The sequence below is a fragment of the Bufo gargarizans genome, chromosome 1, assembly GCF_014858855.1.
Source record: "Bufo gargarizans isolate SCDJY-AF-19 chromosome 1, ASM1485885v1, whole genome shotgun sequence".
NCBI classification, from domain to species: Eukaryota; Metazoa; Chordata; class Amphibia; order Anura; family Bufonidae; genus Bufo; species Bufo gargarizans.
This window is the reverse complement of record NC_058080.1, coordinates 3,377,113-3,665,470: the sequence shown is the minus strand read 5'-3', so window position 1 is coordinate 3,665,470 and position 288,358 is coordinate 3,377,113. Positions and strand designations below refer to the sequence as shown.

The 288,358-nt window shown below is 43.4% G+C and overlaps 2 protein-coding genes across 6 annotated transcripts; one reads left to right on the top strand and one right to left on the bottom strand.

The window, feature by feature from the left end:
• Window positions 1-12,318: 12,318 nt before the first annotated feature.
• On the bottom strand, window positions 12,319-57,021 carry NCAPG (non-SMC condensin I complex subunit G). The gene is made up of 21 exons (XM_044278904.1): window positions 56,866-57,021; window positions 54,920-55,120; window positions 47,693-47,921; window positions 41,889-42,034; window positions 41,701-41,785; window positions 41,427-41,619; window positions 37,563-37,712; window positions 37,277-37,417; window positions 35,217-35,340; window positions 33,992-34,081; window positions 31,607-31,786; window positions 31,419-31,529; window positions 28,704-28,823; window positions 25,965-26,225; window positions 23,692-23,873; window positions 21,402-21,576; window positions 21,135-21,296; window positions 19,824-19,950; window positions 14,047-14,115; window positions 13,887-13,956; window positions 12,319-12,625 (listed from the first exon to the last, which is right to left on the bottom strand). The coding sequence occupies exons 1-21, from the start codon at window positions 56,974-56,976 to the stop codon at window positions 12,505-12,507; spliced, it is 3,048 nt and encodes a 1,015-aa protein (XP_044134839.1). The 5' UTR covers window positions 56,977-57,021; the 3' UTR covers window positions 12,319-12,504.
• An 83,420-nt stretch (window positions 57,022-140,441) lies between these two features.
• FAM184B (family with sequence similarity 184 member B) lies at window positions 140,442-272,647 on the top strand. 5 transcript variants are annotated; one of them, XM_044294167.1, is made up of 15 exons: window positions 140,805-140,922; window positions 170,985-171,129; window positions 182,318-183,082; window positions 201,155-201,290; window positions 201,380-201,528; window positions 203,532-203,723; window positions 205,418-205,528; window positions 211,560-211,657; window positions 213,595-213,673; window positions 225,990-226,165; window positions 232,935-233,078; window positions 233,534-233,648; window positions 240,563-240,670; window positions 244,910-245,103; window positions 257,257-257,514. In XM_044294167.1, the coding sequence occupies exons 3-15, from the start codon at window positions 182,447-182,449 to the stop codon at window positions 257,381-257,383; spliced, it is 2,265 nt and encodes a 754-aa protein (XP_044150102.1). In that variant the 5' UTR covers window positions 140,805-140,922; window positions 170,985-171,129; window positions 182,318-182,446; the 3' UTR covers window positions 257,384-257,514. The 5 variants fall into 5 exon arrangements, with proteins under 5 accessions (XP_044150110.1, XP_044150085.1, XP_044150077.1 ...); XM_044294150.1 differs by lacking the exon at window positions 170,985-171,129 and having other exon boundaries at window positions 140,445-140,922; window positions 211,563-211,657; XM_044294142.1 differs by lacking the exon at window positions 170,985-171,129 and having other exon boundaries at window positions 140,445-140,922.
• The last annotated feature ends 15,711 nt before the right edge of the window (window positions 272,648-288,358 follow it).

Below are 288,358 nucleotides of genomic sequence, written 5' to 3'. Positions count from 1 at the left end.
TGACTCTTTGCATAAATGTCATGTAATTGTCGATAAAAGCCTTTGAAACGTATGAAGTGCGTGTAATTATATTTCACTACATCACAGAAACAACTGAAACAAAAGATCTAAAAGCAGTTTAGCAGCAAACTTTGTGAAAACTAATATTTGTGTCATTCTCAAAACTTTTGGCCACGACTGTACACTCTGGCTCCCACATATGGTCTGCCAAACAGGACTAATCCACCTGCCGCCTAAGGGAAAATCACTTAAGATTCCCCAGTCCAGGTCCTGTAGGTCTGCCGCCTCCTAAGGGGAGATCTCTGTAAAGATGCCCCAGTCCAGGTCCAGCAGATATTCACCATAGTCCCCCTGGGCTATTCCATCTGCCACCTCCTAAGGGGTGATCTGTAAAGATGCCCCAGTCTAGGTCCAGCAGTAATCATTTGTAGCCCCCACTTCAGCTACCGACGTTACTTCTTCGGAGCCCCACGTTGGGCACCAACTGTGGTTAATGGTTAAAAACTTCTGCAGCATCTTATCTCAAGGTAAGCATTCTTTCTGGTGTTTTGGGATGCGCTGCTAAATAACATAACTTTCTTGCACGTCAAACTCTAATAAGAGAGCGGCTACCTTGGCCTTATAGCTAGAACATTTGGTCTATACACAGAAACTCCCCACATACTTCCAGCTGGCTGAGTAATTTTCCACATATGCACTAGATGGAGGAAATGCTTATACAATATAGATTCTCATCCCTCACAATGCCAAATTCTCAATCTAACCCAGCCTTACTGTTAAAGAGGTATTTGGGTGGATATTACATACATCGCTACAAAACATACAAGAGAACACAGCACCACATACTTTTTACGTCCAGTGATATCTCCCCTGAAGTAGACGTTCTGTTTTCTCATCTTCTCCATTCGGAGATCAGACCGCCTTGATTATTTCTGTCGCTTCTTGTCTCTGCAGATTTTACCACAGAAACATCTTAGATTCTTCACTTTTCAATCATTCTGCCCGTCCTGATGCCCCAACATTGTCATCCTGCTACTACCCCAAATTCTGTGCCTGCTGTGCTCCCCAATGCCTCTGAATACAATACTGCAGAAACAACAGTGCCATACAGATAGTCCGCCCCATAGTAAGTGTGCCCTCAGACTGCCCTAAATAGTAATAGAAAGCCCATTAGTAATGCCCTCCATATTGTGCTCAATAATAATGCCCCCACAGCTCCCCTAGTAGAAATAAGGCCCCCTATAGTGACTCCAGTGTCTTCCGTAGTTATAATGCCCCCTGTAGTAGCCTGGGTATTTATAAAGCTCTGCTGCAGTGCCCCCTGTATTATAATGCCCCCTCTGTATCATTAGTATATATAATGGTCCCCTCTATATTAAAATATATAACTCCCTCCTCTATATTATTAGTAGAATAATTCCCCTTATGCTGTATTTATAATGCTCTCTCCACCCCCATAGTGCCCCAAGTACTTCCAGCGTTAGCATACATACATTTAAAAAAATACCCGCATTCTGCTCTCTGTCACCGCCTCTGTCCCGAGTTCCACAGTCTCAGCAAAACACTGTGCCGTGTCAGTCTTACCCGGTGTAGAAGGTCACAGTGATGTCATCGCAATCCCCTGCCCCACCCCTCCCCTGGCACTCCACTGGGTGTGCCATTTCATGGCTGAGTTGCTGGGGTTCGTAAACGTGTCTGCAGTGTCTGGGTTTGGGGTGGCCCCAACGCTACACTGGGTCCCCCGGACACTGTTGAGGTGTCACCACATGTTGCTGCTCTCCGGAAGGTATGGTAAGGCGTAGTGCACCACAATGGGAAATAATTCCATAGTCAGGGTCTGCAGTAAACTCAGGGTGCTTCTTTATCGGAGGAATTTAGGTACAAAACAATACAGGCGAGGAATTGGGCTGGCTTCTCCAGTTTCCACACAGAAGGAAGAAGGGTTTGATGCTGAGGAAAGGCTTGAGCTAGCTGTCCCTCTCTCTCTCTCAGAAGGCTGGCATCCTGGTCAAGGGTCCACGGTCTGTAGCTCAGTAGTCCAGGTGGCTCCTTGGGAGGCACATGAGTCTCCCCTCTAAGCACTTGTCCCTAACTGCAGCACCCTAGGGGCTCTGACTACTCTCCTTATATACAGTTTTTGTTAGACTAGAACCTTCTAGTGGGAGGGGTGGAGTGGAGAAACTCAGCACAAACAGATACATTGTTTTAGCTCCCGTCTGGTAAAGAGTTACATTAAAGCTTTAATGATACTTAATGGCAATGACACAGCAGGTTTTCCAGACAAAAACAAGTTTCCAGACATAACATAGCTAAAACCAGACATTTAAAAGGTCAGGCTGTCTGCTTTTGGTGGTAAACAAGTCTGTGTTTTTTCCTCCGAAACATAGTGGTAAACAAGTCAGTTTTTTTCCCCCTCCAAAACATGGTCTTCTTCATGGTCTCTCAGTATTCATTAACCCTTTTCACAGAGTCATGTAAATACAGACATAATGAACAGGATATATATATATATATATATATATATGTGAGAAAAAAGCTACTGGCAGCACCACCAAAACAAGAAAAGGAGGGTGCAGAGTCCAAGTATGGTAACCGGAGCTTACCCACTGTAGATAATGCAAATAAATCGGACTGCACTCCAGACGGTTCTTCAGTAAAACAGAAAGTTCTTTTTATTCACCCACATGGTGGCAATAAGCGACGTTTCGGCTCAACATGAGCCTTTCTCAAGCCAAGAAAGGCTTGAGAAAGGCTCATGTTGAGCCGAAACATCACTTATTGCCACCATATGGGTGAATAAAAAGAACTTTCTGTTTTACTGAAGAACCGTCTGGAGTGCAGTCCGATTTATTTGCATTATATATATATATATATATATATATATATATATATATATACAGGGAGTGCAGAATTATTAGGCAAGTTGTATTTTTGAGGATTAATTTTATTATTGAACAACAACCATGTTCTCAATGAACCCAAAAAACTCATTAATATCAAAGCTGAATATTTTTGGAAGTAGTTTTCAGTTTGTTTTTAGTTTTAGCTATTTTAGGGGGATATCTGTGTGTGCAGGTGACTATTACTGTGCATAATTATTAGGCAACTTAACAAAAAACAAATATATACCCATTTCAATTATTTATTTTTACCAGTGAAACCAATATAACATCTCAACATTCACAAATATACATTTCTGACATTCAAAAACAAAACAAAAACAAATCAGTGACCAATATAGCCACCTTTCTTTGCAAGGACACTCAAAAGCCAGCCATCCATGGATTCTGTCAGTGTTTTGATCTGTTCACCATCAACATTGCGTGCAGCAGCAACCACAGCCTCCCAGACACTGTTCAGAGAGGTGTACTGTTTTCCCTCCTTGTAAATCTCACATTTGATGATGGACCACAGGTTCTCAATGGGGTTCAGATCAAGTGAACAAGGAGGCCATGTCATTAGATTTTCTTCTTTTATACCCTTTCTTGCCAGCCACGCTGTGGAGTACTTGGACGCGTGTGATGGAGCATTGTCCTGCATGAAAATCATGTTTTTCTTGAAGGATGCAGACTTCTTCCTGTACCACTGCTTGAAGAAGGTGTCTTCCAGAAACTGGCAGTAGGACTGGGAGTTGAGCTTGACTCCATCCTCAACCCGAAAAGGCCCCACAAGCTCATCTTTGATGATACCAGCCCAAACCAGTACTCCACCTCCACCTTGCTGGCGTCTGAGTCGGACTGGAGCTCTCTGCCCTTTACCAATCCAGCCACGGGCCCATCCATCTGGCCCATCAAGACTCACTCTCATTTCATCAGTCCATAAAACCTTGAAAAATCAGTCTTGAGATATTTCTTGGCCCAGTCTTGACGTTTCAGCTTGTGTGTCTTGTTCAGTGGTGGTCGTCTTTCAGCCTTTCTTACCTTGGCCATGTCTCTGAGTATTGCACACCTTGTGCTTTTGGGCACTCCAGTGATGTTGCAGCTCTGAAATATGGCCAAACTGGTGGCAAGTGGCATCTTGGCAGCTGCACGCTTGACTTCTCAGTTCATGGGCAGTTATTTTGCACCTTGGTTTTTCCACACGCTTCTTGCGACCCTGTTGACTATTTTGAATGAAACGCTTGATTGTTCGATGATCACGCTTCAGAAGCTTTGCAATTTTAAGAGTGCTGCATCCCTCTGCAAGATATCTCACTATTTTTGCCTTTTCTGAGCCTGTCAAGTCCTTCTTTTGACCCATTTTGCCAAAGGAAAGGAAGTTGCCTAATAATTATGCACACCTGATATAGGGTGTTGATGTCATTAGACCACACCCCTTCTCATTACAGAGATGCACATCACCTAATATGCTTAATTGGTAGTAGGCTTTCGAGCCTATACAGCTTGGAGTAAGACAACATGCATAAAGAGGATGATGTGGTCAAAATACTCATTTGCCTAATAATTCTGCACTCCCTGTATATATATATATATATATATATATATATATATATATATATATATCTCTCACAACATATAAAATGCAGGTTACAAGAATACTTAGCTGGAATGTGAGGGGAATGGCGGATGCTACGAAGAGACACGGTCTGTTTCGTTACTTATCTAGATATCAGCCAGCAATAATATGCTTGCAAGAAACGCATATGACCAAACAATCTATACATGTTATACAAAAGCCGTGGGTGGGTTATTCGGTGCACTCCGTCTTCTCCTCGCATTCCAGGGGGTTAGTATCCTGGTCCATAAAAATATTATATTTGAATGCCTTAGGGTATGTGTGGATGAAGAGGGAAGGTTTATAGGAGTGCATTGTGTGGTCCAAGGGTTGAGAATGGTGTTGGCGACGATCTATATACCCCCACCATTTTCCTCAGTGCCTTTAAGAAAGCTTATGGAGTTTATGGCAGAGTTTTCTGAGCTTCCAATGCTAATAGTGGGAGATTTTAATAATGTGCTCGACAGCTCGCTTGATAGATGCCAGGTCACATCTAGTGATAGTAGTACGGGTGAAACTCCGAGACTACTGAGGGAAGTAGGACTGACGGACATATGGAGGGAGACCCACCTCTTAGACAGGAAGTACTCGTGTTGCTCCTCGACTTATGGCTCCATGTCGCGCATAGATTTGGGATTGGTGAATGCTCACATGTTTCCGCTTATACGGAACTCAGAGTATCTTGCCAGGACCTTATCAGACCACTCCATATTTAGTGTCGCCCTTGACATTTCTGAGACAGCCAGACCGGGGGTTAAATACTGGCGTTTGAACGCGTTCTGGCTAACACTGATGGGTGATACGTCTGATACGCTTCAATCCCTTAGGGAATATTTTTGCATAAATGAGGGGACTGCATCACCGATAGTTGTTTGGGAAGCGATAATTAAAACAGTCAGTCGGATTAAATCTAAATCTAGAGAGCTTGATTTACAGAAACATAATAATATGAAGCTAGCGGAGGAAGCCTTTGTACTGAACCCATCTAACCTAACAAGCAATGCTTTAAAGACTAGGCAGGAGGAGCTGAGATGTCACCTCTTGGAGGTAGCGGAGAGGAAACGGCTGTTTTACAAGCAACAGTTTTTTACAGAAGGGGAGAGTGTAGGTCATATGCTCTCAATTATAGCGAAAGCTCAGCAAGGTTCGCAATGTATTACTGGCCTGATAGATTCCAATGGTGTCTTGAGGCGTGATACTGAAAACATCTTAAATATACAGAATAATTTTTATTCCTCTCTGTATACTTCTAAAGTGTCATGTTCAGATGAGGAGATCGACGCCTTTTTGAATACATTGACTCTCCCTGAGCTGTCAAGGGAAGATAGTATGCGGTTAGAGGAGCCGATTGAGTTAGAAGAAATGAGGGCGGCACTAGGTGTTATGGCTAACGACAAGGCGCCAGGTTTAGATGGGCTTCCGGCGGAAGTATATAAGACCTTTGCGGAAGTGCTGCTCCTGGAACTTTTGAAGGAATTCAATTATTCTGGAGAGGGAGGGAAGGGGTGTTGCCTCTGTCTATGGAGGAGGCGCTCATTGTCGTCATTCCTAAGCCGGACAAGGATCACTCTCTCCCGGACTCGTATAGACCGATCTCTTTGCTCTCCACTGATGTTAAGTTGCTTGCGAAGGTATTGGCCACGCGTCTGTCTAAAGTGATTTTGTCTATCATACACTCTGATCAGACTGGCTTCATGCCTCAGAAATCTACGTCAATCAATGTAAGAAGAGTGTTTGCCAGTATTCAACTCCCAGCTGAAAATGTTGGAGATAGAGCTATCCTTTCTTTAGACGCGGCCAAGGCCTTTGACAGCATCGAGTGGCGATTCCTGTGGAGAGTTATGGCGCATATGGGATTTGGAGATGAGTACATATCCTGGGTCTGAGTGTTGTATTCTAGTCCCAAAGCATGTATTAGGGCGAATGGTGGGGTGTCCCCCCCCAAGTTCTGTCTGGGCCGGGGCACTAGACAGGGGTGCCCGTTGTCGCCTCTGTTATTTGCAGTTACGATTGAGCCGCTGGCTGCAGCGATTCGCCGGTCGTTAGACATTCGGGGGTTCCAATATGGAACAGTTAACAATAAAGTGGCAATGTATGCGGACGATACTTTGCTTTTTCTAGGGGACACTGGTCCATCCCTGGCAGCGGCTATGACAATTATTGACAGCTTCGGTGCCTTGTCGGGTTTGACTATAAATTTGGGTAAATCAGCAATTATGCTGCTTGATGGGCAAGTGCAGTCGCAGACAGTGCGAGAAAGACATATCCCATGCGTAGCAACCTTTAAGTACTTGGGTATTCATGTATCCCCTAGAATTCGGGACTTTGAGCGCCTTAACTTTGACCCGCTGGTTATTAAATTTAGGAATAAAGTCAAGGCATGGTGTAAACTGTACCTGTCAGTGGCGGGAAGAGCGAATCTTATTAAAATGGTGTTGATGCCCCAGCTACTCTATGTTTTACACAATTCCCCGGTCTGGCTGTCGAAGTCTAAATTTGATCAGATTAATGCTACTTTCAGGGAGCTCATATGGCGCAAGGGGCAACCGAGAATTAAACTTGAAACGCTGCAACTATCCTAAAACGGAAGGGGGCCTTGCAGTGCCGAACCCCTGGGTGTACTTCCTAGCTGCACAATGCCAACACTTTAAAGGGTGGATGGACCCGGAGTCGAGTGAGGTGACATGTCAGCCGTTTGCTCATTGCTTGTCGTCTAGTGACCTAATGTTGCTCCTGGAGACTAAGGGTGCCGGGAAAAGGGGTCCGATGGGGGATCTGGGATACTTGATGCAGTCCGCATGGAACAGGGTTAAGCAGCTAAGAGGTGTTGTCGGCAATACGGAATACACTCCACTGTGGGACAATCCCGTGCTGCCGGAGTTCCTCTCTTTGTCTGATTTTGGAGCAAGGAAAAGGAAGGGTATCCTGAGATTAGGCCACCTTCTGGAAGATAAAAATTTCATGTCCTTCGCCAGGCTGCAAGAAGTATATGAGTTACCTAGAACCCACTTCTATAAGTACCTTCAAGTGAGACACGCATACAACTCCACATTTAGGGGTCCGACTGTGGTGGCAGGGAGGGATATCGCATTGCACCAGATTCTGTCCAAAGGGGCGAAGAGAGGTATGATCTCCTGTATATACAAGCTGCTGCTCGATAAGTTTTTACTATTACATCCGCTGGCGGCTAGGGGTAAGTGGGAAAAAGATGTAGGCAAACTAACAGATGACCAATGGTCTGACATACTGGAGGCGATACCTCTCTCTTCCTTGAGTGAAGGACGTAAACTCTCGCAGCTGTTTATAGTCCACAGGGTCTACAAGACACAGTTTTTTTTGTTCCGCATAGGTTTTAGACCTACGGCTGAATGTCCAAGGTGCTCTGTAGAATCTGCGGACTTTATGCACATGATGTGGAAGTGCGAGAAGCTAGGGAGATACTGGGAAATGGTAACTCAGACGATACAGGACGTATATGAGGTACGGATACCGCCTGACCCTAGAGTGTGTGTGTTGGGTTATGTCTCTGAACTGACCACTAGTCAGGTACATAAAATAGCAATAGGTAGAGTGCTATATGTTGCTAAAAAAGTTAATTGCCTTGCATTGGATACAGACAGCGCCGCCCACCTTAGGCGAATTCTTAGGTACAGTTGATTCGATGTTAAGTTATGAGCGAGTGGTGTACCAGAAGCGTGGATGACCATCAAAATTTGGGAAACTATGGGAACCGTGGCTGTCGTTTCGACGTCTGAATAGAAATGTTTAGTATTGTTTCTTTGCAACTTTTGTGCTAAAGTGGGGTTGGAGGGGAAGGGTGGGGGGGACGGGTGGAAATTTGAGTGCTACTTACTGTTTGGTAACCTGTCTGCTGTCAGCCTTATGAAAGCCATGTCTGTGTATCATCTCTGCTTATGATCTGTACAACAGTGTATTTACATTGTAAACGCTCAATAAAAAAGATCTGATTAAAAAAAAAAAATAATAATCTGCCAAAAAAGTGAAATTTGGAAATTGTATCTATTTTCCATTAATTCTTGTGGAACACCTAAAGGGTTAACAAAGTTTGTAAAATCAGTTTTGAATACCTTGAGGGGTGTAGTTTATAGAATGGGGTCATTTTTGGGTGGTTTCTATTATGTAAGCCTCACAAAGTGACTTCAGACCTGAACTGGTCCCTAAAAATTGGGTTTCTGAAAAATTTCAAGATTTGCTTCTAAAACTTCTAAGCCTTGTAACATCCCCAAAAAGTAAAATATCATTCCCAAAATGATCCAAACATTAAGTAGACATATGGGGAATGTAAAGTAATAACTATTTTTGGAGTAGAAAAATTGAAACTTGGATTTTTTTTTTTTTTACAAATTTTTGGTAAATTTGGTGTTTTTTTTATAATTTTATTTTTACTTAATTTTACCAGTGTCATGAAGTACAATATGTGACGAAAAAACAATCTCAGAATTGCCTGGATAAGTCAACGCGTTTTAAAGTTATCAGCACTTAAAGTGACACTGGTCAGATTTGCAAAAAATGGCCAAGTCCTTAAGGTGAAATAGGTCCGAGTCCTTAAAGTGAACCTATAATGTGGATATTTGATAATGATTGTATATAATTAGTTAGATTAACTACTAAAAAGTACCTTAGATGTATTCACTTACTGGTGTGACAGATGGTGTTACCTCATACTATACACACAAAGATGCTGCATGCTAATGAGCTGTCTCGAGTCCAACGTGAGGTCATAGAGTCCAGCGTATATTTAATTCAGAGCTATAGCCACTCCCCTGCCCACCTGCTGCTGATTCATATGGAAACAAACTGTCATTCAGCAGCAGGTGGGCGGGGAGAGTCAGGAGCTCATAAATATTCATGACTCATCATTATCAGCTGGAGCTTTTCAATACAAGATGTTGGCAGATTGACTGGGTCAATTAAAGAAAGTGACCCAGCATTTTGCTACGCAAATCAGTCACTCTTTTGCTAAGCAAAACAGTTGCTCTTAGTTAGGACACCATAAAAACTGGAGACAGGTTCCCTTTAAGGGGTTAAAGGCCATGGACACAACAAGTTATTTTGTGGAGAAAATCATTTCTCCAATTGGTTGTGTTTATTTTTTGTTCTACAGCTGCATGTGCTTCCTATGCACAGCAGGCTGCTCTCAGTGAATTTACAGAGAATCCGTCATCTGTCTGTTTCGGTAACTCGTCCTGTCTCCACACGGGAGCGCACACTGTCTCTCCCCCCCCCCCCCCCCCCTTTTCTTCGGCAGTCCTCCCTTCAACAGGATACGGATGGAGTAGAGTTAACACTCCTGTTTTCTGAGATTTCCGATATACAGACGTGGACAAAATTGTTGGTACCCTTTGGTCAATGAAAGAAAAAGTCACAATGGTCACAGAAATAACTTTAATCTGACAAAAGTAATAATAAATTAAAATTCTATAAATGTTAACCAATGAAAGTCAGACATTGTTTTTCAACCATGCTTCAACAGAATTATGTAAAAAAATAAACTCATGAAACAGGCATGGACAAAAATGATGGTACCCCTAACTTAATATTTTGTTGCGCAACCTTTTGAGGCAATCACTGCAATCAAACGCTTCCTGTAACTGTCAATGAGACATCTGCACCTCTCAGCAGGTATTTTGGCCCACTCCTCATGAGCAAACTGCTCCAGTTGTGTCCGGTTTGAAGGGTGCCTTTTCCAGACTGCATGTTTCAGCTCCTTCCAAAGATGCTCAATAGGATTGAGGTCAGGGCTCATAGAAGGCCACTTTAGAATAGTCCAATTTTTTCCTCTTAGCCATTCTTGGGTGTTTTTAGCGGTGTGTTTTGGGTCATTGTCCTGTTGCAAGACCCATGACCTGCGACTGAGACCAAGCTTTCTGACACTGGCTAGTACATTTCTCTCTAGAATTCCTTGATAGTCTTGAGATTTCATTGTACCCTGCACAGATTCAAGACACCCTGTGCCAGACGCAGCAAAGCAGCCCCAGAACATAACAGAGCCTCCTCCATGTTTCACAGTAGGGACAGTGTTCTTTTCTTGATATGCTTCATTTTTTCGTCTGTGAACATACAGCTGATGTGCCTTGGCAAAAACTTCGATTTTTGTCTCATCTGTCCACAGGACATTCTCCCAGAAGCTTTGTGGCTTGTCAACATGTAGTTTGGCATATTCCAGTCTTGCTTTTTTATGATTCGTTTTCAACAATGGTGTCCTCCTTGGTCGTCTCCCATGTAGTCCACTTTGGCTCAAACAACGACGGATGGTGCGATCTGACACTGATGTTCCTTGAGCATGAAGTTCACCTTGAATCTCTTTAGAAGTCTTTCTAGGCTCTTTTGTTACCATTCGGATTATCCGTCTCTTAGATTTGTCATCAATTTTCCTCCTGCGGCCACGTCCAGGGAGGTTGGCTACAGTCCCATGGATCTTAAACTTATGAATAATATGTGCAACTGTACTCACAGGAACATCTAGTTGCTTGGAGATGGTCTTATAGCCTTTACCTTTAACATGCTTGTCTATAATTTTCTTTCTGATCTCTTGAGACAGCTCTTTCCTTTGCTTCCTCTGGTCCATGTCGAGTGTGGTACACACCATATCACCAAACAACACAGTGATTACCTGGAGCCATATATATAGGCCCAATGGCTGATTACAAGGTTGTAGACACCTGTGATGCTAATTAGTGGACACACCTTGAATTAACATGTCCCTTTGGTCACATTATGTTCTGTGTTTTCTAGGGGTACCATCATTTTTGTCCATGCCTGTTTCATGAGTTTATTTTTTTACATAATTCTGTTGAAGCATGGTTGAAAAACAATGTCTGACTTTCATTGGTTAACATTTATAGAATTTTAATTTATTATTACTTTTGTCAGATTAAAGTTATTTCTGTGACCATTGTGACTTTTTCTTTCATTGACCAAAGGGTACCAACAATTTTGTCCACGTCTGTATGTTATCTAATCTAAGCAAACACCTTCAATTGCTTTTCAATGGCGTTTCTCTCAAGATAACGCGATGAGTTAATAAATTTGAGTTAAAAGCTGGAGTGCTAACCCTGCTACATCTGTAGCTGAGTGGTGAAGAGTGTCAGCTTTAACACAGCTGACACGTTGCTTGAAATGGCTGACAATAAACCCCTCTATGCCGTGGTCCTTAAAGAGGACCTTTCACTACTGTACAAACTAAAAACTAACTAGATCAGTGGGCAGAGCGGCGCCCAGGGGTCCCCCTGCACTTACTAGTATGCCTGGGCGCCGCTCCGTTCGCCCGGTATAGGCTCCGGTGTCTGCGCTCCCTCTGACTGATTTTTTGTAGGAGGCGTGTCCCTTGCTGCACTGCTGGCCAATCGCAGCGCACAGCTCATAGCCAGGCTATGAGCTGTGCGCTGCGATTGGCCAGCAGTGCAGCAAGGGACACGCCTCCTACAAAAAAATCAGTCAGAGGGAGCGCAGACACCGGAGCCTATACCGGGCGAACAGAGCGGCGCCCAGACTTACTAGTAAGTGCAGGGGGACCCCTGGGCGCCGCTCTGCCCACTGATCTAGTTAGTTTTTAGTTTGTACAGTAGTGAAAGGTCCTCTTTAAGGACCGTGGTATGGAAGGGGCCAACTAGCAGGGTGCTGCTCTGGCAGCAGCCCGATGCTTGAAGGGTTACCAGAGGGCGGGAGCTGCCAACACCCCCCCTTCAGGATGGCAGGCGCAGCGGTCCTTGCTCCCACCCTCTCAAGGCTGCTAGACACAAAAATCATAGAAGAGCATTTCTGAGGGCGTGAGAAGCAAAGCTACCAATAAACAAAGTGCAATTTTATTATGTGCTGCATTACAGTAAGATAGTCAGGCTTTATTGATTTTGAATGCACAAAGGTGTCCATAGCCTTTAAGAAAACAGAAGACATCACTCACAGTTACATTGTGAACACATGTGGCTATTTTATTTTTCCCCTGGATACAATTTCCCTGTAGACTTACATGAATATTACAGCGATACATCATTTTGCCTCTTCATTGAGAAGCTTACAAAGATTCATTTTTGTTTTCTCCATAGCTATGCTTTTAGCTCTTCGTGATGGCCTTGTAGAAACTGTAACAGGCTCTGGCTCTTTATCCTCCCTGAAAAAGGTTCATATGGAAATGTTAAATCATAATACCGAGGATGTATACAAGAAAGGACGCTTATCCAGACAGCCGTTCATCCCTGATCAGACAAGTAATAAACACCTCTCTAACTGTAAGGGCTCAAACATGCAGCAACGGCTTACTGAGTACACAGCATTACACGGAAGGCTGAGATCAATAAACAGTAGCCATCTAAGGCCTCTTTCACACTTGCGTTGTCCGGATCTGTCGTGTACTCCATTGGCCAGAATTACACGCCGGATCCGGAAAAACGCAAGTGAACTGAAAGCATTTGAAGACGGATCTGTCTTCAAAATGCGTTCAGTGTTACTATGGCAGCCAGGACGCTATTAAAGTCCTGGTTGCCATAGTAGTAGTAGTGGGGAGCGGGGGAGCAGCATACTTACTGTCTGTGCGGCTCCCGGGGCGCTCCAGAATGACGTCGGAGCGCCCCATGCGCATGGATGACGTGATCCATGCGATCACGTCATCCATGCGCGTGGGGCGCCCTGACGTCACTCTGAAGCGCCCCGGGAGCTGCACGGACGGTAAGTATACTGCTCACCCGCTCCCCACTACACTTTACCATGGCAAACAGGACTTTAGCGTCCCAGCAGCCATGGTAACCATTCAGAAAAAGCTAAACGTCGGATCCGGTAATGCGCTAAAACGACGTTTAGCTTAAGGCCGGATCCTAATGCCTTTCAATGGGCATTAATTCCGGATCCGGCCTTGCGGCAAGTGTTCAGGATTTTTGGCCGGAGCAAAAAGCGCAGCATGCTGCGGTATTTTCTCCGGCCAAAAAACGTTCCGGTCCTGAACTGAAGACATCCTGAACTGATTTCTCTCTATTCAGAATGCATTAGGATAATCCTGATCAGGATTCTTCCGGCATAGAGCCCCAACGACGGAACTCTATGCCGGAACAGAACAACGCAAGTGTGAAAGAGCCCTAATACTAAGACTGGCACTGATCCTCCACGCAGAGCCATTCTTTCATTATAGTTTTGGGCCCAGTAGCAAAAGTATGTATTCCCAAACAATGCTCCACAAAAAAAAAAAAAAAAAAAAAGGGTCCCCAGATTTCTTGTAAATTATTAACGCCTACAAAAAATAGTTTACAAGATGTATAAGATATGCTAAGAAAGATATAAGGAAAAAACATTTGTTCAGAAGATTAGAGCAGAAAGAATTCCAGACATGAAATATGAAAAAATTAAAACAAGACTGTACATGAGACACCTGCTTCACATACCCTCCAGCCACGGGATCTGCAGATTTGCTGCTCTTCTTCCTAGTGCTTACAGAAGCTGCTTTTCTACGACCTGCAGAACATAAACATTTTGATGCAACCTGCACACTCAGGACTATTGTTCCAGGATCCTTACATTATAGAAGTAGACAACACATCCTACCTCTGGTAGCTTTCTCTTTCACAGCCTTTGGTTCCTCAAACACATCATCGTTTTTGTCATTCTGATTGCCTAAAAAGGGACACAACAAACCTTAAAGTGTTAAAATAAAAAACAAATTTAACTTCCCAAGTACTGGACTTCTAAAGCATTTCACACCCAGTTCCTTTTTCCAGTGAAAAGTGTATTCTGCCATACAGTATTATGAGGCACATCCTTTACAGCACAATGCTATTGTTCTGTTCCAGTATCTTGCATTGTGTATTGGTATGCTTCCCCCCCCCCCCCCCCCCCCGTTTTCAGGCTTCTAGTTGGTTTAGCCTAGCCACTCCCTGTTTTCCCAGTGATGCCTTGCTCAGAGTGCTCAGCTTTCTGAGTAGCAGCATCCATCTTCTGAGCTAGGAGTTATTGTTGGCATAATTCTTTTACCATCTGGATTACCCTGCAACATCTTGTAATACAATCTCCGGATAAAAAGGTTACTTGATTAACGCCTGGGTGTCTGATGCGTAAACTGTAGGTGGAGAAAGTCAAATTCAACAAATCACTCCCGTGCGCATAGAGGTTGCTCTACACAGGTGCGTGATTGTATATAGCAGACTTTTGAAACGCCACAGCTATTACCGTATGTCAGGCTTCCATGAGAACCAACCTACCCTTTTCCATATCGGTCATAGTTTTAAACAAACAACTTAGTTATATCACAGAATTAAATACCTGCATTTGCAAGTCTAAGAGGCATTCAATCTAAAACTAACATTTCTCCCATAGAGCAGGGGTCTCAAATATGTGAAGAAAATTTCACTGGTATAACTGATATATGGTATACGTTCCACCTATCAAAATCAAATCACTGTCGTTTGGAACGCTACATTTCTGTTAAAACTGTTACTTTATTAATCAGAAAAACAAAAGGGAAGGGGGACTAACCTATATTAAAATTCTAGGACACCATCCATTCAGTATAGGGTCGATATGAGGACCTATAAGCCGCATACACGGTAATTGCAGCTGCGGATGGGGTCACTAGAAATGCCGCAGGCTAGTGCTATACTGCAAGTGAAAGCAGAGGGCCATGGGGCCGTGCTATTTGATTCCACAGAAGTAAGCACTAAGGCGCGGTCAGTGTGCTCTGAATCACTACCAGCTCATGGATCCCTCGACTAAAGTTATGGATAGACTAATCCAGTGATAAACATCTGCCTGCAGAAGCCGATCTCAATTGAATCCATCCGTTCATGTGAAACAGATGTCTAAGAATCGGCCCTGCAGACACGAATCACTGGATCTAAGCTAAGCTGGGTGAAACAGACAGATCTGGATTGCTGTTGCTCATCTAACTGCAGAGGGCTGAGAACCACAGACCTCAACTGCAGTGTGAGCGCAAAGCAGATACATATGAACATTGATTTATCCCCACACCACACTCTACGCGTTTCGCCATAAGGCTCGTCAGGAGCGTGTATCTGTGGTTAGCAGGATAAATATTCAAAGCTGCTGAGCCTCCATTACAGAGGCTGCAGCTGTAAGTACGAGGTGGCCAAACGCGGCCGCTCAGGTGCACAGAATATGAGGAGAGTCCTCCTCCCCTCAACTGAGCCCCGCCTGCAGAACGGCCAATGAGGATGCAGGAGGCGCGGCATCGCCGCATCATCCATCCCGCCCCCATTGTGCCGCCCCCTCTATGAGACCGGCCCAGATGAATGTAATAACATTCTACATTAAAGTTAGAGTAAATATATACGGCGACTTACTACCCTGGCAACGTTTGTATAGCTCCGATCGGGACAGGGATCATGAAGTGGTATGAACTACATTGTATTTTATTTAATTTTATTTATTTTATTTAATTAATTGAGGACATCAATCGGTGGTGGTGGAGACAATACAGGAGGGTCAAGAAAGACCCAGCAGCATTTTTACTATATGGCAATACTGTGATCAGGCTGATTTCAAGGGGCAGTGTATGGTATGATGTGGTATAAGTATTTGTCCTTGAGCACAACTGTTTTATCTTTGATCATCGCATGTACCACCAGCTCAGGGGAGTGGCGATGGGGAGCCCCTGTGCCCCGACCTTCGCCAATCTCTACCTGGGCTGGTGGGAACGTGAAGTTGTGTTCGCGGATAATCAGAGATGGGCTGACCACATTAATTTGTGGTTACGCTTCATCGATGATGTATTGATTTTATGGTCTGGGAGTGTTGAGGACTTCAATCGGTTTGTTTCAGACCTGAACATAAACACTATGGGATTATTTTTTACATCAGAGATCCAGGAATCTCAAATCAACTTTCTGGATTTAACCATCTTCAGGGACAGGATGGGCAATATTGGCACACGGCTGTTCCGCAAGGAGACTGCAACAAACAGCCTCCTTAGTTGGGACAGTTGCCACCCCCTGCCCCTGAAGAGGGGAATTCCAAAAGGGCAATACCTTCGGGTAAGGCGTAACTGCTCCAGTATGTCGGATTTCAGAACGGCATCCAGTGATCTACGAACCAGATTTAGGAGTAGGGGGTACCCACAACATGTACTAACTAAAGCGTACCAGCATTCACTGGCACAAAACCGGGATGCCCTCCTTACCCCTAGGTCGGGATCGGCTGGAATGGACCAGTTGCGCATCATAGCCACATATGATGAAGCACACAACACAGTGCGTGACTTGCTGACGACCTACTGGGGTATTCTCAAATCAGACCCAGATATTGGGGATATGATAGGCGATGTACCTCTAATCACGTACAGACGTGGACGTAGTTTGAGAGATCGCTTGGTCCACAGCTTTTTTCAGGGCCCGACTACATCCACATGGCTGAGTACCAGCCTCAAAGGGACCTTCCGCTGTGGCAGCTGCGTGGCTTGCCCTGCAATCGAGACTGGCGCTACATTTATCTGTAGCGTCACCGAACAGAGATTTACTATCAGATCATTTGTCAATTGCAAAACAAGAGGCCTGGTATATTTGGCCACTTGTGTTTGCGGAAAGCAATATGTGGGTAAAACCACAAGAGAATTCCGTAGAAGAGTAGCAGAACATCTAAATGACATCCGCAAAGGGGCGGATACCCCGATTGCTAGACACATATCGACCATGCACAACGGTGATGTGGATGTCATCAAATTTCAGGCTGTGGAGGTGGTCAGAAGATCGCCAAGAGGAGGCGACTTTGATAGGCGGTTATTGCAAAAAGAGACACAGTGGATTTAGCGCCTATGTGCGCTCCAGCCCCAGGGACTAAATGAGTATAATTCCTTTGTGTGTTTTCTCTAGATCCCTGGAGCTGAGGTGCAACGGGGGAACATTAGGGGTGATGACATACTGCCCACGATCCGTGTGTCCCAGCGGCATGGACTACTAATGACTTTATGTCATTAGATCACCTAGGCAATTGAGGGGGCTAGGAGATACCAGGGGTGTGATAGTGTAATTATTGGTTGTGGATTACTTATACCACATCATACCATACACTGCCCCTTTAAATCAGCCTGATCACAGTATTGCCGTCTAGTAAAAATGCTGCTGGGTCTTTCCTGACCCTCCTGTATTGTCTCCACCACCACCGATTGATGTCCTCAATTAATTAAATAAAATAAATAAAATTAAATAAAATACAATGTAGTTCATACCACTTCATGATCCCTGTCCCGATCGGAGCTATACAAACGTTGCCAGGGTAGTAAGTCGCCGTATATATTTACTCTAACTTTAATGTAGAATGTTATTACATTCATCTGGGCCGGTCTCATAGAGGGGGCGGCACAATGGGGGCGGGATGGATGATGCGGCGATGCCGCGCCTCCTGCATCCTCATTGGCCGTTCTGCAGGCGGGGCTCAGTTGAGGGGAGGAGGACTCTCCTCATATTCTGTGCACCTGAGCGGCCGCGTTCGGCCACCTCGTACTTACAGCTGCAGCCTCTGTAATGGAGGCTCAGCAGCTTTGAATATTTATCCTGCGAACCACAGATACACGCTCCTGACGAGCCTTATGGCGAAACGCGTAGAGTGTGGTGTGGGGATAAAATCAATGTTCATATGTATCTGCTTTGCGCTCACACTGCAGTTGAGGTCTGTGGTTCTCAGCCCTCTGCAGTTAGATGAGCAACAGCAATCCAGATCTGTCTGTTTCACCCAGCTTAGCTTAGATCCAGTGATTCGTGTCTGCAGGGCCGATTCTTAGACATCCGTTTCACATGAACGGATGGATTCAATTGAGATCGGCTTCTGCAGGCAGATGTTTATCACTGGATTAGTCTATCCATAACTTTAGTCGAGGGATCCATGAGCTGGTAGTGATTCAGAGCACACTGACCGCGCCTTAGTGCTTACTTCTGTGGAATCAATAGCACGGCCCCATGGCCCTCTGCTTTCACTTGCAGTATAGCACTAGCCTGCGGCATTTCTAGTGACCCCATCCGCAGCTGCAATTACCGTGTATGCGGCTTATAGGTCCTCATATCGACCCTATACTGAATGGATGGTGTCCTAGAATTTTAATATAGGTTAGTCCCCCTTCCCTTTTGTTTTTCTGATTAATAAAGTAACAGTTTTAACAGAAATGTAGCGTTCCAAACGACAGTGATTTGGTCTCAAATATGTGGCCTCCAAGGCAGTTTTCTGCAACCTACAAAACCTCAAAGGGGCCCACTAATAACTAATCAGTGCTTCCACTGTGCAAGTGCTCATTAGCACTGGACAGAAGGCTCAGGAAGCAGTCCTCTTCAGCAGTGCCGCTGTACAGCTTCAGGGTGTAGTGCACATTAGCAGCAGCCAAGACAGTGCTGAGCTGCAGAAGATCAAGAGTGGTGGCATGAGTAAGGCGGTGTCCCCCCAAAACATGGCACGGACGGAGGAGGAAAGTCACCGTTCTCTAAATGCTATACTATGAATTATAGATTGAAGTCTGAGGAGAGAATAAAGATTTGACAGCACTTTAAAGTACCTCGTGGCCGTGAGTAATAAATTGGTGCTCACTTTGAAAAACAGAACTAACTTATTAATTGCTGGGCTGCGTTTATGATGTATTGTGTGACTAGGAGCTTGGTGAGGTTCCGCAGCAAACCGCTAACATTTTTCGTGTGTGGATATTGTTGATTTGGATTCCAAAGTGGTGGAGTCACCTGGAGGAGAGGCAAATTATTTTTTGTCTGCTCCAATGTCTGCATTTAGGGGAAGGAATGGTTGGGTGAGGGTTATAGGGGGCGGCAGTGGTCAGATTTGGGTATAAATTGAAGGTGTGATCTGAGGTCTGTACAAATTTGAAGTCTGATCTGGGGTTTAATCTGGGGGCTGAGGTCTGTATAAATCTAGAGGCTGATCTGGTTTCTGTATTCATTTTTGGGTCTCGGGTCTCATCTGGGGTCTGCATTACGAAGGTTTTTTTTCAGTCATGTGAAATTTATTTTTGAAATCTTATTAGAAAGCCACAAAAAAGAAGAAGTGATACCCCTCTCATCCCACTGCTCTCACCACTAGGGGAGCTCTTAGCATCATTCCCAGGCGTGGCTAGCTGAGGTAAAGCTCAGGGACAGTGACTGACATGTATTGTATCAAATCTGAAATGCACTTGGCATTCGAAGCGCAGCCATATGTTCAGCCAATTTTGAGACCCTTTCTATAGAGCATGGATCAGCAACCTTCGGCACTCCAGCAACCTTCGGCAAGAATTCATGCTGGGAGTTGTAGTTTCACAAAAGCTGGAGTGCCGGAGGTTGCCTACCCCTGATCTACGTATAGAGTATGAATGAGGACACGGACTTCATGTGGTACATTACCTTCCCTGCTCTCTTCTTCATTAGTAGCACTGGTTTCCTGAGACACTGCATCCACCTCCGTTGGATTCTTACCCAGCTGCATCTTCACTTTTTCTAATGCTCTCAAGCTAACTTTATCAGTAATATCCTAAAAAGTAGAACAAATTACAAAATTAAAGTCAACATTTGCTTCCCATGACAGACAAGAGACACCGAGGACAGATTTACACTGGTTGTGATCTACTGTATTTATCCTATGGCAATTTTCTTTTGAAAGTCAAATACACAAAACATTCATTCAGTTCTATGTTCCATACATTTAGCCATAATAATTTTATTTTGGCGGTCATAACATATCTGTGAATGGTAATTGACTGAAGACTATATCCCTTGTAGTTAGATGCCAGTCCATGAATGGAGAACCGGTCTTAGTAAAGAATGACCAGGAACAATTTCTACACTGAACCTTCTCTGCAGGAAACATTAGGAGACTGTATACATAGCAATTGTCCAATATGTTATTAACACAACGGAGTTTCATTCTTAGGGATATGAAAATAAACCAGAAAAGCACCATATTTCTCTAGGGTCTATCTTCAGGAGGCAGTAGTCTGAAGCATGGACTATAGATCGCAGTGTTAGGCCCCATTCACACGTCCGCAATTTCGTTCCGCAAGGAATTGCGAACCCATTCATTTCTATGGTGGCGCACAATGTGCGGCCCGGCTCCGGAAATGCGGACCCGCACTTCCGGGTCAGTATTTCCGTTCCCGAAATAAATAGTATGTCCTATTCTTGTCCGCTATTTGTGCCGGCGATATGTGGCCCGCAAAATGAGGAACGCACATTGCCGTGTCCGTGTTTTGCGGATCCGCAAAACACGTTACGGACGTGTGAATGGAGCCTTATCTTGCTGACTGGCTGGAATATTTTCTTAACTACTAAATCACTCCTACTGCTGGTGTGCCAATTCATTTCACACTATATCTGTACATGTTTTGAGAGGTGGATATTATGTTACTTGGCACCAATACTCCCCACCCCAAAGCAAAAAAAAAAAGAGTTCTAAAATTCTGGGTGCTTGCAGGCCCCACTGGAGCTGTATAAATGTGAATGCTGTGAGCTCCGACTAATGGCAGCTGCTGACAACTAAAACTTTCTTTTAACTGTGTGAAGGGATGCAAGGAGGTAAGAGAAACATGGATCTGCAAAGTACATGAAGATAAATTAGAAAATAAAAAGAGGATGTATTTATCAGATTCCCTTTAGGATGTAGTGAAACATTCCAGTTAGAAGTATATGGCGAACCTGTGCAAACCCCAACACCCTTACCTCCAGTGCGACATCTAGTATGGGAAGCAGGTCTTTTGCAAATTCTTTCGATAGTTCAAAAGAACACAATGATTTTGCATATATGCGAACATCTGGAGACGTAGGATCTTTTATTATTTCATTGCAAATTTTTAGAGCCAGGTTGTCATGAACAGTGGAGATCTGGAAGAGAGCAAGACAATGCAACCTCCATGACATGTAATAATCATCACACAATCCTAAAAGCCACAGATCAGAGAACCAGTGGAGCCAGGATTATACCATCACCTGAAAGTCCGGAGAATTCTTTGTTTGTTGCTTCAGACCGCTTGATCTTGTAAGGTCGACTAGGAGTTCCGCTACATTGGAAGCATCAATATCAGCCAGTGGGGAGGAGGCCGGAGCATTGAACATCGTCTGCAGGGTGGGAAGGAAAGCCTCCGCAAAGCACTCCTGATTTGTTCTATGGTAGGAAGGGCAGATACAATATACTGTCATGGCCTTGTGTATTATGGAGGCATTCAAGTGAAGAAATCATATAATGCTGCTTTGTGCAAGGTGAAATCTGCTGCAAATATGCATCAACTGCACGTAGCACACCTTTAGCCTCTTTCACACAAACAATACGCATTGTGTCAGAAAAAACAAAACAAAACTAATGGTTTTGTACAAACAAGTTTAATGTTTTTCAGATTTGTTCCATTTTTTTCTGCATGACTGCAATCAGTTTTTCATGCATTTTTTAAGCGCATGGAAAAAAAAAAAATCTAAATTATGAACTACATCTTCTAGCAACCATCAGTTAAAAACACACTGCATCTGGAACGCATGCTGATGCAATCCGTTTTTTACGCAAGCCCCATTCACTTCTGTGGAGACAGAGCTGCGTGAAAGACGCAGAATATACAACATGCTGTGTGAAAAACGGCCTTAAAGAGCATCTGTCAGCATGATCAACCCTATTAAACCAGGCATACAGCCTGCTAGAGTTGATTAAGCTGAGAAAAATTATAGCCCTGATTATGCATTTCCTATTCCAGATTCCCATTCCCGAGAAAAGCACATTTTTATTCATATGGAAGTGAGTTTACTGGAGCACCGAGGGGAAGGCCAGAGGCCTCAGAGCACCAGTTAGTAACACCCCTACAGCTTTAGTCCCTCCTCCTGGATTGACACGGCTAGACATCTTGTTCTTGGCACTTGCACACTGGATCTGCTGCTGCTCCCCAAGCAATGCCGATTCCAAGTGAGCAAGCGCCAAGCCTCATCTTTCTGTGCATGCGCCATGTCTCCTGGTCCTGGTACTTGCTCACCTGGAAACTTCTTTCCAGAGCAGCAACAGATACAGTGTGCAAGCATCGAGACCGGAAGGCACTGTGATGGAGCAAAAGTACAGGGCTAGACAAGACTGTTAGCCCCGTCAATGCAGGGGAAGGGGTGAGGAGCTACAGCTGTACAGGTGTAACCAACAGGTGCTCCATGGGCTCTAGCCGGGTCCTCTGTGCTCCAATAAGGACATTTATACATCAATAAAAACCATGCTTTTCTCAGGACTGGGAAACCAGAAATACTCAACCAGTGCATTGTTTCTGTCTGCTTGATTAATTCTGCCAGGCTTTATGCCTGGGTTAATATGGTTGATCATGCTGAAAGATGCTCTTTAAAAGGGATTGTGTCCCTGTTATTACTCCTGCTCTTACTTCCCCGATTTTGCTGGGGGAAGCCACCAGCAGTCAGGCATTTTCCCTGGAACAACTGCTGCAGGGAAAGGGGGGGGGGGGGGATGTAGTATTAAATGGCAATCATTTAGATGAATAGCAAACCAAATTAATATGGGGAATCGTTCGGCATGCGCTCAAGTTGTTTAGCACAAGATTGTTTAGTCAATTAAAGAAAGTCACCCAGCATTTTGCTAAGGGGATCTGTCACTAGTTTATGTTGCCTTTAGTTAGGACACCATAAAACTGGTGACTGATTCCCTCTAAAGACCATGTGGACAGTGGTTGCCTTCATGAGTTCATTAAAGGGGTTGTCCGGGTTCAGAGCTGAACCCGGACATACCCTTATTTTCACCCCGGCAGCCCCCCTGAGCCTAGCATCGGAGCATCTCATGCTCCGATGCGCTCCTGTGCTAGATCGCGCAGGGCACGGGCTCTTGTGTTTTCAATAACACACTGCCGGGCGGTAACTTCCGCCCAGCAGTGTGTTCGGTGACGTCACCGGCTCTGAGGGGCGGGCTTTAGCTCTGCCCTAGCCGTTTTACTGGCTAGGGCAGAGCCAAATCCCGCCCATCAGTGCCGGTGACGTCACCGGGGTTCCTGTCAGCCCCATAGAGAGCCCGGTACGTCACCGGAACTCAGAAAAATGCCTTTGCCCTGCGCGATTTAGCTCCGATGATCATGTCAGGGGGGCTGCCTGGGTGAAAATGGAGGGCTGTCCAGGTTCAGCTCTGAACCTGGACAACCCCTTTAAATGTGAACCCTTACAGATGTTCTTTATAAAACGGTTTCCTATTAACTGTGTGGCTTTCCTACAGGTAATTAGTGTAATAAACTAAAAAAAATAATAATAATCTCACCGACAAGAATAAGCAAAGATGGGAAAGAAAACCCCCAGACAGTGGCGCAGTTTTGTATCCTCTTCTGTCACTGGATTGTACCAAAGCAAAACTAAACGAGATAAGAGCTTGGAACTGATCAGTCTTCCAGAGAACATAAGCTTTGCCAAACCTTCTGCCATTTCAGTCCTTATTTCTGGAATCTTATATTAGAGAGAAAAAAAAAAAAAAGTTAAAGCCCAGGAATTATTTTTCTATGTGAGAACTGTATCTTACAGACATCACATATATGACCCAACTTCAGTGTCTGTAATTACTGCCAAAATAGTAAAGAGATACTAAAAGAAAGGTTAGGTTGTTGATTCCTATCAAACATCTCTCCTATAGAGTCTGCACATGCTGTGAGTAGAGGTTTCCACTCTGAGGCTATGTCCACACAGGACATAAAATACATCAGAAAAGTCGGCTGCGGATCTGCAGAAAAAACAAAAGCAACAAAAACCACTTGAATCACATGCAACGAACATTGGCTGTGCATGTCGCCCCCTCTCCATTGACCCACCTCGGGAACTCAATAACCGCTCTGAAAATCCTGCTTCCACCAATGTCACTTCATTTTTTGATCTATGGATAGGCTGTCACTTCCACTGTGGAGAGGGACAGAACTAATCCTCTCCCCATGGCATGCACAGATTAGATGAACTCAGAAGTTTGTGCATTCGCGAGGGAGAAGAATGGTTCTGGCCCTTTCCACAGTGGAAGTGATGCCTCATACATAGCCCAGGCCGAAAACCTGGTAAAGGAAATAACATCAGGGGAAGCAGAATTTTGAGAAGAGGAGCATCAAATGACCATGTTCCTGAGCAGCCAACCCATGTAACTTGGGACAGTAAGTTTATGACAAATTTTCTTCCACCGAAGAGTTATATGCAATTAAGGTGGGTTCGCAGGACCTGCTGGATTCTGGAAAACCCCATTAAAGAGCTCCTCTTTAAAACACAAAGATTTAAGACTATTAGCTTTAAAGGGGTTATCCAATCTTCTAAACTGCCCCCCCACACTGAATATACTAACCTGGCTCCCTGCCGCTTCTTGGATAAAAACCATCAAGTGTCGGGGGCGGGAACGAGCCTCTCTAGCATCACCCGTGATGCTAGGGAGGCTCGTCCCTGTCTGCCATTGGTTGCTTCCACCGCATGTTTTCATCCGCACACAGGGAGAAGCAGTGGGGTAAGAATATTCAGTGTGAGGGGCCCGACATATGGGGGGCAGTTTATAGGATTGGATAACCCCTTTAAGATGCTACCAATTGCAAAGGCAAAATCAGTATTTTTTTTTTAAATGTAGCTTTTTCCTGTCATGGCTCTTCAATATCGTGGTGCCATCTTGTGGATGGCTGCTCTAGGCTTTTCTTCAGAGCTTCCATCTCAGAGCTGGTTAAGCTGTTGCCTTCATGCCCAGAGCCACCTATGTCATTTTCACAGACACCCCAGGAGGAGATAATGTACTAAAGTGATATTTCAATAGTTGGTAATAAAAGGAGGGCACTATCATCAGCAGTGAGAAATAATGTAGGTGGAGAGGCTGGGCATGATGGGTACAGCCTGAGAGCATTCTCAGGGGCGATTATGGAGAAGAGTTTGCCTATTTGTATAATTGCCACATGGCATAAAAAGTATTAAAATAATGCTTTAGCTATAGATCCTCTGTAAATGCAGAGCCCACCAGAACATCTAATAATTCCAAATACAGGTGTCATAAAGGGTCCATACAGACAATTTTATGGTTAGTGTGCCTCAATAACCATCAATCCAGCTTGAAATCTCATATTAGGATGCACTGTTATACACCATCAGGCAGATGTCTTGTGTGAAAAGTGCCAATACTTTGGTCTTAGAGTTCAGGAACATAAAGGAGATGCAGCACTGGAACTGGCCATACACATTGGATAGATGTCAGATGATTGCTTGCCCGTTATTTCCTCTACCACCTCCATATACATGCATGCTCGGAATGTACATGTGTTTTGAATGGAGAGAAAGCCATTGCCAGACACCTCTGTCCCCTCCAGACACCTCTAGCAGTAGCTTATCTCTGTGAGAACATCAGGCATGGTGAAATCCAAAAGCAAGATTCTTATCTGCCCAGACATCTGCCATCTGAGAGCCAAGAGAACTCCATAAACCATAGCTGGTTGAGTGGCTTCTGTCAAAATCGTTGGTTTTGGCTAATTTTCGGTCAATTCTGCAAACTGAGAAAATCTGAGACTGTATGTCAAGGACATCTCTACATACCTCACTGTCCAGAAACTCTGAGAACAGTGTTAAAATGCCATTCACTGCTGACACTTCTTTTTCTGCTTCCACCTCCTCAGCTTTATTAGGGTCCGCTTCTTCAGTCTCTGCTGGTTCATTTATCTCTTCGGGATTATTCTGGGGATTTTCAGCTTCGTCCAACTTAGATGTTGTAAAAATGTCAAGCCCAAACAGTAGAAGAAGGTCAATGACTGCATTCAGAGCACTTGTCTTTACTTTGACCTCATCAAGTTGGGAAATCTGGAAGAGCACATAATAGGTCAGAATACACAGTGAATGTGTGGTTATACACAATCTACAACCACCCATCACACCATAAGAGTCTCTGGTACTAGAAAAAAATCAGAACATGCCGCACTGGTGCTGTTCTGAGAAGGGTGAACACGAGGTATAGGACATAGGGTAAGGCCATCTACTGTATAAAGGTTAGGGCCCGATTTTCAATATCGCATTAGAACATATCACTCCCACAACCTACAGCAGTTATGGAGGCTCAGTGGTTGGCATTGTTCACTGGGTATCAACCTGACCAAGGACAACATCCGCATGGATTATGTATGTTCTCCTCACTCTAAAAACATTCTGGATTGGAGAGTTGACTTTCAATGAAATAGGCCCTAGTGTGTGTCTGATATACGGAAGTTACGTTTTCAAGCCCAGCAGATTGTGAATTCTGACAATCTGTGTACATTACTGCAGAATATGCTGTTGCTACAAAATTTGTCCTTTTTACACACAGTTTAATGGTCCTTTAAACAGACAGAGGCAAACATGCTGCCCTAGAAGTCTAGGTATAGGGAAGAAAAAATGCGTTTAGAAGGAGAAAAAGGTATTTTGCTCTATTAAGATATATTACAAAAGTTTCTTATAGTCACCTGTACTATTGATTTATGCAAGTTTCTTTAACAGTAACCACTAAGTATCCAATATCTGATCAGTGGGAGGTCAAACTCATCTGTTTGAAGAAGCAATGGCCTCTTCATAGTATAACAAACGCAATACTGTATACAGCATAGAACCTGTGATGGATATTGAAGATTAATCCCATTTGCTAGAATGGGACCGAGCTGCAGAAACATCACATGATTGCAGATCTGTGCAGAAATGTACGCGACATCAAACCTGTAAAACAGCTGACCAATGCGGGTGCCAGGAGTCAGACCTCCATCGATCAGGTATTAATGACCTAATGAAAGACTATCAATATTTAAAAGGGGTTGTTCACCTTCTATATTGATGGCCTATCCTGGCAGGAGTGCAGCTATGTATTACAGATACACTGCAGCTGGTGATCATTTGGGGGCAGTGGCAATTCCAGCAAGTTCTCCTTGACTTAATAGTATGAGAAGGTGCTCCACTAGGTAATGCTCTAAACCAGTGATGGCGAACCTTTTAAAGGCCGAGTGCCCAAACTGCAACCCAAAACCCACTTATTTATTGCAAAGTGCCAACAAAGCAATTTAACCTGAATACTACAGTCCAATATAGTATATCCTCTATATACTTTATTATTTAGCTATAATAGCCTGCCTACAGTCAGTGCGCTGCCCGTGCTGTTTATAGTGCGCCTGCGCTGATGAATGGCAGAAAAAGTCTAAGGCATATTGTACACCATAGACTTTTTCCAGAGTGCGGGTGCCCATAGAGAGGGCTCCGAGTGCCGCCTCTGGCACCCGTGCCATAGGTTCGCCATCACTGCTCTAAACATACTATTACATCAAGATGCAGGTTGTGGTTAACCATTAGATACCCAGTAGTAATCTACAGCCATCATCGGTTTCTTGGAAAACAGGCAGTAGCAAATCTTTAAATATATCTAATAATTTGTACTGCAACAAAAACCTAATACCCAACACTTCAAGTGTACACTATTAGGAGATAACATTCTACTAACAAGGATGACAGACGTTTCTTCTGAAAAACATGGGAGAGAACTAACTGGAACTTTCTATTCTGTACAGTGTGCTGACACGCATGGCAAGCAGGACTGCTTCAATTTCGAGCCCCTCAGGGCACCTATACCTGTGGTATTCAGGAGGAGGACATATACTTGCCCACTATTAGTACAGACAAACTGTGTATTCAGTATTTGCTACCAGCATGAAAACACAGCAGATTGCTGCCAGCTGGTCTGACAGTTGTGGCTCGACACCATACGCTCTGGCGTCCCCTGCTTCCATCCCCGTACTGGCATTACTAGTGTTATCTCTTAAAGGGGTTGGCCCATCTCATATATTGGGGGCTTATCCTTGTGATATACCCCCAATGTCTGCGGGTCTCCCTCTCGAAGCGCAGAAAGTGAAGGTGGGTGCATGCGTGGTCGCCCTCCATTCATTTCTATGGAAAGTGCTGAAAATAGAGCGCTTCCCATTCATTTCATTGGGCGCACTGCTTGGCTATTTATGGCTCTGCTATGCAAATTAATGGAGGGCGGACATTCGTGCAAGGTGCATCCTCCTTCATTTTGTGGGCTCGGTTTTAGAGATAGGTGCAGGTCCCAGACATTGGGGGCATAGCCTAGCAATATGTCCCTAAAGATGGAGATGGGCCAACCTCTAACACTATGTTTGAAGTGTTTGGTACTACAGCACGGTTACTCGCAACTGCATCAATATCAGTATTCTCCCAGTCACACCCATGAAGAGATAGGTCCAATGTGTTTGATTAGTCAAGTTGTCACAACATGCAGCTTATATCCCAGCCCTTCATAGGTCTCACCTGTAACAGCAGAGCCATGTGTTGTTTAGCAAAATCTTTGTTCTGTAACGCACAGCATCCAATACACAAGACGGCCATGTTTCTCACAGAAGGATGAACATTGGTTATGCCTGGCAGGATCTGGGTCAAAGCAAAAAGCAAGTGAAACAAAGGAACACATCTAGACAAAACCATTATGGAAATTGCTTGTCTCATTGTTGCTGGAGATATGTATTTTAGTAGCTTATGTCTCTTATTCCCAGGCATGTCTTATTATCAGAGTTGGAGAGGAACACAAATGGCTTTACCGTGACCTTACATTTAAGCAGGTTAGGGGCAGATGGATGGTAACATGACGGCAAAATTAGACCGCATATGTCTGGGTCTGTAGTCTGTCACTATGGAGACAAATTGGTCTGCATAGGAACTATGTACATATTAAACAGGACCACCGGCAAATTGCTATACTGAAATGGTTGGAAAACCGTAAAAATGGTTGCAAAGGTGGTTCATCCCCCTTATGTAAATGGATATTCTGATTTCAGCAAAATAAGGCCATCGATTGTATCATGAAGAGAGATCAATGCACTTTCTTGATCAGCTCTTGGTTTTCAAGATCTTTGTTTGCAGTCATTCAATAGAAGACGTACATCGCGAATCTGCCCAGGTCTTGTGATGGACACAGAGGCGCTCCGTACAGCACAGTTATCAGAGAGGCGTTTAATGCAGAACAGAATGTAATTTCTATTGGCTGCTCTGCAGTGTATAGAGCAGGGATGGCCAACCTGCGGCTCTACAGCTGTTGCAAAACTACAACTCCCAGCATGCCCAGACTGCCTACTGCTATCAGCCTATAGCAGGGCATGGTGGGAATTTTGGTTTTACAACAGCTGGAGAGCTGCAGGTTGGGCATAGAGGAATAATAGAGGATCAGTAAGCAAAGAAATGTCTATGGGAGAGCGACCAAGTATGTGTGACCAGAAGCACTCATTAAGTGGACCTGCATATTGTTATGCACCAATGTTCCCCAACCTGTTACTCTTCAAATCAGATTTTGCAAACTTACAACTCCCATCATGCCCTGACAGTCGGCATCCATCAGGCAACAGCTGGAGAGCCACAGGTTGGCGATCACCGCTATACACTCTGAACACCTACAAGGAGCCACACTATGTAAGCAGATGTCATAACGCTTCTCTGGATCACTTATGTAACAATATTTTTTAGGATTAATACAATGAAGATGATCCTCTGCAAACTTCCTTGTGAGCGCTTTCCTCGCTATCAACAGCCTGAGTGAGCTGTGCACCTCCTGCTGCTGTCTCTAACACTCTCTCCACAGTTATTTTGCACATTACTGTTTCCCAGGGAGCTTTGCACTTTGGATTGCTGTGTTGAGACTCTTAAATGAGGCTCCACAGGGTTTTCTTTAGCTGGTCTCCCCAAGATCAGCCATTGTTTTGTTTAACACCGAGAAGGGAGAGCAGAAAGAGCTTGTGTTTGTCAGATTCTGCAGCACCAGCAGCTAGATGAAGGACTTCCATACACTAGGTCATAACTGTTTTACTTTTTGTTCATATAGCTATAAGAGGGTTTTATTTTTTTTTAGAGGACAAGTTGTAGTTTCTAAGGACACCCTTTAAAATTTCATACAATGTACTAGGAAGCTAAAAAAAAAAAAAAAAATGTAATGGGGTGGAATTGGAAAAAAACAAGTGTGCCAATGTTTTACTAGTTTTGTTTGTATAGTGTTCACTGTGTGGAAACAATGAAACGTTACAGTCAGTAGGAATTCAGCAACTGAATTGCATTACCATATTCTGACACTTGTTTTATTATTATTATTTATTATTTTTTTGCAGGGAGATGTCATTTTTAGCGATACCATTTTGGGGCATGTCTCGTTTTTGGTCACTTTATTCATTTTTGGGAGGCAAAGTAATCTATTAAGAAGTTCACTGTATGGGTTAAATATTTTCATATTTTAAAAGTTTGGGCATTTTCAGATGCAGCAATACCAATGAATTTTTTTTTTATTGCAGATTTCTATATAAAAAACAAGAAAATGGAATTAATCAGAATTTGTAATTCTTTTTTTCCACATATATTTTAAAAAATTTACTTTTTACTTTTAATAACTATTGTTGGACCCCTATGGGACTTGAACATGCACTCATTAGACTGCTTCTACCGTAGACTGCAATGCCTTACCATTACAGTCTATGAGAAAAAAAAAATATATATAATAATAATGATAAATAATAATAATAATAATAATAATAATAGTTCCCATTAAGCCGATGGGTTAAATATCCATGATTGGAGTCTGTTTCCAATCCCAGACACTGCTGGCAGCTCCTGAGTGGGCGCCATTTTTAATGGACCCAACAACCGCTGTACATGTATGGTGGATATCGGGAAGGAGGTTAATGAAAATTACTTGCTAAATTTATTTTTATATAGCAAGCAAATGAAAAGTAAAAAAAAAAAAAAAAAAAAATAAAAAAAAAATAAAAAAAAGAAGAAGAAGTGCACAGGTGTCCACTTAAATGCAAAGCTGTTGATATGTATGAGATAAAAGAAGCATTTAGGCCACTATTCATAGTGTAATGATCAATTATCAATCTAATCCTCTACATTGCATCTCTACTATAGTGATATCATACCTATGGAGAGATAATTATTTGTTACTGTACTTATCAAAGCCAATGACCCTGCCAGCGCCAAAACACTTACCAGCGACTGAATGATCTCATTCATTGTTCCTCCGAGTCCTTTACAGAGGGAGATGTGCTTTAGCAGTTCATTGCACATGATCAGGCACTTCAGAAGAGTTTCAGGGTCATTCTATAAGAGAAATAGCACCTAGTCTACAACTGGAGCTCAAATACACTGGCAAGGGGAAAAAGTGAATTGTCTCAAACCTTTTCCACACGGACTTCTTTAAGTTCTGGCTCCTCTGCCTCTTTAATCAGTTGGGCTTTTAATTTCTCCAGCTCTGCCACTTTCTCCTTTAATTCGGAGGCACGGCTGAAGTCTTGGGCATTTATGCAATCTTCTAAAGCTTGTTTGGTTTCGTTAAGCTGCACTTTTACATCTGCAATCTGCGTTATGGAACACACACACACACACACATTTAAAGGGAACCTGTCACCTGGATTTTGGGTATAGAGCTGAGGACATGGGTTGCTAGATGGCCGCTAGCACATCCGCAATACCCAGTCCCCATAGCTCTGTGTGCTTCTATTGTATAAATAAACCGATTTGATACATATACAAATTAACCTGATGAGTCCTGTCCCTGACTCATCTCACATACAGGACTCATCTCAGGTTAATTTGCATATGTATCAAATCGGTTTATTAACACAATAAAAGCACACAGAGCTATGGGGACTGGGTATTGCGGATGTGCTAGCGGCCATCTAGCAACCCATGTCCTCAGCTCTATACACAAAATCCTGGTGACAGGTTCCCTTTAACAATACTGTGAGATCTTGTCTGCGCTTGTGCTGGAGACCGATTTTGGTAAAAGTATTTTTCAGGGTATGTAATTGATTGCCTTTGTGTTGGCGTGTGATCTGTAGGGTCTGAACAAGTAGGCATTGCTGGAGCCCCTTCATTGCAGCAACCTACATGAAGCGATGTATAGCACTGCCGCAAGTGACACTGTATGCTGTCAGCACCCATTCCTGGCCTATAGAAAATGAATGGGTCCGCACCCGTTCCGCAATTTGCAGAACGGATGCGGACCCATTATTACGGACGTGTGAATGAAGCCTTATAGCCCAGAAATCCTATTTAAAGTACTGTAGATCCTCAGCTCAAAACACAAAAACGGTACGAGTTAGGAATGGTTAAAGGGGCTATCCACCCAATTACAAAATGATTGCCTATTCTAAGCATAGGCTATCACTATCTGATCGGCAGGGGATACACACCTTGCACCGAGGCCCATCCGTTGTTCTGCCGTAGATGAAACTGATTAGTTTAGAACAATGTATATAATCCTGCAATTTTCACACTGGCCACTAAAATATGTTAAAGGGAGTCTGTAACCTATTTTCAGCATTTTAGACCGCTCGTATCACAATTTAACACAACATAAAAATAATACCTGTATTGTGTCTTTCACATGTCCACAAATGGAAAAAAAAAAACACTTTATAACGATATGCAAATTAGGGCCTGCAACTGCCCAGACCCCTCTCAGAAGTGCCCAGATAACTGCCCTCCTCTGGTTTAGATCTCATGCGAGCGCCGGTCACGTGCATACGCAGTGCTCTGTCCACTATGGCCAGAGGCACTGATGTTAACAGTGCACATGCGCGGGCCCGGCGCTCGCATGAGATCTAAACCAGAGAAGGAGGATAAATAAAGAGGGGAGGGCGGTTATCTGGGCACTTCTAAGAGGGGTCTGGGCAGTTGCGGCCATAACGCTGGCCCTACGCACTTTCAGGCCCCAATTTGCATATCGTTAAAAAGTAGTTTTTTCGTTTGAGGACAGGTACAATGCAGGTACCAAAGTAGGTTACAGACTCCCTTTATAACTTTGTCTTGAGAGCAGCTGCATTGGCCACAGACACAAACAGGAGCTGACCCTTTTGACATCTAAGGGAGAGTTTTCTAGGCATGCTCTGTGACCTGTGCAGAGGTCAGGAGATAAGATGTGATACCACCTATTGTGAATGGTGGACCATGTTTTATCTATAGTGAGGTGCTACTTGTCATTGTAATCCTGCCTGTGGTGATAATGATAATGGCTACTGAAAAGTTACCTGTACACAACAGGAAATTATGACCTACTATTGTTCCTAGTGGCCAGTGTGAATATTGCAGGCCTAGATAGACAGATTTTATTTATTTATTTTTTTAAATATATAGAGGGTTTTTTTTGTTTAAATTTTCCATGTTGCAAACACCCAAAATTCAAAAAAAAAATTATATTTAACATAAAAATGTGATTTAAACAATAGGTAGTTTTCTGATTACACATTCCGTTTAACATATATTACAGGGTTAATTACATCTGACAAGTCAGCAAAATGTCTGGTTATCATCAGTGTAATGCCGGAAAGCGAGATCCTAACAAAGGTGGCTCTTGTTTGAGGGGGAAGATTAGCAGTACATGGGCTAAAGACTTTCTATGGCCGATTCAATTACTTAATTCAAGTGTACGGTGGGGGTCTCACCACCCCGTCCCAAACCAATCAACGCTTCTGATTATGTTTCAACAACAAAACAAAATCTCTGGAGACTGCGCCCAAAATCTTCTCTCTTCTCTTCTAATAACTGAAAACCCAACTTGCCTTTAATTGGAGTTTTCTAGATTCGGCAACATCTACTGGGTTATCCACTGTGACAATTGGCTCTCGGAGCTCAGAAATTATTTCTGCTACCTGTTAATCATCAAAATAAAATAAAAATGTTAGTGTAATAAAAAATAAATAACGGTGTAGTGACCCAATCTCACCATTCAAGATTAGATTGGTGAACAATAAATCGCATTCAGAAATCTACTCATGCATAGGGTCCTCAGCTAGGAATTTCAGCAATGATGCATAAAATGTAACATTTTCTTGCTGCATTGACCCAGAAAAATAAAGGAAACCTCTATAATTTTAGACAGGTAAAAGGGAAATACTGTAATGTACAATTCTAAATCTAGCAATTTTGTCATTAGACAGAAAGCAACAAGGAAGAAAAATACTCAATTCAAGTTATAATAATCATCATAAAAACAAAACTCTGGAAAGGAACACTACTCATGTCATATCCGAGAGCTCATGGCACGCAGGACAGAGGGCCTAAGGGTCTGATCACCGAGTCGTAGGCACTCCACGTGCCACTACATGGGCGCTCCATGAAGCATCACATCAGGACCTAGAAGCAATGCTTCCAGAGCAGATTATGAACCTTTTAGAGACCGACTGCCCAAAGTCTAATATAGTGCATCTTCCACGTACGTCATCATTTAGCTATAATAGCCTGCCTACATTCAATGCGCTGCCTGTGCCATCCATACCGCGCCCTGTGCTGATGAATGGCAGGAAATGTCTAAAGGCATATTGGTACCCCATAGACTTTCTCCAGGGTGCTGGTGCCCACATAGAGGGCTCTGAGTGCTGCCTCTGGCACCCGTGCCATAGGTTCACCACCACTGGTATAGAGGATAGTACCTTTTATCTGAAATACACCAGGACAAGTAATGGAGATAACCCCATGTGCCTCGGTCTATGGCAGCCATAAAACAGACTCATAACCACTCTACGCATGGGCCCTGAATAAGGGGGTGACTCCTGTGGACACTGGAATAAAAAGTGAAATATTGTGTGTCACACAAAGAGGTTATTTTCACCACTTTGGGAACAAAGACATGCCAATATGCAGAAACTGAAATATTTGGGCTAAAACCACTGGTTACAGATCAGATCATAACGAAAAAGTTAACAGATACACAAAACAGAAAACATACAAATCATGACTGATTTATACTCAAAAAGAACAGACCGCTATAAGCAATGTGCTACATACGGTTAGAATTCTGCGGTCATCGTCGTTCAGAATATTAAGTAAGATTTCCACCAGAGAAGATATGAAGGATGTCGGAACATTAGGCATGATGAGTATCTCCTGTAAGACGGCAAGAAGACGTTTCCTGTGGAGAGAGAAGTCATTCAGTGAATATATGTTCCAACATTCACCTTTCCATGAATCCTGCACGTGTCATGGTCGAGAAAGATGCTGCACAGTGCAATGGAGATCATCATTGCTCATCACCTATGAGGTATGGCGCCTGGCCTTCAGGTTCACGTGACCACTGCTAGACGCGTGGAGGCAACACACGAGACGAGTCCAGATTTACCAATGCTGCTGAACGTTTAGGCAGCGTAAAGATGTGCCAGATTTATCAGTGACTGATGCTGGATGATACATCTGATGCCCTTACTACGTTTATACCAGTTATTAGTTGACTTACTTTGTGCCAGGATTTAATGGGATATCTCACATCAGCAAACGGCATTTATCATGTAAGTTAAAAGCGGCTATTCAGTCCCTATAATCACCCCTAGAATGCCCGGGCCCCTTCGCTAGAGCATACTTACCTGCTCCCCGTCACCTGGTCATTGTCATGGCCTGCTATTGGCTGCTCCCGCCATCGTCGGATGTTTTGACCAGCGCGGCGGGGGAGATGCAGTGTTGGCTGTGCAGGGACGTGGGTGTAGGGGATCAGGTAAGTATGCTTTAGAGAAGGGCCCTGGGCATTCTGGGGGTCATTATAGGGATTGGATAACCCCTTTAATACAAGGCACTTACTAATGTATTGTGATTGTCCATATTCCCATCCTTTGCTGGCTTCATCCATTTTTCTAACACATTATACACTGCCCGTATCCAGGCTTTATGACCACTGTGTAATCCAGCATCAGTGGTCGTGCTTGCACACTATAGGAAAAAGTGGCGGCCTATGAGCGCTCTAAGGTCTCGTACACCAGAGAGGCTGGACCCTTTTTCTTACTGTGTGCAAGTACGGCCACCAATGCTGAATTGCAGGGTGGCTGTAACCTCTGGATACAAGCAGCATATAATGTGATGGGAAAAAGGATAAATCCAGCAAGGGAGGCAATATGGACAATCACAATACATTAGTAAGTGTCTTGTATTAACTTCCCCTACATGATAAATGCCATTTGCTGAAGTGAGACAAGCCCTTTAACTGAGAAATTTGGACACCCATTGTCACATCTTAAGCGACGCCTATTACCAACACATCACATCCCACTCCTGCTAGTCAGCAGCCCCTTGTCTGATGAGGTGAACAAAAAGGGTCTAAAACACTTACATAGGCCTCATGTACACGGCCAGGTCTGTATTGCGGCCGGCAAACAGCGGGTCCACGATATACAGGCACCGGCCGTGTGCACTCCGCATTCACTTAAACGGGTCTGCAATCTGGAAGGTCCGATGCCAAACGGAGGCACGGAACCACTACGGAGTGTTCCATGGGGTTTCTGTCCGTGCCTCCGCACCGCTAAAAAGTAGTGGTTACTACAGGCATCCTTCAATTTCCCCATGAACTAGTTTTGATGAATAGCCATTTTGTTTAGCCAATATATTGGAAATCTGCATATTTTGAAGGGTCTCCAATCATATAGAAACAGATTATAGTGCATGAGTGTGCTGCTCTTACCTATGCATCAGATTCCTGTACACAACGGGATGTAAATTGTGATTCTACACAGCCGGCTGCCCCACTGGAGACAGCGCAGTCTCCCAGGGCACAGATATGTGCGTCATAGATTGCGTACTGTCTGTGATGCCGTGTATTCAGAAAGACAGTAACTGTTCACGCTTCTGAACTAGAATAGCTTTCTATAATTATTAATATATTTCAAAAACAATATGTGCAGATTGTATATGAAGCTACACTTCTTGCAAGTTATTTTCAGCGAGACTTTATAGAATTGGCAGAACCTGTGAATAATGTACCTCATCTCGTATTGGACCCGCATACAGCCGCTCAGATCGTTTCAGCATGATGAACTTGTGGAAAGGTAAAGTGACATAACACCCAACGAGCTGCTGTGACCTACCTTCCTCCCTCCTCACTGGTGTCCAGGCAGCCTATTATATGAATCAGTTGCTGGCCTATGAAGGTTTTAGTCATCAGATCTTCAATTTTCGTCATGTCTGCCTTCTCTTCCTCGGTGAGAACAGGGAGCGTACGAAGATAACTGCAGTAAAACAGACAGACTGGAATAATCTACATCAGAACACGGTAAAACAAACACCTTTATATAAGTACTAATAGTATAGAAATAGAAGAACAATGTGGGTCAGGGTCACATGCACAATTCAGTCAGAAATACTGTACTTTACCTGAGCAAATACTCTATATAGACAGCGGGCTCTGGTAAAATCTTTTCTAACGCAGACTCCCCCTCATCGCCCTTTGACTTCAAGTATTCACAGAGTGCCTTCCAATACAACACATTTTCTGGACCCAAACTGTCCAAGGGGATCAGTTTCCTAGGGAAGAAAAACAAATCTTACAACCCTGCACAGATTTGCAAATGTACAGACCTGTGAAGATGCAACAGCAGAAAAAAAACACCTTCAGTCCTAGGTTCCGTTTTCCAGAATGTGATACCGCTATATAGTAATAAGCACACTAACCAGCTGACCCATTATTTTCTGGCACTTCAGTCTAATGACTTGGCTTCCATGATGAATCGGTATATAACCCAATAAAACCCCATTAAACAATATGGTCATTTCCCTCATTGTTGAAGCAGGCTTGACTTGGTTATCCAACTTTTAGATATTGATGATCTATTTTCTGGATTGATCACAGATATCAGATTGGCCGGGCCCCGATCAGCTGTTTGCAGCAGCAGTTGAAATCGGACACGCAACAATGGACGAAGCCAGAAGCAGAAGGCTCCGTCATTGTGCATGCTGGTGTACTGCAGCTCAGCTCCCACAACCGTTGTGTGTTTTGCAGCCTGCAAATTGCAGATGGCGTCCGTGTGCGTTCCGCAATTTGCAGATCGGCACGGACAGTCATCAATATAACTGCCTATTCTTGTCTGCAAAACAGACGAGAATAGGACAGGTTATATTTTTTGGGCGGTCCACGGAACGGAGCAATGGATGCAGACAGCACACGGAGTGCTGTCCGCTTCTTTTGCGGCTCCATTGAAGTGAATGGGTCCGCATCCAAGCCGCAAAAACTGCGGACCAAAACAACGGCAGTGTGCATGAGGTCTTAGGAGAATGGCAATGAAGCTGCAGTACGACGGCATGACCTCTACACAGTGGATGGAGCCTTCTACTTTTAGCTCCATCCACTGTTGTAAGCATCTTCTTGGTGGCGGACCTCCAATGCCAGGATGAATGGAGCGTCAGGTCAAGCATGTGCACTACTGCTCTATTCATCTTTATGGGACTATTGGAGGTACTCCGATATCTCCTAGAAAACAAACTGGAGCGATAGTGCACATGCTCAACCTGCCACTCTTCTTTCTGGATCACGGAATCTCCTTTCTCATGATCGGTGGGTGTCCCAGTGGTGCCTGGGCCTTCAATTACAGGGGAGAACTGGCCATGTACGATCACTCTCTATTAGTGCAAGTCTAGACAGCAGGTTGGTTGCAGAAATATCTGCGTTTGAAGGGAGGTAGTTCCTGCAGAACATACAAGAATGAAATGGTCATGTACTACCGTGTCCCATTCGCAATGACGCCCAGCCACTTGCTGTAAAGGGAACTGCACCACAGTTTACCGCCGGCCCACTGACGTCACGACTAGTATCAACTAGCGAGGGCGGGGCTAAGCTCAATTCAAGTGAACAGAGCTTAGCCCCGCCCACGCCAGTTGATACTAGTCGTGATGTCAGTGGGCCGGCGGTAAACAGTGAGAAGGCCGCAGCGCTGCTGGAGAGCCGCTGCCTTCTCAAACAGCTGGACGGGCGGGGGTCCCGAGTGTCGGACCCCCGCCGATCAGAGGATAGATCATAAGTTAAATGAAAGTGCAGAACCCCTTTAAACCTTAAATTGAAGGAGTTTTCTGAGATATTTTACCTGACCTATCCAGTATCTGATCAGTGGGGGGACACCTAAGACCCCCACCGATCAGCTGTTTGAGAAGGCATTTGTGGTAGCTGTGGTATCAAGCACAGCCGCTGTACAATATACTGCACTGGGTCTGGTGAGCTGAGAGAAGGCAGCGGGGGTACTGCAAGCGTCAGTGCCTTCTCAAAAAGCTGAACGGTTGGTGTCCCACCGATCAGATAGGTCCAACATATGGGACTCTGAAAAGGTCATAAGTTAAAATATTTCATTTCACACAAGTTTCATAACCCAATAGTACAGGCAACTAGGGTTGTTTCGGGTATCAAATTTTCAATACTTTTGGCCGGTATCGACCTCGATTTGACATTTTTGATACTAGAATCCGCTACTGCGCAGTCTAGTATCACAGCAGTATGGAGAGCGATGCTGTCAGCACGCTCCGTGTTCTCCTCAGCAGCACAGGGGAGAAGGAGTCACTCTCTCCCTCCCCTTTGCCGCCGCTGCCAGCAATGAGCGGAGAGAGAAAGGGGCGAAGGAGGGCGCACTGCACCACCAGTGAAAATTAACATTTAATACAGGAGGCTGGGTGCAGGCAGCAGAATCACATAGCCGTCACCCAGCCTCTATAAAAAGGAAGCTGCGATCAGCGGCAGTTAACCCCGGGGGTTAACTGCCGCTGATGGCAGCTTCCTGTCATAGAGGCTGGGTGACGGCTATGTGAGCCTGCTGCCCGCACCCAGCCTCCTGTATTAAATGTTAATTATCACTGGTGGTGCAGTGCACCCCGCCGCCTCCTCCCCAGTATTAAATCTTTGGTGGCGTAGTGCACCCCCCCTTCCCAATATTAAAAGCATTGGTGGCGCAGTGCGCCCCCCAGTATTGTAATCATTGGTGGCAGCGGCCACAGGGTCCCCCTCCTCCTCATTGGCGGCAGTGGCAGCTTCTGATCGGAGCCCCAGCAGTAAAATCCTAGGGCGCCGATCGGTTACCATGGCAGCCAGGACGCTACTAAAGCCCTGGCTGCCATAATAAGCTCCCTGCTGCCGTGTGTACTATGCACAGGGCAGCAGGGAGAGTGTGAAGTACTATTCACCCTAATAGAGCTCTATTGGGTTGAATAGGACAAAGGATTAAAAGATCTCAGGTTCTAGCCCCAAAAGGAAAAAAGTTAATAAACCGTATATATATATATATATATATATATATATATATATATATATATATATATATATATATATATATATATATATATATATATATATATAAAAAAAAAAACAAATATTAAGTATAAATCACCCCCTTTCCCAATTTTACATATAAAATATATAAAACAATAAACATATTATATATTACCACATCCGAAAAGTCCAAACTATTCAAATATAAAAAAAAAAAACTCCTCCTATGTGGTGAACGCCGTAACAGAAAAAAAAATAATGCATGATTTGACAGTCGCCCCCCAAAATAGGATAGGACAGTTAGATTATAGGCTGGACGTTCCATAAAATGCAGAACGCACGCGGCTTTTTTTTTTTTTTTCGCGTGGCATCCAGTATCACAATACTTTTTTATGGTATCAAGACCGAATCTAAATTTTGGTATCGAAACAACCCTACAGGCAACTATAAGAAACTTTGTTGTAATATATCTTAGAAGAGAAAAATGTCTTGATCTCCAGTTATAAGCACCTTCCCCCTCTTAATCATTCACTCTGAATTCCATTATAAATCCATCTTGAGAGAGCAAGACGGACTGTCAGGATCAGATTCTATTATCTCATAGAAGTCTATAGAGAGGGAAGGACCAGCGAGCAGCATAGTGGGCAGAGAGAAGCAGGTATGCTTCAGCAGCTAATATTAGACGTTATGCCTTACCCCAAGTGCTTTATTCACATCTATACTGCTCAGTAGTTAGGGACCAGAATATCCTGTTTCTATGTATACTCTATGGCCACCACCAGCTAGTCTCCACTACCAGCTCAAGTACAACTGAGTATTATTATTATAGCATGCAGAAGGGGAAAACAGCTAGAAAATTAGTCAAATCATATGATGGTCAGATATAGTGCTATCACTTTTGCATAAACACATGGCAGCTTATTCCGAAAAGTTATCTAAAACGACAAGTGCGCTTTAACCATGCAATTATGAAAAATACAACCATCTTTTACCTTTCATCAATGTTATTACACTTCTCCACAAGCTCACTGACAGAGGATAGGGCGAACATTACATTGAGGGCAGAAACAGCAACTTCGGGAGAGTTTTCCACATCCAGACGGTGCAGCAGCTCCAAGACATTCCCCTCGGTGTACTTCAGCCAGGACTGCAGGAGATTCTTCTGCATGATTTCTTTTACAGCCTCTGTAAAACACAAGTCTGTAATGTGCACATTCATACACAGAAAACGGACTACGTTCGCTCTACAACGTTCAGAACACCTACCTGATCGGTCGTTCAGCCCCAGCTGCAGGAGGTTAACCCTTTGTGAAATTTTCAGCGCTCTTATATGGACCTTTTCTGCTAAAACCTATGTAAGGGAGATCAGGAATACACGTGTTATTTGTAAAATGCTAATTGTACATGGCTTATTGTAGTGGCCTACATGCCAAACACTCGAACAACTCCAGTACCTGGTATGCAAGCTTCCTCACAAGCTCCTTCACATCCTTGATTCTCCCAACTATTTTTGGCAAAGTCCTGGCAGATGGAGCAATACAAGACAACACGGCTCTCCGCACTTCTGCGTTCAGATCGTTTTCCAACAAATGCATATAAACTATAAAAATAAAAAAAAGTAACGTTAAGGACCTAATATCAGTATGAACATGGACAAAGCGTACGACCATTACGCTCGCAGAACTGGCACAGTCTCTATCCACGTTACTGAGCAGACGAAGCCAAAGCCCAGTCCAAGATTAAAGGGGTACTCCCACCTTGGACATTGTGGCATATCCAAAGGATTTGGCATAAGTGTCTGATAAATGCAGGACCTACACCTATATGACGAATGGAGGTCTCAAAACCCAAATAGTGAGGCAGCAACCGTATCCAGGCAAATTAATAGCCAGCTGGTCACAAGTGCGTTGGCCTTTGCTTCTATGGACAACCCGCACCCGCCAGGACAACTGGGCCCTTTTCTCCACGTAGGTGTGGTTCCCAGAGGAAGGACCTGCATGCATCAGACATTTATGCCATATCCTGTGAATATTTTATAAAATAGACTAACTTGGAGTGAAACACTGGTCTTATTTTCTGATGGTATCCTTTCTAAAAGGCTCATTTTGTAGATGTGTGTAGGAGGGTCCAAGGAGCTCTCCTTGAGAACTGTGCATTTGAACATGGACTTTAATGAGGGTATGTCAGCTTTTTGATATTGATCCTGCAGATAGGAACCATGTTTACATAGACACACAGATGTAGTTCATCTAATTAAAACACTTTCTCATCCGTATCATTGGGGGACACAGGCTTGACCATGGGTATAGCTGCTGCCCATAAGGAGGCGACACCAAGCACAAAAGTGAGAGCTCCTCCCTCCAGCTATACCCTTCTTACAGTTTTAGCTTAGTGTTCGTAGGAGGCAGACCTCCCTGCTTTGTTTGCAGGTCTGCTGTTCTCTTAATTTTCTTCCTTTTTTTCCTTTCCTCTAGTGGGTTGCAGGCAGCCTTAACTACCTGCACCCCCACTCAGGAGAGGGAAGTCCAGGGGGTACCCAAGCCCGCTGCTGCTCCCCAAACTCCAGAAAACAAGGAGGACCAGGAGGTTCCTAAACCCTCTGCATCCCGCCAGCTTTCGGGTCACCATGTCCGCACCACTCCGGTGTAGAAGCCCTCCCCAAGGGGCTGCATACCGAAGGTGGTGACCCGGCTGGAGCCAGAAAACGCCGGACTGGTGAAAACGCCGGATTTCCCCAAAAGCCTTCCTGCCCCTTCTCAGGCAACTCCACCACCCTCCTGCAGTCTCCAACATTCTAGCGCTCTGCCGGGGCCGCCGGTAATCAAGGCCCCGGCTCCCCCTGCAGCTTAGCTCTTCTGGCTCCCACGGCAGATGGTAGCTCCCGGCCGGCTTCCCTATTCGGCAGGGGCAGTCGCGGCGCTGCCTCCAATTTAAGGGGGGGGGGAAATCGGGGAGGCCTCCTTGAACGACTGTGTTCCTCGTGTTCGCCAGAGGCCGACATTCTATCGATGGAGTAATCGCTCACTCCTCCGGTCCCCAGGCCCTGTGCAAAACTTGGACGCCAGCTGCCTTTCTCCGCTGGGTATAGTTTCTCTGTTCCCGGCCTGTTTGGCACTCCCCTCCCTGCATCGGCTTCCCAGCCTGAGGCTCTTCCGGTCGGTCCCGTCTATACGCGAGGCCCCGACTCTTCTGCCTACTAGACCACGTATTCCGGAGGGTTAAGGGGGCGGGACCTGTGCTTTCTGGGCACAAAATAAAACTTTCACGCCCAGGTCCCTGCTCTACCATCAGCCCTCTGAGCTCCGTCCCAACACTAGGCTTAACCCTGTCAAAGCTGGCGCATTGTGTAAATACATGGCAGCCTCATGTCCGAGGCACCGCCCTCATAGCTCTGCTTGGAGAAAGCAGATTAGTCCTTTATACACTGTAGGGGATTGGGACTGTATTTAATTTTAAACAATATTATTAACCCTTCGAGCTTCTGGTCCTCTGGGCCTAGTTCCTGACCGCCCTATACTTACCTAGCAGGGGAGATGTCATGATCACGAGCTGGTTCTCCCAGGGTGAGGGTCACCACTTACAATGGCTCAGTAGTTACACTACCACTGGTTTCGGATAAGTCCTATCACATTCCCTTCCTTCCTTAGGCAGAATATGTGCATTTACCAGGACCCAGTAAGTCCTTTAGCATTGCCCCTTCTTAGGGGAGTACTTGCACTACAGCTGGATACGGTACAGTTGTAGCGTCACCCTCCTTTCTAAGGCGGAGTATTGCACTACCACTGGGTCCTTTTCTTCCGGTAACATGGCCCTCCTTTCATAGTAGGTGTATTTGCACTTCCACTGGGTACTGTACATTCTGTAGCATTACCCTCCTGCCATAGAGTAATTGCACTACCACTGGTCCCTGTACAGACTGTGGCATTACCCTCCTTCCTTAGGCAGAGTAATGCACCTCCACCGGATGCCATAGGGCCTGTCGCATTACACCCTCCGCAGGCGGAGTAATTGTACGAATACTGGATTGTTTCGTTCATGTTGGACTCTCCCTCTTCTATAGGTGGAGTGCCTTGCACTGCATCTGCATACTTACATCCAGTAGCATTACCATCCTCCTCATGGCAGTAATTGCACCACCAGGGGACACTATACATCAGGTCAGACCCCCCCCCCCCCCCCTTCCACAGGAGGAGCATTTCCATTACCACTGAAACCTTCCATCCTATCGCATGACCCGTCTTTCCTAGATGGAGTATCTGATTGATCATTGACTACCAAGACTACTCTCGCTTCTTTCTTGTCGCATTGCACCCCGTTCCATGGGTGCTCTATGGCTAGACACTGTTCCTACAAATCGCCTTATCCCCAGTCATAGGTGGTCTTTTGGCACTACTACTGGATACTGGGACTACTTCACACGATTCCCTTCCTCAGGTAGTCATTGTATGGATTGCTGTCAGAAGCCTACGGGGCAGCCTATGTCTTTCCAAGGTTTTGTTCCATGACATGCCTTTCCTCGTGCTTCGAGTCCCTATGCAGAATTTTCTAATTTTGTTGGCTTTCATGGTCACGTTCTGCGTCCACATTCCTTCAGTAGGTGGAATGTCTGCGCTGGTTTACAGTTTTCACCATTTTCAGGAGGAGGAGTCTCTCCTCTGGTCCTACAGACCATGATTGCTGGTGTGGCCTCCCCTTATGAGACATTCTTGCGCCCACCATAGATTTTATGGCCATTCCGGTTTCTGTGTCTACTACTGTGGGACCCCTTTACAGGGGGAGTGTTTGCGTTCATACGTCAAGGGGCGACAGTCACTGAGTTCTTGCTCTCTTGACGCATTGGCGGGGGGCACTGCTCCTGTGGGCTATTCCACACCCCCTTCCTCCATGTGTGGTGTATAAAAGCAGTTCTCCCTAGTTGTGCGAGTGTCTACACTTCCTCCTCCCTCAGGTGACACTGTACTCATGTTCTCCCGTTACTGTGTACGGTGGATCCACCAGGCATTATCTGTCTGGTGTTCCGGATGAGATATCTGATAGGCACACTTATTCCTTATGGCGCTGGTCAACTGCACATACCTTGACATCCCACAAGTGGTGGGGTTGCTCATTTCTGGTGTGTATTAGTACGGTCTTCTGTCCCTAGTATTAAATACCGATTTCTATGGTGCAGGCTTAGCGGCTTGTTCCCTTCACAAGCATAGTATCGCCTCTACCTTCTGCTACGGTGACAGCAGGGCATTACATCCCTGCGGAGTTGTGTATGCCCTTATCCTGTGTCGGTATTCGCTTTGTCACAGGTTTTCTTCTGTAACTTGGTGGTGTTCGGCATCCACACTCCCTTCCTAGCGAGAGTGCCTGATGTCATGTTGTCAGCATCGGCATCGTTTCTACCTGTTCTCTTGCCCTAGATAGTTCTTCCTTTTATTATGAGTTTAGGGTCCTCCTTTCCATGCCTCTGCTTACCATTGTTCCTCAAGGAGAGAGACACTCTTATGCACCAAACTCAATGGCCAGGGTTTTGAAGAGAATGCTTTTTTTGATCCAGGAGGACACTGTTTTCCTGCCAAGGTTACTCCCCAATTTTTTTGTGGCTTTTGGGTCGGTTCCACTGCCATGTTCCTCAAGATCTTTTTCTTGTGGACCATTGTCATGCCTGACATCTGGATTCTCTAGACCTGACTTGCTCGTCATGGCCCTGCTAGAGTGTTCTTTTTTCTGGCAGCCTAATATGCAGTTGTTTTTTTTGTCTCTGGCACCCCTACTTCTTCCCTCACGGGGGGCAAGATATGTCACATCAGCAGTTCCCTGGCCTTGATATCCAAACCTCATTTTAAGTTCCTTTTCTTCCAATCAGCGTTTCTTTTTGCACCGCTCCTTTGCACTCTGCCTATTGCCAGTATTTGCTGCGTTAAAAGCTTCCATTTCCCCCCGAGGGCTTCGTTTGACCATTTGGAGGCATACCGCATGTGTGGCCAGGCCCCATCCTTTCGGGTTACTGCTCATTCTGCTCGGGCAGTAATGGCCTCTTGGGCAGTGCATCATGGGCCTTCGGCACTTCGGGTATGCAAGGCAGCTACCGGGTCGTCTTTGGACACTTTTTCAAAGTTTTACAGGGTACACACCTTTGCGTCGTCTGGCGCTTTTTCTGGGGTGTAGAGTTTTACAGATGGCGGTTCTCTCATTGACCGAAGGGTTTCTTTGTTTATGGCCCATCCTTGGGAATGCTCTGTAATGTCCCATGGTCAAGCCTGTGTCCCCCAATGATACGGATGAGAAAACTAGATTTTTGTACTTTTTGTACACGGCTCCCAGCCGTTCTCTCTTTTAATAGGCCTCTTAGGGCTTAGGTGGTTCTGGGTTTGTACATTGTTTGGTTCTCTTGCTTCTCCTACTGCTTTTACACTAACTGTTTTAGCTTTGTCCCTGTAGGAAGTGTATAGCTGAAGGGAGGAGCTCACACTTTTGATGCTTAGTGTCGCCTCCAAGTGGCAGCAGCTATAACCATGGTCAAGCCTGTGTCCCCCAATGAACGGAAGAGAAACAGATTTTACGGCAAGTACAAAAATCTATTTTTGTTCTTTTGTTGATGCGAGGCTTCATTTCTGAGTTAAAATGCTTTTCCAAATATGCAAATTTGGCTTTTGGTGCAACAACGGTGTCACCTTTGCCATCATTGCACTCAAGCGCCGCTCATGTCAGTTTCCAGTGCCTTCCTGGCTGCATTGACAGGGGCAGGCAGTGGCAAAGCAGCCATTGAGAGGCTGGCCACAGAAAGGACCAAAGCAATGATGATTGCACCAAAGCCTAATTTGCATATTAGGAAAAGGTATTATAAATGGGGAATGGAGCCTCGGACTAACAAAAGAAAAACTGTGTTTTAGTCAGCTATGTGTCTATATAAACAGCTGGACATGGGGGTCACTAATGACAGATTCCCTTTAACCTGGACTTTCAACGGGCACGCTCCAACAATTGTGTATGGCAAAAGACGCCACTCAGTTCACTCCCCTGCTAAAACATCATATCTGCTCTGAAAGGACCCTGCTTATCTTTGCAGGACTAGGACGACAATAGCCATTGACTGGTCAATGGCTATAACGGACCACAATCCGACTGGCATAATACAGTTTTGTGTAAGATAGCCAACTGGAAGAATGCCGCCACAATCCCTAAATAATTAACCCTTTAACCATAGGTTCACAGCAGACCATAGGAATTTTTTGTATTCCTTTGCAGAACAGGGTCATGTCATTCTTACCAGTGGTAACTGGGCAGCTCATATCACTTGGGTCCTGAAGCCTGGCCAAAGCCAGCACTGCCTGGATCCGAACATTGGGTACTCTGTCTGTTACGCGAATAAGCATGGCATCCTGTATCTTATCGAACAAATCGTCGTCAATCAAAGCGTTTTCAGGCAGGTTTACCAACAGCTTATAGATGAGCTGGCAGACTCTAAACCGCACTGCCATGCTGTTAACTGTATGAGACTGGAAAAAAAAATAAAAAGGAAAAATCAGAACAGTTAAGAAGTGATTAAAGGTAAAATATTGGGTCCAATATGAAGATAGGTCTAGAAATCTGCTGCTATTTTTCTTAGATCAGCAGCGCCATCTAGTGCTCATAGAGTTGTAAGAAAACTTCTATTCTTTTTCAGATACTGAAACCTAAAATACTTTTACACACACTTATCTTAGAACCGATTCTCAACTTCTCCCATATTAGAAAGATAAAACTCTCATTCTGTATAATAGAGAGGTCAGTTAAAGGGGTTGCTTCATGAAGACTGTCCTTGTAGAACAGGGTCACCACCTTGTGCTACTAAATTTCTCCTGAAGTTACTCTTGTAAAATCAGCTGTTTGTCAGCGACTGAAGCATTTTTGTAAAAGGTTGTCACTGTTGAGACCCCCCCCCTAAAAAAAAATAAAAAAAATAAAAGCCTCCATGTTAAAGTGGTTCTCCAGGAGCCAAGTATCGATGACTCATCCTTAGAATAGGTCATCAATATAGGATTGATGGAGGTCCACTCCCGGAACCCCATGATCAGTTTTTTGTAGGGGTGCACCGAAATTTCGGCGGCCGAAAATATCGGCCGAGAATGCACCTAATCTGTTTCTGCCGATATTTTTACATATCGGCCGGAAATAGCGGGGAGGAGCTGGGGGCCGGTGCGTTCACTGTGCTCCGGCCCCCAGCTCCAGTAGTTATAAAATGTTGTACAATTAATAAGCATTCTATTCATTTGGCCCCCCTCTGCAGTATTACATTCAATACAGCCACATCCTACTCACAGGGCTGTGCTGGCCGGCCGGGCAGACGAGCGGCAGCAGTCACGACTGACGTCACATGCCTGCGCCGCCTCCTTCATTCAGAAAGTAGGCCGGGCACATGACGTCAGTTGTGACGCTGCCGCTCCTCTGCCCGGCCGGCCAGCATTAAGATGACAGCCCTGTGAGTAGGATGTGGCTGTATTGAATGTAATACTGCAGAGGGGGCCTCATGAATAGAATGCTTATTAATTGTACAACATTTTATAACTACTGGAGCTGGGGGCCGGAGCACAGTGAACGCACCGGCCCCCAGCTCCTCCTCCCAGTCCCTCCCCGCTATTTTCTATTAATCTATTAATTGTACAATGGGGTCTGTGGATGGCACTGTTATGGGGTGGGTGGGGGTTTGTGGATGGCACTGTTATGGGGTGGGTGGGGGTCTGTGGATGGCACTGTTATGGGGTGGGTGGGGGTCTGTGGATGGCACTGTTATGGGGTGGGTGGGGGTCTGTGGATGGCACTGTTATGAGGTGGGTGGGGGTCTGTGGATGGCACTGTTATGAGGTGGGTGGGGGTCTGTGGATGGCACTGTTATGAGGTGGGTGGGGTCTGTGGATGGCACTGTTATGAGGTGGGGGGGTCTGTGGATGGCACTGTTATGGGTGGGTGGGGGTCTGTGGATGGCACTGTTATGGGGTGGGGGGGGGTCTGTGGATGGCACTGTTATGGGGTGGGTGGGGGTCTGTGGATGGCACTGTTATGGGGTGGGTGGGGGTCTGTGGATGGCACTGTTATGGGGTGGGTGGGGGTCTGTGGATGGCACTGTTATGAGGTGGGGGGGGTCTGTGGATGGCACTGTTATGGGGTGGGGGGTCTTTTAAAAGTATTTGGGCAAAAAGGCAGTTTCGGTTTCGGTCAAGGGGTATCCTGAATTTTCGGTTTCGGTTTCGGACCAGAATTTTCATTTCGGTGCACCCCTAGTTTTTTGTAGAGGTTGCAGCCTCTACCTAGGCCACTGACAACATTCATTAGTCATATGGCCCAGGTGCAGCTAAGTCCTATTTAAAGGGGTCGTCAGTTATTTTTTGTTCTTTGTATGTTTCTAACTAATCCAATGCAATTGGTTTACAATTGACTTACTTCATCAGCAGTGGCTCCTTTCTCAGATTTTCCTAAGGGTCACATAACCTGTGATGTCAGCCTCTCTCCCTACTCTGATGATGTCTGGTACACAAGCCTGAGGAGCAAGTCTGTGTCTGTGCACAAGACTTCCCTGTGCTGGCCACGCCCCCTGCCCTCACCCTGGATTCTTCAGGAAAGATTAACCCATTCTACCATCCGCAGCACAGACTCAGGGCTGGAGGCTTTGCCGAGTAGCTGCAGACAGTGAAGAGACGCAGGATCCTCATCTTGCAGACAGAGAGCTGACAGACTGGAGGAGTTTTGCACAGCATTGTACAACAGCAAGAAGGGGGAAGATCCTGTGTGTATCAGCATTGTCATTGTACAGCTGGGACTTCTAGTCCTACCCATACAAACTGCTGCAGAGTCACCCTTGGCTGCACTATCAAGCAAAGCCTCTATACAATGTATGGCGCTGTGCTTGGTATGCTGTTCTGATATTGATAAGACACACAAACTTCAAAATGGTATCAATTAAAAACTACCGATTGTCCCGCAAAAAAGTGAGCGCTCACACAGCTCTGTAGATATAGCTATAAAAAAAAAAAAAAAAAAATTATTGTGGGGGGAAGGGGGTCAGAATATGGTGACGTAAAAAAAATATATATATTTTTTTTACACTATTTAGACATTAAAAAACTATACATACCGTATTTTTCGCCCTATAAGACGCACCTAGGTTTTTGGGGAGGAAAATAAGAAAAAAAAAATTTTTAACCAAAAGGTGTGCTGTGTGTTTGGTGGGTTTGGAACTAATGGTGGTCTGTGGATGGCACTATTACTGGGGATCTGTGGATGACGGACACTGTTATGGGGGATCTGTGGATGACGGACACTGTTATGGGGGGATCTGTGGATGACGGACACTGTTATGGGGGGATCTGATCTGTGGATGACGGACACTGTTATGGGGGGGATCTGTGGATGACGGACACTGTTATGGGGGGATCTGTGGATGACGGACACTGTTATGGGGGGGATCTGTGGATGACGGACACTGTTATGGGGGGGATCTGTGGATGACGGACACTGTTATGGGGGGATCTGTGGATGACGGACACTGTTATGGGGGGATCTGTGGATGACGGACACTGTTATGGGGGGGATCTGTGGATGACGGACACTGTTATGGGGGGGATCTGTGGATGACGGACACTGTTATGGGGGGGGATCTGTGGATGACGGACACTGTTATGGGGGGGGATCTGTGGATGACGGACACTGTTATGGGGGGGATCTGTGGATGACGGACACTGTTATGGGGGGATCTGTGGATGACGGACACTGTTATGGGGGATCTGTGGATGACGGACACTGTTATGGGGGATCTGTGGATGACGGACACTGTTATGGGGGGATCTGTGGATGACGGACACTGTTATGGGGGGATCTGTGGATGACGGACACTGTTATGGGGGGGGATCTGTGGATGACGGACACTGTTATGGGGGGATCTGTGGATGACGGACACTGTTATGGGGGGATCTGTGGATGACGGACACTGTTATGGGGGGATCTGTGGATGACGGACACTGTTATGGGGGGATCTGTGGATGACGGACACTGTTATGGGGGGATCTGTGGATGACAGACACTGTTATGGGGGGATCTGTGGATGACAGACACTGTTATGGGGGGATCTGTGGATAACTGACACTGCTATGGGGGGGGATCTGTGGCTTGCACTGTTACAGGGGGGGGATCTGTGAATGGCACTGTTATGGCCTGGGGGGGTCTGTGCATGGCACTGTTATGGGCTGGGGGGGGGTCTGTGGGTGGCACTGTTATATATGTGCCATCCACAGACCCCCCAGCCCATAACAGTGCCATGCACAGACCCCCCCAGGCCATAACAGTGCCATTCACAGATGCCCCCCCCCCCCTGTAACAGTGCCATCCACAGATCGCAATCCGAACCGCCCCCCCTCCTCCCGCCCGCCCGCCGCACAAAATATAAGTTGTCATATTGAATTAATAGTTATTAAACATGCCCCCCAACTCCTATTACTACCTTTCATCCTAATCGCTGCTGTAGAAATCAGGCAGGCAGGACGGCCGGACGGCGCGTCTCACTGACGTCACTTGCCTGCGCCGCCTACTTAATTCATAAAGTAGGCGGCGCAGGCACGTGACACGAGTTACGCTGCCGCCCGCCCGCCTGGCCTGAATTCTACAGCAGCGATTAGGAGGTAAGGTAGTAATAGCAGTTAGGGGGCATGTTTAATAACTATTACTTCAATATGAGATCATATATTAGCATACCGGAGCGGCGGGGCGGTGCTATACTACACTGACTGCACCGCCCCGCCGCTATTGCCGGCCCCCAGCTCCTCCCAGTCCCTCCCCGAGTCCCCGCTCTGCTCATACATCGCTGCCAGCGATGTAAAAGTGGCAGCATTCGCCCCATAAGACGCAGGGGCATTTCTCCCCCATTTTGGGGGAAGAAAAAGTGCGTCTTATGGGGCGAAAAATACGGTATGTGGTATTGTTGTAATCGTACAGACTCAGAGAATGAAGGGCATGGGTCAGTTTTGCTGCAAACAGGACGCAAAACTGTGGAGGATTTGCGGTTTTTTCCAATTCCACCTCATTTGGGATTATTGTCCCGCTTCCTACTACATTATATGCCATAATAAATGGTGGCATTAAAAAGTACAACTTGTCCCGCAAAAAATAAGCCCTCATACAGCTATGTGGACGGAAAAAATTAAAATAAAGTATTGGCTTAAGGAAGATAGGGAAGAAAAATGAAAACGCAAATACGAAAACCTCCAGTATCCTAAGGGTTAATACCGGATGGTATCTCCTAATAATGGTGCATTCACACGACCGTAGTGTTTTGCAGTCCGCAAATTGCGTATCCGCAAAACACGGATACCGGCCGTGTGCGTTACGCAATTTACGGACTGCACATGGCCAGCGCCATATAGAGAATGCCTAAGCTTGTCCGCTTAGGACATGCTCTATCTTTTTTGCAGGGCCACGGAACGGAACAATGGATGCGGACAGCACATGGTCGTGTGCATGAGCCCCAACGCTGCAAGCAGTGTTTTTCTGTTCGCGATGTGGTGCGAAGCAAGACGGATCCGTCCTGACTCACAATGTAAGTTAATGGGGACTGATCCGATTTCTCCGACAATCGAAAACGTATCCATCTCTCATTGACTATCAATGGAGTACATGACGGATCTGTCTTGGCTATGATAAATATAATACAACCGGATCCGTTCATAACTGATGCAGACTGTTGTATTATCAGTAACGGAAGCGGCTTTTGCTGATCCCTGCCGGATCCAGCAAAAAAGCTAGTGTGAAAGTAGCCTTAGACATCCTCGAAGGAGGAGAGATCTGGTGATCTAATTGGCCAGGAGAGCTGCTAGATACCATGATGAGCATGTTGTGTAGTTCTGGCAGCAGGTGTGATATTTTTGTTAGCATGATTGACTTATGGTCTGGGAGATACCAATCTACCATAACTAGTATGTTACCAAATGTCTTATCTGAGCGCATATAATGCGGTGCAGTCTCTTCCTTCCCGTAGTAATTATAACCACAGAATTCATTACATGTGACTACCTACCCTATTCTTAAAGGGGGACACTGACGGCATTCCACTTAGATAAGTCATCAATGTTAGATAGGAGTAGGTCTCAAAAGGTGGGACACACACCTATCTAAAGAAAGGCGCACCTGGAGCGAAAGAGAGCACTGTGACACATGCATGGCATGCTCACCAGAATGAGAGTCCCGAAAATAGCTGAAGAGGGAGCTTTTCTATTTTTTAAAAGTCCTATAGCGGTGCATGCTCGTCTCAGAGATGCCGTTTTGGAGATAGGTCCCAGTGGTGGGACCCACATATCTGTCAGAGATGGCATTTCGTAGCAACATGCCATCAGTATCCCAGATGGGAATAACCCTTTAAGGGTGTGGACATTGCTATGCAACAGGTCATATCTGTGGCTGTGCAGCCAATGCAGTCATGCACTTCTAGCCAAAAAAGCTTCAATTCTAAGACCCAAGTAGAGGAACAAAGTGTTAGCAAGTAGCAAAGAAGGCCCTTGTCACGTGCCGGGGGTCCAAGGCAGACCTCCGGGACATCAGGGAACCGGTATACAGGTAAAACGGACCGGCAGCAACATATAGCAAGAACTGCATCAAGAGAAACAGATGTATGCACAGGCGCACTACACGGAACAGCGGGTGTGGACCCACTGCGCCACTGACTGACAATACTCTGGAGGGGTGTGACTAAGCAACACCTGGTATTCACTAGAGTCTCCGATGGGGAGGATAGACTTGCCAGGGGCTACTCCAGAGCGTAAACAGAGTCAGTGGCAGCTGGTCCAGACAGACCAGGAGGTACCCGAATTAGGTACCGACAGGAAGCATAAACATACGGGCACAGACAGACGTAAACAGGAGCAACGGACTATACGGAGAACCACAGATCAGAGATACAAAGCACAGAACAGGCCTAGAGCAGAGACAGAAGCAGTTACCTGCGCTGCAAGCAGTAGAGGCTAAGCGGCCCCCAGGCAGAGCATGGGCAATCCCCCTCCGGGGACCACAGGAACCCTCTCCCGAAGGCAGGACGGAACAGGCAGACATGAACAGAATTACAGAACAGAAGCCAAAGGCACTACAGGACAGACATGGGACAGGAAACATCGGAAGCCAGAGCACAACCAACCGGCACCACAGGGAAACAACCTCCCGTGACACCGCAGAGACGGGGAGAGCAAACATACACAGGCGGTTCACTGATACCGCAGCCAGCACGTAACCCCTAGCAACCAGCCTGCACAGGATTTTGGCCTGCAGCCAGTACGCAAGGGCGCATGCAGCCAGCCTACACGGAAAACGTCACCGTGGACCGCACTGCGACAGCCCTGATGTGCAATTATCTTGAAAAATAAGACAAATTCAGCCCAGAAATGCCCAGGTTGGGGTTTTTCAGCATTCTGTAGTAGCAGCACCCAGGAGAATCCCGATTTTCACTTGCCAAACCTGAAGGAACAGATGAGATGACATCTACCTGAAGGAGGAAGTTAAAGAGGAAATTCACAGGGGAGTTTTCTTCATCCATTTCGTCCTCTTCCTCACAGCTGTGGAACGAAGTCACAAACTTGGCCACAAAATCCATCACTCTTTCTACTGCAGGTTCCCTCCTGTAGACTATTAAAGGATACTTCAGGTAATGAATGAATTCCTCCAGGAAAATGGACTTATCTTCCATCTGAAACAAAAAGTCAGAATCCTTAAATCCTACTGAATAACAGCATCACAGAGTAAGGCCTCATGCACACGACCGTTGTGTGCATCCGTGTCCGCTGTTCCGTTTTCCGTGATTTTCTGCGGATCCATTGACTTTCAATGGGTCCGTTGAAAACTCGGAAAATGCACCGTTGGTCATCCGCGTCCGTGATCCGTGTTTCCTGTCCGTCAAAAAAATAGGACCTGTCCTATTTTTTTGACGGACAACGGTTCGCAGACCCATTCAAGTCAATGGGTCCGTGAAAAAACACGGATGCACACAAGCCTGTCGGATCAGTCCTTGCCAGGAGCAGCCGGCAATCCGTCCGGCCCCATCGAGTATAATGGGGTCCAGCCGCAACCAGGCAAATACGGCAAGTAGCGGCTGGACAAATGCAGACGTTTTCGTCTGGCTGCTCCTGGCGTGGTCGTGGGGTCTCACAGCTTCCTGCTCTGTGCTTTCCAAGGATTCACAGTGGATATAATGGATGTATTTTAGATAATGACTTTGGGTACAGTAGTGAGTATACTACAACGTCCCCGCGATCATACAGTCAGTTTGGGTCAGGGGGGCTACAGTTGGCCTGGGAGATGCAGCCGACACACGGACTGATCACGGTCATGTGAATCAGCCCTAAGGCTATGTCCACACGTGACAAATGCTGCAGATTTTCATATGGCAGCAGCGTACAGTACTGCAGCGGAGAAGATGAAGAACACGGCCAATCACATCAGGCGGTACATGAACCTTTCCTGCGGATTCTCAGACGACCCCTATATGACGTTATTTCACTGTATCCTGCATGAACATAACGCACTCTGGATACAAGAAGACATCTGGTTACTAAGGGTACTTTCACACTTGCGTTTTTCTTTTCCGGCATTGAGTTCCGTCCTAGGGGCTCAATACGGGAAAAGAACTGATCAGGCATATCCCAATGCATTCTGAATGGAGAGCGATCCGTTCAGGATGCATCAGGATGTCTTCAGTTCAGTCTTTTTGACTGATCAGGCAAAAGAGAAAATCATAGCATGCTACGGTTTTATCTCCGGCGAAAAAAACTGAAGACATGCCTGAATGTCGGATCCTGGATCCATCCTTCCGGTCTGCGCAGACCGAAAAAAAGGTGAAAAAAAAATAAGTGTCGGATCAGTCTTTCCGGATGACACCGGAAAGACGGATCCGGCATTTCAATGCATTTGTAAGACGGATCAGGATCCTGATCAGTCTTACAAATGCCATCAGTTGGCATACATTTTGACGGAACTGCCTGACGGATCACTCTGCCGCAAGTGTGAAAGTAGCCTAAGTGTGCGCTCGGCAGGTATTTTCCCTGCAATGACAGAAGCACAAGAAGACATAGCGGGTGTAAAGTAGACACCCATAACAACCAATCAGATTCCTCCTTTCATTCTGAACTGCTCCTTTCGAAAATGAAAGGTGGAATCTGATTGGTTGCTATGGGCAACTAAGCCAGTTCTACTTTCGACCAGTTTGATAAATGACCCCACTGGTCCAGTATCCTGAAGGGTAAGCTCTGTGGCCCAACCTACCAGGTGTGATTAGACTACAATGAAGCAGGACCTTGGGGCCCCTCAGACTTTAGGGCCCAAGTACAAATATAACTCCTGTCATTGTACATTCATTAGCGCTCTCATATATTAATATATACATCGGCTACACCGCAGGTCAGTGACAGCCCCCGATCCATCAGTAGATGCACCTACCTGGCCATAAGTGACTCTGAGGGCAGACACCAGCTTCGCTATATTCTGATGTGCCTTCTGCGCCAGATCAAAGGCTTCTTTTATCTGGAGCCCTTTCTTTTCCACCGTCATGTTAGTCGCCAGTGTATTACAGCCGCAGCCCTCCGTTACACCGGATCCCGCCAGCTTTCAAAACCCGCGCATGCGCACTAGCAAATGCTAGAGAGCGTCATGTGATCGATCAGCGGAAGTAACTCGCACACCAGGCAGAAGAGCACGCATGCGCAGTTAGACGAGCAGGCCGAACTGTTGTGGTTGTGTCTAAACTCCAGACACCAAACGGACCTGGTCCTTTTGCAGTATGGGAAATAGCCAGCTCTCTAGGAGCTGTCTAAACTCCATACACGGTACGGACCTTTTAGCCCCCTAGTGGACGGGTCCGGAACAGAGCTAGTGTTTAGCCAGCTCACATTGATTTGGCTAAACTCCATACACGGTGCGGACCTGGTCCTTACTAAGTATGGGGAATAGCCAACTCTATAGGAGCTGTCTAAACTCCATACACGGTGCGGACCTCTCAGCCCCCTGGTGGTCAGGTACAGAACTATGATGGGATTTAGCTGATTCACAGTGAATTGGCTAAACTCCATACTCCGTAAGGACCTTCTTAACCCTTTGTGGTATGTGATCCATTACAATAATTTTGCCAAATAAAGTTGAACAGATGAGTGGTAGAAAATCAGTTTTTTATTTTTAATTATAAGGCCTCCTGCAGAAGACTGGATGGTTTTGCGGTCCGTTTTAAACGGATCCGTTTTTAAATTTTTTTTGTTTCAGTACTGTCTCAGTTTCCGTTCCGTTTGGTTTCCGTTTTTTGAGGAACGGAAACAAGGCATATACAGTAATTACATTCTAAAATTCTGCTGGGCATAACATTTTCAATAGACGGTTCCGCAAAAAATGGAACAAATACGGAAAACATACGGATGCATTCTGTATCCGTTCATTTTACAGCCCCATTGACTTGAATGGAGCCATAGGATATGATTTGCAGGCAATAATATGACCTGTTTTATCTTTGAACTGAAATGAAAAACGGAAACTGAATGCATATGGAGTACATTCCGTTTTTTTGCGGACCCATTGAAATTAATGGTTCCATATATGGAATTGAAAAAGCTTTCTGCCAAACGGAAACAAAAAACATTTGTGTGCAGGAGGCCTGACTGTTTAATATCACCATAAAACATGAATCCATATCATGGACGCACTTCACCCCGAGTCCTGTGAGAACAGGGTGTGAGCTCAGATGATGCTGCAGAGGAGCCTCTAATCACTGAGAAATGTCCGCCTTCCAGTGTACGAGAAAACTAAAGTATCGGCTCAAATTCTCTATTTATCAAGAGTTATCTGTGAAATGTTCCCATCAAAGTCTACATTCAGATTGCAATGCTCTGGCGGTAACCTGGGATCTCACCATCATCATGGTCAAAGGAAAGCTCAGCATGTTTTCCCATCAGTTTTCCTTTAGGTGAGGTCCTCTTCAGACATGGGGTTTAGCCTGCTTACAGTGAACTGTCTATTTCCCATACACCAGACGGACCTTTTCTATGTGTTATATACAGAGAGGTTCTCCTGCTGGTGAGGTCCTCTTCAGGTATGGAGTTTAGCCTGCTAACAGTGTAATGTCTATTTCCCATACACCAGACGGACCTTTTCTATGTGTTATATACAGAGAGGTTCTCCTGCTGGTGAGGTCCTCTTCAGACATGGGGTTTAGCCTGCTTACAGTGAACTGTCTATTTCCCATACACCAGACGGACCTTTTCTATGTGTTATATACAGAGAGGTTCTCCTGCTGGTGAGGTCCTCTTCAGGTATGGAGTTTAGCCTGCTAACAGTGTAATGTCTATTTCCCATACACCAGACGGACCTTTTCTATGTGTTATATACAGAGAGGTTTTCCTGCTGGTGAGGTCCTCTTCAGACATGGAGTTTAGCCTGCTCACAGTGAACTGTCTATTTCCCATACACCAGACGGACCTTTTCTATGTGTTATATACAGAGAGGTCCTCCTGCTGGTGAGGTCCTCTTCAGGTATGGAGTTTAGCCTGCTCACAGTGAACTGTCTATTTCCCATACACCAGACGGACCTTTTCTATGTGTTATATACAGAGAGGTTCTCCTGCTGGTGAGGTCCTCTTCAGACATGGCGTTTAGCCTGCTCACAGAGAACTGTCTATTTCCCATACACCAGATAGACCTTTTCTATGTGTTACCTACAGAGAGGTCCTCCTGCTGGTGAGGTCCTCTTCAGGTATGGAGTTTAGCCTGCTAACAGTGTAATGTCTATTTCCCATACACCAGACGGACCTTTTCTATGTGTTATATACAGAGAGGTTCTCCTGCTGGTGAGGTCCTCTTCAGGTATGGAGTTTAGCCTGCTAACAGTGTAATGTCTATTTCCCATACACCAGACGGACCTTTTCTATGTGTTATATACAGAGAGGTTCTCCTGCTGGTGAGGTCCTCTTCAGACATGGAGTTTAGCCTGCTCACAGTGAACTGTCTATTTCCCATACACCAGACGGACCTTTTCTATGTGTTATATACAGAGAGGTTCTCCTGCTGGTGAGGTCCTCTTCAGACATGGAGTTTAGCCTGCTCACAGTGTAATGTCTATTTCCCATACACCAGACGGACCTTGTCTATGTGTTATATACAGAGAGGTTCTCCTGCTGGTGAGGTCCTCTTCAGGTATGGAGTTTAGCCTGCTAACAGTGTAATGTCTATTTCCCATACACCAGACAGACCTTTTCTATGTGTTATATACAGAGAGGTTCTCCTGCTGGTGAGGTCCTCTTCAGGTATGGAGTTTAGCCTGCTAACAGTGTAATGTCTATTTCCCATACACCAGACGGACCTTTTCTATGTGTTATATACAGAGAGGTTCTCCTGCTGGTGAGGTCCTCTTCAGACATGGCGTTTAGCCTGCTCACAGAGAACTGTCTATTTCCCATACACCAGATAGACCTTTTCTATGTGTTACCTACAGAGACATGGGTTTTAGCTGCCATTCAAACCGCTTCGGGTTCATGGTCTGACTGAAAATTGGAGTCTGGTAGAAAATGTCAGAATTCCAATATTGTCTAACGTTTGGCTTCTTTACTACGCCCATATGCAGCACGAGTCCCCAAAACTTCATCATCTCTGCTGCATCTACTGGGGTCCAACCTAGGGGTCTAGCGTATGGAGAACTCGGGTTCTGAGCAATGAATTGTTGGGCGTCTAAATTGGTTTCGGTCACCACTAGATTTACAAAATTTTCAGAGAAGATTTTGAAAAAATCTAGCTCAGCGAAGTCCGCACAATCTATCAGAATTCCTGAGTGGCCCACGAACTCCGGAATTTGGGGCTGATAATGGTCAGGGGGTGGGGTCCATGTGGGCTCACTCTGGGGGGCTGCCTCCGCTGCTACCCTGGGGCACCTTCTAAAGCAGGCATGCTCAACCTGCGGCCCTCCAGCTGTTGCAAAACTACAACTCCCAGCATGCCCAAACAGCCTACGTCAGGGCATTGTGGGAGTTGTAGTTTTACAACAGCTGGAGGGCCGCAGGTTGAGCATGCCTGGTCTAAAGGGTCCCTCATCAGCGGATGATGATGAGGGAGTAGAGGAAAGTGGCATCCTCTTCTTCCTCACTGGCAGACTCTGTATCGGAGGCAAGCATGGCGTATGCCCCTTCAGCTGAATATAGTCATTGGGATGAATGGGACATTTTTATTTTATTGAGGTGTGAAGCGTGTAAACCTTTATTTAGTGTGGGGAGTGTATGTAGTGTTTTCACACGTGAAGGGGCTTGTAATAAATTTGAAATTTAAATTTAGAAGAAAAGTTCTAAAAAAATAAAAACATTTTCAGCAAAAAAAAATAAAAAATTACTTGCAGCGCAAACTGAGCAGACGCGATCAGTAATGGACACTACTGATCGGTGCTCAGTGGTTGCAAAATGCACGTACACAGATGGTGCGTTCGTGCTGAAATCTAAACTGACTAACTGAAATTGAGAGAGATATCTATGTATCTATCTAACTAACTAACTTAAACTAACTACCACTAACTGCAGTTATTTTTTCACACACAAATGTGAAAAAGAAAAAAAACCTCAAATGTGCAAATGCTACTGAGCACACTACTGATTGTGCGCGCTGCAGAGCACCAAAGATCGTATAAAACGTTACTACATTGGCTAAAATTTTTACTTATATCTATATAGAAATATATAACTCTATATATATTTATATAAAGCCCTAACTACCAGTTCTTTTTTAACCCCCAAAAATTTTATATGAAAAAAATTTGCCAAAAAATCAGCACAAATAGTCCGCAGATGCTGATCAGGCAGGTACGCACTGAAAAGCACTTGGCGGTCACAGGTTGCACACAGAAAAAGTGATGCAGAGCTGGAAAATGGTTAAAAAAATAAATAAATGCACGGACCAAATGGTGTCCTTAAAAAAAGGATGGGGGGGGACTGCAAAAATTGTGCAGCTATTCCAGATGTTGTTGTTCTTTCTTCTTTTCAGGAGCAAAGGCGTTAAATTCGTAGTGGTGGTACAGCACAAGTCCCAGCAAGCCACAGCAGCACAGAACCTATCTGCAAGCAGTCACTAGCTAGAATGGCTGCATGCAGGGACGTTCTGCCTCTTCCTGTGCAGCTATAGCGCTGCCATTGGCTGGAGCGTTGTTTCAGCCAATCGCAGCGCTGGCATTGGACCCAAAACACTGGTGTTCCCTGCCTCACCTCGGAGGTGACCGGTGCTGACCAGTTCAGCACCGGCCACTGTCCTCTGACCTCCTCCCAGCAGCTGCTGACAGCTTCCTGTGCTGCGATGTGACGACACATTGATCATCCAATCGCAGCGCTTGGAGCTGCAGGGCATAGCTGCCGGCCGGTAAGAGCACCCATGGTGCAGCGATTCCACCCCGATCTTCCCCCAGACCTCATGAAGTACATGTACGTCATGGGTCCTTAAGGGGTTAAAACAGCACCCAGCAGCTATGGTGCTCACGAGCGGCCACCATATTTAAATACCCACCCACCGAGGTACAATCCTGATCAAAAGTTTAAGACAACTTGAAAAATGGCAAAAAATCATATTTTACATTGTTGGATCTTAACAAGGTTCCAAGTAGAGCTTCAATATGCAACAAGAAGAAATGGGAGTGAGACAAAAGATTTTTTAAGCATTCAATTAATTAAAAATAACGATTAAACTGAAACAGGCTGTCTTTCAGCTGATCCAAATTTTAGGACCACATGCCTTTAGGCCTCTTTCACACGGGCGTTGCGGGAACATGCGTGATTTTTCCACGCGAGTGCAAAACATTGTAATGCGTTTTGCACGCGCGTGAGAAAAATCTGCATGTTTGGTACCCAAACCCGAACTTCTTCACAGAAGTTCGGGTCTGGGATCGGTGTTCGGTAGATTGTATTATTTTCCCTTATAACATGGTTATAAGGGAAAATAATAGCATTCTTAATACAGAATGTATAGTACAATAGGGCTGGAGGGGTTACATTTATATATTTTTTTTAACTCACCTTAATCCACTTGATCGCGTAGCCCGGCTTCTCTTCCGTCTTCTTTTTTGCTGTGTGCAGGAAAAGGACCTGTGGTGACGTCACTGCGGTCATCACATGGTCCGTCACATGATCTTTTACCATGGTGATGGATAATGTGATGACCGGAGTGAAGTCACCACAGGTCCTTTTCCTGCACACAGCAAAGAAGAAGACAGAAGAGATGCCGGCTGCGCGATCAAGTGGATTAAGGTGAGTTAAATTATTATTATTTTTAACCCCTCCAGCGCTATTATACTATGCATTCTGTATTCAGAATACTATTATTTTCCCTTATAACCATGGTATAAGGGAAAATAATAATGATCGGGTCTCCATCCCGATCGTCTCCTAGCAACCGTGCGTGAAAATCGCACCGCATCCGCACTTGCTTGCGATTTTCACGCAGCCCCATTCACTTCTATGTGGAATGCGTTGCGTGGAAAACACACAATATAGAGCATGCTGCGATTTTCACGCAACACACAAGTGATGCGTGAAAATCACTGTTCGTGTGCACAGCCCCATAGAAATGAATGGGTCAGGATTCAGTGCATGAGGTGAACGTATTGCACCCGGGCGGAAATCTCACCCGTGTGAAAGGGGCCTTAAAAGGCCAAATCTGTGGATTCATTGTCATTGTCTGTCAGGTAGTCACACGTTGTGATGACAAAGGCAAAAAAAACTCTCCCTTTTTGAACGTGGTCGGGTTGCTGAACTGCATAAGCTGGGGGGGACACAGGTGGGACACAGTAAGACAGTCATTTGGAATTATAATTTTTTATGATCCTGAGGGTTATGGAACAAAAAAAGTCAAGTGTTAGACCCAAAAGCATTTCATCAGCACTGAGCCGGAGGATCCAATTGGCTGTCCGTCAAGACACTGGACGATCCTCGACCCAAATTAAGGCCCTTACTGGTGCTGACTGCAGCCCCATAACCATCAGACGGCATCTGAGACTGAAGGGCTTCAAAGACCTCGTCTCCTTGAACGCCACAGAACTGCTCGTTTGGACTTTGCAAGAGAGCACCAAACATGGAACATTCAAAAAGTGGAAGGAAGTTTTATTCTCTGATGAGAAAAAATTTAACCTAATGGTCCTGATGGTTTCCAAGGTTACTGGCATGACAAGCAGATCCCACCTGAGATGTTTTCTACGCGCCACAGTGGAGGGGGCGCCATAATGGTCTGGGGTGCTTTTTCCTTCAGTGGAACAATGGAGCTTCAGGAAGTGCAGGGGCGTCAAATGCAGGGCTGTGGAGTCGGAGGCAATTTTGGGTACCTGGAGTCGGAGTTGGCAAAAAATGAACCGACTCCGATCCCTACTAGATTTAAATTGGAATAAAAATAAAAAAAAGCAAGTTTAAATGTCCCAATTCACAAAAAGTTATAATTACCATATTTTTCACCCTATAAGACACACCTAGGTTTTTGAGGAGGAAAATAAGAAAAAAAATATTTTTAACCAAAAGGTGTGCTTTTGAACTAATGGTGGTCTGTGGGTGGCACTGTTATGGGGGCATCTGTGGGTGGCACTGTTATGGGGGATCATTGTGGGGGCATCTGTGGATGACACATATATAGCATCTTATCTTATGTGTCATCCACAGATCCCCCCCATAACAGTGTCCCTGTGTAGTGAATGGGGGCCGGAATCAGTTTCTGTAATGGCAGCGGGGCCCGGTGCCTGCTTCATTCATAAAGTGGGCAGAGCAGGCGCGTGACGTAGTGAGCTACGCTACGAGCGCCCGCCCGGCCTCCTGACTGCCAAGAAGTTTTTAAGATGATTGGAATACTTTAACAATACCCACAAGTTAGATATGATTACCGTATACTACAGTGAGCGGGGCCCGGTGTAGTAGAATACAGTGACTGCCCCGGGCCCCGCTGCCATTACAGAAACAGATGCCGGCCCCCAGCCCCTCCTCCCTCTCAGCCTATTCACCGGACGGTCGTAGCATTCGCCCCATAAGACGCACTGCTATTTTCCCCCCACTTTTGCGATAAATATGGTTCTTCTCTACTGTAAGAATAAAGGCCAATGCATGCAGTGCGTCACATTACCGCAAAACTTTTCATATGCTTCACTATATGGCAGGCAACGCACAGTTAAGGAGCGGCAATACTTATACTTTCCATTGTGTTGTGTTACGCTGTTACAGGGAACGCAACGCCCATGGTTAACCGAGCCTCTCACTGATAACTGATTAAGTAAATATGTTTTTTGCAGGACTAGAGACACTTGTATAAGTGGAGGGAATGGATGGTCAATAGTTCAAGACTGAAGCTGTAAACCATTTGAAAAACTGCCGTCATTCAGCTAAGGCTATAAAAACTTGTAAACTCGATTGTTAGCTTAAACATGACTATGGGATTCTACTGGGGAAATCATGTTTTACAATAAATGCCCCGTCCTGGATCCTCGCACTGCCCCATCTTCAGCAGAAGATCAGCACACAGCGGAGAAGGCAGCGGCTTCCTGGCCAGTAGTTCTGTGGTAATGACATTCGCATATTAAATACAAAGGAGTTGGAGTCGGAAGTACCAAAAACGGAGGAGTCGGACCATTTATCTACCGACTCCACAGCCCTGGTCAAACGGCCGCTGTCTATGTCCAGATGTTGCAGAGAGCATTCCTCATGACTGAGGGCCCTCGTCTGTGTGGTAACGACTGGGTTTTTCAACAGGACAACGCTACAGTACACAATGCCCGCAGGACAAGGGACTTCTTCCAGGAGAATAACATCACTCTTTTGGCCCATCCTGCGTGTTCCCCTGATGTAAATCCAATTGAGAACCTTTGGGGATGGATGGCAAGGGAAGTTTACAAAAATGGAGAACAGTTCCAGACAGTAGATGGCCTTCGTGCGGCCGTCTTCACCACTTGGAGAAATGTTCCCACTCACCTCATGGAAACGCTTGCATCAAGCATGCCGAAACAATAACGGTGGAGCTACTCATTACTGAGTTTATGTTTGGAAGTTGGATTTCTGTTTTGGGTTTTTTTTTTTTGGAGGTGTGGTCCTAAACTTTTGATCAGCTGAAAAACAGCCGGTTTCAGATTATTCGTTGTTTTCATTAAATTGAATGCTCAAAAAATATTTTGTCTCACTCCCATTTCTTCTTGTTGCATGTTGAAGCTCTACTTGGAACCTTGTTAAGATCCAGCCATGCTAAAAAGGATTTTTTGCCATTTTTCAAGTGGTCTCAAACTTTTGATCAGGACTGTATATTTACGTTGGGTGGTCAGAAAGGGGTTAAAGCATTGTACAGGGAGTCCCCCTTGTAGCAGTAAATGCTGTTCCTCACAGATCAGCAGGGCGGTGTAATGTGAGCGTCCGTTAGGCCATTGTCAGTGTCAAGCGCAGTGAGCGTTGGAGGCTTCATCCGAAGGCACTTTGTTTAAAACTTCGGATTAATACTGTACAGTGATTAGACTACGTACAGTCTTAGAATGTATGGGCTCCGAGGAGCCGAAGTCAGTTATTCATGAAGTTGCACGAGACTCCATTGAATAACTCAGGTAGTTGATTTTTTAAGTGGAAAAGCACTTGAAACCGAACTCTGCTTCGGTCCCGTCTAGAACCTCTGAACCGAAGCAGAGTTCTGTTTAAAGTTTTACGCTGGGTTCACACCTGAGCGTTTTACAGTGCGTTCAAACGCGCTGTAAAACGCTCAACACATGAAAACCAATGCTTCCCTATGGCCCTGGTTCACACTTGAGCGTTTTACAGCACGTTTGAACGCGCTGTAAAACTCCCTACGCTCAAAAAAGTTCTTGAGCTTCTTTGGGGCGTTTTGTCGCGCGTTTCTGTACATAGACTTTCGGGAACGCGCGACAATGGGCGTTCGCTTGTCTCTGTATGCGCGATTGCAAACGCCGGTACAATCGCGCATACAGAGCGCTCCTTTCAGAACGCTCAGGTGTGAACCCAGGGTCAAAGTGTTTTTCCACTTTAAAAATCCACTACTCGAGTTATTCAATGGGGTCTCGCGCAACTTTGTTAATAACTGACTTTGGCTCTTCGGAGCAGAGACGAATCACTGTACAGTATTACTCACAAGTTTTGAATGAAGCATCTGAAGCTTCACTCAACACTGACCATTACAGACGTCTGCACCCGTCTCTATGCACAGCTACAAGCGCCGAGAATACAGCAGAACTGCAATAAAAAAATAAAAATAGAGAAATGAACATAAATATATAGAATACCTTTTTTTGGGTTCAACAATAAGTTTTTATTAAACAGTAAAACCTGCAGCTTTCACTTCGACTTGTACAGTAGAAAATATACTGTTCTATTCAGTAAAACATGCGACATACAACGTGGCCCCCCAGATAGCAGCCCGCAAACAAAATCACACAGCGCCCCGCCCCCCCCGCATCCAATATTATACGGGGCCCCCCCCGCATCCAATATTATACGCACCCCCCCCCCCCGCATCCAATATTATACGGCCCCCCCGCATCAAATATTATTCCCCCCCCATCATACAATCCCGCACCGCAGCGCCCCCCCATCATACAATCCCGCACCGCAGCGCCCCCCCGCATCAAATATTACTCCCCCCATCATACAATCCCGCACCGCAGCGCCCCCCCATCATACAATCCCGCACCGCAGCGCCCCCCCATCATACAATCCCGCACCGCCCCCCCCAATCATACAATCCCGCACCCCCCCCCAATCATACAATCCCGCACCGCCCCCCCCAATCATACAATCCCGCACCGCCCCCCCCCAATCATACAATCCCGCACCGCCCCCCCCATCATACAATCCCGCACCGCCCCCCCCATCATACAATCCCGCACCGCCCCCCCCCCATCATACAATCCCGCACCGCCCCCCCCCCATCAGACAATCCCGCACCGCCCCCCCCATCATACAATCCCGCACCATAGTCCCCCCATCATACAATCCCGCACCATAGTCCCCCCATCATACAATCCCGCACCATAGTCCCCCCCCCATCATACAATCCCACACCATAGTCCCCCCCATCATACAATCCCACACCATAGTCCCCCCCATCATACAATCCCACACCATAGTCCCCCCCCATCATACAATCCCACACCATAGTCCCCCCCCATCATACAATCCCACACCATAGTCCCCCCCATCATACAATCCCACACCATAGTCCCCCCATCATACAATCCCACACCATAGTCCCCCCCCATCATACAATCCCACACCATAGTCCCCCCCATCATACAATCCCACACCATAGTCCCCCCCATCATACAATCCCACACCATAGTCCCCCCCATCATACAATCCCACACCATAGTCCCCCCCCATCATACAATCCCACACCATAGTCCCCCATCATACAATCCCACACCATAGTCCCCCCCATCATACAATCCCACACCATAGTCCCCCCCATCATACAATCCCACACCATAGTCCCCCCCATCATACAATCCCACACCATAGTCCCCCCATCATACAATCCCACACCATAGTCCCCCCCATCATACAATCCCACACCATAGTCCCCCCCATCATACAATCCCACACCATAGTCCCCCCCCATCATACAATCCCACACCATAGTCCCCCCCCATCATACAATCCCACACCATAGTACCACCCCCATCCCACATGGCAGCCCCTCCTCACACCTCCTAGAATTGTCAGCCCCCTCCACAGGCTTCACATGTACCTCTCAGGCAGACACTCTCCCCTGTCAGTGCTAAAGACGCTGGTGCGCAGAGCGAGAGCAGCCATGCCTGACCAAGTTCCTGCTGTAATATAACTTCTGAAGCGCGCGCTGGCTGCCGACCCACGTGACCTAGAAATGTCACGTGATAGTGTGACGTCAGAAGGTCCGTTTGGTGTCTGGAGTTTAGACACTACCGAACTGTTGTGTGTCTGCAAGTGTCTGCTGTGGTATTGCTGGGAAGGGATTGGCCGCTTTTCTGAATGGCAAATAGCAGGGGGCCAAAGCAACTGCACTGGCAGAGTGCCCGGTATACAGGGTCTGAAAGTCGGTGGCGTCCGTCAGGATATCACAGATATATTGTCAAATAGTTACATAGGCGGAAAAAAGAATGAGGCTACTTTCACGCTAGCGTTTCTATTTTCCGGTATTGAGATCTGTCATAGGGTCTCAATACCGGAAAAAAAAACGCTTCAGTTTTGTCCCCATTTATTGTCAATGGGGAAAAAAACGTAACCGAACAGAACGGAATGCTCCAAAATGCGTTCCGTTCTCATACCGGAGAGAAAACCGGGATGCAGAGCAAGACGGATCCGTCATGACCCACAATGCAAGTCCATGGGGGCGAATCACTTGCAGACGTTTGAATGGACCCTTAAGCGTATTTCTGGCACAGATTGTGGCACAAAAGTTATTTGCGCTGCAATCAGCGACTTTTCCCGCTCACGCCAGGTCTAAAAAAAGTGGGTGTGGTGTGAGCGGGCAGGCCCGTCTCATCCGTCATTTTCTACGCCTGTTTTAGGCATAGAAAATGGTCTAAATGTAAGACAGCAAGGAAGCGATCTTACATTTAGAGCTGGCGCTGGATGCGCCGAAGTTATAGAGAGGCCGGCGCCTATTCATAACTTCGGCGAATCCAGCCAGCGCAGGGGATTATTAGGACCAGTGTCTAAAACAGCGCTCTTAATATATGACCCCCTATATTGATATAGTGACCCGTAAATACTATACACAGTCATTTCTGCAAGATCTCACCATCAGGTCGCCAACCTTCCAGAAATTTCTGGACAGGTCGTAAAAATAAGCGATTTTTTTCCTGTGTCTGTGAAAAAAATATAGACGTTTGAGGCTGGTGGTACTTGACTAGATAATTTTGGTGGTAATTATCATCATGTGACAGTAAATGCTGGTAATGAGTTCTTATCAGTATATTGAGCTATAGACATGAATTGCCGTTATTATTCATTAACCCCTTCTTCATGTAAATTTACTTTGACGGTCGAGTATTTAAAAATGGTGCCCATTCACGAGCACAGCGGTTGCCATAGCCGCCAGGTTCCTGCAGCTTTAAACAGCAGGCACCCAGGACTAGGGTTGTCTCGATGCCAAAATTTTGATTCGGTTTCGATACGATAAAAATGTATTGTAATACTCGATACCACGCAAAAATAAAACCCCAAAAAGCCTTTTGATAATTTAAACGGGGGGAATGGGACACAGATTGGGGTTGTAAACGTGTGAGGTCAGCTGCTACATGATAATAACCCTATCAAGTATCCATATTCTTGCATAATGGGCAACATGGGGTTAATGCATGAGCTACATGAACAGTCACTTGAATTCAATCCATGTGCCTCATATTAATAAGGCTACTTTCACACTTGCGGTAGGTAGGTAGCCTTTTCCGGCAGGGGAACAGCCTGCGGGATCCGTGCTAATGCTAGCCCACTGTGCCGTCGGAAGTCCGCTCCAGACCCATTCACTTTAATGGGGGCGGGCTGGAGGTCCGGCCCCAGTAAAACAAACAGGCAGAGAGGCGGCCGGACAAAAACCGCAGCGTGCTCTCCCAGTCGTGCACCAGTTCCCCCTACTGAAGAGTCAGAGTGTGTGCGCAGCAGAAACTGTACTCCTGAGTGATACAAGGCTGATTTACCTCCCACAAAAAAAAATGGAATAAAAAGTGATCAAGAAGTTAGGCTAGTTTCACACTAGCGGAAGGGGAGTCCAGCAGCCTGTTGCGGCGGGTGAACAGCCTGTCGGATCCGTCCTGTCACTAGTTCACATGTGCTCCCGGACTGCCGCGCCGTCCCCATTGACTATAATGGGGGCGGAGTTCCGGCAGCAGAACGGCGAGAGGCAGCCGGACTAAAACTACGACATGCTGTACTTTTAGTCTAGCTGCCTCTCGCCGTGCGCTGCCGCCGGAACTCCGCCCCCGCCCCCATTATAGTCAATAGGGACAGAGCGGGATCCGACAGGCTGTTCATCTGCCGGAACAGCCTGCCGCTAGTGTGAAACTAGCCTTATACACACCCCAAAATGGTATCAATGAAGAGTACAGCTCACTCCGCAAAATATGAGCCCTCACACAGGTCCATACACAGAAAAATGAAAAAAAGGTATGGGGGTCAGAATATGGCGACGCAAAGAATATTTTTTTTTTTCCAAAGTTTTATTTTTGTAGTAGACTTTTTTCAGTATTGAAATGCAAAGAAAAACTATGTGATATGTGATATCATTGTAATCGTACTGACCCGGAGAATGAAAGTAACGGGTCAGTTTTACCGCATAAACACTGGAAAACACTGGAAAAACAAAACCCATAAAACTGGCAGAAGTATTTTTTATTTTTTTTTATAATTTCACCCCATTTGGATTTTTTTTCCTACCTCCCACTCCATTGTATGCAACCATAAAATGGTGCCATTACAGCATTAAGTACAGCATGTCCCACAAAAAAAAAAAAAAAAAAAAAAAAGTTATACAGCTATGTGAATGGAAAAATAAAAAAGTTATGGCTATGGAAAGACTGGGATTAAAAACAGAAAAAAGTCCAGTCTTGAAGGGGTTAAGGTTTTCCCATTTGTCCATAGAAAATGTTGGCTGCCCATGATTTTTGGATGTTGTCCAGAAAAAAGGAAGATTCTGGTTGGCAACCCTGCTCACCATAATTATATTGGTTATATTAACCTCTTAAAAGGTTTGTCCATCCTTTTCTAAGTGATGCTGTATCCTCAGGATAGGCCATCACTAGCTAGGTCTGACACCCTGCACCCCCGCTGATCAGCTGTATTATGTATCTCCATCACTGGAAGTTGGTGCCAAAACAACACTACACCAACAACATTGTATCGGTCAGCGCTCGTCAAGAGCCCCATCCACTGCGAGATTGATGGAGCGATGGAACTACACAAAACAGCTGATCTATGGGGTGCTAAACCCCCTCCAATCAGCAAATGATGGCCTAGCCCACGGATAGGCCATCAGTTAAGGCTACTTTCACACTTGCGTTTTGTGCGTATCCGTCATGGTATCCGTTTGCATACAGATTGCCGGAACCGGCAGGCAGTTCCGGCGAAGGAACTGCCTGCCGGAATCCAACAACGCAAATGTGAAAGTACCCTAAGTTTGAAGATTAAATAAAGTATGATATATTTTTTCTTAGTACTGAACAGACTTCTAATTTCTAACGGAAACTGCAGTTTAATGTGTCCAAATGTAAAATAATACACTTCGGAAGAAAGAGCCCTCTATCTGAACCTCTCTATCATATTGGCAGTTCTTTGTTAGCCAAGACTTTAGAAGAGAAGGATCTAAGGGTCCTGATATTAGACAGCTTCAAAATGAGAGCACAGTGTAGGCAGGCAGCTCGGAAAGCAAGTTGGATGCTTGGCTGTATAGCTAGAGGTATAACCAGTAGGAAAAGAGAAAGATTGTGAACTCGCTGTATAGAGCGCTAGTGAGACCACATCGGGAATACTGTGTCCAGTTCTGGAGACCTCACCTACAAAAAGATATAAGCAAAATGGAAAAGGTGCCAAGATGGGCTACAAAATAGTGAAGGGGTAGACTTAAAGAGGACCTGTCACCACTCCTGACATTTCTGTTGTAATAGTTTCATGCATTCCCCATGTAATAACAATTCTGGAACATCTATTCTTATGGCTCTATGCTGTGCCATACCTTTATTATTTCTACTAGAAGTTATGAATGAATTGCTAGCAGCCTGCAGTAAAAGTACAGAGGGGAGGTAACCAGTTGGGGGGCGTGTACCTGCACAGTCTGACAATGGCAGCACTGATTGGATAGAGTGAGTCTATGCAGGTACACCCCCAACTGGTTACCTCCCCTCTGTACCCTTACTGCAGACTGCTAGCAATTAATTCATAACTTCTAGTAGAAATAATAAAGTAATGGCACAACATAGAGCCATAAGAATAGAGGCTCCAGAATTATTACATGGGGAATGTATGAAGCTATTAAAACACACATGTCAGGAGGAGTGGTGAAAGGTCCTCTTTTACCTGTATAGCCTTGAGGAAAGATGGGAAACAGGGGGCCTGATAGAAACCTTTGTTATAGGCATGAATACGTTTCTGGAGGGAAGTACTTTTAATAACACAAGGACCAATGTCAGGGAATATTTTTACACCAAGAGGGTAGTTCAGGCTTGGAACAAACTCCCATCAGATGTGGTTGGGAAATCAATAGTAACTGAATTTACACATGACTGGGTTAAACACATCTGTCCTAAGATAAGTAATAATATAAGGTCAGACTAAATGGATCATGTGGTCTTTTACTGGTCTTCACTTTATTGCTGTCAGTCTTCTATATTTCTATCTCGTCGTGTAATTTTAATGCACAGTGAGCAAAACCCAAAGAACCACAGGGTAAGGGTCCATTTACAAGACCTTATTTCTGGGTGCTGACCCATTCATTCCAAAGTGGTCACAAAAGATGCGGACAGCACACTGTGTGCTGTGTGCGAACCCGTAGTTCCGTTCTGCTGCCCCACAAAAAAGCTAGAGCATGTCCTATTCTTGTCCACAATCAATCTGCATTTCTTAGGGTTGGCCGGGTGCCTTCCGCAAAATGCTGAACGCACATGGCCAGTACTCGTGTTTTGCGGATCCACAATTTGGGTTTTGCTCACTGCTCACTTTGGGTTTTTGTTCTTTGGGTTTTGCTCACTGTGCACTAAAATGACATGACTAAATTGAAACAGGTCATAGTGCACGTCTATGTGCACTACATCCTGCCGCTGTGTGGCTGGCATATTTGCTTTGTCTTTCTTTTGCTATTTATCTAAAAACTCACTGCACTTCATAAATCATTCATTCAGTGGCCACTTCTGTCTGAGAACATCCTGCTTGAAGCCTCGTAATGACGAGGTACTGTTGATCAGTTGTTAGGTGTTGTCTTGGTCTCATGATGTAAAACTGTAAACAGCATGATGAGAAGGATGATTTAAATACTAATTCTAATAGAACCAGGAAATTTATTGCGCGATTCATGGATCAAACACTTGTTGTGAATTTTGCCATTAAAGGGAACCTGACATCAACTTTATATTGCCCATACTAACTGCAGAATAAAGTAGAGACAGGTGAGTTGATTTCAGGGGTCTGTCATTTATAAGTTAAAAGTAAGTGGTTGCCGAGAACCAACATCACAGTCATTGTAGACTGGGCCTGGAAAAGAGTCCCGGCCACCTGAGAAGAGTCCTGGTTATTCATAAAGTCCTTCTCTTCCTGCCCACCTGCTGATGACTGACAGTCTTCTACCTAGTTTTCTCCCCTTCTCTCTAGTAGAGAACTGCTAATCATCAGCAGATGGGCGGGGAAAGCAGGGGATTATGAATAACCATGACTCTTTTCAGGTAGATTTGACTCTTTTCAAGGCCTGTGCTGCAATAATTATGATGGTGGTTCTCAGCAACCACTTACTTTTAGCTCATGAGTGACACACTGCTCAAATCAGCATTTTTGTCACTATTGTATGCTGCCCTCGGTGAGATCAGCATAAAGTTGATGACAGGTTCCCTTTAAGCTACTTGTTAAAGAACAGCAAGTTGTGCAAAATGTACTGAAACATTCAAAAGTTTAGATAAGGTCACATTAAGTTCACCGGTTTGAGTGCATTTTAGGTTCATCCTGAAATTTCACCCACAAGCCAAATATTCCTAACTTTTCGTGAGCAGTGTATGAACATGGGACCAACACAGATGTCTTCAGCTGCTCATATGCAACAGGTCAGCCAGTTTTATAGGTACAAATCTGCTGACAGATGCCCTTTAAAACATTTTTTTCTAGAGGTTTTATTAAAGCTGGTAGCAATATTTTAAAACAGATTTGAAGAACAGTTAAAAAATTTGAAATTTCAGGTGGTGAAGTCTGAATAGAATACAGTACATCTCTGCTACAGACCATCACTATACGTCAAAATACACACTTCAGCTGCTGCAGAACATCATAATTTGAGATGAGCGAAATTATGAAAGCTTTGATTTGGCTGCTTTGGCGAATTTCACAAATAAATTTGCTTTGTGATAAATTACTTCCATTCATCTCTTTGGTACTGACAAACAAAAAACGATTGCGCCACTCACCTACTGTACCTCCCATATAACTCTATGCACTCAGGGGCTCAGAGACCCCTGTTCTTGTGGCTGAACCCCCACCAATTGCACACTTATCATGACTCTGCAGAACAACCCTTTAAGAGTTCACCCAATTTTTGAGCCGCTATGCCTCGTACACATAGTGTCACGGATATAGTAGGGGAGAACACCAAATGACAACAATAAGAAAGGGTAAAGACACTAGGACTCACCGCTAGGCAAGGAAAAGGGTCACCCACCTATAAAACCCTGCACCTGGCCCTAACTCCTATCCGTATGGGAACCTCTCGATGGTAGAGATGCCCATACACAGAAACCTAGAAAACCCTGGTGACCCTCGTTCCTTCTCTGGTGAAGGAACCAGCGTCTCGCTGAGGCCTAGTAAACAACCGGAGGGGGGGGGGGGGGGGGGATACAAAACACAACAAGCGGAACACAACTTCTGAGGATGATGGATGCACAGGACTTCAACAAGAACCACACTCCAGCTCTTCCAAAGCCAAATGAAGCTATCCAGAGCAAGGAGTGATGGGTAAAATCAGACTAAATAGAGGGAGGTAAAGGTCACATTATCCACACCTGAACAGGAGGTGTGGACATACCAGCAACACACAGACAAAGTGAAACCAAAAGAGGCTGTGCAGACAGTCTTTCAGAACTTCTAACACCTGTGTGTCTAAACAATTTCAATGGAGGAGGCAGGATCACAGTAAAAAGGGGCATGACCTACAGCAGGTATATATGGTGGCTATATGTCTATGACAGCGTTGCCAACTGTCCCAAAATGTCTGCACAGTCTATAAAAATAGGCAACTTTTTTCCTGTGTCCGTGAAAAAAAATAGATGTGTCTGTGATCTTTTTTGAGGCTGGAGGTCCTTAATTAGATTTTTTTTGGAGGTACTTATCATCATTTAACAGCTCAGTTCTTATCAGTATATTGATCTATAGATATGTATTATTTAGAAACTTTATCATTCATTATGGTTTTCAAATTTGTCCGTAAAAAATGCTGCCTGTTTGTGATTTGGGGATAAGTTCTGGTTGGCAACCCTGGTCTATGATGACACCGCACAATGGATTTATCACTAGGGACAAAACCTACAGTAGTTTTATTTTGTCTGCCTCTCGGCATGTTTGCCGTGCTGTGGAAGTCTGCTCCGGCCCCAATGATTATAATGGGAGCTGGCCGGAGCAGACTTCCGGCGGCACGGTGCACTAGTGGCAGCATGGATCCGGCAGGCTGTTCCCCCTCCTGAACAGCCTGCTGGAGAAAGCTGCTGCTAGTGTAAATGTAGCCTAATATATTTTATTTAGGGAAAACGTTTATTTTTAGTAGAAAACTGGGGCTGAAATGTCCCTTAGCAGCGCTGTTTCAAATGAGGGACATCCATCTATTATCATAGGAGAGACGGGCGGGCCTCTGCCTGCCCTGCTCCCGCACAGCCTTCTGGAGAAATGAGCCTTATGTGTTTAAAGTAAATATACATCACCTTTTTTATAAAATATGATGAACTTGTACACTATGTGTATACTCATTGACCAACATGGCCGGCGCTGTCAGTGAACCTTTCCCCCTGCACTCCTGGCGCGCTGACTAATGAACCAGCTGGGAAGGATGCCTGACTGAGCGGTAAGTGCTCACTACAGGCAGTGCAGAGAGGCAGGGACAGGTATGTATACACACACTATATACTGTATACTGATTAACTATTCTCTGGATAAGTTATCAGTATCTGATCGGTGAGGATCAGCTGTTTGAGAAGGCAGCAGCTCTCGCAGTAGCGCCACAACCTTCTCGCAGCTTTCCCCAGGCTGGGTGACGATATGTTCATCAGTTACATGGCCTAGGCACAGCTCAACCCCATACAAGCACAACCACTACGAACTGTACCATGCTGTGCTTGGTGAGCATGGAAAAGGCCCCATTGAAGTGAATGTATTCATGACATCACTGGTCTGCAGGAAGCTGTGAGAAGGTCATGGCACTACTGCGAGAGCCGCTGCTTTCGCAAACAGCTGATCGGCGGGGGTCCCGGGTGACGGACCTCCACTGATCAGATACTGATGACCTATCTTGAGGAGATCAGTATTTAAAGCTCGGAGTACCCTTAAGAGCAGGGAGTAGGGGGTCCTTTCTGTAGTTTGTAACTTTTAAGGGCTGGGGGTTCCTTTCTGTAGATTGTAACCTCCTACAACCTTTCTGTAGGTTGTAATAGCAGGCGGAGGGGTTTCAGTTTTTTCTGTAAGCTTCTAGGAGCGCGGGAGTCCTTTATGTAGATTGTAAGCTCTACAGAGCTGGTGATGTCAGCAGCAGATGGACAGATGTGATCCAGGGTGATTTCCAATTGCCACATGTGGGATCAGGAAGGAATTCTGTTTTTCCCATTAGGCTCAGATCTCCAGGGTTTTTATTTGCCTTCCTCTGGATCTCTGGGTTGTGGTTCTTCTCTCACGACCTTAGAACGATGAGTGTTCTTTATGGACGGTCACATCGCCTGCTGGACCTGAGAAGAACCACAACTCCCATATTTTATTGTGATACAATAGAAGCCATTGTCTTTGTCTTCTCTGCTTATTCCTAATAAAAGGTGTAAAATCAATGGCTTCTGCCAACATCCGACATAGCTAACCCTTAGACATAAGTCTCTATTCACACTGCATCTTCAGCGGCTGCCCAGGCACATAGGATGCAGAAGAAAACATAGACAATGCAGTATACTGGATTGCTCAGTATGCAATAATGCATGCTGCTGTACTAATCCACACAACGAGAAATCGGAAACCTCAGGGAAATGACGGGGCCACCTGTTCTTGTGTCTATCGTTATAATGGGTGCTTATGTGTCATTGATCGTATGTGCCTGGAGCTTCATACATGTTCACACAGAACTAGAAATGTATTAGGCTGGCGTGTCTTACCTCAGCCTTAATTAAAAAAATACACCAGAGTAGGATGCGCTAAAATTGTTAAGATGCTCAAACCTCATTGTAATATCAGACATGGCAGGAGGTCCGTGCTAAATTTGTCAGCTGTGTAGGCCCCTTCGCCCTGCTACCCATGATACCGCCCACTTTTCAAGAACATGGTGTTAACAGTGGAAAGTTGGCTGTTTTTTCAGAAAACGGCTCTTTTGCCACAAGTGTCTCTGTTCTCCTAGCAACCAATCAGAGCACAGCTTTCATTTTTCCAGAACAGTATGTAAAATGAAAGCTGAGCACTGATTGGTTGCTATTGGCAACAGATGGTTTTCCTATAAGGCCACTTGCACATGACCGTATGTATTTTGCGGTCCGCAAAAAATTGATCCGCCAAAAATAAGGATGACATGCGTGTGCATTCTGTATTTTGCAGAACGGAACAGCTGGCACCAAATAGAACAGTACTATCCTTGTCTGTAATGCGGACAATAATAGGGCATGTTCTATTTTTTGGGCGGAACGGAAATACGAAAACGGAATGCACACGGAGTATCTTCAGTTAAATTGTCCATATACGGTCCGCAAAAAAAAACCTGAATGGAAATAGGCTGAAAATACGTTTATGTGCAGTTCTGATAAATAAGGCTTGATTATATAGATATAATAATGGAAATGGTTAATAAAGAAAAAACTGCTCTTCCTATCCAATAGAGCTTGAGGCACATGGAGGCAACTAGGAGCAGCAGACCATATGTGCGGCGTCTGCGCTCCTGAACATAGAAGCCCAATGGCTTAGGTAGGTTTAGCGTAGGACCCGCCTGACCCGAGACCACCTTGGCGTTCGGTAGGCGGGCTCAGATGTGTTTTGATCAAAATATATTGGCTAAGTGTCTCAGATTTTATCATATCAGCGTGAGAACTTTGTCCATATATAGTGCTTGCATCTACTTTACTAAGTGCATTATTATCTTATTTCTGTGATTTTCATTATTAGGGGAAAAGACCAGTTTGTGCTATGAATAATAAAAGTGATTGTGACAGAGGACAGAAAGATTAGAGAGGAATTTAGTCACTTTTATAGGGCACAGAACTGAAGGAAGTATAAATATGTATAATATGTAATAAAAGTCTAAGTATACTTATTGTACAATTATTACTTAATACAATAACTAGAAAAGCTACAATTTCTGGGGAAATTGAGTGAAGTGTTCTTGCCTCCACCAGTATTCTACAACTGGAGTATGCGGAGTAACTAGGTGGAGTGGCTTGAGTAACTGTTGTAACTTTATGTAGTGGGCAGAGTAACTGTGTGGAGTGTTTGGAGTGAGTAAAGATAGTAAACATTACACTAACCAATTGATTGATCAAATTTAAAAAGTGCACATGGCAAGCTTGATAGAGTGAGAAATGCATTTAAACTTTTATTTATTTATATAGCGCATTTAATTGCAATGTTGTTGCCCAAAGTGCTTCACAGTTACATTAAAACATACATTTATAAAAACATTAGCAGCCAATTTGTGTAGGTGGGCTTGAAAATGAGGGAGTGGTGGCAGTTTAGAAAACATGTCCTGATTTTTCAGCTCACACTCTAGCTTTTGTCAATCTGCTGGCTGCTCACACACCTGGGTTCCCATGGCAACTCACTCTACAGCAAGGGCAGAGAAGAGCGGTTAAAAACAAACTGCTCCAATTTGCTCACTTCACTGGCGGTTGCCATCTTCAAATGGTTGTAGTTTAAAAATGATAAATCCTACAGCAAAGAGCTTTATATTGTGAGAATTACAAGACCCAGACCTACATTTTGATAGTATGTCTCTGAAATATAAAAAATGAAGGCGCAGATTAGAAATTGCCCTTCAAATTTGAGGTGGCTAGAGTGGAGTTTCAATGAATGTCAATGGACGGAATGAGTTGCAAACAATCGGTCATATTGTAAAAACTATCAGGACTATGGCTTAGTCGTGGACATTTTTAGCAGCAGCAGGGATGGCTGAATGTTTTGATATAAGATTTGTCTAGGTGGGCTTGAAAATGAGGGAGTGGTGGCAGTTTAGAAATCATGTCCTGATTTTTAAGCTCACACTCTAGCTTTTGTCAGCTCCCACTTTAGTTTTGAACATTCCGCCATTCATTCCTATGGGACCAATTTTGCCACAAAAACGCAGATATTTCGTGAACCATTTGGCGAAAAGTTCCACAAAGTAATAGCACACCAATCGGGAACAATCCACATGTTTCGGCATATTACTGTCTATGTAGTGTAAACATTGTGGGAGGAGTTAGGGTGGTAAATTTGGCTATAATAATAAGAATATATATGTGAGATAACAGTAAGTGGTCTTGCCATGCAAGAACATTTAATTATATAATGTCATAATATCTGCCCAAAATAGAGCAAATGTAGGTGCTTTCTATCAAGAAGACAAAAGTAATAAAAATTATTAGATCTTTGCCAAAAGAAAAAGCAGTAGGTGTGGCTGGAAAACCTGCAGAGGTTTGTAAAAAATTTGAAAAATTCCTCCTGGGAGAAGGGTACATTGCCAAAATCTATGACAGAAGCACTTATTGTGTTATTATTACAAGAAGGTAAAGAATGTAGAATCGTATCGCCTAATATCCCTATTAAATACTGCTGTGGCAGCATCCACATAGTTACCATGGCAACCGGACAAATGGTATATCTGCATGAGTCAGATCGGGCTTAGTGTAAATGAATATACACTGCAGTAGACTATGCAGTCCATTCTAGAGCCATCAGACCCTCTGGATCTTCAAGAACCAAGTGGGTCTGGGTCAAAAAAATATTTTAAAAAAAAGAGTAAAAAAATATTTTCTTCTTATAGCCGCACATTTATAATTGATTAAAAAATTTAAAAATACACTACACATGTTTGGTATCGCCACATCCGTAGTGACTTGATCTATGAAAGGATCATGTTACTTTCCCCTCATAGTGAAAAAAAAATATGAAAAACTATGATGGAATTTAAATTTTGCCCAGCTCAAATTTTGCCCATTTAAAAAAATATTGAATAGTGATCAAAAAAGTCATATGTATTCCAAAATAGTACCAATCAAACTGTCACCTCACCCTGCAAAAAATGAGCTCCTACATGAAACAATCACCCAAAAAATGAAAAAAATATGGCTTTCAGAACATGGAGACACAAAAAAAATTAGGTATTGCTGCATCCATGACGATCTCCTTTATAAAAATATCACATGATCTACCCCCTGAGGTGAATGCTGTAAAAATTAAAAAACTTTGCCAAAACAACCACATTTTTGGTCTACTTGCCCAATAAAGTGTAATATTGAATAATCCCAAAATATAATGAAAATTTCAACTCTACCCTCCAAAAACGAGCCTCTACACAAGACGATTGGCAGAAAAATAGAAAAAATATGTCTTTCAGAAAATGGAAACATGATTTTTCTTTTCAAGAATACTTTTTTATGTAAAACTGAAACAAACAAACAGAAAAAGTAGACATATTTGATATTGTTACATTCAACTTGCTCTATAAAAATATCACATAATCTAACCTGTCAGATGAACATTGTAAAAAACAAAAACTGTGCCAGAAGAGACATTTTTGGTAACCTTGCCTAACAAAAAGTGTAATATAAAGCAATCAAAAATCTTATTTACCCCAAAATAGTATCAATACAACTGTCACCGTATCCCGTAGTTTCCAAAATGGGGTAACTTTTTGGTTGTTTCTATGGTAGGGTGCATCAGGGGGGCTTTAAATGGGACATGGTGTCTAAAAACCAGTCCAGCAAAATCTGCCCTCCAAAAACCATATGACGCTGCTTTCCTTCTGCACACTGCCATGTGCCCATACAGCAGTTTATGACCACATATGGGGTGTTTCTGTAAATTGCTGAATAAGGGTAGTACATTTTGAGTTTTGTTTGGCTCTTAACCCTTGATGTGTTAAAGGGAAAAATTGATTAAAATGGAAAATCTGCCAAAAAAGTGAAATTTAGAAATGTTATCTCCATTTTCCTTTCATTGTTGTGGAATACATAAAGGGTTAACAAAGTTAGAAAAATCAGTTTTGAATAACTTGAGGGGTGTAGTTTCTAAATTGGGGTCATTTATGGGTTGTTTCTACTATGTAAGCCCCACTAAGTGACTTCGTAATTGAACTGGTCCTTAAAGGGGTTTTCCCATCTCAGACAATGGTGGCATATCGCTAGGATATGCCTCAATTGTCTGATAGGTTCAGGTCCCACCGCGGGACCCGCACCTACAATGAGAACGGAGCTGGGAAATGAACTGAGGGGCGCACTGCGCATGCTCAGCCGCCCTCCATTTATTTCTATTGGGCCGTCGAAAATAACCGAGCGCTGGCTCGGCTATTGCTGTTTGCCCCATAGAAATGAATGGGAGCATGGGCCGCGCATGTGCGGTGCGCTCCCATTCACTTCTATGGGAGCAGCGCTTGGTGGTGGACGGACCCCGGGAAATCCGGGGTCCTCCAGTCACAGTGATCCCCGGTTCATTCTCATTGTAGTTGCGGGTCCCAGCGGTGGGACCTGCACCTATCAGACAATGAAGGCATATCCTAGCAATCTGCCCCCATTGTCTGAGATGGGAATATCCCTTTAAAAAATGGTTTTGAATTGCTTCTAAAAATCTAAGCCTTCTAACGTCCCAAAAAGAAAATTACATCTACAAAATAATACCAACATAAAGTAGACATGTGGGAAATGTAAAGTAATAACTATTTTATGATGTATCACTATCTGCCTTAAAAGCAGAGAAATTCCAATTTTGAAAACTACAAATGTTTCCAAATTGTCTGCAAATTTAGGATTTGTTTTATAAATAAAGGTGGTTTATATTGACTCAAATTTACCACTGTCATGAAGTACAATATGTCACGAGAAAGCAATCTCAGGATGGTTTGGATAAGTAAAAGTGTTGCAAAGTTATTACCACATAAAGTGACACATGTCAGATTTCCAAAAAATGGGCTGGTCCCTTAAAGGGGTTCTGCAGTTTGTTTAAGCTGATGAATCTATCCTCTGGATAGATCATCAGCATCTGATCGGCAGGGGTCTCACACCAGGGAGTGTTAAATGTGTCCAAGGGGCTGTACTGTCACGGAAGGTGTACAGGAAACAAGACAATGCAAAATGAATATATGACTCACTGCATCCAAAACTAAGGAACAAAAAGGGAGACCCCTGCATCAGACCTGGCTCTTTCCCTTACTGCTCAGCCTATGCGATAATCCCAATGGTGGATGATCACATATCCTCGTACCTCGACTATATAACACCTGAACGCCCTACAATAGTGAAGGGACACGACCACCGGCTCCCTACACTAGACACGGAGGGAGTCAGGGTCAACTGGGATCCAGCAAACAGAAAATGAATGTACAACACTTAACTTGTAGAAGAACTGGGAAATAGGATCAGCATGCACACACACTCCAGGAAGCTGTATAAACCGCACACTAATGCATTATGGGGAGGAATTTAAAGGGATGCAATCAGTCCAACTACATGACAGCTGAGAGAGGCTAACGAGATGAGGAACTGAAAACCAAAAACAAAGAAAACTCAAGGAGGAGGTTCTGAAAGGCATCTGTCAGAGCTTCTCAGCTGTCTGGTTGTGACAGTACCCCTCCCTCTACGAGTGGACTCCGGACACTCAGAGCCCACCTTCTCAGGATGGGACCTATGGAAAGCCCTGATGAGACGAGTGGCCTTAATGTCCGTCACTGGGACCCACATCCTCTCCTCAGGACCATAACCCCCCCAATGAACGAGGTACTGGAGAGAACAGCGGACAAGACGAGAATCCACAATCCTAGAGACCTGAAATTCAAGTTTCCCATCAACCATAATCGGAGGAGGAGGCAAAGGCGAGGGTACAATGGGTTGAACATAAGGTTTTAATAAGGACTTATGAAAAACATTATGGATCTTCCAAGTCTGAGGAAGATCAAGACGGTAGGCAACAGGATTGATGACAGACAGTTTTTTGTAAGGCCCAATAAACCTAGGACCCAACTTCCAGGAGGGAACCTTCAATTTGATATTCTTGGTAGACAACCACACCAGATCACCAACATTCAGGTCCGGACCAGGCACACGTCTCTTATCTGCCACACGCTTATATCTCTCACTCGTGCTCTTTAGATTATCCTGAATCTTTTGCCAAATAGATGACTAAGACGAGGAGAATCTGTCCTCATCAGGTAAACCAGAAGTCCCTCTCCCGAGAAAGTCCCAAACTGCGGATGAAACCCATATGCACCAAAAAATGGTGACTTATCAGAGGACTCCTGACGACGGTTATTTAAAGCAAACTCAGCAAGGGACAAAAAAGAACACCAATCCTCCTGATTCTCCGCCACAAAACAGCGCAGATATGTCTCCAGATTCTGATTGACGCGCTCTGTCTGGCCATTCGACTGCAGGTGGAAAGCAGAAGAGAATGACAACCAAACCCCCAAGCGAGAACAGAAAGCCTTCCAGAATCTGGAAACAAACTGCGTGCCCCTATCAGAGACTATGTCTGAAGGAATACCATGCAATTTGACAATGTGATTAATAAATGCCTGCGCCAGCGTCTTAGCATTGGGCAAACCAGGAAAAGGGATGAAATGCACCATTTTGCTAAAACGGTCCACCACCACCAGAATCACAGTCTTCCCCGAGGAACGAGGCAGGTCCGTTATGAAGTCCATGGACAGATGTGTCCAAGGACGGGAAGGAATGGGTAAGGGAAGGAGAGGACCTGATTGCCGTGAATGAGGGACTTTGGCACGAGCGCAAGTCTCGCAGGCTGCCACAAAACCCTCAACCGACTTACGAAGCGCAGGCCACCAGAATCTCCGAACGATGAGATCCACTGTGGCTCTTGCCCCCGGGTGCCCAGCAAGGACCGTATCGTGATGTTCCTTAAAAATCTTGTGTCTTAAAGCGAGAGGCACAAACAACCTCCCAGGAGGACAAAGATCAGGAGCCTCTGACTGGGCTGCCTGCACCTCTGCCTCCAATTCAGGAAAAAGAGGAGTGACCATCACACCTTCAGCCAAAATGGGACCCGGGTCTTCAAAATTCCCACCTCCCGGAAAACAATGTGACAGGGCATCTGCCTTCACATTCTTAACCCCAGGGCGGAACGTAACAACAAAATTAAACCTTGAAAAGAACAAAGACCCTCTGGCCTGTCTTGGGTTCAGACGCTTGGCTGACTCCAAGTAGGCCAGATTTTTATGGTCAGTAAACACGGTAATAGGGTGTCTGGCTCCCTCTAGCCAATGGCGCCATTCCTCAAAAGCCAACTTGATGGCAAACAATTCCCTATCTCCCACATCGTAATTTCTCTCTGCGGAGGAGAGTTTCTTCGAGAAAAAAGCACACGGTCGCCATTTGGCAGGAGAGGAACCCTGAGACAAGACTGCACCCACACCCACCTCAGAAGCATCAACCTCAACTATGAAGGGTAGAGAAATATCAGGTTGTACCAAGATGGGAGCGGAAGCAAAACTCTCCTTGATATTAGAAAAGGCCTTACGCGCCTCTACCGACCAGGAAGAAAAATCTACCCCCTTTCTGGTCATATCAGTGAGTGGTTTAACAATAGAGGAATAATTCAAAATAAACTTCCTGTAATAATTGGCAAAGCCTAAAAAACGCATCAGCGCCTTCTGATTCTCAGGAAGCTCCCACTCAAGCACAGCGCGGACCTTCTCGGGGTCCATGCGAAAACCAGAAGCAGAGAGAAGAAACCCCAGAAATTGAATTTCTGGAACCACAATCACACATTTTTCCAGTTTCGCGTATAATTTGTTCTCCCGCAGGATGAGCAAGACCTGACGTAAGTGTTCCTTATGAGTTTTGAAATCAGGAGAAAAAATCAAAATATCATCCAAATACACTAATACAAATTTTCCCATTAAATGATAAAATATGCTGTTCACGAAATGCAGAAAAACGGCTGGGGCATTCATCAAACCAAAAGGCATAACCAAATTCTCAAAATGGCCCTCAGGGGTATTGAAGGCCGTCTTCCATTCGTCTCCTTCTCTGACCCTGACCAGGTTGTATGCCCCTCTTAGATCTAACTTGGAAAAGACTTTAGCCCCAACAATCTGGTTAAACAGGTCCGGGATCAGAGGAAGCGGATAAGGGTCACGAATAGTTCAGCTCCCTGAAATCCAGACAAGGTCTTAAAGAACCATCTTTTTTCTTAACAAAGAAAAAACCAGCGGCAACAGGTGACTTCGAGGGTCGTATGTGTCCTTTTCTCAGACTCTCAGAGATATAAGCACGCATAGCGACCCTTTCAGGTTGGGAGAGGTTGTATAAATGAGATTTAGGCAGCTTGGCGCCTGGGATGAGATTAATAGGGCAAACGTACTCCCTGTGCGGGGGCAAATCCTGAACTCCACTCTCACAGAAGACATCCGAAAATTCAGAGAGAAAAGGTGGTACAGTCTTAGTAGAAACCTCAGAAACAGATGTCGTGAGGCAATTCTCTTCAAAAGTCACTCCAACCATTTATTTGCCTCGCTTGCCAATCAATGGTGGGGTTATGTTTAGTGAGCCAGGATAGCCCCAACACAAGAGGAGTAGGTAATCCGCTAAGGACGAAACATGACACATCCTCAACATGAGCATCACTCACAGTTAAACGAATATTGTGAACTATGCCCTTTAATGATTTCTGAGAAAGTGGAGCTGAATCAATAGCAAAAACAGGAATATCCTTTCCCAAAGTGCACACCTGGAAACCATGAGTTATCGCAAAATGATTATCTATGAGATTGACAGCTGCTCCACTATCTACAAAAATCTCACAAAAAATGTTCTTGCTCTCTAGCGCCACCCTGGCAGGCAGGACAAAACGGGAACTACAAGGAAAACCTTCAATTTCCGCCTCAACCCTGCCAATAGTAACAGATGGAACATTTTTAAAAGATTTTTTCCTTTTTGTTTCTTTATTACTCCCAGAAAACTGCCTGAATCTCCTAGAGGGACAAACATTTGCCAAATGATTTATACCTCCACAACAAAAACAAACCTTCCCATGCGGGCTGAATCTTCTATTGTCAGAGGCAATCAACCCCAGCTGCATGGGCTCCTGCTCAGAAGGGACTGACAGCGACTGAGACCCCTGCGCACAGAATGAGACCGCTGCACTGTCCTGAGATCTCTCCTCTCTCTCTAAGACGCCTGTCAATACGAACGGCCTGAGACATAGCAGAGACCAAGAAGATAGGCCTCTCATGAAAGGCAAATTCATCTTTCAATCCTTGACTTCGGAGTGCAGCATCATTCCAACCAGTATCAGCTGCCCATCTCCGAAATTCTGAGCAGTATATCTCTGCGGATTGTTTACCCTGGCATAACAGACGTAGTCTAGCCAAAGCAACACGATCCGGATCATCATATATCTGACCCAGGGCTAAAAAGAATTCATCCACTGAACGGAGGGGCCGTGCCCCCACTGTCAGCGAAAAGCTCACGACTGAGCATTACGCCTGAGCAGCGATATAATGATCCCCACCCTCCGTTCCTCATCACCAGAGGAATGGGGAAGAAGGCGAAAATGGAGTTTGCAAGCCCCTCTGAAACGCACAACATTCTCACTACCCCCGGAGAAGGTATCCGGGAGCGAGATCTTAGGCTTAGAACAAACTCCATGAACGCAAGCTGAACCGGTCACTAGAAACTGAGAAAGAGTCTTACAGAGATCAGCTACCTCCAATGAAAGACCCTGGAAGCGTTCAGTCAAAAGTGAAACCGGATCCATGCTTGAGACGGTTTTGGCGGTTTATAATGTCACGGAAGGTGTACAGGAAACAAGACAATGCAAAATGAATATATGACTCACTGGATCCAAAACTAAGGAACAAAAAGGGAGACCCCTGCATCAGACCTGGCTCTTTCCCTTACTGCTCAGCCTATGCGATAATCCCAATGGTGGATGATCGCATATCCTCGTACCTCGACTATATAACACCTGAACACCCTACAATAGTGAAGGGACACGACCACCGGCTCCCTACACTAGACACGGAGGGAGTCAGGGTCACCTGGGATCCAGCAAACAGATGAATGTACAAATAAATGTACAACACTTAACTTGTAGAAGAACTGGGAAATAGGATCAGCATGCACACACACTCCAGGAAGCTGTATAAACCGCACACTAATGCATTATGGGGAGGAATTTAAAGGGATGCAATCAGTCCAACTACATGACAGCTGAGAGAGGCTAACGAGATGAGGAACTGAAAACCAAAAGCAAAGAAAACTCAAGGAGGAGGTTCTGAAAGGCATCTGTCAGAGCTTCTCAGCTGTCTGGTTGTGACATGTACGTAACTTACTTGTGCCCAGCTGTGCCCGCCTGTGAAGGAGCCCAGCACCGCCTATGTCTCCTCCTTTCATCAACGACAGATAGCCGTAATCTCGCGATGCGCGAGCTCGCGCATGCGCAGTTCTTTCCCTGAGGCTGATGCCAGCACAGGGAAGGTACACTATACCGGCACTGCTCATACGCGAGCTCGCGCATCGCGAGATTACGGCTATCTATCGTTGATGAAAGGAGGAGACATAGGCGGTGCTGTGCTCCTTCACAGGCGGGCGTGGCTGGGCACGGCTGGGCACAAGTAAGGTTAGTACACCCCTTGTATTAACACAACCGTTTAGTCGGTCACACTATGATAATGTCTGAAATGCTAGACCCTTTAGATCCAAAGAATTATATTAACATTAGTGGGTAGCTTATTTAAGTTAAGACTTAACATTTAATATGATATTTGAAATAAAATTATAGGCCCTTAAGTATTAAACACAGAATTGTTGTAACCACTGGTCACACTATTCTCCTAATAGATGGCGGAGGTGGGAGAGGACCGTATATAGGGATAGCAATATGTTGACAGACAGGATGAGGGGTATTTAGATGGAAAGATACAATACTGGGACGAAGCCCTAAATAGCCCCTTCAATCTATTAGATTAAACCTGGCTGATACTCTAACCCTATTGTCACCCTCCCTAAATGTGGACTGCCCAGCTTTGCCCAAAAGACAGAATAACGGTCCTCTTGATATACGGCCAAAATGGATTACAAAGGGGACATAAGGACTGGTTTAATATGTGCAGTGAGTGGGGTCCATACTGGATGTCCTATAAATGTAGGGCACCCTTGACACAAAGCTCAAATTAATTCACGCACATATTAATCAATATAGGTATATATATCTCTGTGTATATGCTCTCGTCCTATTAAACAAAGTGGCGTGTACTGGATGACATAGATATACACATATATATACACCTTAAAAAAGTTTGAAGTGTCCCGACGCGTTTCCTCAATGATATCAGATTCATCAGGGGACAGAAAAGAAAAAAACAAAAACACCAAATTGCAGGAGTTCCTTTTTGTTCACGGTCTATATCTCCAGTCACAAGGGTGGAGTCACAAGGCATATATTATAATATGTGAAGGCACGTCAAAAAGAGCATAGTGTTAGCTCTAAAGAACATTAAAAGATTCAATTAGTCTTTTAATCACACAGTATGGGATGATGTCAAGTTAAACAATTACTTCAGTGTACATGACTAAATTGCGTCAAAGTTATTAATCATGTATCCATATCTCACAGTCCGGACCAATACCCGGATAAAATCCCCTATACTATATGCCCTAGTGAAACTCCAGTCCAGCGGCAATAGTGTTTCAACCAAGATTCAGGTCACAAAATGTATCACGAAAACTTTGTAGCAGACCTCCCAGTGCTAATAGTAACACTAGAGGTTAACGAGGTCTCTGCAATGTTATAAATTAGATGGTGCTGGATCCATTTAGTGTGCAGGTATCACAGCACTAGTAAACTTATCTGTCCAGTCCTGAATGTCGACTGATTCCAGACAGCGATGAGCGAGGATGTTCCCCGGCGTCCCGCGTGTGGCAGTGGCAATAGCGCCATATTCGCGGGTCATTTAAATAGCCGTGTGGTACCGCCCCCATCGCACACCCTCTCACCGGCACGCAGCGTCATCATCGCGTCACGTGTCAGCTGTCTCGACCTCTCGTCACGTGACCGATCTCCTTCCTGAGACGCACAGTGTAGAGGCTTGTTTACCGTTGCCAGGAGACCCTCAGAGCCTACGGTCCTCACAGAAGAGCCGTAGTCCGAAAGATTTAATCCACCCAGCAGCCAGCCGTGTCCACCTGGTGTGTGTCAAACGGCCAAGCGTTCTCTACTGCGCATATATGAGACGGATGGCTAGTGGTGCAGAGTAAAATCAATGGGCAAATTTGCAAATCCTCTGCTAGCACTAGAATTCAAAAAATGATCCAGTGGCCTGCCTGGTTCTGCAGTTATCCCACTGGAGAATTGAAGTTTATAAGACGATTCCCTAAGTGTAGCTGGTATCAGTATACAAAAGCTCAAATCGGCCTTTAAAATCATGCTCTTTATCAAGTGGCATCTTACAGAGATTTAGTATGGGGCAGTAGAATGTTTTGCTCCATAGCACTATAAATATTGTCTAGGGTGGTGACTGGGATCGGTCCCCAATTATGGGGGGGGGGGAACGAAGAATTTCTCAAGAGGCACTTTAGGACTCTATATAGCAGCTGAATGACAGTTGCTCATTTAGACCCGAAGGGGTCACAGTTTGGAGATGGAAGATCCACCATGTCTCTCTTTGCAAAATTCTCCGATCCCAGTCACCTCCCCTTTTTGGCCTTGCAATAGCCTCAATTCCCATAAATTTCAGGTCCGACGCATCTCCCCCATGCACCGAGTTGACATGTTTTGCCAGGGGCGTGTCTCTGTCATTCCTAACGTCACCCAGGTGCTCCCCCACCCGTCGTCGTAGTTCGCGGGTACTTTTCCCTATATATTCTAAACCGCATATACAGTTGACCCTGTATATAACTCCCTTCGTGCGGCAGTTGATGAACTGTCTAATTTGGTAGGTTTTACCCGTGACGTTGGCACAGAAAGACCGCCCCTGTGCAATGTGTCGACATGCCACACAGCCACTACAACGAAAACAACCGATCGGGCGTTGGAGCCATGTCCCTTTTTGGTCGCGTGTCTCGACGTAGTGGCTGTGTACCAGGCGGTCTTTTAGGCTCAGACCCCTACGGTAAGTGATCTGTACTCTTTCAGGCACCGCCTCCTTGATGTCTGGGTCAATGAGAAGGACATCCCAGTGTTTTTTTAGGATTTGTTTGACTTCTTCCGAGGCGTCATCAAATGTGCCTATAAGGCGTATCTGACCACTCTCAGTTTTTTTAGGTTTAGGATAAAGTAAATCATCCCTCTTACTTTCACATGCCCTCCTAAAGGCCGACCTCAAGACTGTATCAGGATAGCCCCTTTCCCGAAAGCGACCTCTCAAATCATCTGCCTGTTGTTTGAAGGCCTCCCAGGTGGAGCAGTTCCTCCTAATTCGCAAGTACTGCCCCACTGGGATACCCCTTTTTAGAGGGAAAGGATGGTGGCTCGTCCAGTGTAGAAGTGCATTCGTGGAAGTGGGCTTCCTGAAAATGTCCGTTTGTATCTCGTCGTTCTTACCCCTTGAGATTAGAATATCAAGGAAGGGCAAGTGGTTCTTTTCAAAAACTGAGGTGAATCTCATATTGATGCTATTGATATTCAATTCCTTAACGAAGTCATAAAAATCATTTTCTTCACCCTTCCACACAACAAAGACATCGTCAATAAATCTAGCCCATGTAACAATACATGGGACATGTCTACTGGGTACATCGCTGAAGACCAGTGTCCTCTCCCACCAGCCCAGGAACAAGTTGGCATACGACGGGGCACAAGAACTCCCCATCGCTGTGCCCCTGAGCTGGTGGTAGAGGACCCCGTCAAACAGGAAATAATTCCTTGTGAGGACAAAGTTAAGTAGATGCAAGGTAAAGACATTGTGGGGGTGGGAGAGGTTGGTGGGAGAGGACACTGGTCTTCAGCGATGTACCCAGTAGACATGTCCCATGTATTGTTACATGGGCTAGATTTATTGACGATGTCTTTGTTGTGTGGAAGGGTGAAGAAAATGATTTTTATGACTTCGTTAAGGAATTGAATATCAATAGCATCAATATGAGATTCACCTCAGTTTTTGAAAAGAACCACTTGCCCTTCCTTGATATTCTAATCTCAAGGGGTAAGAACGACGAGATACAAACGGACATTTTCAGGAAGCCCACTTCCACGAATGCACTTCTACACTGGACGAGCCACCATCCTTTCCCTCTAAAAAGGGGTATCCCAGTGGGGCAGTACTTGCGAATTAGGAGGAACTGCTCCACCTGGGAGGCCTTCAAACAACAGGCAGATGATTTGAGAGGTCGCTTTCGGGAAAGGGGCTATCCTGATACAGTCTTGAGGTCGGCCTTTAGGAGGGCATGTGAAAGTAAGAGGGATGATTTACTTTATCCTAAACCTAAAAAAACTGAGAGTGGTCAGATACGCCTTATAGGCACATTTGATGACGCCTCGGAAGAAGTCAAACAAATCCTAAAAAAACACTGGGATGTCCTTCTCATTGACCCAGACATCAAGGAGGCGGTGCCTGAAAGAGTACAGATCACTTACCGTAGGGGTCTGAGCCTAAAAGACCGCCTGGTACACAGCCACTACGTCGAGACACGCGACCAAAAAGGGACATGGCTCCAACGCCCGATCGGTTGTTTTCGTTGTAGTGGCTTTGTGGCATGTCGACACATTGCACAGGGGCGGTCTTTCTGTGCCAACGTCACGGGTAAAACCTACCAAATTAGACAGTTCATCAACTGCCGCACGAAGGGAGTTATATACAGGGTCAACTGTATATGCGGTTTAGAATATATAGGGAAAACTACCCGCGAACTACGACGACGGGTGGGGGAGCACCTGGGTGACGTTAGGAATGACAGAGACACGCCCCTGGCAAAACATGTCAACTCGGTGCATGGGGGAGATGCGTCGGACCTGAAATTTATGGGAATTGAGGCTATTGCAAGGCCAAAAAGGGGAGGTGACTGGGATCGGAGAATTTTGCAAAGAGAGACATGGTGGATCTTCCATCTCCAAACTGTGACCCCTTCGGGTCTAAATGAGCAACTGTCATTCAGCTGCTATATAGAGTCCTAAAGTGCCTCTTGAGAAATTCTTCTTTCCCCCCCCCCATAATTGGGGACCGATCCCAGTCACCACCCTAGACAATATTTATAGTGCTATAAAGCAAAACATTCTACTGCCCCATACTAAATCTCTGTAAGATGCCACTTGATAAAGAGCATGATTTTAAAGGCCGATTTGAGCTTTTGTATACTGATACCAGCTACACTTAGGGAATCGTCTTATAAACTCCAATTCTCCAGTGGGATAACTGCAGAACCAGGCAGGCCACTGGATCATTTTTTGAATTCTAGTGCTAGCAGAGGATTTGCAAATTTGCCCATTGACTTTACTCTGCACCACTAGCCATCCGTCTCATATATGCGCAGTAGAGAACGCTTGGCCGTTTGACACACACCAGGTGGACACGGCTGGCTGCTGGGTGGATTAAATCTTTCGGACTACGGCTCTTCTGTGAGGACCGTAGGCTCTGAGGGTCTCCTGGCAACGGTAAACAAGCCTCTACACTGTGCGTCTCAGGAAGGAGATCGGTCACGTGACGAGAGGTCGAGACAGCTGACACGTGACGCGATGATGACGCTGCGTGACGGTGAGAGGGTGTGCGATGGGGGCGGTACCACACGGCTATTTAAATGACCCGCGAATATGGCGCTATTGCCACTGCCACACGCGGGACGCCGGGGAACATCCTCGCTCATCGCTGTCTGGAATCAGTCGACATTCAGGACTGGACAGATAAGTTTACTAGTGCTGTGATACCTGCACACTAAATGGATCCAGCACCATCTAATTTATAACATTGCAGAGACCTCGTTAACCTCTAGTGTTACTATTAGCACTGGGAGGTCTGCTACAAAGTTTTCGTGATACATTTTGTGACCTGAATCTTGGTTGAAACACTATTGCCGCTGGACTGGAGTTTCACTAGGGCATATAGTGTATGGGATTTTTTCCGGGTATTGGTCCGGACTGTGAGATATGGATACATGATTAATAACTCTGACGCAATTTAGTCATGTACACTGAAGTAATTGTTTAACTTGACATCATCCCGTAATGTGTGATTAAAAGGCTAATTGAATCTTTTAATGTTCTTTAGAGCCAACACTATGCTCTTTTTGACGTGCCTTCACATATTATAATATATGCCTTGTGACTCCACCCTTGTGACTGGAGATATAGACCGTGAACAAAAAGGAACTCCTGCAATTTGGTGTTTTTGTTTTTTTCTTTTCTGTCCCCTGATGAATCTGATATCATTGAGGAAACGCGTCGGGACACTTCAAACTTTTTTAAGGTGTATATATATGTGTATATCTATGTCGTCCAGTACACGCCACTTTGTTTAATAGGACGAGAGCATATACACAGAGATATATATATACCTATATTGATTAATATGTGCGTGAATTAATTTGAGCTTTGTGTCAAGGGTGCCCTACATTTATAGGACATCCAGTATGGACCCCACTCACTGCACATATTAAACCAGTCCTTATGTCCCCTTTGTAATCCATTTTGGCCGTATATCAAGAGGACCGTTATTCTGTCTTTTGGGCAAAGCTGGGCAGTCCACATTTAGGGAGGGTGACAATAGGGTTAGAGTATCAGCCAGGTTTAATCTAATAGACTGAAGGGGCTATTTAGGGCTTCGTCCCAGTATTGTATCTTTCCATCGAAATACCCCTCATCCTGTCTGTCAACATATTGCTATCCCTATATACGGTCCTCTCCCACCTCCGCCATCTATTAGGAGAATAGTGTGACCAGTGGTTACAACAATTCTGTGTTTAATACTTAAGGGCCTATAATTTTATTTCAAATATCATATTAAATGTTAAGTCTTAACTTAAATAAGCTACCCACTAATGTTAATATAATTCTTTAGTACACCCCTTGGACACATTTAACACTCATTTACATATCTATAAAATCATTTTTTAAAGAAATTAAAACCACACAGCCCTATAGGACACATATATTGCAGACATGCTAGCAGCGATCTAGCCGTGCATGTCCGTATCTCTATAGCCCCAAACCTGGTGACAGAATCCCTTTAACGCTTGTATTTGACTGTCAGAAATGCAACATAAGCCCACAAATGTATTATCTTGCCCAAAATGGGTGTTTTTTTAATACCAGAATATAACAGCAGTATTTAACTATTGTATTTGACTGTCACAAATGCAGCAAAGGCCCCAGATGTAGGATCTTGCACAAAATGGGTGTTTTTTTGAAACCAGAATATAACTGCAGTATTTAAAGCTTATATTTGACTGTCAGGAATGCAACAAAGGACCCAAAATGTGTTATCTTGCAAAAAATTGGTGTTTTTTTAAACCCTGAATATAACTGCAGTATTTAGTACACCCCGAGGCCTTCTCACTGTTTACCGCAGTCCCAGTGATGTCATGACTGGTATCAATTGGCCTGGGTGGGGCTAAGCTCTATTCAAGTGAACAGAGCTTAGCCGCGCCCAGGTCAGTGATACTAGTCATGACATCACTGGGCCTGCGGTTGGTTGCTATGGGCAGCTAAGCCAGTTCTACATTACTCCAGTTCATATATATGTATATATATATAGAGAGAGAGAGAACAGACAGACATTCATATATATATATATATATATATATATACATATACAGTCAGGTCCATAAATAATGGGACATCGACACAATTCTAACATTTGTGGCTCTATACACCACCACAATGGATTTGAAATGAAACAAACAAGATGTGCTTTGAGGGTATTTATATCCAAATCAGGTGAATGGTGTAGAAATTAAAACAGTTTGCATATGTGCCTCCAACTTGTTAAGTATGGGACAGAATAATAATCATAAATCAAACTTTCACTTTTTAATACTTGGTTGCAAATCCTTTGCAGTCAATTATAGCCTGAAGTCTGGAACGCATAGACATCACCAGACGCTGGGTTTCATCCCTGGTGATGCTCTGCCAGGCCTCTACTGCAACTGTCTTCAGTTCCTGCTTGTTCTTGGGGCATTTTCCCTTCAGTTTTGTCTTCAGCAAGTGAAATGCATGCTCAATCGGATTCAGGTCAGGTGATTGACTTGGCCATTGCATAACATTCCACTTCTTTCCCTTAAAAAACTCTTTGGTTGCTTTTGCAGTATGCTTTGGGTCATTGTCCATCTGCACTGTGAAGTGCCATCCAATGAGTTCTGAAGCATTTGGCTGAATATGAGAAGATAATATTGCCCGAAACACTTCAGAATTCATCCTGCTGCTTTTGTCAGCAGTGACATCATCAATAAATACAAGAGAACCAGTTCAATTGGCAGCCATACATGCCCACGCCATGACACTACCACCACCATGCTTTACTAATGAGGTGGTATGCTAAGGATCATGAGCAGTTCCTTTCTCCATACTCTTCTCTTCCCATCACTATGGTATAAGTTGATCTTGGTCTCATCTGTCCATAGGATGTTGTTCCAGAACTGTGAAGGCTTTTTTAAAATCTGGCCTTCCTGTTTTTGAGGCTCACCGATGGTTTACATCTTGTGGTGAACCCTCTGTATTCACTGTGGTGAAGTATTCTCTTGTTGACTTTCACACACATACACCTACCTCCTGGAGAGTGTTCTTGATCTGGCCAATTTTTGTGAAGGGTGTTTTCTTCACCAGGGAAAGAATTCTTCGGTCATCCACCACAGTTATTTTCCATGGTCTTCCGGGTCTTTTGGTGTTGCTGAGCTCACCGATGCGTTCCTTCTTTTTAGGAATGTTCTAAAAAGTCGTTTTGGCCAAGCCTAATGTTTTTGCTATCTCTCTGATGGGTTTGTTTTGTTTTTTCAGCCTAATGATGGCTTGCTTCACTGATAGTGACAACTCTTTAGATCTCATCTTGAGAGTTGACAGCAACAGATTCCAAATGCAAATAGCACACATGAAATGAACTCTGGACCTTTTATCTGCTCATTGTAATTGGGATAATGAGGGAATAACACACACCTGGCCATGGAACAGCTGAGAAGCCAATTATCCCATTACTTTTGGTCCCTTAACAAGTGGGAGGCACATATGCAAACTGTTGTAATTCCTACACCGTTCACCTGATTTAGATGTAAATACCCTCAAATTAAAGCTGACAGTCTGCAGTTAAAGCACATCTTGTTTGTTTCATTTCAAATCCATTGTGGTGGTGTATTGAGCCAAAAATGTTAGAATTGTGTCGATGTCCCATTATTTATGGACTGTATATGTATATATATGTACCCTGTTTCCCCCGAAAATAAGACAGTGTCTTTTATTAATTTTTGCTCCAAAAGATGCGCTAGGTCTTATTTTCAGGGATGTCTTATTTTTCCATGACACAGGGGTATCAGAGGGGGGAATCAAAATGACACAGGAGGATCAGAAGGGGGAATCAAAATGGCACAGGAGAATCATAGGGGGATTACCATTTTAGTACCCCCTTCTGATCCTCCTGTGTCATTTTGATTCCCCCCTCTGATCCCCTGTGTCATTTTAAGTGATCCCCCTCCCCTGTGCCAGTGGACAGTGGATTATTTAGTCTCTCCCCCCTCCCACCTTCACCAGACATTCCCCGCCACTTTATCAGACATCCCCCCCCACCTCAGTCACCCCTGGGTGTCCATGCCGGCCAGATTCCACACAATGTGCCCGACTCCTGCCCCGCGCGACTCACTCACTGCCTAATTGTGAGTCAGCCATACTCCGTCAGGGCAGAGTGAGCAGCAGGTGGCAGCTTGTCCTGGCGGCGGCGCGGGCTCTCTGATTTAAAGAGACCTCGCACTGCCTGAACAGCTCTGGCTGCGCTGCGGCCAATCATTGAGCTGCGCCTGGCCGCTACGGTCCAGTGGAGTTAGGTGCCTTACGGTAGCTTTGGGGGCCTTATTATCAGGGAGGCCTTATGTTCAGGGGTGGCCTTATTATCGGGGGGGGGGGGGGTCTTATTTTCGGGGGATGCCTTATATTACAGCGAGAGGCAAAACTGGAAGTAGGTCTTATTTTCGGGGGATGTCTTATTTTCGGGGAAACACTGTACATACATATATATATATATTTATATGAATGTCTGTCTGTTCTTTATGCACGGCCAAACGACTGGACCAATCTACACCAAATTTGCACATAGGTGGCACAGCTCTCTAGAATGTACCATTCCTAAGATATCACCAAAAAATGCAAATACGGCACCATCACATTGCCTGCTTTAGCCATTAGAAGCCTGCAGGTCTTTCACTCATATCCCAACTACCATACACATGGTAACATGACCCTTATCAGCCAATAGAAGCCTTCAGTTTCGACATTTACGAAGTTTTACACCAGGTTTCCATAACAACCCAGCCATTTTTTTCCACTTCTGTAGGTCACCTTTAAAGGGGCAGGGCGTTGTGGATGACACTGTTAAGGGAGTGGAGTGCTGTGGAGGTCACAGTTAAGGGGGCAGGCTGCTGTGGAGGTCACAGTTAAGAGGATGGTCCGCTATAGAGGTCAGTGTTAAGGGACAGAGTGCTGTAGGTCTATGGAGGTCACTGTTAAAGGGGCCGGCACTGTGAACGTCACTATAAAGGGGCGGGCACTATCAAGATAACTGTTAAAGAGGCGGGCGCTGTGGAGGTCACTGTTAAAGAGGCGGGCGCTGTGGAGGTCACTGTTAAAGAGGCGGGCGCTGTGGAGGTCACTGTTAAAGAGGCAGGGTGCCATGGAGGTCACTGTTAAAGGGGTGGACACTGTGTAGGTCACTGTTAAGGCAGCAGGGTACTGTGAGGTCACTGTTAAGGCAGTGGGGTACTGTGGAGGTCACTGTTAAGGGGACAGGCCCCTGAGGAGGTCACTGTCAAGGGAGTAGGGTGCTGTGAAACTCACTGTTAAAGGGGTGGGCTGCTGTGAAGGTCAAAGCTAAGGGGATAAGCTGCTGTGGAGGTCCCATTTTAAAGTGGCGGGGCACTGTGGGGGGGGGGGGGCAGTTTTAAGGGGTGGGGAACTGTGGAGGTCCCTGTTAAAGGGCGGGGTGCTTCAGAGGTCACTGTTATGGGGAATACTGTCAATATCTTTTAACGACACACAGAAACATTAAATGAAATAGATGAAATATACCCATGCGAAGCTGGGTCCTTCTGCTAGTCTCTTATAGATATAGAAATTAATTTCTGTCTGTCTGTTGTCTGTCTGTTCTTTATGCATGGCCAAATGATTTGACCGATGTGCACCAAACTTGGCACATAGGTACATCAGGTGTCCAGGAAGGTTTTAGACCAGGTTGCACCATTCCTGAGATATACCCAAAAAATGCATTAGCCAATAGGAGCTCTCAGCTTCACTCACATTTTAACTGCCATTCACATAGTCAGATGACCCTTATTATCCAATAGAAACTCGCGGGCCCTTCAGTCTTGACATACACAGTTACACCAGGTTTCCATGACAACTCAGCCATTGTGGAGGTCACTGTTAAGGGGACGGCTTACTTTGAAGGTCCCTGTTAAAGAGAACCTGTCATCAACTTTATGCTGACCTCACTGAGGGCAGCTTAAATAGTGACAGAAATGTTAATTTCAGCGATGTGTCACTCATGAGCTAAAAGTAAGTGGTTGCTGAGAACCATCACCATAATCATTGTAGCACATGGCTTGAAAAGAGTCAAATCTACTTGAAAAGAGTTATGGTTATTCATAATCTCCTGCAATCTCTGCCCATCTGCTGATGATTGACAGTTCTCTTTTAGGCAGAAAACTAGGTAGAAGTCAGTCATCAGCAGGTGGCAGGGAGAGCAGTAATTTATGAATAACCATGACTCTTCTCAGGTGGCTGTGACTGCAATGATTGTGATTAGAGATGAGCGAATTTTTGTAAAAAATCGATTCGGCTAGTTCTCTGAATTTTATCAGAAAAATTTGCTTTGATCCAAATTTATTTGCAGTGAATCGCGTTAAAAACGGTTATTTCCAGACTTCAGAGAGCCTTTATAGGGGTGTAGAACACTGTGCCTTGCAGTAACACGCATAGGGAGTCTGCTGTGGTAGTGAAACAATACTGTTAGTCAGTATGACAAGCATATGACAGGTGTCGCTATTAGAATCACTGCATGCTTGACTTATTTGGGCAGTCCCGGGGTCAAAACTGACCAAATAACTCAAGTACGGTATCTTATAGGTAGATGTTAGCATCAAGAAGTGGTGCACTCCTTTTACACCCTCGTCAGATAATTCCACATAGATGTCTACAGAACCTGTTCTGATAAACACTTATAAAAGTAGAGCCCCCCCCCCCCCTTACAAAGTGGAGAGGGTGTCAGCAGTAAGTTTGTGTTGACCTCACTGATTATTTTGCCCTTCTTCTCATCCGTCAGAACAATAACCCCTCAAAAAACCTGTCTGTTGAGCATTTGCCTTCACTCGGTCAGCATTTGGTCAGTAATCCATCAGTATTGCTAATGCTGAAAAAACAGGAGTGGATCCAAAACAGAGATGACACGTGAACCGAATATTTGGAGGTCTTCTGTGTTTTCTACCCACTCCTGCTTTTGGCTACCAAATCATAAGCCAATTCTGATGGGACCATACAGGCCTTAAAGCAGCTACACAGACAGGATCCTTTGTGCGTCTCATTTTTCCTTCTGACAGATCAGAAGAAATGTCCAATAAATGATGATGTCAGCCAGGCCGAAAGCCAAAATAGTGGACCAGTCACGAAGTGGGGAAGGGTGAGAACAGCATGAGAAGTCCACAGAGTGGACCTATGACATAGTGGTGAGGTGGAAGCAGCATGAGGAGACCACAGAGTGGCACAGCAACAGAGTCTGGAGGTGGCAGCAGCATGAGTAGGCCACAGAGTGGCACAACAACAGAGTCTGTAGGGGCCAGCAGCATGAGTAGGCCACAGAGTTGCACAACAACAGAGTCTGGAGGTGACAGCAGCATGAGTAGGCCACAAAGTGGAACAATAACCGCGTATGGAGGTGGCAGCAGCATGTGGAAGCCACAGAATGGCACAACGACAGCGTCTGTAGGTGGCAGCAGCATGTGTAGGCCATAGAGTGGTGCAATGACAGATTCTGGAGGTGGCAGCAGCATGAGTAGGCCACAGAGTGGCACAATGACAAAGTCTGGAGGTGGCAGCAGCACAAGAAAGCCACAGAATGGCACAATGACAGAGTGTAGATTGACCAAGATATGTGGAAGCCACAGAATGGCACAACGACAGATGTAGGTGGCAGCAGCATGTGTAGGCCACAGAGTGGTGCAATGACAGATTCTGGAGGTGGCAGCAGCATGAGTAGGCCACAGAGTGGCACAATGACAAAGTCTGGAGGTGGCAGCAGCACAAGAAAGTAGATCGACCAAGATACTTCGGGGGGAACCTGCCTGGCATGAACAGGCCTCTAGTAGCTACAGACAATGATAGGACAAAGCGTAAATATAGCTTTGAGCCCGGAAAAGTCGCGAAGTGCATCAAGATATGTCACTAAAGGTTTTACCGCATATAACGCAGTGCTGACCACAGAATAAATTTTGTTTTTCGACCAAAATACTTCAATAAAGATTTTACCGCATATAACAGCACCGCTGAACGCTGATTACATTTTGTTTTACCACCGAAATACATCACAAAAGATTTTACCGCATATTACTACAGTGCTAAACGCTGAATAAGATTAGTTTTTCCACCAAAATACGTCACAAAAGATTTTACCACATATAACTGCACTGCTGAACGCTAATTACAATTTGTTTAACCACCGAAATACATCACAAAAGATTTTACCGCATATTACTACATCGCTGAACGCTAAATAAGATTTTGCTTAAAATTGCTTTTATTAGATTCTTTCGTCCCATCCAGGATAGGAAGGGGAGAGACCATGACTATTATTCGTTTGAACAATTGTGGGATAGGGGCGTAATTGAGGGAGTAGAATTCACTCCAAGTAGGGCTGAGCTTGAGTCCTAGGTACGTAATGTGCGAATTCGACCAATGGTATGGGTAATGCATCTGTAGGAGGTCTAATTCTTCTTTGCATATATTGCAGCCTAAGGCTTCCGATTTAGAGGCATTTATTTTGAAATTGGAGATGGTCCTGTAATCTCGGAGAAGGGACTGTAATGCGGAGAACACTGAGGATGGGTTAGTTATAATTAGTAAGATATCATCAGCGTAAGCAGCTGAGCTGTGTACAAATCTACCATCATCAAACCCAGCAATATCCGGGTGAGCTCTGATCAAGGCTAAATAGAATTGGCGATAGTGGGCATCCTTGACGGGTGCCATTTTTTATCTGGAAAGGGGCTGACAGGGATTGATTTATACGCAGTCTCGCCGTGGGACGTGTGTACATGATAAAAATGGCGTCTATAAAAGTTTGTGGGAAGCCAAAGTGAAGTAAAACCTGTTTGTCACGACTATGCTAGGAGTCAGGGTCAGAGTTAGGGACGCTGTAGGAGGTGACCTGCTCCCTAAATCTGTTGTCCTGGCCAAGCAGCTTCCACATACGTGTAACATCGCACGGCTGAGGGTTTTCCCCACTCACAGCTGTGACACTGTTTCATGTAGGTCCAGTCTACCCTGTCGAAGGCCTTTTCTGTATCTGTCCCTAACAATACCAACAGTAATTTGCTGCGTGACGCAATTTGTATCAAAGACAAGACCCTCATAGTGTTGTTCTTCCCCTCTCTGCCAGACAAAAAACCTACCTGTTCTGGAGAGATTAATCTAGGAATTAGAGGTTTAAGTCTGTCAGCGAGGAGACTAGCATATATCTTCAAATCCACATTTCATAATGAAATGGGTCTATAGCTGCCACATTGAGCCGGATCTTTACCCTCTTTATGAATGAGAGTGATATATGCCTCTAGTGATTGTTGTGATAACTCAGAGCCAGTCAGATAGGCATTATATGTGTCTGTCAATTGAGGGAGGAGAACCGATGAGAAAGTCTCATAGTATGAGCATAGAAGGCCTTCTGGACCAGGGGCTTTACTCTTGGGGCTTCTTCGCAGGGCAGACCGGACCTCATCTAATGAAAATGGCTTCAATAGGGAGGGATATGTGTCAGGGCGTAGTTTTGGGAGATTCGCACGCGTGAGAAAATCTGAGACCATCGAGAGATGTTCTGGTGAATCTGAATTTCGGTCAGAGTGATGTAATTGATATAGGCAAGAGTAAAAAATTATGAATTCATTTTCAATCTCTGCCGGGACTGATGTGGTGGTGCCCGAACTTGACCTTATCTCGGCGATGTGTGTTTGTTTGTTTTTTCTTTTAATGAGGGACATCATTAATTTTGAAGTCTTGTTGCCATGAGCATAAAATGAATGTTTGGTTGACATGAATATCTTAGCCGAGGATTTGTTTAAGATGTCTTTTAATTGAAGGCGGGCCTCAGTGAGTTGTTGGAGATGGGGTGCGATTAGTGATTTCTTGTGGAGCTTCTCCAGTCTTAAGATTTCCGCATGTAACAACTGTGTTTGTGAGTCCCTTTTGTTTTTTGTGATATGTGCCTGCCGATATAAATTCGCCCCTTATTGTGGCTTTATGAGCCTCCCACACTGTTGGGACGGAGATGCCCTTATTTACATTCTGTTGAAAGTACTGTTTCAAGCGGGTGGAGATTTTGTTATGTATGGTGGGAATAGACAGAATAGTCTCATTTAATCTCCATGGAGACTTAGTTGGGGCAGAATCTGATACCCGTAGGATCAATTCCAGCGGAAAGTGATCTGAGTGAATGCTAGGGCCAATTGTCACGGAGCGAATTTTGTGGAGCGAGGAGTGTTGTAGAAAGAAGTAATCAATCCTATGATAGGAGTTATGTGGGGCTGAGAATACTGTATAATCCTTCCCTGAGGGGTGTGCGAAACGCCAAGCGTCTCTCAGTGAGAGGAGTTGTAGCGATTCCTTAATGTGTCTGAGCGCTCTGTAGGAGAGAGCGGATTTTCCGGTAGAAGTGTCAAGGAGTGGATCTAAAGTCACATTAAAATCTCCCCCAACCACTAACTCACCCTTTGTAATACCATTCAGTAACGACATTGTGTTGCAGATCTAGGGGGTTTGTTGAGTATTGGGAGCATAGAAATTGGCTAGCGTGACTATTGTACCATTCAGTCTTCCCGTGAGGATCAGTATTCTGCCATCCATATCTTTCTGTACTGTATACAGTTGCAAGAAAAAGTATGTGAACCCTTTGGAATGATATGGATTTCTGCACAAATTGGTCATAAAATGCGATCTGATCTTCATCTAAGTCACAACAATAGACAATCACAGTCTGCTTAAACTAATAACACACAAAGAATTAAATGTTACCATGTTTTTATTGAACACACCATGTGAACATTCACAGTGCAGGTGGAAAAAGTATGTGAACTCTTGGATTTAATAACTGGTTGAACCTCCTTTGGCAGTAATAACTTTAACCAAACGTTTCCTGTAGTTGCAGATCAGACGTGCACAACGGTCAGGAGTAAAACCATTCCTCTTTACAGAACTGTTTCAGTTCAGCAATATTCTTGGGATGTCTGGTGTGAATCGCTTTCTTGAGGTCATGCCACAGCATCTCAATCGGGTTGAGGTCAGGACTCAGACTGGGCCACTCCAGAAGGCGTATTTTCTTCTGTTTAAGCCATTCTGTTATTGATTTACTTCTATGCTTTGGGTCGTTGTCCTGTTGCAACACTCATCTTCTGTTGAGCTTCAGCTGGTGGACAGATGGCCTCACGTTCTCCAGCAAAATGTCTTGATAAACTTGGGAATTCATTTTTCCTTCGATGATAGCAATCCGTCCAGGCCATGACACAGCAAAGCAGCCCCAAACCATGATGCCCTCACCACCATACTTCATAGTTGGGATGAGGTTTTGATGTTGGTGTGCTGTGCCTCTTTTTCTCCACACATAGTGTTGTGTGTTTCTTCTGAACAACTCAACTTTGGTTTCATCTGTCCACAGAATATTTTGTCAATACTGCTGTGGAACATCCAGGTGCTCTTGTGCAAACTGTAAACGTGCAGCAATGTTTTTTTTGGACAGCAGTGGCTTCCTCTGTGGTATCCTCCCATGAAATCCATTCTTGCTTAGTGTTTTACGTATTGTAGATTCGCTAACAGGGATGTTAGCATATGACAGATACTTTTGTAAGTCTTTAGTCTTCTTCTTCACCTCATTGAGCAGTCTGCGCTGTGCTCTTGCAGTCATCTTTACAGGACGGCCACTCCTAGGGAGAGTAGCAGCAGTGCTGAACTTTCTCCATTTATAGACAATTTGTCTTACCATGGACTGATGAACAGCAAGGCTTTTGGAGATACTTTTATAACCCTTTCCAGCTTTATGCAAGTCAACAATTATTAATCGTAGGTCTTCTGAGAGCTCTTTTGTGTGACGAATCATTCACATCAAGCAATGCTACTTGTGAAAAGCGAAATCTGAACTGGTGTGTGTTTTTTATAGGGCATGGCAGCTGTAACCTACACCACCAATCTCATCTCATTGATTGGACTCCAGTTGGCTGACACCTAACTCCAATTAGCTCTTGGAGATGTCCTTAGTCTAGAGGTTCACATACTTTTTCCACCTGCACTGTGAATGTTAACATGGTGTGTTCAATAAAAACATGGTAACATTTAATTCTTTGTGTGTTATCAGTTTCAGCAGACTGTGATTGTCTATTGTTGTGACTTAGATGAAGATCAGATCACATTTTATGACCAATTTGTGCCGAAATCCATATCATTCCAAAGGGTTCACATACTTTTTCTTGCAACTGTATATGAACGAGACATGTTTTGAAAAGGCAATGGCTACCCCTCTGGGGTTTTTAGTAGGAGTGTGTGAATGGTACCATTTATCATAGAAGTGATTACGTAGGGCCAGAGTTTTATCTGTGAGGAAATGGGTCTCTTGAAGGAAAATTATGTCCGAGTGCGCTTTTTTTAGTGTATGTAGTATTTGGCTGTGTTTGATTGCGGAATTAAGACCCCTAACATTAAAGGAAACAAAGTTTATGGTGGACATATTAGAGGAATAGAGGTAAGTGTCCAATCTATATGTACCATTGTATCTATTGTTGGGAATGAATGTAGTGAGCCCTGAAAGACTAAGTAAGCGAAAGAGGTGACGGGGTGGGGGGGGGGGGGGGGGATTTGTGAATAGATGTACAAAGTAAGATTATGCGAATGTAAGGACTGATGAAAACCACCAGTTAATAAACACATCATGATAAACAGTGTAACTAGCATAAACCGACAGCCTTAAGGGCCGTTTCTCAGCAAATTGTGGGGTGTAGGTGATGAGGAGAGCTGAAGAAATTTCAGTCTGCGTGTCAAACAAAGAGTAATGTAATCGCTGGAGTGGAAGAGATAAGACGGGAAGAGTCAGAATGCACGGCCGCTCCCCTAAGATCAGGGGGGGGGGAATTAAAATAAGGATGGAACTGTTAAATACGGAAGCAATGACACTCCATGCGTCACGATTCAACCCGCTATTATTCTAAGGAAATCACTATTGACTATAAGCAATACTAAACTCAAAACATCTTTACAGTTAGACATAGTGATCTCTGCAAAATCTTATATCACCCTATCTCTGTAATCTTCAAGTAGGATCTACATCAATTCTTCTAGGTGTCTTCTTCGGTTGTGGTTGTGCTTCTCGGAGCCGACTGTTTCCCAAGGTGTAGACGGTGGGATCGCCGGCAGTCACGCCAGATCTTGTATCGGGGACCAATCTGGGATATCTAAGTGCGAGATTTGGAGCGACTCTAAGATATCTGGTAGCTCAATATGGTCCCGTAAAACATATCTTTTCCCTTCTGAGGAGAAGGATAGACCGAACAGAATAGCCATTTGTATTGGATGTTTCTTTTCCTCAAAACCTCGGTCAGTGGCCTCAGAATATTTCTCTTGGATAAGGTGACTCTTGCTAAGTCCTGGAATATTGATATTGTCGAACCTTCTAGCTTGGCAGGAGGATTTGTGTGTGCAAGACGCAAGATGTCATCTCTCACCCTTGAATGGAAAAGTCAGCATATGACGTCTATGGGCGGCTCTTTTGGTGAGAGTTTAGTTCTTAGAGACCTGTGCGCTCTTTCGATCATCTCAAGATGGTAGTTTTCTCCTAATATTGCAGAGAAGATTTGTTTAGCTGTATCGGGAAGAGCCTCGGGGGTGATGGATTCTGGAATACCTTTGAGGCGCAGATTGTTACGTCTGGCTCGATTCTCGTGGTCCTCCATCCAGTTGACCATCTTGTTCATGTGAGTTTGGCATGAGGCAAAGGTGGAGGATGCGGCTTCTGTATATGAGACAAGCTGCGTCTGTACATTTTCAAGCTGTTCGACTCTACCTCCAATATTCCTCACATCTTGTTTGATGTCTTGTAGCTCCTTAATTACTGGTTCGAGTGCTTTGAAGAGGGCCTTGCCTAGAAAGCCCCTCGAGATTGGAAGACTACGTTCTTCCTCAGCGTCCTCCATCTCCGGGAGATCGTGAGGTAGAGATTCTTGTTCTATTTCTTCGGTCTGTGGAGATCTGTGTAGTTGATTCAATTTGACCGGTGCTACAGTTTATTTCTTCTGTACATAGGAGTCTAAAGAGCCTGCAGTACGTGTGGTAGATGAGAGCCTTGATTTTAACCATAGCTAGAGAGATAAAGTATTTTCCAGGCCCTTTTTTTGTATTCCTCCTTAAAGGTAGGAACAGATAAAAGAGTGAGGGTAGTGTAGTTGACCCCTCAGCTTGTGACCCTTGTCGGCTGGAATGGGTGTTTACAGCATCATTACGGCTCCTTTATTTCACACAGTGGAGACTGAAAAATTGGGTTGGTAACCCTGTGTATTTTGAGTGAGTCCTTGAGGGTCTGAGAGACGTCACTCAGATCAAAGAAGGATTTAAGGTGGTGCAGGACGATGTTCACCTACACCGGGTAGTGGTTATTTTATGACCGAGTCCAGAGGGTGTCCCAGGAGAACTCTAGAGAAATTGAGGGATATGCTTCAGGTGTATCGTTAGATGGTACTGCCCTTTGGGTTTGTATTGGGGGGTTCAGACCTGGGGTACGGAGGGTTTATGGCCCCCAATTGCCGTGTGGCCAGTCTGCAAGAGTAATAGGACTACAGGTGGGGGACAATCAGACCCGATGGAACCTCTATTTGCACTGCAGGTTCGCCCACCATGCAAAGCCGAGCAGGAGCGCTGGGTAGAATTACACGCGCCGGTGTGAGAGTATGCGCTGGACGTATTGCGAGGACCGATCGCTGAGCGCTGATATAGTCCAGGCTATGTCCTCGTGGTGCGGCGCCCATCTGCACAGCTCAGAGGTCAGAATTCAGGCAATGATGGGATCTGAGGCGCCCCCGAACCCTCCACCCGTTGCTCGTCTCACCACCCGCACCTTCACTTAAGAATGCAGTCGTAGCCCCACGCCCCACTACAGTCCCCAATAGGTGTCGGCACTTCACTCACCAAGTAACGGGTCTGTCTCCTGCAGCTCCGCATCTATAAAGAGTTGTCAGGGGTGACCTTTTAGGTAGCTTCTTGATGAAATGGGATGCCTCGTCCAGGTGTGTTGCCCCATACTTTGTTACTCGTGGCCCCGACAGGTGCGTATATATGGCCATGGGCAGGTGTCTGGGGTCTAATCCGGGGAGTCACAGGCTTCTTCTATGTTCTTTTGAAGTGCCGATTCCAGAGGTTTGTACGGTCTTTCTGAAGTATCTCTCGGGGGCCAGGAGGGGAGCGGGGCCTCGATCCTGTAGTCCGGGGTCTCCTTGTAGCTGGGGAGAATAGCCTCTGCACTTGATGAGCCGTGTCAGTTAAATAAGACCTTTCAAGGAGGTATTTGCCAGGTATAAGGCAGTTCTGGTTAACCACCGACGCTCCTGAGCGCAATGACCCGGGAAACAGCTCCTGGGCTGCGGCTGGATGTCAAAATAAAGTCCAATGCTTTGAACTATTCAGTAGGCTGCAATGTCCAGCCACCACAGAACCTAACAATGTTGATATCCACAGGTTCCGGGCAGTGTCCTGGATCTGTATTTGCAACTTTTAGGATAGTCAATCCAAATTTGGCTTAGTTATGCCGGGTTTTGATCAAGTTGCTCACAGAGCTTCTCCAAGCTGCTTCCACTCAGCTCTGCAGCTAGCTCCGCCCCCCCACTAAACGCTTTCAAAACAAATAACTGTTGAAGTGAACTGAGAATATGCTGCTACGAAGCAGGTGGTCTACCCCGGGCACGTTTGGCTCCAGACCTCCCACTGCTGCCACCCTGCTGACTCCCAGCCATACTTTTAACAAATATAACCGACGACGTGACCTGACCTGAACTGACTCTTCAGGGCTGGTTCGTTCCATCCTGAGGGGACACACCACCTTCTGAATTGGGTACAATAATCCTCCACAGGTAGATTGGTATTATTGGGCCTGTTAATCTGTAACGGTCACGTACACACACACACACACAGGGGGGAGGATAGTGACCACTGTGCTCCATCCTCACCCCTGGCCCTGCCTACTTTCCTCACAAGTCCTGATGACAGGGGACAACTGGATGGCAGTCCCTAACCTAGGATATGTGCGGGAAGGACAGACAAGACAAATAACGGATAGTGAACGGATCGTCAGGGAACAGGATCAGGTAAGTACACAGGTATCCAACAACTGCCAGGAACCTAAATTAACAGGCAACCTGTGGCCAGCAGGCTGCCTGTATTTATAGTGGGGAGTGAGGGTCATGTGACGTGGCCAGCGTCACATGACCGACAGACCGACCAATCGAGCACCAAATGATCAGCTCGGCGCTCAAGGCAGACCTATAATCAGGGAGCCTCCCAGCTAGCAAAGCCGCCCTGGTAACGAGGTCAAACACAGATCCTCGCTCCCGAAGCTAAGCAGCAGGTCTGCGACTGATGGGAGACCGAGTGCGCCTTTGGAACCCCGTTACAGCTTTCAGCAGAAATAAATGCATCAGGGAAGTGCGTATATATTTTTCTTTCTGTACTGAAATAGGCCACTAAACCATTTTGCCACAAATAGGTGCACCAGTGAAGTGCATATATTTTTTCTTTCTATAATGAAATAGGGCACTAAACCCTTTTGCCACAAATAAATGCACCAGTGAAGTGCATATATTTTTTCTTTCTATAATGAAATAGGCCACTAAACCCTTTTGCCACAAATAAGTGCACCAGTGAAGTGCGTATATTTTTTTCTTTCTGTACTCTTTCAACACATATAACCGCCAACGTGAACTGAAAATATATTTTTCTTTTTGTACTGAAATAGGCCAGTAAACTCTTTCACCAGAATTAACTGCAGAAATGCACTGAGAGAATATATTTTTCTTGTTGTACTGAAGCACGACCCTATATGTTTTGACCAGGTAAAACTTAAAGAGCGAAGTGCGTTTATATTTTTCTTGTAGTACTGATATATGCCCATATACGCTTTCACCAGAATAACTGCAACAGTGCAGTGCGTATATATTTTAATTTTTTTACTGAAAAATGCCCTTATATGCTTTCAACAGAAATAACTGCAACAGTGCAGTGCGTATATATTTTCCTTTTTTTACTTAAATAAACCACTATACGCATTTAACAGAAATAACTGCAGAAGTGAACTAAGAATATATTTTTCTTGTTGGACTGAAATAGGCTACTATACGCTTTGACCAGAAATAACTGCAACAGTGCAGTGCATATACTGCATATTTTTCTTTTGTTTACTGAAATACTCCCCTATATGCTTTCACCAGAAATAGCTGCAAAAGTGCAGTGTGTATATATTTTTCTTTTTTTACTGAAATACGCCCCTATATCCTTTCAACAGAAATAACTGTGATAGAGATGTGGTTATCATTTTTGATTAAGTAAGATGGCCCCCATATCCTCCAGCTCTCAGCTAACGCATTATTCACTTAAGTTCCAAGAGGACCCTCCTCCCTGATGTGTCATATATGATGTATGCTGTACTGCTGTTAGAGTGAAGGCATTACAATATGGCACTTGAACTTAGATATTTACATAGTTTGCATACCACAGTTAGTAAAACAATGCACAATGCGCAGATGCCAAGTGTTATCTCTTTTCTTATTATTGTATTCTTGCAAATACATGAGCCTCAGAGGGGATGACCCTTCTGATGTCCTTATAAACTGCTTCACTTCCTTGAATAAATGAGAAACTGCTTTGACCCTTGCCTGGTGTCAGTGTGGGTTCTTCCATGCATGTAAAACCATAGGATCAGAACAATTTGGAGCAGTAGAGCAAACGTAATTAGCTCCAATGTTCAGCAATTGGAGCCCGAACGTGGGGAGCAGGAGAAGCAGCGTCGTTAGCCAAAGATTGGGGTTCTCAGAGCACGGTGGATGTCACTTGAGGATGGGGACTGCAGCCCCAGAGACCAGGTTAGAAAATGTATTAATTTACCTGCCTCTTGTATCCTGTCGTGCTGTGGTGACCTGTTCTGCTCTTGAGGTTACATACGTAGTAGCAACTTTGGTTGATGTAAAATCCTAAGTTCCTAGAACCTTAGAGCAAGATTTTGAGTTTGCTCCTCTGTGGTTGTGGTTCATGTCAGACACCTTCACAGTTAATGGCTAAGCAGAGCAAGAGATTTCCCCTGGCAGGGGGGAGGAGCCACATTAGGGGCTACTAAATTATATGTCCTGTCCAGACAGAGGGAGTAGCCCCAGGGTGCTCCAGGACAGGGCTTGATTTAGGGGTTACTGATTTATCTGTCTTAGTGACGGAGGGTGTGACCATGGGTAGCCCCGGGTGGGACTAAAATCAAGGGCCACTAAATTATCTGTCTCAGTGATGGAGGGTGTGGCCCCGGGGAGTCCCAAGAGGACTATAAATTATCTGCCTGGAGTGGCGAAGGGTTAGTCCTGTACTGGCAGACCAGACGTGGTAGCCAGGGAAAAAAATAAATATTCTGCACAGAGGTGAGCTCTGCTTGGTGGTAAAAATGGGAAGGTGTCGGTTGTTTTTGTCTTGTTTGTGATTGAGTGGTTAAGGTGGTTAAGCTCATTGATTGTGTGTCTCCCCTGAGAGGAAGGACTGTTCAGAGTTGAGTCCGGTTGTGGTTCTCAGGGAGTGTCGTGTCTGTCTGTCTGTGTACCCTGGAAGGTGATGTGTCTCTGTTGCCTGGTGAATATATGGCCCTGCAGGTGGCTGGTGTGTATGAAGGGAGACAGTGGGGGCCGCAGCTGTGAGGGGGAGTGACATCACGATATTGCAATGCGTGATAGCGAGTACAATGTCTGCAATACTAACAAACTAACAATGCAATGTGTGTGAGGTACTGAGTGTGAGTGTACTTACACAGTTTGAAAAAGGCTATTGTGCCGAAACGTCACACAAAGTGTTACTTTGCCGCATTACAATAAATACTAAGAACGCCAAAGCAAATTTTGCTGGAGTTCGTTTTATCATATATACGGGGTGGGATCCCGACTCCACGCAGCACCACCTAGTGTGCCACACTGGTCTACTATATCATTAATTTTCCCTAACCGGTTTTGAGCACCTGGTCCAACATCATGGCAAGCGGAACCTTTTCATTTGCACAAGCTGAAATCACTTCCATGCTTTCCCAAGTCAACATCTCAGGAGATTTCCTGCAAACTTCTCCTTCAGAACTCAAATCAAGGGATCTTGAGAGAGAGTCCCGAAGGCTGATGAATTATGAGTTACATTGTGTCACATTGGCCGAATATCTGAAAGTTGAACGGATCCCCCGCGGCCTCAGAATTCGCACAAGGCCAACGTTCTTTAAGGACGATACAGAATTTTGCAAAAAATTCTAAATGATCCTGAACAAATGTTCATTTGACCTTATGGCACTTACATTGTCATACCTACAAAAAGCCATTAACCAAAACCCAGATGGAAGTAAAGACGATGGAAGAACAGCTCACAGCCATCTTACCACCTGAGGAACTTCGTCAACTACAAACAAGAATCGAATCCACACTCCAAAGTCACAGAAAAGAGATAGAGAAAACAAAACAGAATAAATTCCTCCGTGATACAGAGGACTACAGATTGAATAGAGTCTACAAATGGCCCGACTACAACCGTACATCCACCTACAGACCGAGATACCGCTGACAATCAAGGGACTCGTCTCATTCAAGTGCTAACAGTGACTCACAGATTCAACCACAGCACGAGGACCCATCACTACAAGATCTCAGGTATCGTCACTAGTTGTGAATATTTCCTCATCACACACTGGGACCAGCTGAGATGGCCCTTCTCGAAAAAGGCTTATCATACTGCCCGTCGGGCCAAGTGGACTCTTTCCAATTGCACCTAGACCTCTGCAGACTTTTTAGTAACATTCGTCTCAAAGCACACTTTGCAGAACAGGAAGGACCAACTCGGAGCATCTCCTGTTCTTCTAGCCCACAGGTTTCTATCAGCAGCCTGGGACTAAGGAACAAGAGCCATTACATGCCGCCCAAAAACAAACCTGCAATAGAAACTTTCATCTCACTTGTAAAAACAGATGTCACCCAATTTAAGAAAGATCTGTCTATAGGCAAATACAAATTTCAAAATAACCTAGATGCCACACAGCTACAGGCACTTACTTCCCTTCGCAAACAAAAAAACATTATCATAAAACCAGCTGACAAAGGGGGAGCAGTTGTCCTCCTTGATAAAACCCAATACAAGGCAGAAATTTATCGCCAATTACAGGATGAAACAATAAACAAAAAACTCAGTTTTGACCCCACACACATAATCAGAGAGAAAATCCAGAAGGTTATTACCTATTACCATGCATTGAACATCATTGACAGTGCTACCCTCACTTTTCTCACTAATAACAACCCAGTTATTCCGGTCCTTTATACTTTACCCAAAATTCACAAAAGCCTACACCATCCCCCTGGTTGTCCAATCGTTGCATCCACTAGTTCACTTCTGTCTCCATTATCCATCCTTCTGGAAAAGCCACTCACACCACTCATTAAAAAGACAAGATCATTTATTTTGGATACCTCTGAATTCCTGAGTTTCATTCACAATTTCCCACCAATACCACACAACAGTATTTTAGTTACATGGGACGTGGCTAGCCTTTATACCTCCATACAACACCACAAGGGACTTCAGGCAGTCTCCAATTGTCTCCAATCCAATTTTTCTAATCCCGACACTATATCCTTTTACATGGATGGCAGAGAGGCGGTGGTTACAGAGGCAGAGGACGGGCGACACGTGGATCAAGTTATCCAAATGCTTCCTCCTCCTCTTCGCCTTCATCGGGCTACCCCAACCCCAACAACACTCAGACACAACAGCAGCCCTCTTTTTTAGAGAAGAGTGTAATGCCCTATCAATTGCGAGATCGGGGTCGGACAGACAGGGGTCAGTAGCAGACCTCCAAATCATTAATTTATCAGCTAGGGGCCTCACTCTGGAAGAGGTGGGGGTCCTAAAGAGGGGTTTGTCCTTTGTACCTACCACCAATTTTAACCTCTTCTCGTGGACTAGGGACCTGCACCTCTTCTGCAGGAGGCTTAAATGGCATAAATTCTTTAAGGTTTCAAATAGGGAAACATGCAATAGACTTGGTCTGGACAAAGGTGACTTTGATGACCTTCAGACTCTGACTGATCTTAACAGAGATCATACCCGTACCACTGGTGCAGGACCCTTTACCACCTTGAAACCTAAAAGTAAAAGAATGCCTCCCCCTGCGAACTACGAGCACGTAGATATATTTCTACAGATGGTCACAAAAGATCTTGAACAGCTTGAAAATTGTGGTCCTAAATCCTTTAATCTCTCTCTGATCGAGATGCAGGCATTGAAATCGTTAGAACAGGATCATACCATTGTGATAAAGCCATCAGACAAGGGGGGCAACCTGGTTGTCCTCGATAATGATACCTATATGCACATGTGTACTGACCTCTTGAAGGATAGAGAGGGCTATATGATTTTGCCAACTAATCCCACTCAGTTCTATCTTACAGAATTAAAACAGATTTTACTAATTGGCCTGGAAGAAAAAGTAATCAGTGTACCTGAATATAAATTCCTACTGCCCACCAAACCCCTTATAGCGACCTTCTACGGACTCCCCAAGATTCACAAGGGGGTTACCCTGTTGAAGGGACACCCAATAGTATCGGGGGTTAATTAATTAACATAAAATTGTGGTGTGTACTTGGATAGGGTCTTGAGGGAGTTCGTTGTGTCCCTCCCTGCATATACGAGGGACACAATGGACTTCCTCAACAAAATAAACGCTCTCAATCTGGACCCTGAGTGTATTCTAGGGAGCATTGATGTTGAGTCCTTATATAGTTCGATCCCACATCAGCATGGCCTGAGAGCCATTGAATACTTTTTGTGTACTAGGGGGATCCAATTTAATGCACATAATAGATTCCTCATCAGGCTACTGGAATATACTCTCACCCACAACTTCTTCTTATTTAATTCAAAATTCTACCACCAGCTCAGGGGGACGGCGATGGGCAGTCCCTGTGCCCCAACCTATGCCAATCTCTTCCTGGGCTGGTGGGAGGATACACATGTCTTCCCTGATCACGTCGTCTGGTGGTCCAGTAACATTCAGTTCTGGACCCGCTTCATAGACGACGTGTTTGTGGTCTGGAAGGGAGAACCGACTGAGTTCAAGCGATTTGTATCTGACTTGAACAGAAACGAAGTTGGACTCCGGTTCACCTCCGAACACGATCTTTCTAGCATTACCTTCCTGGATGTGAAAGTAACGAAAATAGGTGATAGGCTATCAACAAACATATACAGGAAGACTACGGCTACTAACTCTCTCTTGCACTGGACCAGCTACCACCCCACCCCCCTCAAACGGGGTATTCCAAGAGGTCAATACCTCCGGGTAAGTAGGAACTGTTCTAGTGACGAGTCTTTCTTTAGAGAGTCTAGGGCTCTAAGGGACAGATTCACGGCTAGAGGCTATCCACAACCTGTCCTGAATGATGCCTTAAAGCATGCATTAACTAGGGACCGGAATGAACTACTAACGCCCAGAACCAGGATGACTCATGGCCCCCAACCGACCAGAATCATTTCCAACTTCGACGCTGCAAATCATGATGTGAAAAGTATCCTAGGCAAATACTGGCCCATCCTGAAGATGGACCCTGACCTCTCTGAGATTGTTACAGATTATCCAGCCGTCTCTTATAGAAGAGGTAGGAGTCTGAAGGATCGTCTGGTCTCGAGCCACTTCACACCACCGGCCAAGGCTGGCACCTGACTTGACCGGATGCCCACAGGCATCTTTAGGTGTGGTGGCCGCAAAGCCTGTGAGTTCGTGAACACAGCGAAAATAATCACAGGTTCGGCGACAGGACAAACATTCTTGGTTCGTGATTTTATAAATTGTAGATCCAAGGGGGTTATCTATTTGTGTCAGTGTGGATGTCCCTTGGACTACGCTGGAAAGACAATAAGGGAATTCAGAAGGAGAATTCTAGAGTATGTTAATGATATAAGGAATCAGGAGGTCACACCGGTGGCGGTACATGTTAATGACGTACATGGAGGTGACCCTAGGTCACTGAGCTTTACGGTACTTGAAATTGTAGCTCCATCTCCACGCGGGGGCGACTGGGACAGGAGGATCCTACAGAGAGAGAGCGAATGGATCCATAGACTCCGATCCCAATCTCCCCGAGGACTCAATGAAAGGTTAACTTTTTCATGTTTTCTGTGACTTATGTTGTCGTTCTTTGATTGGGTCACTTGTCTGTTTATTGATTTCTTTGGCCCTCTACTTATCTTGAATCCATCCGGATCTTGGTTACATCCTCTAAACCCCCTCTGTCCCCTCCCTGCATTAGCAATTTATGCTTTTATTTTAGTCTATCCCATCATTAATTATATATGGATGCAGTGGACACCATTATCTGCATGGTGACGTATAGTCGGGAAGTCTTGCCTTGTAGGACAAACTGTATCCATTCCATTCCATATATTGCATGATCCTTGGACACAGTGAGTTTCTCCCCCTGTTGGGGTACATAACTGTGGTGGCGGTGTTTCACCTATTAAGTCTTGGAGGTGTTCATATATCTGTGTGCATATGCATATGTGTATGTGTGTATATGTATATTTATATATACATATATGTGTACTCTTTTATCCTTGCAGATACCTACCTCTAAATCATCCTATACGAGACTTGGATCTACGAGCCAGTGAATACGATATTAATTCATCCTCTCTCCCCTCCTATGATCACCAACTGTTCCAATTTTTATATTTATTTTTGTTTGTGAATTGACACCACTAATAGTTGAACGGTCTTCAATATATGGATACCCTAATATATCTTGGGGCCTTCATCCGTTCCACTTCTCTCAATCTTTACTACTTTTCATCTAATAATACGATATATATAAAATTATTTACCCCCTGATGATCCCACATAGTGGGGGAAACGCGTTGGAGTTGTGCCAATCTATTTTGTTTACAATATCTGATAATATCAGAATAGGGTGTCATTTTAATAAGTCAGTCTTATGCACTCTGTTCCTCTTGGTAAATCTTACCACTAGGGTTGTATACAATGTGCATATTTTGTTGTGTGTTTGGTCCATTTTGTCTGGATGTGCATTGGTCCACCAACTGTTAACTACTAGCCTATACTTTATAGGGCAGCTTTCTCAACAACATCTAACTGGGACTTCAATTTACCATCCACTTTGACACTTCAGCCATCCAGTTTTTTGGACACGACAGTCATCATAACACCGACAGGCACATTGACCACTGACCTCTATAAAAAACCGACAGATCGCAATAATCTTTTACATAACACCAGTTTTCATTCTCTTAACACCAAAAAATCTCTCCCCAATTCACAATACTCCCGCCATAGACATATTGTGTCCAATAGTTTACAGCGTAAAATCCGACTTGGCGAAATGAGAGACAGATTCAGGGAACGGGGCTACCATGAGCATATCCTTGGGGACACGAGCCCCACAGCTCCATGGCCCAATAAGACTACCACTAAGACTACCCTATCCCGCATTCCATTTGTACATACATACCATCCAAGTATCAACAAGGTTCTGAACAGAATCCGCAACCATTGGCCCATATTACAGAAGGCATTTCCAAAGATACAAGAATTCACAAATCCTATTCTAGCATGCAATCGCAGACCCAAAAATCTTAGAGACTATCTGGTAAAAGCGCCCATTACTCAAGATACCGAAACAGAGATTCCTAGTCACACCCAAGTTTGGCACTTTTCCATGCCTCCACTGTTTTCAGTGTTCCAACATCCTCAAGGGCTCTTACTTCCACCACCCCCAGTTTGGTCATCAGTTTTCCATTAAAGATATCTTCACGTGCGATTCCTCATTTGTCATTTATCTGTTAAAATGTCCATGTGGCAAAATTTACATTGGGGGAACCACACAGAAAGCGAGAGACCGAGTATGCCAACACAAGTCATCCATCAGACGCCAGAATCTCTTACTTCCAGTCCCATTTCATTTTCACCAGGCAGGCCATAATATCTTGCAACTCAGATTCCAGGTTATTGAACATATCCCCTCACACAGACGCGGATATGACCGTATTGCACAACTCAAAAAAAGAGAATCCTTCTGGATACACACATTAGATTGTTTATAACCTAAAGGTTTGAACAGGGACTATGAAGTTCAGAGCTTCATTTAACTTTTTCCACCATACGCCTAGAGTGGTCCTCCTAGCCTCATACTATCACACATCTTCTTATATCCACCATCATTAATTTTTCCCCCCTCCCCCTTCCCCCTTCCCCCAGGACCCACACACCGATTATTTTACTGTTATGGGCCCCACATTCTCGTGGTTAGTATACCTGATCCCAATTACCACTATTACGTTAAGATATATACGCTTTCCCTATTGGCCTCTCTCAGTCGACTGTTCTTTAATTATTTACCCATTTACTTTATAGTTACCATAACAACATCATCCATTGGAGATCTGTATCCTTTTATAGTTGATCTTTGTAGTATTGATCCTTTTTATGATGATCCTTGCTGATCCCTCATAGCATACCCTCATAGGGTTTGTGATATAGCTAATCCCTATAAAGTTTATGATATATGTATAGATTGTTCCTTTCCCTTTACCCCCCCTCCCTCCGTTTGTCCCCTTTTTGACATCCATGATGCGTCGATATGGGTCCCACAACTCTTAGTGCTCAAATATCATCCATTTCCTGCTGGTGGAACACATATGGAACACACTTCCTGCCCGTGGAACAAAGATGAATGGCATCACACACACCAACGTCACTTCATGCTCTTGAACCGCATTTGGAACGCACCACTTCCGGTTTCGCGATACCGGAAGTGCCGCTCAATGGGCCTATATAAGCACTGCTTTAGCGGCAATATGGTGCGCTTATATCCATTACATGCACCTGCATGCTACACCTTTAATCAGCGCAGCACCATCTGGCTCCTTCTTTCAGAGCGGCATGTGGTAAGTGTTGCCCCCAGGTTTTACTTTGTTTCTTAGCACATGGATTGTGCTCTACCTTTTTGATGCTCCCTCTGCACCTTCCACTGATTGTATGTATATTTACATGGATATTCCGGACTCCCATGTCTAATGACATGTGCTAGGGGGCTGCTCCTGGACTTTCTCTCAATTTTTTTCATTTTTTCATCAATTTCCTTATTAATTCTTTCATTTTCTTCATTTTTGTGGACCTTTGTCTCATTATTTCATATCCGGCTGTATTATATGATAAAGAGTGCTATATCTGTGGCATATGACAATTCTCCTTAACTATGCTCCATAAGAAGTTGTTCTTCAGCCTACACCTGAACTTCTTAACAAGATCCTGAGAATCCTTTTCTTGATGTTCACCTTGTTTATATTTATAATTATGTATACTCACTGTCTGTAATCATGTCATGTTGTTGTTTTAATCATACAACTACTGATTGTAATTCTCTGTATTTTTCTGTACTTACACAGTTTGAAAAAGGCTATTGTGCCGAAACGTCACACAAAGTGTTACTTTGCCATATTACAATAAATACTAAGAACACCAAAGCAAATTTTGCTGGAGTTTGTTTTATCATCATCACGTACTGAGTGTGCATGTATGAAGCTCCAGAAAATGTTATTTGTTAATAAGTTCAAAGACTTGTGTGTGTTAATGTATGGGGAATGTTTCTTTATGTCCGTCTGTTTCTTTATGTCTGTTCTCCATTGAATGTTATGTCTGTGTGGACCAGGAATGTGACTTTGTGTGTTGCCAAATAGAAAACTGACTAGTAGAGGAAGGTCACACAGCCAAGTTTACTGTGAGAGAAATCACCTCTACTGATGTGATGATGAGGCCAAATTAAGAGTTAAATCGAGAAGAAAAAAAGAATTGTCAAAGAGCTATAGGGAGGTTTGTGCTCTGGCGTTAGGCCAAAAAGGAGTGAAGTATCACAAAGTTCCTCACAGTAGTGAATACAGGACATTCAGCCTTGAATTTAGAACATTCCATTCTTGATATTATGAAAAACAATGCAAGCACCAGCATGAAAATAATTAAATATAAGAAATTAGGCTGGACAAAAATGTATGATGAACAGATAAGTAATTATTTTTACATGCCGCTGATACTACCCTTCAAGATGGCGCTGAGAGACCCTACCACACCCCCAGTGGCCATCTTAGCTAAGGTAACTTCTTCACAAGCGGCCATTTTAACTAATCCAATTTCCGGCCTGGCTGCCATCTTAACTCATGTAACTTCCGGCCGGCCCAGCATCCATCTTAACTGAGGGAACTTCCTGCCCGGCAGCCATCTTAGTTACTGGTATTTTTCTCATACGGCTACAAGCACGAGAAAATACACATAGATCTAAGTAGCACTACATAGAGTACTGAACTCAGTAAGTGGAGGATACACATATACCTACAATTAGGTATTACTGGTAGTATTGTTTAATTGTTTAATTATATTAAATGCCTTAACTTCTATGTTTTTGTTTTCTTTACTAGGATTAAGTCAGCACTTACGGGCAACTTCATCTCGATTCATAGCAGTTTGTTGTGGTTGGTGCAGATGTTCAGGACTCCAGGTCAAGTGAGGTACTTGGCCCTGGGGGTCCTGCCCATCTGCTAAAATCACAGAAGGAGGGGATTGGGATGGAAATGGTCTCCAGACAGATTCTGTTCTTTCTGTCTTTCATATGATGTTGCTGAAGAATGCTGCTAACCTTGAGATAAGATGCTGCAGAAGTAGTAAGGAAGAAGGAATGAAGACAAGCAGTAAAGGACATCAGCAAGCTAACGAAAGGTGTAGACTTGCCCCCCGATGATAAACTGAGAGTAGTAGTGAAAAAAGCATGTAGGGAAATAAAGGGTGGCTGAAAGATGACAAGCTAACAGAACAGAAAGAAGTCTTCCTGTGAGTGGCAAGTGTATAGAGGAGGAGGTGTAGACAGACAGAGAAAGTCGGGTTATGAATGTTATCATGATAATGTTAAACCACCTCCCAAACAGAGAAAGGTAAAAGTAAGTCTACTACCCTATAATGGTCCTGGGGGATGGACCTGCAGAGTCTGTGGGACCTAGAACCCAGATTGGAGACAGTGTTGTGCTGTGTGTTGTACTCCTCGTCCACACCACATGAGAGGATTGTATTCTTTGTTGACCGTGCGCTGATCACACCCATGTTATTAGGGATGGCTGGGAAGGCAGTGAGGATGACACAAAGACAGGTAAGGGGGAAAAGTTAGACCAAGATTAGGTAACAGGCAATCCAGTATTGGCTGTGCCCTTAAACATTTTAGCAGATTCAAGTTCGGCCCCAATGATATCCCTCACTCTGGGTGATAAAGAAGTAGTCCCATTTTTTATTGATACTGGAGCAACCAAGACAGTTGTGCACAGCAAACATGTCCTCCCCTGACTTAATCTCCACGGACACCAGTCTATGGGTAGAAGTGGATGGGAAAGTAGTACACTCCCCTTTTAACAGAACCCATCTGTTTTAGATTTTCCTTTACCCAAGAAGTACTTTCCCGGTTGCTGGTCAGTGATAACGCCCCCTGTTGCTTTCTGGGTGCTGACTTGCTTGCAAGGAGGATGGTGCTGTGAAGCTTACAGGTGCCCTCAATGACCAGGAACTTTGTTTGTTGGCTGTGCCTTCTGTGACAGGGGTTAGAAGATCAGAGAGACTGACTGTACGTGAGGTTAACTGACAGTCTCTTGATTCTCAGTGTTGTTGTTTGGTAATGATCAAACCTTGTCAGGTGCAGTCATTACTGCTTCCCTATTTAGTTTGGTTTCACACTTCATACCATTCAGTTGATATTCTCTGCTTGTATTTGGAGGAGTTGGTGTGTGGACCTTGCTTGTGTTCCTTCTCATCCATTTTCTATAAGATAAGTTGTACTGCTCTTGTATTTGGTTGTTCCCTTGTGCTTGTTGTTACTAGGCCTCAGGGAGACTCTGGTTTGTTCACCTGGGAGGAACCAGTAGTCTCATTCCCTTTCACTACCTTTAGGGCATATCAGGGCTCCTAGGGTTTAGGTTCCGGCATATATATTTTCCCACCTTCTGGGTCTATACATACTGACAGGAGTCAGGGCCAGATCTAGGGGTTTCCTAGGAGGTGACCTTTCCCTTCTACCTAGCCTTGAGACCTAGTTCTTTGTCCTGTCCCTTCTGTTGTCTTTCTGGTGTCCCTCCTCTCCCCTTTATTCGTGACACCATGTTTGTGTCAGTTGTCCCCACAGAAAGAGAAGGAAGCCCTGCTTGCGGGACCCACGGATGTTGGCAATCTCCCAGTTCCTCCTGTGGAAGTGGAGATGAAACCTGGCGCCCCACTTCCCATGAAGATACAGTATCTCTTGAGTATGGCACAGTCAGAGGCCATATCTCAAACAGTCCGAGACTTTTTGAAAAAGTGGAGGTTATCAAGGAGATTGCATCCCCTTCTAACACTTTTTTTGTACCCTGTGAAAAAGAAAAGTGAGAAGGGCAAACCCACCCAGTACCAGATAGTACATGACCTACGTGCTGTCAATGAAGCCACAGTTTGTAACAGCCCCATTGTGCCCAGTACACACACCTTGTTGGCTCAGTTTCCCACTACCCCTACCCACTCCACTGTGATTGATTTGACAAATGTTTTATTTTCAGTACCACTACATCCAGACAGTTGGTAGTTGTTTGCCGTCACACATGAGGGTAAACAGGATACCTGGGTGGTACTGCTGCAGGGAGCCTAGAAACATGAATGCACTGAGGACATTTTTGGACCTTGTTCCTTATTACAGACCTTGGATATGCATGCAGCCTCTTTATGATTGTTTGTCTTTTAGTTCCGTCCACTTTATAAATGAAGTTGTAGATACCTTTATGCCCTAAACCTGGCAATTTTGTGCTCCCCTGCACTGTATAAGATTATTACATTTAGATTGTATTGTATAGAAGTAAATGGCCATGCCTCAGCTGTCCTCACCCAACTGCATGGCCAGCAACAACACCCTGTGGCATATTATTCAGCCAGACTTAACCCCATGGCCAGAGGTACCCATTACTGCATCAGAGCTGTAGCAGTTGTACAAGCTATGCTTGATAAAAGCTCTGAGATAGTCCTGAACCAAAAAAGTGACAGTGCTTGCTCCTCAGAATATTATGTCTATCCTCATGAAAGTACAACCCAAAAGTTTTTTTGTTGTCTGCCTTTTAAGAATGCAGTGTTCCATTTTGTTGCCTGACAATGGTACTGTCCAATATAATACTTTGCATCCAGCCACCCTGTTGCCTCTGGAGCAAGGGGGGAGGGAAGAATTAAGGCATTTTAAAAACTTTTCTTCCAGATCTAGAGGAAGAGGCTCATGACTGTTTGCAGATTATGTCACGAGAGACAGTGGGATTTGACCAGATAGAAAATCAGTCATTAGATAATCCAGATCATGTTCTCTTTGTGGATGGATCGAGTTATGCTCAGGATGGCAGGTACTACACAGGATGTGCAGTGGTGATTAAACATGACACTAAAAAGCAGGGTCCTAACCACCACACATGTCAGCCCAAGAAACAGAGCTAAGGGCTCTGGAGATGGCTTGCACATACGCAGAGGAAAAAATCTGCCAACATTTACACTGATTCCAGGTATAGCCCATAGTTATAGGCCCATTTGAAAATCAAAGACTTCCTGACCGTTTCAGGTAAACCCATCAAAATGGGGAAGCAGTGAGGTCTGTTAAGGAAGCCCTCATGTCGCCAACTTGAGTGGCAGTGATAAAACTAAAGGTTACTGTAAGCAGACCCCTGCTTAGTGGACACAGCTCCGGTCCCTGAAATAAATCCTCCTGTCTCACTGGAAGTTCTTAAGACCTTACAGAACCAGGCGAGGAAGGAGGAAAGGGACTAGTGGATGCAAAAAGGGGGGACTGCAAATGAGGAAGGCCTAAAACAGTTCCAAGGGAAACTCTGCCTTCCCAGGTCCATCTAATCCACGATGGCACAGGCAACCCATGGGGTGACACAACAGTCAAAAAATAAAACTTCTTTGTGTGATTTAGTACACAGCACATGGTATGTCCCAGGGTACAGAACTGTAGCAGCCAGATATACTCAAGGATGTATGATTTTTGCCCAGAACAACGTGAGATAAGGTACCCCAGAAACACATATCTTGCCCTTTGTATCTGTTTCAACGCTTGCAGACTACATCCAACTACCCAAGGTGGGTGTGTATGAATATGTATTGGTGTGTGATGACTTGTTTTCAGGATGGCCAAAAGCATACCCGGTAGCTAAGACCACAGCAAAGAAGATTATGGCTGAAGTTGTATGCAGGTATGGGGTACTTGAGACTATTAAAAGTGACAGAGGTGTTCACTTCACAGGTGAAGAGATGCAGGAGACGATGAAGGTTTTGGGTGTAGAACAGGCCTTACATGCTTTGTACCATCCACAAAGCAGTGGTAGGGTAGGAAAAAGGGAACTGAACGGAACACTAAAGTTAACAGAGTGCCTGCTGGTAGCTCTCTTTTCAGTAAGGTATACCCTTAACCGTAAGACTTTAGTCCTATAAGGTCCTTTTCAGCTCCTAGGACAGGATTGTATTTCCTACAACAGCTCCAGATGCAACATGGCTGTCTGACAGATTATGTGATTAGTTTGCACAAGCATTTGACTAAAATACATTCTCGAGTTTTTGCTTTACTTCCAGATCTTGATAAAGTACCAGAAACCCACCCACTTGTGTCTGGAGATTGGGTAGTGGCAAAAAGACGCTTTAGGAAAGTCCTCAAACCCTGTTATGATGGTCCATTCCAAGTGTTGTTGACTGCAAACACATCAGTGAAGCTCAAAGGAAAGCCTAATTGGATCTACGCCAGTCATTGCAAGAAAATGTTGAGTCTTGTGTGCTGTTGTTCCCCCTTGTGTGACTGCTGATTCTGACTCAAAGAATATGGATTTCAAATGAGATAGTAAAAATAGATTTCTGAGCTGTGAAAAAGTTGTGTAAAAAGAAGAACAAAACTGTTACAGCCCGATAGTTCCAGTCCAGTGACCCATGGATAGTATTGCCCAAAGATTCCCAGTATTAATAATTCACAATAATCGAGAAGCCACCACTCAACATCGCCCCCATATATTCTGCATTAGGGATAGGTGAGTCTCTGACTTCCCATTGTATAAGTCCATTACGAGGGAGTCTATCCAATAGGGATAGGTTGTCTCCAAAGTGGTGAAATAACCAATAGGTACAATGGGACAGATTGTAGAACCTACTTAGGGACAGCGTTAGGCCAATTGAAATGGCTTCAAAGGAGGGACTGATAGTGATGTGGTTGCCATTCTTGATTAGTGTTGAGCGCGAATATTCGAATTGCGAATCTTTTTCTCGAATATCGCAATTTCAAGATTTCGCGAATATTTAGAATATCGTTCTATATATTCGCGAAATCGAATATTCTTTCTTTTTTTTTTTTTACTGCTCCAGTCAGTGCCCGTTGCCGCTTCTGCCGACTTCCGTGCTCATGGAGCGTCCCCATCACCATGGGAACGTCTCCATATACTAGAATGTACTGTCGGATTTGAGAATTACGTTGAAATCGCAATTCGATTAATTCAAGTTATAATAATCGAATAGCGATTTCAACTTAACACTGCTATATTCCATATTCGTTCATTCTAGCCTAATATGTAATATAGCAGTGATAAGTTGTAATCGCAATCCGATTAATTCAAGTTTTAATAATCGAATTGCGATTTCAACTTAGCACTGCTATATTCCATATTAGGCTAGAATTAATGAATATGGAATATAGCAGTGTTTGTTAAGTTGAAATCGCAGTTCGATTAAGTCAAGTTATAATAATCGAATTGCGATTTCAACTTTTACGTATATCCTTAATATTTCTCTAACTTCGTCTTTTAGAATATTACGAATATTCTAAAAGACGAAGTTAGAGCAATATTAAGAATATACGTAAAAAGTTGAAATCGCAATTCAATTATTATAACTTGAATTAATCGTATTGCGATTTCAACTTAACACTGCTATATTCCATATTAGGCTAGAAATAACGAATATGGAATATAGCAGTGTTAAGTTGAAATCGCAATTCGATTAATTCAAGTTATAATAATCGAATTGCGATTTCAACTTTTTACGTATATTCTTAATGCTCTAACGTCGTCTTTTAGAATATTCGTAATATTCTAAAAGACGAAGTTAGAGCAATAAAACGAATATTCTAAAAGACGAAGTTAGAGCAATATTGAGAATATTCGTAAAATACACATATAGATTGTAATTTAGCTAATCTACTAATATAGTAATTTTTTTAATAGTGTACATATTTTACAAAACTTAAGTTCATAAGAGACAACACAAATTTGAGAAAAAAAAGGATTATAGCACTATATTAGCTAAATTACAATCTATATGTGTATTTTACGAAAATTCTTAATATTGCTCTAACTTCGTCTTTTAGAATATTACGAATATTCTAAAAGACGAAGTTAGAGCAATATTAAGAATATTCGTAAAATACACATATAGCCTAGACATAGTCAATTAGTCATAGGAACGTTGCCTAGGGAAAAAAAAGTAAAAAAAAATCGCAATACGCGATTAATTAAATCGCATATTAATCGCGATAATTGGAATAATTATGAATGTTCGATTTTGACTAATATAACACGAATATTCAATCGAATATTCGCGAAATATCGCAAAATCGAATATGGCACCTCCCGCTCATCACTATTCTTGATTAAGTAAGATGGCCCCCATATCCTCCAGCTCTCAGCTAACGCCTTATTCACTTAAGTTCCAAGAGGACCTTCCTCCCTGATGTGTCATATATGACGTATGCTGTACTGCTTTTAGAGTGAAGCCATTACAATATGGCGCTTGGACTTAGATGTTTACATAGTTTGCATACCAGAGTTAGTAAAACAATGCACAATGCGCAGATGCCAAGTGTTATCTCTTTTCTTATTATTGTATTCTCGCCAATGAAACAATGCCACGAGCCTCAGGGGGGATGACCCTTCTGATGTCCTTATAAACTGCTTCACTTCATTGAATAAATGAGAAACTGCTTTGACCCTTGCCTGGTGTCAGTGTGGGTTCTTCCATGCATTTAAAATCCTAGGATCAGAACAATTTGGAGCAGTAGAGCAAACGTAATTAGCCCTGATTGAGGGCATCTTCAACAACTGCAGAAGTGAACTGAGAATATATTTTTCTTGTTGGACTGAAATAGGCTACTATATGCTTTGACCAGAAATAACTGCAACAGTGCAGTGCATATATATTTTTATTTCTTTACTGAAATATGCCCCTATACGCTTTCACCAGAAATAACTGCAACAGTGCAGTGCGTATATATTTTTCTTTTTTTACTGTAATACGCCCCTATACGCTTCCAATAGAAATAACTGCAGAAGTGAACTGAGAATATATTTTTCAGACTGAAATAGGTCATTATATGCTTTGACCAGAACAAAACTTAAAGGGGTTGTCTCACCTCCAATTTGCCTCTGTCACCTCTTATTCCTCTTTACAGTGCTTCAAGTTCCATGCTCGTTTCTAGGGGTTACGTCCACCGATGTAATGTCATCAGCAGTGGCCGCACAGGCGCACAGAAACCCTATCGGCCGGCTGATCTGGTAACGGGTTTCACAGGAGCGAGCGCACACATATTATTGTGCATGTGCAGTCACTCCCTGTCCGGCCACCTCGTCTGAGCTTTATTACAAGCTCATAGGAATTACAAGGTGCGCGCACGCACAAGCAAGGGGCAGAATTGCATCCTACATGTCCTACTCAGTGTGCCTTCAGCTCTGCCCCCAAGCAAGCAGGGAACCGAGAGCCACGAGGGAGCCTGCAAATAAGGGGGTGAGACAACCCCTTTAAAGAGTGAGGTGCGTATATACTTTTTTGTAGTACTGAAATTATCCCCTATACGCTTTCACCAGAAATAACTGCAACAGTGCAGTGCATATGTATTTTCTTTTTTTTTACTGAAATACGCCCCTATACACTTTCAACAGAAATAACTTCAGAAGTGAACTGAGAATATATTTTTCTTTTTGTACTGAAATACGACCCTATACGCTTTGACCAGGAAAAACTTAAAGAGTGAAGTGCAGATATATTTTTTTTGTGGTACTGAAATACTACATGTGGTACTAAAATATGCCCCTATATGCTTTCACCAGAAATAACTGCAACAGTGCAGTGCTGAAATACGCCCCTATACGCTTTCAACAGAAATAACTGCAACAGTGCAGTGCGTATATATTTTAATTTTTTAGAGGTGAACTAAGAATATATTTTTCTTGTTGGACTGAAATAGGCTACTATACGCTTTGATCAGAAAAAAACTTAAAGAGTGAAGTGTGTATATATTTTTCATGTGGTACTAAAATACGCCCCTATATGCTTTCACCAGAAATAACTGCAACAGTGCAGTGCGTATATATTTTAATTTTTTTACTGAAATACTCCTTTATACGCTTTCACCAGAAATAACTGCTGCAGTGCGTATATATTTTTCTTGTAGTACTGATATAAGATACTAAAGATACTAAGATATGAGCCACTAAAGGCTTTTCAACATAGCACCTGCAGCCCAAATAGCTGGAATGACAGAGCTGTCTAATGGCTATTTGGATCCCCAAATAATCTTTCCCTGCACTTGTAAATCGCTTTCCTATCAATGTCCCTAGCGCCTTCTGACGTGTCTCCCTGCACTAAGATGCTGTGAAATGATTCCTCCCTATCCTTTCCCTGCACTTATAAATCATTTTTTCTGTCTTTTTTTCCCACAATCAGGTTTATCCAGTTGCTGTCCCTAGTGCCTTCACACGTCTGTCCCTGCACTCTGAACGCTGGAAAATGTCTGACTGTAAGAGGACCGCAGTACTTATAGGGCTATAACATCACAGGGCTGGCTGGCTGCTGATTGGCTGCATGCCGGCATGTCAATCTGGGTGATCCCGCCTTCCCAGAGTTCCTTGCTCCATGTCCTCAGTCCTCACACGTGTAGCCATCATTTTTGGAAAAATGCGATTCGTTACCACGAAGCGCGAGGAAATTCGCTCTCGTTGTCAGCTCCGATTCACTCATCTCTAATTGTGATGTTGGTTCTCGGCAACCACTTTTAACTTTTAAATGACAGACCGTGCTGAAATCAACTCACCTACATAGTAACATAGTATATAAGGCCGAAAAAAGACATTCGTCCATCCAGTTCGGCCTGTTATCCTGCAAGTTGATCCAGAGGAAGGCAAAAAAAAAAACTGTGAGGTAGAAGCCAATTTCCCCCACTTTAGGGGAAAAAAATTCCTTCCCGACTCCAATCAGGCAATCAGAATAACTCCCTGGATCAACGACCCCTCTCTAGTAGCTATAGCCTGTAATATTATTCATCCAAGCCCCTCTTGTATTCTTTTATTGTACTCACCTGTCTTTACTTTATGCTGCCGTTAGTATTGGCAGTATACAGTTGATGACAGGTTCCTTTTAAGGTGACAAGGTGCTGTAGATGTCATTGTTAAGGGGGTGAGCCTCTGTGGAGGTCACTGTTAAGTGGGCGGCATACTTTGGAGGTCACTGTTAAGGGGGCGAGGTGCTGTTGATTTCATTGTTAAGGGGACGGGTCTCTGTGGAATTCACTGTTAAGGGAGTCAGCTGCTGTGGAGGTCACTATTAAGGAGGAGGGGAGTTGTAGAGGTCACTGTTATGGGAAATACTGTGAATATCTTTTAACTTCACACAAACATTAAATGAAATTGTGGAAATGCACCCGTGCGAAGCCCCATCATCCTACTAGTCTCTTATACATATAAAAATAAATTTCTGTCTGTTGTCTGTCTGTCTGTGTTTTTATGCACGGCCAAATGACTGGACCGATCTGTACCAAATTTGGCACATAACGTAGGTACATCAGGTGTCGGGGAAGGTCTTAGACCGGGTCTCAGCTCTCTAGGACGTACCATTCCTGAGATAATTCCCAAAAAATGTATTAGCTAATAGGAGCTCGCAGCTTCACTCACATTCTAACTGCCATTCACACAGTCACATGACCGTTATTATCCAATAGAAACTCACAGGTCCTTCAGTCTTGACTAGGGTTGCCACCTTTACCAACAAAAAATACCGGCCAAGTTAAGCCACACCCCAAAGGGCATGTTGTTGTGGAGCATTGGCTTAAGACAGGGTGGTAAGTCGCTGTCATAATGTGGCTTCCAGTAATATTAATGCCTCCATTCGTACTCCCCAGTATTATTAATGCCTCCATTAGTGCCGCCCCCGAATTAATAATGCCACCATTAGTGCCCCCCAGTATTAATAATGCCCCCATTAGTGCCCTCATTAATAGTAATTCCTCTATTAATGCCCCCAGAATTAATAATGGATCCATTAGTGCCCCCAGTAATAGAAATGCCTCCATTAGTGCCCCCCAGAATTAATAATGCCCCCATAAGTGCCCCTAGTAATAGTAATGCCTCCATTAGTGCCCCACAGAAGTAATGGTGCCCCTGTTAGTGCCCCTAGTAATAGTAATGCCCCAATAGTGCCCCCTAGTAATGGTAATGCCCCCATTAGTGTCCCCCAGAAATAATAGAGCCCACATTAGTTCCCCCAGTAATAGTAATGCCCCCAATAGTGCACCCCAGAATTAATGATGCCACCCATTAGTACCCCCCAGTAAGAGTTATGCCCCTTTTGAACTCACCTCCATTTGCTCGTACCTCTTTGAACACTTACTGCTCACTGAAAGTTAAGGACAGGACCTGCGCTCCAGCGTGATTACATCTCGCAGGTCCTGTCCTGAGCTTCCAGTCAGTAGCTAGTCTTCACTGGGGAGGTAAAGGCTGTACTAATGAGTGCTCCATTAGTAACAGTCCGTATAGAGAAATACCCGGAATATTAGAAAAATATTACCGGCACCTGCAGGGGCACTAAAATACCGGCTTGGCCAGTAAGATACCGGCCACGTGGCAACCCTCGTCTTGACATACACAATTAGACCAGGTTTCCATTTTTCTTTGCTGTTAGAGGTCACTGCTAAGGGGCAAAGTGCTGTGGATGTCACATTTTAAAGGGGACAGGGTGCTGTAGAGGTCTTAAATTAAGGGGGCGTGGTACAGTGGGGGAGGTCACTCTTAAGGGGGAGGGGCCCTGTTCAGGTCAATGTTAAGGGGGTGGGCCACTGTGGAGGTCACTGTTAAGGGGTGGACCTCTGTGGGGGAGTCAGTGTTAAGGGGCGAGCTACTATGCTCAGTGTTAAGGGGGTGGGGCCCTGTGTTGGTAACTGTTAGGGGTAGATCGCTGTGGAGGGTCACTGTAAAGGGTGCGGGCCACTGTGGAGGTCAATGTTAAGGGGGTGGGGTGCTGTGGACATCAATGTTAAAGGGGCGAGATGCTGTGGAAGTCACTGTTAAGGGGTGAGGTGCTGTGGAGGTCATTGTTAAGAGGGCAGACCTCTGTGGAGGTCACTTTTCAGGGGGTTGGCTGCTGTAAAGGTCAGAGTTAAGGGGGGTGGGCTGCTGTGGAGGTCAATGTTAAGGGGCAGGGTGCTGTGGATAGTCAGTGTTAGGGGACAGGCTGCTGTGGAGAACACTGTTATGGGGCAGGGGACTGTGGAGGTCACTGTTATGAGGGACACTGTGGATATCTTTTAACAACACACGCAAACATTAAATTAAATAGTACAAATATACCCATGCGAAACCGGGTCATCCTGCTTGTGTGTGTATATATATATATATATATATATATATAAAATAAAAACTGAACTCTGGAATCCGCACTGCCGTGAAAGGAAGGAGAAAATACTGCACTGATTCACACGCAGTAAGAGTGTGTGGCTGCTTGGTCAACGGAGGGATAATTGCCAAACCCCCCTTCTATTATACTTCAAGTCAGAAAAAGGTAAGTGGTTAGACCCACGCTGATTGTGCAGTATTATGTGATGTAGCCTATATATATAAGTAAATCCCCTCTTTAAAGGGAACCTGTCACCTGGATTTTGGGTATGGAGCTGAGGACATGGGTTGCTAGATGGCCGCTAACACATCTGCATTACTCATAGCGCTGTGTGCTTTTATGGTGTAAAAAAACCGATTTGATACATATGCAAATTAACCTGAGACGAGTCCTGTTCTGGACTCATCTCAGGGACAGGACTCGTCTCAGGTAAATTTGCATATGTATCAAATCGTTTTTTTACACAATAAAAGCACACAGAGCTATGGGGACTGGGTAATGCAGATGTGCTAGCGGCCATCTAGCAACCCATGTCCTTAGCTCCATACCCAAAATCCTGGTGACAGGTCCCCTTTAAGAGCCGGTTGCAGTTATTATTAACTTAATGCAGTTGCTAAACAAGTTTGGAGCGCTCCTACCACGGATGTATACTACATGCCTGTCTCTGTTGCAGGCAGTATTTCTCTTGGATAAGGATGGTGGCGCTGTTTGACTTAGAAGTGCGTGAGTCTTCAGCGTCCACTACCAGCGCGCGTGGTCCCGGCCGGTGACACTCGCCTGCGAGGGAAGCCGCGCTAGTAATCCGATGGAAAAAAGTATTTTGTGTGACATCCCACTGGATACGGATGCCTGCTTGGACCAAAACACCAACGCATTTCGAAACTGCCGAGTTCCTTCCGAAACGCGTCAGTTTTTTGGTCCAAGCAGGCATCCATCAACCGGGACCACCCGTGCTGGTAGTGGAAGCTGAAGACTCACGCACTCCTAAGTCAAACAGCACCACCATCCTTATCCAAGAGGAATACCGCCCGCAACAGAGACAGGCAAGTAGTATACCTCCGTGGTAGGAGCGCTCCAAACTTGTTTAGCAACTGCATTAAGTTAATAAAAACTGCAACCAGCTCTTAAAGAGGGGATTTACTTATATATATAGGCTACATAACATAATACTGCACAATCAGCGCGGGTCTAACCACTTACCTTTTTCTGACTTCATATATATATATATATATATATACAGTTGTGTTCAAAATAATAACAGTGTGTTTAAAAAAGTGAATAAAGCTCAAAATCCTTCTAATAGCTTTTATTTCCATACACACAAATGCATTGGGAACACTACATATTCTATTCCAAATCAAAACATGTAGAAAAATATATCAAATTTGTGTTGTTCCTCTAAAAAAAAATGTAAGAAAAGTGAATATTAGACTGTTCAAAAAAATAGCTGTGTTTGTATTCTTCTTTACAAACTCAAACATTCACTATATAAACTGAAAAATGTTTGAAGATTTTGCTTTCCTTTGTATCACTTAACTAATATTTAGTTGTATAACCGCTGTTCCGGAGAACTGCTGTACATCTGTGTTGCATGGAATCAACCAATTTCTTGATCTCATCCCACAAGTTTTCTATTGGATTAAGGTCCAGGATTGGGCTGACCACTCCATAACGTCAATCTTGTTGGTCGGGAACCAAGTTGTTGCACGTTTACTGGTGTGTTTGGGGTCGTTGTCTTGTTGGAACACCCATTTCAAGGGCATTTTCTCTTCAGTATAAGGCAGCATGACCTCTTCAAGTATTCTGATGTATTGAAACTGATCCACGATCCCTGGTATGCGATAAATAGGCCCAACACCTTAGTAAGAGAAACATCCCCATATCATGATGCTTGCACCACCATGCTTCACTGTCTTCACAGTGCACTGTGGCTTGAATTCAGTGTTTGGGGGTCGTCTGACAAACTGTCCCCGGCCACTAGACCCAAAAAGAAGAATCTTACTTTCATCAGTCCACAGAATGTCTTTTTTTCAACTGTGGGACTTTGCGGGAGCTTCTTGCAGATAGCTTGGCTTCAAATAGACGTCTTCTAAGGCTTCATGCACACGACTGTGCCGTTTTTTGCGGTCCACAAACTGCGGATCCGCAAAAAACAGAAGCCGCCCGTGTGCCTTCCGCAATTTTCGGAACGGAACGGGGGCCCAGTGTAGAAATGCCTATTCTTGTCTGCAAAACGGACAAGAATAGGACATATTAAAAAAAAATTCCGGGGCCACGGAACGGAGCAACGGATGAGGACCCAAACACCGGCCGTGTGCATGAGGCCTAATTGTAACAGTACTCACAGGTAACTTCAGACCTCATTTGATCTTCCCGGAGCTGATTTGTTGGCTGAGTTCTTGCCATTTTGGCTATTCTTCTATCCATTTGAATAGTAGTTTTTTGCTTTCTTCCACGTCTATCAGGTTTTGGTTGCCATTTTAAAGCATTTGCGATCATTTTAGCTGAGCAGCCTATCATTTTCTGCACTTCTTTATATGTTTTCCCCCTGTCCAATCAACTTTTTAATCAAGGTATGCTTTTCTTCTGAACAATGTCTGGAACGACCCATTTTCTGCAGAATTTCAGAGAGAAACGCACTGTAACCAGCATGTACAACATTTGTTGCCTTCCTTCCTTAAATAAGGGCAATAATTGCCACCTGTTTTCCATAGAATGAATGACCTCACTCATTGAACTCACACTGCTATTATTTTGAACATGCCCCTTTCAATAAGTGATTGAATTACAGAGAATCAGCAGCATGCATGTCATGACTGTTGGGTCTGTTGGGTTTCTATTACTCTTCTACACCTGCTAGTAAATTATTTGCCATGTAGAAATATCATTTCTACCAAAAACAGTGATTGATCAGGTTAGTGATGTCCGACTGCTATTATTTTGAACACATAGAAACATAGAATGTGTCGGCAGATAAGAACCATTTGGCCCATCTATATATAAATGTTCTAAAACCATATTAAAGAATATATTCAGGACCCTTAACCATTAACTACAACAGAGAATCGCCACAACATGCGCTTCTCCATCTGGAGGTCTCAGCTTGTCCATGAATTATACAGACATGTTAATTTAAATGAGTGTGTAATTCTTCATTTCCCCTTTGGTGATGCTGTAGAGAATCTGGACATTAACTGATGGGTTCTCTGACAGATTACAGCTAATAGCTGCAGGTCCGAGCAGTGGCACTCCATTTAATCAGCTTATTGCAGAGGGACCATTCTTCACTTGCATTAGGATAAGCTGCAATGATATAAATAGCCCAGGACAAGACTGATGCTGTTTCTGGAAAAATTAAATAGTGTAGTTCCTTTTCTGGTTCTGGAAAACCCCTATCTAAACTGGGTTGGGACCCAATGGGGCAGCCACCATGATAGGGGACACTAATAGTCTAGTGGAGAAGATGAATAGCTAAATAAACCTTGCTAGCTTTTACTTGTCCTTATGAATATAAGGACTTACTGGAGCTATCTCTATATTGAACCACTCTAGTTCTCGGCTAGCACTGGAGCTGGTCATACTGATATTAACAAAACGGCTCGATCAGTTGTAATTGACCCATTTTGTTGCTTGGGTATCTGACACCAGTGTATGCTGGCCTCAGGTATGATGTAATACTGATGGCAGATTCCGTTTAAGTAATGAGATGAGGCAGAAGTTGATAATAAGGTAACCATGTGAGAGACCATATAAAGTCATTTATGCTGAAGACTTAGCAGCAACGGGACGTTCCTACTAATTGTGAATTAATGTTCCCACCACATGGGCAAAACAGCTTAGGTCGGTAGATGGATATATCTTGGAGAGTTGTGATGGAACCATATACCAGTTGAATGTTAATTTATATCCCACTTCTATCAAAGATATGTTGATGGATAGTTTGGATGTCAGATATGCCATGTCCTGCCATAGTCTAAGTCCCATGCCTATCTTTGATTCCCATCTAGTAATATACAGTAGCTTACCAGAAAGGGTGACAAGTTATGTATGTAAATAGGATATCTTTCTTAAGTGAAAGACAGTTGTGTAGTGTTGAGATATAATTGAAGTTGAGAAGTGTTGGATCTAGTTGTACCTACAGTAAATTGCTTGTAGACCGGCAGAGAATGGGAGAATGTAATCCAGAAGTAATATTTGGATTGCGACAGACAGGATTGTCGCAAGACGAGTATGAAGTGATTTAACTTGGTATTTTCCCACAAGCGCATTTCACTAAATCACCACTTAGTATAGGATGGGCAACAATAGGAGAGTCTAGCTATAAAAGAGTTTAGTGCTGGATTGAATACAATGTGGTACTCACTGTACTCTGAGTAGTAAAACTGAGAATACATATCTGTGGTAATCTGACTGCTTTATAATAGTGGATCAAGTTAGAAACCCCCAGAACTCCAGCCATCCCAGGAGTAAAAAGTGTTCATTTTTGAATATGAGGACTTCTGTTACCCCATATAACCTTCACTCCGTAGGATTTTAACTTGTAACATTGTGATACCCTTTTTTGGCACCTTAATTGGCAGAGTACAAAATAAATATAGCAATTTGGGCAACATTTTGAGGATATTTGGCCAAACCATGACAGATGGTAGTGGACCAAACAGGGACATCAGACTCTAATAGTTTAAGTAACAGTGGAAGCTGTGAGTCTGATACCCACATATGTGAGTTTTGGGGTTGCTCACTGGAAATGAAAGTTTAGTTTAAAGGAGTTGTCCCATTATAAGGACTTGTCACTAGGGATAAGGGAAGCCAAACCTTGGAGGTTCAGGTTACGCGTTCGGGCAGTGGAGGAATCCTGTAACCATGTGGTCCAATACCTTTAGTTTTCAGTGTCAAGTTCCGTTACCGGGTTCATCTGTGTTGTCCATGCTCCTGGCCAGTATCCAGGTTGTTAGTCCTGCCTGAGTCTGCTCACTACCTTGCCTGCAAGCTTAACCTTTGTCTTTATGTTTCTATATAGCCAGGAGTTACAAAAAAAGTACCTGTTTACACATACCTGCGGTATTGGTGAATTTTCTGCATCCTGACCCTCCAGTGCTTGCATTGGAGTCCCAGACCACAGTTAGTCAGCTGCCAACCATACCGGGACTATCCCGGGAGTAGCAGCTTGGTGAAGCCCAAATACCTGTCCTTTTCCCAGAACATCCAAAGCCTGTGAGCCGAACTTACTGTATTTTGCACTTTTCCATTGTAACTGGAGCATCCAAAGGAGCCTGCAGCTCTGCTATGCTCAAGACACCCCTGGATCACGTGAACGCCAGGTCCAAAAGAGGAAGCGGCATAGCTGTTTTATTCACTACATAGAGTTAATTGAGCACAGTGTACCAAGGAAAGGAAAAGGCAGAAGGGGGAGCAGGAGCTTTAATCCTGCACCATACAGGTTAAAGGTCAACAGCAAGCACTGTGCATGTAGGGTGCTTGGTTGCTATCAGGTTAATGGAATGTATTAATCTGAAGTGGATGTTTTTTTGGTGTTTTTTGTCTTTGTGATATGCTTAAACTACTTTTATTTATTGCGCGTATCAAATGGGCACCTCCATGCTTGGTAAGCTGTGAGGAGGCCACATTTCCCACCAGACCTCCAGTGAGCCCCGTGGATTATTTATACAGCTGATCGGCAGGGGTGCTGAGAGTGGGACCCCATCCTGAGCATAGGTCATCAATCTGTAAGTCCTGGAGAACCCCTTTAAAGAGCAGCCCTTGTCCAATTTTTAATTGTGGCTGTTTGGGAGACGACCTGCTTCCATTGGACACGTGCAGTGCTTGTTACAATTCTCATAGGGATCGCCTTGTATTCCCCAAGAAACAGAATTGGATGTTTTTCTAGAACTCTGAGTTGTTCTTCTGGCATTCTTCTTTCTGAATAGATTCCAACTGGATGTTACCATTCCTCTTGTCACAGATGTGTTTGATACGGTCAACACTGAGGCCCAGATTTACTAATGCTAAAGATGGCATAATGTAAGCTTAGACCAGCTGCTTAGGTGTGCACCAGATTTATCACAGGGGCTCAGGCTAGATGATAATCTAGTGCAGGAACAGACACTTTTCTCTGACTCTATACCAACTATTGGTTGACTTACTTTGATAGAATTGTGCTGAAGTAAGGGAGCATTGTAGGCCCCACCCATTTCATGTGAAGATCCACCCACTACCCACTAAGTCCCACCCCTTCACACATGTTGGGAGGGGGAGAGTAGAAACTCTAGATGCACCAACTGAGCCAATTTGCGCCATTTTGCTATGGGTAGTTTATCAGTATAAAAGTCTTGAAAAACCCCTTTTAAGGCAGCCTATGAAAAAAATTTAGATTGAGGAATTATTTCAGCAAGTTATCCATTGCCCTTCAAAGATAAAAACACACACGACACCACATAGGCATCATCAATATGTCAAATGAGATCCGCACAATGATAAATTCAAAAAAAAAAAGAGGGGGAGCACTGCTGAAGCACTTGCTAAGTTCATTATAGAAAATTGGCAACACGTTCCGACGTGGAATCACATCTTTGGCCATTTGTCATTTTTTTCTACTAAATGCTCCTTTACCTGTTCGATTTTTTAATTTTGACTCTGTTATTAACCTTCATAGTGATGGTAAAATGAACATTTCATTGAAACCAGTCTTTTAGAATTTCCATTTTAAAGAGGTTTTCCGAGACTTTGACATTGATGGCCTATCCTCAGGATAGGTCATCACCAGTATCAGATTGGTGAGGGTCTGACTCCAGGGACTCAGCTCATTTCCATTCAAGTTAAGGGGACTAAGCTGCAATACCAAGCACAGCCTCTATACCATGTACCTCGCGGTGCTGGGTAAGCTGTGAGGAGGCTGTGGCACTCACAGAATTGCCGTGGCCTCCTCGGTGGTGGGCCAATACCTGAGGATAGGTCATCAATATCAGAATTCTGGAAAGCTCTTTGGTTATGCCATGACTGATGTAAAAAATTGAATCAGACATCATATAGTACATGGCAATAACTTAACAAAATCTAGAACTGTACAGCATATGGGTCTAGAGATCTCCACATTCACTGCTTCAATTTGTCTGCTAGATTATCTACAGCCTGGCAGCTAAGGGGGTGTGTCCTTTATGCTGCAGCTCTCTCCATATAACTGCCACAGCTTCTAACATAACATATAGCTGGGGACAGTTGAAGATTTAAAAGGGTTTTCTGAAATTTTACTACTGATGACCTATCCTCTGGATAGGTCATCAATACCTGATTGGTAGCGGCTATGATTGGTGTCATGCTCAGCCCCATTCACTTCTATAGGGCTGAGCTGCGCCTAGGCCACGTGACCTACGAACATGTCATCACTGGCCTAGGAAAAGCTGAGAGAAGGCAGCGGCGCTGCGGCGAGCACTGCTGCCCTCTCGAACAGCTGATCAGCGGGGATCCCAGGTGTTGGACCCCCACCAATCAGATACCGATGATCTTTCCAGAGGATAACCTCTTTAGAGAGGACCTGTCTCCTGACATGTCGTTTTTATTACTTGCATTGCCCATCTAATAACAATTTTATTCTTATGATTCTTTGTTGTGCCATTCCTCTATTATTCCAGCTACAGGTTTAAAATAAATTGCCAGCAGTCTGCAGTGAAGGCACTGCTGAGTGTTACCAATTTCTGGCGTGTCTCACTCTGTCCAATCAGTGGCAGACTGTGCAGGGACACACCCCCAACTGGTAACACCCATCTGTACCTTTACTGCATACTGCTGGCAATTCATTCATGAACTCCTGGTAGAAATAATAAAGGAATGTCACAACTTACAGTCATGAGAATAGGTGCTCCAGAATTGTTATTACATGGGGAATGTAAGTAGTTAATAAAACAGACATGTCAGGAGTGGTGACAGGTCCTCTTTAAACTGAGCATGTGCTTCCATCTCAGTAAGCAGGACAGAGAAATTAGAAAAAGAGCAAACAGCAGGTGGCGCTATACAGACACACTTTATTGAATAGCTCACTGGCTATATAAAATTTTTAATTACATGCAATTACAAAAGTATTCGGATCCAGGTGCAAAATTGTACAATATTCTTTGTAACACAACCCCTTTAAGTGTATCTTTGTGGAATGGAAAAAAAATGTTGCGCACACACATCCTGAGCTGCGGATATTCACAATAGATTTTAAAATGAAAAATTTCTGTGCAATAAAAATGATGAAGACACAAGTAAGGCCGGGTTCACATCTCTGTTTATTTTTCCATTCTTCTGATCCTGCAGAAGAGCAGAAAAAAAAAAAAAAAAAAAAAAGGATCCTGTATTTTAAGCATCCGTTATGCTCATTTGTTATCCGTTTCAGCCATTTCCGTCTGAGACCCATTATTTTAGACAGAAAAAAATGCAAATATATAAAAAATATATTAAACCACAAAAAGGAGTGTCCTGAGATAAAATCAAAGCCATTATTTGTATAAAACAGGCTTGGCAATCATGGAAAGAGCCTTATAAAAACAGCCCTTGTGTTGTGTCACTCAATCCGTCAAAGGAAGGCGAAAGAGTCGTAGACGCTGAATGCGGTGATTATGCTATATGTGTTTTGGGTGTAGATATTCCTGTGTCTAGCCCTGTACTGGCTTCTGTCTGCTGGTCTCCTGAAATGCATGCTAAAAAGAATTCCTGGCATCTCCCTGTCAGCTTTTAGTCCAATAAGGAAGCCACAGATATACAGCACATGCTGCAGCTTCTGGAGCCTGGCTGCTTTCTGAAGGATCAGGACATCTGCAGTTACAGGAGAAGCGTGCTGGGGGCCTTGGCCGTCTCCTCTCTGCAGCCGCTCTGACTCTATACAAAACCCTCTTCAATGCGTGCCTAGTCCGAAAAGCCACTTGCTGATCTTGGTTAAAAAGAGGCAAGAACAGAAGAATGGCCTCGGGAAAAAATCAGCACGGCATGTATAATGGATCCAAAGCAAGCCTGCTGCTATCACAGGAATACACTCATGAACTGCATGTGAAGATGTGTAAGAAAATCGCTCAACTAACTAAGGTAAGATAACGAGCATCCCATCCGTCATGCCACCTAACGTGACAGAAATCCATTCAGGAGGTACGATATGCCGGCACGGCGTATTTCATGCTTGCGTTTATGATGATCGTTACTTACTATGCTTTACGGATACCCTTGACTACTTTGTCTGATGTCTGTGCATCCAGAAGAAAGAGGTGTAAATCTTTAAGCTACATCTTTTTAGAACGGTAATTTATATCGTACTGGTACTCCGCCAATGCAACTTCTTTTAACACTGGTTTGTCATTTGTCAGGTTCGGATGCACATTTTTTATTTATTTTTTAAAAGAGGTGCTAAAGGTGCCCATACCTTGGATGTAAATTTTTAGAGGTAAAAACTCACTCAGTTCTCCTGTTTTATCCATATTTAAAATGGTGCAGTGGCAGTGCAGTAGAATATACCGTAGGTAATAAAGTAATAGGCTGGCAATCATTATATTACATTTCTTTCATGGAGAACATGTATGCGTGTGTTATAGGATAGGGGATTCGAAAACATTGTGTGTTCAATATACATTGAAAGAAAGCAGAATGCCTAACGACATATAGTACTGTAGTTATATGTTTTATGTATTTTATCATTGAATGGTAATCCGATTGTGACACTAGATCCGGCGCCGAACATCTCTCGTCATTTCTCAATTGATTTAAAATCTACAGGAGATTTTTGTATTTCATAATGTTGAGCAGCATTCAATCATGATAATATATATAGGACAGTAAATAGATTGCCTTCATTATCTATAGTGATTGCACGCTCACACTTGCTGGTCGCTAACTTGTGGTCATAGATGGCGGTCGTATAGATGGCAGCTACAATAAGGCAGCATGGTGGTGGTGTTTGAAGGTTGTTTCTGTATATCTGAATGTGTAAGAAGACATTTCTAAGGTATGTATGTCATGGAGTGTGGGAGGAAACCGGAGTACCCGGAGGAAACCCACGCAAACACGGGGAGAACATACAAACTCCATGGGGCATTTATCTAAAACTGGAATCACCCAAATATTCTACAGGTTTGAGGGTCCAAGTAGAAGATGTAAAAACGCATCCATTAAGCACATTTGTGCTTAAGCTATAAAACTTTACTTGGCCTTTTCTCAGTCTGCAAAGAATTTTACTTTATAGATCAATAGTTTGTGCTCTAGAGCTTTACTTCTTTCTGCAAATGAGCCAAGCCATTTTGGATGCTACGAAGGGCAGTCAGACGCCCACCTACACCCTGGATGCTAGGGTTGTAAATTCCCCCTCTTAAAGTGGTTATCCGTTCACATTGAAGATGATACGGACATTCAGCTGTTCATTATGGGTTCTGGCATCCCTAACCCTCAACGTTCAGCTGTTATCAGCGTGGAAGCTCCACCTGGACAAATGTACAGTAGTATTACATGGCAGCTATGTAGAACATGGAAGGGCCTGGTCAGATTGGTATGGAGGGGCTGTACAGTGATCGCAGGGTCAATTAATCCTTGGAAATGGAAGCATTCTTGCTTATGTTCTCACTCTTATGTACAGCCAGCCTTACTGAAGATAGATTTCGGTCTACACTCTTGTGTTTTTGAGCAATATGGCATTGTTTAAAGGGAATTCAAGATTGATGATCTATCCTCATGATAGGTCATCAATATCTGATTGGTGTGGGTGCAGCACCCCACCAATCCTCCCTTTAGAGAGCGCTCAGCCTCCTCACAGTAGACCAAGCACAGCGCAGTACCTTGGGTAGTGGCTGTGCTTGGTATTGGAGTGGCAGAAAGTCCGTGTAACAATGAAACTGAGGTCACAGGTTAAGAAAGAGACCACAGGGCTCACCCAAGCACCACAACCCTTTCTAACATTTGGCTGGTGGAGTTGCTGGGATTCAGACCCGCACCAATGTGATTATTTATGACCTATTCTTAAAAGGGTTGTGTATTAATGGGGGGAGAGGTGTTTGCAACCCCCTCCACTTGGCTGGACCTGTAAAGGAAAGATTAGTTGCTTGTTTCCTGGCGCCAGCTGCTCACCCCTTTACCCTCCAGGCCTGCACTGTTTCACTGGGGTCCCTTGTTGTCAACATCTGGTTTGACATTGCCGTAGCCAGTCACTGGCCATGGTGGAGACTAAATCCCTTTACATCAGAAGACTATTTGTCATGATATAAGTAGCCGGTCACTGTCACAGCCAGTGATTGACTGTGGAGATGTAAAACCGGATGTTTACCGCAAGGGAGCCCAGTGGGGTATCGCAGGTCTGGAGCAGAAGGAGTGGGGAGCCGGTGTTGGGAAACAGGTAAGTAATCTTTCCTTTACAGGTCCAATAAAGTGTGTGTGTGAAAGGTGAGAGGTGAGGGGTTGCCGAAACCCCCCTTTATTTTTGCACAACCACTTTAAGTCCCAGACAACCCCTTTAAAAAGATGTAGTTTACATAAATTAATTTAGTAATTTACAATTTAATTACTGATTGTTCTAGTTCAGCTAAATATGGGTACAATACTCCCATCTGGATGTAAGGAATCTTGCTAGAACTGACTGCGTGCCAAGCAGTGGCGACTCTAGGAACAATATATAGGGGGGGCACAAAGATACCACAGTCAAAAATGGGGGGGCACAAACAAAATAAGTATATATCAATAAGATTACAAAATACGAGTGAATTGCGATATGCAGGGATACAGTTATAATAAAGCAATTTACTTACAAAAGAAGCTACTCAGTCGTCTGCTGTGCCGTCCTCTGCTTGCATCCACGTATTCTTTCCCCTTCTTTCTGTCTCTCGTCAGTGCACAGGCACACTGTTATGGGGGATCTGTGGAAGACACACTGTTATGGGGGCATCTGTGGATGACACATTATGCCTCTCATTAGCCCTCATTATGCCTCTCATATCAGCCCCCATATCAGCCCTTATGCCTCATTAGCTCCCATATCAGCCCTTATGCCTCATTAGCCCCCATATCAGCCCTTATGCCTCATTAGCCCCCATTATGCCTCTTATTAGCCCCATTATGCCTCTTATTAGCCCCCATATGCCTCCAATTAGCCCCCATATGCCTCCTATTAGCCCCCATATGCCTCCTATTAGCCCCCATATGCCTCCTATTAGCCCCCATATGCCTATTAGCCCCCATATGCCTATTAGCCCCCATATGCCCCCATATGCCTCCAATTAGCCCCCATATGCCTCCAATTAGCCCCCATATGCCTCCTATTAGCCCCCATATGCCTCCTATTAGCCCCTATATGCCTCCTATTAGCCCCCATATGCCTCCTATTAGCCCCCATATGCCTCCTATTAGCCCCCATATGCCTCCTATTAGCCCCCATATGCCTCCTATTTGCCCCCATATGCCTCCTATTAGCCCCCATATGCCTCCTATTAGCCCCCATATGCCTCCTATTAGCCCCCATATGCCTCCTATTAGCCCCCATATGCCTCCTATTAGCCCCCATATGCCTCCTATTAGCCCCCATATGCCTCCTATCAGCCCCCATATGCCTCCTATTACCCCATATGCCTCCTATTAGCCCCATATGCCCCCATTTGCCTCCAATTAGCCCCCATATGCCTCCAATTAGCCCCCATATGCCTCCTATTAGCCCCCATATGCCTCCTATCAGCCCCCATATGCCTCCTATTACCCCATATGCCTCCTATTAGCCCCATATGCCCCCATTTGCCTCCAATTAGCCCCCATATGCCTCCAATTAGCCCCCATATGCCTCCTATTAGCCCCCATATGCCTCCTATTAGCCCCCATATGCCTCCTATCAGCCCCCATATGCCTCCTATCAGCCCCCATATGCCTCCTATTACCCCATATGCCTCCTATTAGCCCCATATGCCCCCATATGCCTCCAATTAGCCCCCATATGCCTCCTATTAGCCCCCATATGCCTCCTATTAGCCCCCATATGCCTCCTATTAGCCCCCATATGCCTCCTATCAGCCCCCATATGCCTCCTATCAGCCCCCATATGCCTCCTATTAGCCCCCATATGCCCCCATTTGCCTCCAATTAGCCCCCATATGCCTCCAATTAGCCCCCATATGCCTCCTATTAGCCCCCATATGCCCCCATATGCCTCCAATTAGCCCCCATATGCCTCCAATTAGCCCCATATGCCTCCAATTAGCCCCATATGCCTCCAATTAGCCCCCATATGCCTCCAATTAGCCCCCATATGCCTCCTATTAGCCCCATATGCCTCCAATTAGCCCCCATATGCCTCCTATTAGCCCCCATATGCCTCCTATCAGCCCCCATATGCCTCCTATTAGCCCCATATGCCTCCTATTAGTCCCAAATATGCCTCCAATTAGCCCCAAATATGCCTCCAATTAGCCCAAAATATGCCTCCAATTAGCCCCCATATATGCCTCCAATTAGCCCCCAAATAGCCCCCATATGCCTCCTATTAGCCCCCAAATATGCCTCCAAATGCCCCATATGGCTCCAATTAGCCCTTATATGCCTCCTATTAGCCCCCATAATGCCCCCAGCAGCCACATTTTTTATAAAATAAAAAATAAAAACACTTACCTCTCCTGCTCCTGGACGGACGCCGCCTGCCATTTTCTCCTCAGTCGACTGTGCTCTAAACTGGCGCGCACAGCGTGAGGTCACAGAGCGCCCTCACGCTGTGCGCAGCCCTGCACAGCCGACAGCCGAGGACCAGGAAGTGGTGAGTACAGAGCGTTCACCACTTCCTGGTCCTTCGGTACTAATGAGCGCTTCCATAATGGAAGCGCTCATTAGTATTCACTCGGGGGAATCAGCGGGGGGGCACCTGGGGGGGCAAGGGACAACATAGGGGGGGCAATTGCCCCCCCTCGCCCCCCTCTAGCGACGCCACTAGTGCCAAGACTGCACCAGAATTTTGGCAAAAAAAAATCTGGCACAAAGTAAGTCAACTAATTTATCATCCAACATCAGGTTTGAAATTTACACTGTCTAAGACTGGTTTAGTAAATCTGACCCCAATTTTTTTTATAAGGTTTAATTGGCTTGCAGAAGTCAATTGAAAATGATAACCAATAACTTGTCTGACCTGAGAAAAACCATAGCAGGAAAAAAATATAAACTATATAAAAACCGCATTATGGAATGCCGAAATGCGAGGTGTCAATGAGAAAAAGGCTCACTTTAATGATAGGACATCTTCTTCCAAAGAGGAAAACCCCTGCAGAAAAAGCACAGTTAGTGATGTAAACGTATGTATACCTCTACTGTATTAGGCTAAATTCACACAACAGTGAAAACTGGCCGTGTGACGCGGATGTTTTCATAGCTGATTAAAGTCTATTTGGCTAGTCACATGGCAATTTTTTAACAGCCAGTAAATAGCGGCCATGAAAAAAATAGGAAATGTCCTATTTTTTGCCATTTTTACAACCAGACGGACCCCATATAGATCAATGGCCCCATTTTTAATGGCCATATAGACAGTAGTGCAGCCGTCTAACGGACATTTAAAATGGCTACAAGGGTCTTTCAGGAGTTAAAATAAAACTTGCTCCTCGAACCTTTGCTATTCACTGAATGCAGCAGGGTCTATGAAGCTGGGAACGTCAGGTCCTGCTGCATCCATTGAATAGTGAGGGTTTTTTTTATCACTGGCAGGGGTGGGAGGAATGAGGGGGCATTATATATGGGGGCACAACTGGGGCTAATATCTATACTAGGGCCCAACTTGGGTACCATTATAACTACTAGGAGGCAACAAGGGGGTCTATAACAGAAGGCACAACTGGGGGGGGGGGGCCATGATAACTACAGGGGCACAAAGGGCTGCATTATTTATATTGGGATCTCTATGGAGGGGGCCTAATATATTATTATTATTTGACTTAATGGGGTATGTCTATCCTCCCTGTACACCAGAAAACTGGCATCAGAAAGTTGCAAATTTTGGTGCACACCCTGCTTACTTGAAATTTTACAACTTTTTGAGGGTTTTCAGCCCTTCTTGCCACTTTTCCAAAAAGTAGGTAGAGTGGGAAGCAGGACTGGGCATATTTATCATAATCTAGGCCAGGAAACTGGCACAGATTATACCTGAAATCTACACTAACTCCCCTGCATAGATGTGCCACAACTATTAAGAGGCATGTGGCGCATAATAATTGTGACACATCTTAAGCTGAGGGGAAAAGGTAAGACCCATGTGTAAAACACCAGCCTTAATAAATGTTCCTCAATGTGAGCAAAGTCTAAAATGTAATAATGTGTTTTGGCTATAGCAGTGAATGGGAAATACACACACAGGGTAGCACAGTAAGCTTCCCTTTTTCTGGCGACTCTAAAGTTATGGAAATAACATAGTTTGTTGTTTTATGCTGTTTGCCTAACTCCCATTCACTGCTATGACAGCGGTGGAAACAGCAGAGCGCAGACCTCTTAGCCATTTTTCGTAACTTCACCTACTCCTGGTTGGTACTTACTCATCTCGGCCATGAAAGAATGAGAGTAAGGGAATCTTGTCTGAATGTAATATTATCTTCTCCGCTATGCTGGTGGGGATAGCCACTGGAGTACTCGCTCTTTTTGCTGCTCCATGCTTCAGGTAACTCGTGGCCTTCCCCACCCATTCCTCCTGGTGCACGATCCTGTAGGGCATTTCATGCTCCTCCCGGCTCTTAAATAGCCAGTATGTGTATGGGCTAATCTGTCCCCGGCAATGACCACCACCCCTGGGGGATATAGGGAGCCTTCCCCTATGGGAAGGTGCCTAAGCTGTAGGATCCTAGCTTGTCTATTTTTGCCTTTTTACTGTATGGACCTTGTGCCCCCTGCCCTGATCTACTGCCTGTTTACTAATTTGCATAAGCACTTGACCTCGGCGTTTACCCTCTGACCACGCTTCTTCCTTTGGTCCCATGCATCGGTGTTTCTTGACCTGCCTGGATCAGCAGCCTCTGAATAGAGACTACTCCTAGAGGTAGTGGCTTAGTGGCCCTGCATGGGTCCAGAAGTCCATATTCCTGTATATGGGTGAAGGGCAAAACCAGGAGTCCACCTTCACAGGGCCCTCAGAAGTAGCCCCAAGTCTAATTAATTCAGTGGCACATTACCCGTCACTTTAGATTTCTATTCACATTTGTTTGCACCGTGATGGAAAACTACCTCAGTCCAAAATGAATCCCAGTAGACAGGCTGCTCATTTATAGTGTGAGACTATTTCAATGTCACCTGTGAATTGGAAAAGATCTGTAAAATGCAGACATATTCCCAAATTGTCAGTGTAATGTATATGGAATACTGATGTGAAGATTTTATATGTCATTGTATTGAAAATGAACTTGATTGCAAAACACTGTTTTGACAGAACTATGAATTTATCTCTAAAGATGGAACTGCACAGAATGACAAACAGCTGAGTCACAATGAGCAATTATCCTATTATTCCTCCTCGATGGACAGAGCCCCTTCATGTATTTTTTATATTTCAAATTACTGCAGGATGAGATGGAAAAGAAAACATTTTTCCATCCAGGATAAATATCTGTTTTTACAAATCTAAATTTTAATTGAACCAGGACCCCCATGGTTTTACTGAACAATATTTCACTCACTATAAAACACTATGACTACTTACAAAGGTTGTCATCTTTGGACAATGTCTTTATAAAAGAAGTGCTGATCACTGGCGATCACCAGAGATCCTTTGTAAGTTGTATTGAAAGTAAACATTAATTTCCCCTGCGGTGCCACCACAGGTGAAATAAATCATTACATGGGTCCCAATGAAATCAGTGAGCTCTTGGACATGTAGGGCCTTCCAGACCCATTCAAAGAGCTAGTTATAACTACAGAGGCTGGCAGTGTGAGGTGTCGGACACTCACTGATTGGCTATTGATGACCTATCCTGAGAGAAAGTCATCAATATTAGGAGCCTGGAAAATCCCTTTAAATAAGTGTGTTACACTGGTGACCTGTGTCCGCCACTGCTCCACTATCTCGGGCAGGTGTTGCTCCACTCACCCTGTATATATTGGGGCTAGCATTCAGTGAAATTTCAAGGTTAACCTTCCCTCTTGCTTTCTGTTCAGCTGCTGACTATGGTGCTGATCAACCCTCCTATTTATTCCACCCCTTTGCCTGAGTTTAGGTATTCTAGTGTTTGCTAGTCCTAGTGAAGGTGTGCTTTTCTGTATGTCTACCTGTGTAGGAACTCTGCCTGTTTACCGACTCTGAACCTCTGCTGCCTCCTCTGACTTCGGATTTGTTTTACGGATAAGCACTTACTCTGCCTGCCCTGATCTTGTCCTGGTCTACTGACTATGAGTAATGTCTGCTCCTTTGTTGCTTCACACCAGTGTCCCTGACTGCCATGTGTCAGATGTTAACTACACCGGTACTATTCCAGGTGGTAGCACCCTGGTTGGTTTTCTGCAGTGAAGTCCAGATCCCTGTATAGGGGTTAAATGGTGAGTACCAGGGGACCACCAGAAGAATGCCCTTAGGTTTAGCCCAAAGCCAAACTGGTTAGTTGGCACAGCGGTTCCATGCCCACTGCCCATTACATAGTGTTTATGAGCTGTCAGGTGTTTAGAGATAAGACCACAGATCCAGCTGTCAGAGCAGCTCCTTGAATTCAGTGTGAAGCAGAGAGCCAGTAAAACTCTTTTAAATTGTTTTTGAGATGGTATAATACCCCAGTTTTCCTGAAAAAAGCTAACATCTCCCCCGATGAGTGCTGGAGATGGGAAATTATAATGGAACTTATGTACACTTATGGTTGGAATGCCCACTCGTATAATCCATTTTGGCAGACGCTTAAGAACACAAAACAATTTGTAACAGGGAACACATCAAACCATTTTACTCTGCTTCCCTGCTAAAAGTTGTCTCCTCACTTGACTTACACCAGATGCCAAGCTGTTAATCCCTCAAGACTGGAGGAACATATCCTCCAATGATTGCTCAATGGTTGACAAACGTAGATCAACTCTTTCGCCTGGAGGAGCTTTATGGATGGGAAAGAAGCTCTAGATGGAAGTTCCTGAAAACATGGGGGTCCCTGGATAGCTTACAACAAGAATTAGTTGCTGTGCTCGCTCATCCACTCTCATAGGCAATTTCCAATTCTTGTACTACGTCTCTCTCTACTTTTCTGTATCTTCCTTGGACAGCTCTACCTGAAACCAGCATTAGTTTTTGCCTTTATGTTTTATCTTTCTTTGTGTATCCTTGGATAATGTTGAGATATGGGATTATACTATTAATACCACTGTCATTGCAACATACTGAATAAATACAATGGTGATGTGACTCTGTTTTTTTGCCTACATCACTCATTGTTTTCTTTATTTGTACTGTTTTTTCACTTGTTAAAACCTTAATAAAAATAGATTTCACTAAAAAAAATGCCCCCAAAGGTGTCTATAGCTTTCAAGACGTCAGTAGCAAGATACAAGCGGTAGTACTGACAAAACAATCTGTATTCTGTGTCAGTATTTTAATATGCCCATGGAGGCATAAGCCTGACCTGTACTCATTGCCTAATTTTGCAGCAGGGGATTCCATAAGATACCAGGTATTGGGTTCTGAGTGTGATTTTTATCCTCTGCAATCCCTTTTCCTGCTCATCTGGCTTTATGTAAATCTATGTAACTACATACAAATGCTGAGGTGTGGATTAATCCTACCATACAAACTATTTCCAGTGGCAGGCCTCCAATGGAGGCAGATCAATGCTGAGACCAGTCTGCCTGGAGGCAAACCAGTGCTGACAAGTTATCACCCTCTGAGGCCATGACTACCTGTGGTTTATGTATATACCATGTTTATATCCCCAGTATTCATACTCAAGCACTTGAAAATGCAGATTTGTGAATTATTTTTTTGTGCCGCCGGTCCTTTCTCCATTACATACTGCTCCAGTTATGTTCACTTGTTATCCTTCTGATCAAAGAACACATATATCATTGAATGTAACTCTCTGCTTTCTGGAATTATTATAACCCAGCACAGTTACACACAGAATTAAATCATCGAAAATTTAGAGGACAGTGTCGTCTGCTTTAATTCTGCATTTCTGAAAGCACTGCATTCATAATTACTCAATATACTCTGTCTCGTAGAATTAATGTCCCCGTTTTAGCCGATTGTCTGTCCCTTTTGAAATATGAGGTGTTCTACGCGTATACAAAGACACAGGAAGGACACTGACGGTACAACATTATCTGTTCTCTCTGCAAAGCCTGATAATAAAAAACATCCTTAATATAACAGAATTACCTCTTGAAAGCTTTCAGGCACGGAATCACATATTGATTTTCATTCAGTACACAATAATCTGCCTTTAAGGTAAGGACATTATAATATACAGTGCCCTTGTACTTGGCATTAGTTATAACATCGCAGATGTGGAAGATCTTCCCCGATGTTTTATATGTTATGAACCAGCATTTAGTGATGACTCACCCTACAGTGGTTTCTATGTTGAAGTAAGTAGCTTCTATGCTAACCCGCACAATTGCCAGAGGTAATTTTGACCCTTCCTGTGCTGTACATGACCATGCAGCCCTAGTGTTAAAGCAGTTCTCTCATATTAATATGCTGACAAAATTAAAGGGGTTTTCTGGGACTTAGAAATTGATGGACTAACCTAAAAATAGATCATCAGTAGAGATAAGCGAATTTCGTAAAATGTCGATTCGGCTGATTCGCCGAATTTCACAAAAAAATTCGCTTTGTGACGAATTACTTTGTCACAAAGTGCATATTTTTGTAAGTAGCGGGTGCAATGACAGTGAGCTGCGATAGCGCCGCCTCTGTCATTGTACTCCTTAGATGCCGCGTTCATGCATGATCGCGGCATCTGAGTGTAAAATTAACAATAAAAAAAAATGTAATCAAACTTACTGCCTCCATTTGCTCGCGACGGGCCAGCTGCTGCCATCTTGCTTGAAGATCTCGGCCTGATCGATTTAACCTAAAATAGTATTTTAAAAAATTCACACTTACCTCCTCCATTTGCTCGCGACTGGCTGCCAGCCTCCTTCGGCCAAAATCCTGTGCGGCGCGAGATTATGTCATCATGCCTGCTGGCGGGTGACGTATGACATCATCACGCCGGCCAGCAGCGGGATGATGTAATCTCTCGCCGCATAGATTTTCAGCTGAGATCTTCAAGCAAGATGGAGGCTTGCAAATGTCGCGAGCAAATGGAGGAGGTAAGTGTGATTTCTTTTATTTTTTTATACTATTTCAGGTTAAATAGATCAGGTTTCAGGTTAAATTTATCCTGAAATTCGGATTGAATTCCACTTCGTGGGATTTGATTCGCTAATCTCTAATCATCAGCATTAGATCGGTGGGGGTCTGACATCAGCCCTGGAAACTATTTTGTGGATAGAAGGTTTTGTCCACTGTGTAGTTTTAGGCACCAGTGTACTGCAGTTCAGTTCCCATTCACCTAAAAGGGGTTGTCCCATGAAAAATATTCTACAGTTTTTAAACCAGCACCTGGATCTGAATAGTTTTGCAATTGCATGTAATTAAAAATTTACCATAGCCACTGAGTTATTCAATGAAATATATCTGTATAGCGCCACCTGCTGTTTGTTCTTTTTCTTATTTCTTTGTCTGGCTCACTGAGATGGCCGCACATGCTCAGATTTATCCTTCAACTGCCTCCTGAGCTAATGATAGGCAGAGCTGAGACACGCCCCCTGAACTGCAGCAGAAAAGACACTCCCCTTGAGCTGTCAGCTTGATAAAAATCTAGCGGAGCAATGAATGTTCAGATCTCTGGATCCATGTGAGGTACAGGGCTGGTTCTAGCTTTGTTAGACAGATATTGTCGAGTACAATATGATGTCTGATTTCCATTGTTTACATTAGTCATGGGATAACCCCTTTAAATGGGAGCTGAGTTGTAGTTCCAGAAATGGCCACTACACAGTGTAAGGAGTCATCTGCTCTATGCACTGTATAGATTACAACTAATTGGTCGGGGGTGTCAGGTGTTGGACCTCCCCTCACTCTGAAATTGATGACCTATTCTGAGGATAGGTCATCAATTTCTAAGTCCCCTAAATAGGTTGTCTGGATCCTTACACTGCTGTCGGCCCATACTGTACGTCTATGTGCCTTTATTTTTATAGAAATTTTTTGAAGTTTTTTCCCCCCACAGATTTCCTATCACTGGGTGACCTATTCAGAGATAGCTGATTTGGTGAGAATGAGAGGGGATCGAGGTTGGAGGAAAATAGTAGTTAACAGTGCAGAACAGGTGAAGGGTTAATTTTTCAGTAGAGGGATAATAACAGCATGTTTAAAAGAGGAGGGAAGGAGACCAGAAGAAACGAGAGGTTATTTTCTAGAAAAAATAATTTGAGAATTTACTTTTTTGTGTATAACTGAATTGTTCTCCTTGCTGTCTGTGATATGGTAGGTTGCCCTCGCCGATTTATTTTTTACAATGCTCCTGACATACACTGGCTTATCCGCAGTTTTATGTAGCCCTGGAGTATTCATTAACAATAACAGTAAATATGTGACAGTGTATCTGCATGAAATCTTGGTTTTAGAAATGAGCCTAGAGGATGAAGCTGCTCCAAGGCAGTTTTGCTGGTAAGCTTTGTATAATGATATGAACATGTATATATTGTACCGCACCTCTCACTGACTACAATGTCATTATTTTAAATTGTCCTTAGATGCAAATGATTTTTAATTGGTGTATATATAAATTCAAGCTGGTTTACATATGAATGAGTACAGCATATAGAAAAATGCAGACAGAGACCAATTTTAACACAAGTGTTTGCTCTGTGTCGCATCCATATTTATACAGTCTGCATTGTGGAGCCAATGGGGCTTGTCGCATAATCTTTAAACATATGCACATATAAAAAAAATCTGTGTACACTACTGCTATCCATATTTCAGTCACATACTTACCATTGAAGTCTGCAGAGAATGTTAAAATAGGGATGACTCTGTCTTGTATTACAAATCCTATGTGGACAAACTTAAAGGGAGTCTGTCACCACATTTTGACTTTATAGACCGCTTACATAGCGCTGTAGCATAACTGTAGATGATTCAAATGGTACCTTTGTTGTGTTCTTGTGAAGTTCACCCAAGGCTAAAATTGACTTTTATTCGTATGTAAATGAGGGCTCACAAGTGCCCAGGGTTGGTGTTCACTTCGTTGGAGCCCAGGCTGCTCTGCCTCTTTTGCTCATATCCCCGCCTCTGCCCACCCTTCTCTTCCGTTGCGTCCTCCTTCTCTCCCAGCGAGATCCCGCGCCTGCGCTCTACAGCAGCTAGGCTTTCCTCCTCTTCTCCTGCGCACCTATGGTCCGCTTCCTTGCCGCTGGTTTTGCGCTGTTGGCCGGCGCATGCGCAGTAGCTACAGTGATGCTGTACCCAGAATGATCTCGCTGGGAGAGAAGGAGGACGCAACGGAAGAGAAGGGCGAGCAGAGGCAGAGGCGGGGATATGAGCAAAAGAGGCAGAGCAGCCTGGGCTCCAACAAAGTAAACACCGACCCTGGGCACTTGTGAGCCCTCATTTACATACGAATAAAAGTCAATTTTAGCCTTGGGTGAACTTCACAAGAACACAACAAAGGTACCATTTGAATCATCTACAGTTATGCTACAGCGCTATGTAAGCGGTCTATAATGTCAAAATGTGGTGACAGACTCCCTTTAACCACCTCCGGACCGCTGTACGCACGGATGCGTCCGGAAGGTGGTTGATCTATTCCTCCTGGACGCATCCGTGCGTCATCTCGCGAGACGGAAGGTAAGTGAGTGGATCTCCAGCCTGCCAGCGGCGATCGCTCGCTGGCAGGCTGGAGATGTGATTTTTTTTAACCCCTAACAGGTATATTAGACGCTGTTTTGATAACAGCGTCTAATATACCTGCTACCTGGTCCTCTGGTGGTCCCTTTTGTTTGGATCGACCACCAGAGGACACAGGCAGCTCTGTAAAGTAGCACCAAACACCACTACACCCCCCCTGTCACTTATTAACCCTTTATGAACCACTGATCACCCCTGATCACCCCATATAGATTCCCTGATCACCCCCCTGTCATTGATTACCCCCCTGTCATTGATCACCCCCCTGTAAGGCTCCATTCAGAGGTCTGTATGATTTTTACGGATCCACTGATACATGGATCGGATCCGCAAAACACATGCGGACGTCTGAATGGAGCCTTACAGGGGGGTGATCAATGACAGAGGGGTGATCACCCATATACACTCCCTGTTCACCCCCTGTAAGGCTCCATTCAGACGTCCGTATGATTTTTACGGATCCACTGATACATGGATCGGATCCGCAAAACACATGCGGACGTCTGAATGGAGCCTTACAGGGGGGTGATCAATGACAAGGGGGTGATCACGCATATAGACTTCCTGATCACTTCCCTGTCATTGATCACCCCCCTGTCATTGATCACCCCCCTGTAAGGCTCCATTCAGACGTCCGTATGATCTTTACGGATCCACTGATACATGGATCGGATCCGCAAAACACATGCGGACCTCTGAATGGAGCCTTACAGGGGGGTGATCAATGACAGAGGGGTGATCACCCATATAGACTCCCTGATCACCTCCGTCATTGATCACCCCCCTGTAAGGCTCCATTCAGACGTCCGTATGATTTTTACGGATCCACTGATACATAGATCGGATCCGCAAAACACCAAATGCCAACTTTGTATAAAAAAATTGGAAAAGTTGTCTTTTGCCAAGATATTTCTCTCACCCAGCATGGGTATATGTAAAATGACACCCCAAAACACATTCCCCAACTTCTCCTGAGTACGGCGATACCAGATGTGTGACACTTTTTTGCCGCCTAGGTGGGCAAAGGGGCACATATTCCAAAGAGCACCTTTCGGATTTCGCAGGCCATTTTTTACACATTTTGATTGCAAAGTACTTCTCACACATATGGGCCCCTAAATTGCCAGGGCAGTATAACTACGCCACAAGTGACCCCATTTTGGAAAGAAGACACCCCAAGGTATTCCGTGAGGGGCATGGCGAGTTCCTAGAATTTTTTATTTTTTGTCGCAAGTTAGTGGAATATGAGACTTTGTAAGAAAAAAAAAAAATCATCATTTTCCGCTAACTTGTGACAAAAAATAAAAAGTTCTATGAACTCACTATGCCCATCAGCGAATACCTTAGGGTGTCTACTTTCCGAAATGGGGTCATTTGTGGGGTGTTTGTACTGTCTGGGCATTGTAGAACCTCAGGAAACATGACAGGTGCTCAGAAAGTCAAAGCTGCTTCAAAAAGCGGAAATTCACATTTTTGTACCATAGTTTGTAAACGCTATAACTTTCACCCAAACCATTTATTTTTTTTGCCCAAACATTTTTTTTTATCAAAGACATGTAGAACAATAAATTTAGTGAAAAATTTATATATGGATGTCGTTTTTTTTGCAAAATTTTACAGCTGAAAGTGAAAAATGTCATTTAAAAAAAAAAAAACGTTACATTTCGATTAATAACAAAAAAAGTAAAAATGTCAGCAGCAATAAAATACCACCAAATGAAAGCTCTATTAGTGAGAAGAAAAGGAGGTAAAATTCATTTGGGTGGTAAGTTGCATGACCGAGCAATAAACGGTGAAAGTAGTGTAGTGCAGAAGTGTAAAAAGTGGCCTGGTCATTAAGGGGGTTTTAGCTAGCGGGGTTAAAGTGGTTAAAGGGGGACTCCCATCTGAGACGATGGAGGCATATCGCTAGGATATGTCCCCATTGTCTGATAGGTGTGGGTCCCAGAGGTGAACGGAGCCCTGAAAGAGGTGGAGGGTGAACTGTGCATGCGCAGCCGCCCTCCATTCATTTCTATGAGGTCACCGAAAATAACTGAGCACCGACCCGCACCTATATCAAGAACGAAGTGGGAAAAGTGGTGGCTGGAGGACCCCGGGTTTCCCTGGGTCCAGCCACTACCAAGCTCTCTCCCCATAGAAGTGAATGTGCAGCCTCCGCTCCCATTCACTTCTATGGACCCGACAGAAATAACCAGGTCGGTGCTCAGTTATTTTCGGTGACCTCATAGAAATAAATGGAGAGTGGCTGCGCATGCACAGTTCACCTTCCACCTCTTTCAGGGCTCCGTTCACCTCTGGGATCCACATCTATCAGACAATGGGGGCATATGCTACTGATTTGCCTCCATTGTCTAAGATGGGAAACCTCCTTTAAAGGTTATGTGCACTGATTATCAAACATGTTTTTATTACTGCAGAGTCTGTCAGCAGTTTTAACTATGCTAAACTGCTGGCTGCTCTAGCTAGGTGCTGGGGAGAACAGAACAAGCATACATTATCATAAATAGTGTGAATATAAACTTTTATCCCGCCAGATTCTGCTCCAGATTCACTCTATTGTCTGCATTGAGTTGCTTTACAAACCCTCCCATTTGCTTTGAGTGACAGCTGTAGCATCCAAACAGGAGACCACTACCACTGTGACGCAGAGCGGAGGGGGCTGTGAAACCGTTCAATTCAGAGAGCGACTCACAATGAAGCCCTGCCTCCTAGGTAATTGTAGGAGCAGTGCCAGGCAACATAAAAGTTCAAATTCACACTACCCTTGATAATAAACTTCCACCTTGCATAGTCAAAACTGCTGACAGATTCCCTTAAAAAATAAAAAAGACACAGCTCAAAAAAATTCTTAATTTTTCTCCAGTTTGTGCACACAAATCTTATCGAGATCTGAGTGGTTCCACGGTAACAGACTACAGACAAACACTATGTAGTCTGATTCTGTAGTGATATTCTATTCCATCTATCTCCTTAGTTCTGTTCACATCTTGTTTTTGCTGTATGTTTAAAGTATATGTTAAGATGGAAATAAAAAAAAAAAAACAATTTAGTTTTTTGTTTCTTTGTTTTAACATATACATTTGGTGGATGTTTCAATATATTAATGTCTCCTTTTAAAAAAAAAATATATACATTTTTGTGAAACTTTTTGAAGATTTGAAGGTGTCCTAAAAAAAGGATACGTTTTAACAAATGGAAACATTGTCTCACGTTTCAATTCAATTCCTCTCATTGACTGCAATGTAAAGAAAAGTATATGCTTCTCTAGGTTTTTGGTAGGACAGAAAGTGGGGTATGCTATTCTGTCCTTCAAAAAAACCTTCAGAAACAAACATTGACAAAGTATGCCCTTTTGAACTAGTTTGCCCAACTATAGTTCATGAAGACGTTGAACTATAGGTTTTTACTGTTTACAAATAGTATACGCTTGACGTACGGCGAAAATGAGATGTGGACAGCCCTTTAGCTACCTACTGAATTTATGCTAGTAACAAGTAGGGGACCTATGAAGGACAGTGTGACTACAGAATCAGACTACACAGGGATTGTTTGTAGTCTGTTATCATGGTGACACATACTGTAGGTCTGCACATGAATCAGGGACACAAATACAGATGCAGAAAGAAAACTACAAATAAGACTTGAAGCGAAGCAGGATATAATGGTGTCCACAAAGCCATAATAGCTACAATGTACCCTAATATTTCCGCTTGGAGATGCAAACAATGGAATGAATAGAACGAAATCTAAATTGCTGGAAACAATTTCTTAAGAAAGAATGCTAAGCATGTTTTAATGATAGATGCGGTTGAAGCAAAGTGTCTTTTATATTCTGGTATGCGCAATATAATTTAAAGGTGTATTGTTGATTTATTTCAAGCTGTGAATGCAGAAATGTACAGCCCTTTGAAGTACAGCCTTGACTTTAATTTATATCCTTTTATAAAGCAATTACGGAAACACATGGGTCTGAATTTCTTGTATTTTACAGAAAGTTGCATATTTTTGCAGAAATCCAAACCATGTAAAAAAGGATTTTTGTTTCTTAATATGTCCTGTTTTTCTTCATATATATCAGTTGGAACAAAATGTCCAACTTAAGGGCTGGGGGCTCATTTTTTCATCTGTTATTTTTCTTATGCAGAAACCGGGAGTGGATCTGAAACACAGAAAAATATAATGGAAACCTTAAAGGGGTTGGCCCGGGTTCCTAAATTGATGACCTATCATCAGGATAGGTCATCAACATCAGAAAGGCGGGCATCCCTCCCATGAGTCATTGGCTCACAAGCAACTTAAGCAGGGAGGAATCATGACTTTAGATGGAAAAAATGCCGAATATTCTAAAAAACGAATATAGCATATTCATTTTTGACCCACACCTGTATTGATTGCATATAACGCAATCATTACCTTGCTGATTTTTTTTTAGCAAAAAAATGTAGAATATAATGAATATTCAAATTTGCGAATATTCAACTAATATTCTACAAAATATTGGGGGGCATTCCTAGTGCCCCCCATAATGTACCAGTATAATATGTCCCTATATAGTGCCCCAGTAGATGCCCTCAGTGTCCCCCATAATTTGCAAGTATAAAATACCCCTTCTTAGTGCTCCACGTAGATGACCCCATAGAACTCCTCTTTTCCCCATAGTACCCACCATAATGTGTCCCAGTATAAAATACCCCTATACAGAGCCCCCCTATAAAATACCCCTTCTTTTTGGCCTCAGTAGATGCCCCCATAGTGCCCCCCAATAATGTGCCAGTAAAAAGTGCCCCCAATAATGTGCCAGTAAGAAATGCCCCCATATATGCCCCCATATATGCCCCCCAATCTGTGCCCTGCTGCCGCCCCTCCTTGTCACCAGGGTCGCTCACCTCGTATTTGGCGGTGCGGCCCTGGTCGTAATAAATGCATTGTCATGCTATAATGGTGTCTTCTGAAGTGACAAGTGTATTATGATGTCATAATTAATGATGATGTCAATGGTATTTTATGAGGACATTTTTAAAGAATTGTTCTGTCATGGTGCCATGTGATGTCATAAAGCATTATGATGTCATAATTGTGTTCTTTTGATTTTATAATAAAAATTGTAATGTCATAAAAATGTCATGTCATAATGCATTGTATTGTCAGAATGGTGTTTTATGATATAGTAATGCAATGTAGGATATCATGATTATTATGTGATAACGTATCATATCATAATGATATCATAATCATAATCATTATCATAATGAATGTAAAGTGATGTCATATTGATGTATGATGTCATAATTCATTATAGTGTCATTATTATGTGCTTTGCTGTTATAATTATTGCATTATGATGTCATACTGGTGTCCTATGCTGTCATAATTAATTCATTGTGATGGTGTATTATGATCTCATAATTATATCTTACTATAACTCATATCAGGAAAAAAAAAAAAAGACTACAGTTGTCACAGCCGAGACAAAATTGGCACCAATAAGTGTACCAGTTCATACAGACTGGCAGAATTGTCATATATATGGTGTAGTGATAAGTCTGCTATGTATAAGTAAGGCAAGTCAAAAGGACTAAATCCAACCCATTTCAGAGAAAACTAGAATTGATCTTTCAGAAACTCAGAAATGCTCAATTCATGCTTCATCCTACGTATCAAATAATATAAGCGTAATGGACAGTACAAGGAAGTCTGTGTTAACTAGGTAATAATAAAAAGCTGACCTTTCCGAAATACCAAAGATGGAAGGTGATAACTAGGGATGAGTGAACTTCTGTTTTAAAATTCGGCGTACAAGGTTCAGGTTATCTAAGAATTCCGTTATGGATTCCGCTACCATGGACCATAAAACTTATGTACTACTTATGTACTTTGGATGTAACAACATGAAGTGCAGCCATGTTAACTAACTTCCTAGAGACCAACAGTCATTATATTGTCAGGCCCACTATAAACCAGTGGAGAACCTCCAACAAGCACTCTGGAATACCCAGCCCCATGTATTACATAGCCAGCCATTAATTTCAATGTTTGCATGTAACACCATATTTCTTCTGCAATGGACACCTCAGAGAAGATGTAAAGCGGGCCACACCTTCCACTAGCAAAATCAGATGCTCACCTAGGGTCTCAGGAACAAGAGTGATAATATAAATGTCACAGCAACATATACTGAATGGATCGCCCCTCATGTGATAACTCACTTATGGACCGTGATAGCAGAATCCATAACGGAATTCTTAGATAATCCAAACCTTGTGCACCGTACTTGAAAACACTAGTTCGCTCAACCCTAGTGATAACTAGTGTTCAGCAAATCGAGGCCAAATGAATTGACATTGATCCGAATTTCAAGAAAAATTTGATTTGCTGCAAAGCCAAATTTCCTCGCACTTTGTGGTAACTAATCTATTTTTCCTGAAATGATGCTAAAAAATAATACATAATCACCTCATCCATTTGCACGTGAAGAGGCCGTTGCGGCCATTTTGATCGCAGAAACTGTGATGAATCTCACGCTGGGTGACATATGATGTCACCACGCCCAGCCAGCGTAATGACGTCATCACGTCACTGCACGAGATTTTGCAAGATGGCCATGATGGTCTCTACGTGAGCAAATGGCTAAGTTGAGTATTTATTTATTTTTTAACCCTGATTAACCCCTGAAAGGCCAAAATTATAGCCACAGATGCTGTGATCAGCGATGAATGTGGCATCTGAGGGGTTCAATGATAGGGGGGGTGGTGGTGTAATCTCCATTCCTCGTCATTGTGCCCGCTACATACAGAGGAATGTGCTTTGTGACAAAGTAATTTGTCTCAAATCAAATTTCTTTATGAAAAATTTTACCAAATTCCACAACTTTGCTCCTCTCTAGTGATAACCATAGAATCACCTTTTAATTGGCGTTAGAGTGATTGTTTTTATGAGAAAGAACATTAAACATCCCATCACCAAACAAACTTTTGGTCGCTTGTCTAATTAGTGGTAGGTTTCTTCAGGTCGATGACTCGCTGAACAAATGTTCCTACAAACATTCTTTCCCATTTATCGCGCCATGTAAAAGGTCCTTATTTTAGTCTTAGAAAGACAGAAAATAGGTTCCTAACCCTCCATATTTTATCATTTTCCTTATTTATTTACATGAGTTATCACATGAGGGGTGATCCATTTAGTATATGTTGCTGTGACATTTATATTATCACTCTTGTTCCTGAGACCCTAGGTGAGCATCTGATTTTGCTAGTGGAAGGTGTGGCCCGCTTTACATCTTCTCTGATGTGTCCATTGCAGAAGAAATATGGTGTTACATGCAAACATTGAAATTAATGGCTGGCTATGTAATACATGGGGCTGGGTATTCCAGAGTGCTTGTTGGAGGTTCTCCACTGGTTTATAGTGGGCCTGACAATATAATGACTGTTGGTCTCTAGAAAGTTAGTTAACATGGCTGCACTTCATGTTGTTACATCCAAAGTACATAAGTAGTACATTTCATAGTAGAACTTCCCTTAGGCATGAAAATCTCCTTCCTCAATGTCTAAACTTGCAAGGTTCAACATCATGAGCCAAATTCTATTTAAAATCTCTATGGTGTATTAGGAGAGCAGCTGTTAGCAGCATTCAGGCAGCCAAAAAACACACATAACTCAGTTGGAAACTTACTGGAAGATTATCCTGCAAACAATAACTAGCTACTAAGTTATGACATGTCTAAGGCAAATACTCAAGAAAGTCCCTGCTTCAATGAATAATGCTGACATGGCCCAGTATGTGAAAGTGTAGATTCAATTTTAACCATTATTTAGTATACAGGATTTTTACAGCAAAAGTCAATTAATCTGGCAATTCAAAAAGCATTTTGTGTTATCGGGACATCTTAAAGGGGTTGTATCATCTAGGATATTAATGGCATGTCCATAGCATATACCATAAATGTCCAGTAGATGCGACTTCCACCTTTGGGATCCACTGCTACTGTATGTCCAGAATGGGGTCCCGTTGCACCCCACTGGGAGTGGAGAGGTGGCAATGCATGAGCATCTCTCCAATTATGTCAATAAGACTTCCAAAAATAGCCGATTCATGCATACTCAAGACCATCTCTCCGTTTCTGAACATTCTTCAGGTGAGAGCAAGTCCCAGAGGTGGGATCCACACTTGTCAGACAATTATAGCATATCCTGTGTACAATCCATGGATAATCCAGCTAGCATTTTAATGGAAGAAGTAAGAGAGATTGTTGACGGAGGTCTCAAAAATGGAGTGATTAGTAAGACTGAGGCTGACTTTATGGTACTGGAATTCCCCACCAGGGCTACGTTTTATACATTACTGAAGATACATGAAGGTTTCAATCCTATGACAGGTAAGCCGATTGTATCAGGTGTAGGAAGTTTAATCTAAAATATAGGAATTTACATTGATTCAGTACTCAGATCTTTTGTTTCGCCACTTCCCTCAGACACAAAAGATACCTCAGACCTGCTATCCCGCATTGAGGGTATTTAATTGAATGATCAAATGTTTCTAGCATCCATAGATGTAGAATCACCATATACATCTATAGATCATAACCTGGGACTCCAAGCAGTTGCATACTTTCTATGGGCATACGACTTAAGGCTCATAATGATTTAATCTTGCAGCTGCTATTTCCCATCTTTTCCTATTTCATCTTGCAGCTGCTATTTTTGACAACCAATATTTCCACCAGCTCAGGGGTGTGATCATGGGAAGTCCATGCACACCAATTTACGGAAATCTATTCCTGGGCTGGTGGGAAACTTCATTTATATTCTCAGAAAGGATGAGCGGATGGTGGGATAAAATACACCTCTGGCTCAGTAACATTAATTATATATTCCTAGTGTGGGGCAGGCCAAGAGGATGAGCTCCATGAGTTTATACAGGAGATCAATGGGAATGAACTGGGTGTGAGATTTATCTCTGAGATACATAAACAAAAAATAGCATTTCTTGATGTGCTACTACAAACGGGTGAGAATGGCCTGATGTGCTACAACGGAAATGTTCAGGAAGGGGACGGCCACAAATAGTTTGCTCAAATGGAAGAGCGCCCACCCATACAGACTGAAAAAGGGCATCCCCAAAGGGCAATATCTGAGAATTAGGTCAAATTGCTCAGATTTTAAAAACTTATAGTAACCAGGCAAAAGACCTTTACATTCAGTTTTGGGATAGAGGATACCCAGACAGGGTACTAAGGGATGTGTTTATTATAGCGACAGAAACCTAAAGAAGACCCCAGCAAAAAAGAGAAGATAAAGAAGGGAGACCCTGTAAGAATTATTGGCACATTTGATACTGCACATCAGAAAGTCTGACAAGTACTAGAAAAACACTGGGGTATCCTATACGGACTGCCACCTAAGGAAAAGTGGGTGAAAGACCCATGATAACATTCAGAAGGAGCCCTAACTTGAAAGACCTTTTAATTGGGAGTCACTTCATCCCCATACCTAAGAAAGAGTCCTGGTTAGGATGACAACCTCTAGACTTGGCACCTTTAGATGCGGTATGTGTGTAGCCTGCAGCCAAGTCACCCAGTCTAAACAATTTAGTAGTAGCACCACAGAAGATGTTTTCACAATCAGAGAATTCATCACTTGTAAATTAGAGGGAGTCATATACTTGCTATATTTGATCCAAGAAAGTGATTGATGTTATAATAATGGATACTCATTATTATTCACAATGTTTTTGAGTCTTTATTAAAAAGTATTTTTACTAAAAATGTAAAAATGGTATTGGTGTAGTAAATCAGAAGTTAGAGTGATTACCAACATGTGGCTGCTATGGGTAAGTTACATAGATACAACATTTTTCTGTTCTGTTTTGGCAGCCATATCTGCAAAAGTGACTACATGAAGTTCTGACATATTGTTTATCACTTATGAATTATCATATCAGAAACAGATGGGTAACCCATTATCAATTCACTTCACAATGATCAATATTGTGGTAGTACCTGTTGTCACTTTTCAAAAAAAAATAGCAGTATCTCCGTAAGCAAAGGAAATACAATTACCAAACACTTGGCCATCACCGCAAAGATTAAAGAGGACCTTTCACCTAAAAAAAAAATGTAAACTAAGACCATAGCTTTACTTACATGCCCCCATGAAGTGTTGATCGTTTTTTCTTTTTTCAAACTGTGCCCCCGTTTGTCCGCTATGCCCCCCCGGAATAATTCCCGCCGTCTATGCTAATGAGCCAGCCTCAAATGGGCTGGCTTTAAAAGTTCTCCTCGGCGTGCCTTCTCTCTTCTCCCTGGCACGGAGCGTATCCAATCAGCGCGCTCCGCTCTTAGCCGGATAGACGAAATCGCTCCAGTTCTCTGAAGTCTCGCGAGAACTGGAGCGTCTTCTCCCTGGCTAAGAGCAGAGCGCGCTGATTGGATGCGCTCCGTGCCAGGGAGAAGAGAGAAGGCACGCCGAGGAGAACTTTTAAAGCCAGCCCATTTGAGGCTGGCTCATTAGCATAGACGGCGGGAATTATTCCGGGGGGGGCATAGCGGACAAACGGGGGCACAGTTTGAAAAAAGAAAAAACGATCAACACTTCATGGGGGCATGTAAGTAAAGCTATGGTCTTAGTTTACATTTTTTTTTTAGGTGAAAGGTCCTCTTTAAGTGTACCTTTTGGGGGCAATTTTTTTTATCATGGCACTTTCCTCATTTTGGGATAGAAATTGTTTTCTCTTTTGATCTTTATAAAAAAAATGACCATAGTTTTTCCTCTACAGCTTTTACTCCCAGTGGATTTGCAGACTATTGCTTTCTGCTTCACAGTGAATCCATCAGAGAGCAGATCTGATGGCTGGATCTGTAGCCCTTATCTCTAAACTCATGACAGCTCTTACAGGGCTTGTTCTGCCATTCATATATTGATACAGATACAGTCCTGATCAAAAGTTTAAGACCACTTGAAAAATGGCAAAAAATTCTATTTAGCATGGCTGAATCTTAACAAGGTTCCAAGTAGAGCTTCAACATGCAACAAGAAGAAATGGGAGGGAGACAAAACATTTTTTGAGCATTTAATTTAATTTAATGAAAACAACGAATAAACTGAAACAGGCTGTTTTTCAGCTGATCAAAAGTTTAGGACCACACCTCCCCCAAAAAAACTAAACCACCCCAAAACAGAAATCAAACTTCCAAACATGAACTCAGTAATGAGTAGCTCTGCCGTTATTGTTTATCACTTCAAAAATTTGTTTCGGCATGCTTGATGCAAGCGTTTCCATGAGGTGAGTGGGAACATTTCTCCAAGTGGTGAAGACGGCCGCACGAAGGCCATCTACTGTCTGGAACTGTTGTCCATTTTTGTAAACTTTCCTTGCCATCCATCCCTAAAGGTTCTCAATTTGATTTAGATCAGGGGAACACGCAGGATGGGCCAAAAGAGTGATGTTATTCTCCTGGAAGAAGTCCCTTGTCCTGCGGGCATTGTGTACTATAGCGTTGTCCTGTTGAAAAACTTAGTCGTTACCACACGGACGAGGGCCCTCAGTCATGAGGAATGCTCTCTGCAACATCTGGACATAGCCAGTGGCCGTTTGATGCCCCTGCACTTCCTGAAGCTCCATTGTTCCACTGAAGGAAAAAGCACCCCAGACCATTATGGCACCCTCTCCACTGTGGCACGTAGAAAACATCTCAGGTGGGATCTGCTTGTCATGCCAGTAACGTTGGAAACCATCAGGACCATCAAGGTAAAAAATTTTCTCATCAGAGAATAAAACTTTCTTCCACCTTTGAATGTCCCATGTTTGGTGCTCTCTTGCAAAGTCCAAACAAGCAGCTCTGTGGCGTTCAAGGAGACGAGGTCTTTGAAGAGTTTTTTTCTTTTTGAAGCCCTTCAGTCTCAGATGCCATCTGATGGTTATGGGGCTGCAGTCAGCACCAGTAAGGGCCTTAATTTGGGTCGAGGATCGTCCAGTGTCTTGACGGACAGCCAATTGGATCCTCTGGCTCAGTGTCAATGAAATTTTTTTGGGTCTTCCACTTGGCTTTTTTGTTCCATAACCCTCAGGATCATTTAAGAATTTAAGAAATTCCAAATGACTGTCTTACTGCGTCCCACCTCAGCAGCGATGGCGCTCTGTGAGAGACCCTGCTTATGCAGTTCAACAACCTGACCACGTTCAAAAAGGGAGAGTTTTTTTGCCTTTGCCATCACAACGTGTGACTACCTGATAGAAAATGACAATGAATCCACATCTTTGCACAGATTTGGCCTTTTAAAGGCATGTGGTCCTATACTTTTCATCAGCTGAAAAACAGCCTGTTTCAATTTATTTGTTGTTTTCATTAAATTGAATGCTCAAAAAATGTTTTGTCTCACTCCCATTTCTTCTTGTTGCATGTTGAAGCTCTACTTGAAACCTTGTTAAAATCTAGCCATGCTAAATATGATTTTTTGCCATTTTTCAAGTGGTCTTAAACTTTTGATCAGGACTGTATTTTAAGATCATGATGTGGGGAAAAAACACTGGCCTGGACACTCACAAGAATAATACTAAAGTTCTTCTTCTTTATTGAGTTTTTCTTTTTTGTCAATAAAATAATATGTTTCGTGGGTACTCAAGCCCCCTCCATCAGGTTAAAAAGACTCAATGCTTAGTGTTGCACATATTACATGTATTTATAGTCAGAGATCAGCATAAAAACCTGCCAAAAAGGAGCATCTGTGGACAGCCCAGGGGGAGGGGTGCTGCCACAAGTGCTCTCTGATTTACATATACTTTATTTTGGCACAAAACTGTAGTCAGACCCAAGGCCATTATTTAGGCTCGTATCGAGCCATTATTCCGCCAAATTGCGGTCAAAAACAAGCATTTATATCATCATAAAACTCACAGAACTAATTTATTGGGAACAGGTCACGTGATCGCATTAACTGCGGCCACATGTTGCATTTTCATTGTGCTCAGACGCTAGGCAGACTACTGAGTGCAGCCGGCCTGTGTCTGCTGGGTTCCGTGCCACGTGTTTGCATGGAGGACACAGATCACAAAAGTACTATACCTATTTAATAAATAACAGACCACACCTTTGATTTAGGAAAAAATAGTCCGCGTTGCCCCATATGTGCAATTATCCCATGCAGATGCATATGCAGCCCATGTTCTAGGAGCCAAAGAGTTACATATGCTATGCATAATTAATCCAGCAGCAGGTCCCATAAATGTGGAGAACAAGACCTGCCGACTTAATCTGCTGCAGGGGCTAATTCCCGAAACCTCCTCCACTGAAATCGAAATAGAGAATCAGCTATATCATTCGATTTACCCTCAATGTATTTTGCCTTTAACCAGATATTAAATTACAAACAACATCTCACACTTTGATGACAACGTATTTATAGCAAATACCACCCCTTTTCTATCTGAAAACAGAAGGATCCTTTTATTCCTAAAAAAGGAACCCCAAACCACCATAGCAACCAGAACAGGAAACAACTCTAACAACACAATATTAACCGTAATTCTTCTTTCAACCCAAAACGACGGCCAATTCTCCACACACCACTTATTATTCTAAAACGCACCAAACCCACAACTGCCTGCTGTGTCAGTATACAACTTAAGCGCATCCGAATCTTGAAACTCTTCCTGTCAACCATTAAATTTAGAAAAGAACTCGAACCACATACCCATATCACCTTTCAGAGGTCTAGTTAACCTGATATGTGCCCTAGCCGACTTCAATCCCCTTGTAGCAAAATACAATCTCTTGCAGAATACACGACCCATTGGTATAATTCTGCATGCAAAATTTAGCGATCCTAGTAAGGATTGCAATTCTTTCAAAGTAGATTTGTCCTTCGCTAATAAAGACACCAAACTAAATCTTAGTGATTCTACCTTAGTCTCTAATAAGCAAAATTCCATCTTATAACTATTTATAACTATACCTAAAAACTCCAAAGATGAACGAGGAAAAATCGTTTTTTCAACCGCAATAGGGATACCAAAAACAGAAGACATATTAAGAAAACACTCTAACAATTCTGAACACAACTTAGAACCTACAAAACCTATAAACAAGAAATCATCTAAATAGTGCAACACTCCGCCTCCCGGAACCGATACCTGCACAACCCAATGAAGGATAGATGAAAAGGATTCAAAATACGAGCAAGATTTAGCAAAACCCATAGGTAAACATTTGTCAAAATAAAATTTATAATCAAAGACAAAACCTAAAGAATTAAATCCACAAGGCCTAACAGGCAAGAGCCTGAATGCTGCTTTAATGTCGGCCTTAGCCAATAAAGCACCCTGACCATAATGTCTCAACAAATCCACTGCCTGATCAAAAGATGCATATTACCACTGACGCTTCTTCTTTGCTAATTTCATTATTAAGTGAATTGTCCATTGGGTAGGATAAATTATGAATTAACCTGTATTTACCTGGTTCCTTCTTAGGAACAATACCCAGCGGAGATACATGAAAATTCTTGAACGGTGGACACTCAAAAGGACCTGCAGCTCTATCGTTAACCACTTCTTTATTAATTTTGTCCCGCACAATATTAGGAAACAAAGAAACCGATTTTAAATTTTGAACTAACAAACACCCTTTCTTTTTAAATTCTGGAACAAAAAACCCTTCTGAAAATCCCTGAAAAAGTAAACTAGCTTTCACCTGATCTGGATAAACTTTTAACCAAGGTAGCATTCTTTCCAACTTCATTGGCGTCAATGCTTTTGGAAAGCTGCTCCTTGGTTGACAGAAAATTCCCACTACGTTTAAAGCACTTTGACACAGGATGGGTACCTCCACAAAAAGAACATTCGTGTCTATAACGACAGTTTGCTAACCATTTACATGTATTTTTATTAAACGCAAAGCAAACTCCCTTCCTCAAATTTTGAGATGAGGGAGCTTCCTTCAGCGGAATAGATCTTTGCTGGGGTATTAAGTTAATCCATAATCCAATGTCTTTGGAACCCCATTTCAAAGAACGGTGAATGGCCAATTTTTGTCTAAACATCTCGTTGTAATTGAACCAGGCCATTCCCCCAGAATTCCGATATGCTTCCATTATTATATCTACATGCTGAAAAAGACCACAGCATTTACCTGGAAACTTCTACCCTAAAACTGCATATATACAAAATGCCTGCAGCCAATTGGTAAAGGACCGCAGCTGACTGTGTTTTCTAAATTCCTCCGATTTTTTATCTTTTTTTGTCAGAGCTAACTATATGATCCTTACTAGACGGCAATAATGACATTAAATCGATATATTCCAGGCGCCAAATGCGCTCTGTAATGTTTAGGGGTAAATGAAAGCCTAGAGGAGAAACCTTGCAAGGCAACGTCTCTTTTGCACAAGCCTTAGATACTCCTAAACCCCTATCCAGATTTGGAGCATTAACCGACTGAACCATAGCCACTGTCTTTTTCATCCACACACCAGATGGCGAATTAATATTCAAAAATTCAAAAAGAGAACATAAACCTGAAACAAAATTCTTATTAGACAGTAAATCAGACAAAGACTGTACATTCAGATTCTCACCACTAGGTGGAACCTCCTGCCCAGGAACCAAGGACTGAGGAAACGTCAGCTTCATCTTTCCAGGAAAGCCGCCACTGACTACAGGAACACTTGCTGCTGCTGACGTAGAAGGATCTTCCTTGCTTCCTGCAAGTAAGCTGTAAATCCATTGAATATCTTGCTCTGCTGGTGCCGCTTTCTCTTGTTCACACGAAGATGCTGCTGTTTCACCACGCCTGGCCACTGCTACATGATGCCTTATATAACTGGGTAAGTATCACATGCTGGCCGCCGAGTACTACTTCCGGTGCTTGCTGATGAAGTTCGGCCTCTCTCTTGACTGCTCCTGGAACGAGACTTCCTGCTGCCAGTCCCTGAAGGCGGAGAATATGCGTGCTTTGCCGTCTAGCTCTTTTGCTGGGCAGCGCGACAAACTCTGCCTTCTTCTGCCGATCCCTCTCCGGCACCGCCTCCGGATCTTCATCGCCGGGTAAGCGCCACTCCCCTTCTTCCACCGCTGCTGCCGCTGAGTTTTCAGGCTGGGCAAGGCATCACCTCAGTCACTCTTCCCCACCGGTAGATTCCGCCTTCACGATGAGCTGGCGTAGAAGCTCCTCGATCTTCTGCTCAGGTCCTGGTCTTCTGAACACTGCCACTGACAGACGGCGATCTCTCTTCTTTTAAATCTGCAGGTTTCCCGCCGAACAAGACTTCTGCCAATCCATCGCTGTCAATCTTCCCGCACCCGGACAGCTGACCAATAAACAGCTGACTCCTTTGACAGCTGTCACTGGACAGAAGATGTCACCAACCAGCTGGAACCAGATTTGATACCAAGTAAGCCTGAAATATAAAAAAGGGTGAAGGGAAGGGGAGACCCACCACACAACTACCACCAGCCAATACAATAAAACCAGCAATAAAATTAAAGTGATCGTGCCCCCATGTGTCCCCCAAGCTATCCGCTCTGGGGGGCCCTCTCATTAGCAGCGATAACATGGTGCATATCCATGGTGTTTAGACGCTGGTTACCACACTAAGTGTATGTGCCGTGTTTCCGCGCCATGTGACCTGCATACCACGTGACTGCCATGTAATGCGGTCACGTGATTGCAAATGGCGTGGGTTCACGGCTTGGTTGCAGAGAGGACTCGCTGCGAGCGAACTATAAAGGAATTGATGTTTGTGTTTTAAAGATATAAATGCTTCCATTCGAATAAATGCTATTACAGTCCCATATTAAAGGTCTAATGCCATTCAATTAGATGGGATATCTGCACAGGGTGACCTTATTTGGTAGTATACATGTAATGGTTAAATAATAATATAAGAACAAGGATAACGGTATATATAAACTTGGAAGACTCAAATATGGGCATAAACAACACAGAACTTTATCCACTCGCAGGCGTGTCTACTTCTCTTTCTTTTTTTTTAGCCCTTCCCCTGCTGATAAACCCTACTGCAATATATCCAATCATGAAAGGCACCAATATCATGACCATTACAAAATACTTCCAACCACTGGGATGGAAACCAGTAAAAAGAAAAAATACAGAAGAGGCAGTAGAGGTGGTCGAAACAAAACCAAAAAGAAAACAATAGAGACAAACAGGATGAATAAACCTCATAGTTCAGGTATCTTCAACCTATCCTCCCACTAACTTACTAGGAACGAAATGTATTTTCTCAAAAAAGGCCTATTGTTCTGTCCAACATCTAAAATCAATGAGTTTGATCTTTTTTGGATCTAAATAAATTCATAAAAAAGTTAACTATAAAAAGACACTTCAAGATCATAGAACAGTCCGAGAAATATACACATAATATGGCCTTAAACCACCTTCCAACTTTTACCTCATACACCATAAAGGGAGCTTCATCGATACATTGTACTCCATCGTATCAGATGAATTACAGAAAATAAACACTGAACCTACTACAAAACATAACCTAAAACCTTATGAAAAGTCAGCTTTAAAACATCTCCAAGAAAACATAGTCATCCGAAACGCAAATAAGGGGGGTGGTATTGTTATACAAAATAAAGAAGATTATGTAAAAGAGGCGTTAAGAATTTTACCAGATACAGATTATTATATTTCTCTCAAAGATGACCCCTCCAAACAAGGCTTAGAGGAGTTCCAGCTACTGATGAAGTCAGCGGATCAATTCCTGGACCAAAAAGAAATGGAATATATAATGGTTGCAGATTCTACTCTGGCCACCTTTTACCACCTTCCAAAGATCAATAATAATCTGGAAAATCCACCAGGAAGGCCCATCATATCAGGAGTATGTTCTTTGACTCGTAATCTATCACATTACATAGATTTATTTCTACAGAAACATGTAGTGAACCTAAAATCATAAATCAAAGATTCTACCTCCTTGATAAAATAACTAAAAAATATAAAATGGGATGACTCGTACAACTGGTTTACCCTGGATGTATCATCTCTTTACTCTAACATTCCACATGAATAAGGAGTGAAATGTGTATCAGATTATTTAAGTCAAGACCAGTCCACAACAAAAAAAGTTTATCATTGAGGGCATCAATTTTATTCTAACATACAATGCGTTCCACTTCCAGGATCAGGTATACAAACAGATACGGGGTACTGCAATGGGCACGCGATTCGCGCCAAGTTTTGCCAACCTGTTTATAGGTGCTTTCGAGGAGACACACATCTACCAAATCAACTACTGGTCTGACAACATCATTTTCTTTAAACGATACATAGACGACCTCACCTTTAGCTGGAAAGGGGAAATTACAAGTATGGAACAATTCATTGCACATTTGAACAGCAATCAATGGGGAGTGTCCTTTTACAGGGACTCACCACAACATCAGAACTGAATACCTAGACCAGGCATCCTCAAACTGCAGCCCTCCAGCTGTTGCAAAACTACAACTCCCAGCAGCCTACAGGTATCAGCCTACAGCAAGGCATTGTGGAAGTTGTAATTTTACAACAGCTGGAGGGCCGCAGTTTGAGGATGCCTGACCTAGACCTTGAGATATTTAAACAGGACAAAGAAATAATGACTCAAACTTTCTTCAAAAAAGTCAATAGCAATAGCTATCTTGTCTTCAAAAGCACCCATTTAAAAAAATGGAAGAATAACATTCCATTCAATCAATTCCAAAGAATCATACGAAACTGTACTCTAGAAGAAGATTTTGAACACCAGAGCGAAATCCTTTCAGCAAGATTCATGGAAAAGGGATATCCCAATCAGATTGTGAACAGGGCGAAAAAACGAGCATCAGAACTGACACAAGCGGAATGCCTACTACCAAAATTTTTAGCCAAGAAAAACAAGAAACCACTTATCATATGAACTTTATTACCAACTACAATCAAAACCACAATCGGATTAAATTTATCCTAACCAAAAATTGGTATCTCCTGAGAAAAGATCCAGTTCTGAAACTGATTATTCCAAGAGCACCTAGCCTTACGTACAGAAGGGCCCGCACTTTGAAAGCTGGAAGCAAAAAATGCGTCCAAACTAGATGCCTATGTTGCAATACAATTTGCCAGGAAACTCTCCTTAAGAATAAGAGAGATGGCGAATATTTCCAAATACCGGGCGCCCTAGATTGTAATTCTACGCTTGCAATCTATATCCTAGAGTGCCCATGCGGGCTACAATATGTGGGACGCACAATACAAACCCTGGGGAATAGACTAAATAAACACAGGTCTAATGTAAAAAAACTATTTCAGAAACATAGCGTATCTAACCACTTTCCATGAGGGATCTTTTTCCGGTTTCAAAATCACCCCCATAGAACAAATACCTATTCATCAATGCAAGAATCCACAATGCATAAAAAGGCGTGAAATGCACTGGATATATAAACTTAATACACTGAATCCATTTGGCCTAAATGAGGCCTTCAAAATTAATCTCTGATAAATTCCTACTATCAATCTCTCACTAATACCTATGATTAACCTCATTGTATCTTAAACACAGAACATCACCGACATGCTAAAAATAAATAGCTTTTCGTCACTAGTATTCAGATTATCCCCAGTACACATGAAACACAGAACAACACCTACATTAACAAAGGTAAAAGCCACAACATATCCCCCCCCCCCCCTTTTATCCTGTGGTGATGATGTGGTTAGAAAAAATAATCTCTCTCTCTCTCTATAAATATACTTTTTAATATGTACCCTTATACTTGTTCTTTTATTATTATTATTTAATCATCACATGTATACTAACAAATAAGGTCATCCTGTGCAGACATCCCATCTTGAAGTGTCTTTTTATAGTTAACCTTTTTATGAATTTATTTAGATCCAAAAAAAAGATCAAACTCGTTGATTTTAGATGTTGAACGGAACGATAGGCCTTTTTTGAGAAGAGAAATTTCGTTCCTAGTAAGTTAGTGGGAGGATAGGTTGAAGATACCTGAACTATGAGGTTTATGAGAATCCATCCTGTTTGTTTTGTTTTTGTTTTGACCACCTCTACTGCCTCTTCTGTATTTTTTCTTTTTACCGGTTTCCGTCCCAGTGGTTGGAAGTAGTTTGTAATGGTCATGGTATTGGGGCCGTCCATGATTGGATATATTGCAGTGGGGTTTATCAGTGGGGGGAGGGCTAAAAAAGAAAGAGAGGTAGACGCGGCTGCGAGTGGATAAAGTTCTGTGTTGTTTATGCCCATATTTGAGTCTTCCAAGTTTATATATACCCTTATCCTTGTTCTTATATTATTATTTAACCATTACATGTATACTAACAAATAAGGTCACCCTGTGCAGACATCCCATCTAATTGAATGGCATTAGACCTTTAATATGGGACATTAATAGCATTTATTCAAATGGAAGCATTTATTTGAATAGAAGCAATATATCTTTAAAACACAAACATCAATTCCTTATAGTTCGCTCACAGCGAGTCCTCTCTGTATCCTAAATTGCTAAGCATCCAAGGCATGAACCCACACCATCTGCAATCACGTGACCGCATTACATGGCGGTCGAGTGGTATGCGGGTCACATAATGCGGCACATACAGGCCGGCCACACATAGTGCGGTAACTAGCGCACCACGTGATCGCTGCTAATGTGGCACGGGCACCCGGCAGACACAGGCCGGCTGCACTCAGTACTCTGCCTAGCGTCTGAGCACCATGGAAACGCACCATGTGGCCATAGTTAATGCGATCACGTGACCCGCTGCCAAAAAATTAGTTCTGTGAGTTTTATGATGATATAAATGCTTGTTTTTCACTGCAATTTGTACGTACGAGCCTAAACAATGCCTTCGGGTCTGACTACAGTTTTGTGACAAAATAAAGTACAGTATATGCAAATCAGAGAGCACTTGTGGCAGCACCCCTCCCCCTGGGAGGTCCACAGATGCTCCTTTTTGGCAGGTTTTTATGCTTATTTCTGACTATAAATAAGTGTAATATGTGCAACACTAAGCATTGAGTCTTTTTAACCTGATGGAGGGGGCTTGAGTACCCCCGAAACGTATTGTTTTATTGACAAAAAAGAAAAACTTTTTGCACCACATCGTGATCCTGATATATCTCTACTACATTGCCTTTGCGGAAGAATGGGCATCTCCTCCAGAAGCTTTGGATACTACGGCAGCATAAACCGACAAGTGGACACACGAGTTCTACAAACCTACAGTAGAGTTGCGCCTATCGATAGCACAACCCTTTAAGGTGAGCCTCTATTTTTTCGTTCTATCAACCAGTCTGACTAAACAGGAACATACTACCCTATGGCGAGCTTTCTTTGTGCTATTCTAGCTACTATACGCCTGTACGCGTATATTTATATTGATGACTTATCTTCAGGATAGGTAATCAATATCTGATCGGTGGGGGTCCAACACCCGGCACCCCTGCTGATCAGCTGTTTGAAAAATGAAATGGCGTTCCATGTGAGCGCTGCTTCCTGTTCATTACAGTGGAAGATTCGGCGGTGCAGTGTAATGACAAGTGAATGGAGCGAGTACGTGTAATTATACTACGCTGCCGCTCCTCAGGAGACAATACATAGTGTAACGAAGATGAATCAGCTTTTGCAAGGAGCGCTGCCCCTTCTTCAAACAGCTGATCTGTGGGGGAGCCTGATGTCAGACCCCTGCCAATCAGATATTGACGACCTACCCTGACGATAGGTCATCAATAGATATGGTAGGGCAACATCTTTAATCACTCATCATAACCAAACTTATCAAACAGCAAAGAATTTAGCTATAATGAGTATTTATGACCTGTTAGGAAACTACAGATAAAGGATAAAGATTGAGCCATCAGAGCAGCTCTCTGACGGATTGACAATAACGCTGAAAGCAACAGTCTGCAGATACACTGAAAGTGAAAGCTGGAAAAACTGTTGAATATTTTTTTTAAGGACATTTTAAGAAATTATTTTACCCAAAATTAATAGAAGGCAAAAATAAAAAAATATTGACCCCAAAGGTGTCCTTAGCTTTAGTTTGGTTTACTGTACTCTATATGGCAATTTTTACACTTTAGATAGATGCCCACATTTTATATGAAAAATGAACTGATCAGTTATTTGAAATGGGGCAGTTTTGCACTAATGCAGGACTAATGCATGCCCCCATTGTTTCAGTTACAGGTTGTATATATTGTATACACTGTATGCATGGTGAAATCTGCTAGGCAGCTATTAGCTGGAAGGATTCACATGATTAAACAGACTACAAATAAAAGACCAGACAAGCCGTCTCCTGTGAAATAAATACATGTTCTAACTTTATACCCAGAATGTACACACAAACGTTATGTGCCAGGGATTTCAATATATTTAGAAGACAGAATGTAATGTCAGCACAGTGCAATTGAAGCTTTCCACAAATTAGTGCAGCCACAGAGAATTTCAATAGCACTTTTTGGCAACTTGGCCACTATTAATTTTTGTAAAATGTCTATAGCTGGCATAAAGGGGTGTAACAGCCATTAAAAAGGACTTGTCTCATGGCAAAAACACTGTTCATATGCAGTATTATTACATATGGACAAAACATGGGGGTCCTCCATCTTATGGCTTCCTTATAGACAACCCCTTTAACAGTTATCATCTGTCCATTGGATTGGTGCTGCCCACAGAGTTGTCTAGAACAGCAGGGCACATGCTTGGCAACCACACCTTAGAACAGCTCCGCCCTAAAAATGTGTTGGATTGAAGTGATTGAGGACTGGAGTATAATTGTCACGGTCTCTAACGTGACAGGTGTCAGAAGATCTAAAAGACTGGCTGCACGTGATGTGATCTGACAGCCTCTTTTAGTTTCACTTATTTTCAGTGTTGTTGTTGGCAATTACCACACCTCTTGTCTCAGGTGTAGCTTAGTGGTCATTACAACTCCTCTATTTAGTCTGGCTTCACCCATCATGCTATGCGATTGATAGCTTCAGTTTGGTATTGGAAGTGCTGGTGTGTTGTCCTCTTCTGAGTTCCTGCTCGTCCATTTACTGCAGAAGTTAAGTGTTACTTCCCTTTCATATTTTGTTGTTTTCCCTCTGTCTTTTGTTACTAGGCCTCAGGGAGACGCTGGTTCTTTCATATTGGAAGGAACAGGCCTCTCAAGCCCAGACAGTACTCCATGGCAATTCAGGGTTTCCAGGGTCTTAGGTTCCAGTGTATGAACATTCCTACCCTCAAGGTCCGTTCATACGGATAGGAGTCAGGGCTAGGATGAGGGTTTCCATAGGTGGTGTCCATTTCCCTTTACCTAGCTTTGAGGCCTAGTTCCTATTTCCTTCCCTCCTTTTGTCAGTGTGGTGTTCCCTCCCACATCACTACGTGACAATAATGGCTTTGGATAGCGGGAATGCTCTTTAAAGAGATCTTAGCTGCTGACTTTGTAAACACAGGGATCCTCTAATACAGTGTTTCTCAACACCAGTCCTCAGGACCCACCTACCAGTCATGTGTTCAGGATTTCCTTAGTATTGAGCAGTTTAGTGTCCTTGCATCAGGACTTATCACAGGTATTCTTTCTGTGGGATACTCTCAAATCATGACCAGTAGGTGGGTCCTGAGGACCGGAATTGAGAAACACTGCTCTAATACAATGAATGTAATGCAGTGATCCTTTAAAGGGGTTGTCCTGCTTCAGAGCTGAACCCAGACATATCCCCATTTTCACCCAGGCAGCCCCCCTGACTTGAGCATCGGGCAAAGACATTTTCTGGAGTTCATCAGAGCCCATCAGAGCTGGTGACATTACCAAACACACTGCTGGGCGGAAGCCTCCGCCTGGCACTGTGTTATTGTAAATAAAAGAGCCCTTGCCCTGCACTAGGAGAGTATTGGAGCATGAAATGCTCCGATGCTTTTGTCAGGGGGGCTGCCTGGGTGAAATTATGGGTATGTCCGGGTTCAGCTCTTAACCCAGACAACCCCATTTAAGGCACTGCTGTAGTATGGCAGTGATTGAAAAGTCCTTGGTAGGTCTCTGTTCACACCCTGTTTAGGGCGTACTCTTTGTATGTAAAAAAAAAAAAAAAAGTCAACCTGGCAAAAATGTGCAAAAAAAGACTCAAAGTATGTCACTTTCCTGGTTCTATGTTCAGACTTTGCACATGGGTGATTGCAATCCATTTACAAAATTATTTTAGTGAAGGTGCAAGAACAGATAGAGTTGGGGCAGAAAAGGCAAAAAAAAAAAAAAGTATGGCCACTGGCCAGGAATAATTTTTGCATATTTGGTAGGCAATATTAAATGCCCGGACAACCCCTTTAACAGAATTAGAGGTTTGTATGTTATAAGGATGAGCCCACAATAGCATATTTATTTACATTGGGAGGGGAAGGACTTAAAGGATATGCATACATTTATAATCTTTATTTTACTGCACTAATAAAGGAAAAAATCCAGTTTAATCCAGTATGTATACAGTTCCTATGCAGACCCATGTCTCTCTATTGTTGCTTTCTGCACGCAAACCCATTGCACAGTGAGTACTGTCCAGTACGATGTTGTGATCTTCTTGACACAAACGTATTAAAAGGCTGACAACATCTTTGACATATCATATGTCTGAGTCCATAAACATGGCTTGTACTGAATACATTCCTAGATGAATGCTAAAAGGAGATTACGTGAAATGTGATGTAACTGGAGATGTTCTGCTTTATACAAAGCCAGCATTCGACAGTCAGTGCTAAGGCACCGAGACACAAGCTACTTAGTCTGGCTATTTATCTCATGGATGTGTTTTTCCAAGACAAACAATATACAAGACATTCAAATAGCCACATGGACCTAGGGTCCTTTTACAGGGACAGAATGCTGCACTGATATAAAAATAGTTGGCTGCTGCAAAAACAAATACGGTACTTCTCAGAATATATGTGATAAAAAAATGTTAAATGGTAATTGTCACCAATCTTCAAGCCGCATGTTATAGAGCAGAAGGATCTGAGCAGATTGATATATAGTTTTATGGGAAATATTTTGGTAACTTGAAAGAAAAGGAGTGGATCCAGCAAATAAAATCATATCTTCTTTATTGACATCATGGTGTGAATCTTTTAATGTGAACAGTAATCAATAAAGAAGATATGATTTTACTCGCTGGATCCACCTCCACACATATTTCTTCCAAATTTCTCCAGAGTCTTAGGTTCCAGTGTATGAACATTCCTACCCTCAAGGTCCGTTCATACGAATAGGAGTCAGGGCTAGGATGAGGGCTAGCTGGACATCCACCACATGTGAAATATTTTAGTAAACTTTGTAATGTATTCATTGGACAGTGGATGTGGACCCACTGTGCCAACTAACCGGTTTGACTTTGGGCTAGCTCTGAGGACGTTATCCTGGCAGTCCCCTAATATTTACCCTTTATCCCTGATACAAGGATCTGACCTTCACTGCAGGAGAGCCACCAAACTGCTACCTCTTGAAATAGTCACGGTGTGTTTGGCTGCTGAGCCATGGGGTTCAGAGATGCCTATACGGGGCACTGAGAAAAAGGCAGCCAGTAACAGGCTGATCTCAGGGCTGATAGAGTTCATGCAAATCCGTGAAACAGTCCAAAGGTCCGTCAGCACAGGATGAGTTCAGTGAACAGGCACATGTTATGTGACAGGGGGTCTGAATCCAGGAAACAGGAAAAAGTCAGTACACAGACAAATAGATTATAGCTCTTTACAAGCTTTAGCAAGTTGTAGAGACCTATCAAGATCTGTAGAGACCAATTGCTCAGGCTAGGAATTGAGGTCAGTAGCACAGCTTTATAGGAGAGTTGTTTACCTCATATGTCAAGCAGCTGAACACAGGATCAGAAAGGGAATTAACTCCAGCAGTGCTGCAGGGAAAGCCTCTGTAATACACACACAGGGAAAGGCCTTGCAGCCAAGCTGCAGCCTGCAATGTGGGACACAGGAGTCTGGCTTCTGGGCAGAAGCTAGATGAGTGATGCGGCGCCCGTGACCACCGTGGATAGTGAGATGGTGGTGGGCATGGAGTGCCACCATAACAATTAGAAGTCATCTGGGTGGTAGTACTGAATGATTGACAGCCTTTCCTGTATGCTAAGTCATGCAGCATTAGCTGTCAGTCACTGAATGGCACCGCCGACATTTCTCCTAAGCATAAAAAGATCAGAGGTTTAAATAAATTAATTACAGGTTTTTCAGAATTTTTTCCTACAAAACTATATATCAATCTGCTCAGCTCATCTTTCTCTGTAACAGATTGTACTACGTTTTAATAGTAAAAGATTCCCTTTAAACAAAACCTTTTTACTGAGCTATTGTGCAAATAGGCCAGTCTCCTCTGGAGCTAGCACATGCACAGTTTCATATTTGTGATGTCCCATTTATGTACTTTATGGTGGAAGCTTAGCTTAGACTGAAATTTCTTGTAAGTTATCATGATATTTTGTGGTTGAATCTAAAGAAGCAAAGTTAAATTTGAATAATTATGCCATAGTTTATAATGCAATAATGCTATGATTTAAAACTATAGTATAATTGATCAAATTTAAAGGGGTACATTGGGCAAACAAAAAAAAAACATTTTCAGCTAACCTGTACAGAGAAGACAATTTGATCAGCACTTACTCCTCCATCACTCAGCCGATTCTGAAATCCCTCTGGGATCACTTGACCACCCGACTGGCTGCGGCTCTTCCTTTGTTACCAGATGTACTTATTTTTCTTCCTGCTCTGCTGACGAACAGGAAGAAAGAAGAGCACATCCGGTCACTGCATCAGAAGAATAGCCCGCAGCCAGTCTGGTGGTCACGTGATCCCAGGCAGGTAAATATCATTTTGTTTGTAAAGGTCATATAAAAAATGCTCCTGTTTCTAGATTTTACTGTTACATTCTGCAGAGTGTAAGAGAGACACACAGAGAGGCTGCCGTTATCTCTAGAAATGTCCTCTATGCTGCTCCTTCTGATAGTGTGAGAGAGAGATAGGGGCGCAAAATCTCCTTTTGTCTGTGTGTTGTGTATTGGAGATATCATAGCAGCTTTTCTCCTGCTCTCTCCATCCTCTCTCACCCTTCCATAGACCTCTATGGGCAGCAACTGTAACCTGATCACTTAATGTAAATTCTGTGTGAGTGATCAGTGCAGGAGGCAAAGGTCGGGGATGGAGTAGGGTCAGATAAGTGATAAAAGAGCAACAAGATATATGACTAAGTTTCGTATCTTCACTTGTCTTGATGTATGAAAAGTTGTTTATAACTGGAGGTACTCTTTAATTGGGGACAACTCCTTTTATAGGAATTGGGAAAACACATAGGATATATTGTTCATAAATGCATATGGAATTTTTGGTCTAGCCAGTAAGGCAGCAATTACAACTAAGTCTCAGTAGTGAGAAGGAAGGGGAGGCCTAGGCCACCATACCACACAAGAAAAGTCACTCGAGAAAGAGAAGAGTAGGATATAGCTTGGATGTTATAGTGAGTGCAGAATCATGTATTAAAGCCTATTAATGTTATTGAATTAATTTATTTTATGTCTTGTATTCTTATTGTAGGTAATTTATTCTTTGAATCTCAAGATTGATGAATATGAAGTAAATATACTTACTCTAAAAGAAGCCCATCAAAATGAAGTTGACCTAATTTCGCATGACACAAAAGAAAAAGTTCTCCAATACGAGAACATGTTAGAGGAGGAGAAGAACCTAAGACTGCAGATACAGAATCTTGAGGAGGCTCTGGAGAAAAATAATGTGATAAAAGAACAAAGTTTAGCCGATTTTGCCACTTACAAAAAACAGTCAGAAGAAAGGGAACTAAAGACTCAGTGTGAGCAAGCTGAAAGGATAGCTTCCTTGTCGAAAGAAATGCTCTCTATGAAGACTGATTATGAAAACCGTCTGCAGCAACTCACAGAGGAGGCCGATGCTCTAAGAAAAGAATGCTCCTCGAGTGACCAGGAGAAGTCTGTTGAAAAACTAAATGAGAAACTTAAAAAAGAAATCCAGGTGTTAGGCAAAGAAGTAGAAAATCTGAAAACACAGAACCGCAAATTAACGGAGGAATACACACTTAAGACAAGCAAACTTCACAGCGGCTATGTCAAAGAGAAGGAAAACTTAAGAAAAGCTCTGCAGCAGTCCGTCACAGAAATGATAAAACAGCTTCAAAATAAGGAGCAGGAGCAGAGGAAGGGCAGCCAGGCTAAGGAAGCCGCTACACTACAGGAACTCCAACTGCTGAAAGATGATCTGGAGGCAAAGGAGCTGGAAATGCTGGAAGTCAAACAACATTCTCATAAAATGAAGGACATGGTACAGGTAAACAGGGGGGTGATCAGTGGAACTGTCCAACCGTCCCTTTCTGCTGCTATACTCCCTGCCACCGTCAGGTAATCCTTTAGATATGGACATCTATTAGATGTCTGTAAAGGGTCAAACCAGTGAGCCCATTATAAAGTACATCCACAGTGTGTGAAAAAAGGCTTGAGGATAACTTGAGGATAGGGAGTTATTGTATATTTCACCATTCCCCTTTTCAATTGTATGTGTTTTTGCATAGCCTGACAATGTTTAGGCAGTGTCAAGTTGTGTAAGGACTTCCACTATTGACAAGGAAAATGGTACACCCAATTGTCTAGTCATACATTTCCAGAAGGGATACGAGAAGAATAACACAATGCAGAGTTCTAAGATGCTCCAGAATTATTTCAAGTCACAGAAGCTAACACAAAAACACAGGGGCTAACACACAAAATAGTTTGGCATGAGAATTCAACATATAAAAGAACATTTAGGCCTCCTTCAAGCAGGATTATTTGATACATTTGCATAAAAATATATATAAAATGCGGTTGCATATTTTAATGTGGTTGTGGCTCCCATTCAGGTTTATGTGAGCAAAATATAAAAAAATTCTTATTGGCAAAAGCATGCTGCCATGAACCTTACCAAAGGTATTTGTGGTAGTTTGCGCCATGGTGTAGAAATGTCGCAAATCATGGAGCATGCCAAATTTGCACTATAATTTGTTACTTTTCACTCCAGTCACTAGTTTTAAAAAGTTCTAAGAAAAGTGAGTAGGGTTAATTGGAAGGGGGCATGTCCAACACATTTCACACAGAACGCAATACAGAAATGAAATAAACGTCATTCATAGCTGGCGTAAAGTTCATGTTTCATCTTCAGAACAACTCAAATGGACCAATTTTGTAAAGAGGCTTGGATCTTTTATCAAATTTGGTCCTATTTTAATATAATGAGATTCTGTTTTAGGCCCCATACACATGACCGTACTTTTGGTCCACATCACATTTTCTGGAGATCGGATGAGGACCCATCCATCTCAATGTGGCCTAAAAAAATGTGGACAACATACCATGTGCTGTCCACGTACATATGTCCATTTCACAGTCCCACAAAGATAGAACATGTCCCATTCTTGTTCATTTGGCAGACAAAAATAGGCATTTTTAACAAAGTGCAGAATAGGAACATGTGGAATGCACGTGGCCGGCATGCATGTTTCGCAGATCCGCGACTTGCGGACCACAAAACTGACACGGTCTCGTGCATGGGGCCTTAGACTAGCTTATAAAATGTCCATCTTAATAAATGTGTCCAGATTTAGACTCTGTCCATTTAGTTTTGGCTACATGTCTCCCAATGTAATTAACATTATTTTGCATGGTCAACTGTATAGAAAAGTACAGACTATGCTTTCCGTTGCAGTAAAAGGAAAACTGTGTTCCTGCCCAGTGTCTATGGACCCAGTAGCTACAATTGAAACCTGAAGTTTACATACACTATATAAAAAGACACATATGCATGTTTTTTTCAATATTTGACATGGAATCAGAATAAACCTTTCCTGGTTTTGGTCAATTAGGATTACCATAATTATTATTATTTGCCAAATGCCAGAATAATGAGCGATAAAATGTTTTAAGGCAATTTTATTACTTTCTGCAATGTTAAAAGTTTACTTACACTAAGATTACTATGCCTTTAAACAATTCTGGACTGCCCATATGATGGTGTCATGTGTTTGGAAGGTTCTGAGAGACACACATGTGGATGTATGTAAATGCACACTTAAAACACACTGCTCCTTTGTGTTGTATCATGGGAAAGTGTAAAGAAATCAGCCAAGCTATCAGGAAGAGAATTGTGGACTTGCACAAGTCTGGCTCAACCTTTGGTGCAATTTCAAGATACCTGAAGGTGCCTCGTTCATCTGTACAAACAATTATATGCAAGTACAAACAAGATGGGAATGTCCAGCCATCATACCGCTCAGGAAGGAGACGGGTTCTGTGTCCCAGAGATGAACGTGCTTTGGTCGGACATGGGCATATCAACCCAAGAACAAAAGCAAAAGACCTTGTGAAGATGATGGCGGAAGCTGGTAAGATTGTGTCAATAGCCACAGTGAAACGAGTACTCTATCAACATAGGCTGAAAGGCCACTCTGTCAGGAAGAAGCCATTACTCCAAAAGAAACATACAAAAGCCAGATTAATGTTTGCAAATGCTCACAGGAACAAAGACCTACCTTATTTTGCTCTATAAGACGCACTTCCCCTCCCCCCAAAAAAGTGGGGGGAAATGGCAGTGCGTCTTAAGGGATGAATGCTGCCATTTGTACTTTGCACTGATACATCGCCGGCCCCGATGCTGCACAGCGCGGCCTGCGATGTATCAGTGGGGAGGGGCTGGAGGCCAATAAATTATGTTGGAATCGTAGCGGGGCCCGGTGCAGTCACTGTTCTCTATTACACCGGGCCCCGGTGAAGTCATGGGTAAAGCTTTGTTAAAGTATAGCAATCCTCTGCAGCAGTAGTGCACGTAGTACTCACTACGAAGCTCCCATAGCAGGCAGGCTGGCCGGTCACTCACTTCCTCACGCACATGCTCCTCCCACTTTATGAATGAAGCACGTGGAGTAGGCGCGTGATGGAGTGAGTGACGTTACGCTGCCGACCGCCCTGCCTGCTATGGAAGTTTCATAGTGAGCACTACATGCACTACTGCTGCATAGGATTGCTATAACTTAACAAAGTTTACCCATGACTTTGCTTAATAAATACTGCTGTGAGCGGGGCAGAACAGTGACTGCACCGGGCCCTGCCGCGATTCCTACACATGTTGCCGGCCTCCAACCCCTGTATTTGGGGGTCACTATTTACACTAGGACAGTGTTATGGGGGGATCTGTGGATGACACATATATAGCATAAGGTGCTATATATGTGTCATCCACAGATTCCCCCCCATAGCAGTGTCATCCACAGATCTCCCCATAACAGTGTGATCCACAGATCCCCCCCATAACAGTACCATCCACAGATCCCCCCCATAACAGTACCATCCACAGATCCCCCATAACAGTGTGTCATCCACAGATCCCCTCCATAACAGTGTAATCCACAGATCCCCCATAATAGTGTCATCCACAGACCACCATTAGTTCAAAACCCACCAAAAGCACACCTTTTGGTTCAATTTTTTCTTCTTCTTATTTTCCTCCTCAAAAACCTAAACTAAAATTAAACTTTTTGGCCATAATGACCATTGGGCCCCCTTGAGGCATTTTTTTACATTTACATGTCCCCCTGTGGCTCCCACATGGTATAATGACCCCCAGTGGCCCCTATAAAGTATAATTACCACTAGTGGCCCTTAACACAGTATAATGACCCCCTAATGCCCCCCACACTGTATAATCCCCCCAGTGGCCCCACACACAGTATAATGACCCCACTGGGGTCCTCCATTGAGAATAATAACCCCCAGTCGCCCCCCATTCAGAATAATGACCCACAGTAGCCCCCACACTGGGTGAATATTGTATGGAGGGGCACTGGGGGTCACTATACTGTATGGTGGTCACTGGGGGTCATTATACTGAATGGAGGGTCATTGGGGATCATTATACTAAATGGGGGACACTGGGGGTCATTATACTTTGTAAAGGGCCCCACAGCAAATTTTAGTACGCCCCCCTAGTGGGTTCACATCACGTTTTTCCTATAGGTTTGATATCTACAAATGTGCAGCACTCCACGTTTTTGTATCCTGCAGAGTCCAGTAAAAAACGCATACGTTAACGTACATGTTTGTTTACCATGGAACTGTATGGTGAACGGACGCCACTGTACGGCATCAGTCTGAGGCATCTGTTAATGTATACATTTTTGGTATACATTAAATAGATGGCACAAGTGGGATGTGAACCCAGCCCTAGTGTCAGAATAAGCACTAGTACACAGCGGAGCAGCATGGTGGAGAGGGGAGGCCACCATGTACTGACAGAGCACTACCTGGTCCTGGTGGTCAGGGGTGAGGGCTATGCTTCCCAAGGATCATTTATCTATTGGTAAATACAGGGCACAGTATAATACACTAGATTCTATATACTATAAAGATATTAGCCCTACCCCCGAATAATAATACAATTAGGGGGTCATTTATTATATAGGAATACGTCTATATTAGGCGTATTTGTAACACAGATTGTGGCGCAAAGGTCCTTAACACCGCAATCTGTATCTTTTCCCGCTCATGCCAGGTCTAAAAAAAGTGGCGTGGGCAGGGAAGGGGTTACAGTTATGGCCATGCAGTTATTGGATACCACCGCCATATAGTGATAACACCGCCATACAATGATAAAACCACCATCCAGTGACCGGATAAAAGGGTATAAGAGGGCACTGTACAGGGTGTGGTAAGAGGGCACAATGCAGGGTATAAAGGGGCACAGTACGGGGTGAGGGGCACAGTACAGGGTGGGGGCACAGTCACATGACCCTGTGACGTTAGAAGGTCCTTATGGTGAATGCGGTTCAGATGCCACCATAATGAGAGGCAGAGGAGTGAGACAGGGGCCCTGGATGGACAGGAGGGGTGGACACAGCAAGTAGGTGGAAGGGGCTCTGAAGGGGATTCATACAAGTAGGGGCAGGAGGTCTGTGCAGGGCAGCAATAGGAGATAGGAGGGTGGAACAGGAGCTCTGGATACATGAGGGAGAAAAGGAGAGCGAAGGATATCCACGAGGATGACATAGGACAGAATAATATGAGGGGTAATGGCAGGTGTCATGGAGGCAAACTGCTTAACCCCTTAAGAACATAGGACGTACCGGTACGCCCTATTTCCCGAGTCCTTAAGGACCAAGGACGTACCGGTACGTCCTAACTCTAAAATCGGCATTCCGGCGCCCCAGGGGTTAATTTGAACAGGATGCCGGCTGAAATCATTCAGCCGGCATCCTGTTAAAACGCCAGGGGGGGTCATGTGACCCCCCGTGTCGGCGATCGCAGCAAACCGCAGGTCAATTCAGACCTGCGTTTTGCTGCGCTTTTTGCAGTTTCTGATCCCCGCGGTTCCTGACCGCGGGGATCAGAAACTTTAGAGTGCCTAAATCAATATTGTACAACCCCCCCCCTGCACCCCTGCACGATTTGATGGCGGCGGGTGGTGCAGGGTAGGTGTCACAGGCGGTGGGGGCATTGCGGGAGGCGGGCGGTGCGGCAGGCGGGATCGCGATCCCCCGCCCGCCTCCCATTGCGTAATCGTTGGTGTACAGTGGGTATACCAGGGTGCCAGCACATTGCTGGCACCCTGGTATAAACGGCTGACATCGTTGATGCGATGTCAGCCGTTTAACCCTTTCCATACAGCGGTCTACAGCGGTCCGTACGGACCGCTGTATGGAAAAGGTTAACAGTAAGAGGGAGCTCCCTCCCTCTCCGATCGGGGGGCTGCTGTGCCTTTGCAGCCCCCCGATGGGAGAGGGAGAGAGCCCCCAGACAGCCCCCCCGAAGCCCCGTCCTCACCCTTCCCCGTCTGCGAAGTTGTGGCAGACGGGGAAGATTCCCATGGCAACAGGACGCCTGCTCAGGCGTCCTGCTGTCCATGGTGCTGAACAGATCTGTGCTGAAAGCATAGATCTGTTCAGTGTAAGTAAAATACAGTACAGAAACCTATATAGGTTCTGTACTGTATTTTACAGACATCAGACCCACTGGATCTTCAAGAACCAAGTGGGTCTGGGTCAAAAAATTAAAAAAATAAGTGAAAAAAGTTAAGATAAAAAAAACAAACATTTATCACTAAATAAAAATTAAAAAAATAAAATAAACTACACATATTAGGTATCGCCGCGTCCGTAACGACCTGATCTATAAAATGGTCATGTTACTTTCCCCGCACAGTGAACGCCATAAAAATAAAAAAATAAAAACTATGAGAAAATTGAAATTTTGCCCACCTTACTTCCCAAAAAAGGTAATAAAAGTGATCAAAAAAGTCGCATGTACGCCAAAATAGTACCAATCAAACCGTCATCTCATCCCGCAATTTTTTGCCATCTTACGTCACAAAAAGTGTAATAGCAAGCGATCAAAAAGTCATATGCACCCCAAAATAGTGCCAATCAAACTGTCATCTCATCCCGAAAAAAATTAGACCCTACTCAAGATAATCGCCCAAAAACTGAAAAAACTATGGCTCTCAGACTATGGAGACACTAAACAATTTTTTGGTTTTAAAAATGAAGTTATTGTATAAAACTTACATAAATAAAAAAATTGTATACATATTAGGTATCGCTGCGTCCGTGATAACCTGCTCTATAAAATTACCTTGTGATCTAACCTGTCAGATGAATGTTGTAAATAACAAAAAAAAAAACTGCCAAAAAAGCTATTTCTTGTTACCTTGCCGCACAAAAAGTGTAATATAGAGCAACCAAAAATCATATGTACCCTGAACTAGTACCAACAATACTGCCACCCTATTCCGTACTTTCTAAAATGGGGTAACTTTTTTGGAGTTTCTACTCTAGGGGTGCATCAGGGGGGCTTCAAATGGGACATGGTGTCAAAAAACCAGTCCAGCAAAATCTGCCTTCCAAAAACCGTATGGCATTCCTTTCCTTCTGCGCCCTGCCGTGTGCCCGTACAGCGGTTTACAACCACATATGGGGTGTTTCTGTAAACTACAGAATCAGGGCCATAAATAATGAGTTTTGTTTGGCTGTTAACCCTTGCTTTGTAACTGGAAAAAAAAATATTAAAATGGAAAATCTGCCAAAAAAGTGAAATTTGGAAATTGTATCTCTATTTTCCATTAAATCTTGTGCAACACCTAAAGGGTTAACAAAGTTTGTAAAATCAGTTTTGAATACCTTGAGGGGTGTAGTTTCTTAGATGGGGTCATTTTTATGGAGTTTCTACTCTAGGGGTGCATCAGGGGGCTTCAAATGGGACATGGTGTCAAAAAAACAGTCCAGCAAAATCTGCCTTCCAAAAACTATACGGCGCACCTTTCACTCTACGCCCCGCTGTGTGGCCGTACAGTAGTTTACGGCCACATATGGGGTGTTTCTGTAAACAGCAGAGTCAGGGCAATAAAGATACAGTCTTGTTTGGCTGTTAACTATTGCTTTGTTAGTGGAAAAAATGGGTTAAAATGGAAAATTAGGCAAAAAAATGAAATTCTCAAATTTCATCCCCATTTGCCAATAACTCTTGTGCAACACCTAAAGGATTAACGAAGTTTGTAAAATCAGTTTTGAATACCTTGAGGGGTGTAGTTTCTTAGATGGGGTCACTTTTATGGAGTTTCTACTCTAGGGGTGCATCAGGGGGCTTCAAATAGGACATGGTGTCAAAAGAACTGTCCAGCAAAATCTGGCTTCCAAAAACCATACGGCGCACCTTTCACTCTACGCCCCGCTGTGTGGCCGTACAGTAGGTTATCTCCACATATGGGGTGTTTCTGTAAACAGCAGAGTCAGGGCAATAAAGATACAGTCTTGTTTGGCCATTAACCCTTGCTTTGTTAGTGGAAAAAATGGGTTAAAATGGAAAATTAGGCAAAAAAATGAAATTCTCAAATTTCATCCCCATTTGCCAATAACTCTTGTGCAACACCTAAAGGGTTAACGGAGTTTGTAAAATCAGTTTTGAATACCTTGAGGGGTGTAGTTTATAGAATGGGGTCATTTTTGGGCGGTTTCTATTATGTAAGCCTCGCAAAGTGACTTCAGAGCTGTAGTGGTCCCTAAAAAATGGGTTTTTGTAAATTTCTGAAAAATTTCAAGATTTGCTTCTAAACTTCTAAGCCTTGTAACATCCCCAAAAAATAAAATATCATTCCCAAAATAATTCAAACATGAAGTAGACATATGGGGAATGTTAAGTCATCACAATTTTTGGGGGTATTACTATGTATTACAGAAGTAGAGAAACTGAAACTTTGAAATTTGCTAATTTTTCCCAATTTTTGGTAAATTAGGTATTTTATTATGCAAAAATTTTTATTTTTTTGACTTTATTTTACCAGTGTCATGAAGTACAATATGTGACGAAAAAACAATCTCAGAATGGCCTGTATAAGTAAAAGCGTTTTAAAGTTATCAGCACTTAAAGTGACACTAGTCAGATTTGCAAAAAATGGCCTGGTCCTTAAGGTGAAAATGAGCCCGGTCCCTAAGGGGTTAATGAAACAGTAAAACAACTAAATAGAATAAAGCAGCATTCAGCAGCAGATCGAAGAGTCCCCCCCCCCTCCTGTCCCACAGAGAAGAGACAGTCACAGTGCAGACTCACTGACAACCTGTGTTCACACTTCTGCCCCAGCCCTGCCGGTCTCTCTCCTCAGGCAGTATGTCCTGTGTAGAAGGGGCGTGTCTGAGTCTCTGCAGCAGCCGGCCTCATGTGACTAAGAGGGCCCACCAGAGGGGTACTGTGTAAGTGAAATGACAGCAATGAGAGCTTCCATCTGTATTGATGGAAGTGCTCATAGCAGCTCAGTGGGCCCCCACAGGAGCATTGGGCCCCAGCACTTGCCCGATTTTGCCGGGTTATGACGCCGGCCCTGATGACCATCGTTATGTTTGGAGGAAAAAGGGAGAAACTTGGAAGCTTAAGAACACCATCCCAACTGTGAAACACGGGGGGTGTCAGCATTATGTTGTGGGATGTTTTGCTGCTGGAGGGACTGGTGCACTTCCAAAATAGATGGCATCATGAGGAAAGAAGATTATGTGGAAATACTGAAGCAACATCTCAAGACATCAGCCAGGAAGTTAAAGCTTGGGCGGAAATAGGTCTTCCAAATGGACAATGACCCGAAGCATACTGCCAAACTGGTTACAAAGTGGCTTAAGGATAACAAAGTCAATATTTTGTGAGTGGCCTTCACAAAGCCCTGATCTCAATCCTATTGAAAATTATGGGCAAAGCTGAAAAGGCAGGTGCAAGCAAGGTGACCAAAAAACATGGCTCAGTTTACACCAGTTTTATCACGAGGAATGGGCCCAAATACCGACCAACTATTGTGAGAAGCTTGTGGAAGGATATCCAAAACGTTTGACTCAAGTCATACAGTTTAAGGGCAATGGTACCAAATATTAATGAAATGTATGTAAACTTTTGACTGCAGAAAGTAATAAAAATGCCTTAAAACATTTTATCTCTCATTATTCTGGCATTTGGCAAATAATAATAATTATGGTAATCCTAATTGACCAAAACCAGGAAAGGTTTATTCTGATTTCATGTCAGATATTGAGAAAAACATGCATATGTGTCTTTTTATATACTGTATGTAAACTTCTAGTTTCAACTGTACACACTGTAGGTGTCCAAAAATGAGGCAATAACTAAAAAGAACGCCCTGTAGGAAAATAGGACTATAAGGCTAAATGCACACGATCAAAGGCTAAATGCACACGATCAGGTTTGATTGCAGATTTTCTGTGTGGATTTTCATGCGGAAAATCCGCACCCAGGGGCGTACATACAGGCGTCGCAGGGGTCGTACTTGCGACCGGGCCCGCCCCCCAGTGCTGAGTTTCCTTGCTGCCAGCCCTACCCTCCCTTGAGTCTCCTCCCCGGCCGGCGGTGCGGCGTGCCGGACATGACGTTGAGATGCAGGGAGAAGGCGCCGGAAAAGAAAGGGAGAGCGCTGCGCAAAGAAGCCGGTCCGGCTTTCAGAGTGAGTGAGGTCTGATGGGGGCTGAGAATTGGGCAATATATGTAAAGCTATGACTGGTGACTTGTGCTATGAAGTAATGGGGGTTTTTCTGTTGTCTTGGGGTGCAGCTCTTTTGTGTAGGCATTTCTACTGAGCTTCTAGTATATGCTTGGATGTAGCAGAGCTGGTTTTGTCATGCATTTCTTTTGCCTTCATATGGTAAAATACTTCATTGGCCTATAGATGGCTTTATAACTAGCTCTGCTATATTTCTGTAGCCTACAACCTCTGACTGCCCAGTTGGGCTGAAACTACTACACCCAACATGTTCTGGCAGTAATAGTAAATGGATATTGGTGTAATTCTGAGCTACTAGTCTATATAAAACATAATGTAGCCTACATATTTAGGTGGCGGGTTGGGGGGGCGTCGACGGGGAGGGGGCCCCATGGATAAATTTCGCATCGAGGCCCCATGGATTGTGTGTACGCCACTGTCCGCACCGTAGGTCATGTACATTGTATTCTATGAGAATTTGAAATTTTTATGCACACAATGCAGATTTTTTTCCGTGCGGATTTTAAAATCCACAGCATGACAATTAATTTTCTTTTTTCTGACCGGATTTTTCGCTTGAGAAAGGCTTCTTGTTGGAGCCAAAACGTTGCGTCACTACTGGGTGAATGAATAGTTTTCTTTTTTTCTCCACACCGGAGTGCTGCTCTACTTTTTATTCGCTATATATACAGTACAGACCAAAAGTTTGGACACACCTTCTCATTCAAAGAGTTTTCTTTATTTTCATAACTATGAAAATTGTAGATTCACACTGAAGGCATCAAAACTATGAATTAACACATGTGGAATTATATACATAACAAAAAAGTGTGAAACAACTGAAAATATGTCATATTCTAGGTTCTTCAAAGTAGCCACCTTTTGCTTTGATTACTGCTTTGCACACTCTTGGCATTCTCTTGATGAGCTTCAAGAGGTAGTCACCTGAAATGGTCTTCCAACAGTCTTGAAGGAGTTCCCAGAGATGCTTAGCACTTGTTGGCCCTTTTGCCTTCACTCTGCGGTCCAGCTCACCCCAAACCATCTCAATTGGGTTCAGGTCCGGTGACTGTGGAGGCCAGGTCATCTGACGCAGCACCCCATCACTCTCCTTCATGGTCATATAGCCCTTACACAGCCTGGAGGTGTGTTTGGGGTCATTGTCCTGTTGAAAAATAAATGATGGTCCAACTAAACGTAAACCGGATGGAATAGCATGCCGCTGCAAGATGCTGTGGTAGCCATGCTGGTTCAGTATGCCTTTAATTTTGAATAAATCCCCAACAGTGTCACCAGCAAAGCACCCCCACACCATCACACCTCCTCCTCCATGCTTCACTGTGGGAACCAGGCATGTAGAGTCTATCCGTTCACCTTTTCTGCGTCACACAAAGACACGGTGGTTGGAACCAAAGATCTAAAATTTGGACTCATCAGACCAAAGTAACAAAATAATAGCAAAGACAGGTGCACTCTGCGGTCTTACTAAACCCTCAAACTGATTTTAAAATTGAGAGATTAGCCAACATGTCCTACGGTGTAGGACATGTCTGAGCCCGGGCACCGCGCCAAGGTTTCTCAAGTAGCCCGGGACCTAACACTCTCCTACCTGAGCTGTATGGGCAATACCAGGAGCCAGTGGGCAAATTACAGGAGCATGAGGATGTCTATTGTGGTACTTGTGGTTCCCTGCGGGCATCCCCCACCGTATGCATTTTTGCTGGGGATCGTCATTAGCAACGGGCCACAAGTGCAGGATTTGCTCCCCTATATATATGCACAACTGCATGTGGGTTTGAGCACCGCCTGCTAATACCACGCCATTCTTTTCAGTTTGCTCATCAGACCAAAGCACAGATTTTCACTGGTCTAATGTCCATTCCTTGTGTTCTTTAGCCCAAACAAGTCTCTTCTGCTTGTTGCCTGTCCTTAGCAGTGGTTTGCTAGCAGATATTCTACCATGAAGGCCTGATTCACACAGTCTCCTCTTAACAGTTGTTCTAGAGATGTGTCTGCTGCTAGAACTCTGTGTGGCATTGACCTGGTCTCTAATCTGAGCTGCTGTTAACCTGCGATTTCTGAGGCTGGTGACTCGGATTAACTTATCCTCCGCAGCAGAGGTGACTCTTGGTCTTCCTTTGCTGGGGCGGTCCGCATGTGAGCCAGTTTCTTTGTAGCGCTTGATGGTTTTAGTGACTGCACTTGGGGACACTTTCAAAGTTTTCCCAATTTTTTGGACTGACTGACCTTCATTTCTTCCTTTTTCTTTACTTAGCTGCTTTTTTCTTGCCATAATACAAATTCTAACAGTCTATTCAGTAGGACTATCAGCTGTGTATCCACCTGACTTCTCCACAACGCAACTGATGGTCCCAACTCCATTTATAAGGCAAGAAATCCCACTTATTAAACCTGACAGGGCACACCTGTGAAGTGAAAACCATTTCAGGTGACTACCTCTTGAAGCTCAACAAGAGAATGCCAAGAGTGTGCAAAGCAGTAATCAAAGCAAAAGGTGGCTACTTTGAAGAACCTAGAATATGACATATTTTCAGTTGTTTCACACTTTTTTGTTATGTATATAATTCCACATGTGTTAATTCATAGTTTTGATGCCTTCAGTGTGAATCTACAATTTTCATAGTCATGAAAATAAAGAAAACTCTTTGAATGAGAAGGTGTGTCCAAACTTTTGGTCTGTACTGGTATGTAATATATAAAGCTGAGTGTATGTATGTGTGTGTGTATGTATGTCCGCTAAAGGAATCCTCACCCTCGCATTTACAATCACGAAATTTGGCACACAGGCACACCAGGTGTCCGGGAAAGTTTTAGACCGGGTCTTAGCTCTGTAGGACATACTGTTCCTGAGATATTCCCAAAACAATGCAAATATGGCACATCACATGACCTACATTAGCCAATAGAAGCCTGCAGGTCTTTCTCTTCATATCCCAACTGCCATACACACGGTCACATGTTCCTTATCAGCCAATAAAAGTTCGCAGGACCATAGTCTCCACATACACACAGTTTTACACCAGGTTTCCATAACAACCCAGCCATTTTTCTTTGCTGCTGTAGGTCAGCTTTAAAGGTGCAGGGCGCTGTGGATGACACTGTTAAAGGTTATTTTCACCCAAGCAGCCCCTCACAGCTGTCATCCACAGTGCCCTGCACCTTTAAAGTTGACCTACAGCAGCCCCCCTAATGTTAGCCCTTGCCCTGCATAATCCAGTGCAGGGCAAGGGAGAGCAGGGCAGAGCTTTTTTTATTCACAATAATACGATGCTAGTCGGAAGCTTCTGCCCAGCAGTGTGTTTGGTGACGTCACCAGCTCTGATGGGCGGGCTTTATCGCTGCCCTAAGCCACACCCATGGTCCGGTTAAGCCATACCCCCTCCCACTCCACAGCCTACGGGGATTAAAAAAATGAAGGTAAAAGACAAGTGCTGCTGTCTGAGAGTGAGGTGTTCAAAAGAACATCCCTATGTCCGTCCAGGAGCTGCTGAGGACAGGGAGTATGAAAGCTGTACTGTCGGCCTAAAACCGTATCTCTGGCCACCCTAGGGGAAGGCTATTGTGGAGGTCACAGTTAAGGGGACGGTCCGCTATGGAGGTCAGTGTTATGGGGCAGACTGCTGTAGAGGCCACTGTTAAGGAGACGGGGTGTTATGGAAATCACTGTTAAGGAGATGGGGTACTATGGAGGTCACCAATAAAGGGGCAGCCGCTGTGGAGGTCACTGTTAAGGGGACGGAATGCTGTGGAGGTCACTGTTAAAGGGGTGGGCACTGTGGAGGTCCCTGTCAAGGGGGTGGGGTGCTGTGGAACTCACTGCTGTAAAGGTCAAAGTTAAGGTGGTGGGCTGCTGTTAAGGAGACAGGGAACTGTGGGGGGGGGGGGGTGAAGCGTTAAGGGGTGGGATGCTGTGGATGTCACTGTTATAGTTGATACTGTCGATATCTTTTAACGACACACACAAACATGAAATGAAATAGATTAAATATACCCGTGGGAAGACTGTTCCTTCAGCTAGTATATACAGTTGCAAGAAAAAATATGTGAACCCTTTGGAATTATATGGTCTTCTGCACAAATTGGTCATAAAATGTGATCTGATCTTCATCTAAGTCACAGCAATATACAATCACAGTCTACTTAAACTAATAACACACAAAGAATTCAATGTTACCATGTTTTTATTGAACACAACATGTAAACATTCACAGTGCAGGTGGAAAAAGTATGTGAACCCTTGGATTTAATAACTGGTTGAACCTCCTTTGGCAGCAATAACTTCAACCAAACGTTTCCTGAAGTTGCAGATCAGACGTGCACAATGGTCAGGAGTAATTCTTGACCATTCCTCTTTACAGAACTGTTTCAGTTCAGCAATATTCTTGGGATGTCTGGTGTGAATCGCTTTCTTGAGGTCATCCCACAGCATCTTAATCGGGTTGAGGTCAGGACTCTGACTGGGCCACTCCAAAAGGCATATTTTCTTCTGCTTAAGCCATTCTGTTGTTGATTTATTTCTATGTTTTGCGTGGTTGCATTACTCATCTTCTGTTTAGCTTCAGCTGGTGGACAGATGGCCATAAGGTCTACTGAAAAATGTCTTGATAAACTTGGGAATTCATTTTTCCTTCGATGATAGCAATCCGTCCAGGCCCTGACGCAGCAAAGCAGCCCCAAACCATGATGCCCCCACCAGCATACTTCACAGTTGGGATGAAGTTTTGATGTAAGTGTGCTGTGCCTCTTTTTCTCCACACATAGTGTTGTGTGTTTCTTCCAAACAACTCAACTTTGGTTTAATCTGTCCACAGAATATTTTGCCAGTACTGCTGTGGAACATCCAGGTGCTCTTGTGCAAACTGTAAACGTGCAGCAATGTTTTTTTGGACAGCAGTGGCTTCCTCTGTGGTATCCTCCCATGAAATCCATTCTTGTTTAGTGTTTTACGTATCGTAGATTCGCTAACAGGGATGTTGCCAGAGACTTTTGTAAGTCTTTAGCTGACACTCTAGGATTCTTCCTCACCTCATTGAGCAGTCTGTGCTGTGCTCTTGCAGTCATCTTTACAGGACAGCCACTCCCAGGGAGAGTAGCAGCAGTGCTGAACTTTCTCCATTTATAGACAATTTGTCTTACTGTCGACTGATGAACAGCAAGGCCTTTGAGGATGCTTTTTTAACCCTTTCCAGCTTTATGCAAGTCAACAATTCTTAATCGTAGGTCTTCTGAGAGCTCTTTTGTGTGAGGCATCATTCACATCAGGCAATGCTTCTTGTGAAAAACTAACCCAGAACTGGTGTGTGTTTTTTATAGCGCAGGGCAGCTGTAACCAACAGTTTGCTGACACCTCACTCCAATTAGCTCTTGGAGATGTCATTAGTCTAGGGGTTCACATACTTTTTCCACCTGCACTGTGAATGTTTACATGGTGTGTTCAATAAAAACATGGTAACATTTAATTCTTTGTGTGCTATTAGTTTAAGCAGACTGTGATTGTCTATTGTTGTGACTTAGATGAAGATCAGATCACATTTTATGACCAATTTGTGCAGAAATCCATATCATTCCAAAGGGTTCACATACTTTTTCTTGCAACTGTATATATACAGTACAGACCAAAAGTTTGGACACACCTTCTCATTCAAAGAGTTTTCTTTATTTTCATGACTATGAAAATTGTAGATTCACACTGAAGGCATCACAACTATAAATTAGCACATGTGGAATTATATACATAACAGAAAAGTGTGAAACAACTGAAAATATGTCATATTCTAGGTTCTTCAAAGTAGCCACCTTTTGCTTTGATTACTGCTTTGCACACTCTTGGCATTCTCTTGATGAGCTTCAAGAGGTAGTCACCTGAAATGGTCTTCCAACAGTCTTGAAGGAGTTCCCGGAGATGCTTAGCACTTGTTGGCCCTTTTGCCTTCACTCTGCGGTTCAGCTCACCTCAACCCATCTCGATTGGGTTCAGGTCCGGTGACTGTGGAGGCCAGGTCATCTGGCGCAGCACCCCATCACTCTCCTTCATGGTCAAATAGCCCTTACACAGCCTGGAGGTTTGTTTGGGGTCATTGTCCTGTTGAAAAATAAATGATGGTCCAACTAAACGCAAACCGGATGGAATAGCATGCCGCTGCAAGATGCTGTGGTAGCCATGCTGGTTCAGTATGCCTTCAATTTTGAATAAATCCCCAACAGTGTCACCAGCAAAGCACCCTCACACCATTACACCTCCTCCTCCATGCTTCACAGTGGGAAGCAGGCATGTAGAGTCCATCCGTTCACCTTTTCTGTGTCTCACAAAGACACGGTGGTTGGAACCAAAGATCTCAAATTTGGACTCATCAGACCAAAGCACAGATTTCCACTGGTCTAATGTCCATTCCTTGTGTTCTTTAGCCCAAACAAGTCTCTTCTGCTTGTTGCCTGTCCTTAGCAGTGGTTTCCTAGCAGATATTCTACCATGAAGGCCTGATTCACAAAGTCTCCTCTTAACAGTTGTTCTAGAGATGTGTCTGCTGCTAGAACTCTGTGTGGCATTGACCTGGTCTCTAATCTGAGCTGCTGTTAACCTGCGATTTCTGAGGCTGGTGACTCGGATGAACTTATCCACTGCAGCAGAGGTGACTCTTGGTCTTCCTTTCCCGGGGCGGTCCGCATGTGAGCCAGTTTCTTTGTAGCGCTTGATGGTTTTTGTGACTGCACTTAGGGACACTTTCAAAGTTTTCCCAATTTTTCGGACTGACTAACCTTCATTTCTTAAAGTAATGATGGCCACTCGTTTTTCTTTACTTAGCTGCAATTTTCTTGCCATAATACAAATTCTAACAGTCTATTCAGTAGGACTATCAGCTGTGTATCCACCTGACTTCTCCACAAGGCAACTGATGGTCCCAACCCCATTTATAAGGCAAGAAATCCCACTTATTAAACCTGACAGGGCACACCTGTGAAGTGAAAACCATTTCAGGTGACTACCTCTTGAAGCTCAACAAGAGAATGCCAAGAGTGTGCAAAGCAGTAATCAAAGCAAAAGATGGCTATTTTGAAGAACCTAGAATATGACATATTTTCAGTTGTTTCACACTTTTAGTTATATATATAATTCCACATGTGTTAATTCATAGTTTTGATGCCTTCAGTGTGAATCTACAATTTTCATAGTCATGAAAATAAAGAAAACTCTTTGAATGAGAAGGCGTGTCCAAACCTTTGGTCTGTACTGTATATATATATATATATATATATATAAAACGAAGAAAAATGGCGGCACTGGCTCCCAAATGAGAAGACGGGTGCACGTCCCAAAGGGAATGGACTGACTTCCCTGATGAATATTCTAGGAAAAATGAGCGGCACTCCAAAAGTAAAAGTGGTGAACCCTTTATTCACACCAGTGGTGTGAATAAAGGGTTCACCACTTTTACTTTTGGAGTGCCGCTCATTTTTCCTAGAATATATATATATATATATATATATATATCCAATATATCCACTTAAGTAGTTGTTTCCAGTTATATGCCTTCATAGCAATATATATATATAATAAATAAATAACGAGGCAGCACTTCCAGCTTTCAGTGAACGGGTGAAGACCCCAAACTTTAATGCAATTGCTTGGATTAAAGTTTGGGGTCTTCACCCGTTCACTGAAAGCTGGAAGTGCTGCCTCGTTATTTATTTATTGTATATCGTGGAGGAAGAGCCGACCTCTGTGGGGATTTGCACCCAGTCCACCAACTCTGACTGTGCTGCTGCACTATCTGTGTTTTATATATATATTATATACACACACACACAGTTATAGATATATATATATACACATATGTATCCACATTTGTTTTGTTGGCCGCAGGAGTGGGGGTTGCACAGGAGGAGGGGGTTGCTAGGGGGAGACCCCATTCAAAAATTTGCTGTACTCCCCAGCCAGTTCTAGTTACGCCACTGCTAGGGAAAGTTTGGTCATCCAGCCATATCATATTAATAGACAGGGTAAAGTCAACCAGAATAGGAATGGGTGTTTCTGAGGATGGGAGAGTTCACAGAGGGTGGTTCTCAGCGGGCGACCGCTCTCTATTGTGTCCATATGTCTTAATAGGCGATATATTTAAGACAACCACTTTAATATGTTCGCACTTTTATAGATTTAAACCAAAATTTGCCCAGTGATTCAACTAAAGTAAGCTGAAAGCTAAGGACATGGAGCGCAGCAAGTGTAAAATTCCCTCTAATGGAACATTAAATGTGCCCCCTCTAGAGAAAATTCAATTAACGGAAAAAAACAAAAATGCAATTGTAACAGACTAAAGCCTTCACTTTTGCTAGGATTTGGAAGCCCAGCTGAGACAGAAAGAAGAGGAGCTAGCCGAGTCCAGAAACATTCAGAGAAATGCAGCAGAGGAACTTTCCGTGGCAAAGCAGAGGTTATTACAGCAAGAGAACGAGATCCAGAAGCAGACAGGTAGTGCGCGTTAACCCTTCGTGCAGGGCTCTGAATTCTGCTCCGTCTGCAATATGGTAAAACATTAATACATTGCTTTGTTCTGACAGAACAGATGAAGAGCAGCTCATGTGCACATAAGGCAGCTCTCGCTGAACTTGCTGAATTTAAAAGTCAAATGGATCAACAGCAGCAGAAACCAGCCCGAAAAACGACTGCGAGCAAGAGAGACAGCGGGGACGTTGTGAATGCTAAGCAGGTACTGTATTGTAGTAGTAGACAAGCAGTGTGGGGGAGAAACAATAGGAAATCCACAAACTTTCTCTTAGAGCATGAAGAACATAATGATGAGACATCTGTATTCATCAGAGATGGTGGAATATAATGTTTAGATTCCAGATCGATAATGAATCAGACTCTGGGGCATCTTTAGAATTAGTGGAGATTTATTTAGCTCATCACTATAGGATACACATAAAAACTACTATATAAAAGACAAATTCACTTTGGCTAATTATTTTCTTAATTTTTCATTTATAGTAGTAAAGATCCCTTTTTTTTTATTTACAGGTCCAAATCCTCTGCATAGACTTAGCTAAATGATGGAAATTTGGCTACCTGAAACCACCACTAGAGGGCGCTTAGGAGCTTGCTTCATACAGTTAATTTATTTTTAGTTCAATGTACAAATGTTATGCAACTTCCTCTACTGGTGCAGGCAGCGAGCAATTTATTATTGAACTATGTAAATGCAGTTTTTTTTTAGAGCTTTATATCAGAAAAACAGAAGATTTTATTGCAAAATTAAACAGCACAGTGTTGGGCCAATATAGATACGATATTTTACTTCTTTGAAAAAATTCAAATGTACCTTGTGTCTCCTTACTCTGGCACCCATAATTTTATTTTTCCATCGATGGTGCTATATCCATGGTTTGTTTTCCTGCAAGACAAGTTGCTGTTTATATTTGTAATATTTTAGGTGCCTTTTTTTAATTATTGATTTCTTTCATGGGCTAGGTGACCAGAAAACAACAATTCTGGCAATGGGAATCCCTTTTCCTTTACAATGTACGCTGCACTTAAATAACATGATATTTTAATAGTTCAGATATTTACGAATGTGGCGATACCAATAATTTTTTTAATAATTTTTTATATCATAAATGGAAAAGGCAATGCTTTGAATATTTTATGTTTTTTTACTGATTTTATTCCTTTTTGTCTCCTTTAAGGGATTGTCTCACTTCAGCAAATTACATTTATCCTGTAGACACAGTTAAAGCGGTTATATCACCAGGATCAACCCTATTAAACCAGACATACTGCCTGGTCGGGCTCATCATGCTAATTAAAACTATACTTTTCTTTTGTCTATATGATAAACACTTGCAGAGAAATATGCATTTTTATTCATATGAGCAACTGGAGAACTAGGCTGCGGGGATGAATCATTTGAGCACTGCTATGTAACACCCCCTGTGCTCTGCACACGCCCCCCTCCCCTTGATTGATAGGGCTAGGCATCAGGCTGAGCTGTGTCCTAGCATGTACATATTCTATACACTATGTACTATAGCTTTACCACACTGAGATCTGCTCAGAAAGCTAATATACACGGTACTGCTTTATTGGCAAGTGCAATGAGATTATAAAGACACCATTAATATGTATTAGCTTATAAGCATTAAAAAAAACTATATGTCTATAGCTTAGGCCTTATGCACACGACCGTGCAGTTTTGCGGAACGGAACGGGCAGCCCATTGTAGACATGCCTATTCTTGTCCGCAAAACTTGTATAGTGTATGAAATATATGATATTGCTAACACACAGCTCTTAGACAGGGCTCTGCCCTCAGCCTGATGTCTAGCCCTGTCAATCAAGGGGAGGAGGGCATGTGCAGTGCATAGGGGGTGTTACATTCAGTGCTCAGATGAATTAGCCCCACCTCTGAGTGCTCAAAATTCTCATTTGCATATGAATTAAAACGCAGATATCTCTGCAGCTGTTTATCGTACAGACAAAAGAAAGGTGTAGTTGTAATCAGCGTGATGAGCCCTACCAGCCATTCTGGCTTAATAGGGTTGATCCTGGTGACAGAGCCTCTTTAATACAAGGCACTTACTAATGTATTGTGATTGTCCATATTGCCTCCTTTACCATTTGCTCAAGTGAGACAACCCCTTTAAGCGACCCAAGTTTGTGATCAATAATTACTTGTACAATACACTGTAATTCTTCTGTCTTTTCATATTCTAGTACTCGAGAGAACATTCTGTTCCAAAACAACATAAAGAGGACATCAGTAAAACAAAACGGCAGAAGGAGGCAGAGACAAAGCATCTAAAAGAGCAGCATGTGAAGAGTCGCGAAGACTTGGCAAAAATTCATGCAGCCGAGATAAAATCCATCCAGTCATCCATGGAGCAAGAGAAGAGACGACTGCAGAAAGTACTGTAGGATCTTCATCCATGTTCTGCCTCCACCAAGAATTAGTTTTCTGTTTTGTAGTAACAGTACCATTTTCTGTTGAATGTAAACTGCTAAGTTTTAAAGGGGTTGTCCCACAATTAAAATCTGTCTGTCAGCTGAAAAATAGCTTCAGACTAAGTACAATGCCTGGGAACCGGTGTCAGACTGAGCCCGCCAGAGGAAATTATTTTCCCAAGGTGCCACTCCTGTATATCATCAATACATTTTAATAGGTTTTGAATTAAATGAACAGACTAGTGGGAAGTGATCAGCTGTAAAGGCAGCCAAATGGATTTTTTCTCCTGGATCTTTGGCGCCCAATATGGTACCAGAGCCTGTGTATTCTGGTGGCCCAGTCCAACCCTGCCAGTAGCGTTGCCTTCCCATATTGTACATATACATATTGCTGCCAAATCCATGTTTCCTGTTTTAATCCATATGCAAATGAGGAATTAAGTTCACCGTGCGCTGTCCACATCATATGTCCTTTCCACGGCCCCGCAAAAAATATAGAGCATGTTCTATTCTTGTTCCTTTTGCGGACAAGGATAGGACATTTCTATTGGAGTGAAAAAGAAACTGGCAGCAGGCAGACGGCCGGAATCCCTGTTTTAAGGATCCGTGATATGATGACAGTCGTGTGGATCGGCCCTAAATCTGTATTTATTGGTGGGACAAATAAACACAATTTAAGGGCTCGTTCACACGACAGTTGGTGTCCCGTGTCCGTGCTGTGAACCAAAAATTGCGGTCCGCAATGCACCGGCACCTTCCGTGGGGCAGGCGCATGGGGATCGCAGACCTATTCACTTGAATGGGTCCGCGACCCCTCTGTTCCGCAAAAAGATACAGCATGTTCTATCTTTTCGCGGGGCAGAGGCATGGAACGGAACCCCAGAAAGCACTCCGTAGTGTTTTCGTATTGTTACGTTCCGTGCTTCCGTTCTGCATCTCCGGATTTGCGGACCCATTGAAATTAATGGGTCCGCTTCCCTGATGCGGAATGACATTGGAACGGTGCCATGTATTGCGGATCCACAAATGCGGTCCGAAATATGGGAACGGGACACCAATGGTCGTGTGAACGAGCCCTAAGGCAATACAAAAAGTGAATACATATAATTCAATTAGAATTGCAAAACAGATGTATATTTCTAATTTTGGTCTGTGTGACCACTATTGGAGTACATTTAGTTACATGTCGGAATGAGCAAATCGACTTCGGATGCTTCATCCGAAGTCAATTCGCATAAAACTCCATTGTAATACTGTAATACTGTACGGAGTGGGAGCGCCGTACAATATTAGAATGTATTGGCTCTGATGAGCCGAAGTTATTACTTCGCGAAGTCTCATGAGACTTCATGTAATAACTTTGTGAATTAATTTTATGTAAATTTGAAGTTGATTCGCTCATCCCTAGTTACATGGTCTGAGGTAGTCAATGATATTTTTTTCTCCATGCTAGAATTAGACTTATTTTTGGTCTTTCCGACTGGATGGGGCAACAAAAAATATAGGAAAAATTTGTCACGTGTGCTAATCTCAAAATACAGCACTACTGTCATTTTAACAGTTCTGTGATTTTTGTTTTTTACTTAAAATTATTTATTCTTATATCTAAATGTACCTACTGTAGGTCGTAACTTCAGTTTATTTATTTTTTGTTACAGGATCATGAAATGCACATAGAAGAGTTGAAAAAGACGAGTGAATATGAGATAAAACAGTTGTTAGAAGAAAGAGATGCACTCTATGTCCAACTTCAGGATTCCATATATAAGGTGGGTAATTGGCTGTTCACGTATGTAGCCAGCTTAACAGCAGTTTTGTAGGGTCTGTGACTTAAGGCTCATGCAAACGACCATATCTATTTTGCAGTCCGCAAAACACAGATCTTCAAAAAAAAGTTAGACGTCTATATACGTTCCGTATTTTGCGGAACGGAACAGCTGGCCTCTAATAGAACAGTACTATCCTTGTCCGTAATGCAGACAATAATATGATTTTAACATGCTTTTTCCCCCCAAAAATTATATCTTTGTGTAAAACTTACATAAATAAAAAAAAGTATACAGTACAGACCAAAAGTTTGGACACACCTTCTCATTCAAAGAGTTTTCTTTATTTTCATGACTATGAAAATTGGAGATTCACACTGAAGGCATCAAAACTATGAATTAACACATGTGGAATTATATACATAACAAAAAAGGTGTGAAACAACTGAAAATATGTCATATTCTAGGTTCTTCAAAGTAACCACCTTTTGCTTTGATTCCTGCTTTGCACACTCTTGGCATTCTCTTGATGAGCTTCAAGAGGTAGTCACCTGAAATAGTCTTCCAACAGTCTTGAAGGAGTTCCCAGAGATGCTTAGCACTTGTTGGCCCTTTTGCCTTTACTCTGCGGTCCAGCTCACCCCAAACCATCTCGATTAGGTTCAGGTCCAGTGACTGTGGAGGCCAGGTCATCTGGCGCAGCACCCCATCACTCTCCTTCATGGTCAAATAGCCCTTACACAGCCTGGAGGTGTGTTTGGGGGTCATTGTCCTGTTGAAAAATAAATTATGGTCCAACTAAACGCAAACCGGATGGAATAGCATGCCGCTGCAAGATGCTGTGGTAGCCATGCTGGTTCAGTATGCCTTCAATTTTGAATAAATCCCCAACAGTGTCACCAGCAAAGCACCCCCACACCATCACACCTCCTCCTCCATGCTTCACGGTGGGAACCAGGCATGTAGAGTCCATCCATTCACCTTTTCTGCGTCGCACAAAGACACGGTGGTTAGAACCAAAGATCTCAAATTTGGACTCATCAGATCAAAGCACAGATTTCCACTGGTCTAATGTCCATTCCTTGTGTTCTTTAGCCCAAACAAGTCTTTTCTGCTTGTTGCCTGTCCTTAGCAGTGGTTTCCTAGCAGATATTCTACCATGAAGGTCTGATTCACACAGTCTCCTCTTAACAGTTGTTCTAGAGATGTGTCTGCTGCTAGAACTCTGTGTGGCATTGGCCTGGTCTCTAATCTGAGCTGCTGTTAACCTGCGATTTCTGAGGGTGGTGACTCGGATGAACTTATCCTCCGCAGCAGAGGTGACTCTTGACTTCCTTTCCTGGGGCGGTCCGCATGAGAGCCAGTTTCTTTGTAACGCTTGATGGTTTTTGTGACTGCACTTGGGGACACTTTCAAAGTTTTCCCAATTTTTTGGACTGACTGACCTTCATTTCTTAAAGTAATGATGGCCACTCTTTTTTCTTTACTTAGCTGCTTTTTTCTTGCCATAATACAATTCTAACAGTCTATTCAGTAGGACTATCAGCTGTGTATCCACCTGACTTCTCCACAACGCAACTGATGGTCCCAACCCCATTTAGGCTACTTTCACACTAGCGTTCGATCGGATCCGTTCTGAACGGATCCGATCGTAATAATGCAGACGGAGGCTCCGTTCAGAACGGATCCGTCTGCATTATATTAGCAAAAAAAAGCTAAGTGTGAAAATAGCCTGGGACGGATCCGTCCAGACTTTCAATGTAAAGTCAATGAGGGACGGATCCGCTTGAAGATTGAGCCATATTGTGGCATCTTCAAACGGATCCGTCCCCGTTGACTTACATTGTAAGTCTGGACGGATCCGCACGCCTCCGCACGGCCAGGCGGACACCCGAACGCTGCAAGCAGCGTTCAGCTGTCCGCCTGTCCGTGCGGAGGCGAGCGGAGCGGAGGCTGAACGCCGCCAGACTGATGCAGTCTGAGCGGATCCGCTCCATTCAGACTGCATCAGGGCTGGACGGCTGCGTTCGGGTCCGCTCGTGAGCCCCTTCAAACGGAGCTCACGAGCGGACACCCGAACGCTAGTGTGAAAGCAGCCTTATAAGGCAAGAAATCCCACTTATTAAACCTGACAGGGAACACCTGTGAAGTGAAAACCATTTCAGGTGACTACCTCTTGAAGCTCATCAAGAGAATGCCAAGAGTGTGCAAAACAGTAATTACAGCAAAAGGTGTCTACTTTGAAGAACCTAGAATATGGCATATTTTCAGTTGTTTCACACTTTTTTGTTATGTATATAATTCCACATGTGCTAATTCATAGTTTTGATGCATTCAGTGTGAATCTACAATTTTCATAGTCATGAAAATAAAGAAAACTCTTTGAATGAGAAGGTGTGTCCAAACTTTTGGTCTGTACTGTACATATTTGGTATTGCCATGACCTGCTCTATAAAAATATCTCATGACCTAACCCCTCAGATGAACACCGTAAAAAAAAAAAAAGTGCAAAAAAGCACAAAAAGTGTAATAGCAATAGTCATATGCACCCCAAAATAGTGCCAATCAAACCGTCATCTCATCCCACAAAAATCATACCCTACCCAAGATAATCGCCCCAAAACTGAAAAAACTATGGCTCTCAGACTATGGAGACACTAAAACATGATTTTTTTTTGTTTCAAAAATGAAATCATTGTGTAAAACTTACATAAATAAAAAAAACTATACATTTTAGTTATCGCCATGTCCGTAACAACCTGCTCTATAAAAATACCACATAATCTAACCTGTAAGATGAACATTGTAAATAACATAAAATTAAAACTGTGCCAAAACAGCTATTTTTTGTTATCTTTCCTCACAAAAAGTGTAATATATAGCAACCAAAAATCTAATGTACCCTAAAATAGTACCAACAAAACTGCCACCTTATCCTGTAGTTTCCAAAATTGGGTCTTTTTTGTAGTTTCTCTAGGGGTGCATCAGGGGGTCTTCAAATGTGACATGGCAGCTTAAAATTATCCCAGTGAAATCTGCCTTCCAAAAACCATATGGCGTTCCTTTCCTTCTGCGCCCTGCCGTGTGCACATACAGCAGTTTACAACTTCATCAGGGCAATAAATATAGAGTTTTGTTTGGCTGTTAACCCTTGCTTTGTTAGTGAAATTCAGAAATTTCCATTTTCCATTAATTCTTGTGGAACACCTTTTCAATACCTTGAGGGTGTAGTTTTTTAAATGGGGTATTTTTTTTGAGAGTTTCTACTCTATTGGTCAATTTTGGGTGGTTTCTATTATGTAAGCCTCACAAAGTGACTTCAGACCTGAACTGGTCCTCAAAAAGTGGGTTTTGGAAATTTTCAGAAAAATTTCAAGATTTGCTTCTAAATTTCTAACGTCCCCCGGAAATAAGGCATTCACAAAATGATCCAAACATGAAGTAGACATATGGGGAATGTAAAGTAATAACTATATTTGGAGTTATTACTATCTATTTATAATTTTTCTAAATTTTTGGTAAATTTGGTATTTTTTAATAAATACAAATTAACGTTTTTGACTCAATTTTACCACTGTCATGAAGTGCAATATGTGACGAGAAAACAATCTAAGAATGGCCTGGATAAGTAAAAGAGCTTTAAAGTTATTACCACATAAATTGACACATGTCAGATTTGCTAAAAATGGCCTGAGCAGAAAGGTGAAAAATGGCTTGGTCCTAAAAGGGTTAATTGGTGAATTAGTGAAAAACAATGCATTTGTGCATTGTTTTGTTTTTATGGCATTCACTGTGCAGTATAAAAGGTCACCTATGTTCTGTGGGTCAGTACAATTACAGAGATACAAAATGTATATTTTTTTATGTTTTAATGCTAAAGATTTTTGGGGCATCGTCATATTCTGATATGCATAATGTTTTATATTTCCATCTACAGAGCTGTGTAAGTGACTTTTTGATCACCTTTATTCTGTTTTTTGTGAGGCAAAGCAAACTAACAATGGAGATTCTGGTATTTTAATTTATATCTGTTACATTTACTGTACAACATGTGCGGCAATCATTATTAACAAGGCTAGCCCTGCTTTCATCACTGAATACTATTGTTTGCCATTGAGTTCGAAGTAGGGCTGGAGAGTGCCTGCTGCCATCATGCATAATGCGGAGACACATAGGACCAACATCAGGTGTCATGGTGTGGGGCACCGTTAGCTTCTATGCCCATTCCCTTCTAAAATGAATGGATGGAACATTGACCAGCCTTTGGTATGTCCAGGACATTGTGAAACCAGTCCTACTGCTTTTTTTTTTGTTCCTGCCTACCCACTGCCCATGATACACAATGTGCTCTTCATGGTATCCAGCAGCTCCCCTGGCCAGCTCAATCACCAGATTTCTCCCCCATCTACATTTTCTGAGACTGGATGGGGCGACAGATAACCCATGCACACCATCAAACAACCAGCTGAACTAAGGCACGAATCTGAAAGAGCTTGGAATGACATGCCCCTTCATTTACACTATCATACTGCGGGCAGCTGTACCTGGTATTAAAACTCAGCACCACTCCATTAAGGTCCTACGTCCTCTTTTAACCTCTTATCACGATCCTTGGTTCACAATAAAATAATAATGTATACAGTCGTTAAATTACCTGAATTACATCTGTTTTAATCTTTCTGGTGCGATCCCTCAAATTTCATTCCCCCTGCTCATTTCTGTAAAATGGCCCTCAGCTTCTCTGACTACTCTGTATCATGTGAGATACTTTCCCTGTTCTATGCTGATCTGTTTTTATTGTGAACTGGTGGGTTAATTTATAGGGATTTTCAAAGAGTTGGGGGAAGGGGTTGGCAAACCCTTCATTTGGCCTATAAAGGAAAGATGACTTACCTGCTTTGACTCCCTGCTCCTTCTCCTGCAGGCCTGCAATGTTCCACTGGGCTCCCTCGATGTCAACATCTGGTTTGACATCGCCGCAGTTAATCACTGGCTGTGGCGGAGACTGTCTCCCCTTACGTCATGACTAGGGATGAGCGAATCGACTTCGGAGGAAACATACGAAGTCGATTCGTATAATACTTTGTTTGAATACTGTATGGAGCGAGCGTTCCGTACAGTATTAGAATGTATTGGCTCCGATGAGCCGAAGTTATTGATAACTTCATGAATTCATTTCTACTATAAAAAACAATTTCCCGAACTCGAGTTCGGTTCCGAGGTACCACTCATGATAAATGGTACCATCATGACAAATGGTCACATGCCACAGGGGGATCTGCTCTCCACTGCAGCCAGCGATTGGTTGCAGCAATGTAATTTCAGATGTTTACAGCGAGTGAGCCCAGCAGAGCATTGCAGTCCTGGAGGAGAAGTCATCTTTCCTTTACAGGTCTGGGCAAACCCTTACCCTAACACCCCTTCTCCCCATTATTGCATAACTTACGGGCACCTTTTTTTTACAGACCCCTCTAGCATGGCCAGACACGCAGTGGTAATGATACTTACTTTATCCCCTCCACTGTGCTCCAGCTTCATCGCTAACCCACTGACTTGGCCGGTGCCAGGTCACATGACTGCCGCAGCCAATGACTGGCCACAGACCCAGAGATGTAACGCATGGTGACACATGAGCGCTATGGCTAGTTATTGGCTGCAGCAGTCACATGACCCATGTTAAACAGGATGTTGATTCAGGGACACCTGGGACGTTTGGCACCTGACTGGGAGCAATGAAACCAGAACCCAGTAGCTGCGATCAATTAACTATGATTACCGCTATAGGTCCGCCATGCTTGGGGTCTGTAGAATAGGTCCCCAGAAGTTGACAACCCCTTTAACTTTAATGTTCTGAACTTCAATGCAAAATCAGTACCAGGGCCTCCACTAACCATGCGCCATTTATAATGCTGGTGTCCACTTATGTGATATAGCACCCCCAGTAGCTTTGTCTTTGGTGAGTTTATACTCAATATCATACATTTAAATAAGCATTGATCAGCAGGTAAATGATATTTACTGTATATGTTTCCAGCAGAATAAAGCTATTCTTCAGCAATGTGAGTCCTCCAGTAGTGAAAGTAAAGAAAACGCGAGCCTGACCTCTGAATCTAGAAGCAAAGAAAAGAAGAGGTAGATCACATAATGTATTTGTGCCCTTCCAATAGCTTGTGTGAGCAAATCCTTCATAAAATGTTTAATAACATTATGGATCTGTATTTGCTGTGAGTGCATGAAACGCTCACAGCCTGTACAGACGTAAGGTGGCTATACGCAGTAGAATAATGTCTGCTGAACCCCCTGATCTTGGTTGGACTGGCCAACTATCTAACATTCAACATCTTAGGCTACTTTCACATTAGCTTTTTTGCGGATCCGTCATGGATCTACAAAAACGCTTCCATTACAATAAAACAACAGCATGCATCCGCCGTGACCGTCATGAACACCATTGAAAGTCAATGGGGGACGGATACGTTTGCAGCATTTTTCTGTCCGTGATGTGGACGCAATCAAACGGAATGGAATGTATTTTGGTGCATTCCATTTCGTTCAGTTCAGTTTTGTCCCCATTGACAATGAATGGGGACAAAACTGAAGCATTTTCTTCCGATATTGAGATCATATGACCGATCTCAATAGCGGAATTGAAAACGCTAATGTGAAAGTAGCCTTAGATGTTTGGCCAGCGTTTGTTTGACAGATATCAGGGAAATATAGATTAGACATGTTAAATTTTAACATCATCCCGTATTGCTGCAGTGTTTAGCCCAAAGACTATTGTTTATTTGGTACAGTATATCAAATTGCTGCTTTGAGAAGTACTGGGTCTTCATGCATTTTCAGGGTTCTGATTAAAAGTCTTTATGCATTATACTTATGCTGGCCGTTGAGACCCTACCGATTTGAATGGGGTCCCATGTTCTCCATTACTTTTCTAAACTTAAGGTAAAAGGATTTTCCAGAGGACGATGTATGGCCTATAAGTCTCCTGACACTGATTAAGGCGATCTCTCCCCAAGGAGAGATAGTACCTCCAAATCCTGACTTGGACCTCTCACCCAGTTCAGCCAGTACTCTCTGTTCTGTACTGATGAGGGGCAATCATCCTGACAGCTGTCTGCAGATGAGGTGCTGGCTTGTTTAATATCCAAGTCATGTCCAAGGCCTAGTTAAAGGGTCAAACACTGACTTATAGGATAGTTGCCTTACATCTGCTGGCATCAGAGGCCGAGCTTGTTAAGAGCTCATTTGCATCCCTTTCTTCCCAGAAACACACAGACCTGAAAGTAGTGGAGGGTTTAGAATAATGTACAGCAAAAGACTGAGCATTGCACCTGTAAAACATGCTATGTGATATTCTATTTATCAGGAAAGTCTCTATGTATTCCTATGTGTGAGGGTAGCCTCCCTCCCCACATAGTCATCTTTATAATTTATTTCCTCAGTAAGAAGCTCTGAAAACTTTCCTGCCTCATAGCGGTCCTGATTTTTCAGTGAGTGCAGAGATTTTGAACAATTAAGGTTCCTTTACACAGGATGATATAGCAGCAGATTGTCGTTCCTTCCCGGCAATCACCAGCTCGCTGGTTGGAGGAAACCACTGTATTTACATGCAGCGATCTCCTCCACAGTATGGGGAGGAGCGATCGCTAATGCCATCACTCTTCCCTGTACTGACTTAGGCTGCAGATGCTGTTTACACTGCACAATCTGCTGCCGGCAAATGCTAATTTTTGTGACTGCACAAATGAGCGTTTCGCTCGTTCGTCGGGTAATCAGCAGTACATTTACACCGCCAGATAATCGCTAACGAGCATTTTTATGAATGATTATCTGCAGGATTCTCGGCCTGTGTAAAGGGCCATAGACAGAAGATGCAGTATTGAAGAACGAGGAGCCTGCATTTGTATTTACTAAGATATAATATAAAGTTTATTATTTTGGCATACACTACGGATTAATAGAAACAATTAGGTGCCGAGATCCTACTGTAAATAGAGGGACATAATATGGTGTTATGTAGATTGTGGTTATAAATACAGATTTCTAATTTTACTTCTTCTCAGATGTGAATGTGATTGTCATTCCTGCCAAGCTGCATCATCAGAAGCATCACAGGAGTTCTCAGAAAATACTGGACAACAGGTAGTGTTCTCCTTTTTTTGACAGTAAAGTAATAGAGCTACAGAGTATGAGAGTTTTAGTAGTATGGATGTTATTAGCTTTACTATCCTCACCAAAAAGGAGGCAAATATAGAAATGTATTCATATTTTTGGCTTGAAGAACAAAATCCATCATCCCACGTTTTCTTCTCATAGGTTTAGCTGATCCAGAGAAGGTTAAAAACGTTATCCAAACCATCCAGTTTACCTTACAGGGGTATTCTCATCTTATAGCTAACATATGCCATCCATTTATGACTGTGAGGGTCTGACCCCTGGAACAGCTGTACATTTAGAAGAGTTAAATCAGCTCCATGGTCCTTTCACTCTCAGGATCTGTAGTGGTCCCAGAGGTTGGATCCTCACCATTTATATAGTCATGACATACGCTAGCCTCTCTCCGCATTTTTATTTTCAAGTCAGTTTTAAGCCCAAACCTTTTGCAATGTAGAGCGGTATGCAGTGAAATCTTAACCTCCCGCTCATGATGGATCTAGTCAGATAGAAAGTTATCTTTTACATCTATGCTTATGCCGGAAAATTGGAGCAATATAGCAGAAAAAAACAGAGTACCAGCTGCTAGAAAGATAGAACAATATTAATCAGCACTGCAGTGAAAGTAGACCTCCCACAAGTTCAATATACTTTTAAGGGCACATCTATCAAGACCGGCGTCAGCCTCTCCATAACTTCGATCCACCGTCACTTCTAAATTTAAAGGGAACCTGTCAAGTGGATATTTGATTATAATCTAATTATATACAATCATTAACTACTAAAAAGTACCTTAGATGTATTCACTTACTGGTGTGACAGATGGTTACCTCATAATATACACACAAAGATGCCGTATGCTAATGAGCTGATTTGAGTCCAGTGTGAAGTCATAGAGTCCAGCGTATATTTAATTCAGAGCTATAGCCACTCCCCTGCCCACCTGCTGCTGATTCATATGGAAAATAACTGTCATTCAGCAGCAGGTGGGCGGGGAGAGTCAGGGGCTCATGAATATTCATGACTCATCATTATCAGCTGGAGCTTTTCAATACAAGATGTTGGCAGATTGACTGGGTCAATTAAAGAATGTGAACCAGCATTTTGCTAAGAGAATTAGTCACTTATTTATGTTGCCCTTAGTTAGGACACCATAAAACTGGTGACAGGTTCCCTTTAAGACAGCTTCTTAACTGTCTTACATATAGACCTTTTTATACACCTGTAACAGGCGTGCAAAATGGTAAATGAGACAGGCCGCCGGCCCATCCGCTTCCCTGCCCACACCATGCCCACATTTGTAGATCTGGCTTGAGCAGGGAAAAAGTCGCAGAGTGTGGTGCAGTTACCGTAACCGTTGCGCACAATAAATACACCTAATATAGGCGTATTTCAGCTTCATAAATCCCATTTACGTATAATAGGATCCATCTGGGTTTCTGCCGATTTGACAGCAAAAATAATGTACCTGTATGCATTGTAATAAAATTGGGCTATTTTGGCCGACAAAAGTGATGGAACTGCCAATGGCGGCTTAATACAGACCCCCAAATGGCTTTGCGATCTCAACTAGAGTTGAACAAACCTGCCTTTTGGCAGGTTCGAGTTTGGGTACGGGGTTTAAGAGAATTATGTCATGGAATCCGTTCTCACAGAATCCATCACGTAATTCAATGCTGGCATGCCGCATAATACAAGTGCATGGCCAGCTCCGATGGCTTAGTTCTGCCGGCCGTACACTTGTATTATGACAAGGCACTCTAAAAGGCATTCCGTTTGGCATGCCGGCATTGAAGTACATTAAGGATTCCGTAAGAGCGGAATCCATTACGTAATTCACTTAAACCCCGAACCTGAACTCGAACCTCTTCCAAAAGGCAGGTTCGCTCAACTCTAATCATAACCAAAGCCCTTCTTTGGTAGAACGTTACACTTTAGAAGCAGTTTGGGTACATTTAGACTCTTTTTGTAAAGTATAAGTGAGACAATATTCTAACAATGTTACTCTACGTATTCATAGTTTAGTACTCAAGGATAGAAGTCATCGACGGTCTCTTAGATATTTTATTTTCCATAGGAAAAAATCAAAGTTGCGACATAGTCTAGGTAATTCAGTGATTTACTGAGGCTCGCAGGGGACGCTGTGTTGCCGTGGAGCTCTAGCCCAAAAATGACTGGTACAAAAATGAGCCATACACATAGCACAACGCAGAGAGTTGAGGAGCTAATTGACAGCCATAACTGGAGTAATTGAAAAGGTTAAGAACTCCTGCTGTCACCAAGCACACTGTGCCATTCTGTGAACATTATGACATTAAATCGTAATTGCCAATCATTTTTAATTTGCAGAGATTTGCAGAGGTATTTACACTAGATCCCTGGAACATTTTGTGCTCGGTAATGGAACAGTTTTCCACAATGTTAAATAACAAGCTGTAATGTGAATATTTTAAAAAATGTCATGTATTTTCTTTGCTTTCATTAAACTGTGTGCTAATTTCCATATACATACCTTAAACAGCTTCAGGGTTCTTCTACACATGAATTTATCGCTGGCACTTTTCACCAGTAAAAATAATAACTTCAAACGTTTTTTGGTCCATCCGTTTTTTTGGCAGTTTTTCCGCTGTGTTTTGCACACAGTATGGGTCATTTCTGAACATTTTTACTCCATTTTTTGGCATAAAAATGTTGCAAGATCCCTTTTTAAAGATCCGTGTGACGATATTTTGTCACAAACGTGTTTTTAAGCCATCCGCACAATTTGAGATTGGCGTAAAAGAGAGGAGTGAAAACTACTCCAGCCAGGTGCACGGATTTCTGGAGGTGCACCTAATCTATGATGAGGTCTGCTCCTCATAATAAATTAGGGAAATGAGCCAGCAGCCCAGGGGGGAAACAAAGACCTGCGTAAAAAGCAGGTGTTTTTAAATGACCCCCAGTGTGTCTTACCACTAACATTTTTTCCCCTATAGAGAAGTTGTCATAGTGCCTGAAGAATAAGGTAAATGCTCCAAACGCTGCATTTTTGAAAAGAAGCCAAAAAGACAAAAAAAACACCTAATGAACAAAAACACCAGGAGCAAAAACTCCTTGTATGTCTTGCGTTTCCTACGTATTTCCCATAAATCTTCAGCTAACACCTGGATCTGGTGTTTTTTCCACAAAAATGCTGCAAAAACACCACAAAAGAAATTGCTGAAAAATCCCACTAAAACAACATGTGAAAGCACCCTAAAAGCAATTATGTATGATGTAGAGGTAACCCTAACCCTCATAAAAAAAAAAAAAAAAAAAAAAATATTAATATGGATATTCTAAGGATATACAATATATGTAAAACCATGCACAAGTAGCCAGTATATTTTTATAGAGTTAAATACCAGTGACAGCCACCAAGTGGCGCTCATGAACTTTCTGTGTAAGTTAGCTAGGTTCATATTGGCATTTTACTTTTTTCTTATGTACATCTGACCAAAGATAATTTGTGGACTGTGTTAAAAATCATGATTGTATTTGCTATAGATTAATATAAATATTCTTTTGCATCAGTTTGCAAATACACCTAAAAAGACATAAAGAAAAATGGTAATGAAATCCCAGCCTTAACAGTCCTATTTTAACTCCTGATCTGTACCCTTAATATATTTAAATAAGTATACCTTTAGTATACTGTGTATATATAGTATACATTGTATTAAAATGGACAAAACAATATTTATGCAGGCTAAAAAAATTTAAGTGAGCAAAGAAAGAAAATGCAAATGCAAGAAATGCAATACTACCAAACACCACAAGGTGTCACACATGAGCTTTCTGGTCAAATTATATTTTTAGGCTGGATGCAGTATACATGAATAGACCGTGACTGCATGATATCGTACAGTATATATACAGTATATAGGATGTTAAATGGGTGAACCATTTGAAGGAAAAGGAAATCGTGGAATGGTACTTGTAAATAAGTTTCTTGTCGTCCAGTCCCTTTCTTTTCACCTTTGAAATGCTGTTCTTCACACAAACTAGCACACCGACTTTTATTAATGCTGAACTTATGTCCCAAGTGCACGGTGAACAGAGTCTGAGGTGATAAGAAAATCAGCCTAAATATATATGTTTTTATCACTAGGTATGTTGCATTCATGCAGTCAGTAATCGGATATTTGACTATCATTACATAAAGCTTATCAGTTTGCAAGAGTTAAATACATATATGTGTAATTTGGCTAAAATATTATCAGCTAGTTTTATCACATGAGCAATTGGTCAATTGTGGACATGACTATTGATGATGATGAAATGACTAATTAGACATAAGACTATGAATGATTACACCTGCCCCAAGAACTGACCATGGAAACCAACGGCGTCCTGAGGGGTGAGATCCTATAAGGTGAAAATGTTTCACCATTTTACATTTTTTAGTTTTGTCTGCAAATAAATTAAAGGGAACCTGTTACCAGCAAACTCCCCTTCCATCTGTTTGCAGACACATAGCTGTGGTTCTTTTGTTGATCTGAGGCTCCGCTCCTGAGTTATGTTACTTTTTCTTAATGTAAAAATTAGGCCTCTGGTGCATGAGAGTGTCACCATTGCTCTTGTTGCACCCAAGCTCCACTCCTTTCCAGGGCCAGATTAAGGCCCCTTTCACACGGGCGAGTTTTATCGCGCGGGTGCAATGCGTGACGTGAACGCATTGCACCCGCACTTAATCCGGACCTATTGACTTCTATGGGGCTGTGCACACGATCGGTGATTTTCACGCATCACTTGTGCGTTGCGTGAAAATCGCAGCATGTTCTATATTCTGCGTTTTTCACGCAACGCAGACCCCATAGAAGTGAATGGGGCTGTGTGAAAATCGCAAGCATCCGCAAGCAAGTGCGGATGCGGTGCGATTTTCACGCATGGTTGCTAGGAGACGATCGGAATGGGGACCCAATCATTATTATTTTCCCTTATAACATGGTTATAAGGGAAAATAATAGCATTCTGAATACAGAATGCATAGTACAATAGGGCTGGAAGGGTTAAAAAAAATAAAAAAAAATAATTTAACTCACCATAATCCACTTGATCGCGCAGCCGGCTTCTCTTCTGTCTTCTTCTTTGCTGTGCACAGGAAAAGGACCTTTGATGACATCACTGCGCTCTGCTCATCACATGGTCCGTCACATGCTCCATCACTATGGTAAAGGATCATGTGATTGACCATGTGATGAGCGCAGTGACGTCATTAAAGGTCCTATTCCTCAAAAAAGAAGACAGAAGAGATGCCGGCTGCGCGAACAAGTGGATTAAGGTGAGTTAAATTTTTATTTTTTAACCCCTCCAGCCCTATTGTACTATGCAATCTGTATTCAGAATGCTATTATTTTCCCTTATAACCATGTTATACGGGAAAATAATACAATCTACACAACACCTAACCCAAACCTGAACTTCAAAGAAGAAGTTTGGGTCTCGGTACCATATTCAGTTTTTTATCACGCACGTGCAAAACACATTGCACCCGTGCGATAAAAACTGAACAACGGAATGCAATCACAGTCAAAACTGACTGCAATTGGATACCTACTCTCGCGGGTTTGCCGCAACGCATCCGGACCTTATCCGGGCACATTTGTGTGAAAGGGGCCTAAGGGTTCTAGGAGTATGGAGCCCTATTCCCCCAGCTAACACAAATGCTAACACTTACTGGACAACATTAAGTAAGAGTTGTATACTGCTTTGAAGTAAACCTTACAGTAGCATCATAGAGTAGCGTATTTGCCAATGCTAACAAGTTGACTTGCAGGAGCCTGGAGTGTGTATCTTGCAAAGTGCAACGCAATTTTTTTTCCAGGTGTGAACATGCCCCTTTTCCTCAAACTCCACCCCTTCCATTCATGCCCTTACACCCTTTTCGTGACATCAGTGGCGTAGGGATCGCCATAGCAACCATAGCAGTGGCTATGGGGCCCTACGCCACTGGGGGCCCGTCCGGACCACATTCATTTTTTTATTTATTTTTTATTTATTAAGTCACAGTGCACAGTAAAAACACACAGGCAGCCAGGCCCGACCGCCCGCCCAGTGTAGTGGGCGGGGCGTGGGCGGTCCGCGGCTCGGGCCTGGCTAGGGGGAAGGCAAGGAGGAGTAGTCAGGTCAGGACTGGAGGCTGAAGCAGGCGGGCCTGGGGCTGACTGCCGCACGAGCAGAAGAGGTAGGTAACTAGAGGGAGGAGGAGGCGGACTCAGGCGGTGAAGGGGGCGGGGCCGAGCCGGGCCGAGCCAGGCCGTGTAGGGGGGGGGGGGGGTTACCTGTTGTGAGGGGACTAGGGAGGGAGAGGGAGTGCTGCTGCACTGGCGCCAGTCAGATTAGCGCTATCTCTATCTGAGTCGCTCTGTCACTGACCTGACATCAGTGACATCAGCATGACAGTGACCAGCAACAGGACGGCCCGATGTGGGCCCCTTTTCTGCCCCGGACCCTTTTCTGCCCCGCCCCCTTTTCTGCCCGCGATTCCTGCTGCCTGAAGTTGAACCTTCCCTGCCCAGCATGCTGAACACCAGTTGGATTGCCACAACTGCACCAGTGATGTGAGTGGCAGGGGAACTGGGGTTATATTCAGCTTTCCCAGACTGTGCACATGTGACATGCAGTACAGTAGGAAAGCTGGGTGAATTATATCATGAGATGTCATCCAGCTTCCCTGCTATCCTGCATGGCACAAGTGCAGAGGCATTAGAGTATGGGGGAGAGGCACAGCAGGAAAGCTGGGTGTCTATATATGTGTATTGTATATGTGTGCGTCCATGTATGTGGTGACTGTGTGTATAAGTGTGCCCCTGTATGTGAAGAGTGTGTGTATGTGTGCATCCATGTATGTGGAGAGTGCGTGTATGACTGCGTCCATGTATGTGGAGAGTGCGTGTATGACTGCGTCCATGTATGTGGAGAGTGTGTGTATGACTGTGTCCATGTATGTGGAGAGCGCGTGTATGACTGCGTCCATGTATGTGGAGAGTGCGTGTATGACTGCGTCCATGTATGTGGAGAGTGCGTGTATGACTGCGTCCATGTATGTGGAGAGTGTGTGTATGACTGCGTCCTTGTATGTTGAGAGTGCGTGTATGACTGCGTCCATGTATGTGGAGAGTGCGTGTATGACTGCGTCCATGTATGTGGAGAGTGTGTGTATGACTGCGTCCGTGTATGTGGAGAGTGTGTGTATGACTGCGTCCATGTATGTGGAGAGTGCGTGTATGACTGCGTCCATGTATGTGGAGAGTGCGTGTATGACTGCGTCCATGTATGTGGAGAGTGCGTGTATGACTGCGTCCTTGTATGTTGAGAGTGCGTGTATGACTGCGTCCATGTATGTGGAGAGTGCGTGTATGACTGCGTCCATGTATGTGGAGAGTGTGTGTATGACTGCGTCCGTGTATGTGGAGAGTGTGTGTATGACTGCGTCCATGTATGTGGAGAGTGCGTGTATGACTGCGTCCATGTACGCGGAGATTGCGTGTATGACTGCGTCCATGTATGTGGAGAGTGCGTGTATGACTGCGTCCATGTATGTGGAGAGTGCGTGTATGACTGCGTCTATGTATGTGGAGAGTGCGTGTATGACTGCGTCCATGTATGTGGAGAGTGCGTGTATGACTGCGTCCATGTATGTGGAGAGTGCGTGTATGACTGCGTCCATGTATGTGGAGAGTGCGTGTATGACTGCGTCCGTGTATGTGGAGAGTGTGTGTATGACTGCGTCCGTGTATGTGGAGAGTGTGTGTATGACTGCGTCCATGTATGTGGAGAGTGCGTGTATGACTGCGTCCATGTATGTGGAGAGTGCGTGTATGACTGCGTCCATGTATGTGGAGAGCGTGTGTATGACTGCGTCCATGTATGTGGAGAGTGCGTGTATGACTGCGTCCATGTATGTGGAGAGTGCGTGTATGACTGCGTCCATGTATGTGGAGAGTGCGTGTATGACTTCGTCCATGTATGTGGAGAGCGTGTGTATGACTGCGTCCATGTATGTGGAGAGTGCGTGTATGACTGCGTCCATGTATGTGGAGAGTGCGTGTATGACTGCGTCCATGTATGTGGAGAGTGTGTGTATGACTGCGTCCATGTATGTGGAGAGTGTGTGTATGACTGCGTCCGTGTATGTGGTATGAAAGGTACAGAGGCTAAAATACTTGTGGATATGTAAAGGTAAATCAGACTAGTCTATTACAATTGCAGCGCAGGTTTTAAAGGGGTTGAGTTGAATATAAACTCCGGCAGGAACTGGAAATGTCAAAAAACAGTCGTGCTAAAAATGACAGTAAATACAGTAAATAAAAAGTCTTTGTGAAGAAGTGTGTGTGGGGGGCCCCGTACAAAAATTTGCTATGGGGCCCAGTCAGTTCTAGTTACGCCTCTGCGTGACATGTCCTCCATGTGCTGTGCGAGGGATTTTCCAACTCTACTGGGAGTTCAGGAGGTCTCCCCTTTTTCCAGGAGCTTCTCAGATGTTTCAGGAAAGTTGGCAAGTTTGTGCTATAGGTATTGTAACTAGTGATGAGCGGCAGGGGTCATATTCAAATTTGCAATATTTCGCGAATATTTCGTAGAATATTTGTAGAATATTTGCAAATTCGAATATTCGTTATATCCTACGATTTTTTTACTAAAAAAATCGGCAAGGTAATGATCGTGTAATATGCGAATTTTCCTAATGCAAATTTTTATTGCGAATTTTCCAACTTTTAAGAATATTATAGCACTATATTCTAAATTCGTTTTTTCGAATATTTGCTATATTGCTATAACTTCGTTTTTTCGAATATTCGTCATATTCTAAAACAAGAATATATAGCAATATAGCGAATATTTGAAAAAAACGAATATAGAGCTATTTAGCTAATATAGTGCTATATTCTTCTTTGTCTAATAGTTGTAATTTTTTTCTCATCTGAAGTTCAGATTGGAAAAAAAATTACAACTATTAAAAAAAAAGATTATAGCACTATATTAGCTAAATTGCTCTATATTTGTTTTTTTTTATATTCGCTATATTGCTATAACTTCATTTTTTTTATATTCGTAATATTCTAAAACAAGAATATATAGCAATATAGTGAATATTCGAAAAAAATGAATATAGAGCAATTTAGCTAATATAGTGCTATAATCTTCTTTGTCTAATAGTTGAAATTTTTTTCTCATCTGAAGTTCAGATTGGAAAAAATTACAACTATAAAAAAAAAGATTATAGCACTATATTAGCTAAATTGCTCTATATTCGTTTTTTCGAATATTCGCTATATTGCTATAACTTAGTTTTTTTCAAATATTCGTAATATTCTAAAACAAGAATATATAGCAATATAGCGAATATTCGAAAAAAACAAATATAGAGCAAAATTTGCAAACAACACTACTCCTAAAGTCAAGTATATTGCAGCCTTCTTATTGGCCCACAAGCTAGAAGCAGGGAGGGATCATGTATACCTATATTCGCGATAAAAATTTGAATATTCGTGATCAACACTAATTGTAACTTCTACATACATACCTACTCATAAACACTTTCTACATGTACAACTTAACTATAGACCTATATGTGGTCATAAATGTGGAAAGCGCAATCACTACGCACTAAGAGAAGGGGAAGGATGTGCGCGCACAGCACTATTTTTACATCCCCTGAACACAGGTTTTACTGCAGCTGGATTCATACGAGCGTTCACACTTTCCATTGTTCTCCTCTGTTACAAGAGTAGAAAAAAAGAAAATAACGGAAGTGCCGGATTCAGCACAAAACTAAGACAAACAGAGGTGAACAGACTCCATTCACTATAATAGGGTCTGCTCAGGATACTGCTTCTTTACTGGACCAAAAATCATGCATGCAGAACTTTTTTGTCCAGTCTTTTGGACAGAATCTGTGACAGAGGCCCCGACAGCACACATGTGAGTAGGTAGTATCGGATCAAAGTATAGCATCAGATCTGAGTTTAACACACAAATACAGTGCCAGGACCAACATCATTACATAAATACAACACTGGAACATAGCCTAGTACATAAAAACAGAACCAGAACCAGGTCCATAAGCCAAATACAGCACCAGACCAAGCTCATATCAGAAATACAGCACCAGAAACAAGCCCATAAGCCAAATACAGCACCAGAACCATGCTCATCACACAAATACAGCACCAGAACCATGCTCATTTAATAAATACAGCAAGAGAATCAAGTTTATTACATAAATACAGCAAGAGAATCAAGTTTATTACATAAATACAGCACCACAACCAAGTGCATTACATAACTATATCACCAGAGGCAACTCATTACATAAATACAGCACCAGAACCAAGCTCACACTGTACCCCTGATATAATCATTGCATCATACTATGCAAAAATAAAGTGCCACACACAGTGCCCCTAAAGGTAGTGCCACACAATCTATGCCATCTGTATATAGTGCCACACACAGTGCCCCTAATGGTAGTGCCACATGCTCTGTGCCCCCTGTACCTAGTGCCACATGCTTGGTTCCCCCATTTAAAAAGTGCCATACCCTCTGTGAAACCTATATATAATGCCTTATGCTCTGTGCCCCCTTTATATGGTGCCTAATGTTCTGTGCTACATATATATACCGTATATACTGTATATATATTCCTCCTTTATGTATAGTGCCTGTTATCTATGCCTCCTTTATATATAGTGCCTCTTATCTGTATATAGCACTTCTTGTCTCTGCCCCCTGTGTATATAGCGCCTTTTATGTTCCCTCTTTATATATAGTGCCTCTTAACTGAGCCCCCGTTATATAGTGTCTCATATCTGTGCCTGCTTTATTGTTGTGCCTCTTATTTGTTCCCCGGTGTATATAATGCCTATTTATTTAAGCCCCGTGGTATATAGCGCCTATTATCTGTTTCCCTCTTTACAGTCACTCTTATATGTCCCCTTTATATATAGTGCCTCTTGTCTGTGCCCCCTTTATATATAGTGCCTCTTGTCTGTGCCCCTTTATATATAGTGCCTCTTGTCTATGTCCCCTTTATATATAGTGCCTCTTGTCTGTGCCCCTTTATATATAGTGCCTCTTGTCTATGTCCCCTTTATATATAGTGCCTCTTGTCTGTGCCCCTTTATATATAGTGCCTCTTGTCTGTGCCCCTTTATATATAGTGCCTCTTGTCTGTGCCCCTTTATATATAGTGCCTCTTGTCTATGTCCCCTTTATATATAGTGCCTCTTGTCTGTGCCTCTTTATATACAGTTCCACTTGTCTGTTCCCCCTTTATATACAGTCCCACTTGTCTGTTCCCCCTTTATATACAGTCCCACTTGTCTGTTCCCCCTTTATATATAGTGCCTCTTGTCTGTGCCCCTTTATATACAGTTCTACTTGTCTGTCCCCCCTTTATATATAGTGCCTCTTCTCTATGCCCCTTTATATATAGTTCCACTTGTCTGTGCCCCTTTATATATAGTGCCTCTTGTCTGTGCCCCTTTATATATAGTGCCTCTTGTCTGTGCCCCTTTATATATAGTGCCTCTTGTCTGTGCCTCATTATATATAGTGCCTCTTGTCTGTGCCCCATTATATATAGTGCCTCTTGTCTGTGCCCCTTTATATATAGTGCCTCTTGTCTGTGCCTCATTATATATAGTGCCTCTTGTCTGTTTCCCTTTATATATAGTGCCTCTTGTCAGTGACCCTTTATATATAGTGCCTCTTGTCTGTGCCCCTTTATATATACAGTTCTACTTGTCTTTCCCCATTTATATATAGTGCCTCTTCTCTATGCCCCTTTATATATAGTTCCACTTGTCTGTGCCCCTTTATATATAGTACCTCTTGTCAGTGCCCCTTTATATATATAGTGCCTCTTCTCTATGCCCCTTTATATATAGTGCCTCTTGTCTGTGCCTCATTATATATAGTGCCTCTTGTCAGTGCCCCTTTATATATAGTGCCTCTTGTCTGTGCCTCATTATATATAGTGCCTCTTGTCTGTGCCCCTTTATATATAGTGCCTCTTGTCTGTGCCTCATTATATATAATGCCTCCTGTCTGTGCCCCTTTATATATAGTGCCTCTTGTCTGTGCCATTATCTGTATCTGCATTATCTATGGCATTTTAATTAGGTCACACACAGCTATCTGTCCATGTAAACAGTTGGATATGAAGGTCGCTGGTGACAGATTGCCTTTAAAGGGAACTTGTCACCATGAAAATGAAAAATAAATTATATATATATTTTTTAAAAAAAATTAAGTTTTGTATTTACATTCTTATTTATAGGAAGAAAATTCACATAATAATTTAAAAAAGTTAAGTACTAAACTGGAAAAGTTTGAAACTGAGATATCCAGACTGGAGCAGGAGAATGCAGTCTTAAGGGGTACAGTAGAACTTCTCAGCAAGGAGGTTACCATTTCCCAACAAGAGGCTTTAGAGCTGAATCAAGATCAAACCAGGTACAGTAAAAACTGGACAGACCCTTTTAACTAGTGTAATTTGTAGAAAATGTACTTCCAATGTGTGAAAAGTGTTCATTAGGAGAGATGTTGCATTATTTAGTGGAGAAAACATTTTTGGATGCCATTTTAAAATTAAATATGCCATATTAAATTCATCTTAGGTTTTTCCTATGGGAGAGAGGTCATGTCATATCAATCTTAGCTACAATTTACTGAGAAACACACTGGAAGTGTCCAGTTTCTGTCTGTAATTTAAATTGTAGAAATCACTATTTGCAGCAGCAACTCATAGGGATGTTCAGTCAGATTACATAGTGCATACAAGTATATTTATATACAAACCGGATTCCCAAAAAGTTGGGACATTATACCAATCGTGAATAAAAACTGAATGCAATGATGTGGAGGTGCCAACTTCTAATATTTTATTCAGAATAGAACATAAATCACGGAACAAAAGTTTAAACTGAGAAAATGTACAATTTTAAGGCAAAAATATGTTGAATCAGAATTTCATGGTGTCAACAAATCCCCAAAAAGTTGGGACAAGGCCATTTTCACCACTGTGTGGCATCTCCCCTTCTTCTTACAACACTCAACAGACGTCTGGGGACCGAGGAGACCAGTTTCTCAAGTTTAGAAATAGGAATGCTCTCCCATTCTTGTCTAATACAGGCCTCTAACTGTTCAATCGTCTTGGGCCTTCTTTGTTGCACCTTCCTCTTTATGATGCGCCAAATGTTCTCTATAGGTGAAAGATCTGGACTGCAGACTGGCCATTTCAGTACCCGGATCCTTCTCCTACGCAGCCATGATGTTGTGATTGATGCAGAATGTGGTCTGGCATTATCTTGTTGAAAAATGCAGGGTCTTCCCTGAAAGAGATGACGTCCGGATGGGAGCATATGTTGTTCTAGAACCTGAATATATTTTTCTGCATTGATGGTGCCTTTCCAGACATGCAAGCTGCCCATGCCACATGCACTCATGCAACCCCATACCATCAGAGATGCAGGCTTCTGAACTGAGCGTTGATAACAACTTGAGTTGTCCTTGTCCTTTTTGGTCCGGATGACATTGCGTCCCAGATTTCCAAAAAGAACTTCGAATCGTGACTCGTCTGACCACAAAACAGTCTTCCATTTTGCCACACTCCATTTTAAATGATCCCTGGCCCAGTGAAAACGCCTGAGCTTGTGGATCTTGCTTAGAAATGGCTTCTTCTTTGCACTGTAGAGTTTCAGCTGGCAACGGCGGATGGCACGATGGATTGTGTTCACTGACAATAGTTTCTGGAAGTATTCCTGAGCCCATTCTGTGATTTCCTTTACAGTAGCATTCCTGTTTGTGGTGCAGTGTCGTTTAAGGGCCCGGAGATCACGGGCATCCAGTATGGTTTTACGGCCTTGACCCTTACGCACAGAGATTGTTCCAGATTCTCTAAATCTTCGGATGATGTTATGCACAGTTGATCATGATAGATGCAAAGTCTTTGCAATTTTTCGCTGGGTAACACCTTTCTGATATTGCTCCACTATCTTTCTGCGCAACATTGTGGGAATTGGTGATCCTCTACCCATCTTGGCTTCTGAGAGACACTGCCACTCTGAGAAGCTCTTTTTATACCCAATCATGTTGCCAATTGACCTAATTAGTGTTAATTGGTCTTCCAGCTCTTCGTTATGCTCAAATTTACTTTTTCCAGCCTCTTATTGCTACTTGTCCCAACTTTTTGGGGATTTGTTGACACCGTGAAAATTTGAATCAACGTATTTTTCCTTTAAAATGATACATTTACTCGGATTAAACGTTTGATCTGTCATCTACGTTCTATTACAAATAAAATATTGACATTTGCCATCTCCACATCATTGCATTCAGTTTTTATTCACAATTTGTTTAGTGTCCCAACTTTTTTGGAATCCGGTTTGTAGAAGAGCACAAGAGCGGCGTCCCGCCATGCCCTGTATAGCAGCATGCAGCATGGCACAGGCAGTGTACAGACTCTAGCCAACTACAAGGAGGGGGAGGGATGATTTTTGCAGCTAATTTTGAGTCCAATCTTCTCTGTTACCAGGAACAATTATAGAGACAAGTTGGATGGTTGCAATTTATCACTTAGGTCGCATTGGCCTAGGAATGTTCTGGGTAATGTGTGTTTACCTTACAGCAGTGTCTTCAAATGCTGGATGCAGCTGTTCTGTCTTTTCAAGGATTCACTTGAGGCTGACTTTTGCAGTTCTCCTCTTTGGAGAATCCTACTTAGGAACAGGAGCTCAGTAGTGTTTTTCCTTTCTCTTCTGTAGCTCAACAGGAACTCCCCCTCCTGACAGTAAGCAGGACCAGCCCACTCATACCAAGAGGGGAGGAACAGGGTGGTTAGCCCTGTTCCTTACCAACCTGTTATCATCCATAATCTTCCAGGAACATAGTGCCATAGCATACAAAATTCTACAACAATATACAATGAAGAACAGAAGTATTTGAACACCCTGCAATTTTGCAAGTTCTCCCACTTAGAAATCATGGAGGGGTCTGACATTCACAATGTAGGTGCATTCCCACTCTGAGAGACATCACATTTATGTTATGGTTTTTAAAGAATTTATTTGTCTTGCACTGCTGAACATAAGTATTTGAACACCTGAGAAAATCAGTATTAATATTTAGTACAGAAGCCTTTGTTTGCAATTACAGAGGTCAAACGTTTCCTGTAGTTCTGTCACTGTGGGGAGTGGGGAAAACCCCCGACCGTGCAATAGCTGAGGCTGCAACGCCAGATAGCAAGGAACAGGGAGCAGGTCACCTCCTAACGTAACCCTGAGCTCTCCCTAGACTCCTAGCGCATGAGCCGCCTCAGAAGGTAAGGGGGCTCATGCTCACCAACCTAGGACCCTGCTATCCCTGCTACGCCCTAGGCCTGATGACAGGACAGAGACTACCTGTGCATCCACGACACGGATGAAAAGGCATCTCCAGAGGCCCAGTAGCAGACAGGATGCAAGGCTATGGGTGAAGCAGTATGGCAGGTAAGTCCCACAGCAACATAACAATGCTATCAACACTTACCTGCCGCAGCCGAGATGGACGGAGGCTCCAGGCTGGGAAACCCACAGTCTTGCCTTCGCTTAACCCCTCTGGGAAAGCACGCCCCTTCCGGAGCCGTCACACACCACAATCAAACCTCCAAACAAAACCCACACCATAACAACATACATCAGGTGGGGGGAGGAATGACAAACACACCGGAGGAGACAACAGACACAGCAAAGGAAACAGATAAACCATAAACTAACACCAGACATAACGTTTATGACCACCAGGGTGGCCCTCACTGGCAGATGGTAAGTAACCAGGAGGATGTCTCCAGCAAGCATGGCTGAAGAACCCCCACTGACTACTGCTATTCACTTAGGCTTTATAGGGCCAAGTAGCCACACCCACAGAGAGACACACCCAGTGCACACATACACTAGGAAAGAAGTTAACCCTTCCAACACCAGGGAAGGGAAGACATCAACTTAAAGGGGAAGTGCACACAACACATATAACACCCCATGCACACCGATAAAAGGCACAGCTATAAAGAGAGGTTGCCAGGTGCAACCGCATGCCTATTGCAGCAAGCTGCCTAGCACCGCTCAGGCTGCTCTGCTGCCACATACACAATGTTGCCAGCGGCAACCACAGGTGAGGCAACATATTATAGCCCTCACCTGTAATTGACAACAACACCAAGACTGCAGGCAACTGCATGCGGTTACAGGAGTAACGACCATGACCAAGGGTCGTGACACTCCCACCCCTCAAAGCCCCCCCAACCAAAAAGGGAAGCTGATGGGGCCAAACAACAGGGAGGGGGGAGGGGCAATGCCTGATAACCACCAGTGTCTCCCTTCAGAACTGCCGCCAACAAACCTGGACCGACACAACGGTCCCAGGTCGTCAGCCACCAAAGCAGACTGGAAGAAAGAACAACTGGAGGCACTGCCAGACAGGTACCCGTATCCTCCTCCAGAACTGCCACCAACATACCTGGACCAACACCTAGGTCCCAGGCAGCCAGCCACCAGAGCAGTCTGGAGGAGGGACACTGGACACCGCGTCCAACTCAGGAAAACGTTCCTACTCCAGGTCGCTGCCAGCAGACATTTCCAGACCAGCACCGAGCAGGTATACCATGGAATACTGCCAGCAGACGACCAGAGCAAGGAACCCTGAGAGGGGCGAGGGGTCACCAACACGGACACGGTTAGCAAGGTGGCGGGGAATAAGCCACCAACCGCACCATTAACGGTGAACCCCATAACGCTCTCCCTCCGGAGAACGCGCATGTATGCCAAAAACGACTGGCAATACATGCTGCACCCTCTTTCGAAGGCGTACCAGGTGAGGAACCTTGGTGGTCATACTGTCACGGCTGCGAATGGGGAAAACCCTCAGCCGTGCGGTATCAGCAGATGGGTGGTCAGAGCATGGCCATGACAGGAATAAGGGAGAAGGTCATCTCCTACACATCCCTAATTCTGACCCTGTCTCCTATCCGTATGAGCCAACCCTGAAGGTAGGAGGGCTCATACTCCGGAACCTGATATTCCTGCTCGCCCTCAGGGTGGCCCTGGACTAGGAGCAGGGTAAGACGACCCGTTCCTCCTAGACACAGAGGAACAGGAGTCTCACTAGCCAAGCTACATAGAAAGGGGAACATAAACAGACATATGGCAATGACAGGTAAGTGAGACTAGTACCACACTTACCTGCCACAGACACACAACCTGGAACCCACGTGCAGGTGCTGCTATCCACAACCAACATATAAGGACACAGCACACAACAGACATCACACGGGAACCCAGTAAACCATATGCTGCAATAACAGATAAACCATAAACTAACACCAGACATAACGTTTATGACCACCAGGGTGGCCCTCACTGGCAGATGGTAAGTAACCAGGAGGATGTCTCCAGCAAGCATGGCTGAAGAACCCCCACTGACTACTGCTATTCACTGAGGCTTTATAGGGCCAAGTAGCCACACCCACAGAGAGACACACCCAGTGCACACACACACTAGGAAGGAAGTTAACCCTTCCAACACCAGGGAAGGGAAGACATCTACTTAAAGGGGAAGTGCACACAACACATATAACACCCCATGCACACCGATAAAAGGCACACCTATAAAGAGAGGTTGCCAGGTGCAACCGCATGCCTATTGCAGCAAGCTGCCTAGCACCGCTCAGGCTGTTCTGCTGCCACATACACAATGTTGCCAGTGGCAACCACAGGTGAGGCAACATATTATAGCCCCCACCTGTGATTGACAACAACACCAAGACCGCAGGCAACTGCATGCGGTTACAGGAGTCACGACCATGACCAAGGGTCGTGATAAGTTCTTGACCAGGGATTTTGGCCCACTCCTTCACACAGATCTCCATTAGATCTGTCAGGTTTCGGGGCTATTGCTGAGCAACACAGAGTTTCAGCTCCCTTCAAAGATGTTCTATTGGATTTAGGTCTGGAGACTGGCTATGCCACTCCTTGGTTATCCTGGCTGTCTGCTTCGGGTCGTTGTCATGTTGAAAGACCCAGCCATCTCACAATAAATGACCCCATTCATCCTCTCCTTAATACAGTGCAGTCGTCCTGTCCACTTCACAGAAAAGCACCCCCAAAGCATGATGTTACCACCCCAATGCTTCACAGTAGGGATGGTGTTCTTGGGATGCAACTCATCCTTCTTTTTCTTCCAAACACGACGAGTGAAGTTTGGACCAAAAAGTTCTACTTTGGTCTCATCTCACCAAATGACTTTCTCCCATGCCTCCTCTGGATCATCCAGATGGTCATTGACAAACTTCAGACAGGTCTGAACATGTGATGACTTGAGCAGGGGAACCTCCTGTGCAATGCATGATTTGAAACCATGACGGCGTAGTGTTCTACCGACAGTGACCTTTGAAACTGTGGTCCCAGCTCTCTTAATGTCATTGACCAGCTCCTCCCTTGTAGTTCTGGGCTGATTCTTCACCTTTCTTATCATCAGTGATACCCCACGAGGTAAGACCTTGCATGAAGCCCCGGTCCGAGGGAGACTGACAGTCGCCTTTAGCCTCTTCCATTTTCTAACAATTGCTCCAACAGTAGATCTATTTTCACCAAGCTCCTTGGCAATTGCCCCGTAGCCATTTTCAGCCTTGTGGAGGTCCACAATTTTGTCTCTGGTGTCTTTTGACAGCTCTATAGTCTTGCCCATGGTAGTAGTTGGCGTCTGACTGACTGTGGTGTGGACAGGTGTCGTTAAAGAGCTCAGACAGGTGCTACTAAGTTAGATTAATGAGTGCAGTAGAGGTAGACTTTTTAAAGGCACAGTAACAGGTCTTGGAGAGCCAGAATTCTTGATATTTCTCAGGTGTTCAAATACTTATGTTTAGCAGTGCAAGACAAATAAATTCTGTAAAAATCATACAATGTGATTTCCTGATTTTTTTTATTTCTAAGTGGGAGAACTTGCAAAATCGCAGGGTGTTCAAAGCTGATTGCTACCGGGTACACTGAGTAAAAAAGGTTGAAATCGCTACATGGCCTCTTTAAATTATTTGGGCTTTGTCAGCAATTCCCTGTGCATAGAGCAAAAGTGTTACCCCAAAGCAGATTTAATGTAAGATTTTTTTTTTTTATTAATTTTATGTCATATTGTTTATGTTATTTGTTATTATGTTATTTTTGGCATATTTTCCAAAACTTTGTTTTTTGCAAAGGCATCAGGAAGAACTTACACTGAAGCAAAAAATGGAACTGGAAGTTCTGAGACAAAGTCACCAAAAAGAAATGCAAGCCATGGTGTCCAAGTTCAGTAATGCCCAGTCTTTTCTTCAGGCGAAGGTTGTTGCATTGGAAGCTGAGTGAGTTTAATAGTCTCTAAAAGCCCTGTTGCTGCATTCTTTTCAAGTTTTGTGAGCCTGGCATGTATGTTACAAACATCAAATCCTGCAAAACAAAATGTAGGAAGGGGGCCTTGACCATATAATGTCTAGGAATTTCTGAAGGTGACGCTGCTTGCTGTCTCCCCTCAAACTATGTAGTCCAGCTCTATAGGGACCTCCAGGGTCAGGAGATAAACTTGCCTTTGCTCTAAGAGAACGTTAATAATGGGCAGTACATAAAGTAGACAGGGATGGCCCATTTTATGAAATATTATGTCTTTGTATCATTTTAAAACACGAGAAAATGAGTATTTTATTATATAAGGTGCATCCTAATAATTTTTATCTTGTTCCTCTATGTAGTATAATATGTTTATAGTTAGACTGAAGGTGAGATTCTGATCACAAGCTGACTCCATTTTTGTAAAACACAGACTCAAAGATATAGAAAATAAGGGAAAGAAGCTTCCCCGTCCAGAGGATCTGCATCTGATAAACTGCTTGCAGGATAAACTGACTGATAAGGATCAGATTATTAAGCATTTACTGGTAAGAAGACTTTTTTTTCCAAGATGTCAGGTGTTTATTCGAAGCCTTAACAGTGGGGCTCCCAATCTAATTCCTTATCTCAGATTCACACAAGGCCAGTTCATCTTTAGGAATGATTTTGGAGTATGAGAAAGGGGAAACTGGAGTACCCAGAGGAAACCCAGGCAAGCATACAGACCCCGTGCAGAAGTTGTCCCTGGTTGCTTTCAAACCCAAGACCTCAAGACAATGTTAACCACTGAGCCACTATGCTGCCTTAATTATAGGCATGCATTTGGGAATTCTGTAATAAATATATGTATTTTATATTCTTTTTCAGAAGCTCATCATGAATATATAGCAGGGCCAGGGCGAGGTATTTCGGCACCCTAGGCGGAGCAGGCAAATTGTGCCCCCCCTCCGCACATCAATTAAAAGTTACATTACTTCTAATAAACATATTAAAGGGCTTCTGTCACCCCACTAAACCTTTTTTTTTGTTTACTTATAATCCCTACACTGCGATTTATGCCTACATAATCTAATTAATCATTTTGGTCCAGTAGATTTTGTTTAAAACATGCTTTTAAAATATGCAAATTACCTTGCTACCAGCAAGTAGGGCGGCTACTTGCTGGTAGCAGCCGCATCCTCCGATCCTAAAGACGCACCCTCCGCATTGTGATTGACAGGGCCAGGGAACGGAATCGTTCTCTGCTGGCCCTGCCTGTTCGCATTCAAAATCTGGCTCCTGCGCCGCGGCCATACCTGTCTTCAATCAGCGCAGGCGCACTGAGAGGCGGCCGCTCGCTCGGCCGCTCCATCCTCAATGCGCCTGTGCCGATTACGTCACATCTACACTCGGCCGCGGCCGTACCTGTCTTCAATCGGCGCAGGCACACTGAGAGGCGGCCGCTCGCTCGGCCATTCCATCCTCAATGCGCCTGCGCCAATGACGTCACATCTACACCCAGCGCAGGCGCATTGAGGATGGAGCGGCCGAGCGAGCGGCCGCCTCTCAGTGCACCTGCGCCGATTGAAGACAGGTACGGCCGCGGCGCAGGCGCCAGATTTTGAATGCAAACAGGCAGGGCCAGCAGAGAACGATCCCGTTCCCTGGCCCTGTCAATCACAAGGCGGAGGATCGGAGGATGCGTCTTTAGGATCGGAGGATGCGGCTGCTACCAGCAAGTAGCCGCCCTACTTGCTGGTAGCAAGGTAATTTGCATATTTTAAAAGCATGTTTTAAACAAAATCTACTGGACCAAAATGATTAATTAGATTATGTAGGCATAAATCGCAGTATAGGGATTATTAGTAAGCAAAAAAAATAAAAAAAAGGTTTAGTGGGCTGACAGAAGCCCTTTAAAACACATTTAATAGAAAAAAGAAGCAGCGAAGGGCAGATTCACTGATTTACAGGTGATGTCCCATTTGGTCCAGCCCTTTACAAGCAGGAGTCTTTGGTCAGGGGTGTACAGCTCCCTCTGCCACATAAGAGTAGGAAGACACCAGTGTTACTATATGGTAGATGTGGGACTATTACAGATTTTGCAAATTAGCCCCCAGATTTATACAGACCACAGATAAGCCCCCATTTTTATACAGGCCACAGTCAGTCTGCTGCTACTCCCAATACTGTACCCATGGTGCTCCCAAAAACAGTATACTGTCAGAAATAATAGTGCCATACAAGATCCCCCATAGTAATAGTGCTCCCAGACTGTTTATCACTGCCCCCAATAGTGATAATAGTCCCCAAGAGTTCCCCGATTATCAATGCCCTCCATAATGTGACCAATATTAATAATGCCTCTACAGTACCCCCAGTAGTAATAATGCCACCAGTGCCCCCAATATTTATATTGCCCCTACTGCAGTGCCTCCTGTAGCTCTAATGCCCCCTTGCAGTTATAACTCCCCTGTAGTGCTCCCTGTATTATAATGCCACCTGTATATATATATCTATTGCTGCCCCTGATAGTTTCAGTATATATAATGCTCCTCAGCCCCATCCCCTGTAGTTAGTGCCACTATATATATATATATATATATATATATATATATAATGTCCCCCATAGTGGCAGTATATACAGTACAGACCAAAAGTTTGGACACACCTTCTCATTCAAACAGTTTTCTTTATTTTCATGACTATGAAAATTGTAGATTCACACTAAAGGCATCAAAACTATGAATTAACACATGTGGAATTATATACATAACAAAAAAAGTGTAAAACAACTGAAAATATGTCATATTCTAGGTTCTTCAAAGTAGCTACCTTTTGCTTTGATTGCTTGTTTGCACACTCTTGGCATTCTCTTGATGAGCTTCAAGAGGTAGTCACCTGAAATAGTCTTCTTACAGTCTTGAAGGAGTTCCCAGAGATGCTTAGCACTTGTTGGCCCTTTTGCCTTCACTCTGCGGTCCAGCTCACCCCAAACCCTTTTGATTGGGTTCAGGTCCGGTGACTGTGGAGGCTAGGTCATCTGGCGCAGCACCCCATCACTCTCCTACATGGTCAAATAGCCCTTACACAGCCTGGAGGTGCATTTGGGGTCATTGTCCTGTTAAAAAATAAATGATGGTCCAACTAAACGCAAACCGGATGGAATAGCATGCTGCTGCAAGATGCTGTGGTAGCCATGCTGATGCCTTCAATTTTGAATAAATCCCCAACAGTGTCACCAGCAAAGCACTCCCACACCATCACACCTGCTCCTCCAAGCTTCACGGTAGGAACCGAGCATGTAGAGTCCATCAGTTCACCTTTTCTGCGTCGCACAAAGACACGGTGGTTGGAACCAAAGATCTCAAATTTGGACTCATCAGACCAAAGCACAGATTTCCACTGGTCTAATGTCCATTGCTTGTGTTCTTTAGCCCAAACAAGTCTCTTCTCTTCTGATATTCTTCCATGAAGACCTGATTCACACAGTCTCCTCTTAACAGTTGTTCTAGAGATGTGTCTGCTGCTAGAACTCTGTGTAGCATTGACCTGGTTTCTAATCTGAGCTGCTGTTAACCTGTGATTTCTGAGGCTGGTGACTCGGATGAACTTATCCTCCGCAGCAGAGGTGACTCTTGGTCTTCCTTTCCTGGGGCGGTCCGCATGTGAGTCAGTTTCTTTGTAGCGCTTGATGGTTTTTGTGACTGTACTTGGGGACACTTTCAAAGTTTTCCCAATTTTTTGGACTGACTGACCTTCATTTCTTAAAGTAATGATGGCCACTTGTTTTTCTTTACTTAGCTGCTTTTTTCTTGCCACAATACAAATTCTAACAGTCTATTCAGTAGGACTATCAGCTGTGTATCCTCCTGACCTCTCCACAACGCAACTGATGGTCCCAACCCCATTTATAAGGCAAGACATCCCACTTATTAAACCTGACAGGGCACACCTGTGAAGTGAAAACCATTTCAGGTGACTACCTCTTGAAGCTCACCAAGAGAATGCTAAGAGTGTGCAAAGCAGTAATCAAAGCAAAAGGTGGCTACTTTGAAGAACCTAGAATATGACATATTTTCAGTTGTTTCACACTTTTTTTTATTGTATATAATTCCACATGTGTTAATTCATAGTTTTGATGCCTTCAGTGTGAATCTACAATTTTTATAGTCATGAAAATAAAGAAAACTCTTTGAATGAGAAGGTGTGTCCAAACTTTTGGTCTGTACTGTATATAATGTCCTCTCATAGTACCAGTATATAATGCTCCTCCACCCCCTATAGTGCCAGTATATAATTCTCCCCCTTCCCTGTACAGCCAGTATAAAACGTCCCCCTTGTAGAGCCAGTATACAATGCTTCCCCTCGCACAGTTGGTATATAATGTTTTCCGCAGTGCCAGTATATAATGTTCCCCCCAGTGTCAGTAGATAATGCTCCCCCCCAGTGGCAGTACCTTGGTGCCCCCAGTGCCAGTATATAATGCCCCCACTGCTAGTGCCATTGCCAGCTCCCCCTCTGCCATCTGCGCTGCAGACCACAGACCTCTTCTGATCTGTGTCCTGTGTTGCCGCATCCGTGGCCTGTGTTGCCGCGTCCCAGCACAGGAGGTCGATATGACATTCCTGCTCCTGTGCCGGGTCTCGCTCAATGACGTTATCACGTGAGACCCGGTGCAGGAGTTTGTGGTGATGTCATTGCGGTCCCTTGCGCCACTTTACAGCCTGAAGCTTATAAGATTGAAGGGCTGTAGATGTTGCCCTAATAGCACCCCCTCTTATGGGTGGCGAGGTGGCGTATATAGTATATGCAGCCTAATTTTAAACTCCTAATGTAATAGAAAAAGAAGATGGTCGCTTGTCCCCAGGATGTTAGCTTTGTTTTAATATTGTCTTCATATCCTTAAGGTCCTAAAAATCGTTTGGGCAGCAGATTGTCCTGCATAAACAGGGATCTGCTACCAAGAAAAAAAAATATATATAAATATATATATATATATATATATATATATATTAAACTGTATAAAGGAACATACAACAGAGGTGAGTGTGGCATGTAAGATCAAGCAATTATCATGAACATTTGGTTTGTTCCCCATAATTGCCTGAATCATCAGTCCATATAAAAGAGCCATTATTCAGACTGGGTAAAAATTTTGCAATCTACTTTAGCTTTTACAGATTTTCTCTAACTAAAATGGTATGTGGTGATAAGATTTCACCCTGGATGAAATCTATCCTCCTGCATATTACTGTGATTAAGTGTTCTTGCACGGCAAGACCACTTACTGTTATCTCACATATATATTCTTATAGCCAAATTTACCACCATAACTCCTCCCACAGTTTTTACACTACATAGACAGTAATATATCAAAACGTGTGGATTGTTCCCGATTGGTGTGCTATTACTTTGTGGAACGTTTCACTGAATGGTTCACAAAATATCAGCGTTTTTGTGTCGAAATTGGACCTATAGGAATGAATGGCGGAATGTTCAAAACTGGGTGGGAGCTGATAAAAGCTAGAGTGTGAGCTGAAAAATCAGGACATTATTTCTAAACTGCCACCACGCCCTCATTTTCAAGCCCACCTACACAAATCTTATATCGAAACGTTCAGCTATCTCTGCTGCCACAATATAAAGCTCTTCGTTGTAGGATTTATCATTTTTAAACTACAACTGTTTGAAGATGGCAACCGCCAGTGAAGTGAGCAAGTTGGAGCAGTTTGTTTTTAACCGCTCTTCTCTGCCTTTGCTGTAGAGTGAGTTGCAATAGGAAGCAGCCAGCAGAGTGACAAAAGCTAGAGTGTGAGCTAAAAAATCAGGACATGATTTCTAAACTGCCACCACTCCCTCATATTCAAGCCCACCTACACAAATCGGCTGCTAATGTTTTTATAAATGTATGTTTTAATGTAACTGTGGAGCACATTGGGCAACAACATTGCAATTAAATGTCCTAGATAAATAAATAAAAGATGAAATGCATTTCTCACTCTATCAAGCTTGCCATGTGCACTTTTTAAATTTGATCAATCAATTGGTTAGTATTATGTTTACTATCTTTACTCACTCCATAGACTCCACACAGTTACTCTGCCCACTCTATAAATTTACTCTGCCCAGTCCAACCTTTCCACAGTTACTCCAGCCACTCCAACAGTTTCTCAAGCCACTCCACCCAGTTACTCTGCCCACTCCTGTTGTAGACTACTGGTGGAGGCAAGAACACTTCACACAATTTCCCCAGAAATTGGAGCTTTTCTAGTTCTACTATAAAATTAGATCAATGTGGAAGGATTTCTGTGTCCTTGTAGATCATAGATTAAAAAACAGCATACAATGGAAATCAGCTGCTTCTAAGGCCACCAGGATATTGTCATGCATTAAACGAGGGATGGAATCGCGGGAAAGGGATGTAATATTACCACTTTACAAAGCGTTGGTGCGGCCTCATCTGGAATATGCAGTTCAGTTCTTGGCACCAGTCCATAGAAAGGATGCTCTGCAGCTGAAGAGAGTACGAAGGAGAGCAACTAAACTGATAATGGACATGGAGGGTCTTAGTTATGAGGAAAGATTTAAAGAATTTAATTTATTATTTAGTCTTGAGAAGAGACGTCTAAGTGGGGATATGATTAACCTATACAAATATATAAATGGACCACACAAAAAATATGGTGAAAAGCTGTTCCATGTAAAATGCCCTCAAAAGACAAGGGGGCACTGCCTCCAACTGGAGAAGAAAAAGTTCCGTCTTCAGAAGCATCAAAGCTTCTTTACTGTGAATCTGTGGAATAAAATTACTCAGGGCGTAGTCACAGCAGGAACTGTGGACAATTTTAAAAAGGGTTTAGATCAATTCTTAAAAAGAAATTACATTAATGCTTATGAAAATGTGTAGAAACGAGATCTCCTCCACAGGAAGACCTTCTTTGTAGCTGTTCTTCTCCTCCCTTCACTTCTCACCAACTCAGACTTTTCTAGAGGGTATACAAAAGTAGACAACCCTTTCGAAAGGATTGTCACACTCTTTTCTAATTGTTGACTGTTCAAATAAAAATCTATGGGCACTTCAGATGTACACTCTGCATGTAGTGCTTGAATGTGACACGAACAGATGTCAGGGTACATTTTTTTTTAAATTACGGTTTTCATTGTTAACAAATTATTTTCATTAATTTCATAGTTTTTTCCACATTAATATTTCCTTAATATTTTTGTTTTATGGTGGAGTTTTAATTAACAGGGTCACAAATTCAAATTTTTATGCTTATAATTGGTGCAAAGAAAAAGTAGAGCAGTTGTTCATGGAAACCAATCAGATTCCAGCTCCTATTAAAGTGAGAGAAGGTATCTAATTGGTTGTCATGGTAACTACTCCACTTTTTTCAAGGCAATTATAATAGAACTTTTCCATTGTCTGTTAATACATTTCTCGGGCAGAAAGAAAATATTCAGAAGGTTTATTGTCTTACAGGAAATACAAAACTTTAATGATGATATGATGCCAATTACTCAAGAAACTCATAGGAGTCAATCCTTCTCCTGCAACCCAAATGCTGGAAGCCTAACACCCACACTAAAGGTAACACTCCACCAAAACGTTAAAATGTCCGTATGTTTGTAAATTAGAAGTAACAATGATATGTACTTAAATTCATTTTGTTATTTAGTTTCAGAAGTCTTGACATTTTTCTATTCTTGTTTGTGCCCAAGTCAAGCTAATACTGGTTGAATCCCTTCATAAGGTTTATGAGACCCCCTGTCGACTCTATATAATGGGCAGATTGGCCTCAGCAGAATGCGTCCGGCCACTGTTAGCGCATCGCACACCCCGCCACTGATCAGCTTCGGACGGCTGATCAGCGAGTTTGAATCATTCTTTTTTTTAATTTTTCACATTTGTTGGGTTTTTTTTATTTAGTTTTTTTTCTCTGTTAGTTTAAGGGATAAGTACGCGAACACCTGAGCCCCCACACACACGCACACTAAATAAAGATTTCCACACATGCACACACACACACACTCCCCTATGGCCCGCCTGATGTTCTCGGCCAAGGAGGCATACACCCAGCTTGCCTCCGAGTCCAAGAGCCCCAGTGAGAATGAGGATGACCCCACTTTTCTTTTGTCATCCGCGTCCTCGGGAACCTCAGGGCCTGAATCGTCCCTGGCCAACACTTTCCAGATGTGGTCCCCTATACTGGAGAGAAGGGACGGACCCAAAAAAGGTGCAGAGTGTGTCACAGGAGGGGAATACAAAAGGACACCACCACTCAGTGTGACACGTTCCCCGAACATCCGGGCCTCTGCATTATTGGTTGCTTCAGGGAGTATAACACTTCCATGGAGTACTAAATTTATAATCCCCTTCCCCAATTTTAATTCCATTTAGCCACTTACAATCGAAAAAAAACTATGGTTCTCAGACTTAAGACACTAAAACAAAAACATTTTTTTTTCAATTTTTCAATATTATTTTGCAAAACTAAAATAAATAAAAAAAAGTAGACATATTAGGTATCACTGCGTCCGTAAGAATCTGCTCTATAAAAATACTCTATGACCTAGCCCCTCAGATGAAAGATAAAATAAAAACGGCGATCAAAAAGTCATATTCCCCCAAAATAGTGCCAATAAAACCGTCCTCTCATCCCGCAAAAAATGAGCCCCTACCTGAGATAATCGGCTAAAAACTGAAAAAAAACTTACTCTTAGACTGTGGAGATACTAAAATGTTTTTTTTGGTTTATAAAAGTACAATATAATGTAAAACCTAAATAAATTTTAAAAAAAGTAGACATATTAGGTATCTCTGTGTCCGTAGGAATCTAATCTATAAAAATATCCCATTACCTAACCCCTCAGATGAACACGGTCAAAAAAATAACATTGCATCACAAAAAGTGTAATAGCAAGCAATCAAAAAGTCATATGCCCCCCAAAATAGTGCCAATAAAACTGTCCTCTCATCCCGCAAAAAATGAGCCCCTGCCTAAGATAATCTGCTAAAGACTAAAAAAAATCTGGCTCTTAGACTATGTAGATACTAAAATTTTTATTTTTTTTTGTTTATAAAAGGATAATATAGTGTAAAACCTAATTACACTCAGATGAACACGGTCAAAAAAATAAAATAAAAACGGTGCCAAAACAGCAATTTTTGGGCAAATTTTCCATTTTAATCCGTTTCTTCCAGTACCAAAGCAAGGGTTAACAGCCAAACAAAACTTAATATTTATTACCCTGCTTCTGCGGTGTTTCTGCAAACTACAGAATCAGGCCAATAAATATTGAGTTTTCTTTGGCTGTTAACCCTTGCTTTGTTACTGGAAAAAATGGATTAAAATGGAAAATTTGCCCAAAAATTTTAATTCTTAAATTTCATCTCCATTTGCCCATAATTCTTGTGGAACACCTAAATGGTTAACAAAGTTTCTAAAATCAGTTTTGAATACCTTGAGGGGGTGTAGTTTCTTAGATGGGGTCACTTTTATGGAGTTTCTACTCTAGGGGTGCATCAGGGGGGCTTCAAATGGGACATGGTGTAAAGAAACCAGTCCAGCAAAATCTGCCTTCCAAAAACCACACGGCGCTCCTTTCCCTCTACGCCCTACCGTGTGCCCGTACAGTAGTTTACAGCCACATATGGGGTGTTTCTGTAAACTACAGAATCAGGGCCATAAATAATGAGTTTTGCTTGGCTGTTAACTCTTGCTTTGTTACTGGATAAAATGGATTAAAATTAAAAATTTGACAAAAAAATTAAATTCGGAAATTTTATCTCCATTTGCCATTAACTCTTGTGGAACAGCTAAAGGGTTAACAATGTTTGTAAAATCAGTTTTGAATACCTTGAGGGGTGTAGTTTCTAGAATGGGGTAATTTTTGGGTGGTTTATATTGTGTAAGCCTCACAAAGTGACTTCGGACCAGAATTGATCCTTAAAGGGAACCTGTCACCGGGATTTTGTGTATAGAGCTGAGGACATGGGTTGCTAGATGGTCGCTAGCACATCCGCAATGCCCAGTCCCCATAGCTCTGTGTGCTTTTATTGTCACTACCAGAGCTTTGAGACGTTCTCATAGCTCTGTTTCCACACCCCTGTGATGATGTCACTACTAGAGCTAGGAGGAGTTCTCTTCCCTGTTTCTCCGCCTCTGTGATGAGGTCTTTACTTTTGGTTTCCTTCCTCCCAGCTGTTCCTCCTGTGTTTGATTTCGCTGCCTTTAAATCACCCCTCCTCCTTTGTAGAGGTGCGGATTATACTCTTCATTTTGAGCTGTATCTCTCGCTTGAGTGTCTTCACCTGTGTTACTTCTCTTCACTGGATCTGTGTCCTGCTGATGCGAGTACTTCGGATTTCGTCTGCTGACTTCGGATCTGTTTGCACTGCGGCTGCAGCACCTCAGTTAAGTGTACAGACATTGTGTTTATCTGTTCTTTGCTGACTGGATCCGAGGCGACCCCGGTTCCGTCCATATACTGAGCAGGGCACCGGTGGCCGTGCCCCTTCCACTATTGTAGGGGTTTCAGTGGTCTTCAGCCTTAGGTATGCGGGCATGTCTCGATCTACCATTCGGATCCGGACATGCGCATAGCAGCTTAGGGAGAGCTTTTAGGGTCTGGCAGGGGTCACCCTTATTCCTCCCTAGAGTGGGTCCGTCAGTTGTTATTCTCTGTGTACACTCTTGTTGCTCATTTACAGCTGTGACATTTATTGTGTAAAAAAAAAAGGTTTGATACATATGCAAATTAACCAGAGATGAGTCCTGTCCCTGAGATGAGTCAGGGACAGGACTCATCTGAGGTTAATTTGCATATGCATAAAATCTTATTTTTTCCACAATAAAAGCACACAGAACTATGGGGACTAGGTATTGCGGATGTGCTAGCGGCCTTCTAGCAACCCATGTCCTCAGGTCTATACACAAAATCCCGGTGACAGGTTCCCTTTTAAAAAGTGGGTTTTTGAACATTTCTGAAAAATTTAAAAATTTGCTTCTAGACTTCTAAGCCTTGTTACGTCCCAAAAAAATAAAATGTCATTCCTAAAATGATCCTAACAAGAAGTAGACATGTATGGGGAATGTAAAGTAATAACTATTTTTGGAGGTATTACTATGTATTATAGAAATAGAGAAATTGAAACTTGGAAATTTGCTAATTTTGAAATATTTTGGGTAAATTTGGTATTTTTTTTATAAATAAAAATGATATATTTTTTTTTACTCCATTTTACCAGTGTCATGAAGTACAATATGTGACGAAAAAACTATCTCAGAATGGCCTGGATAAGTAAAAGTGTTTTAAAGTTATTCACACATAAAGCGACACTGTCAGATTTGCAAAAAAATGGCCTAGTCCTTAAGGTGAAAATGAGCCCGGTCCTTAAGGGGTTAATCTCTGTTACTACCTGATTCTATGTTGTTTTATCAGTTCACTTCTTCTTCTTACTGTTTTCTCTATTGATTCTTTACTCTCAGTATTAACTTTTGGAATTATTCTCTTAAAGGTGATACTACCGTACTTTTTTTTTTTTTCATTTTATTAGTATGGTACCTTAGTGCAGCAGGTTTCTGTGGTGTAGTGGCTATCACGTTCGCTTCACACGCGAAAGGTTCCAGGATTGAAACCGGGCAGAAACATGTAGTATGGTATCTTACTATGTATAAATGTCACTGACAATCTACCGTACTTGTGTATTTGCGTTATTACATTAATTAATTTACTGATACAAAGTGTATATTCATTTACCATGCTGAATAGATGTTCTTTTAAAAAATGATCATGAATGTACCTGTCAAAGTGTCCTGTTTTGCAGAAAAAGAAAATTGGTGAGACACCAACCCGTGTTATCAGCGTTCCTAATTTAGCAGCTTATGAAAAAAGCTTCAGTAATAATGCTACCACCAAAAATACAGTCAATCCAATGAGAAATTCCCCTAGTTTGGACCACAAGCCTGGTTACCCTTTCAGACCACCGGCACAGCTCCTAGATATCATACGTCCTAACAGGTAATGAATGACATGAGCCTAGAATCTATTTTTATATTTGCTTTAAACAGTTTCTCCAGTTTATTTTTTTTATTTTTCTAAATTTTTACTCCAGCCTGCTGTACCTGTTGGAAAATCTATACTCACCTGCTCCTAACTGCTTGATTCCAGAAACCTGGCTCTTGTCATTGGTCTTTAGATCCCTGTCCTGTCAACTTCTGGATGGATAGGATCACATGTGCTGCTGCAAACAGTGAATGGTTTAGTGGTAACTTTCCCCAAGCAGCAGGTCACTGCTGGGTCATGTGGCACTTGGGGACATGTTACTGCTGATGTCAATTGTTGGCTGCAGCAGTACAGGTAACCGACCCCATCAATCTGGAACTTGACAAACAGGGACTAGAAGACCAGTGGAGAGAGGCAGTAAGCTGTAACTGAGCAGTGGTGAGTAGGTGAGTATAGCTTTTTCTACAGGTACAGTAGGCTGGGATGAAAAAATAAATAAATAAAATAAAATAAAAAGCTGGACAATCTTTTTGAAACATAGTATTTGTTTTGTCCATTAGAAATTAGATTGTGATGCATATGGAATGCACTTATCATCCCACATCACATATACACCAAGATTTTTCACCTCAACTCACCATACCATACCGTACCATACCATATCATACAACATTCTGAAATAAAAGATGTAGGTACCCACCCATATGATATTAACACAATTAATTCTGTGCTATATGGAGTTCTCTAGAGACCACTGTGTCTCCTTTGCTTTGCTGGTCACTGGGTGTCCCAAGCACTGGAAGCTCACTGGTCACCTATTTATGGCCTATACTAAGAATGGGGCACCTATATATTCCCAGAAAATATTTCTAAGCTCAGATGAGTGGCTGAAAGTAGTAAAAAAATGTACCACTAAATGTGAGAGGCATATAGCAAAATAGGTACTGTACCACCCAGATACAGTGGGATGTGAAAGTTTGGGCAACCTTGTTAATCGTCATGATTTTCCTGCATAAATCGTTGGTTGTTACGATAAAAAATGTCAGTTAAATATATCATATAGGCGACACACACAGTGATATTTGAGAAGTGAAATGAAGTTTATTGGATTTACAGAAAGTGTGCTATAATTGTTTAAACAAAATTAGGCAGGTGCATAAATTTGGGCACCACAAAAAAGAAATGAAATAAATATTTAGTAGATCCTCCTTTTGCAGAAATTACAGCCTCTAAACGCTTCCTGTCGGTTCCAATGAGAATATGCACAAAGAAAAGTCCAGCTCACCCAATTATTCCACCACCTGCGTGCACGGAAAAGGCCGGCAAGCCCGTATATTCTTGATATGAAAGCACAATGAAATTCCAGCACTCACGATTTTGGTAGCTAAAATCTTCGTCTTTTATTCAGGCAGTAGACATATAAACAGGACATCCACCCACAAGTGCAGCAACCTTGACGCGTTTCGAACAGTAGTTCTTAGTCGTAACAATGAGCAGTGTCTCCTCTGGCACCTTTATACCAGTCTGTACCAAAATGTAATTGCTTTTTTCCTCCACCTGAGGGGTGGGGGAGTGTAGGAGGCAGGGAACATTTTAACCTCTTGTTTTCCAGGTGAGGCACTGCTCATATGTTTCACAATAGAAAATTCATGCATCCATACAAAGTCACTGATTATTACAAAAATTTGTGTTGAAAAATAACCATTGAATAAAAACAGTGAACATATTAAAATTGTCAAAGAATGTCAAAGAATGTCAATTGTCAGGATAGCATCAGAACACCATATTGGTTATATATAGCCAACTTATTTGTATGGATCCACATATATTAGTGCTGTGTTGCTAATTCTGCATGAATTTTCTATTGTGAAACTGTTTATATGTTTATATGTCTACTGCCTGAATAAAAGACGAAGATTTTAGCTACCAAAATCGTGAGTGCTGGAATTTCATTGTGCTTTCATATCAAGGTTCCAATGAGAGTCTGGATTCTGGTTGAAGGTATTTTGGACCATTCCTCTTTACAAAACATCTTTAGTTCATTCAGGTTTGATGGCTTCCGAGCATGGACAGCTCTCTTTGCGTCACACCACAGATTTTCAATTATATTCAGATCTGGGGACTGAGATGGCCATTCCAGAACGTTGTACTTGTTCCTCTGCATAAATGCCTTAGTGGATTTTGAGCAGTGTTTAGGGTCGTTGTCTTGTTGAAAGATCCAGCCCCGGCGCAGCTTCAGCTTTGTCACTGATTTCTGGACATTGGTCTCCAGAATCTGCTGATACTGAGTGGAATCCATGCGTCCCTCAACTTTGACAAGATTCCCAGTCCCTGCACTGGCCACACAGCCCCACAGCATGATGGAACCACCACCATATTTTACTGTAGGTAGCAGGTGTTTTTCCTCCATGCATAACGCCCCTTGTTATGGCCAAATAACTCAATTTTAGTTTCATCAGTCCACAGCACCTTATTCCAAAATTAAGATGGCTTGTCCAAATGTGCTTTAGCCCACCTCAAGCGGCACTTTTTGTACTGTGGGCGGAGAAAAGGCTTCCTCTGCATCACTCGCATACAGCCTCTCCTTGTGTAAAGTGAGCCGAATGGTTGAACGATGCACAGTGACTCCATCTGCAGCAAGATGATGTTGTAGGTCTTTGGTGCTGGTCTGTGGGTTGACTCTGACCATTCTCACCATTCATCGCTTCTGTCTATCCGAGATTTTTCTTGGTCTGCCCCTTTGAGCCTTAACTTAAACTGAGCCTGTGGTCTTCCATTTCCTCAATATGTTCCTAACTGTGGATACAGACAGCTGAAATCTCTGAGACAGCTTTCTGTATCCTTCCCCTAAACCATGATGATGAACAATCTTTGTCTTCAGGTCATTTGAGAGTTGTTTTGAGACCCCCATGTTGCTACTCTTCAGAGAAAATTAAAAGAGGAGGGAAACTTACAATTGACCCCCTTAAATACTCTTTCTCATAATTGGATTCACCTGTGTATGTAGGTCAGGGGTCACTGAGCTTACCAAGCCAATTTGAGTTCCAATAATTAGTTCTAAAGGGTTTGGAATCAATAAAATGACAACAGTGCCCAAATTTATGCACCTGCCTAATTATGTTTAAACAATTATAGCACACTTTCTGTAAATCCAATAAACTTTATTTCACTTCTCAAATATCACTGTGTGTGTCTCCTATATGATATATTTAACTGACATTTTTTATCGTAACAACCAACGATTTATACAGGAAAATCATGACGATTAACAAGGTTGCCCAAACCTTCGCATCCCACTGTAGGTACACTTGGTGGGTCTGCCATAGTAAATTCCATTCCAGGAAGATACAGGTCAATGTGTATCACATAATTGTATTTATTCAGTTTTCTTTTGAAAAAGTTTTTCTGCATTCTAGAGTGTAACATCTATAGAACATTTGTTAGTGTATGTCGCTTTCTAAATCTGTACTCGTATAGCCTCTCCGCATCTGTTTAGTTGATTTCAGCTGACTATGCACTGCAGGTGACTGTTCTTTTGCCATCGGCTGTTCCAGTCTGACCTTCGCATACACATGCACCCTCGACTTGGCCCAGTCTGTATTCTTAATAGGTTGACATGGATGATTCGCCTCGGCGGTGTCTTATCTCTTTTGAGAACAAAAGTACTGCCAGATGAGGTACAGACTGCCGGAGTTCACTGTATCCAGCATAGCCGGATACCACCATGCACCGCCGGATCCCCATTCACTGTAAAGGGATCCGGTGCTTTCCAGAATATATGATGGCTTTTAGTCAGACAAAAAATGCTGTGTGTAGTATTCATTGTCCGTAATGTATTCAGGATACAGTGAATTCTGGAAGTCTGTTCCTTCACCGGACCAGACTGCCAGAATTTATAGTGCATATGTGATTGCTGCCTAAGGGTTCATACACACAACCGCGCCTTGTTTAGTAGTCTGCAAATTGCGCATCCACAAACCACAGATGCCGGCCATGTGTGTTCCGCAATCTGTGGAACGAAATGGGCGGCCCATGATAGAAATGCCTATTCTTGTCTGCAAAATGGTCAAGAATAGGACATATAGAGATTTGCAAGCCTGTGAGTGTCAGGCCCACACAGACTGTATTGTGGCCACAGGCTAGTGGCTAGGCCTCCACTCATACCGTTACAGGGTGTCACTCACTCAAATACCTTGCAGATAAAAAAAATTATATTTAATATTTTTCTGTGATATAATCACATTTGCAAGCCAGGTAGATATAACCAATCAATTCTAAAAAGACAGGTACATATAACCGATCCACTAAGAATATATTAAACAATACAATTCAAATCCTATATCCAATAGAAAAAACACACATATGAGTGTTGAATGCCGCTGAATGTCCTCAGTGAATATACTTTGTGTCCATCTCTGAATATACAAAGTGACGCTACATATGGATAATTTCTCCTATCCAGTTATTGATTTTTGTAAACAGTATCCAGTCTCTGTGATATCAACAAGATGTAATTTATGATTCATTCAGTTTAGTTCAATAGCTGGAAGGTATTATCAGCAAATAGCTGGGTGCAATTCATCAATTCCTCCGTCTTTTTAGTTTAGTCTATTGCCTCTTAGGTTTTTACCAGCTATGTGGGCTTACCTTTGCCTGGTTCTCTCGCTGGGACTAGTAAGTCGACTCGTCCTCCGTACTGAAAGCCGGCGTCCCGGCTATGGAGTCCGTCGCGTCCCACGTGTGTCCCACAGCTGCTTCCTAACAGCTGACGTAGTATGGGAGTTGCGTACTTGTAACTTCAGGCGCAGGTAAATGACGTATTTGAGGTCTTTTCTGAAGTAGAGAAAATCCTGATTTTTCTTCTTTATAGTGCACTTTTATCCATGGAGAGCAGGGTATTTTTCAAGTATTCACCACTGGTGAATGTACCTGTCTTTTTAGAATTGATTGGTTATATCTACCTGTCTTTTTAGGATTGATATATTATAGAGGTTACATCACTTTGGCGAAGGTTGCCCATACAATATATTCTCCCCCCACTGGTGAATACTTGAAAAATACCCCGCTCTCCATGGATAAAAGTGCACTATAAAGAAGAAAAATCAGGATTTTCTCTACTTCAGAAAAGACCTCAAATACGTCATTTACCTGCGCCTGAAGTTACAAGTACGCAACTCCCATACTACGTCAGCTGTTAGGAAGCAGCTGTGGGACACACGTGGGACGCGACGGACTCCATAGCCGGGACGCCGGCTTTCAGTACGGAGGACGAGTCGACTTACTAGTCCCAGCGAGAGAACCAGGCAAAGGTAAGCCCACATAGTTGGTAAAAACCTAAGAGGCAATAGACTAAACTAAAAAGACGGAGGAATTGATGAATTGCACCCAGCTATTTGCTGATAATACCTTCCAGCTATTGAACTAAACTGAATGAATCATAAATTACATCTTGTTGATATCACAGAGACTGGATACTGTTTACAAAAATCAATAACTGGATAGGAGAAATTATCCATATGTAGCGTCACTTTGTATATTCAGAGATGGACGCAAAGTATATTCACTGAGGACATTCAGCAGCATTCAACACTCATATGTGTGTTTTTTCTATTGGATATAGGATTTGAATTGTATTGTTTAATATATTCTTAGTGGATCGGTTATATGTACCTGTCTTTTTAGAATTGATTGGTTATATCTACCTGTCTTTTTAGAATTGATTGGTTATATCTACCTGTCTTTTTAGGATTGATATATAATAGAGGTTACATCACTTTGGCGAAGGTTGCCCATACAATATATTCTCCCCCCTCTCGATTGTATTGGGGAAGACCTTAGTGAGGATTCTTGGATCGGCGACCTCTGTCCAAAGAGTATCAATTTTTATGTTATTTTATTGTCTTGGATCAACTCCATTTTTTAATATATGTTATAATAAATTTGTCCTATATTTCCGTATATGAGTGCCCATCCATGTAACCCTTACACTACCTGATCGATACAACATTATACCTGATCGTATACACACACTGGATGTTTTAAACCACGTTGTTCAAAAAAAAATTGGATTGTTAGGTGATTTATGCCCTTTATAGATTAAAATCCAACTCTGCATCAACTATGTAATTTTCCATGGGAGTTTTGCCATGGATCCCCCTCCGGCATGCCACAGTCCAGGTGTTAGTCCCCTTGAAATAACTTTTCCATTACTACTGTGGCTAGAAAGAGTCCCTGTGGGTTTTAAAATTCGCCTGCCTATTTAAGTCAATGGCGGTTCGCCTGCCTATTGAAGTCAAGTGTTGGTGTGGCACCATGGATGATCTTGTCTGATGCATCAGGTATTGGAGGGTGGAAATCCTGGCTGATCCACGTCCGATTCATCTTGACAAAGGTCAGTCTCTCCACATTTTGGGTGGACAGATGAGTTCTTCTTGGGGTAACTAAACACCCGCTCAGATGCCACACTACTGACACTAGGAGGGTGAAGAAAGCTGCTCATCAGTGACTTTAGACTCAAGTTGCTGCTGAAGGAGCTGGAACTGCTTCTAACCCCCCCCCCCCGCTACAGCAGCCTTGACAGAGGAACGTGAGCGCAGAGGGCCCCCCAGTCAGACCTGCAAGAGGATGGGCGATGGCGCAGATAGGCTGCGGCCAACTGACTACATAGAATGTCTCTATAGTAGTTCAGTTTTTCCTCCCTCTCAGCAGGTGTAAAAAAGGCCCCCATTTTGGACCGGTAGCGAGGGTCCAACAAGGTGAAGAGCCAGAAGTCATCTCTGCTGAATGCTGATAATTCGGTTGTCACTACCCAAGCAAGTGAGCATGTATTGGGCCATTTGTACAAGTGACTTTGAGGGGCTCCCTGCCTACATCTTCTTTGCATACTGCCACGGTGTGTCTGGGTCCTCTTCCGCCTCTTCCGTGGCCCTTTGGCCTCCTCAAAGGGCCTGAGCAAACGGCAGGTGTCACGCATGAGCTGCCACTGGCTGACATCGAAGTTACACAGGGGGGAGTACTCATGTCCGCTTGGATCATCAAGAAATCGTTTATGGCCTTTCTCTGTTCGTATAGTCGGTCCAACATATGGAGGGTGGAAACGTCGCATATCAGCCTATGTTGGGGGATGCCGCTCTGCCGCTGCAGCTCAAGGAGGGTGTGCTTTGCAGTGTACGACTGGCTGAAATGTATGTAAAGTTTCCTGGCCATTTTGAGGATGTCTTGCAGATGGGTGGAAGACTTCAGGAACTGTATGGCAACCAGATTGAACACATGTGCCATGCAGGGCGCATGGCACAGCCCTCCTTGACGCAGCGCAGTCACCATGTTCTACCCGTTGTCGGTCACAATGGTTCCTATTTTAGGTTGTTGCAGAGAAAGCCAGAATTCGATTTCTTGATGAAGGACACGGAGCAGTTCCTCCCCTGTATGACTCGAAAACGAGGTGCAGAACAGCGTGACACCATCGTGCCTTGCACATGTGGTATGCTGGAGGGGAACTGTTAATTGTCCCTGGAGTGGGGGCTGAGGACACGTTGGAGGATGAGCAGGCAGAGGCGGACATTGTCGCAGGACCAACGGCGTGAGAACATGGAGGCAGAAGCGGCGTCACCTGGCCAAGTTGCTGGTGTGACTGTGCAGGAACCACATTCATCCAGTGGGCCATAGAGAACATGTATTGTCCCTGACCGTAGTTACTAGTATTGAGCGCAAATATTCGAAAAGCAAATTTTTATCGCAAATATCGGCACTTCGAGAATTCGCGAATATTTTGAATATAGTGCTATATATTTGTAATGAATATTTGTTTTTTGTTTTTTTTGTTTTTTAACACGTACACATCAGGTGATCATTCTTCCCTTCTTCTAGCTTGTGGGACAATGAGAAGGCTTTGTCACAGCTTAGCAACATCCCTAGCAACCAATAGAAAAGTTGCCTACCCCCTACTATATAAGGACCTCCCCTAGCAGCTATTTTCCAAAGTTTATTGCAGTTATGAAAGAGACAGCAGTGTCATTGCTGTGCTCTGTGCTTTGTTGTATTACATTAGACAGTTAACTTATATATATATAATTCAGATAGTTAAGGGGAGATAATCAGTGTAGGTTAGATTGATCTATAGTGTAGCTGATAGGTTCTGCTGTCCATACATACATGCTACAGACATAGTGCTGTGATTTCACCAGTTGCAGGTATTGCGAAAAAATATGCGCATCATTAATTGACGAAGATTCACAAGTTCAAATATATTGGAGCACTCTATCTGCATATAAAAGCTATTCTAATGTTCTGCCATGCCAACCATTTTCTCCAGTCTCAGGAAATTTTATGCCAGCTTGAAAAATTTTGCATAAGTGACCCACAACGTTTTTTTGCTTGCATTACGCGAATAATACATTTTACAAAAACCGATTTTTGCAAACAAGAATATCATCTCGAATTCATGAATTCGCGAATATATGACAAATATTCAGCTAAATATTTGCAAAATATCACGAATTTGAATATTGCCCCTGCCGCTCATCACTAGTAGCCACAGTTCCACACGTTGGCGCTGCCATGCATTTTGTCAGACATAGGCATGCTCAAGGACTGGCCCACCTTTTGTTCTACATATGTGTGCAGGGCTGGTACTGCCTTTGTCGAATATCTTCTATATAAAAAGAATCTTCATATAAAAGAGAGGATACATTTTTTTTAAATAAAAATTATATGAGCCTTCAGGCGGACATAATCGCCTCTAAGTTCTTTTATCGAGTATCTTAATTTGATTTGTGCAAGCAGCGAAAAAAAGGGACAATTATCTATGCAAAAATATATATGTAATTTATTATACACAATACAAACCAAGAATATAAAATCAATACGATTGCAAAGACAAACCATGAAGCTGTAAAATAATACCCAAAATATGCCACACGGTGGTGGTAACACACCACTATCTCACCAGCACAGTACAACTTAAATTTACCTATTATAGAATACAAATGCTATACTTTTAACAAACAGACCAATGATTTATATACCAGGAGAAACTTAGGATCTTCTGTTTACCAAACAGGCTATAACAATAAAACACGGATTAATATAAATGTTATCCCTTGACTCTGTTTCCCTATGACCAATCAAAAATATATGATATTAATGTGATAAAAAACTTTCCAAGAGTTTAGTCCTCTTTTCAAATAATGTCAGATCTTCCATTAGCAATATGCATCTTTGCTTAGAGAATAATCGGCATTATGGAGGCGCCTAACACTATATATTCCAACAGTATGGGGGCTTTTGACTATATACCGAGAGAAATATCTTATTAATATCACGAGCAGTAAGCACAGTATACGTTACCGGGTCAGAGGTAGACAGAGTTTAAGATAGGACCAGTGCTCAAGAACTTTCCTAGTAGTCAAAAAATAATCCAAGTTTCTTTTAGTATATTTTTCTTGTAGTCAGTTTCCTTTGTGAGTTTTTCTTTTTGTTTGTGTGAGTGAGAGCCCCTGATGCTCTGCACACAAGTAATTATTTTCCACCTTATCTAAGAATCATACCCTTCTGGATTAGGGATTTCTAATCAGGTAAGGTAGGTGTATTTGTATGCTAATAACACAATGATGTCATATTAACCCTTAATATGCTAGATGGGATGCTGCCCATCTGCCCCCAGATGGCACTGTTGTACTGCAGATGAATATCACAACCTTAAACACTAATTCTAAATACCTAATAATACGTTCACATGACCTTCTTAATCTTTCCAATATACATCAGTAAGGAAGGTCTCTTCCTGGCACTTTTAATTACCCATAACCTAGTCTTGTTGAAGTCACTGTTTTCTCCTATCTTTTTGAATATATGTTAACGGATAACGGTACAATGGCCTTGTTACTCGGCCTCGGGACTTGCATACTTTACTTGTCCACATAGATGAATAACTACCGTCTGAAATAACATTTAACTCTTCTCAGAAATCCAATTATCAGAAACTTACTTCAGTGTTTCTGTATCTTCTACAGGATACAATCTAAATGACACATATATGGTACAATATATATATATAAATCGATACATTGTTACACATAAATAACACATTATATGAATCATTGGTTAAAATATGTTGCAAATCTAAATATACCATACAGAAATATATAGAATATAATTATGAATATATGAATTGGACCTCACACAGCAGATGTGTCTTAAGGATATAAATTCTTATCTTGACATGGCTTAACCATTAAACAAACATTGTTCTCTTCAGACAGACATGTCTGGAGAAGCCTGTATACTCTCCATATACAGTGTGTCTTAAGGATATAAATTCTTATCTTGACATGGCTTAACCATTAAACAAACATTGTTCTCTTCAGACAGACATGTCTGGAGAAGCCTGTATACTCTCCATATACAGTGGGATGCGAAAGTTTGGGCAACCTTGTTAATCTTCATGATTTTCCTGCATAAATCGTTGGTTGTTACGATAAAAAATGTCAGTTAAATATATCATATAGGACACACACACACAGTGATATTTGAGAAGTGAAATTAAGTTTATTGGATTTACAGAAAGTGTGCTATAATTGTTTAGACAAAATTAGGCAGGTGCATAAATTTGGGCACCACAAAAAAGAAATGAAATAAATATTTAGTAGATCCTCCTTTTCCAGAAATTACAGCCTCTAAACGCTTCCTGTCGGTTCCAATGAGAGTCTGGATTCTGGTTTAAGGTATTTTGGACCATTCCTCTTTACAAAACATCTTCAGTTCATTCAAGTTTGATGGCTTCCGAGCATGGACAGCTCTCTTTAAGTCACACCACAGCTTTTCAATTATATTCAGGTCTGGGGACTGAGATGGCCATTCCAGAATGTTATACTTGTTCCTCTGCATAAATGCCTTAGTTGATTTTGAGCAGCGTTTAGGGTCGTCTTGTTGAAAGATCCAGCCCCGGCGCAGCTTCAGCTTTGTCATTGATTCCTGGACCAATACATTGGTCTCCAGAATCTGCTGATACTGAGTGGAATCCATGCGTCCCTCAACTTTGGCAAGATTCCCAGTCCCTGCACTAACCACACAGCCCCACAGCATGATGGAACCGCCACCATATTTTACTGTAGGTAGCAGGTGTTTTTCTTGGAATGCTGTGTTCTTTTTTCTCCATGCATAACGCCCCTTGTTATGGCCAAATAACTCAATTTTAGTCTCATCAGTCCACAGCACCTTATTCCAAAATGAAGCTGGCTTGTCCAAATGTGCTTTAGCCCACCTCAAGCTGCACTTTTTGTGCTGTGGGCGGAGAAAAGGCTTCCTCTGCATCACTCTCACATACAGCATCTCCTTGTGTAAAGTGCGCCGAATGGTTGAACGATGCACAGTGACTCCATCTGCAGCAAGATGATGTTGTAGGTCTTTGGTGCATACCACTTCTCAAATATCACTGTGTGTGTCTCCTATATGATATATTTAACTGACATTTTTATCGTAACAACAAACGATTTATACAGGAAAATCATGACGATTAACAAGGTTGCCCAAACTTTCGCATCCCACTGTATAAACACATATCTTTTAGCAATAACTTTTAAAATACAATGTCCTTTGTATTCACCATAACGCTTATATAAACTGAACTTGCCATGAACTCATCTTGGCCTCTTCAGCCACATAACAGAACTTTGGTTCAAGCTGATTTCATTCTTAAAGGCAATGAGCATTCATTTTGGCTATAATATCATTAGATAATACTGTACACATGAAAATGCACAACAAATCCCCCTTCATTACAATATATTCCATGCGATAAATGTGAATGTATTGGAATGTCTAAAAGGCTTTTCATACGTCTTCTTCAATGCGTAGACTTGGTTTATAATGTTCCAACCAGAGCTTGGCTAAAGTTTTTCTGGAGAACCTTATCCAACACATGACTTGGATGGTCAAGATACTCAACCATCCCATAGATCCTGCATGACAGAATATAGGTTCGATAAATTTTTAGTGAACCGATCTCAAGTTCCAATGTTTTGATAGAGATGGAATTGGCAACTGTTACACCTGTGGCAATGACAGCATCTACTACGCTAAAGATTATAGCTGCTACGATGGCAGAAATAAACCACTTCTTTGATTAGTAGAAAACTGCTCTCTGGTCAAGGTCTTTCTCACTTGTTACAGGATCTGCGTAATCCTTTCTTGGGAATATCCGATATGCATCTGGTACCAGGCTTGGATTCCTGGCGACAGGATCTCGGACACGTTGAATTGCCTTTCTACGAAGATACGTGGATCCAGACTGATGTAAATCTTTTGGGATAGAATCCTCTTATTCATCAGTATGAATCCCGCGGTGTCCTGTAGCATGATTCCGGATAAAGTACCTGGCACAGCAATCGGCTCAGTGTGGAACTCCTTCCCCAAGATTAGGATGACATAAGCAATTGCAATCATCTTAGTTGGCATCTTGCACTTATAAAATTGTGTGACACATATGAGTACATACATCTTTTACTTTTTATCCTGCAAGAAACGAGTTAATGCTATCATATATCTTTGATTGGCATAGGTTCTTTTTTTTAACAGAGCAAGTTCTTTGTTTTAGAGGTAAGTTAAGAGATGTTTAGTTATGGAGAAAACACACGTGAGGTCGTGTTAGTACACATGTTTGTTCATACAATACCAATCCTTGTTTCCGTCTTTAGCTGAAACCGTAAAATCTCTTCCCCAGTCTTTATCCAACTCCTTCTATCTCGCGAAGTCGTGAGCTAGGATGACAAACACGTAATTGGTCTACAAATTCATCCCCCTTAGGGATTTTTGTCTTGTAGACCACAGGTGACAACTTGTCAGTGATGACATAAGGTCCTTTCCAGGAAGGTGAGAACTTTTTCTCCTTCACTTGATCCCGAGCTAAGTTATAGAGATAAACCTGATCGGAAATATGATACTCCTTCTGAGTAGTTTTCAGATTGTAGTACGTTTTAGCACTCACTGCGGCCTTCTCTATATTCTTCTGGGCAAAAGCATGTTGAAGGTGCTTGCGTAGATTTTCCACATATTGATGAGATGTTGTAGCATTTATTAAATTGTGGTCTGTCGTCCGGTAGAGTAAATGCTGGGGTAACACCATCTTCCTGCCTGTGATCATTTTGAAGGGAGAAAGTTTGGTTGCTGCGCTCGAGGTGGTTCTGATGGCCATAAGAACCAAAGGCAACTTGACACCCCAGTCCGTACCGGATTCATTGACAAACTTTTCTTAAATGTTCATAATGGATTGGTTGTAGCGTTCCACTCCAACACTAGAAGCTGGCCGATAAGCTATATGCAGCTTCCTTTTTACCCCCTGTATCTCCCACATCTTTTTGATCACCTGACTAGTGAAATGACTTCCACGATCGGACTCGATGCGTTGGGGAACCATGTTATGGATCATCATGTGCAATGGATCCTAATGGATGTTAATTATAGGAGTGGGTTTTACCTTCAGGCCGAGTTGCTGCATCCGGTTGGACAAACAGATCAAAGCATCTGCGTTCTTCAAATTTTGTCCCTTCTTCACTTGAATGGGAATAAGAAATGGTTTGCACCTTTCAGGGATTTTAACCTCATCAGCAACCATGATACTCACGGCATAGGGCATCTGTTGTCCCCATCTTAAGGCTTGCGCCACATCCTGGAACCCCTCTGGGTCTCCTGGTAATCTGAACCATAGATTATTATTGACCAGATCAATTTGCATTGCAAATCGATGCAGAAGGTCGTTACCTATATACATCTGATGCCGTGGTTCATTCAACACGACGAAAACATGTTCTGTAGTCTAACTTCCTATGGAGATAGACAAAAGACAACTTGCAACCACATTATGACTCTGGGAATCTTCATCCAGATCATGAACCCAATGGTCCTGTGGAGAGGAAATGTTAATCATTTTAGGATTGGTTAGCTGTTTTAAGAGTCCTAAGCTTACGTAGCTGGCGTTGGATTTCAGATCCAATTTGGCATATTTCACCCGGGATATATTGTTCACCTGTATGGGAATCAATAAATTGTCATTGACCTGTTCAATCCCTACCATGGATTGAGTATACTTGGCCAGGTCAGCGACTTCGTGATTTCCCCCTTCAAGAGAAATAGTCAATATATCCTCATCCAAGGTTACTTTTTTGATTCTGTCCTTCTGGATGGTAATGATATGAGCGGCACCGTTGATAGCTTCCTCAGGCTTACCATTTTTCAGGATCGTGACATCTGGCGTTTGACTGTTCCTAAAATGAACTTCAACAGAGTTAGGCCTCACTTCAATTACATGACAACCACGTTGGGTTTGTGCATTGCAAGAGTATCTATAGGCATGGGGGCCTTCACCTGAGTCCAAACTGCTTGATTAATGAAGTCTATTATGGAACTCAGCCTTTTCAGAAGGTCAATTCCTATGATCAGCCGATCATATGGAAGGTCCACAATCAGTGTGGGGTGTCTAATTGTCTTCTTGACAATTTTAAATTTCATCCATGCTGTACCTTTTGTGGCAAAACCAACCTCACCACTGGGTGCTGGAGAAGCCTGGTTGCCAGCCTCTTGCCCCAGGATTATGGGCCCTCTCATCAGCCCATACTAAACTTAAACTCCATGGCTATTTGACTGTGTTTTTGGCATCTGAGTGCTGTTCTATATATTGAACGCTCAGATCCAAGCCATCTGGGGATAAGTTGAATGTGGGGGTTCTGTTCAGTTTGATAGGAGTTATGTATGTTTGTGTAGTTTTGCTGTTGTGAATAGAGGTATTACCACACCCAGTTAAGCCAATTATCTCACACAGCCTAACTCTGTAAAAACTGGTTTTGGGCAGAAAAGCCATCCTTCCTTTGGCCACAAAGGATTTTTACTAACTTTTGAACCCCTGGTCTAATTCGTGTCATTTTTGGATATGTTAAATGTCTGTGTTTACTGTAATGGTTGTGACATTGTATATTTGAATAGTGATTTCTGTCCTGTTGTCCCCACATGTACAATGGTGATGTCCCTTTGTCCTGAGAGATAATTTAATTACTCCTCGGTTGTCTCCAGGGCAAAGAGGAGGAAACCAGGATGCATTGTGTCTGTGTATCCTGAATTGCTGCCTCTGTCCTTGGAGATAAATTGGATTACTTCCCAATTATCTCCAGGACAGAAGACTCTGTAAAACTGTGTATTTTCCTGCCTGTGATGATTACATTAACCCATTGTGTAAGGTAATTGTGTCACAGGCAGAGGGGAGGATTTTGTGTGGGAGGGTCTGAGTGTATTGTACGTGTTTACTGGTTGTTTTACAAAACCCTGTGGGTGGTAATAATGTGTAACAATGTTATATAAGAACAATAAACACACAGCTATGGCTGTCCACTGCTTTACCCTCAACACAGAGCTTGGTCTTGTTCTTGGGGGGATTCACTGTATGCTGTTAGAAACTGATTGCAAGGAGTGTAAGCCGCTTGGGTGCGTTTCCTATTTGTCTGCTAGCAGCTATTCGTGAGGTTCTGTTTGGAGTTTGGAGCATTTCCTTGTATGCCGTCACACCTTTTACCTGCAAAGCGTCTCCATTTACACTTATCAAAGAGCCATCGAATGATTTAAATCTCGGTCTTTTTGCTGTTATATCCAGAACCTGTTGGAAATAACTGTATGATAAGATAGTGGCCTGTGATCCCGTATCAAATAAACCCCTGATCGGCCCAATATGTTCTTCTTGGAGATAGGAATTCACAAAATATCAGCCTTCAACCTAAAATAAATCACATAGGAAGTTAGGGTGTCTATTCATTTCATTCTTTCTGAGAGAGTGACCTCTCTGCAGCGTTGCGACCTCTGGTAAATCCTTGACATTCCTGCTGCAGGGAACAGGAGTAGTAGCCCCCACCTTTTGGGAAAACTGGACTATGTCACAGTTTATAGACGGTTCACAGGAACCTCCTCTCACCTGTAGCATGGCACTGACTGATATTATACAGTGTGGTGGGAGCCGTCACCAAGCTATCCAAGTGAGCTTTAATGTCAAGATCTCTAGCTAGGTTAAGTTTGATTTGGATTGGCATCGCATCATAGAACAGCTGCTTAAACTCTTCAGATTCCCAATTTGGGGATCTATATGCCAACCCATAGGCATTTTTAAGCACAGAGAGGAATTCACGGGGACTCTGATTGGGCCTACATGTAAGCTTATATATGTCCCGTTTTGCAGCAGTAATGGTTCGGTAAGGTCTGAATTCCAGTTTAATTTCATGCAAGACATCTTGCCATTCCTGAATTCCTCTATCCCTAAAGGAAGTAAAATAGTAATGGTTCTTATCTTCAAATGCCCATGGCAGGAATCTGATCCTATCAACATCAGAGTACAACTTTAAAGAATCCATAGTGGACTCATACAGTTCTAAGTGGTTTGCTATTTGAGAAGATCCTTTCTTAGAGAACTTGGGCACAGTGGCATTCAAAAACGTAATGATGCTTGAGGAACTCTGATCCTTTTCTGAATACTGAGGATTTTTCCTCCTAGAGACCACTTCAGCATATGATGGTCGCCTCGGACCCTGATCCCCCTTATGGGAAAACTCATGCCTGTGTGGTAGAGAATAAGACACACATTTTCCAACATCACTGTCAGAATCACATACACTTTGATCACTTCCATGAGACACATATGGCACAGGGGATTTAACCTTTATATCTCTCTCCAGGGGAATATGTGGCTAGACACTTATAGGGGCTTCCATGTTGCTGGCGCCTAGTAAGGTGGTTACAGTTTGGAATGCCTGACTTAATTGGGTCAACGCCTCCTGCGTAATCATGCCATCACTTTCAGGTGGCTTAGGGTCTGGGATGGAGTTTGCTTTAATAGTATGTGATGACATGTCTGGATGTTGGGGACTAAGATTTGAGGGGTCTGGAGATCCCACAGTATTAGACGGATATTTATCAGCATTAATTACAGTATGGCTTGATTTGCCTGTCTGCTGAATTTTGGAATATTGGAGGTGTAACTCCTCTAAGTTACTTTTTGCCTTTTGGTATGCATCATGGCTGTGATCAAGATTGTATTTTAAGTCCTTAACCGTGGCCTCTGTGACTCTGAGATCTGCTTCTAGCTGGGCTACATAGTTCTCCATTTCCTTCACAGACTCATGTCTCTTTTCTGATAGAGTACTGACCGCCAACAATGCATAGAAAACAGGTGACAATGTGCATAAAAGGTGTTGGTCTCACCAAGTAATTGTATGAACATGAACAGTTTCATAGAGATAAATATGCACATTATACAGGGATGACACAAAATACATTTTGATGACATAAGTTAGAGATAGTAGCAAGGTGCAAAAGAGTGGTAATGGCACTCTGGGTCATTACACCTTAACTGCCTGAAATCGTGTGCGTGCCACTGGCTGATGCAGCAGTTGCTGCGACAGGCTGGACCACCACATCGGAGCCACTTTATGGTGACACTAGATATGTTGATACAGGCCTGTGGTGCAAACATTGGCCACGCTTCACCTTCTGCCCACAGATTCTACAAATGGCCATGTTCACCTCCTTATCAAAAAACTGCCACACTGCCGAGTACGTGATTTTATCCCCAACATTCCGCACTTACTGCTACTGCCGCTGCTTCCTTGAACCCCTGCACCACTACTTTCCAGGCAGGTAGGCTCCTACGAAGCAGGTGGCCTACCCCGGGCTCGTTTGGCTCCCGACCTCCCACTGCTGCCAGCCTGCTGACTCCAGACCACGCTAGCAACTTGCTGGCTCCGATGCTGCCTCATGGGCAAGCTGCCACCCTCTTCTCCCGATAATGATGAAGCCCCTAATTCACCCGGCTCCCAAGTGCGATCAGCTATATTATCATCATCGAGTACTGTCTGCAAGTCACTGATGTCCTCCTCAATGGTCTCTGGGTCAGGGTCTGAACGCTTGCAACACCAGCTCCCATGCCACTCTCCTCATCACTACTTGCCCACCTACCGGAGGAAGCAGTGGATGTCTCCTCGACATCTTGGCTGGCCAGTAGCTGCTGACTGTTCTCTAGTAGCTCGTCCTCACTGTATAGTGGAGCTGAGCCCACAGCATATAATACTTCTCTGGCTGAGGAGACAGAGACAGCTTGAGGACAGGTGAGGGCACAGGGCCTGCTCCCAGACCATGCCAACTAAGGGTTCTGTCTGACGTCACTTGGGACGAAGTGGATGACTGAGTCAACCATTCAAGAACTGCTGGGTTGCTGGTCAAGACACTGCGACTCCTGCTGCCACGTCCCCTTACTCTGCTGCGACCCGGGCCTGCGCCAGAAACATTTAGACCTCTGCCACTACCCTGTGCAGGGCCTGGCACTTCTCTGTCTGACATGCTGTTAGATCAAATAAATAAATAAAAAGGAAATGAAAACACCCCCAAAAAAGTCTGTAATTATCTCACTTCACCACACAACAGCTAATAAGCCTTAGAACATATAACTGCACTGCTGAACGGCAAATAGGCCCTTACTTTTTTCCACTTATACACGCCACAAAAGGCTTTAAAACATATAACTGCACCGCATAACGGCAAATAATATATACATTTTTTTGCCACTAATACACGCCAAAAAGGGCTTTAGAACATATAACTGCACCGCTGAATGGCGAATAGGCCCTTACTTTTTTCCACTTATATACACTACAAAAGGCTTTAGAACATATAACTGCACGGGCAGAACGGCAAATAGGAATCAATGGGATAGAATACTGATTCCTAATGGTAATCGTATTCAACCTTCTGTAGTCGATACAGGGTCTGAGACCACCGCCCTTATTTTTTAACAAAAAAGAACCCTGCACCCATGGGAGAGGTGGAGGGTTGAATATGTCCCTTTTTAAGGCTCTCCCTAATGTACTCCTTCATAGCGCTGCGCTCAGGATCAGATAGGTTGTAAGTACGTCCCTTGGGAAATCTAGACCCTGCTACTAAATCTATAGTGCAATCATAGGGTCTATTGGGAGGAAGAGTCTTGAACTCGGATGTGGAAAAAACATCTTGAAACTCTTCAATATACGGAGGAAATCCCTGCCTGGACAAAGGTCAAACAGTATTTACAATTGGGACCCCATTTTTCTAACTCACTCATGGTCCAGTTATTGACCGGGTTGTGTAGCTGAAGCCAAGGCATCCCTAAGACCATTTCTATGGGTAGATTTTTGAGAATAAAAAACAAACACTTTTCTGAATGACATACCCCTACCGACAAGGTTATTTCAGGAGTACAAAGCTTGACAGTTCCTCCCAGCATGGGATAAGATAAGATAAGGTAAGATGCCTTTATTGTCACTGTACAATACAATGAAATATTGTTTGGAGCAATCCTAGATGCCATGGACAGAGGAACAAGAACTGACATTTAAACTAAAGCATTACACTAGAAAAAAAAAACATTGCACTAGAAGGCATTACTATTTACAGTTCACAGCATATATAGCAAGAGCAAGGTAGGAAGAGCTTATGAGTATATACACACACTGATTCAGACACCACTGCAGACAAGAGGTCATTATGGGTTCATGAATGCAGCAGTAACTTTCAGTCTGTGGTAGTTTCTATCCTAGGAAGGGGCAATAATCTCCGAGCATTTAGGAGACTGATTGCTTTGGGGTAAAAGCTGTTCTTCAGCCTAGTGGTGCGGGAATGTAGGGCTCTAAAACGCCTACCAGAGGGTAGGGGAATGAAAAGGCTGTGGCCGGGGTGAGTTGGATCCTGGCAGATAATCTTTGCCCTGTTGCTGCAGCGAGCAGTGAAGATGTCATCCAGTGATGGTAACTGAGTACCAGTGATTCTGCCAGCCATTTAATGATGCGCTTGAGGGTCTTCTTGTCCTCAGAAGAGCAGCCGGAGTACCACACTGTAATGCAGTATGTGATAACTGATTCTATGGTGCACCTGTAAAAATTGACTAGCAGCTGTTTTGGGAGTTGTGCTTTCTTCAGACTCCTCAGAAAATAAAGCCTCTGAAGGCCTTTTTGGGAAATTTCTGTTGTGTTTTTTATCCATGACAGGTCCTGACTAATATGAACTCCCAAGAATCTGAAACTTTGAACTATCTCCATGTTTCCACCATTAATGCTAATGTCAGGTGTGACAGCGCAGTGTGAAGGGTAAGTGAGACAGCATCCTCAGTTGACCTATGTGCTCTGTAAGCAAACTGGTATTGGTCCATGAAGGTGCAGATCTTGCTCTTCATGTGCCTGAGGACAAGTTGTTCAAAGCACTTCATAGCAATAGAAGTGAGAGCCACCGGGCGATAATCATTTAAGGTCTTCACCCCGGCCTGTTTTGGAATTGGAACAATTGTGGAGGACTTCAGGCAAGTGGGGACAATGGCCTGCTCTAGTGAGCTGTTAAACATACTGGTAAACACTGTTTTCAGCTATTTAGCACAGTTTTTTAGGACTTTTCCAGGAACTTCATCAGCTGCTTTGTGGGGATTAATGTGGTTTAAGGCCCATTCTACCTCATGTGCTCTTAGCATCAGGGAACTGCAGTCTATGCGACAATATAGGTTGGAGTGGACAGATTCACCACGGGTATTCCAACCTTTACTGCAAACTTAAGATCCATAAAACTAAAGGCAGAACCTGAGTCAACAAATGCTCTACCTGACCCCTTGAGGGTCCCAAAGGCCATATAAATGGGTAGCAACAACTTATTTCTTGCCACCTCCGGAAGTACCTTGTCTTTAGCTCCCTCAAACTTGGACGATCTTCCGGAAAGAGGAATCTTGGGACATTGACAAACCCAATGATCGGAGTCACCGCAATAGAAACAGGTGCCCCGTCGGCAACGTTGTTCTCTTCGGGTCATACCGAGCTGCATAGGTTCGTCCATCTGTGCCTCCAACTTGAGTCCTACAGGAGCGGATTCAGGTTTGGAAATACCCTGTAGAGAAAACAAATGTTCCCGCTGTCTCTCCCTGACACGTCTGTTCAGTCTAATGGCCAAAGTCATGGTCTCCTCTAAGGTCTCAGGACAGGGGTAGCATACCAGCATATCCTTAAGATTCTCAGCCAAGCCTGACCTGAACTGGCTCTTGAGCGCCGGTTCATTCCAGCCAGAGGGTACGCACCATTTACGGAACTGGGTGCAGTAGTCTTTAACTGGCCGATCACCCTGGCTGAGGGCCTTCAAGTGCGACTCTGCTACGGACGCTCTGTCAGGTTCATCATACAGAACCCCCAGTGCTTGAAAAAATGCGTCAACGGATCTATGGCAAGGAGAGTCATGAGGCAAGGAGAATCCCCACTCCTGAGGGTCACCCTGGAGGAGGGAGATAATTATTCCAACCATCTGTTGGTCAGAACCAGACGAATGAGGCCGCAAGCGAAAATATAGCTTACAACTTTCCTTGAAAACCAAAAAGCACTTGCGGTCTCCTGAAAACCGATCCGGCAGCTTGACATGAGGTTCTGCCTGCAGAGCGGCAGAAGAAGGTATTGGGAGCGTCCGGGCGGATTCTTGGGCCTGTATTCTCTCCCCCAGTTCCTGAACAATTTGCGCCAGGTTTTGTACATGGTCGTGAGACTCTGTAAAGGGTCCATGATGATGTATGGGCCTGTGATTCTGTCATGCCGCCGGATAGGAAGGGAGTAAGTGCACCCCCTGTCTGCCACCCATGCCTCTATCCCTACCTACTTGCACTTTCCCGTCCTAGGTAACGGAGCCCAACTGGGCGATGGTCCCTGACCTCAATAAGTGCGGAGAGACAGAGAGGACAGAGACAGAATAGTGGGCAGAGCGGTGACACAATAATAGACCAAGCTAGGCCAAGAGGGTAAGGGCGGCTGGCAAGTAGAAGTTCCAACACTGAGGTTGAGTCAAAACAGAGGAACAACAAGACAAGTCCGTATACAAGCCAAAGGGTCAAAAACGGGAAGGTAGCGTCAGTACACAGGAATGGACAAGAAAAGGTCAGGTCACAAGCCGAAGGTCAAGCCAAGAGGTCACGTCAGGAACAAGGAACAAGCAGTAGCGGGTCAAAAAACAGGCACGGGTCAATATTCAGATATCGCAGAGAACACACTTGAAAATTGCCTAGGACAATTAATCACAGGCAACCTGTGGCCAGCAGGTTGTCTGTTTATACAGGGAGTGCAGAATTATTAGGCAAATGAGTATTTTGACCACATCATCCTCTTTATGCATGTTGTCTTACTCCAAGCTGTATAGGCTCGAAAGCCTACTACCAATTAAGCATATTAGGTGATGTGCATCTCTGTAATGAGAAGGGGTGTGGTCTAATGACATCAACACCCTATATCAGGTGTGCATAATTATTAGGCAACTTCCTTTCCTTTGGCAAAATGGGTCAAAAGAAGGACTTGACAGGCTCAGAAAAGTCAAAAATAGTGAGATATCTTGCAGAGGGATGCAGCACTCTTAAAATTGCAAAGCTTCTGAAGCGTGATCATCGAACAATCAAGCGTTTCATTCAAAATAGTCAACAGGGTCGCAAGAAGCGTGTGGAAAAACCAAGGCGCAAAATAACTGCCCATGAACTGAGAAAAGTCAAGCGTGCAGCTGCCAAGATGCCACTTGCCACCAGTTTGGCCATTGAGCTGCAACATCACTGGAGTGCCCAAAAGAACAAGGTGTGCAATACTCAGAGATATGGCCAAGGTAAGAAAGGCTGAAAGACGACCACCACTGAACAAGACACACAAGCTGAAACGTCAAGACTGGGCCAAGAAATATCTCAAGACTGATTTTTCTAAGGTTTTATGGACTGATGAAATGAGAGTGAGTCTTGATGGGCCAGATGGATGGGCCCGTGGCTGGATTGGTAAAGGGCAGAGAGCTCCAGTCCGACTCAGACGCCAGCAAGGTGGAGGTGGAGTACTGGTTTGGGCTGGTATCATCAAAGATGAGCTTGTGGGGCCTTTTCGGGTTGAGGATGGAGTCAAGCTCAACTCCCAGTCCTACTGCCAGTTTCTGGAAGACACCTTCTTCAAGCAGTGGTACAGGAAGAAGTCTGCATCCTTCAAGAAAAACATGATTTTCATGCAGGACAATGCTCCATCACACGCGTCCAAGTACTCCACAGCGTGGCTGGCAAGAAAGGGTATAAAAGAAGAAAATCTAATGACATGGCCTCCTTGTTCACCTTATCTGAACCCCATTGAGAACCTGTGGTCCATCATCAAATGTGAGATTTACAAGGAGGGAAAACAGTACACCTCTCTGAACAGTGTCTGGGAGGCTGTGGTTGCTGCTGCACGCAATGTTGATGGTGAACAGATCAAAACACTGACAGAATCCATGGATGGCAGGCTTTTGAGTGTCCTTGCAAAGAAAGGTGGCTATATTGGTCACTGATTTGTTTTTGTTTTGTTTTTGAATGTCAGAAATGTATATTTGTGAATGTTGAGATGTTATATTGGTTTCACTGGTAAAAATAAATAATTGAAATGGGTATATATTTGTTTTTTGTTAAGTTGCCTAATAATTATGTACAGTAATAGTCACCTGCACACACAGATATCCCCCTAAAATAGCTAAAACTAAAAACAAACTAAAAACTACTTCCAAAAATATTCAGCTTTGAAATTAATGAGTTTTTTGGGTTCATTGAGAACATGGTTGTTGTTCAATAATAAAATTAATCCTCAAAAATACAACTTGCATAATAATTCTGCACTCCCTGTATACTGAAGGGCAGGGGTCATGTGATGTGGCCAGTGCCACATGACCTCCCACCATGTCTGTAGCCGAGCGCCGAGTTCCCAGCTCGGCGCTCACCCCCTTTGACCATCACTATGGGAACGGGGCACACGGGCCCCACAGAGAGGTAGCCCCCTGTTACCCCAGCAAGCAAGACGCTGAGCGGCTCCCTGCTTGGTGCTACAGCAGGATGCGGCATGCCTGCCTGCCACCGTGTCACACCAGGGCGCTGGCAATGCAGGAGAGGAGACGCACTTCGCCGGTGCCCTGTGACATATAGCCTTTGTGTGGTTGTCTATTGTATGTCATAGATAATAGGAGTCCAAGACGCATCCAGCCATCCTCTTAATGCTGTTTACAAACCATTTTGATGGGTTTCCCATCAATTTCTAACCCTTTTTTTGTGAACCAGACATCCTCTTCTCTTCCAAGCAGGGGGTGCCTGGGGTTCTCCCATTAACTTACATTATGCTCGGGTGCTCGGTAGAGCACTCGAGTATGCCGATGTGTTTTGGCACAAGTCTTTCCTACCACTGTCCCTAGCACCTGCTGATGTCTCTCCCTGCACTAAGTACACTGGAAAATGGCTGAATCCAAGATGGCTGAGGCTATTTATAAGACTGTGACATCACAGGGCTGGCTGGCTACTTATTGGCTGCATTCATGGAATTGTGGGTAATCCCTCGTTCCCAGTGTTCCTTGCTCTATGTCCTAACACGTGCAGTAGCCATTTTACCATGAAACGTGAGGAAATTTGGATTAGGAGCGAATTGAATTTTTCCTGAAATTCGGATCGAATTCCTCTTCATCAACTTCGATTCGCTCATCTCTTTTTTTATATTAAATTTGTTTATTGTTTTTTTTCTTACAATACAAAATTGGAATAAAATTTAACAGTTCTGAGTCCGAATACAACAATGCGCAATCTGCCAACATTACAAATATAAAGAGATATAATACATTGAACAGACAGAAACATACAAATCTAGTGCATAGTCTACACTATTTTAAGGGGTTTCACAAACTCCCTAATCACTTCTATATTACTTTTAACTCGGAACATCTTCTGCCTATCCAACCTTATCGCCCATCTCCCTCCCCCCCGATGGTCATCTCGGTGAACTTCGCTGGTAGCTTCTCCGGTCCCTCTCCCCCCCTGCCCCATTCCGGGACAAAGATAAATACTCCTTCAGGACATACCACATATTCCACATATCTCTCAATCAATGCAAGAAGATTTTTCCATTGCCTGATATTCGGTACTCTTTTTGATCCCCATTCTCTTGCTATAATCACTTTTGCCGCCATGAGGCCTCTTCTCCAGACTCTTTTCTTCTCTCTTTCCCTAATTGGTGACGGGCAACAACCTAGGAGAGCCACTTCCAGTTTATATGGAAGGGATATTAAAGACTCTGCACTTAAAGCTCCAAAAACCTCTCGCCAATACGATTGCATACTTGAACAGTTCCATATCATGTGAATATAATTGGCATACTCTTCACTACATCTCCAGCATTTTGGTTCTCGTTCCTTATAAATCTTACTTAGCAATATTGAGGTCAAGTATATTCTATGAATAATATTGAAACAAATAATCCTAAAATTACTAGAAATCATCTTTTTTATATTTTTGTATATATTCCCCCATTCAATTGTGTGAAATCCAATATCCTTTACCCATTTTCCCTCACTTTGAAATTTTAGTATTTTCCCCATTCCCTTCCTTATTATCCTGTAAACTTGAGAAATGGTCACCCGTGTTGTCGTGTGTTGGTGACAGAAATCTATAAATTTGTGTTTTATTGTGGTAAAATTCGCTCATCTCTAATCACAATGTATTCTGATAAGTCCTGATATTCATGAGCTCCTGCTTCTCCCCAGGCCACTGATTGACATTTTTTTTTTCAAACGGAAATCAGTAGCAGGGAGCTGGGAGAGCAGGAGCTCATGAATATGAGGACTTACCTGCAAGCACTAGAGATGTTCTGCACAGGATGTTAGCAAAACAGCTGGAAAAAGTGACCCAGCATTTTGCTAAGGGGATCTGTCACTAGATTAAAGGGAACCTGTCATCAACATTATGGTGACCTCACTGAGGGCAGCATAAATTAGTGACAGAAATGATGATTTCAGAGGTTTGTCACTCTTGTAAGTGGTTGCTGAGAACCAGCATCATAATTAGGGATGAGCGAATCGACTTTGCATAGAACTTCGTTTCTCCGTACTGTATTAGAATGTATTGGCTCCTTCTCGCGAGACTTCTCATAACTTCATAAATCAATTTCTACTGTGAAAAAACATTTCTGTTACATGGGTTCCAAGGTTCCACTTGGAACCAAACCCGAGTTCGGAAAAATGTTTTTTTTACATTAGAAATTTATTTATGAAGTTATTATGTGAAGTCTTGTGAGACTTCGCAAAGTAATAACTTTGGCTCATAGGAGCTAATACATTCTAATACTGTACAGAGCTCCTGCTACATACAGTATTAGAATGAAGTTTTATGCGAATCGACTTCGGATGTTTCATTCAAAGTCGATTCGCTATTCCCTAATCATAATCATTGCAGCACAGGCCTTGAAAAGAGTCAAATCTACTTGAAAAGAGTCATGGTTATTCATAATCTCCTGCTCTCCCCGCCCATCTGCTGATGATTGGCAGTTCTCTACTAGAGAAAAAGGGAGAACGCTAAGTAGACGCCTGTCAATCGTCAGCAGGTGGGCAGGGAGAGCAAGAATTCATGAATAACCATGACTTGGAATAACCATGACTCTTCTCAGGTGGTTGTCACTCTTTTCACGGCCTGTGCTGCAATGATTATGATGCTGTCTTTTCCAGGCCTAGTCTACAATAATTGTGATGTTGGTTCTCGGCAAGAACTTACTTTTAACTTTTATAAATGACAGACCGCTGAAATCAACTCACTGTCTCTACTTTATTCTACCATTAGTATGGGCAGTATACAGTTGATGACAGGTTCCCTTTAAGCCGCCCATAATTAGGACACAATAAAACTGCTGATAGATTCCCTTTAAGACTTACAGTATACATTTATGGCGTATTCATGGGCTAAATTATAAATGTCAGATAGGTGAATATCTTCTGACTAGGGATGAGAATCAATTTAAATCAAATAGAGTTCTTCAACTGCGAGGGGCTGTATCCACTGCTAAAGAAGCTCCCCCTTGCTACTTGTTTACCAGAGCTGGACATCTCGCGCCTGTGCCACAGCTCTGAGTAGTGACGCAAACACTGAGGTTGTACTACCAATGTCAGAGCAGTGACTGTGCATGCGCCACTAAACTTCTGTCAAAAGAAGTCCCAAATTCACTCCACTAGTGGGATGGGTTAGAAAACCGGAGTAGCATTTCTAGACATGTTAGGTTTAAAGATGGTCCATATTTAACAAGTCATGTGTGATGTTTGATAAATTTGGCGTAAAGTACCAGAATCAAGAAAAACTGACTTTATTACCCTCATGATAAGTTCCCCGCTTAGAGTTATGTTATTCTTCTGTTATTCCTCCTAGAAGTATTTGAATTAATTAAAAGGTGGATGTTACTGTTCCCCCTGTTGACATCTCTTTTCATATATTTTGTGTAGATATTGACATTCTGTTTGTAATTTTTAAGGCGCAATCCCTGCAATGTGCCATCGAAGACAGAATTAAAGGATCAAGAGACCAAGCGCCCGGAATGGTTCACCAAATATTTTTCATTTTGAACAAAGATGACCGAATCAACCGGATACTGCACCCCCTGACTCTGATATGTCACACCATCATGACTGCACTCGATTCACCGCCATAAGAGCTTTGCTGTAAAATTTAATTTTATTAATAAAATATCCTTTGAACTTTTTTTATTATATAAAGAAAAATTATTTATTCCTTTGCAAAATAATAAAAATATGTTAAAATAAAAGACAAGCATCCAATGTGCAGTGTTAAAATGATCTAGCTAATATTTTATCAGTGAGTTTATCCTGAGTAAAAAAAACAACTGACAAATTCAGCAATGCTATACTGGCACACGGGCATCAGTTGAGAGAGAATGGCCCAGATTTACTAAACCTGTAGATGGTGTAGCCTTAGACTGTCTAGACCTGCAACAGATTTACCACAGGGGCTCAGGCTGGATGATAAATCTGGTGCAGGGATAGACACTTTTCTCTGACTCTATGCCAACTATTGGTTGGCGAACTTTGAGACAGATTTTTACGCCAGAATAGCAGTGCAATTTTGGCGCAAAATGTCACATCACAGGTCCACCCGTTTCCCACCTATCCCCACCCCACTCTGTATGATGTGCTGTATGTGTCCAATGTGTCAGTGGGGTGTGTTGATTGTGCTCAGTGTGTCAGTGGGGTTTGTTGTATGTGCCCACTGTGTCAGTAGGGTGTGTTGTATGTGTCAAGTGTGTCAATGGGATGTGTTGTATGTGTCCACTGTGTCAGTGGGGTGTGTTGATTGTGCTCAGTGTGTCAGTGGGGTGTGTTGTATGTGTCCACTGTGTCAGTGGGGTGTGTTGTATGTGTCCAGTGTGTCAGTGGGATGTGTTGTATGTGCCTAATGTGTTAGTGGGGTTTGTTATATGTGCTCACTGTGTCAGTGGGGTGTGTTGTTTGTGTCCAGTGTGTCAGTGGGGTGTGGTTTGTGTGTCCAGTGTGTCAGTGGGGTGTGTTGTACTGTATGTGTCCAGTGTGTCAGTGGGGTGTGTTGTATGTGTCACTCTATCAGTGGGGTGTGTTGTATGTGTGCAGTGTGTCAGTGGGGTGTGTTGTATGTGTCCAGTTTGTCAATGGGGTGTGTTGTATGGGTCCAGGTTGTCAGTGGGGTGTGTTGTATGGGTCGAGGTTGTCAGTGGGGTTTGTTGTATGTGCCCACTGTGTCAGTGGGGTGTGTTGTATGTGTCCAGTTTGTCAATGGGGTGTGTTGTATGGGTCCAGGTTGTTAGTGGGGTTTGTTGTATGTGCTCACTGTGTCAGTGGGGTGTGTTGCATGTGTCCAGTATGTCAGTGGGGTGTGTTGTATGTGCCCAGTTTATCAGTGATGTGTGTTGTATGTGCTCACTGTGTCAGTGGTGTGTTGTATGTGTCCAGTTTATCAATGGGGTGTGTTGTATGTGCCCACTGTGTCAGTGGGGTGTGTTGTATGTAGCCAATCTGTCAGTGCGGTGTGTTTCATGTGCCCACTGTGTCAGTGGTGTGTTGTATGCGTCTATTTTGTCAATGGGGTGTGGTTTATGTGTCCAGGTTGTCAGTGGGGTGTGTTGTTTGTGTCCAGCATGTTAGTGGGGTGTGTTGAATGTGTCCAGTGTGTCAGTAGGGTGTGTTGTATGTGTGCAGCGTGTCAGTGGGGTGTGTTGTATGTGTCCAGCGTGTCAGTGGGGTGTGTTGTATGTGTCCAGTGTGTTAGCGGGGTTTGTGTTGTATGTGTCTAGTGTGTTAGTGGGGTGTGTGTTGTATGTGTCCAGTGTGGCATAAAATGTGTGCATAAAAATGCCAGGGCAGATTTTGAGGAGTCCCAGTCCAGCCCTGAGTGCAGTGTATGTGAATGGAATTTACATTCTGCAATAAAGCTGCATGGAAGCTATGTATGGTATGGGGGAGAATCATGAAACTGCCTACACAAAATATGTGTTACCCATAGCACACAATCACAGCCTAGATTATATTTTAGTTTTTGCTGCTCTTGAAAAGGAAAAAGAAAAGCTGTGCTGTGATTGGTTGCAGTGAGTAACAAAGACATGTTTTCTTTTTGTGTTTTCAAAAATCTTCATTCTTCACCAGTTTTCTGATCCTGACGAGCTTCACATTTTTGCCATACACTGCTTTACCGAAAGACATAATCCACAAATAGGCAAAAGTTTGGTAGACGGCAGACATACAGAATACCACAACTTCACTGCTTATCTAGACAACTAGGAATCTAAGCTAGGAATAAGAGGGCATACATTTATAGCAAAAGCTGATTAAGGCTACTTTCACACCTGCGTTCAGGTGTCCGCTCGTGAGCTCCGTTTGAAGGTGCTCACAAGCGGCCCTGAACGCAGCCGTCTGGCCCTAATGCATTCTCAGTGGAGGCGGATCCACTGAGAATGCATCCGTCTGCCAGCGCTCAGCCTCCGCTCTGCTCAGTGAGCGGACACCTGAGCGCTGCAAGCAGCGTTCGGGTGTCCGCCTGGCCGTGCGGAGGCGAGCGGATCCGTTCCGACTTATAATGGAAGTCAATGGGGACGGATCCGCTTGAAGATGACACCATATGGCTCAATCTTCAAGCGGATCCGTCCCCCATTGACTTTCAATGTAAAGTCTGAACGGATCCGCTCAGGCTACTTTCACACTTTAAAATTTTTCTAAGTTATAATGCAGACGGATCCGTTTTGAACGGAGCCACCGTCTGCATTAATATGAGCGGATCCGCTCGAACGCTAGTGTGAAAGTAGCCTAAAATTAGAAGTAGCCTTGCAACTGCACAGGGAGAGGAGAGGAGTGGTGGTAGCAGAGATGGGAGTAGTAGTATCTTAATGAATTATGTTCTAATAACGGCAGACATGGACTGTAGATACAACATGTCATAGGAAATATGATCCCAAACAAGTAAGGGTAAGCACTATGTAAAAGAGCTTCAAGTGTGAATGCGCACCTAGAGGTGACTAGGATCAGCACACCATATGTGCGGCATCTGCTCTCCTGAACATAGAAGCCCAATGGCTTAGGTAGGTTTAGCGTAGGACCCGCCTGACCTGAGACCACCTTAGCGCTTGGTAGGCGGGCACAGATGTGTTTTGATCAAAATATATTGGCTTAGGCCTCTTTCACAAGGGCGAGATTTCCGGGCGGGTGCAATGCGTGAGGTGAACGCATTGCACCTGCACTGAATCCAGACCCATTTATTTATATGGGGCTGTGCACATGAGCAGTGATTTTCACGAATCACTTGTGCATTGCTCTATTTTGTGCGTTTTTCACGCAACGCAGGCCCCATAGAAGTGAATGGGGCTGCGTGAAAATCACAAGCATCCGCAAGCAAGTGCGGATGCGGTGCGATTTTCACGCATGGTTGCTAAGGGGTTGCTAATAGCATTCTCAATACAGAATGCTTAGTAAAATGTGGATTGAGGGAGTAAAAATTAGTTGCCAATCTCTTATTACTTCTTTAATCATGAGCTGCTGGCTAAAGGACCTGTGGTGACGTCACATCACATGGTACAATCACATGGTCCATCACTGTGGTGATGGACCATGTGATTGGACCATGTGATGAGCTCAGTGACGTCACCACAGGTCCTGAAGAAAGAGCAGAGACCGGCAGCTATGGAGGAGGTGAGTTAATTTTATTTATTTTTTTAACCCTCAATTGACCTTCTACTAAGCATTCTGTATTAAATAATGCTATTATTTTCCCTTTTAACCATGTTATAAGGGAAAATAATAAAATCTACACTACAACGAACCCAAACCTGAACTTCAGTTTGTGCAAAACGCATTGCACTCACGCGGAAAAAACTGAACCACGCAACTCAATCGCAGTCAAAACTGACTGAAATTGTGTGCTCACTGATTTCCCCGTCACACACCCGCATCCTATCCAGCCCCAATCCGTAACGCCTGTGTGAAAGAGGCCTAAGTGTCTCAGATTTTATCATATCAGAGTGAAGACTTTGTCCATATATAATGCTTGCATCTACTTTACTAAGTGCATTATTATCTTATTTCTGTGATTTTCTGTAAAAGAGCTTCCACTAATTAGATGAAATGCCCTGTGAACCCCTTATATGTAATACAGTCTAAAAAAAAAAACACATAGTGAGTGGCCAGAAGGTTTTCCTCATATAATTATCCCTCAGTATGAACACCCAGCCCCATCCAAAGGATTTGTCACCCTCATCATGCTCATGTCACGTTTGTTAGGCCACTTTGACATGGTCAGTGTTTGGTCAGTTTTTTTCGGCAGTGGCGTAGCGTGTGTGTGGGAGGGGGCTGTTGCCCCGAGCGCAAAAGTTCAGGGGGCACCAGGCAGCAATCACTTCAATGAGGGCCACAGGAGCCTATGGCTCCCGTCCCTTCCGTTCTTCCTCATAGGCTTCAGGATATGGCCTGAAGCCTATGAGGCAATAGAGCGTCCGTAATGACTAGAATGGAGTTTCTCCTGGGAGGTATGATGTCAGGGGAAGAGGCGGAGTCTCATCATACGGGGGCAGGGCCTAAAGATTTGCAGGAGGTCCTACAGAGCACGATGTTGGAAAGAGGAGCAGAGGCTGCAGGTCAGTATGTGGAGGAGAATAGTGACTGTTATTTTTACTTGGGGGGCTTTTTGCAGGGGCTGAAGGGAGGAGGAATAATCCTTGTACTGGAGAATGCATGTTAGAGGGGTCTGAAGAGAGGGGCGGGGTAATATTTTTTACATGGGACTGTATGCTGGAGTGGCTGAAGGCAGGGGGGTGATAATATTTTAAATGGGACTGTATGCTGGTGGGGCTGAAGGCAGGAAGAGTGAGGAATTTTACATGGGACTGTTTGCAAGAAGGGCTAGAAGGCAGGGGGAGTGATGTATCTTACATGGGACTGTATGCTGGAGGGTCTGAAGGCAAGGGGAGTTTTGTATTTTACATGGGACTGTATGTTAGAGGGGCTGAAGTTGAAGAGTGATGTATTTTACATGGAGCTGTATGCTGGAGGGTCTGAAGGCAGTAAAGGGATTTGTCTTACATGGGATTGTAGGCTTGAGTGGCTGAAGGCAGCGGGGGATTGTATCTTACATGGGGCTGTATGCTGGAGGGGCTGAAGGTGGCGGGGGTTGTATTTTACATGGGACTATATGCTGGAGGGCTGAAGGCAGGAGAGTGATGTATCTTACATGGAACTGTATGCTGGAGGGGCTGAAGGGGGCCATAATTATTACTATAAGGGTCCATTCACACGTCCGTAGTGTATTGCGGATCCGCAATACAAATGGCCGACACCCCTATAGAAATGCCTAGAGATTGAATGGGTCCGCACCCATTCCGCACAATTGCGGAACGGATGCGGACTAATTCTGCGGACGTGTGAATGTTGCCTAATACAGATGGGGCCATAATTATTACAATAACACTACAGAGGGGCCATTATAATATTAATAATAATTATACCGAGGGGGCCATTATATATCATAATTATACAGAGGGCATTATACTTATAGGCACTACGGCGGAGGGGAGGTCTGTTATCTGAGGATGATAGTAAAGTGAGGAATCTCAAAAAAATTCTGTGAAACTCGGCAGAGACGCAGCTGAAAGAAGGTGTCATTGCGGCCTTATCTCCGAATGAAGACACTGAGAAAAGTCTGGATCACAGGAGATGTCACTGGATGTAACAGGCATGGTGCTGTATTCTCCTGTATATTTCATAGCAACTTAGGTTATGTCCATCCAAATATCTGTTTTTTTTCCCGTGGATATAGAATTTGGCCCACACTGTGCGTCTTCTGAATTCTGGGGCCTCACATCCATCTACTACATTATCTGTTCTCAGAGAGTTATCACTGTGTTATATGTGGTGTTCCATAGGACTGCAGGTGACATCTACCTGCTTGGCTTGCACTATTTGTAAGCCAAAACCAGGAGCTGGTCCCAAAGACAGGAGAGGACACAAATATTTCCATGATATTTTCCCTCTGTAGATTCTAATCCTGCTTTCAGCTTACAAATACGGACCATGTGAATGTAGACTAAGATTGTGTTCACATGATGTTAATGGCCTCTGCCTAACGTATTTGACAAGAAATGTTCCTGACCTATATGTTTAATGGAGGCCATGATGGAGATGTCCTCTGTCAATCACAGTTACCCAGATGTGTTCCTCCGGTTGGTCCAGTTGATAAAGTCATAATGGGCCACAAAAATCCAAGAGAAAAATTGCATATGGAGTTGCATTTGGAGATGTTTTACATTTGCATGAGCTCAAGAAACCACAGTCCGATGCTGGACACAAACAATGAGAGGCAAAAAAAAATCTTGGTTCTGGTCAGTTATATTATTTAGTGACACCCTCATCCTCTCTTCTCTGCAGGTATCTCCTTTCCAAAGACCTGTTATTCTAGCCAGATCGACATGTTCAGTTTTTTTTTTAACCTTACCCTGATTTGTGCCTGTGTATAATATTCCCTTCCCTGTAGTTCCAGTATATAATGATCCCCATCCCTGTATTGCCAGGATATAATGCTACCTCACTCCTGTAGTGCCAATATTAAATGCTCCCCACTAGTGCCAATATATAATTATCCCCCACCCCTGTAGTGCCAGTATATAATGCTCCATCCCCCTGTAGTGTCAGTATGTAATGCTCCCACATCCCTGTAGTGCTAGTATATAATGCTCCCCCACCCCTGTAGTGGCAATATAAAATGCTCCCCCACCCCTGAAGTGCCAATATAAAATGCCCCTTCACCCCTGAAGTGCCAGTATATAATGCTCCATACCCTTGTCGTGCCAGTATATAATGTTCCCCACCCCTGTAATGCCAGCATATAAAGCTCAAACACTCCTGAAAATGAATATACTGTAGACCACACCAGACCCCTAAAACAATACAAAAAGAAAATAAATGGACATTGACAATTGCCTTCCAAGGCCAAACCCTCGGATCATCCTAGGATGAAGTGGTCCATGGAAAATTAGCAAAATTGCAAATTATACATCATTACTACACACAGAAAATAACAATAATATGAAAAAAACTAAACATTTTAATTGAAAGATATTTTTTAAAAATAGTGTTTTCTGTAATTTTTGGCAGTGATCTGTAGAAGTTCAGCTGCACACCTCTGTGGAGATATGTGGACTATGAGATGTTTTCTTTCCATGAATCATCCCAGGTAATGTATGCTGTCTCCAAGGAAGGAATCTAATTTTCTTTGTAGCCAGATAAAAGAATAAAAATGTGAGTACAAGCATTCCGGGATGTAACAATATTAAGAAACACAATGAGAAATTCCAGCACCTTATTTTGGGGTTCATTGTTTGGGGGCACTGACATCTGTCATGATATAGACACTGATATGTAGGTAGATCTACAGCACACTCAAATATTTTTTTAATGCTGTTTTAATCAGTATTCATATTCACATCATTTAGTAAATTTTTTGTGCAGATTATATAGTAATCTTAACAGGCCATACAAGGTCTCAATGTTTCGGTCAATGGATGACCTTTCTCAAGGGATCTGTAAGGAATAGTAAATATGTGGGGTTGAGATTTGCAAAATGATCAAATGCCAGCATGTATAATCAATGCTACCGTACAGATTCCTAAAGATTCCCTCCCAAAAATGGAAAGTACGAGCCTACACCTGAGATCTTCATCACCTGACCTCTTTGAAATTACACTGTAGTACTCTTACTGAGTATAACAAGAGTAACCATATACCTAGAGGACTACGTTCCCATTTACAACCAACACTCTTTAAAGATGATACAGATTTCTGTGACCATTTTGAAAGTATACTTAACAAATGTTCATTTGATTTAATGCCTCTCACGATTGATAAAGCACTTCAAACTATCAACGATCTCACCAAGCAAATTGAAGCCACTGAGAATCAACTCACCACCATTTTACCACAAGACGAGTGAATCACCCTCAAAGAGAAGACATCTAAACAGATTACAGAATACCAAAGACAAACTGAATCGACTAAACGATCTAAGTTCATCAGAGATGCAGAGGATTATAGATTAAACCGTGTTTATAGATGGCGTGACCCGAATTTCCAACCCCGTGGGATAACCTTCATCATCAACATTCATCAAGATTGAGTTCTTCTGGCTCTGATAGTGAAAGATTCTACGGCCAATATCGATCACAGCATTTTTTATCAAGAGGATGGGCACGCCACAGACACGACAGAAACGGACACGGAGGAGCAAGAGGAACCGACACAGAAAACCGCATCCTAACCCGCTCTCAGGTAATGTGGATAACCTGGTAATGAATATATCTTCTGTCAATTCCCCTGCCCAAATTTCCATATTACGAAAAGGTCTCTCTTTTTGCCCTACAACACCCCTAGACACTTTCCTTCTCGAACAAGAACTAAAATGGTTTTACCGGACCATCAGACTAAAGACCCATTTTGGTCAACCTGATAATCAAAATACACTGAGGGATATGACACCAAAAGACGCTTTAACACTACACACCCTCGGATTGAGGAGCAAGAGCTCTTTTATGCCCCCTAAGACTTACCATCCGGTAGAAACTTACATCTCCTTTACTCAGCAATCTATACAACAGATTTTAGGGTCCTACTTAAGGGGTGAATTTAAACATTCACAAAACCTGTCTGTCATAGAACATAGAGCTATTTCTGAATTATGGCAATACAAGGATATCATAATAAAACCAGCGGACAAATCCATGTACATTAGGGAGATTACAAATCAATTAAACAATACGGTCACTTACGAACCACTCACGACAGACCCTACCACCAAAATCAGCAATAAGATCAGGACTATACTTGAACATTACTGCACACTTGGAGTCATAGACGATAACACGATGACATTTCTGACTAAACACCCTATAACAACAGTTTTTTACATTCTCCCAAAAATTCATAAACATCTACAAAACCCGCCAGGTAGACCCGTAGTGGCCTCTACAGAATCTATATCAGCTCCTTTCTCCATTTACCTTGATGGAATTCTCACACCCTTAATCAAAACATCACGTTCCTTTCTCCTTGACACTAGTGATTTCATTAACAAACTCAAACAGTGCCAACCAGAACCTAACTCTCTACTGATCACTATGGACGTCAATAGCCTCTTCATGTCCATAGCACACAATATAGGTATAGAGGCCACTGCCCAACTCCTCCCGACACGCTCCACCCTCAATGACAAACAACAGGGATTCTGTTTAGCATTACTATCCATAAATTTACTTGAATTTTTTATTCTATTTGTGGATCAATATTATGCCCAGAGATGGGGGGCAGCTGTGGGGGCCAATGTGGCCCTGCCTTACGCTAATGCGTATATGATACATTTTGAGGAAAACTTTGTAGATCCCCATCATTTCTTTAAACAGCACGCCATTACCTGGCTACGGTTTATAGATAATATATTTTGCTTGTGGAGAGGTCTACAATCCAGTGCCCTTGCATTTTATCAATATCTAAATGACACCTATCCAGAACTCAGCTTCACTGTACAGATCGAAACAAAAACGATCAGCTTTTGAGATACCCTCGTACTTCAAGATGAACTAGGATTCGATCTGTACAGTAAACCAACTGACATCCTAAAGCCACTAAAATATCTCTACCACGTTCACAATTGACACAGGTAGAAAGGATAGTCACTAATCCCTCTACACGTAACAAGAGAACAGAGGAAATGTCAAGAGAGGTTATCCCACTCATTTATCTCAACATAATTCCAAAACTCTACAACCAAGTGCCACACAGAAATCTATATCGAATATATCAAGTCAAATACGGTACCTTGTATCTTGACGTATGATCCTCTCACACCCAAGATACAACATACAATTCGACGAAAATGGCATATACTATCCCGAGCATATCCCAATATATAGGAGTTCCAAATTCCACCACTGACATGCTATAAGCGGTCCAAAAACATTCGAGACTGTTTAGTTCGAGCAGATATTTGATAACTCTCCAAGATCCCTCGTCAGAGATTTTTTAACACTCCAAATTCAGGTACTTTCCCGTGCCTTCATTGCGCCCAATGCTCGAGTGTCATCAAGAGCAATATAGTCACACATCTACACTCGGGTAAGAAATACACAATTAATGGATACTTTACCTGTGACTCAACCCATGTGGTATATCTTATCAAATGCCCGTGTGGCCTCATTTACATTGGAGAGACCACCCAGTACATAAGAGACAGGATTTCAAAGCATAAATCCACGATTAGGACCAACCAGTGGCTACTACCTATACCTGCACATTTCAAGGAATGTAACCATCAGATTTCTTCATTATGATTTTAAGTGTTGGAACAAATCCAGACCCCATGAAGGGGTGGAAAGCGAACATTATTACTTAGACAATGTAAATCTTTCTCGATACATCGTTGGGATACATTAACCCCTAAGGGACTGAACAGAGAATCTGATTTTTTTCTGTAATATTTAACCTTTTGGGGACACATGACATACCGGTACGTCATGATGTCCCGGTACTTAAGGACACATGACGTACCGGTACGTCATGTGTAGTTACGATCACCGCCGCAGGGGGTAGTTACGATGCACGGGGGGGGGGGGGGGGGTTCTGTGACCCCCCCGTATCGGCGATCGCGGCAAACCGCAGGTCAGACCAATTCAGACCTGCGGTTTGCTGCGTTTCCGGGTTATTCGGGTCTCTGGGGACCCAATAACCTGGAAAAGGATGGTGATCGGTGGTGTGATCCTGAGAGGTGGATCATTTCTGATTGGCTGCAGGGCGGGCGGGAGGTTTAAATTATTGAAGTGCTCCTCTCCTCCTCCTTTCTGTGTCCGGGAGCGAGGAGAGAGGAGCGCTGCATCGATCTCCAGAGCCAGCACCCCCATATCTGCCCAGCACCCCCCTTCTGACCCTCCGCAGTGCCATCTGGCACAAAAAGGTATTTAGGGAAAGGTTAGGGACAGGTTAGGTTAGGCACGGATATTCAGGGAAAGTTTAGGGGGGGAAAAAATAGTTTTTTGTTGCATCACCCTAATCAGGTGGCTGGGGTCCACAGCACAGCTGTGTGGCCCTTTTTTTGGGGTGCAAGCAGTTTTTTATTTATTTTTCTGCGTACGCTGACTGTGGCCGGCACTATTAGGGCTGGTACATCAGTCTGCTTTTTTTATTTTTTTTATATATATACAGTACAGACCAAAAGTTTGGACACACCTTCTCATTCAAAGAGTTTTCTTTATTTTCATGACTATGAAAATTGTAGATTCACACTGAAGGCATCAAAACTATGAATTAACACATGTGGAATTATATACTTATCAAAAAAGTATGAAACAACAGAAAATATGTCATATTCTAGGTTCTTCAAAGTAGCCACCTTTTGCTTTGATTACTGCTCTTGGCATTCTCTTGATGAGCTTCAAGAGGTAGTCACCTGAAATGGTCTTCCAACAGTCTTGAAGGAGTTCCCAGAGATGCTTAGCACTTGTTGGCCCTTTTGCCTTCACTCTGCGGTCAAGCTCACCCTAAACCATCTCGATTGGGTTCAGGTCCGGTGACTGTGGAGGCCAGGTCATCTGGCGCAGCACCCCATCACTCTCCTTCATGGTCAAATAGTCCTTACACAGCCTGGAGGTGTGCTTGGGGTCATTGTCCTGTTGAAAAATAAATGATGGTCCAACTAAACGCAAACCGGATGGAATAGCATGCCGCTGCAAGATGCTGTGGTAGCCATGCTGGTTCAGTATGCCTTCAATTTTGAATAAATCCCCAACAGTGTCACCAGCAAAGCACCCCCACACCATCACACCTCCTCCTCCATGCTTCACGGTGGGAACCAGGCATGTAGAGTCCATCCGTTCACCTTTTCTGCGTTGCACAAAGACACGGTGGTTGGAACCAAAGATCTCAAATTTGGACTCATCAGACCAAAGCACAGAATTCCACTGGTCTAATGTCCATTCCTTGTGTTCTTTAGCCCAAACAAGTCTCTTCTGCTTCTTGCCTGTCCTTAGCAGTGGTTTCCTAGCAGATATTCTACCATGAAGGCCTGATTCACACAGTCTCCTCTTAACAGTTGTTCTAGAGATGTGTCTGCTGCTAGAACTCTGTGTGGCATTGACCTGGTCTCTAATCTGAGCTGCTGTTAACCTGCGATTTCTGAGGCTGGTGAATCGGATAAACTTATCCTCCGTAGCAGAGGTGACTCTTGGTCTTCCTTTCCTGGGGTGGTCCGCATGTGAGCCAGTTTCTTTGTAGCGCTTGATGGTTTTTGTGACTGCACTTGGGGACACTTTCAAAGTTTTCCCAATTTTTCAGACTGACTGACCTTCATTTCTTAAAGTAACGATGGCCACTTGTTTTTCTTTACTTAGCTGCTTTTTTCCTGCCATAATACAAATTCTAACAGTCTATTCAGTAGGACTATCAGCTGTGTATCCACCTGACTTCTCCACAACGCAACTGACGGTCCCAACCCCATTTATAAGGCAAGAAATCCCACTTATTAAACCTGACAGGACATACCTGTGAAGTGAAAACCATTTCAGGTGACTACCTCTTGAAGCTCATCAAGAGAATGCCAAGAGTGTGCAAAGCAGTAATCAAAGCAAAAGGTGGCTACTTTGAAGAACTTAGAATATGACATATTTTCAGTTGTTTCATACTTTTTTGATAAGTATATAATTCTACATGTGTTAATTCATAGTTTTGATGGCTTCAGTGTGAATCTACAATTTTTATAGTCATGAAAATAAAGAAAACTATTTGAATGAGAAGGTGTGTCCAAACTTTTGGTCTGTACTGTATACAGTATATATTGCAGTTGCCCGCCCGTGTGTGAGAGGCTGCAGGCTCAGTCACAGACAGTACTGTGTGCACACCATTCATACAGGGTGTGACAGAAAATACCTCGCAGATAAAAACAAATTATATTTAATATTTTTCTGTGATATAATCCCAGTTGAAAACCAGTGTGTGTCAGGCCCACACAGACTGTATTGTGGCCACTGGCTAGGCCTCCACTCAAATCGTTACAGGGTGTCACTCACTCAAATAACTTGCAATTAAAAAAATATTGATTAAATTGTATTGTGGCCACTGGCTAGTGGCTAGGCCTCCACTCATACCGTTACAGGGTGTCACTCACTCAAATGCCTTGCAAATAAAAAAAATTATATTTAATATTTTTCAGTGATATAATCTAGTTGCAAGCCAGTGTGTGTCAGGCCCACACAGACTGTACTGTGCCCACTGCCCACCACTTATATAGGGTGGCACAGTACCTTGCACGCATAGTACCACTTATCTAAAAAAAAATGACAGGCAGAGGCAGGCCCGTTGTGGTCGTGGTGCTGTGATTTCCACTGGCCCTGGAAAAATGCCCAGTGTTCAGGGGCCACGTATCCTGAACCCAAAAAATTCGGAGAAAATAGTTGACTGGCTTACACAGGACACCCAATCTTCAACAGCTTCCGCTAAGAACCTTGACGCACCATCCTCCTCCAGCTCAGCTTTGGTCACCTGCTCTCAAGTTACCACTCTCCCGCCTGCCGCCACCACCACCACTACCACCACAGCCACCACAGCCGCTTCACTTGATCCCTCAGAGGAGTTATTTACACATCAGTTGGATGAAATTAGTGATGCGCAACCATTATTGCCAGAGGATGTAGATAACAGGGATATGTCTCAGTCAGGCAGGATTACACACATGGACGTACAGTGTGATGATGATGATGTTGTACCCGCTGCTGCTTCCTTTGCTGAGGTGTCAGATACAAGTGAAGTGGTTGATGATGACGATGTGTCCGTGAATGCCACGTGGGTGCCTGCTCGAAGAGAAGAAGAGGGGGAAAGTTCAGAAGGGGAGACAGAGAGAAGGAGGAAACGAGTTGGAAGCAGGGGGAGGTCGTCGCAAGGAGCTAGTGGCACAGTCAGACAGCATGTATCGGCACCCAGGGTCAGCCAGACAGCACGCCAATCAACGCATGCTGTTGCCACCACCAGAATGCCGTCATTGCAAAGCTCAGCAGTGTGGCATTTTTTTTGTGTGTCTGCCTCTGACAACAGCGATGCCATTTGCAACCTGTGCCAAAAGAAACTGAGTCGTGAGAAATCCAACACCCACCTAGGTACGACTGCTTTGTGAAGGCACATGACCGCACATCACAAACGCCTATGGGATCAACACCTAATGACGAGTAGAAGCAGCACACAAGCTCAAAGACACCATCCTCCTCCTGGTCCAGCATCTTCAGCCACGTCAACCACTGCTGTCCTCTTTGCCCCCTCTCAACCACCCGCCACTCTGCCTTTCACCTTCAGCAGTTCCATCTCATCTGCCCACAGTCAGGTGTCTGTAAAGGAAATGTTTGAGCGTAAGAAGCCAATGTCACAGAGTCACCCCCTTGTCCGGTGTCTGACAGCTGGATTGACGGAACTCTTAGCCCGCCAGCTTTTACCATACCAGCTGGTGGAGTCTGAGGCCTTCAAAAAATTTGTCGCTATTGGGACACCACAAAAAAGGCAATCCCAAACCTCTACTCAGTGATTGAAAAGGAAGTCATGGCATCTCTGGCATAAAGTGTTGGTGCCTCTAGTTATATTCTATCTCTTGGTGTCATCCACTAGATTGGATTAACCCTCGCTTTGTTTCTTTCTCTCTATACCCGTTTACAGTGTTGGGGCAAGGGTCCATCTGACCACTGATACCTGGTCTACAAAGCACGGTCAGGGCAGGTATATCACCTACACTGCGCATTGGGTCAACCTGCTGACGGCTGCCAAGCATGGAATGCGTGGCTCTGCAGTGGAGTTGGTGACACCGCCACGACTTGCAGGCAGGCCTACTGCCACCTCCTCTACTCCTCCTACTCCATCCTCTTCGATAACCTCCTCGGCTGAGTCCTCTTCTGCTGCGGCGTCTGGCTGCACATCAACTGAATCCCCCCAGCATCCCAGGGGCTATTCCACATCCCGGATATGACAATGTCACGCTGTCTTGGGGTTGACTTGCCTGAAAGCAGAGAGCCACACCGGACCAGCACTCCTGTCCGCCATGAACGCACAGGTGGATCAGTGGCTGACCCCGCACCAACTGGAGATCGGCAAAGTGGTGTGTGACAATGGAAGCAATTTGTTGGCGGCATTGAATTTGAGCAAGTTGTCACATGTGCCGTGCATGGCACATGTGTTAAATCTCATCGTACAACGCTTTGTGTCTAAGTACCCAGGCTTACAGGACGTCCTCAAGCAGGCCAGGAAGGTGTGTGGCCATTTCAGGCGTTCCTACACGGCTATGGCGCACTTTTCAGACATTCAGCGCCGAAATAACATGCCAGTGAGGCGCTTGATTTGCGACAACCCGACACGTTGGAATTCAACACTCCTAATGTTCGACCGCCTGCTCCAACAAGAAAAAGCAGTCAACGAGTATTTGTATGACCGGGGTGCTAGGACAGCCTCTGCGGAGCTGGGACTTTTTTTGCAACGTTACTGGACGCTCATGCGCAATACCTGTAGTCTCATGCATCCTTTTGAGGAGGTGACAAACCTAGTCAGTCACACCAAAGGCACCATCAGCGACCTCATGCCATTTGTTTTCTTCCTGGAGCGTGCCCTGCGAAGAATGCTGGATCAGGCTGTAGATGAGCGTGAAGAGGAAGAGTTGTGGTCACCATCACCACCAGAAACAGCCTTGTCATCATCGCTTGCCGGACCTGCAGCAACGCTGGAAGAGGAGTATGAAGAAAAGGAGTCAGAGGAGGAATCTGGCTTTGAGGAGGAGGAAGACCAACCACAGCAGGCATCCCAGGGTGCTCATTGTTGTCACCTATCTGGGACCCGTGGTGTTGTACATGGCTGGGGGGAAGAACAGACCGTCAATGAC

What these genes read in the sequence shown, in the direction of transcription:
- NCAPG (XM_044278904.1), bottom strand. Translation starts at nt 56,976, where the DNA reads ATGACGGTGGAAAAGAAAGGGCTCCAGATAAAAGAAGCCTTTGATCTG. An exon ending in TACTAGATGTCGCACTGGAG is followed by an intron (nt 19,951 to 21,134) that starts GTAAGGGTGTTG and finishes TCTACTTTTTAG; the next exon opens with GATATTACTGATAAAGTTAG. An exon ending in TGAAGAAGAGAGCAGGGAAG is followed by an intron (nt 14,116 to 19,823) that starts GTAATGTACCAC and finishes GTCCCTTTTTAG; the next exon opens with GCAATCAGAATGACAAAAAC.
- FAM184B (XM_044294142.1), top strand. Translation starts at nt 140,800, where the DNA reads ATGGCCTCGGGAAAAAATCAGCACGGCATGTATAATGGATCCAAAGCA. An exon ending in AGAAGAGACGACTGCAGAAA is followed by an intron (nt 203,724 to 205,417) that starts GTACTGTAGGAT and finishes TTTTTGTTACAG; the next exon opens with GATCATGAAATGCACATAGA. An exon ending in GCCTAACACCCACACTAAAG is followed by an intron (nt 240,671 to 244,909) that starts GTAACACTCCAC and finishes CCTGTTTTGCAG; the next exon opens with AAAAAGAAAATTGGTGAGAC.